The sequence below is a fragment of the Numida meleagris genome, chromosome 13, assembly GCF_002078875.1.
Source record: "Numida meleagris isolate 19003 breed g44 Domestic line chromosome 13, NumMel1.0, whole genome shotgun sequence".
NCBI lineage: Eukaryota > Metazoa > Chordata > Aves > Galliformes > Numididae > Numida > Numida meleagris.
In genome coordinates, this window is record NC_034421.1 from 9,320,585 (window position 1) to 9,608,942 (window position 288,358).

Consider the following 288,358-nt stretch of genomic DNA (forward strand, 5'->3'; position numbering starts at 1 on the left):
CTTTCTGCTTCAGAACTTGAGAAGAGCGAGTTATATTTAAACCAGTGCCCCACCGTTCCCTGCAGCAGGGAAATGCAGCGAGTCCAAGAACCTGAAAGTGAAACTCATGGTCCCATTGTAAGTGAACTGCGGCTCTCAAGAAGAGAAACAAACATTTACTAGAACAGCAAAATTCTGGTTTTGAACAGCCAAGCATGTACAAAACAGCTGTAAAGAGCTCTCATGTTTTCCTCTCCAAAGCTGCTCAGTGGCAACACAAAACAACACCTTGAATCAATCAGAGAGGAAGAAAGGAGACAGTCGGTGGAAAGATAACTCTGTTTTAGAAAAAGCTTCTGCATGGACATAGCATTGCCTAGCACTGAGGGAGAAGCATGCTGGGATCTGAAAGGACATAACTCCAGTGCTGAGATCAATTCAGCTGCACAGAAGCAGAATCCTGCTTGCATGCAGCAGCGTGGCTAGCAGCAGGCTGCACGGGGGGGGTTACTGTTAGCTGTTCTGCATCCCCCCCCCCCCCCCCCCCGACGAGGCTGCTGATTACATCAGTTACAGCAGTGTAACTAGGAGCTTGGCAAGAGACATGAATGCAGCTGGTTTTCTGCTGGCTTAATCAGATGCAGGCTACAGCAGTGAATCCACATTGCTGAAACCTTCCCTTTCCCACATGTCAGGCATTTAGAAGAAATGCTTTGTGTGAGCTGAGCCTTTGTTTTGAACAGGAAGGATACTGTTATCACGCTAGCAAGGAATGCCTGCGAGTGTGGTTGTGATTCCCTCCCCAGTGCAAATCCCCCAGATCTGCTCAGCCCCTTGCACAGGATTTCAAACTGAGAACAGAAGCCAAAGGAGCCTACAGCCCACAGTGGTGTTGCACATACCAAATGGTGATGAGGACACAGGAGCAATATTACTGATGCAAAGGCGAGGAAGGGCAGGGCTGGGCAGAAAGGGCTTCCAGGACCCACAGCAGACGAGCTGCAGCTGGCATGGCATGGTGCTGCTGGCACTTGGTACTGCTTTGTTCACAGAACAGAGCTGTTAAATCCTTTTGTCAATAAGAAAGTTCACAAAGTCCTTCCCCCAATTCTTTGCTCTCTTCTGGAGAAAAATAATAATTAATAAAAAAGTAAATCAAGGATGTTACCAATCCCACACAGCTCAAGGGGGGTGGCACTGCCCTTATGAACTACTCTGTCTTCAGACCTACCAGGCTGAGGGCAGAAAAGCCTTTCTGTTGTGTTGTCGTCATGTCCCGCGCAGCTGTACAGGCTCCCCTGGTACCAAACAGACTGTGATGTGAGGGGAGAAGAATTTCTTCTATGGGAAGATGACATCTAGCCAGAGAATGTCAAAAGCCTAGAAGCCAGTTCATAGGAAAAGGGCAGTGAGATGTGAAAGGTGCCAAAGCAAGCTTGTCAAATGCATGCCAAGAAAGCAAAAAATAAAACATGGTTAAAAGAAAGTGGCTGTCTTTATCTCTCAAGCCTGAGAGCAGAAAGTGTCTGCTGGCTGCTCAGCCACATCCTAGATCACCAGCCAAAACAAATGAAAGAAAGCTGATGCCAGGTGGAAGTTTGCACCACCACACCTGGAGGAAGCAAGCTTCAGCCCTCTGTTTGCATGTGCTGCCAACTGGGTCCTCCATAACAACATATATCAAGATTATGACGATGTGTTCCCTGCTAAGCACATCTCCTATCAAACGAACAAACCAACCGTCTGAAGAAGAACAAATGGCACAGGTAAGATAGCACAGTGATGCCTATAATAGAGGTAAAGTAGGAGGAGAAAGCATCCTTCTCTACAAAGTCTTCAGGCACTGAGCATCAGACTCTGGCAAGAGCCAGGGCTGCTGTAAGATACTCTGCAGTAAATCCAAACCCCTCATGCTGCCTCCTTCAATTTGGTATTCCTTGTTTTCCATTTCATTGTCTCCATGGCATTATCAGCTGAAAACGGACACGCTCAATGGTTTCAGAGACCTCAGATTCCATTATTCTGCACTTACTAATTATAAACGCTTTGCCAAATATCTGATGTTTTCACTGGCTGAAAGCCCATGCTTAATGGGCTGATAAAGAACAACACTGTCAGAGAATGCCATGCAATTGGTTACATGGGGCAACTGAATCCATGCCCTCAGTAGGTGCCTGTGCCTGCCTGACTGAATGCATAAATGAACATTCCTGGCTGAGAAGCTGAATGAGTGCTTCTCTCAGAAGAGAATTTCACGTTTAACTATTCCAAGTGGTACTCAGCCTTCTCCTCCATGCTGAAAGCTGAACATCAATGCACATTACTGCTCTGACCTGCTGTCACTGACTGGAAGACAAGATATCCAGCAGCCCGATCAAGTCGGCCTCCAAGACAAGCCAGTGTTTGGCACAAGTACTTTTTTCTTCCTTTAAAAAAAAAAAAAAAAAAGGAAGAAAGACAAACAGATCTATCCCAATGTGATGGTGTCCATGTGCTTGAAGTACTTTTTGGTTTTAGAATTAAATCCTTTCTGGGAAACCACATCAAAGTACATTAACTAAACAAAGGGTTGGAGTGAGAGCGCAGAAGACCAAACATCTCAGATAAGATGGTGATCAGCAAGACAGCCTCAGAAAGCAGCTCAAGGATGTCAGCACAGAGAGGTTCTTCTCTGGAATGTTTCAGCAGCTGCTCTGGCTTCAGATGTTTGTTGGCTTCCTTCACTTCGCTGTTTCATTTTTCAGAACGCCTTATCCTGGTGGAAAGGGGAAAATACTGAATGAGTGTTAGTACTCCTGGCTCCTGGATGGCCGAGGCCTTTCTCCTCTGAACTCTCTCAACTGCTACAAATGCCTTTTTCTCAGCCTCTGGAGGTTGCACTGACGTAATGGTTTTAATTTGACCTACAAGCTGAGCGGATGCTCCTTCTGATGACAGTCATGTGTAGTAACATTTCCAGAAGAACTAAGTAACCCTTTTCCTTAAAATCAAACACACAGTCTAGTGCCGAACAAAAAAATCACTTATTTCTCAGATGTTCTTCCATAAAGTCTTCAAGATGTTAATGCTGCAGAGATGGGGTGAGGGAAGAACAGAGGCAAAAAAACCTACACCTCCAGACTGTCACTTAAGCATACCAGAGGCTTCTGGGAACCACGTGATAGAGCAGAGAACTGCAGCAGAAGCAGTGGGTGTGCAGAAAGCTCTGGAAATGAATAAACCCCAGAGCTGGCTTTCTAGCCACAGTCAGATCCTGACCTTTCCTGTTGCTGATTGTGTTCCTCACACCTTCCCAGTCATTCATCATTCATCTTTCTTGCCATCTCACTCATCTGCTTTACATAGTGCTGTCTTCTCAGAAATAAGTGGTTGATTTCATTCTGTCAGGGGCAAGAAAGGGAACAGAAGCTACCACCTCCCAGAGGCTTGTGACTAATCTCTCTAATGTCAGGTTATGGATCTGGGGGTTACAGACACCTTTATAGATCTATCTTTGTATTAGATGGAATATTATGAACCCAATTCTGTTCATAATACTCAGGCTCAATCCTTTGTCCTGTGTTGAGTGAACATTTCAGTTGAGGATCATCACATCATACAAAGGTGGAAGTACCATCAGCACAACCTGTTCAGGCTAGCTAACCAAAAACAGGCTTTCATACATTTTGTCTAGAATTCAAACACTGCATTGAAAAGGAACTAACACATGTTTTAATACACATTTTCATGAATGCTTTAACAAAAAGAGCAACTATGGGCTGAAATAACCTTGCCGTGACATACCTATTGCAGTGGTGGGCATGCTAGACCACTGTGCAGAGGAGCTTTTCCCAACCTGTTGCACCTGTGTTTTGAGCCATTTCATCAGCAGAAAGATGAAGGCTGGATGAGCAGAATAATGAGCTGTAGTTGAGTCAGCTCCAGTTTCAAGCTCTGGTAATGCTTCAAAGTGCTCACTGCCAATGATCTCACTCAAATCACTGAAGTGCCGTAGTTTCACTTTTCATTCTCCTGGCTTAGCTGCCATGCTCATCACCTGGGGAGGAGCTCAGTTTCTATTTCCCAGTAGAGCTTCTGCACACTTAGGTTTCTTGTACTCCTACAAGGATTGTTTCCAAACTAAAGGATTCTTAAACATTTCCACAAGCTGTCCCAACAATCTCCAGAAAAGTAAGGACAGGACATAAAACTATTAGAGAACATCCAAATGAGGGCTACAAAGATGGGGAAGGATCGCAGGGTAGGATGTATGAGGAGCAGCCGAGGTCGCTTGGTTGGTTCTGCACAGAGCAGAGGAGGCTGAGGGGAGGCCTCATGGCCCTACAGTGCCAGAATTTGAGTGTTTGGACAGAGGATTTGGATTTTGAGTGGTTCTGTGTGGGGTTCTACCTGGAGCCAGGAGATGGATGCAATGATCTTTATGGGTCCCTTCCAATTTGGGATATCCTGTAATTCATGATCCTCATCTGTTCTTGTTTGCAATGGATCAGTGGCTGCAAGGACACTGCTTCACAGCAGTAGTTCCGATCAGTGAGTCAGGTTTAAACGCCTAGACACACATTCTGCAATTTGCTGGAACAGCTCAAAATGTACATTTTGTGATGGGAAACTGCAGTCTTCCATGACGTAAGCATTGTGTCCAAAGGTCAATGGCAGAGAATGCATAAAACAACTTTATTTTTCCCCATCAACTCCATCCAGACTGCTTTAGATTGTAGAAGTTTCGGTGTTTTAGCTCAATATGGTTCCATCTATTTAAGCTACATTTGCATCTGGTGTTTCATTTTTTCTCAGAGGGACTAAGCATGATGAGAATGTCCTGCCAGCAACCCTTCACAAATGATGTCCACTTTTTTCTTTTCTCCTCTTCTGATCAGTGAGTTTCACTTTTCCACACTTTCAAGTCCATCTCATGTAATCAAAACTGGTTGCAACACATCCCCACAAGGAGTTGCATCAGTAAATAGAAGGATGTGGAAACTTGCAAGGTAAGGGCAGAACCAAATGACTTCTTGAACTCTGTTACAAGGAAAAACACATGAAACTACATACTCCTGAATGTAATTTAAATTTAAGCTTCTGCCTATCCTGCCATTAAAATCCATCTCTGGAGCATGAACAGTGAGAGTCACCCATAGGAGGAACTTGCAGTTTGTTGCACTGATGGACAAATTAAAAAAGGATGATTAGATACTTTTTCTGTTAAAAAAAAAAAGGTTTTGGGTTTTCTTAACTAATTTATCTTGGCAGGACAAGGAGTCTGTAGTGGGCATTACTGTCTTTGCTTTAAACAGTACTCTTTTTCCCCGATTTCCACAGAAGATCATTTGAAAGAAAAAAAACCCTTTTCCTTTTTTATATAACAAATGGATATGGCCTAAACCAATAAGTGAGCTTAAAATGAGTGCTTCTAATGTGACCACTGAGGCATTTCAGACTTAATTACATCTGAAGCAGACTTAACCACCCATTTCTATCTCGTTTCACACAAACAATAATTGCCTCTGTAGCCGCACTGCAACACTATACAATTAACCACATCCTAGAGGAGCTGGAAAGGAAAAAAAGGGAAAGAAAACAGCCTCCAGAGCTATCTGCCCATGCTCCCAGATCGCTCAGCAGCTCTCCCTGCTGCAGGAAGGACCAGGACCATTCCTCTGGGCTCAGCGTTTCCCCAGACCAGATGTCTGAAGCAGGTAGTGCTCTGCTGCCCCAATTCCCTCTTCAGCTCTTCTTGACTTACGCTAACAGAGGTCAGACATGCAATGAGGATGTTCCTCAGGCTGTGTGTACATGCACACACACAGATGATCCTTATTAATCTTCTACTGAAACTGTATTTTTATGTTAAAGCTTCTGTGCAGGTTTTACTGCAAGCACCAAAACCACGCTGCCCCAAGGGACAAAAGGTGTTGTTAAAGTCAGTGCACTACTATAAACACAAACACATGGCACCAATGAATGAAAAGTACAATGTTGAAGTTAACATCTGCACATAAACCTTACCCTGGATCTTCTGTCAGAGACCATCCACCTGTGGTTTTACAGCTCCAAAAGTGCTCCTCTGGGACAAGGAACAAATCTGTTCCAAAACACGATCGGTTTCATCCTTCTTTGACTTCATGGAATGGAAGAGACAGAAAAACACTTTACATGCTTAGGTCCTGTCATTGGCAGGCTCATCCGCAGGCTCACCTGCAGCTGAGGTGAGGTCTGCAGACTTAAAGCTTGGGTGGTAGGAGAAGAGTTCAGGGCTCCCTTAGCATGGTGGGTGGTGCAGGTCGGGATATTGCCTCGCTGCAGTATTACTCAGCACTAAGACGCTCTCACATGTGGACACTATTCCCTCTCTTTTTACAGGCAGTCTCCACTGCATACTGTTCAAAGCACACAACTCCCAGCCACCTTCCCACCAGCACATCTTCCAGACCAACTGTCAGCAGCATGCAAAAAGAAGCCACCCTGTTTGCTCCAGGACTGCAGAAAGTCCAAGGGCCACATGATTATTTTATGCCTTGATTTTTTTTATTATTATTATTATTATTATTTTTAGATCAAGCAGGCTGAATTACGTATTTCCAGTTTGATCTGTTTCTTCACTGTCTGCTTTGATGCAAAGAACAAAATTTCACCCCACATGCTGAGCTGAGGATCCATCCTCTCCACTCTCCTGGCCTGGAAGAGGAAAGCCAGCAAAGCACAGCGCAGCTGTTCCTTCTAGAGGAAAAGAGTTTCTAGGGATCCTCCTGGTTCACTGCACAACTGTGATTATAGGAATTACCACCTAAAAATAACACCCAAACATTCTGCGGGAACCTGTTGCTGCACAGATTGGTAATTGCTCCAAAATGAGTCCTCCGCAGCCCGAACCAAGCACAGGGCATCAAAGGGAATGAGTAGAGGCATACTGATGGCAGAGCTAACACCCAGTGCAAGTCACCTGTACAAAGGCCCAGCTCAGAGCCTGTGGGAGCACGTCCCAGCCTTTCGGTTTCACGCTTTTTTATTTAACACTTACATTAGAAAAAAATTAATAAAATCACGACAGCCAACTAACAGCAGACCCCAACACAAGTGTGAGTTATAGCTCCAGTATGGATGGAGGTATGTTTTCTTGTTTGCACTACAACGTCTGCAAATTGCCCATTTGAGGAACCAACCCTTCTTTAATTCTCAGAGTTGAGAAATACGGTGTTTTTTGTTCCTATTGTTTCCCCAATCTAGGAGTAATTCAGACATGACAGCTCCGTGTATACGACAACAGTGTCAACACTGACGTGCCCTTAGTCAGAAACAATATGTTTTTATGTCTGCTTCTCTTTTTTGAGCCCCTTGCATGGCTCTCTAAAGAGTCATAGCAAATGCCAAGCTGGAAGGACCACACAAAGATCATCACATCCAACTCCTAGCTCCACCCAGGACCACCCAAAACCCAAACCCTATCTCTGAGAGCGGTGTCTCAGTGCTCCGGGAGCACTGGCAGCATGAGGCTATGCCCACTGCCCTGGGCAGCCTGGTCCTTGCCCACCACTCTCTGGTGCAGCACCTTCCCCTGACCCCCACCTGCCCCTCCCCTGACACAGCTCCAGGCCGTTCCCTCAGGCCCTGTCACTGTCACAGAGAACAGAGCAGCAGAACTCAGCACTGCCCTCCGCTCCCTGTGAGGAGCTGCAGCCGCCATGAGGCCTCCCCTCCTCAGCCTCCTCTGCTCTGGGCTGAACAAACCCAGGAGCCTCAGCTGCTCCTCACACCTCTTGCCCTTCCAGACGCTTCACTGTCTTTGTAGCACTCCTTTGGATGCTCTCTAACATCCCTCAGGCGTATGCTCTTCCTTCAGTCAGGATAATGTTACAATAGTTGTTCAAAGAAGTGAAAAACAAGTCATGGTTGGGTCTCACTGCCAGCAGTGCCTTGCAGGATCTGAGCTGCTGGCCGCTTCTGGTTCCTTCATTTTGAAGCATCTGAAAACAACTTCACAATAAATTCTCCTTGCTTCTTGCTGAATCCAGACTCTCCCCATTCCGGTTGTTCCCAGTGGTTTACTGAGAAAGGTTTTTTCTGAAAGACAAAGCTGCACCAGCAAACTGCCCAGCAACCAAACTTTCCACAGGCTTCAACAGATACTCAGTGCAGACTGACCAACGGGGATTGTTCACAGCCATTCCTATGGACACTCAGATACTGCATTTCAGCTGTGTTGTGGGTTCTTACGCTCAAGTTCAGAGGGCGCAGGGCTGCTGTATTTTCAGCACTCCCACTGATCAACCTCTAGCAGTTAAAGATTTCTTCATGTTTTCCTCCTTCATCCCATTAGAGAGGAGTTCCTCACGATCCCACCTCAGAGACAGAAAAATGGACAGAAAATGGGGATAGCTGAGAGCAACTCCCCCACCTCACATCTGCTCCATTACGCAAACATTCTGGGCAGTTTCAGCCCAGACATCTGCTGCCATGGATGCAGAAGAACAAAATTCACACAATCCCTTCTATTGACTCCCTTTCAGTACTGCAGTATCTTAAGTTGTGCCATTTGGAAATTTCTTTGCATAAAGAGACCAATGCCTGTACAACATGCTGCAGCAGCTGAATTTGTTAAGGCACATTTTTCACAGTATCTTGCTGTTAACTAAGAGTTGCTGTTCATTTCTCAAATTTCGTATTACTTTCAGCCTATATAAAAACACTCAAAAACCTTTTCCTGCATTTTAATACTGACCTATGCAGTCAGATAGACTGCTGATTCCCTTACTGTCACTAGTATGAAGCAGGAAGGATGGAAAAGATTCTAGGAATCACAGTTATTGAAAGAGCCAGGCTTCTTTTCAAACTTCAGAATTGTTACCGTGACTGAATCAGACTGGGCAGTGCTGAACCTCTGACAATTATCACCAAAACTCAAGTCAAACACTCCTGGCAGACCTTTTTCCCCAGTGTTTGGAAGTTGTTCTGATGATTCAGAGCTATGGTGCAAATGAAGAGTCAAAAGTTTTACTGCGGTGACTTTTACAGTTAAAGCACTCACCAGGATCTAAATTACCTGCTATGTGCACCAAGTCTAGAATGATAATTTAGTTAATGCTCCTTTGTAGCAAACAGGGTAAAACAATTAACAAAGCACTTTGCAAATGTGAACTGAACTTCACAACCAGACTGTTAACTATTTAAGTTTGCCACCAATATATTCGTAAAAGGTGAGATAAGGATCAGACAGGCCAAGTAACCCACCCAAAGCCCAGTCAAGCTAAAGCAAAGGTGAAGGTTGCTGATGCCAGGGTAACACATGCACTGAGCGTTATGTGAGAGCTCATTTAAATGCAGCTATAGAAGGTTAGCTCTGATTTCCTATAACAGGTCTGATTTTCTTCTCTGATGCAATAAAAAAAACAGAGGAAGCCAAGCTCCTAGCTATGGCTCAAAGACACCTGTGGTTGTCAAGAACGTGCCAAGTTCCCCTCCCCAGCAAAACATCTAATACTTCGTCACAAAATTGCAAAGAAGCTTGAAAGACCTATTTTTACCAAAATTTTGCCAAGCCAGGCAAGACTACTTCCCTCCAAATCAGTTCGGCAACTATGTAAGAATTACAAGTTATCTAGCAGACAGTGGTTGCAAACAACACTTTCGCAGGAAGAGCCTTGAAGCTGATAACTGTGATAAGCAAATTCAAGTGAACTGCACCATGGAGAAGCAGCAAAGCAGAGCTGCTCACATCTTGTTCCCAAGAACTCTGGAACTAAGTCACACCCTCTCACATCAACAAATGAGTTTGCATAGGACAATACACACACCGCATAGTAAGGCTTAGGTGTGGGTAAATCCAGTGTCCTCACAGATGACATTTTATAGTACCAGTGAAATAACTCACATCCTGAATAGAGGAAAAGTATAAAGTATATTGAAGTATATCCAAATCATAACACATACCATATTGTGTTCCTATACATTAGCAGACACAAATGGATAATAAGTTCTGCCCCATGATTACTGGCCAGCTGGACCTTTTTTTTTTTTTTAAACAATGCTTTGCTTTCAGTTACTTTCATTTGTTCAGTCTGTATGAAGATATCAATAATAAAAATAAATGTAAATTAAAACCTAATAACTGTACTTACAAACCCTCCCCGAGCAGGGCATTCAGTTCATTTAAAACTCTGAATGATTGCTGGGATGCTTTGCACGCTGTGACAAGGAGCAGCGAGCTCCGGCTGCAGAGCTTCAGCAGTGGCTCACAGCAGCCCCGAGCCCTGAGCTGCAGCTCTGCTCCTCCCCACGTCAGCAGAGGGCTGCTGACACAAACGTCAACTTTGTTTCAGAACAACTCCACCGGTTTGCTGACCTGATTGGTATCTCCAGGTACTTTGAGGCTCTCCACCACTGTTCTCTGTGAACACCAGGGCAGCTGCTGCTGTATCTGATCCTAAATGCCCCTCAGGGTGAGAGAAACAGCTGTCTCACCAGATCAGAAACATTCTGCTGGTGGATCAGCACAATTCAGAACCTATTTTGTAGTTTTTTTTCATTGATGTTTTCATTCTTACTCACTCCCAACATCCCCTCACCACAAGTGTGGTAACAACCATTTGTCCATCATCTCCTGTTCCACAATGGCTGCAGACAGACGAAGTTCACCCGCACCCACCAAGGTGCACCTGAAGAAGAGTTGCCTACATTTATGTTGCTGCTTCTGCAGTGCCCAGAAAAAGAGGAGAAAGACCCTAAATAGCAGACAATATCAAAAGAAAAAAAAAAAAAAGCAAACCATTTATTCCTCTCAATCAACAGCCAGTCACTACTCTGAGGAACAGACTGGAGTCTGAAGCAACACTGCAAACAAAAAGTCCTCCCTTCAGTCCACCTGATAAAAGACACACTAAGAAATAACCACGGGCAGCAGCGGCTTTTCTGCCCAAAGATCAACTGCATTGGTAATTTATTTTTTTTTGTCATCATTTTTTCACCCTTGAGCAAAAACCACCCACATGCTACATAGAAATAGAGGGTAAACTTACTCTCCATCAGATATTTCCAAAACCTGTTCAAGTCAGAGGACTGGAGCACTTCTCCTACGAAGAAAGGTTGAGGGAACTGGGCTTGTTTAGCTTGGAGAAGAGAAGGCTCCGGGGAGACCTCATTGCGGCCTCCCAGTACTTGAAGGGAGCGTATAAACAGGAGGGGGTACGATTGTATATGAGGGTGGATAGCAATAGGACAAGGGGGAATGGTTTTAAACTAAGACAGGGAGGTTTAGGTTAGATATTAGGAGGAAATTTTTCACACAGAGGGTGGTGACGTGATGGAACAGGTTGCCCAAGGAGGCTGTGGATGCCCCGTCCCTGGAGGCATTCAAGGCCAGGCTGGACATGGCTCTGGGCAGCCTTGTCTAGTGGTTGGTGACCCTGCCCATGACTGGGGGGTGGAACTAGATGATCTTTGAGGTCCTTTTCGACCCAGGCCATTCTATGATTTTATGATTCTATGACTTCTCACCTTGACTGCAATGTCTCAACTAGTATTCATTAGTAAAGGGCATCTACTACTAAGACAGATGCTACCCTCCAAACAAGGATACATCCCTTCCCACCTCCAGCTTGTGGCAGAGCTATCAGGGTATTTATTCACTTTTGGCCACCCAAAATGGCACGTCCACCTTCAGGATATAATCCTAAACAAGGCCAAACCATACAAACCCAGTCTGTTTAGTAGGGCCCTGAAATCAGTGGGAAAATTTACAAGGTCACTTCTAGATATTAAAAACAAGAAAACAAAAAACCCTTCCTCTCACAGAACAAAGTGTGTTGACATAAAGAAAGCAGCTCTTCCTGAACAGGATGATTTAAAACTATGACAGAAAGTCCCTGCTATGGCTTATGTGAGAAATGTTTTAAATATCAGAGAATCAAGATGATTCTCTTCCTTCACGCGCCTATATGAAAGGATTCCCCTCTTCTTCTGAGTTTTCTAAAGCCTTAACCAAAAATTGAGCTTCCTTTCCACATCCTAAAAAAAGCTATGCAAAAGCAAAGAGGACGAAGACAAGAGGAAATATAAGCAAATCCCTCTAAGAAACAGTGTAAGATCTGGTAAAATGCTGATTCAGAATTCTTCATTATTTCCACTTGGACCATTTGTCAGAGAACACCGCCCCTTCTGCCTTGGAGCCACTATGGGAACGCCAGCTGTTGAAGCTGAACTATTGAACACTAGCCACTATGAACACCAACAAATGTACACACCATCATCAAGTCAAAAAGCAAGCCCAGTCTCCACAATACACCATTTCTAGCTTGCTGCTCGGACACCTTGTCCAAGGCATGCTATCTCCCTGCTGCGGAATTCACCTCCAAAGTTGATTGTTTGGTACATGCTACTGAACAGAATTTCCCATGCGGGTTATTACTCACCTCACCCTGACATGTGACAAAACTTGCAAGAGGAACTGAGCTTTACTGACTGTGTAAAATCTGTTGCAGTTAAAGTCATATATGGTTGCATTCTTCCTACACCTAACCTATACCAAGATGCAAAATAGTCAAGAAGCAGGATATGCAGTCTTGTCAGTTCTTGGGACTTCATTACAAGCCTTTTAATTACGGAAAGGCTCTTAAAATCAGGTGGTAATGCATACTCACCTGCAAGTAACTAGTCTCTGAGCTATCAGAATTGGACAGAAGTACCTGTCATCATCCACTGAGATAACTTATGCATCTCTCTTCCCTCCTCAGCAATATGTAATTACAAAGATCTTATCCAGTAGTCTTAATAATGTATTAGCAATATTATAACATTATTTAATTAGTAGTCTAGCAGCCCATGGGATAAGTACAAGGACAGTTATCCAATATGCAAGTGACAGCCATGAGCAAGTCATCCTGTTATTGCCCGGTCTGCTGGCTTCTCTGCTTTGTTTGAGAGGACACAGGCAAACAGCTTCCCTCAGGGCAGGAGGCTGGACAGTTATTTCTTATTCAGGGCAGGACAGTTGCGTGCACGTTATCATTACAGCCAGGATTTCTTAGGAAAAGAGAGCCTACTAGTGTCCTTTGTAGGCCTTACCTCCCTCTGCTGCCCTGAAGTTCTTTTCTCTAAGACACGTTGGTGTTCTGCCTATCTCCTTCACAAACTCCTTCTTCTGTTTCTGAGAGCACTGGCGGTTTGGGGCAGAGCAAGCTCTGCAGCCGTCAGCAGCCTGACTAGCTGCCTCCTTGACTCATTCGTCCTTCACCGTACAATTCCACGCCGCAGCTGGAAACAAAGAGCATGTTAGCTAGAGTGGCTGTGTAATCAACCATTCCATAACCCTCAGTTTGGTGGCTTCCACCAGATCACCATGTCACTACCCAGCCCTTCAGTAATAGGTCAAAGCTGATGTATTTGAAGCATTACTGCAACGATTCCAGCTTTCCGAGAAGAGCCTGGGGAGGCTGATGCTGGTACACACCCTTAGGGAGCTCCGATTTCAGTTAACTTCTTGCTTTTGTGCAGACTGCTGTTCTATTATTCCACCTTCACACAGAGGTCTCCCAAAGGTACTCACGTTGGCAGCCCATGTAAATCACTGACAACAGCAATATTGTTGAAGCAAAGAGCCAAATGCTTCCCGGGAATAAGTGACCCGTTTTGGAAAAGCACATTTCATAGTGGCAGAGATAGGAAGCCTGGGGAAACACTCAGCTATTAACAACTGTATTAAAACAAGCCTCCTCTCTCAATTTTGTAACAATTGTTTTAATAAGTTTTTTGGCAAGAGGCTGGAATAAATGATCAATTCTTGCTCTTGTGCCAATTGCATTAACTCCTACACCCAGCATCGCTCAGACAACTGGGTCACGGCAGCCGTACTCACTTCAAGCACCCAAGTTTTAGCAGTAATTTGAAATTTTAGACATTTTTCTAAGACAGCTTCTCAGCAGCCTGAAGTTGCTTCAAATAAATGATGCAAAAATGAGGACAAATTTACACAGAGATGTCTTCGCCCAATTAACCTAAAGTCAAAATTTATTTCTGTAGTAAAACAGCGGCTTGTTTTCCCATCTTGCATCACAATGTTTATGGCATACTAAAGCTGAGAAGAAATGATGTGTAACTAGGAAACAGAGCCTGAGGATTCATCCGTCCCAATTGGTCATCCAGACAGGGCAAATAAACTGTGGCCCATGTGAAATACAAACCTTTATTTAGGGGCAAGAGAGTGAGGATGGAATGATGAGATCAGTGCTTTCCATCCCACAAGTACAACATTTCCCAGCTTTGTAGAATGAGCCTGAGGACAGGCCAAAGCTTTCAGCATATATGTTTTAAAAATCCTAATCTTAAGGCAGTCTGAAAATTTAACCTCTAAAAATCAGTTTGAGAGAACTGGCAGCCAACAGCACCAATTTCAGCATCTAGAATATTTGCTGATAAGCCTTCGGGAGAACGCTCAAGCTAAACCCAGACACAACTGAACACTGTCCAAGCTGCCTTAGCTACTCCCTTTTAGCTCAGCTGCCTGAACTCCTTGTGAACACTTGCCTGAATAAATTCTTCTCATTTTGCCAGCAGCGAGTGGTGATTTTGCCAGCTAACGCCCACCACTGCAACTTCCACCATCTCTTGTTATTTGAGAAAATAAAACTGCACCAGCTCTTTGAACAGACTTTTCAGGAAACACTCAGATAAACCAGACTGTGTTCCCAGTTTACACTCAAAAAGATCCTCAGGAGCTGCCAGTCCAGCTCCTGCCTACACACCACCCCTACAGCTCTACCACAGCAGCACAAACACACAGATAGGAAAGTGACTCCCTGCAGCCAAAGAGCTAAGTCTACACCTTCCCAGTGACCTCGTTTTGGTATGGAAACATTAACCAGCAGTTTAACTGTCAAAGAATAAAGGCATCAGCCTCCAAACAATGCATTTTTTTACTTGTTACTTGGGTAAAGATGGAGTTACTATGATAAAGGCTTTGATCACGCGTTGACACGCTTTCACTTTCTTATTTATAACTGTGTTAGACTGAATTATAAAGATCTTGTACAGAAACAGAGGAAACGTTGACAAGACAAAATGCTGCAGATGTCCTGAGCTACAAGGAGGTGACAGGAAGTCCTAACCCCTTCCAAATAGAAGGGAGGCCACAAATTAGGAAGCACTATTAGCACAACATCAAAAGTCCAACTGCCAGGAGCAGATTGAAGCTCATTTTCCCTCCCATACACCACATTTTAATATTTGCATCTCACAGTAAATCTCAGTATTGTCTCCTCTCTATGATACCTAGCTTGCTTATTTCATGGTACAATGGGATTTAATTTCTATCCAAGAAAGCTTCTGGAGCAATGCCTAGTTTGTGAAATAACATCTCACAAGGAACATATATTGACTGTAATTAATTCCCATAGATGGAGAGCCTAATTAACAAGAATTCAACTAATAACCCAGTTGGATTTAATCCATGTACTGAACTGGCAACATGTACCAGGGAATGAGGCAGAGGGTGCGAGGATAAATGTGGGGAAGAGATCACACACGGCAGACAAAAGGACACGTTCAAAGTGGTTCCCAGCCACGTTACATGTTGCCCAGCCACTCTCAGCCCTGGATCTTGTCTGCTTTCTACCACTCCAACAGGTTTCTTTTCTGCTCCCTCGTGGCCACCCTGCTGTCTTTCCTGCATACACAATACAAAAATTACCTTGGCTATTTCAGTTTTCAGCTTGAAGATTAATATGCCCAACTCTCATGCACCATTCTTCTTAACAAGAGCACACTTCTGCAAGTTACCCATTTCACTGCCATTGAACGTCCTTGTGCATCTAATCTAGCAACAGAAAATGAAAGGGAAGAAAGTTCTCAGTAACACCATCTTTATTGCCAAGTTCCATTTACAAAGAAAGGTGTATTGTTCACTCTCGTCCAGGTCTCCAATAGCCAGGACATGATCAGTGCCAGCAAATACGGACTCAGCTAGAGAAATTTGGATTTCAGAGATATGCAACAATACTTTCTAATCTCAGTCCCCTCCCACTTATATACATTTTTCTTTAAATTAACATAAGATATCATCACACTTACTCCAAATGTCTAACATAACTTACATTAAATAATTAATACTTATTGCCTGTAGAAAAGACATTTCGGAATTCCATTCACCTTGTGTTTGGACTTTTTTTCATTTAAATGTAGAAGTGCGCATTCAGGACTTTTTTTTTTTAAATGAAGCACATTTCAGACATTTTAGGACTATATTTCATAGGAGAACAGACTTTCATGTTCATTAAATGCTTTATGTAGTATACAAAGCCCAGATACATTCATTCTTCTAGAAAAATACATTTCCCTTTGCACCTGAAACAATCCAACTTGCAAAACAGCTCGAAAGGAAGCAGAAAGTTTGCAACAAAACATCAACACACATTGACAAGTGGAGATGCCTAAAGCCAGCCCCTAAAGCTTAAAATGCTCCCAGCAGGTCCCCTAGAGATGTAACCATCTGTTCTTCAGTGCTACCACGGGTAAAACAAAGCTCCCAGAAATTCTAATGGTCCATAAACGTAGAATCTTGAAGCTGTTCTCAGTCTTTTTCAAAACTATTTTCATATTCACTGTAAGGACTAACTGCGGCAGAAATACGTAAATACATTCCTACACAAAGACTCAGACTCTCATCTCACAGAGACGTAAGTATCAGATGACAGTAACCAAGTCTTAAGCCCATTTTACACCAGTATGAGTGCCCATAGCCAAAAGATGACAAAAAAACTTAATTATTTTAAGATCACAACACTAAAAGAATCCTGAGAACACCATATACTAAGCTGAACTTTATTTAACTCCAACCTTTGTCATCAACAAGTACTCCTTGTCATTACTTAGTTAAGCCCTTTTAAAATAAACACACTCCACACATTCATTTATGCTCAAGAGACGTTCACGACTCAAGTTTCCTTTCTTATTCATTAAGCAATGACTTCAAGTTAGCCAAACAACACACATACTGCCACAGTGCATGTTTATTAGACATGCAAAATTTAGCTTTACATTTGCAATACATTAGCAAACATAACACACATTTTAAAACATCCTGCAAAACAAATCAAGTTTGAGCAATGTGCATATCCTTAAAAATTTGGGGACACCAAAATAGGGAAAATCTGTACAAATGTAATATAAAAATATTTTTCCATATGAAATAGCCTTCTGTTTGAGACTCAGTCCAGAACTTCATCTCCCATATTTCTGTTGCTGCTCAAAAAATCCAGAACAGCAGAAAAAACCTGCAAGTATTTCCCACCTCCTCAGATACCTCCACCCCAGCAAGCTCTGCTTGGATCACCGTCTGCTTTGCTGGAGCAGACAGGAGACAGACAGAGTTGTTACATATGTTTGTCATTCATGCTGCAGACATTGGGAAAGATCATAGCACCAAAGCACACAAACACAGGCAATCACTCTAAAAACTCAAGAGATGAGGGAATAGCAGTGCCCAGGGGAATGATGTCCTGCAGTGGGTCAGTGAAGAGCGACAGCAACAGCTCAGAACTTTCCAAACATATTAGATACCTAAGGTCAGGCTGCCTGGAAAGGGGTAGGAACCTTATCAAGGAGAGTTATCACTTTTGAGGGAAAATGCCCATATCTCCACGATGCCCCAATCTGATCTCTTTCTGAATCTTTCACTCAGCCCTAAGACTAGAACGTGAAGCTTCCTAGATGACACTTGTAAGCACAATGTTCTTGTCAAAGCAGATCTCCATATAGCACTACCTGCCTAGTGAAGACTTGAGCTGGATAGTGAGGATGGTGTCTGAATACTTAGCGTGATTTTTTTTTTCTTTTGCAAGAGTAGGACATACACTTCAGCAAAACTATTCATTAGGCTATTCTGTATTTACCTCTGACACCTGTGCAGCAAAAGAGCGACCGCTTACACTCGAGCACCAGCAGCACCATGCGATTCAAGTCTTGTGTCAACTTCCACGAAGTGGCTTCACACATGAAGAGCTCAACCTGCTTGTCTCATAGTTTCCCTATGGCTTCAAGCAGAGAATTTTATGTTTCATTTACTTCAGGAGAAAAAGAAACCCATTTCCTACTAGCAGAACGACACTCAGCTGCAGGGCAATTACTGAGCTCCTTAATCAGGAAACATCCAAGGTCCCTTGTTGTAAGCATGACAATTACAGCTACACGTCTTACTGCTTAATAAGAAAAAAATCACAGAAGCTTCAAGCCTAACAATTGCTGATGTTGCTATAGACTATTTTAACCATCAATTTTTAAAATTTTGCACAGAAGGATACTTCAAATCCACAGAAGAACATTATTTCCCTCTGTATTCAGTCAGTATGGGACAAAGGGTTTCTATGAATTACTGGACATTGACTAAACTCTGAATGCCAACCAACCCTGAGTCTTAAATTCCAGAGAAGGAAGAAGGGTTTTTAAATGCCATATGTCCATAGTTTAGCAAGAATATTTCAGAAGAGAACTTGAGAATTGAAGAGAACTGAACTTGAGAATTGAAGAGAACTTCAATTCTGGAAGATATTACTGATTTTTTTCTCAACAAATGACTTCACAGAAAATTCCAGCTGTGCTACAAAGTAAAGAACATTAAGGAGTTTGTTTAACAGGTGTAAGTTTATAAGGTTAGCTTAATTTAAGGACCAGAAGTCAGAATTTCAGTTCATCATGAATTCATAGAATCACTTTATGAGTTAGCTATGAAGAACACGAATGAGCACAATCTTTGCAGCACAAATAATGACTTCACATGAAGTACAGCCTCCAGTATTAATACATATGACTGCATTTCTAGTCAATTTGTTTTAGCCCATATAGATTGTGAAAAACAGGGCAGAAAGCAAAATGTTTGGTTTCTTCCTACATCCAAGAATTTCAAAAAGGAAGAAATTACGGTACACAAGTCTTACACTACAAGCATCACCCAGTAGTGAGGCAGACACTGGAACTGACCACGCTCTTCTTTACCAAATGCATGCTGCCACTGTGGCAGAGGAAAAGCCAGAGCCTTGTCCAGTGCTGCCCACTGGGTGACAGAAAAACAAGACCTGCAAGGGGCTCCGAGACTGAGCAGTGACAGCAACAGATAGAGCAACTGGCATCCTGTAAAATTCAGTACAATGCGACACAGACCACGACATAATAAAGCAACATTCAGCATGCCTTGTTGTCTTTGGTGTCTCTTCTCAAAAGGAAAAGAATAATCGAGTTGTTTTATGTTATCAGAATATGGCTCAAGATAGGCACAGCCTCTACAAAACACACTGAGAATTTACCACCTCACAACATATCAGCATTTGTCTCATTTTCTCCCCTTTTGCCTGCAGTACTGCACCAAAAGAGCGAGCCTTTAGAACAGTCAGCAATTTAGCTGCTGCTCTCATTTGCAACTTGCAGTTTGGATTTGGTTGAACTGAGTGATGCTACACTGACTCACATCAACTTGTGTTTTAGAAGAAAATGTATTTGTGGCTGATGTGCTAATGCTTTCTTGGTCGAGTTTCCTTTTTACACTGAAATGAGGATAAGGAAATAGCCTTTGAGTTTTTCTGATAAGATAGAGACAGATACGATACTCTTCGAGGAACTGTAGATTAGTAACAACATACTCATGGAGATAAGATTGCCAGATCACGTATTTCAGCATCTCCAGAGCTTGTACATTATCAAGTCTTGTACTGCAGCGTGAAGCGTACCCTGTACACACATACCCATTAATACTTTCCTAATAACAGTACCTCAGTTGTCTACTGAGAGCTTCACAGGAAACAATTGGTCGTGGGATTGAAAAGCCACTCCAAGGCAATGAAAAGCACAAAGTCACCTTTCTTTCATCATTTCTTGTGCAGTGTGGCTCAAGGCTGAGATTATGCATGTCCGTTAAAAGTCCCCCTGTGCATGGTCCTAATCTTGCTAGAACTGAATTTTAAATTAGATAAATAAAGATCAAGGTTTTCCTGTCTAGAATTAATACTATTTAGGGGAACTCAGCCCGCACAGTGGCATTTTCTGTAATCCAGGTCAAGAGTTAAGGTTAACAGCTAACATAAAATGCTTTCCAATTAAGGCATCATTTTTTATAATGATCTTCAGAATATTACTGGGGCTACAGTGTAATGCTGCAACACAGTGGAGGAAGTCTAGACTGCAGGAAATTTAGCTAATAAAAAATTATTTATGTGGTCCTTCTGCCCAAATTGCTACTTGTTCAGATACACGTACATTAGCCACAACAGTGACTGCAGTATAAACCTACCCTAAGCACGTGGAAAAAAGCTAAACCCAAAATCATGGCCTCTTGCTCCAGCAAGGCCAAATTCCCACCATCATACACCCATAGCAGTGTTAAGAACACCTAATTCTCTGATTTCATTTTAGAGTTCGTGCCACTCTGGAATGGTCAGAATATTTGCTGGTTCAATCTGAGACAAAATAGAAGCCACAGAAAACTAGAAATCAATAAAACTGCATGCAAAAAGCTAACAAGGGAATTAAAAAATGCTGTTTTTCAATAGCAGGCATCTTGTATACATGTTTTACAAAGTTTAAATTATTACTCAAAGGAAAAGATGGAAAAGCGAGTCAAGATACACTCATGGATTATTAAATATCATAAATATAATATATAAATCAATTCAAGTATTCCACCTGACAGCAAGGAAGAGGTACATTAAGATGGGAAAGGAGGCAAGAACTTTTCAGATTCACTCATTTGATAAGAAATCAATGTTAGTAGAGGCAGAACCAGGAAACAGATTGCACTGATGATGGAAATCACACCAGCAAGTTTATAGTAGACTTCAATGTTTGACAGCCAGAGCGCACTCAGTGTAATACGCAGACCAATAATGACACTCTGCTTTTTTCTACCAGCTTAAATTAATACGCATGGAAATTGATCAGAAAGCTTAAATTTACCATTCATGGTAAATCACGTATAAAATCAGCAAAGAGCATTCCAAACTTTAATCCACATTTCTTCATTCCTTACTGTCAAATCAGAATCAGGATCTGTGAGGCAAAACAAGGCAAACAAACTCAGAATCACTTTTACGCTGTAATTTCCTATGGTGATACTCTCTCAGATAGGAAAAAAAAAACCACAAAAGCTTTCCCTTTCATTTTCAGACTTGAAAAGTTAATTACTGGAATTATTCCTACATGAAGATGAAAAGCAAACAAACAGACAAAAAAGAAACCAACAAGAAAAACCTCCAATAACAAAACCCCCCAAACCTCTTGAAGAGTAAAACTGCCTCTGTCTGCCTCTAGCTGTCCTTCAGTAGAAAGGGTATCATCATACCATCATTCCTCAGACGTGTAGCAATCTGACTGTCAGAAGTGAGCAAACAAGCAGTAGATATTAAAATATTTCATATCTTTGTAGCTGGTTAAGCAAAGACTAAAAATGTTTTAAAAATTCCTTGCAATAACGTGACTAAGCATTTGTCATATTAAGTTTCAGAGTTTTACTTTATGAAAAAAATATTTTTTAGATGTATCTTGCTTTGAATTAGACTTTGAAATAAATATTACACATGGAAAAGAAAGCATTGAACTTTGTATTCACAGGACTCCAACACAGAAAGGGACCGAGCCTGCTGGTATTGTAGAGGCCTCCGAAAGCTGAATGAGATCAGAATAAAAAACAACAATGAAACAAATGGAAACGGAATCTTTGCACTATAATTTACACTTTTTCCTGGTGAACAGTATGTCTCCAGTTTGAAAGAAGTAGCAATGCAACATCTTGAAGTCGGGTATCCAAAAATTTCTTCACTTTGCCATAACACTGTAGGTCTTTTACAATTAGGTTACTGCAGCTGGAGCTTTATTTGATAACACGAAGGAAGTAAGTGCTCTTGTACAACAGAAATAGGTAGGGAAATATCCAATCCAGTTTCTTTTTTCCCCCTAGTTTAAATATGCCAAACATCTGATGCTTATTCTAAAAGCTGCCCACATTCTTTCATCACTGGGCCTCTTCTTGCAGACCAGATGTCCCTGATGCTTCAGGAAATATCTTGCGCTCCCAAAGAAAAAAAACAATGAAGAATTTGGTTAATTTGCGTCACTGTTTATCACGGTCTGTGGGAAGAATTAGTCAGAACATTCTTCTTCTCTCTCTTCTACCTTGCAAACTTCAAGCTCAGACTGCAAAGATGGCTGAGGAATGCAGCTGAACGTACGAATACTGTGTGAATCGACCGGTGGGACCAGTGTAAGTGACTCTACACTTAGTGCATCTGTATTGTCATCTGATATTAATGATATTGTGGGCTGCTGTGCAGGAATCAGGCTAGGGGACAGGTTTGCTGTTTCTACGTCGCTGTTTTTTACAGCATTCTTGCTCGATTTTGAGACAGCTGAAAGAGTTTCATCAGTCAACATCATCTGACCAGAAACGGTCGTGCGGGGCTGCTCTGGAGCTGAAGAGTCATCTATTAAAGAGAACATCAAGAAAGAATCAATATTATATTCAACTTAGCATGCACATCATTTATTAAGCCAAACAGTGTACTATACTTCATGAATATTTAAGAATACTTGGGTGGAAAATGTAGTGCTGTGAAGCACTGTGCTTAAAAATTTGCTTTTTAGTAATTAGAAATGACACGTAAAATACGATGGCATGATGTAAAACACCAGCACTAAACTGTTCACATTAGAAATTAGAACATTCACACATCTTACACTACACAGCAATATCATTAATATTCCTAAAGAGTGGAAATAGAGGGGAAGAATAAGAAAGCCTCCCCAGAATTTAGCACGGTCTAAACAAAATAAGTACCCCATACCAGGAAGCTCTTTAGAAATAGAAAAGAACCCCTGTATAACCAATTTTCCCAAGAGGATACCTATTTATTTATTTATTTTTAAACAAAGATTTGGAAGAGGTTCTCTCATTCCATTCTCCAAATTCAGTTTGAAGTGACATCTCAGTCATAGAAACTACAACTACAAAAGAACAAAAAGGAGAATTATGTGCTTATGGTAACAAAGGTGCTGCAAAATAAGCCTGTTTTTATATAGGCTTTTAAATGAAATTTAGTGCTCATAACTGGAGCATGCAGCACGGATAAAACTGGGAACGAGCTACTACATACTACAGAAAACAGATGTGCTGCTGGCACTTCCCTCACAATGAAAAAAACCATTAACATTTATTTGTCTTTTTTTTCCCCCCCTTAAAATCCTGCTCACTGGCAAGTAAACTGCTCGTTTGGCTCAGACAGACAGTGAATGGACCAGATCAGGGGGTAAGCCTTGTATGAGCAAGTACGCCCACGAATTTATTTTCTTTTCAGACTAGAGAAATAGATGCCATTAAAGTAACAGGTATCCAGCTTCAAGACAGACCACTTAGAGCTCGTGTTAAAAAACAGCATGTGTTCAAGTGTACAGGCATCTGCAGAAAAGGCTACAAGGCAATGTAGTGTGAATACAGAGGCTAAGAATTAAATTCTGGTTTTAATACACAGTAACCTTAAAATATTTCACTTTCAATATGATTCCAATTACTTCTGTAAAAATAAAACAGAAAATGTGAACATAAGAGAGAAAAAATACAAACAAAAACCACATCAACAAAGAAAAACAAAGCTTAGAATGGAATGAGTATCAGTAAGGTATCAGTGAGACAGCAGCAGAAGACAGTTTTGTTCATTGTTATTATTATTATTATTTTACCTTTCCCCAAACAAAGGTGTATTCTCACTTCGAAAATCATTCAATTTTACTTTTTCCTGAATCTGTAGCTAAAGCTTCTCGCTTTAAGGAAAACAAAATTTAGATTTAAAAGAACAGTCTTTGAAACAAAAAGGCCATTACTAGTTATCTTTAAAAATAAGGACAGATTCAAAATAACTCTGCAGATTATTCTTCTTAGGAGTCACGAAGCTTTTAGTCAAACCTTGGTGACTGATAACAGAAGTGATACAAGGCTTGCATGGAAAACGAACTGCTAAGAACATTAAAGTAAAGCTTCATTCCTCTGAATTCCAAGATAAATGCTAACACTTAAATATTTTCAAAAATATGGAGTCTCTTTGCAGTGGTTTTAACTTCTGAATTCATAAAATCTTGAAAAAAATTAAACATTTTGCTAAGACTCTTTTTTTTTTTTAGCAGTAAGAATTCACCAAAATTCATGATTCAAGAAGCCTGAGAAATTCTGGTAAATAAAGTATTATCACTCAGTGGTATTCTGCTCAGGAATAGTATAATTTAGCACATCTCTATTGTACTTCTGCTATTTCAATTCTGGTTCTGTAGTTCACTTCTTAAATCTTTTGTCCCGCTCTCCCAGTAAAATAACAGTGTGTTTCCTTATCATTTCCGTTCAGTGAAACCCTGGCATCTCATTACACTACGCTGTCCCTAATCCTTCCACGTTGGATCTAAATGACAGCTAAAGCGACTCCCTTCTTAATACAAGAAGGGAAGAAACATCTGAGATAAGACTCCATCAAAAATTATCTGGAGGCAAAACCCACCACATTTTCCATTTGAAAGTCCAACGATGCATTCAGAAAAAAAAGACAGATGGTATCGGGAAATGTAAAGAACAAACTCAGTGTCTAGTATTTTATAAACAGAAAAGACAAAAGCAGAGCTCTTCTGTGCTTTTTGGGGAGGGTTTTATTTATTATTGATAGCAGTAAGTCTCTCTCCTCTACTTTCAATATTCCATTAGTCGCTCTCAGAATTTCGCTCCTGTCTCTGCACTGAGGGCAGTGGTGAGAGCATCCCTGCCCAAACGACCAGGGAGCAGCCGCCTGCCACTTAGTCCTAGCAGGGGCAAGCGCAAATATCAGCGCAGGACAAGAGGCAAAAAAAGAAGTTTTAACATTCTGGAAAAAGCCAACAGCTCTCAGTACTATTTTGCAACATATTATCTCTTCTAGCCTGATTCTTAACTGAAAAACTGAGCCTGCAGTCACAGCTGTAACAGCTAGAGATTACTGTCTGCCAGGCTGGCGCCTGCACCTTTGGGACTCAGCTCTGAGATCCACTGGGGCTTCAGGTGCACACCGAGCTCATGCTATTTGCGTTCATCATCATTATAATCTCCCAAATGTTTTGGATGCAATGATAGAAAAAAAAAAAAATCAGAGTACTGATGAAGTACCAAATGGAGCAGAGAGATCCACCATCTTGGAATGAAAGTTTGGAATATAGAGAGGTATTGCAATTAAAAAAATAAACAGAGCGCTGTCTTGATGTAGAAAGTTTTCACATGTAACACCTCCCAGCTAACTGAATACATCACTTCAGGTCAATAATTACAAGTAAGAAAATCTTGGAAGCTCAAAATTCCAGAGCTGTTTTGAACACTGATACAATCCAGCAAAGGATCCAGATAAATACCTATGCATTTATGTATGATATGAACTATTTGTCTCTGAAACTGGGATAAACAATTGCAAAAAAAGATGTGCTCTAACTGGAAAAAACATTATGAGCAGATTATTATAAGAACGTCTGCCTTTAAAAACTAGAAAGTTAGTAAGCTATTGATTCAGGAGTTTCAAGGCACCTGCTCTGCTAGAAGTTCCCTACTCAGTATCTGTAACTTATATCTATGCTGTGTATAGTAACACTAAGTAGCTTTCAAAAAAAAAACCTGAACTCCTAATGTTTGGTTCCAGTTCTCATCTGACTTTTGGATGGAAAGAGCAAAAAGATTTGTCATTTCTACCTGAATAAAATCACCGGTGACCAAAACATACTCTTAAGTGTGATAAAGTTATCATCCAGCATGGGAAAAAATGCCAGTTTACCTCTCCCCTGCTCACTTGCATTTAAGCAGGAGTGTTCTGACAAAAAAAGTGTGCCATCTGGAATTTAAGTACCAAACAAGATTAAAAACCACGGTGTAATTTTGCAAGATACTGGGTATCACCAGCTGTCCACGGCTGTGGTTCCTTCAGCAACCTTACATGTTTTTCAGCACTCCTATAATGCTACCAAGGTTATCATTACAGAAACAAAACACTCCACTTCTGTTATATCATCTTCTGTTACAATGGTTGGTGAGGAAAAAAGACAGGAAAGAACAGATAAAGGTAAGAATGAACATAATCTACAGAAAAGCATCTTACGCTGTACAGCAATATACTATAAAGGAAAACAAAAACATAAATAACAGTACATTAAGTAAAAAGACACAAAGTAAATTTAATAAATGAAAAATGGTATTTCTGTAACATTAATAGAGTAAAATATTTTTATGCCGTGGTGGTGAGAAAAGAAATTAGACTCAACACAGGTTACAGAATTGATTACTAGTCCAAAGCCTACTTCCACCCTTTTTGTTTATGCTTCCCCTCCCCAACCCTTCAGGCAGACAAGCAGTACATAAACCCATTTGCCTGAGTTTGATGATAGAAAAAAGCAAGCTTGTACCATCAGTCTGAGGACAATCTTATACTGAATGTGTCTCTGTTTTACCTGAGTTAGAAATAGATTTCTTGTTGCTAGCAAATACCTGCATTGCTGTCCATTCTGGACCCTGTGCTTGCTAAATTCCACTACAGCCATGGCTGCCCCTGTGCAAATGAAGACATGGCTGCTTTGAAGCTGGAAGCTTGATAGATCATTTTGTGGTATGCAGAATTTCAGTCTTTGGCAAGAGAGCCATGAAATATGGGAGAAACAGTAAGTAAGGCTTTCAGAAACAGCTGAAATTCAGAAATTGCTGCGCAATTCTCCCCCAGATCAGTATAGTCAAATATCCATGATGCTTTCTTTAATTTCCTACCTCACTGTTACTACTGTGAGCATGGAAGTATGCTCTATTAACTTTATGGGCTTTTGAAATCTTATGGAGGAACCTGCCTGATTGGATATTGCGTGAGTTTCGGTTGCAGCTGCTGCTTGAAGACCTAAACCCAGTGTCCACCGTGACTGTCAGCCTCCGACAGACTAAACACCCGCCGTCGTCCTTTCCTGCCAGACCTTACTAGAGGAAAACACAGCGATATATCATACCAAGGCTGTAACAATGAAACAAGGGAGGGAAACTGGAACGAAGACAAAGGATAAATGTTAGAGTAGTAACAAGAATAAAAGTGACAAGGACACATCCGTAACTGCTGGTATCTCCAACACAATTTGAGACCTCAATGAGTCTTTTTAAGTTTGGGAAATACTTCTGCAACTGGAAGTATTCATTCTTTAGAAACAAAAGAGTTAAGTTATTGTTTGCTTACCTATCTGGAAACGTACATAATATGGTTTGGACTACCTGTGGTCTGACAGCATTACACGGAGGCAGGACTGGTAGGCTTTTGTATCACAGACTGCTAACATGCTACAAAAACCTTGAGAAAAGCTATCTATTACAAATTGTAGTGATATAGCATTATTCGGATTCCCACTGGCAATAAATTATACGAGGCGCTCTACTGAGCAGATGACAATACTTCAGACCACTCAGTGCTTCTGTTCTAAGATGTGAAACTGATTATACTCGGATTAAAATAAAGGCAAATGCAGCACTTTAAAAGATAGCAGCAGTTAAGATGATGACGCTTGGTGCAGAGAAAGTTTCTGAGTAAGAAACTTTCCAGAAACAAAAGTATTTCCTTGCCTAATTAGAAAATTACTAGCATTGGAGAACAGATCATACCACGTTTATATTACTGATCACAGAGGAAACTAGACAGGGATGGTTTCAGCAAGATGGCAGGCACTGCTCTCACAGGCTCTCCATCCTTGATCAAGCATCCTCTACTTGGAATATATAAGTTTAATTTTACAGTCTGCTATCCAACTTATTCTCTGCAACAAGGGATAGATTTTCATACTTATTTTAGACCATTTACCATTAAGATCTGCCAGAAGTATGAAATAAGACTTAAGTGGCATAGAAGATCAATGCCTTCTGAAGTCCTCAATGACCACTGCTCCAATGTAAACATTTTCTTAAGTATTGAAGCCAACTGAATTTTAAAGCTTTAAGCAACTTAAAAAGTGATAAAATACGACATTGATGACATTACATATCTATAACTCTAGAAGACTGCTAGCTTACAGTAAGAGCTTCTTTATCTTAATCCTTGGCTTATATAAAAATAAGCACTTTACAGAAGTTCACGGTTCCAGCAAACGCAGCCAAGAAGAGACTGTATTCTAAGCTCAGAAACTTAATGATAAAAATCTGCCTAGCAAGAGAACATTTTTACCGTAGGCACAGCAGCACTTCAAATGGACATGCTCATTTAAAAAAGACTAAATATTACAAAAAACACCTAACCTGACAGAGCATTTGCAGAATCCAGTTGTACCTTTTCTGTCTTGCCATGGGCTCTCCTTTCTTTAAGGGATGGACTCTGCTTTTTCAGTTTTAAGGTACAGAGAACTTGCAAAGGGCTAAGCTTAATTCCCAGAGATTGTAAGTACAGGAGCTGCTAAACTTCAAAAAAATAAAACCTATGCCATGGAGTACTGTGACAATAGTTGGTAAGCTCAGGAACTATAAAAGCTTCTTTTACATGTGACAAAGAGTTAATGCAACTATCACACTCTCATAGTAACTGAAATGTACTCAATTGAATTATTCTGTGTAAGTTCATTTAACCTTCCCTCTTACATTAAGGCAGTATGATACTGTTTGATGCAGGATGGAGCAAGGGAAATATTTTTACAAAACAAAAAACATGATTTTCTGTGATGCATTTTCAAGAGCTTTTTAAATTTTTTTTAACTGCTTACCTGTTAATATTATACTCGATCTTGTAACATTTGTTTTTCTCAACTAGCAAATGTGCAACTTGTCTTTATTTTGTTCTCACCTGTCACTGTTTTATGTAAAAGTCAGCATATTATGCTCTAAATCTTAATCCCTGTGTAGATTACAAGTACCAAACCTTGAACAGCTTAAATCTGTCAATAAACAATCTTGGGACAGCACGATCTCAAATTTACAGCAGGAACAGCTGTTGTGGTTTAAAACATTATTCTTAAGGAAGATAGTTGAGGTGGTTTCCTTGAAATCCAAATATTCATATCCCTTTTTTTGGTTAGCTGGCCTTCTTGACTGAAGCTCCTGAGCAACTGAAGCTCCTCAGCAACCCGATTAGCTGCTAGAAGAAACTTGGGAGCAGAGAAAGATCACATGCTCACATGCATTTTGAATGGAATGGGTAAGGAGAAGGAACTCTGACATGGCAGACTGAGGCAGCATCCAAGTGCTACCTTGGAGCATAAAGCAGACCCTGGTAACTGCTTGCTGTTGATTAGCTACTTGTTACTTCCTCCTTGAAGGCCTGAAGCAAAAACCCTAAGTCCCATACAGAATTGATATGTGGGCCTAAGCACCAACTGTTCATTGGCCCATTGCTCTGAATTAACTACTTGTGTACATTCAGTCACTACCTTCTTTGTTACTGCTCTCTGAGTTAGCAGAACAAAATCCATGAGTTTTGCTCAGAATTCCTCCCTGCAGCACATCGTTGCAAGCTGATGACCTGGCACTGAAGCAGCTGAAGCAAATCTCACATTAATTTCCACTGACCTTGCTGAGGGTTACAACCCCCATAGCAATATGGCACAGAACAGTACCATTATAACTAGGTTTCCTAAAGCATCTATCAGTGCCCCTAGATCCTATGCAAAAAAGCAAACAAAAAAAAAAAACAACACAACACAAAACGCCCCTCACCAAAACCAACAAAAAAACCCACCATCCAACACTCAAACACTGTTTTCCTCCAGGACATGGCATTTCAAACATGCCACGATGAAGCCCCAATGCTGAGGTCATACTAAATGTTGGCAGCTGAACTGGTGAAGTGCAGATGGAAATAAGGCATCTCCAAACTTTGACTACTATTTAGTTTAGAACAGCGTCCTGTTATCACACTTCCCAAAAGGCGGCAAAAATAAACAATTTTGATATACAAATGACAACATATTAATTAAGCAGATTTTACTTTTGTAACTATAATGTATTCTGTTCTCCAATGAGGTACTCTCTTCCTAGATGAGGAATTCTGTCCTCCAGATCTACTCAGCTTTTCATAGAAGTCTTGAAAGGACTTGAAAGACCTCTGCCTGAATTACATAGCGTAGTCTTACTTGATACTTCTCTGAACTTATGTGTTGCTTACTGCAACAGCAAGAATTTAGATTTTTAAATTTTCATTTCCTTTACCAGTTATCTGCTAGTCACTAAAAATCATAGATGCCTTTTCAATTCTGGATCACAAAGGATTCAAATACAATGAAGAAAATAATAGCTGAGACTTTTCACACAGCTAGGGAGAATCGTGTAGTGAAACACGATTGTCTTTAATGCCAATCTATATTGAGACTTCTGCCAAATCACAATGCTGCTCTGTGTGATCTCTACATAGTTATCCAGGCCCTCCAAAGACCACATAACAGCAATCACTGGCTAGCAGAGAAAATAAAATAAGATCCTTGAATGTTTTGAATACATTGCATATAGAAAAACTACTCCAATTTTATTCTGGCGTTGCACATATTGTAGGAATATTGTAATTGTTTGTTAGTTTATCACAGTAATAAATGTTTTTTTAATATAGTGTCTGGATGCTAGAATGCTTTATAACTATTCATAAACTTGATAAGCAGTTTTTGCTCACCCTTCTCCAGTGGTACTTCTTGCAAGGACAGTCACTTTGGACATACAATGTACACACATCTCCTGACAGTGTTCAGTGAAACTAAGTTATTTCCTAACGTATAAAGCAATAAATGCCTAACACAGATTGTATCATTTCCTGTAAAACTGCAAGAAAAGTTTACTTTTATCTTTATTAGACTTTTAAATGAAGGCAAAAGGGTGCATCTCAATCGAGGGAACCAGAACAACCATTTCAGAGTGATCAATGTTGAAAGTGACCGTCAAGAAGAAGGGGCTGTTTGAAAAGGTCTTGAGAATCAAGTCACTTTTATATTTTATATCCAAAAAGAGTTAGAGTAGGGTCAGTTCTAAACTAAAAGCATTTCAGTATGCACCCTTCAGAATTTACTTCTTGCTTAGCCTTCATCTGGAGGCTCTCTACCTCACATACCATACGCTTTCAAAGCAAACACCATTACAGGATTCTTCATAAACACTCCACACACAAAAAAGAGAGGAATGAAGGCATTCTAAAGCAACAAGAGGTCCCAGTATAAACAATCTCACTGAACGTACTGACCAGCACAAACATGTGCTAGCTACATTTGTGCAAGTTATATTATCAGTCAATTTATATAGCTTCTTCAGCACCAATGAAATAGCCTCCTCAGAGGTGGTGTTCAATCAAGAGTGTCATTTAGTATCCTAAATAACTACAACTATTCCAAAGTGTTTCATATTTGGCCTCTTGTTAAAAATTAACAGAAGAATCATATAAACGTACAAAAGCCCAGTTAAAAAAAAATGCTTCATGCGGAGATAGACTTACCCACTAGGGCAAACAAATGTCACTCTGAATTTATGCAGAACAAAAGTTCTATTTAAACAGTGACAAAAAACCAAAACATTTCCAATTGTACATGCTAGGAGACAAATCAGACAAGCAGATATCATTTAACCAATATTTAAGATCACTGCTGAAAGATGCCAAGTATGTAACTCCTTATCCAATACAAAAATCTGCATACATCATTAAAATTTGCACCACAACCTACTTTAACTAGTTTAGGTAAATGATCAAGTGACCTGAATATCATAAGCCCTACCCTGTGTTTAACTCAGTAACATCGGAAGTCAACTTTACAGAAACATCTACAATTCCCCACATCCCTAGTTGCCTAGGCTGAAAATAGTGATTTAATACCTGATGGGCTCTGTGCAACAGAAGGAGTGGAAGTTGAGCTTGCAGCCACTGAATCACAGCGCCCTGTACTCCCACTGCCACTGGACGGCGACGGTGATGAGAGCGGTGATGGATGGTGCTGATTTATACACTGGGCTACAGCAAAGCCTGCAAGATAGGACAATGAAGTTTACCCATATGTAATTAGCTCATAAAAGTTCATCTACATGAACGAATCGAGAAACAGTAAGACAGAATACTGCATCAAAGTGATGTTGATTCCATCTGGTGACTCAGAGGATGTACCCTCTTCTCATCCTCACCTCAGACGCCTGAAAATCCGAACACATTTTACTCAGAACATAGATGCTACATACAAATGCAGATCAATGAACAAAGATATAGAGGTTAGATGATGCAAACAGTCTAAATGCGTCAGTTTTGGGTATATACAATACATTCAAGGGTCATGCTCCTTAACATAATGAAAACGGTTCGTTTAAAGCGAACAAAAACTCTCAGCCTACACAACCTTTCTTATCGCGAAAAGAAATTCACAAAATTTTTATCAATCAAATCCAATGCTGGCATTGGATTTCATCCACCTTCTCACAAGTCAAACTTTCTCCAATCTGAATACAGCTTAAACAGTGTCTGAAAGCACTTCCAAAGTGTTCCCTTAGCTTTCAGTCTAATATTTTCTCGATTTTTTACATTGTAGCATCCTCTTCTTTCCTATCAACCCCGCATTCATTCCTTTATCCTTCCTCCACAGCTCCCTCTCTTCCACTGTTTCAGTCTGACATCCTTCTACATCTAATTTTCTACATTCCCTGCTTACACGTCTTGTGCACTTTCTCCTTTAAGATGCAATTTCAGAAATTACTGAGGATGTGAAGCATACTGAAAACAACTGGGAAAGGAGTGCAAGGAAGTAATACAAATCCCCGGTTTCTCAAACCCAGCACCTCAGCACTGAACAATCTGACGAGGTACTTCGCAATATTTGATTTTGCTGATTTAGGTCAAGATCTCATAGCAATCCAACACAAGGGCCAAGATGAGAAGCAAGAGTACACGGAACCTACACTGTGCATTCATCGCATAATGCTATACTGAACCAAAAGTAAACAAGTTATTTGATGTATTCTGGGCAAGAGAATTAGCATAGAACTATGCAATGAACTAAAAGATAACTGAAATTTACATTTTTGTTTACTACAGAACATACTATGTCAGACATATTCTACCAGAAAACGCCCCCAAAGGTGTCTCAGGTTAAGTCCAATAGCACTGCAAACACCTGCTGAACACTTTGTCACAGTAAGCAACTAGAACATCTTTCTTTTAAGAGTGAGAAGGATTATATCATAACTTTGCACTAAACATACTATATTAAAAACCGTTGACGTTATCAAATTATAATCCTTATTTTAAATAGCTGTGACTTCAGATGTATCAATACTGTTTATTGGACTTTGGCACTCACAGTTAAGAAAGATCTAAAGACAATTGTTTCTTGCATAAAAATTCAATTTGATCCCTTGCAAAAAACCAGCTCTCAGCATTCCACCCAGTTACAGCCCTCCGTGGAAGGCATTGCATCATCTCCCTCCATAAATGAACACTCATGCTATCTTGAAATCAACTGATCAGGGATAATCAGAGGGCAAAGAAAACAGCAGTTTTCCCTGATTCTTAGCTTCTAAACACTTCCTTCTTTCTCTTATAGTGAAAATCCATAGAAAATTCTATTTTATAGGTTCCTAATGCAAAAAGGTCTACCTTGCATGCCGACACTAACTCATTATATTATGTAGCCCATTATAATTTTGCCACCAAGTAGCAGCAAAAGCTAGCAGATATAGCAGAACAAAATAGAATGATCTTCTTAGGCTCTCATACTATTTTATTAAAAAAAAAAAAATCTAAATGTCTTCTCAAAACTGTAACTCAGATTCCCATCAAGTCATGTGTGGTGCTTTCCAACATTCATGCTGCATAATCTAGCAATTCCTCTCCTGCTCTGCTAAGTAGGCAACAGCCAGTTTTCAGGAACGTTTGTAATTCTAAAAACAACAGCTAAAGAAATCCCCAGAACACAGCTAGTTTCTGAGAAATCTGGAGCAGGAAGCTGTCTGCATAGTACAGGCTACAGTGTTCAACTGTGAAGAAAGCAGAAAAACTATGCAAGAAGTCTTTGTACCAAAGCTACGAAGCAGAACATGAAATTTAACTTATATCATCACCTAATCTAGCTTCCCTACAGAATATGATACATCAGATCATTATAAATAACACACTGCAGTTAACAAGTTGTTGAGAGCCTGCAACTCTTTCGCAGGAGGTTACAGGAATTTGTCCTTCAAGGCACGTTACAATTCCGGTTATTCAATAATGCCATTTTCCAATTTTCCAATTTTTTTTCCTAAAAGAAACCCATCTAGTTTTCAACATTCCTTCTGAAGCACTTAGTATTTGTGAAAACAAATGAACTAAAATACATTTTAAATCATTATCAGTAGTCACTATAGTTTCATAAATCATGAGAACCCAAGAACTGGTATGTGCCACCAGACCTGCATAGTCTAATGATCATATTTTACTTTAAGTTTTTACTGCTATAGTTGGAATACTAGACAGTAACAGGCCAAAAATGCACTCTAATTTATTCCAAACTCTTCTCCCCCTTGCCCCCGACTTACTAAAAATTGTTTACAGCACTCACATAGAGATTATTAGTCAAGGATCAGTAATTTATCAAAACTGAGAAGGGCCAGTTTGGGGGTAGGAATTGCAGAATATAATTTTAATGTTCTTCACTATTTTTAGTGTCCCTTCCAAAATTAACGTCCCAAACCTCTGCTCCATAGCGAAACCTGCTTCCATTGGGAGAACCTAAAAGATAACCAGAAGCAATGAACAGTTACGGACAGTAACACAGGAACAGCACTGACTGGAATCCACCACTGTTTGAACTGTGCTTTGGCTATTCCACAGAGAAATAAAATGTCAGCCTTACGGACAAGGCAGTTCATATTTTTAGGCAAGTTTTATACAGACACTGATCAAGATTTTCCACTTTGAGTACAAGAGGTTCTTTAGGAATGATTGGTCATCTGTCACCAACTGCTTCACTTTTCCAACAGAAACAGTCCAGGAAACAACAGTTCCTCCACCACTGTAACAGTGTTAACTATTTCCTTCCCTATGCAAAAGCCAAATTGCTCCTCAGGCACAGCTAACAACACAAATTGGTCGGAGGCCCCACAACTTTAGCGAGCAGTTTTCTTTGCTTGCCTACCACGTACAACAAGAGGTCAATCAGGAGATGGGCTCCCAGATGGCTCACAGGACTTCAGGCATCCATGTCCCACCAGACAGGCACGAGGAACGACACAGAGCTCAGCCTCCTGGCACCCTCCTATTGGTAGTAAAGCACAACTTGCCACAAATGTCTGCAAAAAGCTTTCTTTCCCATTCTGTTTTTTGCAGGATTACAGTTTTTAACTTGTATGGAAAAACTGTAGCGCACTGGCAACGTGACTGGCTGATTTGTGACAATTTCAAGTTCAATTTAACACTACATTTTAGATACTCAAAGTTTATACATGCTGAAGGCTTTGTCAGACTTCAGCTCAACATAAACAAAGACAAGAGTGTCTTTGGAAGAGCTGGAACACTCTACAATACAGTCTTTTACGAACACGCTCTGTATTTGAGGAGAGAAGCTGAAAGATGGGGACTGCAAGCAAAGAAAAACACACAAAAAACCAAACCCCACTTGTTTCCAAAGCATGGGTCTTTAACAAAGTTGGTTTTTATTTCCTGAAGACATGATGTTCAGTTACATATGACAAATGTTTCTGTTTGCCATGTCAAGCTATTGCATTTTCCAGTGCTTGTTAAGACCACCTTGAAGTTCATGTTCTTATTTACAACAAAATGAGCTTGTTTCTGCTGGGACAGAATTAAGTAAGCGTGGTCTGGCTTATAGCAGACTTTGAAGAAAGACAGAGCACTCGGTTCTTGTATCAACCCTCTTGCAATGATTTATCAGAAAAAGGCTGCTCTGTGCAACAACAGAAGGTCCAGGCTTGACAACAAGATTTGCTTTCACAGTGAAAACTCTCCAGTTCTGACAAACTTCAAGAAGTACTTCATACGCTTTGCTGATCTCTATATGTTAAAGACCCCTGGTTTGAGACAGCCTCCAAACTTGCTTGTGATCAGACTATTTGAACAAGTCTGGATACCTATCACAGGAGTAAAAGCAGTGACTTGCCCTTACTGTATCTTTCAATTAGCACTTTTTCCCCCTTTAATCTGATTTTTCAGCTGAATTGTTAACTTAAAGAGTTTTCATGGTTTTGCTATTACAGAAGTAAATGATTTTACCTCAAATGGCATCGATATTATAAAAATCTAGATGAAGCAAAATATTAATTAACTGCTTAGAATACCAAAAAATTACCTACTAGAATTTTAACATGCTCTTAGAGCAGAGTTCATGAATTGCCTGTCCTGCACAATTCCAGTGAGGACAAATACCACTGTACTGTTCATACTTTCCTCATTTCACACTTTCCTTAGAAGATTACGCTCTTACTGTGGTTTGTTAACCAACCGTCTGCAATAACAACAACATGCCTATGGGGATCCCTCGATTTTCAAGGTGAGGCTTTCCTTAGGCTGACTCCTCCTAGCAGACAGAAGCTTTTACTCATCCCTTCAGACTTTGATAACAGCTCTTCAGAAGCACTTTTTGTGTTCAGTATGAGTTGAGGATGAGGTGGCATCCACAACTCTTAGCTGCTTCCAATGCTCTCCTCATTCTCCCATGGAAAGCAGGAATGGCAAAATTTCCCTTTTATTGGCAGTTCACTGCATTATTTACTGTAGTCATGAATTACCTAACAATGTACTACTTGTTGTCTTTGCTGTGTAGCAAGCACTGAAAATGCAAATGCACCAAGCAATACTTCATCCTTCTTTTAAATGGGCAGTCTGCCAGGACACTGGATGGACGATTCACCCTTTATAGAGAATCTCCTGTACGGAGAATTTGCCGACACCTTGCTGTAGGCAAACAGGCACAACCCCATTTAAATACCTTTTAAAAGAAAAAAGAAAAAGATTACAAGAAGCATATGAAAGCTTTAAAATACAGACATGAGAAGTCAGGAAAATGCTTTTAACAGTAACACATACCATCAGGCTGCAGTATAAGGAAAAAAGCCACAATAGATGAAGGAAGGCACACAGACAAAAGCTGATAAACACTAGTTGTGCTAATAACTGCACTTCACATGTGGTCCTACTTCTTACCCTGTACCACCCATGCTTATATTCAAGATCTAGACTCAGAATCACTTGCAGAATCACAGTGCTATCTGAACTGCTGTAGTACTTGCATCATAATTTTAGATGGGTGAATGACACTTCAGCAAGCTTTTGTCCTACTTTAACCTACTATTCATCATGTCCAAGATAAACACCACTTGAAAGAATTACATAACCATTGTGCCAGGAGGCACCTACTTCAGTTAAAATATTTTGGTAAGAACCTCATTATTCCATAAATGTAAATAATTCTATTTTATTTCAGAAACCAAATTGATGGATGCTCTACAACCTTTTGGCTAAGTTAAACTGAGGCTACACACAATAACATTAGATGGTCTGCAAAAAGTTAACCAAAACTGAAGTACTCAAGTAGAGTTTCACTGAGACAATCCTCTACAGCAGAAAGCAGTCAAACACTGAGGAGAATTTTGTTCTCTTCTTTCCTATGAAGACTGAGCTGCTCTAAATATTTAAAAACAACCTTTTCCCTCCTTGGATTATTCCCTCTAATCCAAAGCAAGATACTTCACTTCCAGCACTACCATGCCTAAGACAACTTTTCCAGCAACTGCCCTAGCATGTTTGCATGAGAATGTTTCCTGAATGGAAATATTTAAGCACTACTTCTGACCCTGTCTGAAAATTTAACATTTTCTAAACCTACAGCTAATGTGGGAAGAACAGTAAATCTGTACTTTGGACAGCCCTTCAGAAAACAGCATCCAGATGGGACTTTTTGCAGTTCCATTAAAAACAAACAACTTCTAAAGTTGTGGGTCAAGATGCAATGGAAGACAGTTCTTCTGGGAAGCTAAAAAACAAGCTCATGAAGACTCCATGTGTTCCTCCGACGCTAAACACAAACAGTTATTCATTTCAAATTGCAGTAAATGCATTTGGCAAAACAGCACACAACATTCTATCCTACAGCGCTAGACCCAGAACTTCCCTGAACTCTATTCAGACAACAGCTTCCATAACCTTCCACAGATGCCTCTGTTTGAGTATTTGACTATCTGAAAAAAATGGTTGTCTTTTTCCAGAGACATTGTCCTCATACACTACCATAGGCTGACCAGAACTCAGAATGGATTAACAACCAAAAGAATCTCAGCTGCCTCAATGCATGGCCCATACCACTGTCTCTTTTGCTTGCCACAAGATTATCAAGCTTCTTTCTGAAAGACCATGCTGAAACTCAGTGGTTTTTCAAAGTGCCTTTTATGGGAAACAACTGAACAACCTAGCAGACACAGGTATAGCTGAATAGCATGCTTTCTTTGGCAGTCTATCCATCTTTGGAATTTCCCATCCCTTTTCTCTCCTATCCTCATATAACACTCTTGGTTTAATTTGCTGAACCACCTATGGTTCAGTTATTTTGGTAAGTGGATCACCATGAAGACTACAGCAAGAAATCACCTTTCTTTGAAGACAGCACTGAAATTCAACCCACAACCACTTGAACTAAAGTAACCGGTGGGTCGGTGGACAACAGTTGAATGAGTGGCTGTTGTGGAAGGCAGTTAGGCAGAAAATTGAAATTTAAATCTTCTCTCCTGCTGAAGATGGGGAATCCCAAAACAACAGATTCAGCATGCCCTTGAGCATGCATTGCATGAACATTCATTTTTCATTATTGCAAGCACAAATAAGTTTATTTTAATCCTACTCTTACATCAACACAAAATAGCAGGTCAGCATATTTTATCACTTTGAAACTGAGAGAAAGATGCTAAGCCCAAAATTGGGCTGTTTTGGGCATCAGTTTAAGACAAGTATGGCAAATTTTTTTTTCTGCATTTTCAGAAAAAGTTTTCCCTGATTTCACTTGCAGATGACTGAACTTGGTCATTGCAAAGACCGTGCTCAAGCTCCACATGACTACCTTCAAGCTTGCAGGATTTTCTTATTGCCATACAACTGCTTAGAGTTGCTTGTTAAGAGCCTAAAAACCTAGTGAACTTTTAACACTAATCAAACGATATGTCCATGAGAGGTTGCAAAGAGATCTTTGTTTGTTGCGATTGTTCTTAATAATGTAGAAAACTATTACTTCAAGTGAGTATACCAATCTCCACATTGGTGATTTTTGAAGGAAAAAATACACCCCTATGCTTGTGAAGGCAGCTTCCTAATCCTGCTCAGTTTAAAAAAAAAAAATTTCTTCTTGCCAAGGTTTTGTGACTGTCAAATGCACGTTTAACTCTCTATTTTCTGTGTTACATAATTCACTTCCTAAAAGCTGTAACTGGAAGGCAGACCAGAAACAAAGTAATAGTTTCTGGAAGGTACAATGTTATAGCTCCCTGCATAAAGTTGAAAGGAACAAGCAAGACAATGCTTTACCAAGTGCCGCAGAACAAAATTAACAATCTGAGAAGCATTTACCAGTTTCACAAACAGAAATCACTAATGTATGTAAATGCATCAATCCCAAGGCATTCGTCATGGCTTTAGATACGGAGTTTGCACTAGCAGAAATGTTGCATAATGCTAGGGAACAGAACGGAAGAAAAGCAACAAAGCAACAACTGCCTGCACTTGTTTCTGAAAATCTGTTCAGATTGGATAGATTTTCCAACAATATCATTATCCTTGTCTTCCTGTGCCTATTCAATCATTTCCCATAAAAAGCACTTTGAAAAACGATTGAGTTTCATTGCGCTCTTTCAGGAAGAAGCTTGATAATAAACTTGTGGCAGCTAAAATGAGAACCAAAACAAGATAGTTCAAAAAATCTTTGTATTTTAGTATTATTTTGGGAACATTGCTTTTTTTCTACAAATCATTTTGGAGGAGTTTTGTTGATAATTTCCACATAACCACCAGATTTATAGCACCTCTTACTCAGAATTCTTCCCTTCCTATAACATCATGCACAATGGGAAAATGAAAAATAAACCATAACTTCATGTTTTACAATAATTTTTGTGACTTCTTTAACCCTCAAGGTAGAATGGAAATCGCCATTTCAGACAACATGCGCAGAAGTTATAATAGACTTTTAAGCACAAAAATATACATATCTATGCCACATAGAAGGACATACCTTGTCTTTATTTGTATGCACATTAAAATAACAAAAAAATCACTAATAAAAGTGCGAATGTATAAGTATATATAAAATCTATTCCTAAAGCTATCAATAAGTGTAGTCTCTTATCAGAAAAACAGAGTAGTTTTCTACCTTGCATTCTTCATCATCCTTCTAAAAACCAGCTTCCCTCATATGAAATACCCAACAGGCTCTCGTGTTAGACTTCCCTATAAATCAGCATTCTGAACTCTCTGCACTGAACTGCAAGGAACTTCCAGGCTTCAGTTTGCTTTATGTGAATAAAAGCAGGAGAGTAGTTCTATCTCAGCTGGCATACACCAACATGACGAGGCTTCCTAAAAATTCCATAGTGGGAGGCCACATATTTACCCATGTGAATATTTTATACAGTTTAAACATGAAAAGCCCATACAATTGTGTGCCAGTCAGTGAGCAAGGTGTGAGGGGTGAATAAGCGAAGGGTGAAGCATGTGCTCAAATAGTTCTGCCAATACCTTGCGAAGGCATTTAGGACACTTTGCCCAAAGCTGTCAAAATTTGTCACTTTTTTGTGCTTTTTTTATGTTACATTCTTTTCTTGCAACTCCTAGCACTGAAGTATGAAGTTCCACAAAGATCATTTTGTGAGAGTGGCAAAAAAACTCCTTCCTTTGTTTGTTATATGGAAGCAAAGCACTAGTGTCTAATCTGAGTACCTCAGCACAGGATGACAGAAAGAAGATACAGCAAGAACAAACACTCAAAAAAATAAGATGAAATATGTCAAGTCACAACAAAACATTGAGTGTGGTAACGGGAAAACACGTCATGCAATACAGCTGCAGATAAAGGATTTTACGTGTGCTAGAGTAAGATAAGTTAGTTGGCAGGGGAAGGTAAGTCTTAATCGTTCAAAATACTGTAAATGAGCACTACTGAACGAGAACAAATATTCTAACCAGGAAAGTCCTCCAGGAAAAACTTGCAGAGAAAAAGCAAGCAGAATTAATCATAACTCCAGGAAGCAAAATGATGCTCAAAAGCTTCTGGAGGTGCCTTTGTTGCTCCTTCATGGCTCTCAAGTTATGACAAAGATAAGTTACAAATACAATTGTTTCCTTTCTGATAGTCATGTTTTTGCTTCAGCAGAACACGCTGTTTATGACTCAGGTATTACTGAGAAGAGGCCCCTTCCCATTTCAGAGCCAGTTCTCTTAAGTATTTTTATAAAAGAACTAGATGCAGGACTTGAATGCACATCAAACAAGCTTGTGGACGCCACTAATTTGGGAGGGGCTGTTGACTCCCTAAAGGGCAGAGAGGCCTGCTTGCAGGGAGATCCTGACAAATTGGACAGCTAGGCAATCACCGATGCCACGAAGCTTAACAAGACCAAGGGTCAGATTCTACACCTGGTATGGAAAAATCCTGGCTACGTGTATAGACTGGGGGAGGAGAGGCTGGAGGAGCAGCCCCACAGAAAGTGATCTGGGGGTTGTGGTAAGTTGGATCTGAGTCAGCAGTGCGCCCTGGCAGCCAGAAGGTGCAGCCATACCCTGGAGTGCCGCAGGCCCAGCACTGCCAGCCAGGCAAGGGAAGGGATTGTCCTCCTCTGCTCTGTGCTGGTACGGCCTCACCTTGAGCACTGGGTGCAGGTTTGGCTGCCGTAACATACAGAGGGCGCTCATCACAGCGACAGGTACACTGCTCTTAGAGAAGGCTGATTCTGAAACAGTAATGCTGGCACCTTTCCCACCACACCTTTTCCATGGAATCCTTATGTCAAATAAGGAAATACGTTCCTCTCATACAACATACATATGTCTTGAAAAATCTGAACAGCAACTGGAAAACTGTCATGATTTCCCTCCTCTGTGCCCAGGACACAGGTAAGCTGAGCTCTGAGTTAGTCATAAGGCAGTAGAACATCTGCTTTTTCAGTAGAGCATTTTCATATATATATATATATATAATTTTTTAATCTGTGAATCACGTTTCACAAAACGCTATTTTGTGAAATGACTGGTAGCTAGTTTAGACTTTTTTTTTTTTTTTTTTTTTTTTTAGCTCTGGGGCATATGGAGCAGTGCACAGTATGCCAGCTCTTTTCACAAACCGGCAGGAAAATGTTAATACCTTAAAGATGGCCTTATGCACCACTGAGAGATGTGCTGCGTAAGTACGGAGTATGTACAACATGATGATTTAAACTAACTCTCTTTGCAAAGGATGACAACACATTAAGATGCTTCCAGTGTATTAGGAGAAACTGCCATGGACATACTGCTCACAACATACCTGGAATACACGCCCAGATATTACTTGTTTTTCTAGGGGTAATTTTTTCCATCAGCCTCACCCTAGAGTTGTATGTTCAGAAACACAACACAGTAAACTTTTCACTGTTTATACAAATTACAGTTTAGCCTCTGCAGATATAGATCACAATTCACTGTTAGGGCAGTTTCCATAAAAAGTAGTTTTAGTGTCTTCCTGAATTCTCAGTATCTGAATGAAATTAAATTCCTTGGAAACACGTCGGTTATCTGCCTTATTTACATTCACTAAATGCTCTATCAGCTATCATTAATGGTCTGACCCAATTCATGCACTTTAAAACCTCAAAGCTTGAGGTCTCAGGCAGCTGAATGAAACAGGAAGAACCGCTGAATTTATATCCAATAGATTTGTATTTATTAATTACTTGTATTCAAGTCATAATTTGGATACTTACCTGGAACTAAAAGTTGATTACAAGTGTTACAGCCAATCTTCCTCTGTCTACAAACACCCTGTAACACCTAAACACATCTCTACACATCTCAACATTTACATGCCTTTGGATATGAAGCTTTGTGAAAGGAAGTGCCTTCTACAGACCTGTGGAATTATTTCTTTTTTCTTTCAAAATACAGATAGCACCTCTATATTTTTGGTAAATATCTAATATCACAGCTGCAAATATTGTATTTATCAACAATTATTACAGAATCTTGCTTTAAGCACTCAGGAAGCTTTCTTCTAAGGGAAATCTCTGTCAGGGAATTCAAAGGTTGGATCATGCTTAACATTTCAACAGTAAAACAGATCCATCCTTGCACTCTGAACATAAATATTCAACCATAGCTAAATTGCTACTTCAGAAGTAAAACAGTCAAGATGAAAACCATGTTTTTTAATACTGGACTTTGAATAATTACATGAATTCTATGAGAAAATTGAAAGCATGTGATAAGGTTATATCACATGACCATGAGTTACGAACTCACATTTGCATCTATAAGGCAGCACACCAATCACAGATAATCACTATTCAATGGGTAGCTGTCAGAGCATTTCTAAACGTTCGCATTGCTAACACTAAGAATTTTTTTAAAAATAAGTACTGATACTGTAAAACAGTCTCATTTAAAAATCTCTTGTCAAGCTTCTATGAAACACGAAAACAAGCTGGTTTCATTCTTTGATACATAGTTTTCAGCAAGTATGAGACTTCACAAGAAATCTAGTTAGAATTTTCGAAGTATGTTCCTTGTTTTACCTATTTGCAACACAGCAAAAATTGCTTAAGAATTAATGCTAATGTTACCTGGAACTTTGTCAACAGATGCAAAAACAGAACGTTGCACTGTAGGATCACTGCTACCACGTCGTGCATGATCATAAAATCTAAATGGAAGGTGCTGGGATGCAGCTGCAGAGCTGTGTCCAAAACCCATAACTTCATTTGAAGGCTGAACAGGAAGATCCAGGAGAGCTATGATTAATCACAATTGATAATTGTTGTTATTTATAAATACAGAAAGGGATGCGTAGATGAAAATAAAATGATAGAGCTTGCTCAGAATCTTAAGACTACATCAGACTCATTAATATAGCTTGCTTGCATTTACCTCTTAATTGCAGTTGCAAACGCACTAGAAAAGGAGAAAAGATTTCTGAGCCTTTTTTTTTTTCATTGCTGTCACACCACAGTCACATTAAGGAAGCCTCACAATACAACAGAGGAAAAACATGGATTACAGTAAACTCCAGTATGACATCTGTAATGCAAGGAGTTATTAAATAATAACTTAAGATTTTTCCTGTATGGATAAAGTCATCCATAGTTACACAAATGAGCACTGCAGAAAGTCATTTAAAGAGTTAATCTGCTTTAAACTGGCAAAAAATGCCTTTGTGTGGCCCTTCAACCTAGAATTTTAGATATCAAAATAGATTTGTATTAACTTCAAACTTACATGATGTTAAAGATTTTAACACAAGACGTAAGTTTTTGACATACCAGTTTTGTAAAATCAGAGCATAAAACTCTTTTTAGTTAGCTTGCTAACTAGATCATAAAACACCAAAATAATATTAAGCCATCTATAATCAGAATAATTATCTGGTCAACTCATTATTCTTAACAGCAGCTGTGATTTTGTTTTCTCAACTCTGATTCACTATAGCTCTTGGGAGATCCAAGTAACTCGGGTAGCTGGTATCCTTCTTCATTTGCCCACCTATTTCCCATTCTGTATTTTGGAGTTTCTGTTTCCATACCATTTCGTTCAGCTGATTTAAGCTTCAGTTTATGTTTCACTCATTTAATACTCAAGTCATACTTTAATCACTCTTCGCTGTTTATTCAAAATTAACTCTTTATCTCTTCTCAAGCATTTCCTCCAAATACAGACATCTAAATGCTGATGTTCTATTTAACATTTTGGAACACTCATCATCACCACATCCAAGCAATTAGCTTATCATTAACACCATCATATGCAGTCTTTCTTTTTCATCTTTTCTTTCATTAAATATCAAAACACATTTTACTCCAATAAAATCTATTGCTTGGAAGCTAGATACTGGTTTACAGTTTTCCGTGCCCTCTTTAGAGTTTTCTATCCTTACATCACAGAGTCATTTGCTATGACATGTAAGCCTTGCTTCTCACAGTCATTTCAAAATAACTACTTACCTGCTATTCTCTGCATTTTCATACGCCGAGCTTGGATACGGCCTTTTGCAAGACGCTGCTTTGCAATAATGCAGCGAATGTGATCAGAAAAAACAAATGTAGCTTGAAGGATAGGGAAGGGCTTAGAATGAGGACTTGAGGCAGGCTTATGAATTATAATGTTCAGAGCTCTACTATCATCTTCTACTCCTGTCACCTGCATATCCTAAAAAGAAGAACAGGGCAAATAGCTAATGAAAAAAAGTTAGCATTTCGTAACAGTTTCTGGGTTAAAAAGAAGGACTATGCAAGTTGGTAGTCCTGGATTCAGTCCTAAAGAAGTTTGTACTCCTAGAGATTAAGTCAGTTTAAAATGCAATTATGTTACCTGGACATAAGGGAATTTGCAGGAAATACAATCATTAATATTGGCTAAAGTAAGAGACATAAATCAACATTTAAAGCTTTTGAAATCAATTAGATAAGCACAATTGATTCTGAAGTTGCAACCTGTTACCTTCTCTACTCTTGTATAAGGGTCAGAACTCCGGGAAAGTTCATTACTGCGTCATTTTAGGAAAACACCTGGAACTCAATCTAGTGCTGTATGATCTCAGTGTTCAAACCAACATACCCCAAAATATATTGGAGAAGTTATCCTACTTTTAAGTGTGTCTCTAGTTATCTAGAGAAACAACTTCAGAAAAACAGTTTAAAGGCAGGAACTAGAAAAGACTATTAACAGAAGGAACAGATGAGCAGGACACACCACTTAAATATACAAGTTAATACTGGTATTGCTATTTAGCTGTGGAAATTGCGATTTTCAGCTGAGAAAATGTAGAACACCCAGATTAAAACCTCTTACCTGTAAAAGGCCTGCAAACTTAACTACTCCCCAACCAAGTCTGGCAACATCTGGCTCAACCAGACTCATCTGGTAAATATCCACAGCCAGGAACCTTTGAACTTGACCTCCATCCTTTGTCATGACCGTACAAGCAATTAGATCGCTGTTATCTGAAAGAAGGAAAAAAAGTTATACAGCTACTGAACTTCAGGATTCTTGGTTTTGGTTGTCTTATGTAACACAACGCTACCACAAAATCACAGAATGGTTGAGGTTGGAAGGATCTCTGGAGGTCACCTGGACTAACCCTGCTGCTCAAGCAGAGCCACCTAGCGCAGGCTGTACGGGACAATGTCCAGGTGGTTCTGAGTCTTGACCTTATCATACACATTAGTGTTCAGAACTGCTTGTAAGTTATATATTATAAAGCACTTTTTTTTTTTTTTTCCAAATCGTCTCCATCTTCTTTTCATATAAAAGGTCATTTTATTTCAGGGGTGAATTGCACCACTGCTGATTTCATTCACTAAATGGAAGTTGCAAGTCTTGCTGAAAAACCACAGAGTCCAGCACTGCTGCATGCAGCTACACCTACTTCCTTCTCAATTTAGGCTCCAGTCGGATGCAATTTACACCTCTAGAAGCCTGAAACGTGGCTCTTCTGACTGCTGGAAGACTTCCAACTTCAGGATTATATGGACTCTCACTGTAAATTGTACCTTTTTGCTGTTATTTATTGAATTAGGTTACATCTTTTCCTTTTCCCACCCACACTACACATTTACTTTGAATAATCAAAACCTCTTTCAGCCATCACACTAAAATCCCCTTAAAACTACAGATCTCAAAAACAAAGAAAGAACTTCCCTTCCCCGATCCCTTCCAAACCTCACGGTATGTATTCCAGTTCCAACCTATCATTCATCAGTGACCAAATCACATTCTTTACACCAGATGAAGTCTTCTGAGAGCCCTACAAACTGCCACTGATACTTCCTAGCAGACCTTTGCTAATCTAGATAAGGTTTTTCTTTATTTCAAATTTATACTTTCATTCCCATTATTCATTACATTTAGGATTGGACTTGGTCACTCAGCCTTTCCTTTAATGAGGGCTTAATGCCATGGGCATCAATTTACTGTTCAGATGTCCAAGACTACTTTTCTTCTATTCCACATACACATACTGTTATTAAGGATGGTGTATTTTAGTGTCATATATACTGAAGTCATTTTGATAAATTGCATTATTTACATTAAGGTAAATATCTTTCAGAAAGGTTGTCCTCTTTTTCAGATTATTTATACCTAGCGAGGTTCCTGACACATAGTATTCAGCACTTCTTACAGCAGTATCTCCACACTTGCTCTTGCATTTGAAGGCTAGTTATTGCACCAACCATCTGAATAAAATATATATTAAATGGATGAAAAGTGGTCATATTTTTTGATCCAAAGATGTATTTGTACGTCGATCCATTTTATACATACACATCAAGGAAGCAGTAGAAGTACAGCTCTCATATGCTCCTTCAGAAATTACCTTATAACACCATTGTTATTTCACTCTTTCATTTATGACTAGAAAGCCTGAAGTTACCATCAGCGTTTCTAAATTACGGAAAAATGGGATAATGGAAACATCATTTACACTGACCCAGTCTATGAATTTAAACAAAAGCAAAAAACACATTTTGTATCTTTCAAAACAGTGAAATATCAGAGAATGAAAAAGAAAAGTGTCAGTAGAATGCAATACAGCCAGTACTTAAGTTCTCTGAAACAGACTTGGAGTCATCACTGCTACCACAGTTAATGTATTTCTACAACAAACTGACAAACATGACCTCAGAGCGTACACAACCAGGTAGGAACCCTGCTTTCTGCTCACTGATTACTGTGAAGCTGTTAGTTTGAGTACACACAATTTTAAAGCAGGCTGAAAGAAACTTGAAAGACAACCACAGCAATCCATTAAAATTGAATACTTTTTTCCTAGCTAAAAGCTTAACAATTCAATGTAATTTGAAGAGTACTTGGGGGAAATTTTAATTCATGCACAAACAGCACAAAGGGAATAAAAATTAAATCTGAGGCTAAGTGTAACAGGTCGGAGCTACAAACAGCAGCAGTTCCATAGGAGAAATAATTGATGGAACTACACAATCCATAGTCTGCTCCTTCATAGGACAAAGTTTCTAATCAAGAACGGATGTTTTTCTAGGAATTGCACTCACTCTGGTTCAAAGGGAACTAGCTTCAGAGAAGTCGTATATAATGCACAGGATACATGCCATGTTCCTTCAAAGCCACAGAAACAGAATGAATGCTGTAACAGACACATAGTATGTTTACTCTTCAAAGCCAAGTAAATGAAGGGAGCGAGGTTGATAACATGCAAAACTAAGGAAACCTGGTGACCTAGAACCCTCCAGCATTCTCTCACTAACCAGAAATGGGGACAGCTTTCAGAGGAACATTAAATACCTTTATTTAGAAAATGTAAGTTCACATCAAAAATGGATTGGGGGTGGGGAACTGCTTCAGCTGGGCTGCAGATGACAGACATCACCTTTAAAAAGCCAACTGCATTTGCTGTAAATGCTATGGACGCACCTTATTCTTTGGAATAGCTTGGAGTTAGCATGATAAAACCAAAACTGGTGTCAGATTATGTAAGTTTTAACGAGCAAGGAATTTAACATGTATGGTTTTGCTTTGAAACTAAAGCCAGTTCCAGAGAAGAGCTTAGAGGATTCCATACTTCTATTCTCTGTCAAACTACAATACTAATGACACAAAACAAGCTCCTCTAAAAGTTATTTGTTTTATTTCAGCAAAGAAAGTCTAATGAATTTGTGAAACACAGAATGCATTGAGCTTTTAAGAGCACCCTGGTAACATTAAAGTTATCGTACTATCGTACCGAATACCCAACTCTCATGGGTTAACTCAGCTGATGGCTGCATTTTCATCTGGCTACAGTTTTCCCAGAATAGGAATTTCACTTACATGGTAACTAACAGGAAATACATTAGCTTTAATTCTGGAACAGTTTGCACTACTAAGCAAAGATGTGTTTACTATACAGCTTATCTTATGTATTGTTTAAGTTCTTATAGCTGGTACCTTTTCTGAAACTGTTTTATTAACAAGCACAAAGGGTTATCAGTGTTAGGAAGCCCTTAAGCCCATTAAGGCTTTCAGCATTTACAGATGTTTCAAAACAGGATTATGGAATACTCTGAATCCAAGCCTTCTTAGTTTGAGACCTTTTACTGCCTCTTTCATTCTTTAATCCAATAAGCCTATCAACTTGTTTATTTCAGTTGACAGCAATTCCAGCCACAGTAACTTAAAATGGAATTTAGGGTTGCTGAATGTTTTGGCAGAAATGAGCTTATCAACACACGAGCCATAACACCGCATAGAACAGTAAAGTTATCAAATATTTGGTTTTGTCCAGTATTAATACTGTTTTAGTGCAAAAGTAAAGAGACTAAAGACCACAGGCGAAAAGACACAGAACAGGTGAAAAGGCAGGCGGCCCAAGCTGCCTGACTACAGAAATGCAATAGCTACTAAGATAAAGAAATCAAACAAAAAATTGATTTTTCAGAGCAACTTCCCATTTCAGATCTGAAAAGAAACTAAAGGCAAAGCATTACTGTCAAAGCTTATCAAGTATCAGAAAAGAACATTCATAATTTATTAGGCAACAGTTATGGGAACCTTTTGGCTTTACACTAGTCAAAATACACCTCATTTACACTACTGTTTCCAGTTTAAGGCTGCTGAAGGACCATATGCTACAGTTACCATAAATGACTAAAAAAAAAAGTGCGATTAAATACATTTCCAGTGATCTGATCTGAGAATGTAGTATCATATCTGAGATTATTAACAGAAATGCTGCAAAATGAGGCTTCCAACCAGTCTGGATGCTATACACCTCCAAGATTCTGGATCCTAGACGCAACTCTCTTGGTTCCCTCCAAGGAAAATACAAGTTTTTAGGAAATACTGCCTAGGAAGGAGAGTTCAAAGACTTCAACTGCAGCAAAATAAATTTAAACTATGTGAAAATACTGCATGAACACAACCATTTCCAGGAAAGATGTTACCTGAAGCCTTCAGGAGCATGACAGCTACTTTTAAGAGATGGTCTAAGCAAATCTGGCTTCCCTCACAGCCTAAAGTGATTTCATGATTTATAGTCAGCACAACTCTACAAATCCTCTGCAGAGACTGGGAAAGTCCTACAGAAAATATTTAGCACACTGTATGCATATAGCTGGCAGCCCAAGATGAGCTTGAGCTCCAGCTGGCAGGTTGGAGACAGTTAACGCATAGCCTCCCTGCTAGACAAAAAAAACAACAAAAAAAACCATTTTTAAAAGGCACGTAGCCTTTTTGGTAAGATATGCTGCTTCCCTAATTACTGTGCCAGACTAACTGCAGTGAACTGCAGTGAAAAGCTCTGCAATTTGACCAAATGGTTTTATGGAGTACATCGTCCTTGAATGAGCTACAGCACACTTCCAGGGAATTTAAGAAGCAATTACAAACTTTACCTTAGTCCTTTGACTGATCTGCACCATACTCTCTCGCTAAATGTTTTTTGACAATCTGTTTTGACTCAAAATTATCTCTAAATCAGCAGAATGCATGTCTCACAGGTAGGGCAACAGAATCAATTTTTCTTCTTTATTTCAAATGCACAGGTATGCATATACAAGTGAGTGTATATACATATATACATATATACATATGTACATATATACTCAAATAGCTTGTATTCTGCAAAAACTGCTTCCAGTTAATTTAAGAACACAATTTTTTCAGTAGAAGCTGATTCATTATTTCACTTCATCCTCTGGAAGAGAGTCAACATTACAACAAATGTCTAACTCATCAGAAACAGGAAACTGAGTTAATCTCATACTACTAATCCTTTAGCAATTCAACACTGATGCATGTTCAGACAACTTTTTTTTTTTTTAACTTAACAACTAATAACTGAAAAACGTTATGAACACTATAATGTACTGTTCCTTTTTTATTTTCAGGAAAGTTTTTTTGGGAATTTGTAATGGAAGTTTCAGAACTAGAACTAAAACCTTCAGATAGGAAAAAGATTTCAAGGTTTGTGTAAGCGTAAAGTCTGAGTCAAAAGCTGACATTTAAGAAGCAAAAATTCATACCCTTTAGACTTTTTTTTTCTTAAAGGACAGATTAAAAAAACCTGCTTCTGACAACATTGTTTGCTGTAATGGTAGCAAATTATATGAGCACTCTACACATTGCTCAACCATTTTGTTATTAAGTATGTAAGCAAATTCCCATCTGTAATGAAAAAGCTGGGTGTATTATAAAAAGAAGGACCAAAAGGGATCAATTTGGGAAGCTGAAGGACTACTTACTCAAGTCGAGAACATCATCTGTTTTTATCAGATCTTCCTCCCTTGTCAGTGGTAACTGAGTTTCTGGCTCGCCTCGCAAGTGCAATGATAACGAACGAAGCATAAAGAAAACTCTGATCGCCTTGAGAAATTAAAAAGACAATTAAAATATTGCTGCACTCAGTACTATATATTTTAGCAGAATCTTACAAACATACCCACTGATACAACCCTTGAGTTTGTTGCCATGCAGTATGTCTACTTTTTAAATGAATAAAAAACAATGCAATTTAAAAGACAATTAAAAACGTACATAGAAGAAGTCAAGGCATGTTACTTATTTTTAGAAGCAACAAAGCTTTTACTCACTGCCACACTTACGTACAGTGACAGGCAAATCGTCACATGTGCGGCTTAAGCAAAGACTAAAGTTTTGCCTTTTAAAAAAAATCATTTCAAAACTGGTTTTATTTACAAGATCTGCTCTAGACAAGCAATCCGTCTTCACAGACACTGACATTTTGAATTTAAAACAGCAAAGTAATTAGACTCAGTCAAGTTACAACGCCCAACAAGTTTGAAAGAAAACAGTGGGGATTCCCAAGTTTTAATTTGCAGTGCTCATACACACCAACCACTTGTAAGAGAGCATTCTCAGAAAACTTCTATGTTCCCAGAAGGTCTACATCAGGGCAAAGCATTCTGAAAGCCACACTAGCCCCAAGGAGCTTTCAACAACTACTCTGTGAAATGGATATTCTTGTTTTGATTTATAAATTAATGACATACGGTATGCAAAAACTAGATAAAGCAGCAAAGAACGATCGTGATTCTATTAAGACAGTTTCCGAAAGGCACCTCTTCTACTACAAGAACTGTTTTTTCAGTATAACAAAATAATTGTTTAATGCTACAGTTGTTAGGTGCTGTTTTTCTCTTCTTTTTAAAAAAAGAACTTCCTACATAGGAATCCCGTGGCACACAGTAAAGTGGCTGCTGCCTTACAGTAAGAGCACTGAATTCATGAATGGCTGCAGTGCCTGAGAACTTGCATCTTGCAGCAAGCATTACAAAAACCTGCCTAAACTGCTTCGAGGCAAAACTCTTCACCCCCTTGTATTTTTAAAAGCAACACAGCTGTGGATCCTGTGAGCCAGAAGCAAGTTTGGCCAGCTGTCATACTGGCAGTGCTTTCAGAAACTTCTGGCAGAACAGAAGATGAGAGAGGGAAGTCATGTATCTGACTTATGACATGACAACAGATGAATGTGATATGCTGTTGAAATCTAGTAGGGGAACATGATTGTTTTGGAGCAAAGACTATATCTAGTAAAAAATAAATGAACGCTATCTGATGACTAAGGGCAGTCACTTTATAATAGGAAATAATCTCTCCCATTTGGGGAGGCTGCATTCAGTGGTACTGTGAATTTACTGAAATTAAACAGGATTAATATAACATAGTTTTACTACCAGATGCTTCAAGAACAATTAATGGTACTGAGATTACAAGTTTCCATATTCCATCAAAAACAGCATCATCCTTACATTTTTGTTAACCCTAAAGTCATAGCCACCACAGCTTTTTATCTTTTAAAACAACTTAATTCAGAGGGCAGCCCTCACTCAGCCTTTCACTCACTTTCCCCACAACTCTTACCCTCCTACACAGTGTTAATTATCCTCACACGCATTCCCATAGAGCTACAGTCACTCATCTCAAACATATAATTGTATTTACTATAGAACAATCCACTGGAGAAGAAAATTAGGAGTTAGCCTTAGCGAGAATGAAAGAATACAAGAACGCCAGATGAAAAAGCAACTACAATGTGATTCTTAAAACAGTTATGGCCCTGAATCTGCTAGCACTATCAATATAAACCAGAAAGCATGAGATCTGACTTCGTAACTAACTTTATTAGATCTCAGTGTGGCAGCAGAACAGTTCAGAGGCCTATAATTTTTTTTTCCAACTGAACTCTGTTTTCAGTCAGGCAGAAACAAATATGAAGAGCTATCTACGATAAACTATAATGCACAGTAAGGTAAATGTTGTGCTGATTCTTTCATTTAAATATGCATACCATATGCAAAAGAGTACCAATGCACGGGGAGACATATCAATACCTCATTATATTCCCATAACATAACATCCACAGAGGTAGTTCAAAAACCTTCTCTCAAAAGTCTCTGCTTGCTGTGTACTCCAAGATGCAGAGTTCAGCACACACACTGTTCACTATTTCCCAAGCAGGCATATAAATGTGTTTGCATTAGTGTAGGTAAGCAGTACTGTCTGAAGGACTATAGAAGTCAGAAGCAAGAAATGCAGCTCTCCTCCTAAAGAGCTGTTAAAAGGAAAATAGTTGCCACTTACAGGGACTTTCTACAGAAAAAAAAAAAAAAAAGAAGTGAAAATATAATAAGATCTGATTTCCACGCTGAGAGCTCACGATATGATCAAAGTGTGGGACTTTTCACTCGCTAACAATACAAGGCTTGACAAATTTTTTGGAATCATGCCACAGGATGCTCAGAATTGAATCACTATCCATTTGAAACTGTCAGCAAAAAAGCATTCTAGTAGGTTAAGCACCAGCAGCTTGTCACAAGATGCTCCAGAAATTCAGCTTACTGGCATTGCAATTCAGCAGCGGTAGGAGAGATAAAGCAAAAGCTTAACAAGAAGTAGCTGGAATAGGAATTCTGAGAAATTCTGGGAAGGAGTACCAACAAGAAAGAACAATTCTGGGAAATTCTGCTGACAAAAAGAAAGGCTCTTCCACTGCAAATAATTTACAGGAATATTTATTTTTTGAATTTCCACTAATTAAAATTTATTCTTATTTATTACATTAAAAATATGCAGTAGTTTCCATCAGAAAGCATTTCTAGGTACCATTCTATTTAATACCTCACAGAAAGTATTCTAAGAAAACATCCCCGCTTTCTAAGAATACTTTTCAATATAATTTACTGTACTTTATCAAAATAGTTGCTGTGGTAACAACAGTTACATAGCTTATAAATAGTATTGAAAGAAAAATTGTTTAGAATATTACTGGAAATCTGTTTTTTTCTGCAACAGTACTTGAATATTCTTCTGCATACATTTACAGAAATGCAAAACTCCTCATAGAACAGCACTTTCCAAACAGCACTGTTGTGCAGCAATGCGCTGTTAAGAAAGATCAGCACTATGGAAGGCTTACAGGACACTGCCAGATGCAGGCCAAAACTGATTACTGCAAGAAAATAGATAGTGATGTGGTTATTTGTGTCAGTATCACCTCTGACACCACAAATGGTGTCAGTCAAAATATGAAGTATTTCGCTATCTTTCTCCTCATTCTCAAGACCTCTATACTGAATGACTCTGGGCAAGATGAACGTTCCCAAATAGAATTGTATGTTTTGCTATGTCAAGAAACACAACCACTGGAAGTCTGGATTGCTTCACACTAAAAGAATATAATCAAAGACTGAGATATCAGATCATGAAGGATTGAATAATATATTAATGAATGCCATCAAATGTCTCATTATGTAAATTTCTTTACTAGCATCTAAAAATGAAACTCCCAACACTAGAATGTCTTGAAGAGATTAGGTACAAGAAACGAGAGAAAAGGCTTTTCCACTGGGACAGGTAAATACTATATGTTCTACGCAGGTCTGTCGTTAAGTTTTTATGATTTTATGGATGAAGCTTCCAATCAAGGAATGTTCAAGGTAAAACACCTGTACTTCTAAAATTTTTCAAAGCCTTTGGCATGAATATGTCATGAATGAAAGAAAAAAGGCTTTCCTTACTCTTCGTGTTCTTTCCACATCTCCACAAGGCAATCTTTTCACAAAATCAATGCCAGTCAGTGGTGTTCCTGTTGGAGGCAACAGAATTGAGGCATCCATCATCAAGTACTCCACATTCATGGGCTTAATCTGTAAAAATATTTTAACACTGATTATTATACAGAAAGTCAAAGTTTGCATTTTTACTTCCAAATACAATTCATGATCACACAGAGTGAGAGGAAGGGGTTGTTACAGAGTTCTGAGAATTTTTGATGCCATCCATGTTATTTTAAGCTCCTTACTTGCAATCTCCATTTCAAATTTTAAATCTGTTCTTTGTTCCCTAATACACTGTTGAAGTTTCCACATTGAAAAACCACAGCAAAAATCCCCTGAGAGATTAGAGTAGAAAAGCCATTTCAAGAGTACTAAAAAGCAAGGTCTGACATGTTTGATTGCAAGTTTTGGCTCAAATCTGTAACTATTTCAATAGCAAAAAGAAAAAAAGTTTCTCATAGCTCCTTCTCCCCTGAAAAAAAAAATACTCTCTAGTGTCTAACAGTGCAATAGCTTGGAGACTCCACATTTCCTTCCATCTTGCCACTAACAATCTCTGCCTTACACAATTGCATGCTTTCATGGTTAAATGTTTGAAACATCTATACTTCTGTAATTTTGGGCAATTTCACCTGATGTCTGTTATACACATACAGGAGACGTAAGCTTCTTTTTGCTAGAAAAACAGACGGAATCACTAGAAATCTGCTTCCCAGAGCTTCTATGATATCCAGTGCAGAAGAAAAGTGCTTTTATGTTGGCGTTCTAAAGCAGTCAGTAGGATCTGGAAGCATTTCTGCTCACTTTGCTATGATCAAGTACCGTAACAGCAGCAGACTAAAACAAGATCCAGAATTTTCACAGCACAGACTTGAACTGCTGCCTTCCACACACGCAAACTCAAAAATAGTCTCTATCCAATCATTCTCATCTCAGAAGATTCATCTTCAGTGTTTAAAGCACTGGATTAACAAATCAATGTGTAGAAAAACACAGAAATCCAAATATATGAGACAAATGAGAACACAGAACTAAAATTTCTAACAAGTAAATGAGTATAACTATTTGTGATGCAATTCACATGACTGTATAGTCATTTAAACAATGTTTTACTTCATAAAGGTGAAGAACATGAAAAATCTCCCCGCTGAAAACAAAAATGCAACTTTTTCCTTTGTCATTCGGGCAAGGTAATTATGCTTCTGTTTCATAGAGGCTCCACACCATGTTATTTGCATACTTAACCAGTAAGACTACAACAGCAACACTCAACACTTCAATTTGCTCTGCATACCATTTTCTAACTGGGCAAATAAATACGCTTTAAGGAAAACTAAGTAAAACTTCCAAGGTGTAGCTCTGTCTTTTAAGGTAAATGATAAAAAAAAAAATCTGCAGTTTCAGAAACTGAGGTACTTGCACAACAGAAAAACCTACATGCAGACTAACTTGTAACATGACAATAGTGCTAACTTTCGTGCCAGTTTTCAAACTAGAAGCACATCAACACTGAACTACTAAAAAAAAAGATACTGATTAAATACTTCTATTCTTTAAGCTAGTAAGGTACTGCAGGATGCTTCTCATATTAAAAGAGCTGTTGCAATCCACCAACCATAGATTGTGCGTTTACAAAAAGACAAAATGACTGCTAATGAAATCCCTATAGCAATGTTGCTAGGAAAAAAAGATCACTTTATGTGACAACTCAGTTCTTATCCAAACACTTACCTAAGAATTTAAACTTATTTTTTAAAAACATTAACAGCTTAAATATTAACTGAGATTCAAGTTAGTAGTTTACTAAAAAGTCCACAGCAGTACTCCACAATTGGTGCTGTGGTGCCAGCAGTGCTTCTCCTTGACAGGACAAAGTCCCCTGTCCTCAGCTGGTAAGTAAAGTGGCTCCACTTAGACTTGAAACCTTGCAGGGCTTCAAAGAGACACAGGAAGATTATGACTTTGTTTATTAACTGAGGAAAAAAATTTAAAAAAAAATAAAAAATCAATCTAATGTCTCATTCCCTAGGATGAAGAAATTTTTGTATACCTGCTTTCAGAAACTGATGGTGTTTTTTATTTAATAAAGAGCTGTGAAGTTTCACACAAATGGTTTATGAAAGTGTAAACAATTCCTGAGAGAAACAAAACCATTTTGCTAGATGTAATAGATACATTCAACTTTTTTCAATAAATACTTGTTCCTGTCTTGCATCTGGTATGGAAGATTCTGGGGGGGACTTAGACAGGTGTCACTTACTGTCATACTCCGATATTCATCTTCAAACATATCCAGAAAAATTTCTTCTCCCTTTTAAAAAGAAAAAGAATATGAACATATCAAACATGAACACATCATGAATCCACAAACATGGCTAAGGAGACGTGTTTGTTTTTAATTGTGTAGAGGGTGTAGGTGGCAAGGGGTGACTTCTGCAAGGAGGAACTGGGGATGACCACAGCCAGTGCTCTGACAGCCCCACAGCAAAAGAGATTTAAGGAAGAGCAAAATGCTGTCCAGGAGCAAGGGAGAGGAAAAAAGGTAGGGGTGGGAAAAGGGAGAGAAACAGCCCTGCAACATCAAGGTCAGAGGAGGAAAGGAGATGCTTCTGACACAGGAGCAGATTCCCATCCATAGCCCATGGAGAACAAACTGGAGCAGCCGGCCATGCTGCAGCACAGCAGGTAGCTATGCCCTGAAGAAACCATTTTGTGGGAAGTCTGTGCTGTGGCAGATGCTTTTTTCCCCCCCTCTAAGGACTGTAGCCCACAGAGAGAACCCACATTAGAGCAGAGGAATAGTGTGTGGAGGAAGCAGAAGCAGCAGGGCAGAACTACTACAGATCAACAGCCTCCATGTCCCATTCCTTCTGTGCCATTCAGTGGAGGGCAAGAGTTAGAGGATTTAATTAGCAAGAAGTTCAGTTTTCCCCAAGTTGAATTTGCTTTGCCGATGATGGTAATTATTAAACAATCTCTCTATCTTTGTATCAACCCATGTGTTTTTTTTTCATCTCGTTTTCTCCCTGGTCTGCTGTGAAGGGGCAGTGCAAGAGCAGGTGGGTGGGTGTCTGGCAGCTGGCCGAGGTCAATGCACCACAAATTACTTTTATACTTTTAAACTCTTTTTTTTTTTTACTTGCTGGAAATTAAAAATAAACCTGCACCTTCTTCCTCAGGAGAATTCAAACACAAATTGGAAGAGAATTTAGACACTTCTTAGTTAGAAGATGTACTGGCCCATATATAGAAGTTCATGCCTAGGGCTCATTGTTTACAACAAAAAAAAAAAGCAAAAAGCTGTAGAGGTCTCAAAACAAGATTAAATAAAATTTCAGATCATCATTTCAGATGAGATGCAAACAAAAAGTAATGCCAAAAAGAGCCATCTTCCATATTAGTGCTGTTAGTAAAATCCAAGAAACTTTCTAATGGCATGGCTCTGCTCCAGGACACACACAGCAGCTGCAACAAAAGCATGACTACTCATTTGACTTCCAATGCAGAACCCATGAGACTTCTTGGATCCCTCTTGTGAAGTACATCAATGGGCTATGGGAAATGTAGGAAAGGAAAGAAACCATCTAATGAAACACTTCCTTCTCTATAACAAATATGCAGTGCTTTCTTGGGGAATGAGACTGGCCTCCAGAATTTATTTTAAATCCACATGTAAGGATAGTTTTCTTACAGCCCTCTGCACATATACCTTATAGAAACGGCGAAGGAGATGAACGCTTTCTTCTCTGGCACCCTGTAAGAGAGAAAAACAACTGTTTCAGGGAGTAAAAACATCATTTAATCAAAAGTCACATCAAAAAAATGCACCCAGAACCTCTTACAGAGAAAACTACTAATGTCCCCACACACACAGCCTGCAGCTCAGAATCTGACATAGCACAGTTCCAGCACTTACAAAAATACAGCTCAGCTGAGCTTGTTTGTTTCAAAAGTACTTCTCTTGGCATTGCTGAGATGGTTAACATACAATCTTCAGAGAGAAAAATGAAACTACCTTTTCAGAGTTAACTAGCAAGGTAACAGCAGACCCGAGAATTGAATACAGAGTATTGCTTCTTTCACTGCATGGAATCACCAATAGAAGATGCTCTAGAGGCTCTAATTTTACATTAAGCTTCTTACAATCAAAAATGAAACATCTGTGCAACTATACAACAAGATGCAAACACGAGTAATGCTGGAACTGGTAATCTGAAAGAAAAATACTAACCTCAAGGCATGCAAGGTGAACATCTTTTATTATGCTGCCATTTTTAGAAAACACAAGCTGCTTCAGCAACAGACAGCCAAGTTCTAGAGTTGCCAAACGGATTTTTCCATCTATGAAAAGAGAATTTCAATATAAAAAACAGTAGCATCTGTCATACGCACCCTGCCTGGCAAGAGTGGATGCTGACATGTAGTGCAGATGTCTGTGAGAACTGTAAGAGTTACTGAGAAGAAACAGAATCATGCAACAAGAAGGCAATAAAGATGTACTTCATTACAAAAGCCATTGAAACCAAACATCTTGGTTAACTGGAAGCACAGGTTGAATTACACTGACATCAGAGGAGAATCACAGATGGCTGGCATGGATAAAGTTACAAGATGAAGTGATGTTTTGTATGCAGCATACTAATAAAACACAGGTCTTCCTCACATCCAAAGGATTTAGGCAAAGCCTGGATGCAAAAATCCAGAGAGGTCAAAAGGAAAGAATATATTGAGAGTCTAGGCTTATAGTTTCAGTAGAATTACTAAAAAATTAGAAACACAAAATTTGAAAAAATATGACAAAAAAATGTGCAGACACAAAGGCCACCGAAGGACAGGGACAAGGTGCTCCGGGCACTGCAGCCCACGACAAAGACATTTAATGAAGCACCTTGTCCCACTGCAGCCCATGGAGAACCACGTCAGAGCAGATATCTATACTACAGACCATGAACTACCCCATACCACAGCAGGAGGATATGGACTGAAGAAAGCTGCAGCCATTGTGAGCCCACACAGAAGACTTGTGTGCTAAACAAGCACTAGATTTCATTCTGCAGGCAATCAGAAACTTGATGGTGCACCAGTTGCAGGGGAAACTGGTTCCACTCATTTACAGTTTTAACACAGGAAGTATAGGCAAGAGGAGCTGTGGCTTAAACAAAAATTGTGTTTCCATGGAAACACATCCTATCCCCTGTTTTACAGAAAAGTTGAAGTTAAGAAAAAAATGTTTTCTGCAAAAAAGTTCAGAACGGAAAAAAATCTGTAATTAAAAAAAAAAAACATGGGAAAGTTTGCTATTCACCTCCAGAAACAAAGGACAGCTATAAACAAATGGAGCCAGTTATTTCTTGTGTATGTTTTTGAAGATTACTTCTCCACTGGAACTACTGCTACAAGCAAAGGTGCCACAGACCATATTTTCAGGATGAAATTGTACATTAAGCTGAAATCACTACACATCTCATCATTCCTTGCTTGATGTTTTGTTTATTCAAAAAAGTGGAAAGAAGGAAGGTTAGGAAAACAGATCCCTCTATAGTCCTGAGCACAGGAACAACTATTCAGCAGAAATGCAGAGTTCCTGGTTACTCAACAACTGAGAAAAAACAGTACTTGGCTTTCACAGCCCATATTTACTTACTGCTCAACAGAGAGCATGTTAAACAGACACTTTCATCTCATACACAAGAGGCTAAGTAGCTTTCCAGCTTGTGAAGAAAACAAATATTACAAATGTGATACCTGGCTGTGCAGCATAATTCATTATTCTGATGAGCCCTTCTGCAAGTACATGATTATATGAATTTCTCTCTTCAGCTTGTTGAGCAGGAAGTTGAATTCTCTCCAGCTTGACTGGGTCAATGCCTTTGCAGGGAAGAAAATGAAGTAAATTAGAAAACAGAACTATGCCTCATGGTAAGTATTTAATAGACTGCAGTAGTTCTCTTGAAAGAGTGTAATTAGCAATACAAAGAAATTCAAAATCAACTTGCAAAGTTATCACAAGGAAAAGGAAGAACAACGAAAAGATTAAACACATTTGTGGATCTCTGAAAAAAACAACAACAAGACTTAATGGGTGAAAGCACTCAAATCTCTAAGTAGTTGGTGACATCCAAACTACTTTTGGGGCATCTGAAATGCCTCAGAGAATTGCAATTTACAGTTTCTTCCAACCCTACACTTTTAGTTAACTCTAGATTTCTGTCATACTGAGAAAAGAGGGAAAGAGGAAGCACTTAAGGAATGAGGGCAATTAACAGGATATCAGCATTCACAAAAAATCTAACAGTTCATTAAAGAACTACAGTTTTACCTTTGGAAAAGAAGGGTGCTTTTAAATAATATTTCATAAAGAATACCAATTTTTTTTTTTTAAACACATCCTGTTACGGTCTTAGTCTTCTTTACAGGGCACTGAAATAGAGTATCTGCAACTCATTTTCCTGTAGTGTGTAGATACGACAATCTCAAGTTGCATTCAATCACAAGAAATCGTGAGCATGACCATTCTTTGGAAAAGACTACATATTCTTAACCAATGTGAATTATAACAAACCACACTTGTAACATAGTTCAGCTAGTTTATAAAACAGTCCAGGCTCCTTAGGAGACTTGCAGGACGTCAGTGCTCTATGACCTCATACAACTTAGCGAGCCTTCAATCAATTATGCCTTGTTAAGACACTGCACAGCGGGTGAGGAGCTTGTTGAAAAATTGCACAGCATAAAAAGAATCACTGAAAAAGCTGAAAAGAAACAGGAAATAGCTGACTATCACAGTCAGATCTGACTGTCAGACCTTTTGCACTATGTAGATGTTTAAAATACATAAGGATTTATTATTTGCACATGGGGACACGTTTACATTTCATACTTGAAGCAGATGTAGACATGCAAAGCAGGGAAGAATCAAATCCCACATCTACTCAGACTGAGCATAATGGGCTTCAACTGAAATTAAGATTGAGAATTAAACACAATAGTCTTACTGCAATTCCAAGAAACTAATAGAAAAAGTTACCTGATGATCACAGATTTTTCTACCAAAACATACCTAGAAAGGAGAATCCTAACAACATTTTTTTCCTTACAGCATATTTTAATTTCTCACCGCTGAAGACTTGCATAAACAAACCACAAGCAGGCTGCTCCTGTGTAAAACCACATCTCATTTAGTTTCCCTAGAAAAATGGCTTACCTTTATTGTGCGACATCGCATACAGAAGACAGAGCACAAAGAGGGCGTAGTAATCATCTTCAGCACAGTCCAGCGCATTATAGACCATATCAAGAAAAGGCCTGTGGAAAGGAAAAACTTTGAAATGGTCAAGAAAAAGACAACATTTACAGAAAAATCAATAACTATCCTGCTCTACACGTAGCTAATGAAAGAAGTCTACAGTAATGCACATTTTTGGGCATTAAAAGAAAAGATAACTTGCTTGAAAGTACTCAGATTACGGTATTGTCTCATACTACATTCTGACATGAATTCAAACACTTTAACGGGAATTGTTTCATAATACTTTTCCAAGAACTACCTGTTCATACATTTACGGGGTTTATTGGCAGCACATTTAATAAGCTGTACAATGCTTCTGCATACATAAGTGCGTGTATACATAATTAAGTTCACAAAGCTGCAATCACTGTTGCATTAAAAAAGAAAAACACGTTTATCTTAAAATTCAGGTACTAAGCAGAGTTGAAAAGCATTTACTATTACTACAGCAAGAAGCAAATTTTCACGAATTTTCACTAACAGTTTGCAGGAAGGTAGTTTATCCTAAAACAACTTGTCAAAAACTGCACAATCAACTGACCAAAGGAAAGAAAAATGAAAAAGAAAGAAACGTTTGAACGGAAAAATTAGTGCTTTGGATTGCAGATGAGTTTTGCTCTCCTACGTTTAAGCATTAGTGATCTATGGTTATGTATATAGGAACCTACAAACAGTAGCAAATTCGTTGTTCACCTCTACCCTTAACAGATCAGAAAAGTCAGTTTTACTCTAGAAGCTGGGCAGATCAGATATGGTTAAGATACAGGTGTTACTAATCCAAGCCTGAAAGCAAGGCAGCCTGGCTTCTTGTCTTGAATCAGCTCAGAGCATAAGCAGGAACTGAATCCTCTGATCCATCTTCAAAGGGTAAATGGCCAGGATAGACAAAAATTGTAAAGTCCCAGAGTCACCAAAAGAGACAAGCTTAGAACCTGGATTAAAAGGGAGAATTCCTACCTGACAATTAAAGTAATAAAATCCTTATGCTACCTAACACAACAACAACATTCAAAGCCATAGAACAAATACATTTTCCTTATCTCCAGACCTAGTAGACAAGAAGTGCTCATTCCAAGCTCATCACTGAGGTTAGCTAAAAGTCAGAAGAGTTATCACACTTCAGAATACAACGTGTTTCTAGACCTATTTCAGATCTGTAATACTTTCATGGTCACATCTGACATCTCCTAGCCACTCAACTGAAGTCATAAAAGATTTATTTCAACACCTCCTTTCAGCTCCATACACATTTCAACATGCTCTTACTAAAACAAGGCCATCACATGACTAACAGAACACAGATCCTCTGCTCAGTTCATGTTGCTCCAGCCACATGTTTGTGCATTTTTGAAGCTGAATTAAAAGCAACCTCTATGACATGCTCAAATGCCTCTCCGTTGCTGTTGTTCTTTGCCTGAGTTCCACTTTGCGGTATGTATCTAAGGCAAATTTCCCATATGAAGACTGTAATGAAAGACTGCAAAAGCAGCCTAAATGAATAGCAATGTTGAAAATAAACATTCTGAATGACAACTAAGAGAGCCTATAAGTCTCAAAAATATTTCCTGAGTATTCAACAACCTAATGACATCCTGAAACAGTGTTTTACACAGTTAAAAGAATTCAAACTAAAAGTTGAAAGGTCAAAAAAAAAAAAAAAAAAAAAAGGCCAAGATATCCAGGTTCAAGATCACTAAAATACTTAAGTACTACATAACTCTGGATCTTCTGTCCAGTCAACAGATGGTAGTACCCTAAAAACTGACCTATGATGTTCCACTAACATTGTCTTAATTCTAGGGAAATCAGTGCTTCAGGAGGTAAAAACTGCAGAGCTATCAGTAGCTGATCCCTTAAAAACAATAGCATTTATGTGATACTCAACTACTGTAATTTCTATTGCATTTTCCCCTATGGATTACTAGCACACTATTTCATACTACTGGTACACTACTTCATACTTACATCTTCGGATATTTATTCTTGTGGGGTACGTCCACGACTGAAGACAACCCTAAGGTGCACTAACTCACTAATTTTACATAAATTGGCAGGGTTTACTCATAACTAGTACTTAAATTTTGCAAAATTTTCCCTTGCTTTTTTCCTTACAGGAGTATACAAAATTGGCAGACATGACAGCAAATATCACTAAGAAAAGTTCTTTGGTTTTAGAAAGTTCTGGAATTAAAACTTTTAAGATTCTGTTTTTATTGCATTAATATTTTGTAATTCAAATTTACCAACTTTAGGCATCACAACTGCCATAAAAGAAAGCACCACCTTAACAAAGAAATGGGATCATATCCCAAACTGATCAGTAGAGAAGCAATATTCCATCTTCCTATTGCCTCCCATCTTATTGCTCTACAAGAACTCTTGCAAATTTAATTGGAGGCAGATTTGAGACATCCCTTAAGAGATGAGAAACTTTATAGGAAGGCAAGTAGGGAAGCAATCCAGCAAGATGTTACAGTTTTTATACCTGTTCCAGTTTGTTATCTCACTTCCAGAGGCAGCAGCACTCTTTTCTTCATCTGTTGTATTCTGCTCTGTCACAGCAGAGATGGACAATTCTGAGAGTTTGCATCTCTCCATGATTACCATCTCTATTTCTATAAAACAAAAATTGGTATTTTTAACAAACAGTTTTTGCAAGCTTTTAAATTTTCCGCTTTACATTAGAAACCATTGATGCAACTACAAGAAGTACAACCACAACTTCAAGAAGTTTAATGAATAACTGAATGAAGACAATTTTTCTTCACGATAGAAAAAAATGCTTACATTCCTGTATGAAATTTAATGCTGTAAGAAATTTATTTATACAAATATGAAAGAAAATATGCAAATTATTTTGTTCAATAAATAAATAGCAGTAATCCCCTTCTCCTCTAAACCACAGGAATAAAACACACAGAACACCTTTTGGGGAAAAAAATAATATTCATAAAAACACTGATGAGTGCTATTGCAGGGGGAAATGAAGTTTCCCAGAGGATGTAAATGGGTTTCTACTGTTAGAGCAAATAAAGCACCTAGTCCCAAATGCTTCAGACTTTTTGGTAGTACTAGCTTTGGCTTATGAACTTGGACAGAGATGACTAATAAATGCACTGGTTTACCCAGCAGATCATGTCATGCTTAAAATTACGGTAGACAATATATCATCAGCTATTTGATGTGATTTAAGGAAAATAAACACCCTGGAAAGTCTTATCAAAACGGTAACCACGTTGGGACAGGATTGCCAAAGAACAAAGGTCTTGTTTTTAACTCCTTGTATGCCATTCTCCAAGTTTGCTCAGTATATGTCTAAAGTCTATTAGTAACTAACTACTAAATAAACAGTTATGATGTGCTATAAAACCACTCATCTTATAGAGGCAGTTCTTGTTAAGGCTAGTATTAGATCAAAAATCCTGAAAACGAGCAATAAAATAATCTAAGCTTAAGATGTTTTCTTCAATTCTGAGGAATTACATATTTTCTAAAAAGTATTATCAACTTCAGGATTTTGGCATACTTGAATCACTGAAACATGCACAGAATACTCCTGTGTAAAAAGAGTTGCAAAGTTGAGAGGTCTACTTATTAAGCGCTCCATAGTCAAAGGAGCAAAGACAGCAGGAAGATGCAAAAGCATTTTCATGGTTTTCAATCAGACTAGAAGCACATCTCCTGATAGAACGATTTAACATGAGAAAAAAACATAGCCAAAGAGATTGAAACAAATTAATATTTCCATGTTAACCTAGTGCAACTAGAGAACAAGCCACGTAATCTATTAAAATTAGACATATACAGTAAATAAAAGTAACCAAATTGTAAGCATCGTTTTTATCTGCTAAAGCACACACCTTCATTTTCACTGCTTGTTCTGATGCCCTTTGAACTTGCTTCTGTACTTTTAGTTTTATCTAGGTCATCTTGGGTATCTTCAGATTGTCTTTCCTCTTCATCTTCTTCACCAACGTTTTTATAGTTGGGTCTTTTCTGCACTCTCTTCTTCCCCTTCTGTTTATTAATTTCAAGAGACCTCTCAAGTGTTTCTGTTGGTTTTATGAAACATCTGATACTTGACTTCGCCTACAAATATTAAGATTTCACAGTGAGCTACAAGCAAGGCATTTTTAACTCTATAAAAGAAACTTCAGTTCACATAAAACAAAGTTTTGGAATTAAAAACTTTAAAGTTTCAGATGAGTTTCAAGATACAAGAAAGCAGACCTCAGACAAACTGTACCAAACCAGGGAAAGTTGTACCCAAAGTAACATAACCTAAAGACTTGGCATTAAGAAGGATGGCATTTTGAAAAAAGAATACACAAGATCATCAGTTTAACAACGCAGGGTTCTTAAAACTGTATTTCCCTTCTTTGAATTTTGCTTAACAGGTGAGGCAGTTAGCACAAATAAAATTAAAAGACCATATGCAAATAGGATAACGGCAGCAAAATCAGCAGTGTCTATCAATAGCAATGTATTAATATGAAATACATGGACAAGAAAGCAAGCAGTATTCAATCAAGACCTAATATTCCTGATAATCAATTTATATATCAAGAAAATAAATGAAGATGACACGTCTCTGAGAGCAAATTATTGTTTCAAAAGAGTCTGTGTCATCCTAACAAAAGCAAGCAATGCACTCTTACAGAGAGACAAAATGTTACAAGAAGTTCTATGACCGGCAAGATTAAAAGTTTGGTTTCCTATCCTTTTGCAGACTGTTTCTAAGCTGCAATAGTTTGAGAGTTCCCTTCACATTTGCTTGGCCTGCTACCTGGATTATGGGCACACATGCTGCCACTCACCCAAGGCTACGCAAGCACCCGTCAGCCAAACTTCTCTGCTACTGGGAAATGAAACACAGACTGGGGGCTTCCCTAGTACAGGCTGAAGCTGAAAAAAACTCTTACAGAAACTTCACTACTTTTTAGATCTTGACACTTCAATCACATTTAGCTGACACTGGCTAAACGGTTCAAAACTTAAGAGCAAGCAATACAAAAGAAATAAGACTAAAGATAAAACTGGGGTTCCATTCCTTGTCCCACTTGACTCAAGCACCGAAGATGAAGAATTCAAAGATACCTCAGAAAAAAGGTTGGAAAAAAACCCTCACTCCAGTCAGTAACACTGATACATTGGGGGGAAAAAAAAAAAAGAAAAAAAGAGAGATTAGGAAACGATCCAGGACAAAGCCTAGCACAAGTCAAAAGGCCAAAGTGTTTATCTGAAGCCTCTGACTGATGAGGTTTTACAGAAATCCTGCATAAATCTCCTTACACTTGTCACTGAAATAAGCTACATAGTAGGAGGAATCTTTCACAACACTAAAACAAACAACTCAATCCACAGTGTGAAACTTACTGACCTCTCCCCCTGTAATTTCTGATATATTTTTAGATATATCAAACTACAACTTGGGCAGATTATATAACTGGAATTGCAATCAAATTACTTTTTATTGATGGCTTCCAGTCAGAGAAATACTAAAAAAAAGGAAGGACATGCTAAGTCCTATTCTTCATGAAAAAAAAATTACATATGCAAATTGCAAGAAGCCTTTAGACTTCCCCCTCCCTGCATTTACTTCTTACAGTTGTTTCCTAGAATCCTTTAACTACGCCATGAAGAATGCAGGTACTTAATATCCTTGTATTATAGGCTGCTGCTTGTCATATGTCAAAATAACTGAAGAGACCATTTGACAGTGATACTCTGATAAGCAATGAACCACAGTCTGGCCCACTGCAAGAAAGAACGCTGAGAAAAAAATATATTCTATATATATCCTGTGCTTCCAGACATTACAAGGCCATATAATTAAAACAATCTAAAAAAAATAATAGTTTACATTGTATACAGTTTGCTTATACATTTAGATATACTGTTTTTTCATATTTTTAAGTGTCTTTCTATCATATTTTCAATTATTGTTTATCTTGTGCAATGTGTGCTAGTAAAATAATTAGTAACAACTTCTCATGGGAAGGAGGAAGTAGGTTAAACAAGAAATTGAGAAACATGAATTAGGTAGAACTGGCCACATTTGAATTACGTAGGAAAATAGACCTCACAGGAAATAATATACAGCCGAGTGTATTTCTTCTGATACCCCTTAATGGCAGAAATAAAAGTGAAAAATAAGCAAAGGAAAAAGCATCTTAATTTGGAATACTTCTCAAACTCCGTGGAGTAGGTTCACATTCCCCCTTTCAGGGCTCACTGAACAATATTTTACTAAAAAATACAGTTTCTCCCACAGAACCACTCTGCTTGGCAACAAAGCTCCACCTGCAGCACAATTTTGCTTGATGTCTATTCTAGAAAGCCAGTCGCCTCCTATTTGGTAGCTGTTCATGTGTGACAGCTCCCAGTGTGTGTACCATGAGGTGACAGGACCAGTAAGAAGCAGCAACCTAGAACAGCATTATGAATGAGAGCAGATGAAGAGGCATTTAAAGGAAACCCCTAATATTCCTCACATTAACGTAAGCACACAAACACATACTACAGATATTTTGCAACTCTGCATAGTAAAGGCAACCGGAAAAAACCTCACTTCTACAACATACGCTATCTCAGCCTTTTGCCACAAAATTTCCTAGTAACAAAGCTGCTTCTGCACAAGTAACACACAACTAGCAGAAGGTCAGACATTGCCTAATGCAAACAAGAGATTTCTTTATCACGAAACATTCAGTCAGCTCTGCTGGCAAAATGTCAGTAAGCAGAACCGAACATCAGCTGGATTGTAAGAGTACCGAAAGACTTTGCAGTGTCTGGCCACCACAGAAGAAAAAGTCACATGAGCAAGTAAGAACGTAATGCTGCGAGTCACACAGAGCATTTTTCTGCTGTCATATTTAACAATTTTTCTGCTCTCATCTTCTAAACACAACCACCCTAACTTACCAGTTGGTACATATTGGTGCTTCTAGATACTTTCTAGATACTACTGGTATTTTAAATCAAATATTTGCCTCTAGAAAGAAGGAAAATATTCAAAAATTATTTGACCACTTACTGAGTTTTTCTGAATATCTTGCTCAACTTTAGAAGAAAACACCGACAGGTCACCATTAAGTATAACCTCAGCCAGTGAATTCACCAAGGGGGCATAATGTATAATAAGAAAAACCTATTAAAACAAAGGTGGAAAGAAACATTAGACATGCATTACATGACACAGTTTCTCTGTTTCAGTCACTAAACATACTTTTATTTAGGACCTTGTTGAGCACTGGTATCATAGTTAACATAGTTTACGTATACAGTAACATTAAATTGCTAACACTAATAGTTCACAAAATCTGTTTCAAAACACAGTAGATCATAACTCTCCCTACAGACATCCGTTCTTTCCCTACATATTAAACTACCTAGTTTTAATAATTCTTCATGCTCTTCACCATCTGAGGTACAGAAATAGTCCGTCATCAGCTTTGAGATGAAAGTTGTGTGATACTCCAGCAAAGAACCCAAACTAAATTCAAAGCAGTTACGTATGAGAGGAATAAAGGCCGCAGTGGCTTTAACAGCTAAACACCCAGAAAAGCTTAGCTGCCCTGCCAGAGTTCTCTGTCTACACGGAACACCCCATTTTGAGGCAGAGCTTACAAAGTTGGGCCTAAGGCAAACAGTGGGCTTCTGGACAGAACCAGCACAGGTCCAACCACAATAGCCTTAAGGGGTCCTTAAACAACAGTACTAGCTGAAAAATCTCCACATACTTTCCAAATCAGTAAACCTAATGTTGTTTTGACCACATTTAGGTAAACGTGGTCTCCACAGGTTTTCTGATTAAAGTCAGAACTATCCCAGACCTTCAAAAGTGAGATGTTGATTAGTGTACAGTAGTGATTTATGTAAGATTTTGTGAGGTTGTTCAAGGTATTTTTGAAGTGTGTTAAAACTCCCTAAACTCAAGCTTCTTCCAATTCAGAAATTATACCTTGACTACACACGGAATCACAGAATCACAGAATCATAGAATTAGCTAGGTTGGACAAGACCTACAAAATCACCCAGTCCAACCATCCACCTACCACCAATAACCCCACTAGACCATGTCTCTCAACACAACATCTAAGCGTTTCTTGAACACACAGCACAGGAATGTTTTGGCACAAGTACTTTACAGCTCCTTTTGAAACAGCAGTGGGATTTCATCAGCTAGCACAAACCTCTCAAGCACTTGACTGTAACACATGAGTAATCCCTGTAAAAAAAAGTCTGGCACCAGTAACAGAAACAGTTAAGCAGCTATTTCAGATACCCAATATATGCTTTTTCAGTTCCCACTCCAAAGAAGCAAAGAGATGGATTTCTGCCAGTTACAGAGAATAGCTTGATTTTCTACATCCCAACCTATTCTGATACAAAAACGCTGTTCCCAATTCCTTATGATTAGGAAAAAAAAGGTTTTTTTTTCTTTATGAAAGAGTACAGATGTAAATCTTTAAGCGATACTTAGTCAATATTTCCCCTGATATCAGTAAGTTTAAAAGAGTTTGAAGTAGACAACACTATGATATAGATCTCTTTAGTTACCAGAAGTCGTTGCTCACAAGGCTTTACCTGTGGTTAACAGCATTGTATTTTTTAGGTTCCAATTTTGAAGCATTAAGTTGTATTTACCTGACAAATCACATTTTTCAGAAAAAAAGAAGAAATTTTGGATCAGACTATAACGAAATGAATAAGGTAAAATTGTAAGTTCGAAGGAAAAGCTATGAAATTTATGAAACACAAATCAAAACTGTTTTCTGAGAACATAATTAAAGAAAAAACAGTCTCACAGCAATGCACAGAAAACAGGGAGACAAGATGATTTGCCATTTTCTACAATCAAAAAAATGAACAACTGTAAAACTCCTAATTTGGAAAAAAAAAGTTCCAGATATAAAATGAAGTGGTGAAAACAATAGATAACAGGTACTTTTATACTACAGGTACAACAAAATTTAACTTGTGAGAAAGTATGGATGTAGCCAAATTTTTTTTGTTTCTTTCTTTTCAAAACAAAAAGCACGAGATAAGAAAAACACAAGGCATAAGACAGATCACTGCCCCCTGTTTTCCCAAGAGAATTTTCCAGATTTAGGTAGATTCAAACTGCAATACAACGTCTAGGAGAATCTCATCTGTAATTTTAGAAATTCTGTCCTGAAATGTTGCATGGCTCTATTGCACACTGCTTATCAAGAGTTGTACATAAACTGTAATGGATGCTCCAAAAGCTATCATGAGCTACAAGATCCTCAGAGTGAAGAAGCTACTTACCCTGCCTTAAGGAAAAACGACCTTTAATATTTTTTTAACAGGAAAACTGGAATACTTTCAACAGTGTCTGTCAATTTTTTCTTTAATGGTTTTGTCATAATAGATCAAAATATGTTAATTAATATTACAAATTATAACCCTAGTGCAAAGCACATTCTGAAATAGGACAAAATAATTCAAATACGTACTTGAGAAAGAAGATAGAGAGAAACTTGGAGACTTATTTTTGGACGTTCTCCACCCTATGGAAAAGAAATCAAGGAAAATGATGATTTATTTCCATAAAGTTAAAGCATTTACACAGATCAGAATTTTATTTAAAACAGAACTTTTAATATTGTACTGTTTCATATTCTATGACAAAATATTCACTAGAGATGGTGCTCTTTAAAATTTACTTTTTGGTAAACAATTTCAAATGAAGACTCTCCAATTAAGAATATGAGTCTATTAATAATAGACTCATAGTCTACAAGCTTAAAAACAGCTTCTGATTGCTGTCAGTCACAGCCCCTTTAATAACATTGCGACAGATAAGAACCCCAGAAGCAAGGTGGTATCCCCTACTCAACCATTCCTCCACAAGGAGTTTTTTCTGATAACATTCATTATGAATTAGTTATTTGGAAGCAATGAAGTATTACCTATAAATAAAATAATAATATTGGCAGACATTTTAATAAACCAACTAAGCAAGGATGAACAAAAATATTTGAAATATAACCTACCTCCTCCCCCTCCAGTCACCCTATTTGGTTCAACATACAAACATAGGCATCAACAATATTAACCCTACCACCGAATACATCTGTTTAACAAATCACTATGCATACTGAAAGCAAATAATTCCTTTACAACTTATACATTTGCATGTATTCACTTACCTCATCCTGATTTACTAATGAATACACATAAAGGGGAAGAAAGAGCCTATTAAGTAGGTGGTCTGTCAGCACATCATTTAAAAATTCACAATTAATGATAAGTATATCATTAAGGTAATGCAAATGATCGAGATGTTCTGCCACCAGGTCACTCAGCTTGCCCCTATTCCTGTGCCTGAAAAACAGATCAGATAAAGCCTCAGATAAGTAAAAATTTTAAAAACTTAATGACATCAATAATTCATGTGCATCCCTTCTATCAATTGCCTTGCAGACTGACTGCCTAAAGCATATGTTTTCATGTCTAAAGCACTAATGCAGCTACCAAAGAGTATTCAGGCATATATTTTCTTTAGGAAGCAGATTTAAAGTTTTTTCCTGAGTTTTCAGAAGAGGTACTTTAAAAAAAAAAAAAACAAAAAAAAAAACCAAACACAACCACCTTTGCTTCCTACTGCCATCATCTTCTCAGAAACCAATCATTAAAAAATTTCTTTCCAAAAAACAATAGACATCTGTTTTATTGAACTTCTACCTTTTCACTTTAAGAACTATGAAACAGTCCCTCACTGTGAGTGGGGAGTAAACCAAGCAACCTTGGTATGCCTCAGGTTATTTAACCCTGAGCAACAAAGTATTTCCACAGTTGATAGCGGTGCATGACATGGGCATTTCAGTGCTGACATTTCACATATTAATTAAAGTTCATCTTTCCAGCTTTTTTCTTTTTTCCCCAGAGTATCCTTTTCTGAGAGCAGTTGTGCTAGGTCAGGACACAGAAGAGAAGCACAAAAAAATGTTACTAAAACTAAGAAGCACAAAATACCTTCTGTGTCTTCTGAATTCCTGCTAAATTCAGCAAAATTAAAACAAAGATGAAGAAAAGGCACGTTGACAAACAATGATTTGCTTGTATGGATATTAGCACAGATAAGAGGACATCACTAACCACTTAATCCAGAGTACTGATAGAATAACTCTGTGAAAAGAAAAAGCTCGAACTGTCTGCAAAGGAACATACTCAGGAGCTGAGGTGGACAACTACAGGCAAAGTGAGGTGAGCATCAATGCCTGGGAAAAGCATTTCCATTCAATAAATGACATTTTAAAAAGCTTACTCTTCATCAGTCTGCACACAGTTATCCAGTTCAATCACATGGCTCCCAATAAACCAGACAAGGTTGGAGAAATAAGGGACCGCAGTTTTATCTCTAATGTAATGCAGCATAGGTTGGTTGTCCACTGCAGAGAAATTGTATAAGAGAAAAATCAGTTTCCACCCTTTTTATTTTTAAGAATTTTTTTTAATAAATGAAACAAAGAATCTTTTGAATTTTGATTACATGCCAGCTTTTCACATACGTATATACCTGAGATGATCTTATGCATGAAATGGACATCTACAAAAGCATCATATCAATTCTTAATTGGCTTGAAAGAGCCTAATATTGATATATTTACATGTCTGAAAACAAATCTAGTGGAATTCAGAAAGGAGTTTTAAGCACATTCCTTATGAAAAAGAAGAGAAAAAATGCGGAAGAATAAAGCAGTAATGCTGAAAGTCAAGCTAGTCAGACTTACATGACACTGCATTAAGGAACACAGGAATCATCAGTGAAGGAAGGGCAAAAGAAACAGACAACAGTTAACAGGATTAGGAACTGGGATAGTGACATCCTCCAAAAGAGTTTAAGAAGCTAAAGCACAAAGCATCTAAACTAAAAGATACAGGGTAGGTGTTAGATCAGAACATACGCAAATGGATAGTCAGAAAATTAGGAACCCTGAATATCTGAGCTGTCCTTCTACTCTAACCTTCATATTGCTACAACATTCAACCAACATTCTAGAGAAGTATATTTTTTATGGTAAAAGTATTTAGTCATGTAAACACACACTAATAGGATACAAAACCTGCACTTTGCTCTGAGAACACACATTTGGTTTTACAGCTGATTTAAGCAGGAAACAAGTATCCAGTACCTCTTTCTCATTGTACAAAAGAAAAATTGTCCCTAGCAGTCAGCACTACAAAGAACCAGCCTGCTATAGATGCTATTTGCAAAGCTAATTGTTCCTAATTTTTAAAAAGATCTTATACTCTTTGATGAAAACCATCATCAAATCATCAGTTGATGGCAAGTTGTTTAAATTCAAAATGCAGTTTAATTAAAAACATATTAAAAAGTAATAAACACTGCACAAACATATTTCATAATTCATACCACAACATATAAATCATGTTGCTTCCAGAAGCGGAGAGTTTGAATATGCACCAGTTTTTCCACAGAAACTGCTGATATTTTCCCACAGAAATCATTGTTATTTTTGGTCTCTCAAAGAGTTTATGGATTCAGAGAAGAATTCAGTGAGAAGTGACTTCTGGAGGTCGGGTAGTGCAAACCCATTCTCAAAGCAGGGCTAACTTCTCATTTGAACCAGACTGCTAAGGGCCTTGTTGAGTTTTTAGGATCTCAAGCAATATGGATTCATCATCTTCTCAGGAAAACTTGTTGCAGTGCTTAACTATTCTCAGAACACAATTAGTTTTCTTATGCCCTACTGGAATGCCCAGTACAGTAATTTACTACTATAGCATCCTGGCTTTCGCTAAGCATCTCTAAAAATGGTCTAGGTCTGTTTCTTCACACTGGAGTGGCCACAGTACCTAGGAATTCCACAGTCATATTCTAATGTACTTCAAAAGGAAGTGGTACTGTTAGTAAGGTCACTGCTTCATATAGTATAAAACTCAAGTTCATAAGTAAATAATAAAAAAACATACTTTATATTCTCAATTTTCTTTTATTTGTTTTTAAATTCAGCCTTATCATGATCTCTGCTGGAAGGTGAACTAAAGTTCCTTGTGTAAGCTTGATAGTCCTTCACTATGTTTTTTAAATCAGTTGCACACGTGAGGAGATAGTACTATTTACAAGTACACACCACAGGTTTAGGGTTCTGTTTCATAAAAATCAGAATGTGTACCTGAAGTACATCAACATGCTAAAGTTTCCAATCTCAAAAAATAAACAAAACCCCCTTAGACAACTTAAATTACAGTGAAAGAAGTTTTTTTTTTTTTTTTTGCACACATGCCTTTACTTTAACTATAGAAAGCATACCTTTATAGACGTTTAAAGTTATAGTCCTAACTGCAATCCTGACCATGCTTTCTGGGTGGTTAAAAAATTTAATGGCTTCTGTGTACAAAGCGAAGTCATTCGTGTGCTGCAGCAAGAGGAAAGAAAGCATCATGAATTAACCAAAACATGTACAATATATTTGTTGGAATTCTGTACAAAGAACATTTCCCATGCATTACTCAAATGCTCCTACTCTCTACTTAAGTAATGGAAATTATTTTGCAATGCACGGTCAATAGGACCTGTAGCTCTGAATTAAAATAAACAGCTTTGAGCATCAAGAGGTTTCCACGTTAGCTCTGCACTTTCAGAGCTTTACTGCCCTCTTCTGGCAAAAAGTGGCATGGAGCAAGGATAAGCTTATTTCATCTTCAGCCTTTGATTAATCAGCTTTGTTCAGACTTCAACTAAGCCTCTTAAAATCGAGTGGAGGAACAGAAAACAAGGCGTAAACAAGATGAATTCTCAATGAAGCAGACTTCTCAAGCAGTCCAGCTTAACACTGTCTTACAGATCTCAGGAACCTTCTTTGCAATGCTTCAGCAGTGTCTCACAACTTAATTTTCAATCATTGATACTAAAATAAATTTAGGACAAACAATTCATTAGACAAGCCTAGACTTCTGACACAAGATGTTCAAGAAGAAAATAAGCATATTCTTCTCCAAGAAAAAGCTTAAATATAGAGGTGTCATAAAGTCACTCGCCGTATTTAACAAGAACATGATTTTACTATGACCAGAGATGATTCTAAGCAAGTTGGACAAGCTTAGACAAGAGACTAAACAGAATATGTGCCAAATTGCAATCAGTTTTTTTTTTTATTTATTAAAGTCCTCTCATCCTTATATTGCAACTCCTTTTCTTACTTACCTCGTTGTAAAAGAAATGCACAGTGTGATTGTTGAGTTTCAGGGAAAGAGTTTTCAAAAATGATATGTAATACGCCATAATCTCCTCATCAGAAAAGTCAAATTTGTGGACAATAATAGAATTCACATAGTTATTAGACAGCAAGTAGTCTGAAAAATAAGATACATTACAGAAATTAATTAAAAGAAATCACTATGTAGCCAGGTTAAATAAACCTACCAGCTAGCAACAAGCTACACAATGCTTCAAGATAACAACTTAACTCATCAACTCAAGTGATGGCTGCACGCAGTAACAGTGATTTACTGCTCACCTACAGATGTCTTCACTCCCATGAACACCAGTTAATTGAGGAAGGACTATCCCTCCCCAGTTTAGTACTAAGTAACACTTGTAACAACATACAGAATTCTTTCCACTTGAAGTCATATACTTTCAAAGGCCTTCATATGACTTTCTATTCTGCTAGTCATCAATTACTTTTAATCGATAATTAATTCTCTCTCGTCTTTACATGTTTCTGAAAACACTGAGGTAAACATGGTGGGCTGAATGCCAGACCCAGTGATGTGAGAACAGTTCCAGCACAAATTAGATGACAGTTTCACTGCGTCATCTGCTGCATCAAGGCAAACATTTCCGACCATGACTAATTTGCTGACTTAAAGAACACCTTGAAATATATAAAATGTTTCAGTAGTACCAAACAACAACCACTGTATTAATGAAAAATTACATTAAAAGGCAAATTAGAGTCAAGTGACAACATTTCCAGTAGTGCTTAACTAAAAAGACTAATAGGAATACATAGAGACCGTTCTGAAGGGGCATTAGGACTAAACTGTATTAAATTAAAGCGTATTAGATCATATTTCCATCATTTAATCCTTAACAGTTCCAAGATGTGCCCTTACACAGCGATGTTTCATGACTGATGTTCTCAAAAAGGATGTTCAGAGTCTGCAGCAGCTGCACGCACACGTAACGGCCGGACTTCTGACGCAGGATGTTCAAGAAGAAAACAAACATATTCTTCTCCAAGAAGAAGCTGAAATAAAGAGGTGTCATAAAGTCACTTGCTGTATGTAACAAGAACGTGACTTTACTAACATCAGAGATAATTCTAAGCAAGTTGGACAAACAGCATGTTCTACATTTATGCAGAAATATGGTACGAAACTTCATCTTCAAAAATCTTAAAATAGGACACTTAAACAGTCAAATTATGCAGTAAAATGATGTCAAAAACATAAGGGTTATTTCATTTTATTTTACGCATAACCAACTTATCAGATAGCTTCCCTAACCTGCAACCACAATTTTGAAGGGGAAAGCTTCTAAACAAAGGCTGTTTTGTTTAATACTCACTTACCTCAATATTAAGCTAATCCACTTCATCTTCAGCATTGTGGATTCCATTTCTGATTACAAGTTTTTTAGTGTTTTATTTTTCGTTTTCCTGCCCTTGGTCTTCTACCCTACATTCATTAAGCCACAGTTTCTGGTATCACCAGAAACCACCTCAAACCACCATTTCCATCTGCCTATCTGTAATACCATATCAAATGTGCAACCAAACAGGAAGCAAGAAGTGCAAGCTATAAGCAAATATCTAGCAGACAAGGAGCAAAAAGATAATTTAACAGGAAAATTATGGACTCTTTCCTAGTAGGACATCACAGATGTGTACTTAGGGTTTTTATTTTTTTATTTGGTTAGTTTGTTGTTAGGCTTTTATTTGCATTAAAAGCAGGAGAAACATGCTTATCTTTAAAACTCCCTCTGGTAAAGAATGCAGGGAGAAATTTGATGAAGCTACAATACAGGTAGGAAGAATCAGTACAATTTTCTTTGTTCACATTGTAACCTAACCACGTTAAAGTCACCTTGTAGAAATAAAACTAATTACTCCCAAAGCTTTACTTAATCACAAATTGCCTTGATACACGGGTCTTGAAGCAAAGAGCCAAGCAGCAGGCATTCAGTCAGTCTAGAATTATCAACATCCCTTTTCAAGTTATTTTTTCTACCACACTATTTTACAAGGATTAAAATAATATCTAAACAAAAGTGTTATAGATCATGGCTAGAAGATATCCATCAGGAGTATCATAGAAACTAGGATGAAGAAATGAACATCATTGCATTTTAACAGAGGTAGTGAATACACCCGAGCCCTAAGAGGGTTGGTACCTATGTCAAAAGATGCGAGTCAAACAAACACAGCATGTAAAAGGAGCTCTGAAGATGAAACTCTTATTAACAGAAGCAAATTGTGTTTCATAACACAGGAACGTGATCCCGCTTAGCTCTCTACTATAGAATGGGGTATTTTCATGAATGTCAGTAGGATGCTGCCTTAGAAAAGTTCATTCTTGAAAACCAGGAATCTGTGATACTTATCATTCTCCACAGCCAGAGCTAAATATGCCTTCAAGTACTTACTCAAACACCGAGCTGTCATTCTGGTCCCCCCATATAAGGATCTCTGTTATAGAACGAATGGTCTCCACCAGGAGATTGCGGTTGTGGTCTGTCACCGTTGTGTTCTTAGTCAAGACGTGATACATGTACCTAAAAGAAGAGATAAGTACAATTAGCACACTACCCTGCCACTACTGCATGCACCAAGGCTGTCTTTGGCCACTAACTTAACGTAGATACACAGGTACAAGCAATATTTCTAATCACTGTACAATTTTAAAACACCCAAATGTCCTTTTAATCCCAAAGCAGAGTGAAAATAGCTATTAAACAGAATGAGACGACCAGAACTAACGGCTCACTGGCAAGTGAGTTAGGAATGCTCATGCATGTGCTAACACAGAAGGAAAACTATGCAGCATTTATCCCTCAGTGCTCCTCATAGCAACTTAAGGAATTTCCTAGGAAGCACCTTAAAGTCAAGGGCGCGAGAAGCAAAAGCCAGCAAACAGAAGCAGCAGGTAAGCAGGTGTTGGGAAGTAATTCTGGAAAGTGGCTCAGTAGAAAGCAGCTCTTCTATTGGCTGCAGTGACACTTCACAGATGCAGCGAGTCTGCTCGTTAACCATCAGGACCAGCAAACACTATTCATTCACCTGAGCTGTGTTCAAGTCTCTGCCCACTCAAGCACAGAAACACTGGTCAGAAAGGTGGCAAATGCCAGCTGTATTATCTTACGGGGCAAGGTTTTAAGGCTGTCTAATGAAGCCTAAAAATAAGAGTACAGATTACAACAGGTGACAGAAAACTACATGAAACTGGAAAAGCTCGTGTTATGTCTCTGAATTTTACTTAGTCAAGGAATTTTATTTTTCTTCTTCAAAATAACATACACCAAAGATCATTTCCCTTTATCATGCAAAGGAGGGGTAAACAAAAGCACAAGGAATACTTCCTTCCTCCTTTTTTTTTTTTTTTTTTTGCTTTTATACAATAATAAGAAAGAAAAAGGATGGATAAAAGAGAGTTTGACAGTTATCAAAGTAATGAAATAAAAATGTAAGTTACTATACATATACTCACATTTTATATTAAAAATGGAAACTAATTAGAGAAATTTCACATCACTTTAAAACTGCAAGAGTTTAGATTACTAAATGTAGATCACAGGCACATTTTTCCTCTCATAACTCAATATTTGTTTTCTGAATGCAGGAGTGAAAACTGCCCGGGTTGAAACCATTCAAGGCCGAGCTGACTCATAAACACCTCCTGCAGCGATAACGCCGGGTCACGCGCTGCACCAAAACAGAAGCCACAGAACAGAACATCAGAGAGTGCCTGCAAATCCTCTGCAGGTAACGGGAGGATCGCAGTGTAAGGTTCCTTCTGTGAAGACTGACAGTGGGATGGGAGAGTTTAAGCCTGACAGTGTAATTTTAAAAGTAATATGACACTACCGCTACTCCAGCCTCTTATTTGAAGTCAAATGCTCATAACTGATGATATATTTCTCACCAGTAAGTCACATCATTGCAAATTTGGGAATAAAGTTCCACCCAGCTGCAGAACTGCTATCGGCATAAGCAATGGGAAGATCTGTGTGCCATTATCCAACCCCAAGTGTCCGTGGAATGCAGAGCATTACAGACCCTTCTGAAAAAGCCAGACTGGTTTGGTAGCCAGGAATGCACTACACCAAATTAATTTACTTGCTATCGATGTCACCGCAGCTCCCTTGGTTTGCTAACACACCGGCGCACCGAGACACAGCACAGCCCTCACTTCCAAACTACTCTGTTATCCAGTCCGCTCTGCTGAGGACTTGGAGATGAAGCAAAAACCCACCAGGAATTGCCACAGGGATCACTGCGATCAGAGGGATGGAGGGTTTTGCCAGCAGCTTAGCAGAACAGGTAAAATTCTGAATGTTCTGTTTAGAAGCCACGCTCAGGGCAATAGCACAGTAGAGTAACTCACACATACAGAAAGTTTTAATGGCTTTTCTATTTATTACTTAAAAAATACATTAACACATAAGAGTTTAAGAAGTCAAGCACTCAGAAATTGAAAAAAAAAAAACACCAACGCATATAACCATATTTGCTTCTTCATGCTGCCTGTAACTATGTAATTATTTATTGTTCACATAGAGGAAACAACGTACAGCATGGACAATGCTTCAGGAAATGAATCAGCTGTGAAGGAAGTCTCCAGGCACAGGGCTATGGGCAGTGCAGGTGACCAAGCCAGGAGAAATGTTCAGCACGCCGCTCTAATGGTGAAAAATTCTTTGTGCAATCAGGGAACAATTAAAATACCAAGCATAGCAGCAACAATAGGAAACACACTGGAGGTAACAACAGGCAGGAGGTAGGAAACTATCTGCATTTAGAAACAAAGACATCAAGCTTAAGTTCTGAAGTCCTCCACGGAAGCTGGAAAGCACAGGGTATGTTCAGTCAACTCTTCAGGAACACCGCCCTAAGGAGCAGATTCCGGCCCAGTTCCAGAGCTCAGGACGAGGTGAGCAATGGCCTTTTCAGAGCACTCCCACAGGCAGCCACTACCAGCGCTCCTGCCTGCAGCAAACTAAGGCTTCCCCCTCTTACACCCTGACACCCAGCTACTGCTAACCAAAGGGTAGGAAAATGCCAAGCGCTCCAAAAAAATCCGCCAGGAGCACTGACAGCACAGAGCACAATCCCACGGCTTCTCTCAATCTCGTTTCATCATTACAAAACCGGATTAAACTACAACTGCTGCTACTTCTCAAAGAAACAGACATGCAAACAACCTCAATTCGCTTTTAGTCAACCTGTTCAAGCAAGTCTCAAATAAATTGTATTCAAACCAATAGAAATGGAAGTTCCAGATCCAACACCTGCTGATCAAAAGCAGTAACTCTCTCACCAAACAGGTGTCCTGCTTACAACTAAGATTGGACTCTAACTTTATGAACATTAAAAAAAGAAGTATTCCCTAAGGGACAGCCCTGGTTAATTCTGCTCTCGTAACTTACCATAATATACTTTCTATACACTAAGCTAATTTTTATCAGCAAGGTCAGCGAGTTCTGCACAGCTGACTGAAAGGAATACAAGGTGGGATTCTGTTGGAGTTGAGAAGACAAGAACACAGACAGCTCAGGGGAAGGCGAGCCCATCAGGGCTGGCTGCCATGCCCCTCACACACACAGCAAACCCAACCCAAACTAGTGCTTTAGCAGAGAAATATGTACTTCAGCTCCCAGGTGAGAAGTCAAACGTAAGCCATAACAAGCACAGCCCAACTCCCCTTGGCTGCAAATCCAGCAGGATATCACTTGCTCTACCCTCTGTGGCTACAAGGGAACATGAAATCACATTTTTCTTGCCTCAGAGATGAACATCCCTCTCACGAGCCTTTTCCTTCTAATCTTGAACTCAATTCCTTCAAATTTTGACATGTATCAGCATCCTTGCTCTGTCTGGAAGCGTAATACCAAAACCAGGCAGATCTAAAGCTCCACAAGCACTGAGTAGCACAGAAGGACTACCCCGTGTAATTAGAACACTGCTGTGTTTGTATCTGAGCGCGGCTCTTCCCTGCAATGCCGCACACTACGGGCTCAGCCTGGCCCTCCGGGATCACTTCCTGCAGCACTGCTGCCTCACTCGCTGCGCTCCGGTTTGTTTTCATGGACTTGATTTCCCTGTCACACACTGCAGTTTGGTCTTTCTGGTTTTAAACATTTCTCTAGTTTAGGTAAGGGCCAGAAGCCACAAATCACTGTGATACAGCAACTGTGAGACCCAAATCTTGTGCGAGTGCATCCTGATCAATGCTGTCAGACCCCATTCAAGTTCTCTGACGATGTGACCAACCACTGAAAACCACCAGCTTCGTGTTTCTCAGCGAGCTGCGTATTCGCAGCACCTTCATTTAGAAAACGCTTCTCTCCACACTCATCTTTTCCTGCTCCGCAGAAAGAGAAGCCGTATCAGGGGATCTCGTTTGTCCATCTCCCGGCAGCGGAGCACTGAGAAGAGGTCAGGCGACGCGGAGCCGCGTTACCCAGCTCTGCATCGCAGTGCCAGGAGAAGCCCTTCCAGCTCCGCCGCCCGCAGCAGTACAGGGGGAAGCCTGGAAGGCGCAGCGCTGGGTTCCCCCCGCATCCCCGGCCCGAAGCGCGCTCAGCCTCCGCGGGAAGGAATGCGATATTTCTTGTTTTTATCGCCTCTCACGCTCTACTTCACAGGACGAGCCCGTGACGCTGTCACAAATTAAAAGCCACGGCCACGAGCGCGGCACCACCTCACGGAAGCGCGTCTGCCCCGGGGGTGTTTCGAGGCGAGCAGACACGGGCCGAGCTCCGGGGCAAAAACACCGCGGCGCCGCACGGAACCCCGGCCGAGTGGAGCCGCAACGAAGGGCACGGGCGGGAGAGCGCCGGAGAGCAGAGCCTCACGGCACGGCACGGCACGGCACGGCACGGCACGGCACGGCACGGCACGGCCCCGCTGCTCCGCCCCGCGCCGCCCCCACAGCCGCAGCGCCACTCCCGCCCGCCGCCCCCGGCCCGGTTTCCCCCACGGCCGCCCCGAGCTCCGGCGGCCCCCGCTCACTTGAGGTGGTCCAAGGAGTGAATGCTGCGGGCGGCCTTCCCGTGCCCGCCGCCCACCCAGCTCCGGGAGCGGCCGAACATGCTGGCGGCGAACGGCGGGCTCTATCGCCTCATGGCCCCGCGGGGACGGGCGGCGGAGGCCGCGTACCGAGCAGCCCGGCGCTGACGGCCACCGGCGCGCGACAACGCCCGTGCGCACGCGCGGCCGGAGCACGCCGGGAAGCGCTCCTCGGAGCGGACTGCAGCTCCCAGCGGGCAGCGCGCCGCTCCGCCCGGCGGGGCCGTGCCGGCAGCGCCCTCCTTCCTGCCGGCGTGCCGAGGCGCGGGGCCGCTGCGCGGCGCGGCGGGGGATTTTTTCCGGGCACAACGAAGGGGCGCTGCGGGCTGCAGCCAGCCCTCGGGGGTCCGTAGGCGGGAAAAATGTAAACGAGCAAAGTCAGCCTCAGCCCGCACAGCACTCAGCGCGTGCCGCAACGGGGCAGCGCGTGAGCTCTGGCCCCGCTCATCGCCTCGGGCGGGCGGCTCCGGCGCGGGCGGCGGGCAGCGGGCCGACCCTGAGCGGATCGCGGAGCTGCGGCTGTGCGCTTCGGGCGGATAAAGGGACGGGGTCGAGATCAAATCTGTGTCAAAAAAAAAAAAAAAAAGAAAAAGAAAAAAAAGTTTGCAGTCGCGCCTTGGCTTCTACGCGCGGTGAGGAAATGCCGCAGAGGGCCCCGCAGTGCCTCGAGACAGCCCCACGGGACAGCTCCCCCACCCCCCCGCAGGACCGAGCCCCGCGCACCGCTGCGGAGGCGCTGACGGACGCACGGGGCGGCCGCGCCCCCCCGCCCCGATCCGAATCGCCTTGACCGCCCCCAGGCGCGGCCGCCAGCAGCAGCGCGGGGCCGGGCGGTGCGGGGGGAACGCGGAGGTAAACAGTGCGGCGTGCGGCGGGGCGGAGCGCGCCGGGCTCGGTGGCGGCGGGCAGGTGCTCGGCCCCGATGCGGGAGCGCGCCCGCGGGGTCGTTCCGCCGAGTTTGCGGGCGGGAGGAGGCCGGGAGGCGGCGGGGCTGCGGCAGCCGGAGCCGCGCGGTCCGCCCGCAGCTCGGCGGTGCCGCCTCTCCCCGCAGGTCCGCTCCGGCTCCGGCTCTGTCCCCTCTCTGCGCCCCGGGGGCCGGAGCTCGCCGTCCCGGCTGCATGCCCGCCGCGGTGTCGGCACGGCTGGATTCGCTGGAGTCCTGGGCCTTCCATGCGCTGCTGGTGCTGCCCTATATGTTCTACGTGGGCTTGTTCTTCGTCAACGTGCTGATCCTGTACTACGCCTTCCTGATGGAGTACATCGTCCTCAACGTGGGCATCGTCTTCCTGCCCGAGGACATGGACCAGGCGCTGGTGGACCTGGGGGTGCTCTCCGACCCCGGCTCCACTCTCTACGAGACCGACAGCGAGCTGGACGTCTTTGACGCCTACTTGGAGTGACGCCGTCCCGGCGCGGCCCCGGGATGCCCGCGCCGCCTCTCCCCTCGGGGCGCCCCCGGAACGCGCTGCCGCCGGGCCGGGCCGGGCCGTGCCGCGGACGGGCCGCAGAAGTAAGTCAGCCCCGCCGGCTCCCGGGGGCCCGCAGCCTTCGGAACGGCGGGGAGGGACCGGCGGCGCGCGGGCAGCGCGAGGGAGGGAACAGCGGGGAGGGCCGAGCCCCGCTCCGGGCGGCTGCGGCCGTCAGGGCTGCGGGCGGTCGGCGGCTGCGCTCGCCGGGGCTCCACGGTGCTGTGAGCCGTAGCCCGGGGCAGCCGTAGCCGACGTCTCCCGCTGTTGTCACATCGACCGGAGCACGAGTCCGATCAAACGTTTCGTTACCGCTGTAGCTGTCAGTGACGCTACCACGCTGGAAATGTCAGGATTCAGCATTTTGTAACGCTGAACTGCAGTGGGGAAGAGAACCACTATTTCCAGCGAGGATGCTCTGTGCCAAATGTATGTTAACGAAAATGTTCACAGTTTAAATTGTGTTCCCAGATCTGCCAGCAGAATGTTTTAGCAAAATATCGCCTGTGAGTTTGAAAATCAGGTTAGGATACCTTTCAAGTTCTATTTGAAAATGTGCACGTAGGGGTTTCTGTTGTAAGGTCGCAGACATGACCTTGGTGAACACATTGTACAAACGCTGCCTGACATCGTGCTATTTTAGTACCTTCCACCTGAAAAAAAACCCATGAAAACAAAACCACATCTCTACAATGCGGTCCTTGATTTAGGTTGAAACTCTCTCCCTAAATATTTCCATTAAGGTTCCATATAAAGCAATAGTGACAGGTTTTGGTCAGTAGTCTAGAAAGTATGAAATGGAAATTGGTGGTGTTGGATGAATGTGGATGGCACCATCACAGCTGTGCAAGGCTTGGACAAAGGCACGTGGGAGCACAGAAGTGTGTGGCATTGGAGACAATGGAGCCAAATCTCTATTGCTACTGGAGAAATCCCGCTGCAGTTACAACAGATAAAAGCATACATACATCTGGTGTACGTTCACATGCCTGTTTGGTGCATCCCAAGCGACTGGGTTGGAATCCCTTCCACCGGCACAGATCTGTAGCACAGCTGAGCTGCCCACACCGCGCTGCTGGCTGCTTCCTGTGGCTGTCCTCGGCCCTTATCATTTGGGCAAACAACACACGGGGTTAGAATACGGGGAGCATGAATCAAAAGCCTTTGTAAGTATCATTCAGACGATACCTCCTGTCCTCCAGGAAAGAAATTCATAATAATTAACGGAAATTTAAGCAAAGTCTTTGGTGCAGAAAGTCCTAACCCTTTGCTCCTCAGAAACACCTTTCCCTAAACTCCAGATCTTATTACTCCAACATCACCTAGTACAAGGATTAAGAACATAAATGTGTATATTTTTTAATCCTTGTGCTAGGTGATGGTGGAGGACTTTTCTGCTGACTAGGATTTGTTACGATGAGTTCATCTGGTTTTCAGGGAGAGCCAAGGAGAACAACAGCTTACACGGGGGATTCTTCCTACTGCACGAGCACATCATTTAATAGAGCATAGGACATGAGCACAGTTCTGTTCAATGCCAGTAACTGGGCTTCTTAACATTTTCCTTTATATTAGTAGGTTAAGAAGCTCTGCAAAGTACTTGGTACTCTCACTGTAAGACAACGCCACCTCCATATGTAGAAATGGCACTGGTGGCACCGTGCTCACAGGTAAGCGTTGGCCTGCTCAGCACACGCTCGGCTGCGGCCTTCCCTGTCGTTTGGCAGCTGTCTTACATTGTTGTTTCCACTGAGAACCAAATCACAAATCTTCAATTGCTAGAGAGCAAAGCATCCAGCATTGCTGTGCTTCGTCTATTTCTATATTTAATTATACGTCCAGTAACCGGGCTCCAAATTGCCTGGTTATTCAGCTACCAGGCCAAGGCTCAGCACGTCACCGTGAGAAGGGATTTGTGCTCAGATCCTGCTTACAGGCTTCTTGACAGTGCTGCGGCATTTGCCGACACCGGCTCCCTGCGTGAAGCCATGGGCACAGGCTTGCTCACTTGGAGCCGGCAAGCTGAGGATTCAGCTGACAATACAGGAAGAGCAGTCTCAGCTTCAGCAGCAGAGATGAAATGATAGGAGCATCGCTCTTCACATAGAGGATAAGAGCAGTGCTCTTCATGTGACTCACCAGCGATTACTGAGAACAACTGAAAAGCAGTGATTAGCCTCAGCTAAAGCCTTGCAGGTGTGCTCCTTGCATTTAAAAAGTGGTGCCTGCCGCGCAGGAGGTGAGTGGCATGTGTGAACGGGGATACAAAGGGAGGAAATCCCAAGAGGCTGTTCTGCACAATGTGGAAGGGCTTATTTCAGTGTTAAAGAGCACGTGGATCAGAAGAGCTATGTTCTCTCTTGCACTGAAAACCTCAGCTGAATAAACTCAATAGGAGCAGAATTATGTTCAGGTTTCTAACCATAATTGCTGGCAGAGGTTGAAGATAGACAACTAAGAGCTCGAAGAAGCCTCCTGTCCTATTCAAATGGAGAAATCCATCTGTGTGAGCTGAGCAGGACTGAGCTGACTCATGGCACCTACCGTTTCCCTTGGGTGTGCCAGATTCTTCATTATATTTGAAGTCCCCTGGAATAAGGTGATGTGATTGTTGTCTTTGTGCTGCCTTAAAATCAGATGTGACTCATCACAAAGTACTCTAATAGCGGGGATAATGAGCAATTGATAATGAAAACCAAATTGGAAATATTGGATTTATGTAATCTTACTGGACAAGTGTTACCTATGTTATTTTTTCCAAAATGAATTATGGTGTATATCTTCGGTGAGCAGAATCCAGCACCCAAGAGCTTGTGACTCAGCACTTCTGCTCTTTGCTAGCATGTAAATCCTGAATCAGTCAAAGAAATAGCTGTACTCATCAGCTTATCAAAGTAGTGCCAATTAGAGCTGAGGGCTCGGCGTCTGCAGGAGGCAATGTGGTCCAGTGGGGAGGGAAATAAGCGTGCTGGGCTCCTGCCTGGGTCTGGACTGCCGGCTTCTGTGAGCTTAACTCAGCTGTGCCTCTCTTCTATCTCAGAAACTGAGATGCCACATAAAGGAGCGGATCAGAAGAACGTTACCACCAGCCATGCCAAGATGCACATAAATGCATTAGAACTCTCCCTGACTTGGAATCGTACGAATAATGAGCAGAGTGATATGTTACTTTTTTCCTGCCTTCTCATTTTTCACTATGCTCTTCCCTTACTTTTAGAAATCTCCATGCCAAGGAAAAAGAAAGGTGAATCACTGACTCCATGATATGCATAATTTGTCTATTTTGTTATCGGTTATAGTAATGACAGCATTAAGAGCAACAGCTGGAATTTTTAGAGCTGTGAACTCTTAGGTGTAACTAAAATTATTGAAGTTGAGTGCTCGAACTCACCTGGCAGCTCTGCTGTAAGGAGGCTGTCATACTCCAGCGGTTCTTCGCAGGAGTTCTGTCCTAGATGGAAAGAAGAAAAAATCATAGCTGAATAATGAACTGTCCATTCAATGCCACTAACCACAGCCTGCCACAGTTCTAAGGGATTTTCTTTTCTGCCAAATGCTTTCATTTCTATGATGCAAGAGAGCAGGTAGATTGTCTTATTTTTAGAATTTTCCAAGAGCTGCTGTTAAAAACATGGATTAAATTAAGAGACACTTAATTTAGGGTAGAAATACTAAAGGTCAGAGTACTTTATTTGTGAAATGCCCCACTCATGGGCAATTTTAAAGATTTTTTTTTTTTTTTAAATCCCATTTCTGTGGTTCTTCCCTCCAAAATGAGGTTGACTCTAATCAACCTGCTCTAATAGCAGGCAACAATATCCACACACCAGTTTCAAGCTGTCAGAGGAGTTAAGGAATGAATTCAGTTTGATTCTTCGTGTTTGTTTTCTCTTGAGAATGGGTAGAATGACACTTTATTTCAGATGACAACTAGCAATCCTAAAATAGAAGAATAATTTGTTTAGAGAAATTTAGGATGTAGATTTGACTTGTCCAATACTTTGTCTTTCTTCCCTTGTAATGATGCTAATTTATACAGCATACGAGCGTCCCAAGGAATTGAATAGTGTGCAGAAATGGTGAAGGCTTTCCATTTCTGCGGGGAAATTTTCAAATGGTCTTTCTCTTCCCAGTTATACAAGCCTGAGTGTTTTGTCTAGCCACAAAGTTGGGAAAAAAACAGGTGAAAAGTTTGAGGGATGCTCTCTGAGTACAAAAAGTGTTACTAATATATATCACGTCTAGTTTTCAAGCCAGGAAGGAGATCAGAGTTCATCCTTCATAAAGAGCTAGCAACTGCATTGAACTCAATCACAGAATCAAACTGGAAACTTTTGGAAAAGTTGTGGAGCTGAGACCTGAATGCAGGAAGATCATTATCTCTTTCAGGCATCTGAAACTATTGAGGAAAATCTGATACACATTTAGTCATTTAATTTACAAACCACATTCTCTTTGTGTAGAGTAGTACACATTTCCTCTAGGAGTTTTTTTTGTTTGTTTTTTTGTTTTGTTTTTAAGAGGTTGAACATTCTGTCAGGAATTCCATAAATATCTGTAGAAATTCCACCACCTGCTGGGTATTAAGGGCTTTAAAAATCGTCCCTTTCAAGGCCTGGTGGGAGGGTTTGGGGGTGGAATGGGATCAGTGGGAATGGGAGGGAGCAGTTCAGCCATAGCAGAGGTGCCATGGCTCAGGGTTTTCTTGCCATGAATAACCAACTCCTTCTTGCTGTGGAGATGGGTGCCGAGAAGCATCAGTTTTGTGAACTGCTATGGGGATGCACTGCTGAACTTCCCTTCAGCCTCCAAAGGGTGCTATTTCCCCACTGCTAAACAGCAATTTTCCCCTTTGTCACAGCACACAGAGGAGGGGTTGTGGTTCCTCATGCTCTGTTCAGCAGGGGGAGAGCCTCATTCTTCTGTGAGAATTGTATGGTCCATCCAAACATAACAAAAAAGGTTAGCAAAGGCTAATGGGACCCATATATGACAAATAAGGGTATAATGGACAATAATGGCACGCACCAAATGATGCATTGCGGTGTAAAGCTCTAGCTATGTGACTGACCTAAGGCTTCTCTTTGAAGGGCCAGGAACAGGGAGCTGAGGCTCTCTCAGATAACATGGCCCAAATAGGCCACAATACCTGAAACACTTTTGGAAAGCCGGGAAACAGAAAGCAGACAATGCCAGGAGGCAGAGCAGAGTCACTGCGTTTCCTTTGGTCCAGCCCCACTCAGGAGCAATGACTTCACTAATGGAATTAACAAAAATACCATGACTGCGTTTCTTCTAATGCTGAAGCTGCGCTCTACCAGCTGTGCTATTAAATGCTGGCAGGTATTTTCAGGCTGTTGGATGACTGGTTCTGAGATCTGAAAAACATTTTTATCTTTGGATTTTCCAGGTTTTTTTTTTTTGTTTTGTTTTTTTTTAGTTAAGGAGTAGGTTCACGTAAAATTTGAAGGACAGAATTAATTGGCTGAATAGAAACACAAGATTGAATATCCTGGTCAATTGTCTCATTCACACAGCATTTAATATCTGCCGCCACAGCTTACTGTCCTGGTCTGGCAGCCCTGCAGCTGTGTTTGAAACATTAGCTGGACAGCTTTATGCTTTGCTTTGGAAGCCTGGTGCATTTTGCTGTGCTTTTTTTAAGTCAGCTGAGGAGTGGATCCCCAACGCAGAACAGCCAGCTCTCAGAACTACCACTGTGTGCAGAAAACCGCCACATTAGTAACCTGGTAGAACTGCCCCCTCTTCCCCTTAGTTTAAGAGTCAGGATACTGAGCATATGACTGCTGTTAGCAGGGTACTGCACTGTTAAGCATTTGAGAAAAAGACCTCACTGACCACAGAAGTGCTTCTCGCTCCTGGCTTAGCATCTACTGAGTGGCGCAGAGGAGCATGGGGAATACTGTGACGAGTCATACCAGGACCACCCTGCGCGCATTCTGGCTCCAGCAGTGGCAGGCGATGCCATTTGGGAGCGCACATAAGCTTGGCCAAAATCTGCAGTCTGCTCCCTTTGTGCTTCCCAGCATCCCCAGTGGAAGAACTGGGGACGTTAGAGGGTGCGTCGCTGCCCAGCCCTCTAGCAACTGCTTTCCAATTCCTTCTCCCAGCCTCTCAAACCTGAAATGAGCTGCTCCTTCCCCCGGATCTTTACAATTCAGTCATTCTTCTCCACATTTTTTGTTGCGCTATGGTCTTGAAATGCGAAAACCAGAAGTGCACATAGTGCTCATGATGTAGGCACACAGCAGCTTTTATGGTACTCACCATCTTCTTCTCAGTGCCCTTTGTGATGATGTCCAAAGTTTTCTTGGCTTTTTTGGGTGCCACGGCTGAGATACTGAGCTCAGGGAGTTGGTGGTGGGGCTGCCTCGTTGTAGTTGTCAGCTCCAACCTCAGTGCCACATAGGCAGGTGTAGACTATTTATCTGTAATTGCATTGTACTACATCATCTAAGGTCACCTGCCCTTTTTTGCCCACTCAATGTTATGAGGTCTTTCTGGAGTTCTTTGCTGTCAGTGCGGCATCTGAATTCCTCAAAGCATTGAATGATTGATTTATTCTAAAATAAATGGATGGCATGGTGCTGTATCTAACATACACAGTGACTTCTCTGTTCAGCGTGGGTCTGGAGGGTTACCCTGTATTTGTTATGTGTTCTTTTTTAAACAGATTCATTAAACACCTGAAATGGATTATGACCAGGTTAATGGATCAAGTTACGGAAAGAAACTATACTCTGAAATGTAGAGGTGAAAAGAAGGACAAGGGGACAGCGAGAAGAGTTGTTATCAGACCTTGTCAGCTGTGACTTTTTCCCCATGATCATTGCCTCTCAAGTGTGCACTACCTGCTGTGATTTGTGTACAGTACTGGGCTTCCATAGGTAATTTGGGGATGGACTGCGTGAATAAATAATATAAGCTATGTTCTCTTATAACAGAAAATCAAGATATTACTCAGATTTGATAAACTTTTCAATAAATACCATTTCACCTGAATGGACACACTGTACATGCTGCTTAAGCAAGTTTTGCATTCTCACACTGAAAACTCTACCAGCCAGTAGTTCCACATCTGTGCTCTCTCAGGGGAACATATCCAGGAGTGCCACAAGGTTCTGTTCAGGGCAGTATGATGACAAGAACTGCACTAGTAAGAGACTTGATTTAAATTGTCAGCTTTGAAACAGATCAGAGACTGAATTTTGTTAAGTGGATTCATTATCTCACGCAAGATAATTTGCAGATTAAGTTCATGTTCCTATGTACAGATCTGAAAGCAATACAATAAAGACTGTCCTTTTCCATGAAAGAGTAAGCAGTCATTTGTTGGAGTGGTTCTTTTTCCATTTGAACAGAAAATAATGTGAATATGCTTTTCATGCTGAAAGTAGTCCCTGATTGTTGAGATGGCCAGCATGAAGAAAGTCCTTCTACATGGAAAACTTCTTGAGAAATTAGACCAGGACTGAAATTCAGGAACCACAAAATATATAGGGGAGAAAAAAAAAAAGGTATTGTGCTGGTTTTGTCTTACTACTTATCTTTCAAAGTCTAGTTTTCATTACAGTGCGGTTGCCAAGCCAAGTTGATGCATCAAGAACATTTCTGAATTTTCATGTGGACACCTGTGTAAAGAACAGACAAGCTTAAAGGCTTGTTAAGTTTGTGTGCCCATTTGGGACTAACACAAGAAATACTGGATTTTGCTACTGAAGGCAGCATGCCTGCTGGCTGTATAGTTAGAACTCTTATACTGTTCAGAAATAGCTTACACCAAGTATTCAGGGTCACACATACGCCATTTTAAGGACATGGTTTAGTTCGTCATTATAGGCACTTAATACAGCATCTGCTGCTTGGTAATCATTCTCGGCAGTAGGTTTATGCCACATGATGCACAGATTAAGGAATACAATTTCTACCAAGTAATTCACTTTGGAGATTCTGAATTGAAGATCAAATTTTCCGATTTCTCAGAACACCTCAACTTAGGTATTTTAACAATAGGGAAAGTGCTGGGATTAAAAGATCTGACTGCCATCATAAAACAAGCCTTGGCATTTAGCAAGGTTTTGGAACTAACAAAAAGGATTTGGGCTTAAAGAGACAAGATAAGCATTCTTCTCATCCTAAAAGGATATTTTAGAAGATGGATTTGATCAGAGTAGCTTTTTGAGGGTAGCCAGTGAATTCAGTCCTCTGCACACAAGGTGCTCAACTGATGAAAGCCTTTTCCATGAGCTTTGTTACACAAGAGCGTCCAGACTTTGAACCTTGATTAATTTAAAAACTTGTAACTGCAGAAAGCCCAAAATGGCTTGGAACTTGATGATCCTTGGGGTCCCTTCCAACCCAAGCCATTCTATGATTCTAAGATTTTTTTTCTGTTATTAGCAGGCAGTTCAGTCAGCACTTCACACCTTCTACCTCTGGGTGCACAGTCTACCAGTTGGCGTCGCATGATCCCATGGCCTGTTCAGAAAGCATCATTTCTCCATTTCCAGACCACTGAACTGGTAAGTGCTAGCAGGACCATGCTGTCTCCCTTGCACGCTGCTTGCCCTTACCATGGAATAAGGGAGCCCTCAGTCATGTTCAGAAACCAGCAGTGGTTTCCCAGTGTTCCAGAGAGAAAAATGGAAATGATTTTCAATGACTGCTACAAGCTACTGTAAAAAGGAATATTCACTTTTATTAATACTTTCAAAAAGATGTATAAAAATAACCAAAACACTGCATCACAATTTACAATCTACATTATAAGCATACATCTCCCACTAAGAGAACAGTAGAATACCCAACACTGTTTTAGCAGTGCAAAGTGCTGCAATGTTCAGCTGCCTCCATAATAGTTAGCATATTCTTAGATTCAGTCACAGTGAAGCTTGGCTGCAGAATAGATCCCTAAAGGGGCATTTGTCATCCAAAGCAAAGTTCAAGGAAGCCGAGAGGAGGGCTCACCATAGCTCTGCGTGGCTGGAATGTTGTAGGCTGATGGGAATGTCACACTGAATTTAGCTCAAGCTACTTCCCATTCAAGCAGCTTAAAGAGAGGAACATAAATGAGATTTTTCACATCTCTAGTTAGAATTTGAAGACTGAAGCAGATAATAAAGGAAAAGACAATTTTATAGTTAGAATTGCATTCTCCATAGTGTTTTTTGCCTTGCTCTCCTGTACTATTACCTTCACGTGAGGTACGAATCCTGACTTTTTTTTAAACAGAAATAACAAATTAGAAGACCCTCCTTCCTTCTTTCAATTGTCAAGATTCTGCAGGTGCAGAAATGTTAGTGGAAACACAGCATTTGCCGCAAAGAACAACGAGTGAGGTTTTGAGCTGTTTAAATTGGGGATGTTTTTAAACCAAATAACAGAATATTTGGAAGGTAAGTTGAGAGATGCTCATTTGCAGAGATCCTTGGTTGGTATTGTCAGTGCTTCCTAGCAAAAGAGACTTAAAGGAGGTTGTTGAGCTAACCCCAAGCTAGCAAAATGAGGTACACAGCCCTCCCTTTCCAATCTGTAGCACACTGAATGCTAGCTTCTACCATCCAACATTGTTTTCTTGTCTCCAGTTTGCAAGGACATGCAACCAGAGTGCTAGTCTTGACAATTGCCTCTGTAGAATTATAATTTTTTTTTCCTGTGTTCAGAGGGCTGAAGTGCAAGAAAAGAAAAAGGAGACTACTGTTTTGCTATTGCTTTCAGCAGGACCGGGATTTGGCTCAAATAACAATGAGGCCAGCAGAACAGATCCATGTTATTTCTTCGAAATAAGTGATTTTCTATCATTGTCTAATTCTTCATAACTCTTTAGAAGCAGACCACATCAAGAACACAAAGTAGTGATTTCATTTTCATGTATAAAATAGATGCTTGTGCATTTAGTTGTCACCTGCAAGTGTGAGACTAAATCTCAATTCAGGTAGATGAATGAGAAAAAAAAATTGTTTCGGAAGTCCAACTTTTGTTTTCAGTTCCTGAGAATTTCACACACAAATACTTTAGCTGACACTTTACAACCCAGAATCTCTTTTTGCAATAGGTCACACCAAGTGAAATTCGTTCATTCAAAAATAGAAAAAACCTCACACTTGTAAGGTTTCCATTTGTGACAGAGTAAAAACCTTTAAGCAATGTCACTCGGAGGATTTTTGTGCACTGGGCTGGAGCTATTTGTATATAATTGGATTTCTGTCGCATCATCAGAAAAATCCCTGATAATTTTTCAGTTTTAATTCATCTCTTTTCTCCCTCCAATCTTTTTGAAGGAATCTGTAACAAGACAATGTTTGATAAAAAAAATACCTTTCTTAAGACAGCATTGGTAATGAGCATGAAGAAGAGAGCCACTTCTAGATTCCCACAGATAGCGTTACAATTTCAGACTGTTTTCCAGACTGGTCATTCTTATGCTTCTGACCTGAACACTTCCATTTAATCCAGATTTACAGGTGAAATCTTCAACTTCGGTAGTCCAAAATGAATACAAACTTAATTGCATTTATCAATGGCACCATGAAACAATTCGTTTTCATCTCTCACTACTTCAGATGTTGCAGATGCAGCAGCTTGCAGCGCATACTTGATGAATCGATGATAGAATTTTAGACTGCCAGTAAGCTGGTGACTCCTGTTCACTTTTAATGGTGAAAATTGTCCAGATGTTCTTCTGTGAAATGTGTTACTTGACTGTTCATCAATTCAGTGGAAACACAACTGAGTTTTTAAAAAGCATTTTAAATGACCTCTTAAAAATTTGAACTCCATCGTTCACCTACTTCAAGCATCACCCAGAAGGTTCATTGTGACTTTTTTCATGTTGCCACTATCATAAAAATTGGCATTTAATTCCTGCTTCATAAAGCGGTAAGACAGGAAAACACAGAAGAGACCTTCCCCTCTTCTTTATGTTACCTGTGAAACAATGGAAACAGGATATTAGATGCAAGCACATCAGCTTGATCACCATTAACATCACCAAGACTACAGATACGTGCTCTGAAGAAACATGACAGTGGTCAGTAGGTGCTGGATGTTTCCACCTGGGAGACAGGATCCAGACTTCCTGCTGCTACCAATCCTCAGTGCTAATGAAGATGCTTAGAAACTACACTGACCTGGTAACCTGTGCCACGGAAATGCACTGCAGACACGAGAGAATGGTTGTGGAGGAAGATGCAAGCAGTTAGAGAAAACTTTGCCTTTATGAGGCTTCCCAGCAGCGCTGCGATCCTTAATGTCTTCTCTCCCAAGTAGGTATGATTTTTCAACATGACGAGGAGTTGGTATTTTGTTGTGCTGTCAGCTATTAATTGTCACTACAGCTTTTCTGTTCTGCTGTATAAAGCTAGTCTGTGAAGCTGGCATGACACCTGAGTCTTCCAAAACCTGTAGCCTGATGAAAGCTTAGAAGTAGCTAAATCTGCATGTGGTGATTAGTGCACTGAGAGCACAAGTCATACAAAACTTTGGTGCTCCTGCATGGCTTTGGGAGCCAAAGGCAACTGCAGGACTATTCAGAACAAGAGCTCAAGCAGCCTGGCAATCTCTGCAATGCGATGTTGGCCATTTGAAAGAAAGCTGGAGAGTCTCCGCTGTCTGACTTGACTCTGACTTCTTGGTCCTCACAGAAATCATTTCACTGATTCATCATGCATTATTATTTTTTTTTTTTTCCTCACGAGCAACAAGAAGTACGTAGCAGAAAACTAGGAGTAGAAATCCTAAATGAAATCATAACTTCTCATAACTGCCTGCTGCAGCTCCATCAGAACAGTGGTGTCAAGGCAGTCAAATCCTGGTGATCATCAGCAAGCTGTTCTTTGCTAAGGATGTAATTATTTCAAGGATCCTTGAGGCTGTGCAGGCAGAATCAATGAAGTGAAAGTGGCAGCCAGTGGAGTGGGCAAACTGCACAAAACATACTGACAAAGAGGAATATAGGAACTAATGGTTTGCTCTGAGTACAGTATAGGCACGGGTTCATAGGGAGAAAAAACAGCTGTGGTGGATCTGTATTAAACAAAGGAGAAGTGAAGTGACTTCACTAAAAAAAACAGCACAAAACACTCTCTAAAGAGTACAAACTCCTGAGAAGAACTCAGAACTATTTAGTTTTGTGCAACAGAAGATAGCAGGTTAGCAGGCCTGCTGCTAGGCACTGAACTGGGCTGGGAGCCCTCGATGAAGTTCAGCTCTTGCAGTCTGCTAGTACTAGTCCATTACGGAAATGGGGGATCAAGATGAATGGGGAAAGGGGATCTGTTGTGATACTGATCTGTGCCAGCATCTCTTTATGTAGCCATGCACACATAGATGCTGCTACTTTGCCTGCTGCCAGTGAGACCTACAAGAATCTGCCAAAAAACCTAATCTGGCTGTCTCAAGAAGCCAGGATTTACATTACCTTTACAGGGTCATCTGAACCTACACACTGATCCTAGAGTCCAGCTGCTGAAGGTGTTCAAGAACTCCATACGGAATTGTAGGATTCCACATCCTGTAAGAACAAGTTCAGAAAAAAAAGATTTTAAAATGTAATTAATTTCACAGTTTTTTGGGTTTTGTTTCTGTCTTTTTAGATATATTTGTTGTTGTTAGAAGTAATAGAGTTTTGCTTTGGCTTCTTTTTTTCCCTCTCAATCATTCTATAACATTATTTAAGCTATGGAACAAAGGAAAATGCATTTTCATTCTTAAGTAAGCAGTCCGTTCCCCCATAAAATGGCTGACTCTGATTGTAGGACCCACTACAGTCCCGTCTCCCTAATTCTTGTTTAGCTTCCTGTCAAACTCCCTTCCTCTGAACCTGCACTGGCAGCTTCAGTCTATTTAACCTCTAATGATGGCTGTTCACTGTTTATCCTTCAAATACAAGTCTTTCAGCACAGATATCAGGTAAACTGGGAGGGTAGAAGATAAACTGGAGTCCAAACTGTGCTTAAAGAAGAACAAGCTTGCTTGCCTGCAGCAATGGGGAATTAAAGCTGTTGAAACAAGCAATACATTTTTAACATTTGTGTGACTGCTTTTGTATTTTGACAGTTTCTTTTAGTGCCTCTTATAAATCTGACAAACACTGAAGATAGCACGAGCATGAGTTCTCACCCAATTTACAGACTTAAGATACAGCAAGCAATATAGCGGGAGACTTACACCAAATTTTTTATATGGGGACATTTTCTTAGGCTGTCAGTCAGCTGTTGGGCTCCAACACCGGTTATTTTGTTATACTGAACACTGAGGGGAAAGAAAACCAAACACCTTATTAATCCAGATCAGATCATGTAGCAGTGCCATCAAATAGTTCATTCAAAAGCAAAAATACTATAGGAGTGTGTCTGTGGATGAGGGGAAAAAAAGAAGAAAATAGATCCATGATTCGAAAAACAAACCAAAATCATTTATTACCAAGTATCTAAAAAACTAGAAAGTTATTTCTCTTGTGGTGGCCTCAAGTGGTTCCACAGCATCTGTGGTGAACTGTTCATTAAGCCTTGACTATCTGTACTCCAAATAAGTGCTTTTCCCCTCCACGTGAGGCTGGGAGTGAAGCACAGCTGTTCTGTAAGGACAGGTGGCAACAAGACAATTCTTCAGCACTTCCTAGAATCACATCAGCCCTCTCAAGAATTTTCTGCTGCACTTCAGATTTTCATGCAAATGCAGTTCAGGGATCACCTCTTAATCTTCCCACAATTTTCTGTCTCAACAAATCTCAGCCTCTAAGCATAGCATAACCACACTAAAAAAGTTTTTTCTCCCCTCAAATTCTGTCTCCTTTGCCTGTAGCTTGAAGATCTGAATTTTCAGTGGCCACACAAACCAGCTCTCCTGGGCTGTTTCAATAGATTCCATACTCACTCTAGCACTCTTAAAGATGCCATTGCAGGAAGAACTTTTGCAAGGTTTTCTGCTCCAAAATCACAAATGCTATTATTGTACAAGCTGCAGACAACAAAACCAACAGTTACAATTGAATAATGGACAACATAAACAGACTCTGTATTAGATCAAATTGTTCCAGATGTGATTGGTACATCCAAGTTATCCTTATCTAATTGCAGTTAATCTTTAAAACAGTTTCATGTTTTCTATATATCAAGGCACATGGCCATAAATATCTCCAGCTTACATAGCTACAGCAAAAACAGATCTAGGATTTTTAATCAATAATGAGAAATTCATGACTACATCAGAGCAAATTAAAAATCTGCAAGAAAACGAGGATCAAAGCTTTGGTGCACCACATTCAAAAGATTTCCACATGAGCAAACTATTCCAGAATAGCAGACCAGCTTCCTGCATTCCCCTGTGACACTTCATTCAGGCCTATGCCAGATATTCTAATGAAGTGAGATGGCCCATTAGTACCCTGTCTGCAAACGTGCACTACCTCATTGCTGTCTTAGCAAGCTCTGCATAAGCTTGCAATAGACCATGATCCTGGGTGTATATTTGTATAAGGCATTATTGATCACCAGGTATTATGAATTGGCTTTAAAAACCAGCCTAGTCCTTGTTATATTCCTGAGATACACTTCTGTATATTTACACTGGGTCAAACATTTCCCTTCTCCCTACAGACTTTGTGCAAGAATGAAATCAAAGCCTGTCTATTACAAATTTATTCTCTTTACAGTAATCTCTGACAGATACAGTGAGGAATGTTGTATAAAACAACCCAACAGGACACAACCACTTACCTTAGTGTCGTTAATGAAGACAAGGAGGGAAGAGCTGTAGCTAGTTTCTCTGCACCCACATCTGTTATCTTATTCTGTGACAAGCTACAGTAAATGGGATGGCTTTGTTAGCTGAGCACATTTCTTCTAATTGATTACAATATGTAACAAATTGATTTTAGATGTCCTGAACAACAAATATGATGCTACAATGCAAAATGATAAAGCTTCAAGTTACCATTAACCTGAGAGCTTTGCTTCTTACAAAGAAAATTATCCTCTTGGTTAAATTTAGCACGTTTCTGAAAAAATGGAGAGCAGTAACTTGTATTTTAAATCAAAAAAAGAAAAAAAAAGAAAACCCACACATTTGCACTGGGAAGCCTATAATGGCTGTGAAACTGGATGCTTTCTAGAGCAGAGAGAGAAAAGGAGGGAAAGACAACAGCAAACTGCATTTTCCCACTGAAAAATTCAGTCCTCTGTAACATCAGCAGAGGGGAGTCTTGACTGTGTGGGGTAGTAATTGGGGCTGGCAACTTGTTTCTCTCCCACTCCCTCATTAAAGTCACAAGCAGCAAGGTGAACTCCCCTTGAATCTCAACTTCTCTTCACTCCACTTCCTTTATTTTGTCCTGCCCTTTGATATTTGCTGCCCTAAGCATATATATGCCTTGGCTTGGCCCTCGTTGTTGTTTCCTGCATTGCTTTAATTTTTGAGGCAACTCTGTCAGAAACATTTCAATAATTCATGTGCACACTATCTTTTATTTTTTAATGCAATTTACGCATTCTGTTTGGACCAAATGCAGGGAAAAAGACCAATTTAAACCTTGGAAGAAAATAAGGAATTGCCACAGGATTAAACAATTTCTTTAATGAATATACAGATTAAATGTGTCCGTAGATTAATTGCTCTATTGTGCCCATGGGTTAGTCTTGCCCATAATTGTTAACACACAGTCTCTTAGGCCCTTGGTTTAATCTACTTCTTTTTAAAAAATTCCAAATTGTTAACCTTGAAACTTACTTTAATGTTTCCAGTGATGTCAGTGTTGGAAAGACTTCAGACAGACTCTTTGCTCCTTCATCTCCTATGCCATTTTCACTCAGCGCATCAAGGCTGGATGATGACAAAAAGAGAGAATTAGCTTTCCTCTTAATATAAATTTTTATGGTTTATTCACCTTAGAGACCATTCTGTAGAACCTGCTTCTCAGCAGTGGCCTCAATCAGCAAGAACCATCACACAGCTTCTCTAATAAGCTGCTTTCTGCTTTTCAAATTTACAGCCTAGTTGAATGGCTTGACCCATTTCCTTTGATATGCAAATGGTAGCACTTAATGCCTTACTTCCACCATATGCTGAGGATTATTAAAATGGTTATGAAATAGCTGTGTTCCAGCTATGTTGAAATGAGATTTCCTGTGCACATAGAAACACAAAACTGATAAAATGCAGCAGAAGCCACAAATCCCTACCTAAACAGCAACTCTGCCAGGTAGGGAGCATTAGAAGTTTTTCCTCATTCAGGTATCCAGGTGGAAAGAGTTTTAGGTAATCACAATTTCAGGTATTGGATCCCCTTCCAATCTGACAGACAACACTAGGATACACTGGGCTTGTTTCAATTTCAGAGCCCTGTTGTTTTCCTAAAATATCATAAAAAGATACAATACAGAGAAATGGCTTATGGGCTGAACCATTGACTAAAGGCACTCTCAAAACCCAGTAATCTTCCCACAGACAGGATGCCAGATATTGGCTACTGTTGCTACCATTGTTTCTAGAGTAATGCATCTTAAAATTCAGAGATAACTTGTTTGTCATTAAAGAGAATTAGTAGTAACTGGAATTTGTAAAATTCTGTTTCTGAAGTTGCCCCTCGTAACAAAAACGACGAAGACAGCATGAAGATGCACGGGCAGAATGAAACCAGACACTAGCTGAGTATGTCTTCTAATGTCTTTTACAGAACTTGTGAGGAGAAATAAGAAACACATGGGCAAGCAGCTGGGCACTGCAAGTTACCTCACAAGCTTTCAATCACTGGGTAATACACAGGGAGGTGACATTAGGGCTATCAAATGAGCCACTACCAAGTGCCCTAACAGAGCTGAAGGGCCCTGGTTCACGTTTTGCAGTTATGTTTAATGGATGTTTTTGTTGTTCAGTTTGTTCGTCAAAATAAGTAGTCCTGTTGCAAATAAAGTGTTTCTTGGGTAAAAGAGCTCCGTCCTCATCATGGGCTGCTGAGGAGTAGCATTAGCAAGGTTAATCTTTAGCTTTACTTACTCCAAATGCTGAAGTGATGGAAATGCTGCAAGAATTTCCACGAGTTTTTGGAATCCCTGAAGGCCACATGCTGGACCCAGACTGGAGGAAAATAAACAGATATAGACATGCAGCAGTTGTTTCATGGTCAGAAAAGAAACAGCAGAAGTTATGAATTTGCAAAGTTCTTCCTCTACATCCCCAGATGCCAGATAGTTCACCTCCTCAGAAACAACCATTCCCTACAGTGTGCAGGGAGTACTTCTGCTCCAAAGCCTCTGGATGAGGACCAACAAAGTCAAAGTCAGGCAGAGCAGAGCTGTTTGCATAGAGGTGGTTTGCTAGAAGTGGTACCTGCATTTGCCATTTTTGGTACTCTGCAAGACTACTCTCATTTGGTTAGATTCATATATTTCTGTTCTTTTTCTATTTTTGCAAAATTATCATTTTAAGTATTGTAATCTTGATAACAGAGATGAAAAAACATTCTCATTTTTTTTCCAATTATTGGCAATTCAAAGTAATTTGAGATCAACATTCTACTGCAGCTTAAAGCATAAATGGAACTAGAATGTTCCAGCTCTAGGCATTTGCTCATCATATTTGTCCCTCAGATGCTAATCTCATTTGGAATTCCTTTTGTATCAGAACAAGATCAGCCTAATTAAAAGGCATGGAACTTTAACCAGAATTTTAAAATAAAATGAAAGTAGGAGAGGAACAGAGTAGAGAAGGAAGCAAAAAATCAGAAGTGAGGCCAAATGTTATAGTTCTCAACTAGGTCAGATGTGAAGAGCAAGAAAGAGATGAAGACCCGGTGAGAGTTCTCCACTGCACTGGTGTAAGTTCTTCCCAAATTCCCTAACACTCTAAGGCAGGATACTTTTAAGCAGTAGAAGGGAGAAACATCGACATTTGGAAGCTGCTTCACAGTCTGAAAAAAGTAAGGGTTAATAAACCTCATTTTTCAAGACAATGTTTCCAAGCCAATCATCCTCATTCCAGGAAAAGTGTACTACATATTTAATTTGCAAGATATTCTCTGACCTTTTCCTCTCACAGCTTAAGCTCAGATGGGGCAGAAGATTAATGTCAGAAGATTCAGACAGAACAGTTGAGCATTTATGGCAAAAAATTATTTCATGGGTATTTAGATCACAATCAAGACATTTTGCATACTGACATGAGATCTGCATCTGATTATACGGAGCTAAATTTCAGTAAAATAAAAAAAAAAATTCATAGAACTACGTTGATCTGTATCACTGCAGGATCCAGAAATTGTACTTTTTTTAAATTGGACGTAAATTACTAAATGTAGTTAAGATGTAAATAAATGGGTTTTACTTAACGCTTTACTGTAAACTAAATACACACAGTAGACAATCCCCACGACTCAGTCTTGAAAGTCATCAGACATCAGTCAACAGAGAAGCATTTCACTTACGCAAATTCTAGTTTTCTCAGGTTCTTTATGGCAGGAATTTCATAGCTGCTGCAACCAGAGGCATCTTGCACACTACATAAATCACAGTAGAATAAGAGCACGAGAAACATTTTAGTAACCAAAACAGTGCTTTAAAGAGAATTCAAGAGGGATCTTGATCATAAACAAGCTTACCAATTGATTATCATCTTCTGCATTTCTATAAGGTCAGAAAGGTCGCTGATGTCTTTCATTGTCTTTGCCTTAAACGGATCAAGAACAAATTTTTCTGTTGACACTCTCAGCAGCTCATAGTCTTTTGTCTGTTCTAAGTATTTCCATAGCCTGATTGTATCACTGAGGGAGGCCCTATGAAGTGATAAAACATGTGAAATCAGCAGATATGACTACTGTTTCATGAAAGGGTCATCTACACGCAGCTTTATGAATGACACTCGCTGTCTACAAAGAATGACCAACCTGAATGATGTCACATTCCTCAGGCCGACCAAGTCTTTCAGCCCATGCGTATCAATACTGCTGTTTTGCAAATCCAAGGAAAATTCTTTTCTTGACCTTTTTAAAGTAGAGGACAGTACATGGACATCAGGTGGTGTAAGAACGATGCCCAGAAAGGACAGGTCTGACTTGAGTCTTAAGGCCACATGCTGCAAGAGATAATTGTTTTGTGTTTCATAAATACAGTGCAAAAGCTCAAGTAACCTCTCTGGACAAAGGTTGTTTATTTGCAACCTTTTAACATATTTCAGGAGCATTTTCTGCTTCTTGGTGGATTTTTTCACGCTCTTATTTGAAAGGGAGCAGAAGCAGGTGTCATCCTGGAGGAACAACAATCCAGCCAAAAATCGAGGCACTAAATGTAACCAGTTGTAAGGTTTTTTCTTCTTGGATGGAAAAGACAGGTACTTTATTAGACTTTTGTCCTTGATGCCTTCTGCTAATATAAGGTGAAGAGCACCCAAGAAATTCTGAATGACAAAATCGGAGAACATGGTCCCAAATTCCTCTTCTCCTGTACCTGAATATTTGGGGAATGCAAATGGCAGGAAAAATCCATATTTCAGAGCAAACTCTTTAATTTTCTTAGAAGGAAGAAGATCACTTTTCATGGCACTTTGGTGCTTTTCTCCAAGATACCAGGCTATACAGGCTAGCGTAGCAAGATTTTCTTGATTTTGCACAAGTGTAACATCTGTAACATCTGTTTGCGTAGGCATTATTTTTTGCTGAACAAATTTCAGGAAGAGTGTAGTAAGAGTTGAAGGAAGGCCTTTGTCTCCCATTTCAAGTATTGTCTCACAGAGAAAACAGACAAATCTACACATAACAGGGCTGTAACAATGACTGAAGAGGTACTCATGCTCTTTGATTAAATTCAGTGCATTATCGCATGAGGGTAATCCTTCAAAGTATTTGGTTATGTACAGTTCTCTCTGCCGAGGGGAGAATCCTACTATTTCAATAGTCTTATCCACTTTGGACACATACTGGCACACCTTATCTTTTGTTCTTGCTGTAAGTAATAAAGTACAGCCATTGAGTATCTTTTTTTGGATGAGTCCTGAAAGCAGCTCCTTTACTCGGCACAAGTCTTTGCTAGGCTGGCTGGCTGAACAAGGAGGAAAATTCTCGTGGCCATGCAACCCTTCCAAACCATCAAAAACCAGAAGGACTTTAGTAGAATTCTGAAGTATGTATTCAAAGATCTCTTTGCTTCCCTCCTGAGGTTTTACAAAAAAATCAAGAAGTAGATCCTTCAAGCTGTACCACTTCCCAGGCAAGCTTATTTGTTTGCAGTCAAACCAAAAGACAAATTCAAACTGAGGAAACTCTCCATTGGACCAGTCCTGGCAGATCTTCTGAACAAGAATGCTTTTGCCCATTCCTGCTTTTCCCAACACCACAATCACTTTAGTCTCTAACTCTTTACCTCCTGAGATTTGAAATATTTGGCTTCTTTCAAGGACTGCCTTTTCCTTCCCTTGCTGACTATGAGTTACCAAATCCTTTTCCACTGATTTTACACTGTTCTTCCCAGGCTTGGTTTCAATTTGGCTTTGGATAAGTGTGCCATCAATATACATGTGATCAAGAGACATTTCACGCTCCACAGACACAGATTTGCATACGTCTCGGAAGTAATCCATAAGTGATGTAGAGAAAGCTTCCACTGACCCTAGAGAAAAAACACACACATGCAAACTGAATAAACCAGTCCAAAAATGACAACATTGCTTCAGGGTGCTTTAAGCACGTGATTGTAATATGGTCAAAATACATCAGTTCCCTTAAAGCACGTAGGCCTAGATTAAGCCAGCTCCAGTTACTTCAGTTAAGACTGCAGTAACGACAGACACCCTTACACCTAAGAATTGAATCACTCTGGAGATATCTATGCACATGATAAAACAGCTAAGGACACTAATCTCCTAGGTAGGAAACGTAGCTAGATGTCCAAAGGTGTACAAATCTAAGATCTTAAAAGCAGGAATTGAGCTCAAGGCAATTGGAACAACTTAACAAACTGTTGAGAATGGCAGTTCCTAAAACAAGGTTCTATTCTGTGAAGAAGGAAAAACAGCGAATTGTGGAGGTTTCAAGTCCAAAGGATATAAACTCACTTGGTCTCCTTGAAGTTTCTTCAGAAAGAATTATAGGCACTTGCACTTCTTCAAACATTTCTAAGCCTGGAGAAACACAACAATATAATTGAGAAACATACCCAAATGATTGCTGATTCAGCTTCACTAATTTTAAGAAAACTAATTCAAATGTTCAAGTTCATTGCAACATAAACCATGTACTGCCAGGAAAATATTATCATTTATTTTACATGAGAAAGGGGAAAGAAAAGCTCACAGTAGTATGCTTGAACTGATGTGAACCAAGGCAGCATGACACTCAACAAGATGACAGCTGTTCCAACAGTGTACAGCAGAACATATAGCATGACAAGGTGACATCCACTGTTTTTTTTTCAAATGTCAGTGTGAAAAAATTCACATTCACATAGGACTGGTTTATGTCATCAAAAGTAAAAGCAGTGTACAACATTTACAAGTATTTTCCCCAAACCTTGAAGTATTTCCCTATTAATCCTCACCTCAAAATTGTGCTTTTATGGGCTGGGTTAGCCACCAGAGGGCAACAAAACACTTGTACTAAACTGCGAGCCGCTGTAATCGCCAGATTACACGGAGATCGGAAAGAGAGGAACTACTGAAAAAAATCTCCCTGCCCTCTGAGAGTTGGAAGAAATGTGCAGAGGAAAGTCTGCTACCCCAGGTGGGACTGTTACAGCCTGAAAAAGACTCTGATCTATTTATTTATCTTTTTAATAAGCCCTTCCGTATACTAGGATTCTGAATTGTTCAGTTAAGCAAGACTTTGGTTTTATGGCTCCTATAAAAGCTGGCTACAGCATGGCTTCCAGCACAGAGCACTTGCGATGCTCAGGTGAAGACAGTAATGGCACAGCTTCCTGTTCTCATAGTGCTCAAACACATGGGGCTTTTGTAAGAGTTTTAACTAGGTCAGATTTTCCTTTGTAGCAAACTGAATTTTTTAAGATTGACCCTGTAGCTCTACAAGCCCTTACCTGCCTCATGCTTTGGACTAGACTAAGCAGCCAGTGATCAGTGTAAAGGAGGAAATGCCACTATTTTTTCTTTTCTTGAAGGAGGTTAACTTTAGTAAAGCCAGCAGGAGTTAACTAGATTTGAATACAAGCAGTGTGTTCCCTCCCCCAATCCAAAGTACTGTACATATGCAAATTGATGTTATACTTACCACTTAAATTAACTTGAAAACTTGGGGATACCATTAATTCAGTGGAGGAAGTCAGTGCTGGCAAGAAACAAATGACAGTTTTCAGTGTATCACAGCTATTAGTGACTGAAATGAGGGAGTTTAGTACTTTGTTAACAACATTGATTTTCCAGTACTTTCTGCCTATTCATGTAGATAAAAGATTATAGCGCTTACCTGGATATTTTATAGCATTAGATGGGCCATTTCCAAGAAAATAACTAATTTTCTGCTGAGCAGGATCCACAAAGTCTACGTTCTCTATGTTGTCTTTCATGCCAAGTGGCACACACTCTGGAATCACAGGTACTGAAGACCCTGAAACTAACAGCAGAATCATTACTCCCCTGTTTTTAGAGTCTTCTTGTTTCAAAAAGTTTCTAAAAAAAAAAAAATAAATAGCTTTCTCAGAGATAATTATCTTTTCTTGTACTTTCTGGGCAAATATTCCCAGCAGAAACTTTATGAAAGAAAACTTTATGACTTTATATTTTTTATAGTTCATGTGATCTCATGAGGGACGCAGAACCCATCAGAATAAACTCTTAAAAGGTACGATAAATGGGAAATACAGGGGTTTACCCAGTGTTTAGTGACCATTGTGTTTTGACAGTCAGAAGAGAAATTCTATTAACATTAAGGCAAAGTCTGTAAATGCACGGACCACAGATCAAGAAGAGAGAGAATGTATTAATACTACATATCTGAATGAATGTTTACCCTCCTTTGGACAGAACTGCGTAACACAGCTATACAAGCAGCTAGTGAGTATTGTCCCTCTGAACTTAAACTAGCAAATTTTTTGTTGATGGAGTGTTTGTAACTCAATCATCCACAGCTCTGCGTTTCTGTGGGTATGACAGAATTTCTTCCACTACTTTCTGCTGTGTCAACTAGCTTCTCATAGATACTCCCAGACTTCCAAATTACACAAAGCTTTTGGGTTCACTGCCAGCACAAACTTAACAGCAAGAGGTATTAGATTAGGAGTCTTTGTCATTAGCACTTGCCAGGGCAGCCTGCACACCTTCTGTTATCTACGACATGGTCAAACCAACGTGATTACTTAGCCCATCCCTTGGATAAGCATTCACTTTTTGTGAAAAAAATTCCACACTAGATTTTGGTCTGCTATTGCAAATACACTAATAGTATGAATCACTTCAAATATAATTATCTAGCAGCCCTTTACAAACACGTGGATGAGAAAGAAATTGGAACTAAACAAAAATTTATTTTTGAAAATTGTATTATTTCCCATTCTTTTCAGACCAGTAATTAATAGTTTATATTAAATAACTCTGATCTCTTCTTTATTAACCTGCACTTCACCAATTAAACAAAAGATTCATTCTATTCAATTAGAGGCAAAGTACTTTCAATTTATCTTGAATATTTTCATTCTATTAGTGAGTGTCTCAGCTTTAAGTCTTGGACTGAAATGTCTGTCATATTGTTTTCCCCACTATTGTTCACGGTCAATGACCAAATGTACAAGATGTAATAAAACAACCAATGTAAGAGTACACAGCTACAGCTGTACTGTACTTACCAGGAATTACAAAACTTCCCAATGCATTGACAGTGGGAACAGAAAAGGACATGTGCTGGTGTGTTAGTGAGGTGGAGTTAGATGAATGGCTGTTGAGAGACATTGCTAGGAAACATCCATTCCCTGTTGATACTGCAGGGGCATCCACTTGTAAAAGAAGAATGAGACATAAACAAAAGGAGAAAGTTACTTCATTGCTAGGAGCTAAGGGGGCCATAGAAGAGGTATCAATAGATACCATAAAGACCTGATTTTTATCAGTTGCAATGTGAAAAAAAAATTATAACTTTCTAAAATTTACTCATCAAATTCTAAAGAGTAAATAAAATTGTGCAATAGCTCACTTTTGGGTTTTTTTTTGTTTTTTTTTTCTCAGTAGTTTTTTCACGCTTTTCATTTTCTTTATCTTTCCTGGCCTGCCTTCTTCCTAGAAACCTTCAGATGTGTTTAGACGTAAACATTCCTACAAACCGATGACTGACAGATAAGCCACCAAAAGGTCTTAAATTGGCTTCAAGGACACAGTCTGTCCCTTAATACTGCATGAGATGAGAGAGGTCTAGGTACACTAAACTGAGGATCTTGATTCTGTGCTTAGACACTACAGCTTGTAAGGATGTGTTAAGAGGGTTTTTCAATGAATAGTCAAACACCCAAGAAACTTCTAATTTGCTTAAATTATAAGAGTTGCAACTTGCCCACAGCACTTGGTTTTTTCAAGAAGAGGACAAATAGGGAGGGAGGCTTGTGTGCATTCCATGTTTTCATCTGCTTATAAAAAGTTTCTTATATATCAAATGAGATATTCTCATTTCTTTTGAAGTGGCCTGCGAGTTTCCTTTGTTTCTGCCACACCCTATTCTAAGAGCTGATTGTGGCCACTGATACTACTGTGTAGATAGTCTGACAACCTAGAAATGCTGCTTTCTTGAGTATTTACTTTGGTGTAAAGGACTGTAGAACACGGGGTGGGCCAAGAAGCAGTCTCTTCACTGTTACTTTTACTTGGATGTTTCACTGGATTTTTGAACAGTGTCACTCTTAGCCATAGTTTATCATTTCCTGGTATTGATCCTCTTTTGTTCAGTCACATAACCCATCCTAAATAAAAGGTGTACATGAAAAAAGTCACAAAGTTTGTCACCGTTCCAGTTCTCTGGTGGTCTGCTTTCTGCCCTCAAGTGGGTTTAGAAAAGTTCAGCTGCGCCTCCCTGGACACAAAGTCATTTTTCTATCATGAATTGGACTGATGCATAGTAAGAAGCATGTGATTCTACAGCAGTTTCTACTCTACTGGAAGCACGGAAGCATGAAAATGCACCACTGTGTTAATCATCAAATCTATGACAGCAGATCTTCTCTACAAGGCAGAGCTACAACACCTAACTCAGGAAGGCACTATGGAACATGAGGCATTGTATGGTCAATAATCTTTTCCTATTCAGTCAGTATCTTACCAATTTTCTTGTATTTGGGTTCCGAAGCATCAGAGCAATTCTCTGCAGACCCTAAAAAAGCTGAAGGAAAAAGTGACAGTAAATGACAGAAAGAGAATTCAGTTTGTTGATTTTAAGTTTCCACTATAGAAACTTATTTTAACTCTTTAAAGTAAAAGAGGATGCTAATAGTTTCAATTCAGCTACTTCAGAACTGCATGAGTCCAATATATTAAACATGAATGGGAATAGTTTCATATTAGTTTACTGTAGGCTATAGATTTTTTTTTGCCAGAAATAAAGTTAACGAAGTTAACACTCTCACATGGATAACAACAACAACAAAAAAAGTTGGGGGGAAGAAATATAATGTGCTTAATGTCATGTTACAGGAAAACAAATTCTGCAAATTGTCAAGAATGTGCTGGGGGGATTTTTCACTTAATGTCCATACAGGATAGGAAAAGTCAGAGGAAGCACATGTGCTTGTGTCAGTGAAGAACTACATGAGAAATGCACAGAGGCTGCATCTAAAACCAAAGTACTCTAATGCAAATTGAGAATCCAAACTCTAGAGCCTTTCAGGCTCTCACTGTTTTTACTTACCTCTTTTATGACATTTCTGCACCTTTACATCAGTGAATTTCTCAGTGTTTTCAAGAGCCACATCATCCAAAATAAGGTTCACTGCTAAAAAGATGAAATATTGCAAATCTCAACCTTTGTTCTCCTAGAAGTGTTACAGGAGGAGATAAAAGCAAGAGAATGACACGAGAAGACAGCAATGATGAAACATGCTCCAAATAAAAGATGAACAACAAAAATCATTCTGCAAAACATACCCAAATCTATAGGATTTAGAAAGCCCACAGAACTCTGACCACAGATTCCATTACCCTGTGTTAGTTTCCAGAGTGAAGACATTAATGTACTGTGACAAATTCAGTCGCTACTAAAACACTGCTAATGATGAGCAAAGAAACATCACAGCTGGATCACAGCTATATTAGAGAGTTCGTGTGATCTCTGTACCAGTAAAGTTATTTGCTCATTATATATATATGAAAAAAGATTAATTTTTTTAGAGGAAGAGTGAAGGGTTCTAAACCATTTATCTATTTTGCATGTTATAAAACTGTGAAGTTATCAGTACCATTCTTCTACAGGAAAATACATAAATATTAATATTGTATCTCTTTTCCGCTAAGATCAGTACCAATTTTGCCATTAGGTTCAACCTCTTCACTCTAAATTCTAAATACACCGGGGAGCAGTAAAAAAAACATTTTAAAAGTCACATGGTATTCTTGTGGCTAGAATTAATTGCCCTGGACTTGGTATGACCTTTAGCAAGTGATTCCAAATTACTTTCCCCAAGCATAAAAGAGGATGTGCAGATATTCTGTGAATCTTTCCGAATCTACATATTTCTCAGCAGCCACACATTAATATAGATTCTCTAAAACAGTAAACAGCTGCATTTGTGTCACAATCAAAACACTGATTTTGTTCAAGATGTCAATCTCTGATCAAGTACTGATATGAAGAAATAATTCACTACATATATTTTATACCATTGCTGTGTTGATCTGGGAGAAGTAAAATCTGACATGGTTTCTCAGGCAACTTTGTGCATCCTAGACAGAACTAAGGGTGCATGAACTGAATTTATACACGTAAGTCCTCTTGGTGTGTCAGGCTTAATGAATACATGCACATCATCTGTGTCAAATGCTGATAAGTCTGATGCTTCTTGTAGGCTTATACTGCACTAGGCAGTCAAGCAGTGCCTACACGATTGCTGTGGTGAGGTGATCAGCAGTTTGGCCGCAGATATAACTGCTATCTCAGAGAAAATCCTGCGAAAAACAAAATGTCCTCAGAATTCATCAGGACAGTTTCTGGGTGGAAGAAAGCTGAAGGTGGAAGAGAATACCTGATAACATAAACCCTACTAGTGTTCTAATTGTGGGCATGAAGCACAGTGCAAGATGTTATCCACAACACTGTTGTGAAGAAAATTAAACTTTACACATAAATCTTACCAAAAGCATCTTCCACCTGCTTCTCATGCTGATCCTTGAGCACATATTCTGCTAATTCAGCTACCAAGAAGAAAAGAGACAGAAAAACAGTAATGCCACAGTAATTTTCACAGTAAAACCTGTTAACTACTATTCACAAAATTCTGCAATTTAACTGAAATAAAAGAGTTAAACTAAGATTTTCTTGTAAATTGTTGCTCAGGAAACAAAGAACACGAGAAAGGAGAAGTGGAGACAGGAAGTGAAGGAGCCATTAATAGAGAGATTTTCCCCCGACAACCACAGACTGCTGTTCATCTGTTTCTTCACAACACACGGTTTTAGGTACCATGGTTAGACTTATAGTGCATGAGGACCCTTGAACATATGCCACTGCTTTAGAGTGAAAATAGAATTTCTAAGAAATAGCTATATCAAATGGGTAGAAAAGAACAATCATGTTAAGGCACCAAGAGTTTAAAAAAAAAAAAAAAAGCTTTCATACCTATTCTAGAATAGGCATCTCTGCCATTGGAAGAAGGATACAATTCATCCCCATTTTCATCATTTTCCACTGTACACAGGAAATCCATATTACTGAATTGTTCATAGTTGCAGGTATCAACTTCAGGATCTAGAATGAAAAAGGAGTTAGCACTGGTTTAACAAATACCAAAAAATACTATAGCCAAGGAAAAATAACAGAAAGCAGGACGTGAAGAAAAAGGAGATGTATTATTTCAGCGTAAGGCTTTTGCTTTTTGGTGTATGTTGGCTAACCAGAAACAGAACTGAGCTCAGTAACTTACAGTTAACCCAGAAATCCATACTCTTTTGTTGAAACTCTCAGAATTCACCTCTCCTAGTATATAAAACAGTTCCAGAACCCATTTCATGTCACTACAGCCTAGAGACCTGGCCTGGAATCATCCATATTATTAAACCTTTTTACTCTTCAGGATGTGGTAACACCATCCAAATTCCCTCTTGGGAATGTTGCAGAGTCCATGCTAACCCCTGATCTGCAGCAATAAATTTCCTAGGAAAATGCCAGTCAGCCAAGGCCAAAAGCATGTTAGGAACTATGTCAACAGCTTAACAGTGGAGATGTCCTACTTCCAATAAATAGGGCCATATCTTGACACTGTTTAACTTATCCGTGTCTTCTCAGACACTGGAAAGGCTGAGAAGAATTCAAATCAGGAAAACATCTCTGATGTTATAAAAGTCAAGTCCTTTATCCCTAATTCATCCTACATTCAGTCCTATGCCATGGCAGTGCAGAAAAACTCCTGCAACAAGATACAGAAAGCAACAAGGATTTGAAATGGTATCACTCCAATATGGTAACTTCTTATGTCTGTCTGGCACAGAGCTCTAACTTCTAAATTCATATCTGCTACACATTAAATTATGATGTTCTCCTTTCACTGGAGAAACATAGAATGGTTTGAGTTGGAAGAGACCTTTAAAGATCGTGACTTAATTTCTAGGCAGTCCTGTGTAGAGCTGTGTTGGACGTGATCCATGTGGGTCCTTTTCTGTTCTATGATTCAATGATCATCCAGTTCCAGCATTCCTGCCATGGGCAGGGATACCTCCCACCAGATCAGGTTGTCCAAAGCCCCATCCAACCTGGCCTTGAACACCTCCTTGAATTGTCAAGCCTTGTCCCTGGTAAAGAGTCTCTCCCCATCTTTCTTATAAGCCTTCTTTAAGTACTTCAAGGCTCCAGTGAGATCGCCCCAGAGCCTTCTCTTCTCCAGACAGAACAACCCCAGCTCTCCCAGCCTGCCTCCATAGGAGAGGTGCTTTAGCCCTGTGAGCATCTTTGTACCTTCCTCTGGACCCGCTCCAATGGCTCCATGTCTTTCTTGTGCCGGGGGCCCCAGAGCTGAAGCACCACTGCCACTGGGGTCTCACAGGGGTGGTGCAGAGGGGAAGAATCACCTCCCTCACCCTTCTGGCCACACTTCTTTTAATGTAGCCTGGGATAGGATTGATTTTCTGGGCTGCAAGAGCACATTGCCAGCTCATGTTGAGTTTTTAATCTGCCAATACCTCCAAGTCCTTCAGCTCAGAGAGTCTCTCCATCCATTCACTCTCCAGTTGGTACTGACGTTTGGGATTGCTCTGGACCAGGTTCAGCACCTTGTACTTGGCTTTAAATACGTGGTACTTTCTGGAAGTAGTCACTGTTTCATATACTTATACAGACAGAATTATCATATTGCAAAAAAAAGCACCTGGTGAATTTAGTCCAACCACCACAATAAACTACCAGTGGGTGGCCACTTAATCTTGAAGAGATGGCAATGACTTATATCTAAATTATTCAAGTGCTTTTTAGTGTATTACTAACCTGAAAAGAATTCACCTTCATTTCCAGATGACTTAGGATCTGAGAACGTAAATAGATGCAGTGGATCACTATCACAAAGCAGCAAATCAAGATAGCTATTTTCAGACACAGATGCCGAATCCATGATTTGTCTCTTGTTGTCTGAAATCAGATCACAAAACAGTTACCTATGACAAAGACAACTTCTGTCAACCAAAAGTAAAAGTCTAGCGCTATGGCTTTCTGTTGACAAGGCACTGAAGTCTGAAGGCACTGGAACTGGTACTGCTTGATAAGTCTCAAGTGAAGTTATAGCACTGACTTACTTAAAATTATAGACCTTGATGCAGATTGTAATGACGCTCACCCATTTTTCACTCTAATCAAGAGAGTAGGATACCGCAGTCTGACCATATGGGCCAAAACGACCTGGTAAGTACTAAATAAATTGCAACTTGTGTAACTTCATCAGAATATAAGTGGTGCAAGCTCAGATTCAGCAGTTATTAAGGGAAAGAGGAGACTGCAGTGAAGAGGATGGAAGAACCCCATTCTGTACTGCTATGACAATGTCTTTTCAGGGTCAGGAGCTTCTGGTTGGGATGCGACATGCTAGTTCCTGAGACCTGCAGACAGCACTAGGAGACATCCCCTCCGAACAGGAAAGAACAGTGAAAGATTGCACAGCTATTTTATATAACTCTTCCCCAAACGTTATGGTTTACTGTGTATGATTACATTGGGAATTCATTTCTGGTAACAAAGCACTTGCTGGCACTGTGAAATTTATCACAGTAATTTTTAAATCCATTTTCTTCCCAGACTTAGCAATATCTGCCTGCATCAGACAAAAAAGCATTTATACTATACATATATTAAGAACTCGTGTAAGTACCTGCTCATGAGCTAAGAACTGCTAAGCATTTTAGAGTGCCATACAAACTCCAGACAACTCTCTGTGCACTAATGTGCTCCCTGCTGCACTCCCACATTTCTATATGGACTGAGAACTGCTTTGTTTCTACATTTATTTAGATAAAGTTTATCTGTTCTCCACCTCATTTTAAATCCCTTCTGTATGCTTCCAGTTAGTGCAGCAAGCACCAGCATAAGCTCAAACATTCCACAGATAGTGGAATAACTGTACATGTTGGTTATCCATCATCTTTATCAAACTGTTTCCAAAACAAATATTGGCTTCTCAGTGCTTACAGATCTCTGATATGAATGCTACCCGGGTTGATGATCCAAGTCATTTAATCCCCCATAATACTCAGATACCAACATGAAATGGACAACCAGCAAATTTTCCAGTCCATGTCCTGTTAAAATAGCTGGTCACACACTGCAACCATGTTTTGAGGTGAAGGAAGCAAGCAGAACCAGTCACACTACCGCAAGATACTTTGTTATGAACTAATCCTCGTTCCCCTCCCAGCCCTGGGTGGAGTTGTTCCTTTGTGCAGCTTGGAAATGGACCTCTCTGGATTCTTCTGCAGAAGACAACAGAACCTAGAGCCAAGTCTTAGGAGAGCAGGTGGACGTGGCAAGGCCCCACATGTAGGACTGACCTACACTCAGGTACTTCTCCTTTTTTGTACTGCGTGGCCTCATTACATTACCAACGTTACGAAAAGTTGAGATTATTGCCTGCCCTACTATAAATGGAAAGCAGAAGTTGAGAACCATGAGAACCAAGAATGAGATTATAAACGTATCACATTAATTTCTCAAATTGTTGCTGCATTTTACATTGCCACGCTCTTTGTTGAATTAATGTAAAATCTAAATATAGTCGGGCCTTGCAGAATATTGGTTTTCCACATTGTGAATAATGCTCTTGAAACACGAACCCCAAAATTATATTGGATCAGAGGTAGAGACAGAGAAGTAATCAGCACTCAGACAGAGAAGCACTGCTGTTCCAGGGCCCTGGGCAGCGGGCTCTGGCTGGCCCTGCCTGAGCAGCAGCGTTGGAGCAGCTGAGCTCTGAGTTATTTTAAAGATCTCTTCCAATTGCATTTCCATGTGGTTAAATATAGATGCAGTGCAAAATATTTTGTATTACTAGGTCAAGGTGTCAGGAAGCAGCCGAGAAGAAACCTTGCCAGTGCCAAGTCCAGCTAGAGAGCTGAAAATTAAGAAGTAAGAGGAGCTACAACCCAGGAGTACAGGAGTAAGAGAAACGTAGCCTTCTACCGTGGGAAGAGCGAAGACTTTCAAAAATGAAAAACTTACACGCTCCTTTGCTTCAGTTTACCCTCTTTTTTCTTCATTGCATTGGGCTGACATAAATCTACCTTTTTAAATCTGCCTTTCTATTATCTACACTGGATTTCAGATGCTGTAGTTTCTTTCTTTTGCTGAACCAAAAAAAAATCTTAATAGCAGCTGTGCTGCTCCGTTAAAGTGATGGTGGGACCATGGAAAGTACTCTGTCCAAAGCTTCAGGGAAAAAGAAGTGAGTTTTGGAAAGAGGAAGGGTGTGCCAGAACATGAAGGGTGTGCCAGAGGGGAGCGGGATTATGCCTCTGGATACTGAGTGCTTGGCTGGGTGTTTTAACTGAAGCACAGAAAATGAAACCCAACATTACTAAGCGTGTTTACAATGGCAACTGCTTTCCCAGGACTTCCTCTTTTTTTTTGACACAGCATCCCACTGAATCCAGCAGCCCTCTGTCTGAGACCGTAGGTGAATGCGTTTTATACTGCTCAGTCACTTTCTTAGTTGTTTCATACATGACTTTAACTTGGTTTACTGATAATAGTCCCCTGGTGTCCTGCACAGTGCTGCCAAAATGGGCATCTGGCATAATTTCACATCAGAGGACTAAAAAGTTTCACCAAAGTCTGTATGTTAGGGCTATGAATGCTGGAGCCAGATCTCTGGGGAAGATGACAGTGGACCAAAGTCCCATGGGACATCAGCACTGTCATTTGCTTTTGGCCTCTGTACAAAGCAAAAGTTCTAGGTGAGGAAGACAAGGATGTGCTTGCCACTGTATTTCCAAGCCTTTCAGAAAGTGCTATCCTTTGCTGTTTGGGTACTCATTAAGACCGATTTCTTTTTTTGAATATTGAAATAACACCTCCTTTCCCTAGCAGCCTGTTAATTCCAGCTCCATCCTTATATTCCCTGTGCTCCCTTTGCATTAGCTCTACAATGACTCAGTGCATACCTCTGCTGCAGCAAGGTTTCTACTCAGAATGCATCCATATTAGTGCTGTTTTCTGCAAATACAGGACAGCAATTTGATTCACTTGTAAGACTCTCGGTGGGTTTTGTTCAACACTCTTTTACAGTGCAAGCAAAACAATAAGAATTACAAATGCTGGTAAAGCAGTAAAAGAAATAGTGAGCATCACTATACCAGGACAAAGAATCCAGTTAATGAAGCAGTAGGAGTTCCCTTAAATCACATACAAGTCTGAAGAGTCAGATGGTGCATTTTAGATTTCTACAGGTAAAGGGGATAGTTGTGATTTATCATTTGACACCAGGTAATGAAGTCTGCTACCAGCTAAAACCAAGTGGTAGTTCAGAGGAAGGAGAAGATTTACACAAAGGCAATGATGTGAAGTTTTCTTCAAAAGTGAGAAAGATGCTTCTGAGGAGATCTGTCAGGGACTTTTCTCTCCCATACTCTTTTGACTGACAGGTAATAAAGCGATCTTCCCACAAGTACAGAGGATAAGGAAACTTAAAAAGCAAAAAAATAATTTCAGGAACAGAGGACCCCTGCCCTGCAATTTAATTTTCGTATCAGTTTAGGAAGGCGAGGATAATAGTGCCCAGCTTATACTTAGCATTGGAAGTTTGGGGTTCTGTTTCAAGTGTACGAGAAACTTATGTCTGAAAGCCCATTTATCTTTTCCTGCTGTATTATGTGATTTAACAAAAGATATTACTTCTACCTACAGAAGGTATCTTTCCCATGCAGTAGTCTAAAATGAAAGAACTGAGATGATGCTGGAAAAAAAATCTGCTCTACGTCCTACCTTACTCTCCGTTGTCTCCTTCAGATGAGTTTAAAGAAGTTGAAAAAGTATAGATGTCAGCCAGAAGGATTTTCTGCCTTTTGGTGAACTTCACTGGGTAGTGATGAACAGATTAGAAGAACAAACCCCAAACCATCACCAGCCTTGCCTGGTAGATAGCTAAGTGCGGGCAGGCTGCTGATGTGCTGTCCTGTGGGTGTCAGAGTTGAGAAAATCTTTGAGGGCACAACTTGCCTTCTGAACCCAGCAGTGCCTCTGCTGTCACAGCTGTGCTCATCCCGCCCATCTCAGCAGGGAGGTGATACAAAGTGGCACAGCAGACACCTTGCCTATTTTTTAGCAGACAAACGACCTTTATATTCAGAGACCTTCTCCAGCACAGAACCTGTGCCTTCCTAAACCAGAACATTTTCTTGCCAGAAGTGTCAGAAGAACAGAAACAAGCTAGTATATTCTAATACTCCACTTTCACTTTCCATATAAACAATATCTGTACAAAGAACAAGCATGTTCTCCTCAAAACGCGAAACTACACATTTTCAAGCAATTAACATGACTAAAGATTCTCCAAAATTTCACCCCCTCGAATTCAGACTTCATCCTAAGAAGACTTCAAGCAATACAAGTCCAGATACTGACGCACAAGTCAGTTACAGATATTCACAGCAGGTAAGGTAAGATGAATTTACCATGACAAAATCATAGCAGTTGAGAATTGAGGAAAAACTGACCTTAGGAAAGCAGGTAGTTCCTGTTCCTTCAATCTGCATTCAGCACCAGAACAGCAGAAGGGCTGCTCCTACTGCTCAGGGCTTATAGAAATAAGGAGGAAATGAGCCAGGCGAGTCACAGCTGAAATGTTAGAGGCTTAGGGGAATTCCAAAGAGGAAAACTAAGAGGAAGCTTCCCTCCAGCAGCCCACAATAAGCACTGGTACCTGTTGCTCACCGCAGCTAAGAGCCTGCATTTGCCGCTTGGTAGGAATGGAATGATTTATCCACTTGGAAACAGAAACTGGTTGAGATTCAGCGTAACAACGTTTGGTGTTCCCCTGTATTCTCAATTTTTTTTTTCCGGTTCAAATCTGTCCCAAAGTCACACTGTTAAACAGTGCCTTGGAAAGAATAAATAAAGCAAGCAGCGTGCAAGCGCTCTTACCTTGCAGCTCCATTTGGTGAAACAGAAGTGAAAGTATCCTTCACGTGGTTACAAACTGCCAAAACAGAGCTGATTTGGTACCTTCTGCCAGTGTTTTTTGCCCTTGGTTCAAACTGACAAGTATGGTGCTCTGTGCAACATAAAGCTTGTCTGGCTTACACGTGATATTCAGCGTTTGCGGGTACCAACATTTGGCAGACAGTGTTTATTCATCTAATGAATCTCAGACTGAGTCACACCTTGTGGTGCCTATCTGGCATAAGACAAAGATGGAAACTAATTTCACTAATGAGTGTTCCTACCACAATGCTTATAGTTGCTTCTCTGTGACGATGCAACCCTGTTTACCTATTTTTTTATTTTTTTTATTATGTAAAGACCTACACAAGTTAGAAATTGTTCAAAAAAAAAAGAGAATTTATCCTCAAATGAGCAAATGCTTGTTGTAAGTGATAGCTTGTAACAAAGTTCCAGAGGTTGAAGGGGAAGGAAAGCAGTGAGATTCGATCAGGTCAGCAGTATCCAGGACTTGTCAGTTTTTGGTCAGCGGCTTGGTAACACTTGGCTTCCTCACAAGGCAGCAGGTCCTATAAGCAAAGCAGCTGCTGACCTGCGTAAGCCTTTTTGCTTTAGCTCCACTTCCACCAGGTTCCGTGGGAACATGTTCACTGAGAAGATATCACGCTGTTTCCTTCCTGGGAGCAGCTGGTTGTGATACAGTCATCGCAGGGAAAACCCCTACAAACAGTTAAGAGGTTTATTGTTAATCTTGTCCTAATCTGCAGCACAACCCCCCAAGTCACAAGCTCCTTTATCAGTCCTGTAGGCAGACTTCATCAGCTTCTGAGGCTATAATCCCCTGATGTGATCAATGTACTTCAAGAATGAAAGTCTGGAGAACAAAAAAGTTCACCTGTTTAATTCCAATTCATATAACTACAGTTAGAAGTTTGCCCACTTTGTGCACAACAACCATAGCTGCTTAGAAACAGCAGCAAAGAATTGCTGGAGCAAATCAGAGTACTGGTTCATCTAATGGACTAATCTCTAATGATGGTCTTTGATACAGAGTGTAAAAAAGACAGGAGGCTGTGAGACAGCTGAGGACTGCCTAAACTCCTTAGGTGAGCACCTGCTTCTGTGCTTCAGTTTTTGCGGATTCAAAATGAAGATAAGCTGCCCTACAGCAAAAAGAACAAGCAGAATGCACCAATGGGTAATGGAAGCACTGCAAAACTGATGTAAATGATGCACTTTGCAAGTGGAGGAAACCTGAAGCTTTCTCACCAGAAATTTTAAAGATCTTTATTCAGGACCTGCTGATATCAGTCTGTTCCTGACTTGTGCTGTCTCTGCGAAGTGAAAGTCATTGAACATATATCTGAAAATGAACAGACTGGAAAAAAACTTCTTAGAAAAAATTGCTTCAAAGGAAGTTAAGTCTAATAGTTTGAGTCATTTTCTGATAAACATGTATCTTTGAAGCTACTTCTTTAAGCTCTGCTCCTAATTACAAAATCTAGAGAATAGTGACAATGGTTGAACATGTGATGGATGAAGACTAATGCTTATTCTGATATACTTTGGTTTCCCTCTGTCATGTCGCAGTTCAAGTTTTGTGACAGAGATACAGAGCCAGGCATGACAGGATCATGATTTTTGAATGGAGATTTTAGGTATGACCATTACAAAAATCAGAAGCAGTGGATGTGTACAAGCACTTCAGAGATTTAATTAAAAACAGACTATATACTGTCCCATCTTATGTAACCCTAGGCTACTTGCTGTGATATTCTACATTTAAATATGACTTCTTGCTATTAATTTGAATGCAAGAGCAGCACTAAGATCTTCTAGTTCAGTATTTTCCCTTCTAGTTCAGTATTTATGAACTATCTTATTTCTTTTCATTAGCATTTCTTCTTGTATTTTCAGCAGTGCTCTGAAAAGTGAGGCCCAATACTGTATTACAGGAGAGGAAAACCTTCACACACAGCCCTGCGCTGCAGCCCAAGATTCTCCCATCAGTTTTACAAGACTGTCTGTATATTCTATTAATTATTCTTTCATTATCCTTTTAGAATTGTTTTGTAAAAGTCATTCTGAATAATATAATTAAGCTGAGGTTCTGTTTCACGTAGGATGGACCATGTTAGGATTGTCCCAGCACTGCTCCTGTTCTCCATTATATACAACGTCAATCTTCGGATGGGTAAGACTTAAAAGTGAGTTTATTACCTCACAATTATAAGGACTCCACATTTTTATATCTCCTTCTGCCCACTAAGAACCTCACAATTCTTGAATCCAGCTTCTTAAGTCATTAAGTACTTCCTCTCCTTCAATATGCAGCAGTCTGTTATAGCTGTTGTAATTTCTGTGCTTATAGGCAGCTGGAATTTGCTATGGAGAATGTTCTTCCCATACATGCTTGAATAAGATGAGTGATATCCTCATGAGTTGTCAGAATGGGTCACAAATAAATACTGCTCAGACTCTCAATGGTTGAGACGTCAGTAAAGAAAAACTGACCTTACTGTGGTCTTCTTAATCTACTTTGCATTTTTTGTTCTGCACAGATGTCAAAGATTAAGTTTTATTATGGACTGACTATGTAAATGACTACTGGAGAGCTGCCTTGAATGGGTGGCTCTGTTTTCAGCTGCTGTTGGGTTACATTCCACTCTCTTCTCTTCCTCACCTGCTCTCCACTGATGCACTTTGCACTATGTCACAATGCAATAAAGAAAAGTAAATCTTTAACAATGCAAAAAGAAAAAGCTGATTTACCAGACATGTACTTGGTTCCTGTTGGCTCATTATCTGTGATGTTTTGAGGTTTATTGCCACAGAGATTTAAACAATAGTGGGGAACCAAAGTGTTCAATTACAGATCCCATTTTTCCACAAATGCCAGTGATATCTTCCTAGCAAGGTCCTCTCTGTCTTTTTCATGGAGAAAGGACTGGAGATACTCCTCGGACATCACATCTTCCTTCAGCATGAGGTTAAGCAATGCTTGGTCATCAGAAGCCATGGCACCCAAAAGAATCTTCCTTACTCTAGGCAGAATCTCCTTAAAAAGATTCATACCTGCATCTGAAGATGCTTGAAGGATTTTTGAGCAAAACATGAACTTCAACTAAAATGAAAATTCACTCAGTCAGCATCAAAAAGATGAAGTGAAAAAAAAAGTTGAGAGACTTTGGCCTGCAATAGCAGAGGTGTTTCCTCATTTGAGTTAGCCTTTAAATAACACTTCCAAGAACAAATAACTTCTTCATGAAATGACAAAACAGCACAATTATTCCGAGCATTAATAAAAGACAATTTTCCAAATCAGCAACATGGTCACTTGAAGAAAAATATATATCAAAAATGTTTGTCTCGTTAATGAGGACTACTATAGCAGTATCTTTGGCTCCCAGTAGAGGTGAAGTGTGGACACACTAGTGGGCCCACCAAGGTCACTGCTAAATCAGAGCAGTACCAAAAGCTTCAGTGCAAAGCACATCCTTGCATGAGGGATAGATTTCAAACCTGGAGATTCCAATGCAGAATTAGAGGTTAGGTTATGAATAAATTCTTCTTTCAGGAAAGCCAAACAAGTTGGAACCAGGGTAGAAAGTCTAGGCTTCTTTCAGTGGTGCTCAGTGCCAGGACAAGAGGCACTGGGCAAAACCCAGAGCACCCTCTCCATTCAAGTATTTATGGACATTGACAAGACCCCCTGAGCCTTCTCCAGGCTGAATAGCCCCGGTTCTCTCAGCTCCAATCCCTTCATCGTTTTATGGCCCTATGTTGGGATTCTTTCCAGTATGTCCAGGTCTCTCCTGTACTGGGAGGTCCAGCACTGGACACAGCACTCCAGGTGCTGGCTCAGCAATGCCAAGCAGAGGGGAAGGCTCACCTCCCTCCACCTGCTGGCAATACTTCACCTAATACAGCCCAGAATACCAGAATAAGTGCTTCTTAAAGCTGATTCATTTTCCTTAACTTTATTTAAAAGTTTTTATTTACTGATCTATATGACCTGTTGCAGCAGCTGATGTTTAGGTGTTGTTTGTATTTTAGAATACAAGTAAAAGGAGTTATAGAGATGGCAGTGGGTGAATAAACAATTACCTATTACTGACAATTTTGTTTATGCTATAGTTTTTTTCTACTTTGTTTTTAAGTATCTGATTGTTATAGCAAAATGTACAGCTTTAAAATAAATACTGGAGCAAAATTTCTAGGGCTGTTTGAAGGCTTCTAGATAGAATCTTTAAAATCCAGTCTACTGCGTGACTGCTAAACAAGTGTGTAGGCCAAGTATGGGATAAGGATTCAAATACCAAATATTTTTCTCTTTATTTGCTCCTCAGCTTCACTTCCTTGAATATAGCCATCATTTCTTTTCATCAGACACATATGAAATTGGAGCAATAATTCCTCCTAGCTAGAAACAATGCACTGAGAGGAACTTGCTATATCATTATAAAAGTTTTAAGTACATAACTGCCAATTCTGGTTAAGATGTAAAATATCTTTGTAGAAGAAAATGATTTGATGCATTTTCTGGATGTTAATGTTTATGTTCAGTAACATGAAATAGATGGAAAACATAGGAAAAATAAGCAAAGATTATATAGCAGTACAATTTTGTCTTGTAGTGCAAGTAGGTAACAAGCTCAAACTGTAACTATATAATCTGCAATTTATTTTCCTCATGGGAAAGTAAACCCCTTAGATTTTTCAGGCACGTTCATGTTTCACTCATCCCAAAGAATGTCTTTTAAATGTATTGTCCATTAAAGCTGCTGCCTACATTGACTCAAAACAGAAGAGAGAATATTTGTTGAAGTATGAGTAGGAATACGGTCCTACTCACTCAGAATAGCACTGAAAACAATCTTCTATCAACACAAAACTGTACTGAATCAGATGTCTACACTTATACATTACCATCTTGTGGAGCAGATCATATGCTGAAGGACTGCTCTCCAGACAGCTGGGAACTGCTTACTCTCACAGCAAATGTCAATGAGCGTCCTGCAGTGTGGGGAAGAGAGGCAGTCCCAGGCTTCTCCTGCCATCTGTGCTCTTGAATGGGTGTGATTGATTAAAAACACAAGAAAAGGAAAAGGAAAAGGTATTGGCTCCATTATGTGGATATGGAGGTTTACAGAAAGTTTTTTTGGCATAATCAGTTATATTCAAGGCCTCTTTAGACAGCACTTCTGACTAAGTAAGCAAATTGCTTGTGATACATCATTGGGATTGCCACTTAAGCACGAGGAAAGCAGATATTTTATGTTTCACACCTGACGCAGTTTCTCCCTGCAAATGTACCCAGGGAAAGCCCAGCAAAAGAGGTGATTATAGGCTTTTCAACCCAAATACGATATATATTTCTTTTCTTTTATGCTGGATTGGAGACAGACCAAAAGTGGGATTGCCTTTGCACAGGTATTAGAGTATAGGGATTATAACTGATCCCTGTTTTACTCTTCCCACTCATTGTCAGGATTCCTGATTACCAAAAATGTCTGCAAGATCATCACCTGGGGGAAAGCATGCCTTCTTTACAGCTGTCCCCAGCTTTTGGTAGGCTGTAGGGAAAGATATCAAGCAAATAATATGCTAGAAGTATTCTCTGCCTTTGACTTCAAAACTGATTATCTTGTAGCTATGAGCAGAATGAGGGGAAGGGGGCCACAGTGGCATTAAGCTTTGAAAACTTGACTCAACTTCTAGCATTGCTTATTTGCTATTTTAACAAAATCTATGATTTCTATTTCTGCTTTTGCTTTTTGCATTTGTAAAATCAAAACATTCTCTTACCATCTTGCTGTAAGTAAAATCTGCTGAGGCTCATGACACATCGCAGTGCCAGGTACCGAAGGCCATAAGCTGGCCTCCATTGATACATTCCAGCTGCTTCACTGTCCCTAGGAAAAATAGTGAAATTAATTGCCAAGATTTTACTATGGCTATTTAGATTTCAAAATTAGCTGTAGATTAATATTTACTTAGAAGTGATACTTCCTCTCAGCACAGAAATCAAAAGCGCGAGTTCTCCTTTTTAACTAACTTTCCTCTTCAAAATGTACCATAACACAAACAATGCATATGAAAAAGGAGAACTAAGCCAGACTGTACATTTTTGCTATTCGTTGCTTCTCATGTTGCCACTGTTTAGAACTCTCTAGATTTCTTTTTCCTTGGACTTTCAGAGAAGACCACCATTGCAATCCTTAAAAAGAGACACCCCAACTATGTCACATTAATTACTTATCTACTTCAGTGTACGTGTCAGCTAAAGAGAATCCTTAGGCATGGAAGCTGTGTTGATGCATCTGTGATGCAAAGTACTGACATGTTGATGCCACTGTACTATACAGCTTGAATCGCTACAGTCAGAAAGGAAGGAAAATTGCTAAGAGGACTTTTCAGGCTATGAAAAATTGCACAACCAGCAGTCTGTCAGTGCTATTCAGCCTGGATAAAAGGAATCCCAAACAAAAATTCTGGTATCGAATCCAATTTACGGCCAGAGAGGCCAGAGTCACTAGCTGTCTGGAAAAGCAGAGACAAAGCTCAGACTACATTAAAGGAATTTTTGAGCATCCACTGAAATCAACCAGGACATTGCAGCAACATCCGTGAGCATTCGAGAATGCTCCCTCAATGAATATCTAGTTGCTGGCATCTCCCCTAACTTTGCTGCATTTTGCAATGCTGGACTGTGGAAACTTACTTTGAGCAAGTATTAGAATGGAGACTTTGGTCACCAATGTATTTTTTATCATGCATATACACACAGAATTTCCTAAGTAATTCTTCCAAGGTTTACAGCTTTTAATTTAAAATCTTTTATGTCTATTAAGAAAAGTACTTCTAGTAGGGAAGTACAGATGTGATACCATGGGAGATGTTTTAAACATGATGTTATTTTTCTCCAGAGGTTATTTATAAAAAATATCTTATCAAATCTTTTCCCTACATCCCTGCTTTCACCTCTGAAACCACCCGAGCTTCTGCTGACACGCAGAAGTCCTTCAGCATCCTTCCATACTGACGGCTCTAGCATCACCTACCATATTGCTTCCCAGACACTATGATGGGCCGCAGTGCCATACTGGGTGCACTGCAGGTGAGGTACTGTATGGAGCCCAGTACAACTCTGCATGCTGATTGCTTCCCCAGAATATAACTATCTAAACTGAGGTTGGAACTCAGAAGATGGGAAACTTCCAGTCCAGCAAGTGCAAAGATTAGACTGTCAATATCTCTGACATGACAACTGAGAACTAAATTAACAAAAATTTGCTGGTGTTCAAAACAAGCGCTAATCATTTATAAGCGTGCTGTTATCCTACCACACAATTCTTACTGGTAATTTTTAGTGGTGCTGGGCCTCTGTGATCTAAATGTTAACAGATTCCGTGCCTGTTCCAAGTCATCTGTTCTGCCTGAGAGGAGCTCCAGAGCTGATTGCAGAGCAGCCCTATCATTTGTCATGGACTTCTCCATGTCCTTAGACAAGTGACTGGGAAAGTGAAATATAAGGATGTCCTGAAGGGGTTGGTCCTTTGGTCCTTGATAGCCTGCTCACTTGTAGAGCCCCAGTAAATTGAATTGGAAGGGAGTACAATGCCAGGGAATAGAGAAAATTCTTCCTAGAGAAAATTATTTTAGCTACATTACATGACTTACTCTAGTTCACAAAAAACTGTCCACCTACTCCTTGATTTGTGGTTCACTCAAGAAAAGCCTTTCTTCCTTTGGTATTCTCTTTCAGCCATGCTTTGTTTTAAAGGCTACCTGATGCTTCTTCACAGCCCTATGACCTCACCTCTTGGAGAACCAGTCCTGCCCACGTACGGCTGCTCCAGAAGGGTAAGGGTAAAGGTATTTCACACTTGCATTGTAGGAACAGTTACATGTGGGGAACATCCCTGAAATGACTTGTACTCATTCTTTGAAAGACGTTACAGATCTGTCTTGTTTTTTCATCATTGTAGGTTTTATCACAATTAAGAATAGCTGTGCAAGTCCCATTGATGTTCTTACCTGGAAGAGAAGAGGTAGAGAGAAGGTAAGAAATTTCAGCAGACTTTCAAGAAAAATTTCCACAGGAACATCATAGTCATGATGGCTAACAAGGAAGAAATTGTGACACTTCTGAGGGTAGGGACGCCATCACTGTAAATGCAGAGGTACCTTTCCTACTTGTCTTAGGAATAGAAGATGACATCTCTCACATGCAGGAAAAGTAATAGTTTAAGGATAAGGTATTTGTCAGCACACCATGGAGTGCAAAGCATTTTCAGTAGCAGCTGGCTGCAGCTGCATGCTCTGCACGGACCAGGTGAGCACCAGGACCTGTGGCAGCATCCAGTTGCCTCCTGGCCTACAGACTGAGGAAGAGACAGGAAGGAGCTGTTATTCCTCCTCTCGGTTTTCAAGAAGTCTGCAAGGGTCATGTAACTGTGCAAACCTTTTGCTGATAGTTTTGGGACAAGTGGCGCACAACAGTATTAATCTTGTTAAAGAAATGTTATTTAAATTATTATCTTGTTATAAAATGTCTTTTGTAGCTGAGAGCAATTACAAAAATTGAAGAAACAGAAGAAAAAAGGAATTAATACTCTTTTTGTCACCATCACTTGGACTTCACTTAATTAGTCCAGTACACTGGAGCATTGAGCATGTGATAAAAACTGTAATTCCTCTTTACATTGAAATAAAATAGAGCAAGAATGGGAAACAGAATACAAATGCAAACCCACACCAATAAGGAAAAGCACATGTTCAAAACCACATCTCTGCGTCAAGTTTCACAATGATGGAGATGAGAAAACTGGGCAAAACCACTCCACTGACAGTTGGTAAAATCATATATTTTAGGGGCTTCCCTGCAGCATTTCTGATTTTTGTCAGCTTGCACATTTTAGACACAAAAGATACTAAAATACACATCAGTCACGGTCGCTCTATCTTTAGTTACATGTAAAAACAAGCCCTTACCCCTACTTTCATTCCAGTAGCTGTGTTCATTTTCTTGTAACTGCAGCCCGTGAATCTGATGATCACAGAGTCACCCAACTTTCTTCTTCAGGAGCTTCAGATTCATGTTTCTACAGCTCTGCAGTGTGATCTCAGGGCTGCTTGGCTGAGAGGGACATGGAGCTCTCAAACCCTTCTTTTGAAGCTGTTCTATCCTGCCCAAAGGATGAAACTAGAAGTTAATGCCTTCTGAGAAACAAGCAGGGTTGGGTTCTTGCCCTTCTTGCAAGATGTATTTCAATACCTTTATTTGGTGATAATTTACAGATTTTGGTTTAAAAAATAAATAAACCTGTGGATCATGAATTCAGGCCCATCCACAGGAGAAACAGATGCTTCAGCCTCCAGTTTGGGAGTCAGGCAGAAGAGCTTTCATAGGAAGAGCTGAGGGAGCCTCAGCCTTCCTTCTCTCCTAGGCCAGGAGGCTGAACTTTGGCATCTTTGGGGCAGCAGAGGAAACTGTGGTCTCTTCCTGAGCACAGATTCAATTGAAAAGGGGCTCATAGGCCACTGTTAAAAGACAGAGATGTATCATGCTTTTGTTTTTGCTGTTTTGGTTGGGCCCCTACCCCCAGGAGAGGCTCAGAGCTGTGTACTGCATGTTGAGCACGTCATCTTCAGTAGCATCTGATGTATCTTGAAAAGAATGTGCAAGTCAGTGTGCTGGACCCTGCTCCAAAACAGTATTTCTGGGTCTTATATGAGGGATTGAACAAGCCTGAGAGCCTCCACCTCTGGATGTGACACAGGCTTATAGAAACAGCACGGATTCCTCAGACACCTTGTCAAGTTCTCTGTGATTGAGTACAAGGAATTTTAGGGAGCTGAAGCTATCCAATGAACCAGAAAAAGATTAACAAATTAAGAAAAGATACTATTGAACAGAAACACTACAGAAGTAGGTACTTGTCTGCTTCACAGAAATCCACATGTCAAAAGAATTAAGAATTGTAAATAGGTTTCTCCCTTCACTGCATCACCAGATGAGGAACTCTTTTTCACTTCTCTTTTTTAATGTTTTTTTGTACATTCTACTTTTTCCTGAGAAAGATTATTTCTCCCTTTCAAAGCTACAAATTTGGGATAAATGAGAACAAACAAGCAAACACAGCAAAAGCCACTTAACCACAGCGTCTACAACAAAAGATGAAGTAGACTTTGCCATTGAAAGCTGCCATTGAAGAACTGTCCAGCAAGCATGTCAGCATCTAGACAGAACTATGCACTAATAGAAATTTATCTATTCAATACTTTCTGTAATTTGGCCCATCTCCTCAAAATTTAAGCATTTTACTGATCCCCTGTCAAACTGCATCTAACACAAGTGAGGTTAAGAGTCATTCTTAAATAAACAGTATCTCCAAGCATTTGGTTCCTCTGAATATTAAGCTGTAAATGAGATACTTAAGCCACAGTTACTACTACAGTTACTCAAACTATGGTTATGCACTTAAAAGGGCAGGTCTCTGAATCTATGCCAGCGTAGATTCCAGGCAATACTCCAAACCATTACAAGAAACCAGCTGACTTCCGCCAACCAAGTCAACAAAACACCAGCTTATCCTTGGAGCAGGTCCTATTTACTGTACATGAAAGGACTTAAAAGAACAAAAGAGATTCGTACCAGGTCTGTGTCGCACACTGTGGTCAGCGGTGCCGTGCAGATTTTCTGTTGAGCACCGTTCCCTTCCTTATGGGCAGCGGTGCCACAGAGTTCAGTTAACACACTTCACTGACACAAGTCAGCTGGGTAACTGTACATTTCTTTAATACCATGTCCTTAGCAATTACAATCTCAGTCGGCAAATACTCAACAGATAACAATTACAAACATATACTCACAAACAAGTGGTCTTAGCAAAGCATACAGCAAATAACATGCTAAAGGAGAAGGGATTGTTAGGGAGGGTAATACAGTCTGATGTTCGATGGTCAGTCCAGATGTCGGTGCGCACAGTGTGAGGGTCTCAGTCCAGCTGAGAGGGATCCCACTCAATAACGGGCCCTGCACTACTTTGATATTCTGCTAGCATCTAGTCTCTGCTGATATTGTTACTTAATTGCTACAGTGCACGCTGCTCCTGCTGTATGGGGTTAGTGTGATAAGCTATGCACGGCCTGCTTCATGAAAAAGCAAGGAAGGCCTCCCCTGGGTCCTACACGAGCTGGTTATACTTCTTTTACTTAAGCCTAGAGCCACGGAACCACATCTGTGAGTGCTGTCCCATGTTTTTGTCTTGGTGCAGCACCACCTTGACATGAAACAACACGACAACAAAGTGGCACTACATTTGGGCAGAAATTTCTGGGTCAGGCTCTTGCTATTAGTTTAGGCCGTGATCGGGAGCGGCGGAGTCAGGTTTATTGGTTCTCCCAGCGACGCAGGTGCCACAGGCCATGCACCAAGATAAACAAGATGACTAGGCAGAAAACTGCTACCAGACCTTCGCCTGGTCCTGTTTTCCACCCCACACCCAATTATGCCTTTCCCTTTCTCCAGCGTGCCTTTTCAGGAGAATCCCACAGTCTGTAACATTGATAGTGCTCTACAATAGGAAGGCCATTATTTGGTCTAGGTGAGAACTGCCCAATGATTAATGGCAAATTCACAGCACCAAGTGATACAGTTGTGAACCATTTTATGCTATACATCTCAGCAATTAGATGAAATCTTAACATATTTCGTAAGTGGCCAAAGTTGTACAATTCACAAACCTGTCTCCCCTCAAAACCAAACCACAATTCTTAATTTAGTATAACCACATCTTCAACTTGCCATTGAAGCAGCATTTGAGGATTTATCTTTACTGTATTGCTGATCTTTCCATGGTTGAAATCATTTGTACTTAAAATCACTGCCAAATCTGAGAGTAGGATTAGTAGTCCTGTGAAATCCTAGAGAACACAGGAAAACTCTAATGAACAATGTTTTTCTAAAAATCCCCAAATGAATTTCTTTACAACAGTAAACTGCAGACCACTTCTAAATCTGAAGAAGTCATTTGTCCAACGATTCCTCTTGTGACCAAGGATTCTTTCTAGCTTCTAACTTAGTTTAAGATGATAATCCATACAATACCTTCAATAATCACAAAACATACTTTGACATACCTTTAAGGAGAATATCAATAAAATAACTTGCACAGTATAATGACAGTTATCTGTGGGATTATCTAACGGAGTTTGTCAGGAAAACAGATGATCCCTGCAGTGAATTGCCGGGACGAAAACTGGAGGGAGGGAAAAGAACCATTTATCTGTTTTACAATTAAAAGAACAAACCAAACCATGGGTTCTGTTTCTTGTTTTCAGTTTATCATTCCATTGCTACCTCAGAAATCAAATAGCAGTAACAGAGTAGTAAATCTGACACCTAATGCAACTGGCTAATCCTCACCTCTTCCACAGTAGTATTGTCTTTCCTGAAAGGGAATGTAGCACATAGAATTTTCTTTGGCCTTAGAATAAAAACTCAGTGACTCAGACAATATAGAAACATTACTGAGTCACTAAATTCAAACAATCCAGTGTGCTGGCAGAACTGTGCACAGGGGTTGGACTCGATCTCTAAAAATCCCTTCCAACCCCAGTAATTCCATGATTCTGTGTGACACAAGAAAGAAGAGCTGATACAGTAGCTTAGATAACCAAGCTGGCAGTCAGAGAGAGGCGAGACCTCCACTGCTTAATGCCTCTGCTACCGCAGTTCTGGAGCTACTTCAGAGTTAGAAGCCAGCTCTATTTAAGTAGTTTGCAATACATTTCTTGTAAGCCATAGTGCCTGTTGGTACAGTAATTTTGTATACGTCAACTTCAGACTCACAGAAAATTATTTAATAATTGCACCTGATGATAGGTCACAGAGATTCCCTCTCTCTTTCTAGGGAGTGGAATCGTTCCCAGTTATTCCCATGTTGTAGGCTATCCATCCCATTACACTCTCTGTTCAAATTTTTAATACAGTTCTGGCGTACTTATTGACACCTTAGGAAGTGTCGATTTAACCCTGCCAAGGTCAAAATATAACAACCACCACATTAATGGTGTCACTTGTAAAATACACCTATGCCCCTGTAACCTGTATTAATTGAGAATCCTACTGAGAATAGCTCTACCAGATCTTCCAATACATTAGAGTATCAGAACTGTACTAGTACTGGTGCTTGCACAGAACTACTTTCCAATTAATGCTATTTAAACGTTCACCTTGGCAGCTTCAGGACTTACACTGTTTCATTTGGATATTAGCCTGGTGAAGCAGGGGCTCCGGGCAGACCTTACGGCTCTCTACAACTCCTGCAGGGAGGCTGTGGTGAGGTGGCGGTTGGCCTCTGCTCCCACATAAGGATGAGAGGTGATGGCCTTACATTGCACCAGGGGAGGTTCCAGCTGGGTATTAGGAAAAAATTATTCTCAGAAAGAGCGGTCAGACACTGCCACAGGCTGCACCGGGAGCAGTGGAGCTCTTGTCCCTGGAGCTGTTCAACAACCGTGGAGATGTGGCACTGAGGACACAGTCAGTGGGCAAGATGGGTGGCAGGTGGACAGTTGGATTTAGAGATCTTTTCCAACCTTGGTGATTCTACGATTCAGTTTTAGAGAAGACAAGTACAATGTTATGTGCAGGCTTATGTAGTGTCAGTGAAGCTGTCCCTCGATCCTTCACTTCGTACCTACCTGACTGATCCACTTCTCAGCCATTCTGAGCGCACCCTGTTTCCCCTATCCATATTCGGAAGCTGTCTCCTTTCGCTGTGCTGCTGCCTTACAGCTGAACAGTCTGCAGCTTTAACAAACGCAGGAAAACCTTAAATCCCTTTAACTGCAGGACGGAAATCCCTGCACTAGGCCCGCAGTGCCTCCGCAGCGCTGCAGCCGCTCGGCCGGGCTGCGGGGCGGCCGCGGTCCCCTCAGGGGAAGCTGTGGGAGCGGAGGAGCCCCCCCGGCCCCGCGCCACCGCAGCTGGAGCCGCCCGCCCGCCCGCCCGCCGCCAGGCGCCGCCGCGCACCTCAGCGCGGGCAGCGAGGCTCCGCCGCGCCTCAGCCCTGAGCGGGCCGCGCTCGGCGCCGCCAGGATCCTTTTCCTTCTAACATCTCCGGGCGCCGGCAACCGCCACGCCCGGCAACCGTGCGGCCGCGGCATGAAGCAGGTAGAGGCGCGGGCGGGCTGTGCGGGGCGGCGGGCGGTGGCGGCGGCGCGGCCTCCCCGCCCCTCGGCGCTGACGGGAGCGCTGTGGGGGTCCCCGCCGCAGGCGCTGGTGGACGACACCGAGGATGTGTCTCTGGACTTCGGCACCGAGGAGGAGCTGGCGCTGCGGAAAGCCAAAATCAGGTAACGGAGAGCGCGGCGGAGCGGGCCCCGCCCCACCGCAGGCTCTGCTCCCGCCGGCCCCTGGCGCCGCGTGACGCTCGGGCCCCGTTCGCGGGGATGGCAGCGGGAAGGGCCGCGGGTGGCACAGGCCCCGACCCGCACCGCCCTGCGTGCCCGCAGCCGGCCTGCCGCCAGCAACACAGAAACACAGCCGCCACAGCGGCAACGTTCCGCTTGGAGCTGAAGGGTCCGCAGCCCAAGGCTGCCACAAGATAAGGTTTATCATAGCGTCATGGAACGGCTTGTGTTGGAGCGGACCTTAAGAACCATCAAGCTCCATCGTCCTGCCATGGGCGGGTTGCCACCCACCAGACCATGCTGCCAGGGCCCCATGCAGCCAGGCCTTGGGCACCTCCAGAACTTCTCTGGGCAACCTGTGCCAGCCCCTTGCCACCCTCTGAATAAAGATTTTTTTTCCTAACATCTGACTTAATTTTCCCCTCTTTTAATTTAAAGCCATTCCCTCTTGTCCTATTACTATTAGACTGTGTGAAAAGTCATTCCCCCTCCTGTTTATAAGATCTCCTCAAGTACTGGAAGGCTGCAGTGAGGCCTCCCCAGAACCTTCTATTTTCCAAACCAAACAGGCCAGCTCCTTCAGCCTGTCTTCACAGGAGAGGTGCTCCAGCCCTCCGATCATCTTCGTGGCCCTCCTCTCGACCTGCTCCAACAGCTGTCAAAGGGAATTGCACATACACATGCGCTCATCAGTACCGCATGTAATCAGCTTCAGTTGATACTGCTCTCCTCCGTCGCACCATGCCCCAGATGACTGCGGTACACTGCAACATTAGCATGTCTTGTAGCCATAAAGAAAGTAAAATGTGACACTAAGCCTGCACAGCTTATCTGAGGCACACAAATAGTCATGCAGCTTTACAGTACAATTGTTCAGCTTTACTAGCATGTGGTGAGGTTCTTCAGCCCTTCCACTGCTATATACTTGCAGCAGTCCAGCTCCATGCTGAACAGCCATGACACAGCATTAACATCCCCGGAACTGTTTTGCGTTCTCTACCTTAGCAGCAGGTTTGAGGAAGGTTTGTATTCTGTTTTGTATTGTGGTGCGGTCCTGGAGCATGTGGCTTGAATGGTGGTGACTAAACTGGGAACTAAAACTTCCAAGTCTTGTATGTGCCAGGCACAGCTTCACTGTAGAAGCAGACTGGAGTCAGTGGGAAGTGGAACTGTGCTGAAACACTTATTTCAGGCCTACAGCACCAGCACCGTGCTGCAGAGATCTGTTCTGCAGGTTCATGCTCCCCAGTAACCACATCACAGTGGGCTCACTTTGTTTAGATGCTTATTTCACTAGAGACTGCTCTTCTTTCTTACCCTCATTGGGACAGTGCTAAAGGATAACCTCTTACTGAAATATTTCATGCTGTAGAATGCAGAAATGAAACTGCTCAGATTCTTCAGAAATACAAAAACAGACTTCTCTGTGAGCAGTCATTTGCAAACAAGCCTGGTACGCACCCATGTCCTGCAGAACTTCATTACCTATAAGAGGGCATAATGACATGTTCCAGTCATTTGCTTTTATTCCATTTTATCTCAATTTCATACGTCTTGAACTGGGGGTGGGGGGTTAGATTTTGCAAAAGCCATGACGAGTTCTGCATTCGTGATTCTCCACCATGCGTGCAAGTGCTCTTTAGAACCAAAAGATGCACAGGTAACGGTGCAGTGGTAGCTGCTTCTGTTAGGAGGAGATGGATCACCTGCACAACCTTTGCAGCTCTGTGCAGTATCAAAACATTAGATCAGGATCAAGTAGGAGCACATGCTCACTTCTGTTTCAAGTTGGCCAAGATGATCGAGTCAGAGGGCCTGGTTGCTCAAAATTCGCCCAAAGACATCTGAAGTTCTGGGCAGGAGGTGCAGAGAGCGGCATGCAGAGCTGCTGTGGCACTTGGAGCAGGTGCCTGGACAATGCTGGTTCAGTGGTACGTTGTAGGGCTGACCCAGTTTGATCCCTTAATACAGGATCCAACTAAATTCGTAGGAGTTCATTCCTATCTTAATAGGCATCATCCTTGCAAATGGAACAAAGTTATTAATGATATAATTGGTAATAATTTAGTCTTATGAGAAGTTAGTGTGCTTTTAAAGCCTACACTGTCCTCCATTAGTACAAGAAATCATGTTAGTTCATACAATTTCTTAGATGCTATTGCATTTCTGGAAACTGTATTTTAAGAAATGTATAAAGTAAATTTGAAAATGTATTCACTTAGAGCTGTATAGTTTATGTCAAAAAGCATGCAGAGGCTTTGCCTTCACGCTTGAACAGTTTTCTTTATCTCGGATTATTCGTTAAAACTGCTGTTCCTATATGGCAGAAGGGAAATGCACATTTGTTCAGCTAGATGAGGAAGCGAACAGTATGAACTGGATTTGTTTAGCTTCAGAATTTTATTTATTGATTAGCATAAAGATGGGGACATTTTCTGCGATGGAGGGAGCCATGCAGAGAACAACATGCCAGTGCTCAGAGGTCTACCTCTTCCTCCACTGGGACCTGCAGATCTGTGGCTTTGGCCTGAGCAGCCGTATTTTTGTGAGGGGCTTGACTCTGTAGTCCCCATAAAAAGCATTCAGGGCTGTAACAAATGTGGGCCTCTTGCTCCAGTACTGGTTGTCAGAAAACATCCTACCAAGTCTGTCATCAGAACAGTGCCAGTAATTCCTCATCACACTTCCAAAATAAAGCACTAACTTCTCCAGAGTTCACCAGCATAACTATAAAAGCTGTCTGCCCTGCCTTCTGCAGGGTTGCAGTCTACAAATAGCCTTCATTACTACAACACACTGTTTGTGCAGCTGAACTCTTACATCACGTCAAACAAGAAATACCAAGGCAGGATCTGCTTGTGGCAGCTCGCAGTACTCCTTCCGCTTGTGTAAGAAAAAACCCCTTTCATTTCACATGTCACATGTTTATCTGTAAGTCAGAAGATTTTTGGAAAGTTTGTGGTTAGTGTGGGCATAGGAGTAAATGCAGGCTTCAGCTGTGTGTCATTCTTGCTTCTCCAGTCAAGCACGCTTACTACAAGCACAATATTTCCATTATATAATAGTTGATTTCTAGAATAAATAGGCACAGAGTAATAATATTACAATAAGGAAATACATATAACTCTTATAATTTAAACTCCATTTAAATGTATGAAGATTTATAGTTACGTATATAACTTTTCATTATACATAATAGAATAAGAAATAAAATAGTTAACAAAGGTTTGGGCCATACTACTGTTAATTGCTTAAAGAGGTACAGGGGCTTAATGAAACAATCACAGATGGAAATAAACCATCTTATTTGGAAAACAGATTTTATTCCTTGTAGTTTCAAGGGAAGAAGTTACTCAAGTGGAATGGCTTTTAATTAACTGTCATTTTAAACTCACAGAAACAACTGCACAGAACAAGTTTATGCACTTGGCATATTACCCTGAAAATTGCACTGTGCGTATTGCAGCATTCCCCCAAACCCATGCCTTACTGTACAGGCCAATATTCAACTCTGTACGGGCAGTCCTTGTACTGAAATTACCCTTAATTTTGTTGTAGGTCAAATTTCCTTTGCTAAGCAAAGCACAGATATGCAGTGAAATTAATGATCGTTCATTCAGAAGAATTGTAAACTTCCTGAATTGTACTCCCCCTGTAAAAGGAAGTGTTCAGTTTCAGTTATTCCATATGAAGGTTCATTTTGTCTTATTCTGTATGAATTTAATTCCAGAGAGTTCCTGGTCTTGTTTTCAAAGCACTTTTGAAAGATGCAGGGTCTGTCTCAATTAATTCCTTTATGCTCAGTGGTACAGATGGAGGAGTTGGGAGTGCAGTGCTGAGTGCAACCACAGATTGCTAAATACAGCAGCACGAAGCTCATGGAAGTGCAGGTTTTGTTCCATCTTTGAGGAAGCATTAATAACACACAGCACCTGCCATCTTTTAGCTGTGGATTGGAGGTTGGTTATTGGAAATATCATCACTTTGATAATTCATCAACATCTGAGATAACAGCTACAAACTGAGATGCCACTGTAGACCAGAAATAATTGTACTACACTGTTAGCATATACACTATATATACACTTTCCTTCTTGTCCCCTAACTTCCTAAGTGCTCTGTGTTGTTTTTCCAGGCACCCACTGGCCACCTTTTTCCACCTGTTTTTCCGAGTGAGTGCTATTATTACCTACTTGTTCTGTGACTGGTTCAGCAACAGCTTTGTTGCCTGTTTTGTCACTATTCTCCTTCTTCTATCCTTTGACTTTTGGTCAGTTAAGGTAAGATGACCCTGAACAGTAATTAACTTTGAAAGTATTGTTGTGCCATTAAAAAAATAATAATAATAAAAAGGGAAGATATATACTGAAAGGGAGACATACTTTGTGATCAGTTGATTTATTAAATGGGTCTAGCCCATTTTATACGAGATTTTACGTATCTTAGTCACTAGTGTAAGTTACTAACACGGTAAGAAAGTTGCCTTGCTACAGGCAGATTTGTTTGTATACTTTGTATATCCCTAGGAAAAAATAAAGAGCAGTTTTCAGTGAGGATGCAAAGGACCCCAGGGATGGCTGTAGCTGCAGTGCTGAGCAAACAGCCCCCAGGGAGCCCCGCTGAGGCCGCAGCGCCCAGTGATGGGCCAGGAGGTTGGTGGGGCCAGCCCAGAGTCCCCAGGGGTACAAAGAAGAACAAGGTTCTAGTCCTAAGTGAAACACGGCTGTGTCTCCAGCATACTGAAAAAATACAGTATTGATCCGGGTTCAAAAATACTTCCTTAATTTGTTTGCTTGATTCCAAGCAGCTCACTTGCTTGTAATTAATCTTCCATTTTTTTTTCCAGTGTGTTTTTGGTTGGGGTTCTCTCAATAAGAATTTCTCAGTCTTCTCCAAGTAACTGACTTAGGAAAGGTGCACCCTATCGTTTCTTATCTAAGTTAATGTCATTGTGCTAATGATCAGATTAGGAGAATGGGTCTCTCCATTTCTATTAACTCAGCTGTCCTTAGTGACTGTTGTGCACAAAGTGACGTAGCCTTTAGAAATAAGTTTAGTATTTGATAAGAAACACCATTTTCAGACATGCTTGTCTTAATTTTAAATGTTTTCTGACAAATGACGCAGCTGGTTAATGCAAATAATTGTTTCTGTCACTAGAATGTGACAGGAAGACTCTTGGTTGGTTTACGCTGGTGGAACCAGATTGATGAAGATGGAAAAAGTCACTGGGTATTTGAAGCAAAAAGGGTAAGGATGATAATAAAAGGCACATGACAAACAGTGCATGTGAAAGCTTGTAATAGCCATACTAATTAAAAAAAAAAAAAAAGGAACAAATAGAGCTTCTTTGTAACAGTTACTTTTTATCCAGGTGCTTTATAAGACAATGTAAGTATCACAGCAGATTGTCAGATCCTGGCATTCAGCAGAAAATGGGTCCTGCAAACATTTTCATCATATGCATCAGCAGAATAAATATTCACACCATAGTTCTCTACATATGACACATTTCTGTTAGTACTGCTATTTTATTTTCTAATGAGAACAACTTATAATGAATCCATCTTCCTGTGGTTATTTACAAAACAGAATTATGTTCAGGAAAGAACTATGCTGAAAGCAAGGCTGAATAGTTCAAATTCACTTCTTAGAAGTTAGTGTCTTTTATTCATGCTCATGGAGTGTGCTGGGCAGTAGCACCCAGATTCTGGAGCGTTCTAACACTGCTAGTGCTGAGCAAAGAAACCCCATCAAACAGCACTTGGCATTGCTGCTAAGAGTCAGGACTGCCAGTTCCACAGTTGTTTGCTAACACAGCGTCCAACCCCCCAGCCAGAGAAGAGCTTGATGGCACAGCACGGAAGTGCTGCACAGCAGGGCATCCCTTTCACGCAAACCCAGCGGCGCGCACAACCTGGGAGCTGAGCCCAGCGTGAGCTGCCCCAGAGATGCAGGACAGGAGTGCCCCGTGGCAACCCGACGTGCAGCTGGGGTGGGGGCTGGCAGGGACGCAGCAGGCAGCGTGGCTGCACACCAGCATGAGGATAACAGATGTCAGCCTTCTGCCTGTAATTTAAGTGAAATCTACAACACAAGCAAGTCTGCAGGAAAGCAGAGAAGCTGGAAGACCTCCAGCGCGTCATGGTTTTGTCGAGTTGAGAGAGACAGCAAGAGCTTTCTTGGCACTTAATGTTACTGTAAAATGAGTAAGTGCGTTGCCTACTTCACTTACTGCAGTTTGTCAGTCAGCCTACAAGTATGAAGTCAGCTCACCTCTGTGGGCTCAAGCCTTCAAAGACTTCTGGCAAATAGTCTGATTAACACGATTATCACAGTAGCAGAGGAAAGAAGATATAATTAGAGTGGATTGTATTTTTCTTGTGGTTTACTGATGAGAACTCCTTTATCAATGCGCAGTCCTGGAGTAAGCGCTGTTCTCGTACTTTCCCGAGTCACGAGCTCCCCTCCTCCCTTGCCAGTCCTCTGGCAGCTTTTCAAAATCTCTGTGGTGTGGGTTTGCTTAGAAATATTACAAGTCACTCGGCACCAACCAGCAACCAATTCCTGGTGCACTGCTGCTGCTGGGACAGAAGTTCAGCCTAGAAATGCTACCAGCAGCTGGGGTGTGCTGGAACACAGTAACACGCTCCAAACATCACAGCTGCCTGCCCTTTTCTTTGGGAGGGCTGCAGCCTTTTAGGTCTTTCAGATGTGGAATTCTCAACTGTATTGACTTGTTTCTCCCCTGAGCAGTAAGTGCTAGTGCAGCATCACTGCCTTGTAATGTGTCAGTAATTCTGGTTATACGGAATGAAAGTTCTGTTTGTAACACTGTCTTCTGTTTCACGCTTCTCTCAGGTCTTAGTAAAGTTGGAATCTGATGTCAAATTGAACTTAACTGTAATAAATTAAATTTATGTAAAGAAGAAACTTATCAGTTCCTCCTCCCTTGCTGATTTGTTACTTGTTGTGGGTTTTGTTTTTGTGACTAAAGGTTTCAATAATTTTCTCTGTAGGTGCCTACAATAGCTGCCTCAACTGAAGCTGAAGCTCGAATCTTTTGGCTCGGCCTCATTATCTGCCCAGTAATTTGGACAGTGTTTTTCTTCAGCACCTTGTTTTCCCTGAAGCTGAAATGGCTGGTAAGTCTGGGGCTACTGAATGAACGACAGCTGACAAGCAGTGTTAGCTGAGGGAAAACCCAGATCTGTAGCTTTGCAAAAATCTGTGGATCAAGATCTCCAACATTACAAAAATCCCATTAAAAACTAGAAATCAGAAGAATTTTCTGCAGTCAGGCCCTGAACTTAGGAATAGAATTTTGAGCCCGGCTCTTACTATGTTATCAGCTGTCAACAATTTCATCTATCTCAAGCAGACCACCTTAAAAGGCTGGCAAAATTGCAGCCTCGTTTTTAACTATAGCAGCTTACTTTTCCCCAGTATATGTACCCCATATATTGCATTATGCTAAGAGACTTTATCTATGAAATCTTCATGTACACTTTTCTATTAAGTGTTTGCATAATCACCATAGAATACATTTTGTAAAGTTCCTCTCCTAAGTATGATTTCATTATTGATTTTTAAAAGAGATAAAGAGCCTTGCATACATACTGCTCCATAACGAATAACACCTGAGATTACATTTTATTACTTAATGGAACAGGAAATTGATCTATGGGTATGAGTTGATTGCAAATAATTAACTGCTTTATAGTGACTCAAATGGTATCACTAAAGAAATAGTTCAAATTAAACCAGCAGTCTTTCTCCACCCTTAGTTTTCAAAACCAGAGGTGATTTGCTGACCAAAGAGCTAATTGGAGAAGGGACCCAAGCTAGCAATGAAGATGCACGTTGCTCATATATTCAGCAGCCAAGTTCCACAAATGAAAATGCAGTGGCTTCCAGGAAACTAAGTTTTGCTGAGCCTATAGCACCACCAACAGTTCTGCTTATTTCTGCTGCCTGCTGCTGATGGATATTGATTCATATCCATTGAGGCTCTTTGTAAACCTGCAAGTTACAAGATCTTACTTGTCTATAGTGAGGCATTTGTCAGCTAAATATGTCTGCAGGGCTGCTGTGTATCTGCTTATGAAGCTTCTAGATACAAATCAGGCTTAAAGAAGTGAAATGATCATAGAATCAGTTGGATAGGTGCTTTTTTTTTTGAATAGGAGCTTAAATATTTCAAGATACAGAATGACCTGAGCCAGAAAAAAATAATTATAACACTTTTCATAAAAGGGATGACTGTTTAATATGAATGTATTTCTTTTAAAGTCATTAATTATTTGAAGGGATATTCCTTTTTCTTTTTTAAATGCGTATGCATCTATTTCCCATGCCTACAGTCTACACATACAGCAGTGCATTCATCCCTGCTAAACTTCTGTTTGTCCACAGGCTCTTGTCATAGCTGGTATCTCCCTTCAGACCGCTAATTTATACGGATACATCCACTGCAAATTAGGGGGACAAAAAAGCCTCAGCAGAATAACTTCAAGGTTTTTTCTCACAGCAGATGTTCCTGAGGGTAAGTATTAAGCTGGTCTGTCAGCTGCAGCCCACGAAGTACCAAATGCTGACCTGCCTCATACTGGTGGTTTTGGCTGTTTCCAGACACTGGCTCCTAACGTATCTTCTGGCAGGGCTCTCATGATTCTCCAGCATGTCTGTCTTGCTAACTCCCACCACGGGCTCGTACCCAAAGTCAGTTTGCTCTGTATTCAGGAGCCAGCTGAAGCTTCGTGGCTGAGCAGCTTCTAAACCCTATGAAAAATTTCCTCGAAGTTAAATCCTCAGTACGATGCTTTCTGAGGTAGCATAATGCCTAGGCTGCTCAAAGAGCTATCTTAAACCCTCAGGTTTCCAGCAGCCTCTTCCCTGTGTACACCAGGCCACGCTAACAACTGCCTTTCATGTTTTCATTCTCCAGGACAGACCAGGAGAATTTCAGAAGACCGCACTGAAGAACATGGAAAGACACGCACCAGATAATCATTTAAGTTAAGGAAAAGTAAAAGGATGAGCAGTAGAAATACTCATTTGTTAAAGCTGTTTTTCATATGGAATTATTGAAGTAAAGCTCTTCTAGAATTGCCTGTGTGAAATAATGATTTCCTGTCATTTGTGTTTAAGAGTCTCTTAAACCTTTCAATCTACTTCAGAATAAAACTTTCCCCTAAAGGCAGTTTGCTCAGGCAGGAAAAAGCACTTATGGTCTATGCAGAACTTCAGAAAGTAGATGCTGTCTTGAGAAGAACCTGTAAACTAACCTGAAACTCTTGGATTGCCCTGAGAATTAGAATGCAGTCAAAAGATGATCATTTTAGTCATTTTAGTTTGAAAATTAAACAAGAGCCTTTTCCTCTTGTACACAACACGGATTTCCCAAGTCTGCGATTCCTCGGTAAAAAGAAGAGCAATTACAATTGTAAAAGGGCAGCTTGGTTAGGGATTATTATTATTTTAAATGTTCAGGCTTAAGATCTAGTACAAAGAAAAAAACAGCATCATGCAGTCACAGTTATGTTGAGGTAATCAAAATCCAATAATCTTATTCTGATGTGTACAGTAAATAAAATACTGTACTATTAACTGGAGCCTGCCTAACCTCTAGTTGTTTTAAAACTGAGGCCAATTGTAAGGAAAGAGGACATCAGAGAGAATTCCACTCTGAAGATAGATCTTTCCCACTGAAAAGAAGAAGATACTTATGTGATGTTTTTCAGTAAGAGAGAGAAACGTGGCACTGCAATTCATCCTACTGCAGAAGGCAGGACAAAGTGTACTGCACATGCATATGAGACTCTTCAGACAGAATGTCCCAGTGTCAGCAAAGCCTATTCTATGCTCAGCTTTGTGAATCAGATTTTGCCTATGCATGTCTTCAAAAGCCAACTTCATATTCAGGTTATCAGTATGACAACAACGGATGCAAACTGCAGCTTTGTAACACAGATGAAGGGTCATTTATTTTATTTCATTAGCGTCGTAGCAAGCTTTGAGACCAGCTGTGAACTTGAGTAACCTTGAATTATGGAAAAAAACCCTAAGACAATAGCATTAATACTAAGAATTTATTTGCAATGTACAAAAAGAATACATTCCTTATATTAAGGCAAAGCATAAGTTACTTCTCTGTAATTACATATGAAGCATATTTTTTATTCTACTCAGATAATCTTTTCTTCTTGAAAATGGCGTTGATCGCAGTACTCCTGAATCCCTGGGGAGAGGGAAGAAGTGATCTATAAACAGCAGTCCCACTGCCTACCAGGCATCAGTCTGTGTCCTGCTGCTGACACAGGTTAGGCTTTCATCACAGCCAAGCTGTGTTAGGAATTTTGTTGGTATTCTGAAACTGGCTTGGGAGGTAGTTCTGATGTAGTTTTTGTGTAATTGCAATCAGGAGGAGGAATGTTACTCAGCTGTATCATACTTAGGAGGCTCCCCTCAGTGGCCTCCTGACGAATTGCTTGAGAGCAAGCAAACACATCTTTTCTGAGAATTCATGATTTAAGCAAAAAAATGAAAGCAGTTATTATATACAACTTGGTCACCACTTTGTGAGTCTGTCATAACTAATGACCAAAGAAGTACACGTTTACTTGCACATGACATTCTTAATTGCTATGCACATGTACCCTTGTTTTTTGATGACGTGTGGCAGAAAAAACAATCTCTAGCGCCTTTAATGCATTGCAGAAGGGATTCACCTTCACGGTGATTTTAAGACTTACTTTGAATTATGTTCCTGTAAGATGATGTAGCTGGAGACTCAGGCGCTTCAGACAAGAAAGATTGGCCTTTGTCACAGCTTTTTCCTGGAAGGACAGGGAAAAGCATGAACACAATGCAACAGGAAAAAGGGAACTTCTCTTTACTTGCTGCTCATCCCACTATCAGTTATACTCCTCCAATGAACCCCTGCTATCTACTCCTTTTAAGGATAATTCTGTCAGTGACGGAGCTACAGCTGGCAGTTGTACAGAGGACCCCTACCAGCAGGAAGTTTCAGTCATTACTTTCCAATACTTGGAAGTATTGACCTGTTCCTCAAGTCATTAAATCACGTGTTCATTTCTATTTGCTAGCGGGTGATGAACCAAGCTGTCTCACAGTCCACAGTGGAATCTGAGTCGTGCAACTGACAGTGAAGACAGAGCCCTAATTTTAATATTTACTGTTGCCAAGTTGCTGTTCTTCGCAGTGGTTATGAATTTACTAATTCTGTGTTTTCAGGTGATTACACCAAAAAGACACCACGTATTTAGAATATGGATTATACAGCTGAGAAGATGTGTAATATAATCCTGACCAAGATGAAGCATCAGGTTAAGTAAGTTACCCCAGTATTTTTCACAGCATGGTATGCTGTACTTCCAGTAACTTTTGATTCAAACAGATGTTCTATCTGACAGAGAATATTTACCTGAGACACAAGATGTTTAATGTTCTGTAAGCCAGGCTTCCCAGTAATAACACCAGCACAGTTTTGAAGTTGTTGCAGTACAACACAGTAACTTTACCTATTTGAGGATCGAGGGGCACTTGACCCAGGAGGGAAACATTCAAGTTCTGGCACATCTTCTCCGCGCCTCCAGTAGTTGGGGGGAAGATCTGAGATTCTTTCTGGGACAAGATGAAAATAAGAGTTACAGTACTCTAATTCTGAGAACAAGGGATTTTTCCATAGCAGACAACATCGAGATAAAGAAATGCTCTAAGACACAGCCCTACCTTACATTTTGGACAGATAAAGCCACTCATGTTCTCCACAACACCTATGATTGGCAGCTTCACTTTATGACAGAAGTTGATTTCTTTCCGTACATCCTGAAGTGATACTTCCTGAAAATATTAGGAAACAATTCTACTTTATAATGAACTGTTTATAACGAATTGTTACTATTCCCTTTGTATTGTGATGAACAGAAACCTGTGAATTTGATGTAATTTGAATTTCAGCTCCCTAGGGACAGATTTTTCTTTAAAAAATGTGCACCACAGAAATATGCCATTTTCTATTTGCAAGCCAAACTTTCCCCCAATTTTAAGTCCTTGTGCGACTTTGCTCTGCTCTGACTGATTTATGGAAAGCATCCTGCAGCTGGGAGGCAGCACTTCATTAGCTGTCAAACAGTGCACATCTTATCATTCAAATACTAAACTTACTGACTTCTGAGCTTTAAGCCACTGGTGACCAAATTACAAATGCAGAGTGATGCCAGCTCTAATCCTGAAGAAGGAAGTGAACTAATGAATTTCACTTCACAATACAGATCACAACAGCTTTTGATTGTGAACCACTCGGCGGTGCAGTAGCTCACTTAGGTCCCTTACTCCATCGAGGCATCCACCTGGCTCATAGAACAGCCAGCTGCACGCACTAAGCAAGTCAGTCAGCTCCCTTCTCTCAAACACAGATTCTAAACCAAGGACTTGCCATGATGCTTCTGTCCATGGAAATTAAGATCTCTTACCTGAGGGGTAGTAATTATGACAGCGCCATCGATGCGCGATGCACTGAGGTACTGTACAATTGATAAGTGTTCATCTGATGTGCCTGGAGGGGTGTCTACAATCAGGTAGTCAATTTCACCCCAGTCCACATCGCGAAGAAATTGTTTGATCAACCCTAGAAGAGAGGACAAGAATGTGGCATTAAAAAAATTAAAATCCTTGTCTATTTTGGTCTACTTCAAATTTTACAGTCCAAGTATGCAGATTCTTCCAACTATAGTCAATGTAGGTACAGAAATACTTATTTTTCAAAGAATTAAAACAAACAAAAGACAGAAACCAAAACCCAATACTGCATTTGACCCACTGTATTTATCATTCAAAGAAGCTAGAGAGAATATTGAGAAAATGTTCTCTGATGAAGGTGGAAGCTGTAACGTAACTGTACTCCACAGCTCTGGCTCTACTCTGCAAGAAAAATGATGAAGGTACGGTAACCAGTTACTGAGCAGTCTGGAGTATTCACTGGTTTTTTTTTTGCCATAGCTTACTATATCAGGTTTGCGTTATTACCCAAGTAAGCTCACCACCAGATGTTCATTCTTTCAACTGTGTAAGTTGTTGCTGAAAACCTTGGACACGTACCGTTCTTTTTTGGTCCTCTCCAGATGACAGCATCATCAGGACTACTGAGCAAGAACCCCACTGACATGACACCTAAGTTTTCTTCAACATACTAAAAGAGAAGAGAAACTCCGTACAGAACAGCAGAGAAAGGGCAGAGTGACTAACTCTGAAAACAGGCTTGATAGAAAAAGCAGTTTGAAGGGGGAAGAGACATTCAGAAAACAAAGGCAGAGAAGCTCATTTTGACTTTTAAACAAAGGACTGCACAGGCTTTTCTGCAGCACTGACCAACTACATTCACAGACTGACAAAAAATGAGTTGTATTAAGTTATGCAGTGTTTGATGGAATCACTGGAGGTGGTGTAAGGATAAAAGCAGGGATATACTAAAGGTGACCTTAAACCAAGAATACCTGTCATTATCCCTGCATATTTTTTAAAAATAATTATTGCAATGAACAAAGGAAACCGAATACAGCTGAATGATACAGCCTATTGCTGGACTGCATAGAACCTGGGTATTTATGTCACTGGAATTAATAGAAAAAGCACGCTGTGCTTCTCCCCCCGTCCTTCCGCTCCCTAGAACGGTGTCAAACCCAGCCAGCCACCTTCAGGAACAGCTGCACCAGCTTACCACTGGAGACCATCCAGATCCACTCTGATGAACCTGAAAATTGAAGAGACACACACAAAGTTACACTAGAAATTAACGCAGAAGTTATGTAAAAGATGCACAGGAGACAGAACGGGATAAGAAGACCTCTGGCCTACGGATGCAGCACTTTTTTATTGGAACAGTTCAATTAAAAATTGCAGAAGAGCCAGATCTCCATAATAAGTGAACTGCCGAACCCTCTTGCTGGAAACCTACCCATGATTTTATATAAACACGTGAAATATTTCAGAGCTGATAACGGGCATCACGCTGACAAGACTCAGGTTTAGTACTCACTGATAAGCAGCAGATACAGAACAAAACCTGCCTGGCAGAACTGGTCACCTGCCTGCCCACGATTCTTGAACAAATGAAACCACACTGCTCATCGGCCATCTCACCTTCTTTAGTCCCTTGCCCACCAGTAGGTTTCCCAATAAATGACCTTACCGATGCCTTAACTCTACGTGAAGCTGAAGTCTTAATGAAACATTAGGAATGTTTTTAAATAACACATTTGATCTCTCGCTACAGAAGCGGTCAGAGCGCACCTGTTCTCCTTCCAGACCCATCATCTTAGGGATGGACGGCCCACAGATGTCTATGTCCAGCAGGGCAACCTGGAACACAAAGCAACAAAGACTCGTGGGAACGTGCCTGCACAGCATCGCTGCCAAAGCCAAAGCCACGCAGCAGACACACTCCAGCGAAATAAGCTGAAAGCGTCGGTGGAAAGACGATAGGGCCCAGCGTACCGCAGCCCCGCAGCGCAGCCCCACGGGACGCGGGCTCCGTTCAGCCCCGCACGCCCCCCCGGCTCCGAGCCGCCGCCGCCCACCTGCTTGCTCTCGTCGGCCGCCAGCCCGTGAGCCAGGAGCGCGCTGAACGTGCTCTTCCCCACGCCGCCCTTCCCGGAGAGCACCACGACGGTGTGCTTCACGCCGCGCAGCCTCTCCCGCAGCTCCGCCGCCTCGGCTGCGGGCGGCACGGCCGCGTCAGCCCCGGCCCCAGCGCGGATCCCCCTCCCCGCAACCCCCGCCCCTCTCAGGGCCTGTCTCACCCGGGTCCGTTACGGCGGCGCCGGCGGCGCAGAGCTTCTGGTTGGGGCATCCCTGGCAGGCGGCGGCCCGACCCGCCTGGGCGCTGCCGGTTCCCGGGCAGTCTGCGAGGGAATGCGAGAGATGAAGCGCAAAGTACCGCAGCGGACAGGACCCGCTTCGCGCCGCATCCCTCACCCTCCGGCTGCGGCGCGCCCGTCGCCTCGGCCATGGCGCCCGCAACACGTCACTTCCGCCGGTCTCATGGCGCCCTGCGCGCATGCGCCTAGTGCCGGGGGTGGCGGTACCCGTCGTCGCCGCTGGGGGGCGCTGCAGGGCGGGCGGGGATAGCGGCGGCGCTGGGTTGAGGCACGCGGCTGGGCGTGCTCTTGCGAGGAGTTTATATCTACGGGGTTATCTATCATTTCAATAAAATAATGCCACTGCTACATTTCTCAGCAATTTTGAGTATCTGTGGAAACCGCAGCTGTAAAACTGAGACCCCGAAGGACCCCATCTGGGCATCCTCTGTGTTCAGCAAAGGACAGCCGCTGCCCCTGAAGGCGATCTGAGCAGAGACGAGCACTGAGCCGTGGCACCGCTCTTCCTCTTTTCTGGGGAAAAATAAAACACCGCTCTAAGTAACTGTCCACCTACCAAAAAAGCCGAAGTAGGAAAAGAAGTCCTGAAGCGCAGTTAGGGGATGTGGGGAGCTGGCCTCTGCTTTCAGTTGTTATAGTCTGTTACGCAGTTTCCATTTCAAGGACATTTACCTCAGGTGCATGTCCGCATGGTACATGCAGAATTCCCAACGAAAGAGCAGCCCTGCTTCAGGCCTCGGCTCGGTACAGCGCTTCAGGTCTGTGCTTCCTTTCAAACACATGGATTAGATTTGCTGATGTCAGCAGCCCTTTCCGCATCTTAAAATGAGGTACGTGGTCAAATGTTTCTTTTCTGTGGCCAACAGATCATTTCCCAAGATGATACAGAAAATTCCCCACAAAGAGCACCAAAAAGGGAAAATAAACCTCTTCCTCGGATCCCCCTTCCTCCTGAGACAGCAAGGCCGCATACATTTGTACATAGTTCTCACCCCACAAGAAGATAAATGTAACTTAACAGTAACCATTGGATGGAAATTACCTCTCCTTTTTTTCAGCTGGGCTGTAATGTCATGCTAGCTGGCTGCAATGTAATGCATATAAATATGTATCTTTTTATTTTCCCAAATTAAAAACAAACAAACAAAAAAAACAACCATGAACAAGCTGATTCATAGGTGTGTCTGGAGAAGAAGCGATGATAGCAATTGTCTTGCATTCAACCTAGAAGAAATCTGCACTGATTGAAGGACACTTAGGATAATGAAATACAGTGCCTAATTACAAATAGTTATTTATATTCAAAACTCCTGGCACAGAAGATCAGTTATGATGAGATCTTAGAGCACCGGATTTCAGGAGCTTTTTGCCAGACAGGGCAGAAGCCTGAAAGGAAAAACTACAAAAGTAAGTTCTCTGAGAGGTTACCTAATGTTTAAAACATGAGAAAAATCATCAGGAGAGGAAGGTATTTTATTTGCATGTGTGCTCTTGGAGCAAACTGTCTGCAAACATCACGAGGAGAGCCTGAGACAACACCTAGAGCCTGTGCTTCGGTTCTGCAGCAGCTGACTGATAGGCTCACACCACTCAGATGCAAATTTCCTTTCACTCAGGGCAGGCTCAGTGAAGGCAAGCCCATAGACCCATCTGGAGGGAGCCTCCAGCAAACATTCTGAAGGGTGGTGGAGGGGCCGTGGAATGCATGGTGGCCTCAGAACCCTATGACACCACCTCATGTCACAGGGTGCTGGTAGCCCGAGGACAGTCTGCAGTGGGGCTGCCTGAAGGCAGTTGCCCAAGCCCTGGGCACGATGGAGTTTCTGGGGACCACGCAGGTTGCTAGCTACTGTGGCACACGGAAGAGCTGCCTGTTCCCAGACCCAGCCCCCACCAGCACCACCAAGGACACCTACCAGTCCTACTACCTACCTGGATACCGCAACCTCAGTTCCTGGAGGCCCAGTCTGCTTCACAGAGTGGTTGCAGTCCCTCCCAGCTCTGCTGAGCAGTTCAGTCCCACTGGGCGGCCGCCCACTGTTCTGCCCACGTTGCGCTCTGCCCTGCATGCCCGCTACAGCACTCGCGACTGGCACCACGCAAACATGGTTCAATTAAAAGGCTCTGAAGCCTCCAGGTACTGGGCTGGAAGGCTGAACACTGATTCTTTGCGAATGATGCAAGATAAGGACCAACTGACTCATCAAATGCAAGAAGACAGTAGCAGAAACTTGGGAGAGAGGATCTCTAATATTGATTTCTGGAGATCTGAGCTCGCCTATGAGCTGGAGTGTCTGCTCAAAGAAACCCATGCCTTGGAAACAGCCAAGAGGCGTCTTGAGTGTGCTATAGCTGAAATGCAGGGGCCGCTGAAGGTAGGTTTGACACAGCTACTTACTTCAACACTGTATGGCTGAATGGGTAAAGAGAATAGTTTTCTCTCTGTTGAATACTATTATAACTTCCACGGTTGTCACCAAGACAGACCTTGGTCAAACATTACCCTCGGTAGGAAGGAAACCTGGCCACCACAGGCTTTACGTACTCAGGTCAATACAGGAACCTACCAGCATACTTCTATGCCTTCTTTCCCTGTCTCGCTGCTCCAGGAGGCTCAGTCTCCGGCAGGCGCAGGCGGTCAGCTCTGTGCCTACCAGGAGAGCAGGTGGTGGTCCAGTGAGCTGCAGTACCCCTGGGCTCCGTGTTCAGTAACAGTAGTTATGCAGTCATTCTCTAGAATATAGATACAAAAATTCCAAACTTCGACATTGAGTAAGGGTCAATTAGGAGAGATGAGAGTCTGGGGTTTCGCTATGGATAAGTGTAGAATATAGGTGTTTTAAACAACAATTTCAAACAAAACTGGCACAAGTTGTGATGTAGGCCTTGCTGCACATTACTATGCAGCTAATCAAATGAAAGCTTTGGTGGCAGCTAATCCCTAAAAGTATGTATTAACAGGTAAGGTAATGAACCACAAAGACCCATCAGTTTTGTGCAGTGAAGCCATCTCCTATTCTGTTCCACCCTCAATGGATATCAGTATTTGAAATGTCAGCAAAGTCTTTTGCTCTACAGTGCAGTACTGTGCCTATTATAAATGTTCCTTGGTTTGCTTGCAGACAGCCCTGGAATGCTTGTACTACCGTGAGAAGCGGAAGGAAATAGACTTGGTTCATGATGATGTGGAAAAGAACCTCATAAAGGTAAGATTGGACTTACTAGTTTATTTTTCAAACTGTGAGAATAACCAAAATCCAACTAAATGTTCATCAGGACAAAAGCATTAGTTTGTAGTTCATTTGGAAGACTGAATGTGAGAAAGTTGAAAAAATGGGTTAAACTACACATAGTGGGATGGTTAATATTCTGTTCATCCTCCCTGTAACAGGAGGAAAAGCCTGGCATCTATGTGAGGTCCTGTCCAGCTCTGTCTTCTCCTATGAAATGATGTAGAAACAATCTCAATATCATTTTCTAGGCCATGGTCTGTAAAATCTCTGAAGTCCTTCCGGCTTACAGTATAGAAGAATTGTTTACTGCCTTGCTGTTTATATAGTCTTACTGAACAAGGAAAATGAGGATTGTAGTGATTGCTAAGTCTTTCAAATATTAAAAAAAACAACGTACCATTTGACTAAGATTTGAAAGAAGCTATATTGGAAGCATAAGAAAACTGATACTAGGAAAGAAAATGGTGGGACAATGCCGCTTCTTCAAGTACTTTTCTGGATTAGAAGATTACAGAAGGATGTGCAGACCATCTGAATAACCAGAATGCTTGTTCAGAGCCTACAGCATGCAACTGTACTAACAATCAAGAACTTAATTCAGCAAGAGAATTAACAGCAGGATGAAATACCACTTACTCTTCCAACATGACCAGATTAAAAAAATATTCTTAAAATGAAAAATAAAGACCATTTGTCTGATCTCCCTCAGCGCTGCCCTGACTATGCAACAAGCTAGATAGTGACAACAAAGGCCAACAAAGGCCTATTTTGTAGTAATAGCAAAACCACTTGTGAAGTTTGTCATTTGTATATGGTACAGGCACAGAGACAGAACTTGTAATATTAAATTCGGGGTGTCTTAATGACTTCCAAATAATTTGAAGCTCTTTATTTGCTGTTTCAAAACTTAATCGTATGAGAAAGCTGTACACACTGGTAAGAGGGTCTCATGCTAAAAAAGGGTTTCTAAAAAGGAAAGAGAATGGATGGAGTACCATAAGGTTGTTTGAAGGACTGTAAGTATCACTTTTGCATAGTTTCCAGTGTGGTTTGTTTCAGTATTTTTTATTTATTTTAACCTGAGTGGAAACTTGGCTTTGAATTTCTTTGACTAATATTTATACTTATGAAGAATATTGTATTATTTATATCAAGGAGCCTACTTCTGAAATGAGAAATATTTTCAAACTCTCCTGCTATTAACAAAGTGTTTGTATTATTGTAGAAGAATGTAAGAGTAGTTAGAGAGCAGTTTAATGGATTGAAGCTCGTGTTTGAAGTACATTCGTCATACCTAACCCAAGAAAAATTTGACCGTACGTTTATCAGAAAGACTCTATCCATTAAAATCTACTAGAATGTTTGACATAGTATCAAAGGCCATACAGAACCAACTCCAAAGATACAACTCTGTAGCACTGAGGAAGAGAAGGACAAAAACACATCCTTTCCTGATCCACATAGTTGAGATATGTGATATGATTTCAACATCTAGAATTCAGAATAAAAAAGGTATATTCACTAAAACAAATAGAGTTTGATGAGAGCACTGACATCTGGATGCTTCCCATTCTAGGAGGTTGATATATACAAAGATTGTCAAGAAATACTGGCAAAACTTGCACAAAGAATCAATCATCAGTTGGGGTAAGTATTTACATTTAATTCCTATTTTAAAGACAAGAAGCTAAATTCAGTGTTGGCTGGGATCTAATGACAGACTGAAAATAGCAATTGCAAAATCAGAGGCTTAGCCTGTTAGATGCTCCCTGCCCTCCACTTCTAATTCTTACTAAGAATAGAATTTGTTAAGCTGCAGAAGAGCAATACCTAGCATTTAAAGCACCAAGTGAACCAAGACAATTTGCCATCTTCAAAGATTTCTCCCATCTTACAGCTTTGCTAGCATGAAAGCTGTTACTGACTGCCCACTCTTTTGCTCTGGGGCTTTCCTGCATGCCACACAACAACTGTCTGTTGTTTTTCATCTGTGTGGTCATTTGTCATCAAAATGACAAACATCATTCAATGCAGTTCTTTGGGGAATGCTCGGAGGCTAAAAGGTGAGCAGGGTGAAATGGTAGAGCAGCTCCCTCTAGTTAAATACAGTGCAAAGCATTTTCATGCCACTGTAAATGCCAGCAAATGATATACTGAAGCATTGGAGGGTGTTAATGAAGGCAATTAGCTACCTAGTACAAAAGCTTTAAAGATAGTTCAGATTAAAGTAAGACTTTCCCCTTCACAGTATCAACAGGGATGCGCAGCATGCCCTGGAGCAGGATCTTTCTGACAAAAACTCAGCCCATTTTATTGATGTGAAGTGCTTTAACCTGAGGAACACATCAGACAGCATCAACTTCTACCATGGAGTGGAGAAAGCAGATGGGACGTGAGTATGAGTGGTCGTTGTTGTCTTTTCTTTCCATGCTGCCTGCTGTAAGCAGGAGCCTGATTACAGCAAAACAAGTTCTAGCTGTATATTTGGAAAGTGTCAGAAAAACAAGTGGCTCTCAGTATGGCCCTCTGTCTTTCCTTGGTGTGAACCCTCCATCATCCTCAGTCAGGGCCAGCTTTCTAGCAGCTGCCATGGTTGGAGGCCAGACAGAAGCTGACAGTGTGCAGCACCCAAAGTATTGTGCACGGAGCTCTTTCAGAGAGAACAATCATTTACAAACATGTTGCAGCTGACTCGTTGCCTTCAAACTGCTTCATGCAGATATCTCCTTTTAATTTATAATCTTCTGTGGTCTTCAGGTTTCAAAACACGTGATATCAAAGCAAAATATAGCTAAGGTGTGCAGGTAAGTGCAGTGGGGTGGGCAGCATGCAGGTGAACACCAAGGACTATATTTTTTTCATAAAAATAGCTTGGATTATTTGGAAATTAGCCCATCAAGACGTACAGGATATGTATTAAATAGTAAAACTGAAAGGATTTATTATATTTTAGCATAACTGATTGAAATTTCCCAATTATATACAGTTTTAAAACTATATCATAGTTTACTTATGAACACCTGCATCCAATCCTAAAGTAACAGCAGAAGAAAACCAACTTGCAATAGAGGGCAGTGTTTTTGTGCTAATGACTTGTTAATTTGCTTCTCACTTTAAAAGAGCAGTATCTAAATGGTGAATATACTCCACAATCTCAGATGATGGCGACTCTGTCTTGTTGAACAGTGGAGGGAAAAAATGTGTATTATTTGTTTACTAACAGAACATAAGATCACCTCATTCACTACTGATAAAAGGGAGTAAATGAGAGAAACTTGGCAGGAATTCTGCTGACTCCAGTAATGCTATCTACCTTTAGGATTAGCAATGAATAAAAAATATTCTTGTCAACTCTGGTAAAAAAAAAGTAGATTAATGTGGATAAGTTTTGCAGCCCTTTTCCTTTTTCACCAACCATAATCCAAAGCAATGCCATTTTTCATTAACATCTTACTGAAATCATTTGGCAAACTGAGACATACATGCAGCACTTGGGAGCAGAGCAGGTGTTTTCTGCCTGAATCATTCACCAGAGCCAGCCAGATAAATTACAGTCTGGAAAAAACAATGTTTAAAAAGCAGATTAGATATTAAGTATTTCAAACCATCAAGATGGGAACGTTCTTGGGAACTCAATTTTCTGATCAAAAAATGAATATAATTCATCAGACCAAAAAAAAAAAAAGCCAAAAACCCAATAACCAAAACCACAGACACCCTGCAGAAAGTACACTGAGGTTGTTTGGATAAGGAGTTGTAAGCACTGTCAGCTCAGCCTTAATACACTGATTTATGCAGTCTGCTATGAAATCATGTTGGGTGCCTGAAACTTTTCAGGGCAACTACTGAAAGAAATGTGTAGTACTAAAGATTTCCAAATACTTTAGGAAGATCAGTGCTTCAGTTTGGAGAGAGAGGAAAGGGCCGCAGAGAAAACAAGCCATGGCAAAATTAAATTATTTCATTCCTTAATATTAAATCTCAGTGTTCAGTTAAAATCTAAATAAATTTAAGACTCAAAAAATGGCAAAACTTTGCCTGCAGATTTTAACATAGTCCTTAGGCATAGTTCCTAGAGGGAAGTTTTGCATAAAGCAGGATGTCTAAATGCAGGCAGAAGTTTTTCTCAACCTTTCCTTTTGGCAACATACATACCTTTTAATAAAATACACTTTTTCTGGTTGAAGGGCAGAGTTACCTGGTAGGTTAAGCAATGCAATAAAGAGGGTGGTGAGTTCAGTTACAAAGAGGGTAGCTTATGCAGCACCACTTTTCCAGCTGGGCAGTCAGGCAGCAAGCTTGGGGCCCTACAGACTCCCACTTTGGAAAACTCTGAGTCTGGGATTTATGATTAAGGTATTTATAATTAAGGTAATTAAGGCCATCTTTGAAGGCTTGACATAAAACCAAGAATCCCAGAGTGAACATTCTTGGGAGCATTTTTCAGTGCATGAGACCTTTATTCAGTTTTTCTCTGTCTATTCACAGACTTTTCCATAGCCATGTCATTTCTATATGTCTCATATGTATGAATAAGTTTAACAATAATAGCCTGATAAATTAAAGCAGAGGTGTTCACTTTAATACATGGAAAAGAAAGAGGATGGAGATCCTCCAAATAATAGAGAAGGACAGTGATGGGGCAGGAAGAAAATTCCAGTTCTCCTTACTCCTATCCTAGGTCAGTCAGTGAGTTATCCATTTTCTTGCTACCATGCTTTCTGATGATAAAGGCTGCTAGGAGAATCAAAGCCACTTGCTTTACTACACGGCTACTACACATTTGCCATCAACTAAGTTGGGTTCTCATGTTTTCTGGTAGTTGGTGACGCACAGCTCAGTTTCTCCGGGGAAAAGGCTTTGGGTTCACTCAGTGAGGCAGTATTTGATTCTAATTTGATGACGTGCAATGTTCTTTTATTTTCCTTACTAGTGTTTCAGTTCCTACAACATGGGCTAAATTCAGTGAAGACAATGTCAGGTGCTCTCAACATGCAAGGGCCAACTCTGTCAAGCTCCGGGAGGATACAGAGGTTGCACTGGAGAGCACATCTGAGGAGCTGTGGAATCAATTTGTCAGCACCAATTTGGCCTTTAACAGTCGCATTGCTGAAGTAGCTGATGCAAAGAACAAACTCCAAGCACAACTGGCTAAGGTAAGACTCGCTAAGCATTGGCAGCTGCATGAAAGGCACAGAAATCTCTAGAGTTCAGATCCTTCCTAAATAAGCACCTCATGAAAAGGCATAGCTATATTACCTTTCCGCAGACAATGCATTTGCATCACTCGCAGCCTGAGAGGAGCTCACTCAAAGATAAGCAGGCTGACAAGATGACAAAATTTAACAAGAAACCATACAACATCTGTCCTATACGAAGAATCAGTGTGCTTATGTTCGTTTGCAACTTACATGTCTAAAGTGGGGAAAGATGTTTTGGATGGCATTTTTTTTCTGTTTTTCATTTATTGAGGTTATTCCATAGTGATTTCCCAAGCAAAGAAAAGTTTTTGTTTTTTTTTTTTGGTAAACAGTGACATGACTTTGGAAAGTGCGCAAATAAAAAGGCCCACAAACACTGTAACATTTTTCCCTTATATTTTCTCTTATACAAGAGAATATTTTTAAGTTTTTGCACTTTCATTTTGCAGCAGTAAGAGAAAAGTCCAGAATTTAAAAATCCTTACATTCAAAATGTTATTAGTCTGTCTTTGAAACCTAAGTTCCAAGTTGTCCTTCTCCTTTTAATACAATATCCTTTCACATCTTTAACCTGAATTTTAGCTGGTTGTGCTTTGAAATAGTCTCATATTTTGGAGTGGTTCAGACAGTCAACTTCTCGAACACTTGTTCTTTCTTTTCATGTGATAAAAAGAAGAAATAGCACCGAAGGTGACAGACCTGTATTAAATTCTATCTGTATTACCTTTTCAGTCAGTTTCATGGAAAAATGAGACATGTTGGAAATGTATTAGTGGAATTTTGAAACATACTCTCAAGTTAACAAGAGGTGCTGCCTTACTGACAGATAAAATCTTGTTAAACTATCAAGACTTACTGTGTTACTTTCATGTGACTTCAGTCAGAGTTCACTGAGTTCTTCTATTAAGACTCCTTCTCTTATGAGGAGTTCACTCATTTGTTTCAATGCACATTTGGAAACAATAGAGTTTTCCTGCCATTCTATTTGTCATAAGTACTTTAAGATGTTTTCAGTTTATTTTTAGGGACTCTAAGGAAAGTGCAAACCAACCAGCTAAATATGTGTGAAGTCACAGCACATAGTGTTTTCTTCTATTTTTTCCTGCTTATAGAGCACAAAAGATGTTGAATGTAGTTTTTGTGCGGTTTGGATCTTACATAAATGAAGCCAGCTATAGCACTTTATCCCTGAATTGGCTATCCAAGTTTCTCATGGACTTAATCTGTGAACACTTGCTTCACATTTTCCAGTGACTTTTTATAAAAGGTAGAATATAAATACAAAAGGTAGAATAGGGCTTACATGTGGAATCACAAATTGCAGTGTGAGATACCAACATACCATCAAAGATTTGGTCACCGAGTCCAGCTGACTCAGTGCTGACAACCTGCACATAATAGAAGAAAAACTGACTTATGTCCCTATGCTGTCACACTACTAGATTGCAATAACAAGTAACTTGGAGAAACGTAAGTAATCACGTTTGTATGAAGAATAATTAGGTTCTGTGGTATGCATAGATCAAAAATGTGTCATTCAAGATGGCATTCCATGAACTACTACTGCTGCTGTTACTGGTGAGTTAGAAAGTGATAGCACATACGCAGCAGAGACTTTCTTCATCTCAAACTCCATAGTAATGTAAAAGCAAAATGCTGTAAGTTTACAGAGCAGAAGCACTTCTGGTTAAGGAGTGGATGAGGCTGTATGATAGAAAGCCTGTTAATTCCTTTTGCTCATGATACCTCAAAAGGAAGAGAGGAAAGAGAGTGATGGCAAAAGTGAGTAAGGAATGAATGCTCATTTATCAGTCATCTATAGCTAAGCAGAACAGATTACCTTTTATTCTTTCTCCAGGCTTGCAGTATAGTGTGTAGCACTTACAGAAAAAAAAAAGAAGTACTGCTAGGATATGCTTTAATAAGACAGCCAAGGGAGCAGCTAGGACACAAGGCTTTCCCCTAAACTCTACTGCGCTTCTGTTTTTTCTTTGGGATGTGATTATAGTCAACTGCAGCTACTACAGTTCCCTTTCCTTTCACATGGAATAGTAACCTGTTAACCACGATGGGTGCCATAATTTCATGTTTTTGTGTTGAGAAAATGGATCACTCTTTCAAAGGCTGTTTTTGCACTGGCTTCTTAGTCAATGAATGCCAATATTAGAGACATCCTTCCTTCTGCCAAATTATTTTCCTAGTTAAGCAGACTACCTCCATGAACTGAGAGGAGAATGAGCATAGAGAAAGTTTGCTTGGAACCAGGAACCAGGAAAAGTTATATATTTAAGAGATCTGAAGCTCATTTCTGAATGAAAAGATACTTTTCTGCTTTGTGAAACAGCCAGATCTCTTCCAGACAGAAAGCTATACAGGGAACTTCCTGCAATCATTTGTTTCTAAAATCAGAAAGGAAAGAATAAAAAAAAAAAACATACAAGAGTAAATAGTGTGAATATGGGGATGATAAAAAATAACCACATGTTGAAATAGCACATTTTCTTCTGTCTATATCACTTGCAAGTAAAAGATCAGCTGGTTAAGATTATGAACCAAATGCCTAATGCCTCAGCTTGTGGTCTCAGCATGCTCTTCTTCCTCCTCCTAAAAAAGTACCAAATTTGTACATATATTAAAAAAACCCAAAATATAAAGAAAAACAGTGATTCGTTATTACTCTGTTTAGTTTTATTGTAGGATATTGTCTTCCTTTATGCTTAGATAAGTGTGTCCTATTTACTAGAAGACACAGACCGTCTCCATGTAATAAAGGCATCCTGTTGTTTTCACTTCTATCAAGAGTTAGGCCAGGAGTTTTGCCAGGACCTTCTCCATCAATGACATAATGTCTCCATTTCAGGTTACAAACTGTACAAGTCTCAGAGTAATAACTACACAGCAGTACATCTGCTTTTTTAAGCATTTTTTCTGCTACTAGTATGGTGGGTGGACTTGAACCTCAGTTTCTACGTTCCTGCACCATTTACCTTGAGTTGCTGATATACAACTGAACAGCAGATCCCGAGAACTTTCCTGTTGCAACAGACTGAGGTTCCTGAGGTCACAGCTTTTAACCTAGGTTCCCACTATAAAGTGTCCACACATCGTGTTTTAAAGTGCATGAACAAAACACACACTTCAGAAAAATACTTCTTACAGTTTGCCTTCACTATATACAATTCCCAATCCAATTAAGACCAAGGGATGCAGCAAAGAACTCTTCCTGGAAGGCATTTGATAAACAGACATGAGAAAATTATTTCAAGAGGAATGGAGCAAAACCCTCAACAATGAAAGTGCTTGGCACTCTGCTTCTTCTTCGTATCTAAGTTAGTCCAAACAAGATCACCTTATAATGTATATCACCTGCTCCACTACATTTTTTACTGTGAACCTCCACTAATCTGCGTTTATTTAGAGGAATGATCTAGGGGATCTTGGGTTAGATCAGCTATGACTTTATCTTTTATTCTACTTGGAGTTCAGTCTGAAGGTCAGTGCTGAAAGGGCTCCAAGTTCAGATCAAGTTTCCAAGTCAGTGTAAGAGAGGTCTCCAAAGAGCACTGTTTGCCAATGATTCCAGCTTGCCTCTCTGCACTTGCAGTCCAGCTGCTGTCTGCTCTCACTGCTACTCCACTGATGTATTCAGGAAATTGAGTCCTCTTTACTTTGAATTTTCATTGTCTGCTTTTCCTTCCTGCCACTTCTTTTGGGGAAGCTGGCTGGTGAGGCTCACAGCCCCAAACTCTATCAGAAACCTGGGAAGTGATTTGCACAGGGAAACTGCAAAAAAATGATTGAAGTGCTTCTGTATGACTCTGAACAGGAATCTATTGAATGCAGAAAGGAAATGCTTTTCTTAAAAACTTGCTTTATATGTCTCCCTTTCTAGTTTGTGGTAGGGCTTCCATGATGAATTATTCTCTGCCCACTTTTGCTTGATTTTTCTCTAGTGGGCTAAGACAACTTGCCATCTTTTAAGTGGCAATCAAACTTAGTAGAGGAAGCATGGGTGTGGTATTAAACATTTCCTACTTCAACTCTGAAGCCTGGAAGTCATCACAACTGCAAGAATGATTAAAAGAGTGGAAAGCAGGCAATTGCTTGAATAAGTTCCTCAGCTTCCTCCTTAGTAGGATGAAAAGGATGATGTTAGTAGCACTAGATGACACCACTTTATTTAGCTTACTCAAGTAGCTGTTGGGGAAGGAGCAGAAAACTTGCTAAATCTACAAATGTCAATATAGAAGACTTTTTGCTTGAGCAGACAAAAACAAAAGAAGAATCAGTGGCTAGACAAAAGCCAGACAAATCCAGATGGAAAACATACACGCTTCTTTTTCAAAGCAAAGGAATTCATCACTGCAACAGTTTACCACAGATAGGTGACTTCGTTAGCATGAGGAACTCAAAATCGAGATCCCTGTACTCCCTGAAACCCCTGCTTTTCCTACAGGTGCCGGCTTATGAAGAGGAATTGCTACAGGGTAGAGTAGTGTCCTGCAGGCAATGTAGGCAGCTAAATAGCTCAGACTTTCTTCTCACCCTGAGATTGAAAATGTCCTATTTCCATTTCTATCCCAACGGCATAAGTCTGTCATTAGTTTGTCTTACTTGATTCTGGGATTAATCTTGTCTTGTGAGGAGTTCTGATGAGAATCTGGACGGCAGAACCCTAGATATATGAGGTTCTGTTGGGTGGAGACAAGGAGCCCTTGCTGGCCAGAGTTAGATCCTAAATCAGAGAGGGTACCACAGCTCCGCTGTGTTTCACTGTCACTGGGCACACAGAGAATGGGGCTGTTTGGTGATGGAAATATTTTCCAGGGTTCTGATCACAATGTGTGACTCTGGTCAGTCTCAGAGCTGTTCTGAGACCAGTATTTTAGGGTAGTGAACAGCAAATGTAGCCTACACAATTCAGTGTAGGAGATGGTGGTATGGTAACTACAGCATGCCCCACTACAAGAAACATTCAGTTTATGATGAGAGAAATTATGATAAATATATTTTACATCTGATATAAAATCTACACAAATCTTTAGGAAAAGAAGGAAAACCTTTAATCATGGTGTCAGCCCCTCATTAATATGTTTGCATCTATTTTCCATAAAGTTAATATTAACGTAAATAGTTACCTTGGCTTCCCTCTCCTGGAAATAACCAATAGAACAGGATGTTTACATGCAGTAGGTCTGAAAATCAGTCAGACCAGACAGCAAGTGACATGTTTACACAGCCCAGTATTTATCCCATGCCTAAACACCAGATTATCTCAGCTAGCACTGTACAAGATAGAACACCTGCACTGCACTCAGAGCACTTGTACGCTCAGAGGCAGAGCTGCCCAGCTCCGCCCTTCCTGCAAGGTTTGCTATTCCTCTACCCGGGAGCACAGGGATCAGAAACATGCTAGAAAAACATACATATTCAGTAGAACCATGAAAAAATAACCACTCATTCCAGTAAACGAGAAGCCCCAATTCTAAGTATTTTCATCCAGTTCACTGAGAATGAGTGCTTTTAGCAGTGGTTACGCCTTACTTCTTATTTTTTTTTTAACACCTGGGCTGTGAAAAGGCAGTATACTACATCAATTTCTGATGGAAATTAATACTTGTTTGCCTTTTTGCTTGATATGTTTTTACTCTATACCTGAAGAACCTATAGAATTTTGTTTTAGTAAGCTGTTCCACCTCTTAAATAGATTATCCTCTCAGTTTCCATCTCTCACACATTTTTTTATTAAATTCAAATGTATTTATAAATTAAAAAACAAGCAACTTGTTGTCTTAGCACCTACTGACTATATTTATATGATGGCTAGAAGGAAATACTGACTATTGAATACATTGTATAATTACACAATCTACTTCTAATTCAAGACATAATCCTGCTTGGGTTTGTAAGTAGTGTAAAACATAGAGTGAAAGCCAAGAGAACCTCAGTGGCAATAAAACAAGGAACTGTCTTCCAGCCTCTGAAATAATTTTCAATCTCCTCGACTGTGCAATTCAGAGAGGAGCCCTCCTGCAGCTGTTGGAAAGGACACAGCTCAGCCTTCCTCTGAGCAGGGGTGTTTGGAAATACTGGTATATGATGGGAGGTGCCCACGCAAGAAGCACGAAGCAGAGGTGCAGCAGGGCTGTGAGCTGGGGGATGGAGCATGTGTATAGGAGAGGGAGCACTTTCCCTGTGGTGTTTTTTCCACATAGGCTTTCGCCTTGGACCCCAGTGTATCCTCATATAAGTATTTATACACGTCTTTCTTTGTTACTTTTTCTCTTCCTCATTTTACGCCTTAAAAACTCAGTGATTTGTGGTTTCTGATGCCTTTTCCTGGTGGCTGAGTACACACTTCATTCACTTAATCTTAACATTTAATATGGGAACCTGTTTGAGAGTAAAGTTTTCAGATGATTAATGAAGAGTGACTCAGAAGTGGTTGGGAAGGTGTGTGCTGGTTGGTGCAAGCAGCTCAAACATGCCTGGAAAAACCTGTTTGAAGGAGGAAATAGATATGCATATATGTTAGACTTCTACTTACAAACCAAGAGAAATTACAAATGAAAAGTAAGGCAATAACTGGAAGACAAAACTAGATTTATGTCTCCTGAAATGGTTGCTTGGTCTCATGAAATCATAAAGGCTTGCACAGATTGGATCAGTGTATTAACTGTGGGCAAGGGGAGAAACCATGTAGCAGAAGCCTGGCTTAGTCTGCGACACGGCAGTGCTCCACTTCATGGGCTAGGCTAAGTGGCACACAAAATGGGGGTAGGGTAGAATCAGTGTAATGGTGTGACAGCCATTGCACATCAGAATGCATTTTAGCTGCACAGTGTCTTCTCACACTGAAGGACAGCTTTTTAGCTCCCAGCTGTTAAGTAAAGGCAGCCTGTACTGAATGAAAGCAAGCCTTTGCTGACATTGCTATAGTAGGCAACTTCTTTCTGCAATGAGGTTAAATATGAGAAGTGGAGGTGGTTGTTACCACTGTTCCCGCTCCTGCTGCCTGTCTGCACTCAGGATTTAGTTTGAGACAAGAGTGCTCGTGTATGTTTGTAAGACTGCTCCTTATTCTCAGGAAGGGTTGTCTTGTAGGAAAGGAAGAGATGGGTGCATGTAAGAGCTTTTCTAGAAAACAAGCATTTTCAGGCTTCATAGGTCATGAGATAAATAAATTGACTGTAAAGTAAGGGCAAATCTAGCTTAGTGTGTCTGGGTTTAAATTTCATTGATGACTAGAAAGAATCTCGTTTCTATCAAGAATTAATGGTAATTGTCAAACTGTAGCACTGCTTGTGTTGTTTGTAAGACTGCCCTGATCACATGTGTGACCTTGCAGCTCTTTTTCCGAGTTGTACTGTATCCAGACTATAAAAATCATGGCCTTGGTGAGGCGAGAGAGCAGCAGGAGAGCAGTTTTTTAGAAGCTCTCAAGTATTCTGCAGCACAAAACTTTCCTCATGTCCTGGAAGGGAAAGTTTCCGGGTGGGCAGCTGCCCGAGCCAATCCCTCAGCACGGTCTCTTAGGAACATGCTGCTCAGCATTTGTTGTTTTTGCTTCCTGCCTTTGGAGGCCATCCAGAAATGACGTATACTAGTGCAACACTATCTGGTGATCATCCCCACCAATCAGTTTATGCATTGTAGATTATCTAAATCATTTTATCCAATGTGTGTCCTGAATGAGTAACTGAAAATTGTTTGAGCAAAGCTTCTGTGATGCTTTGGAGGTGGTTCCCCTGAGGCCATTTTACTTTGTATGTCTGAAATGACAGCACTTAAAAAAAAAGTAAGGAAAAAAATGACAACATACAAGGAACCTAAACCACATCCACTTACATGCAGCCAAGCTGGTCTGGAAGATAGCTGCATGATTTTACATTTGAATTTTGATTTTGGAAGCAGATTTTTGTTGTTGTTGTGAATGGCTAGGGAGGGATTTGCTCAGTAGCCTTGGTTGTGTATAATGCCCTTGCACACTACTGGCACCGTTATGAACGGGACTTGTGAAGCTGTGCGGCATGAGGGTGCTTTGTAGTGACTGTGCATTATGCAGACATGGTGTTATAAGGGCTGTACATACAACTGTGAATTTTAGATAAAAGCACTGCTTGAGACTAACAAACAACTGGATTCTCAGTAAAGAGAATCAGAAATCAGAGCCTGCCCTTTTTGAGCATTATCATTGTGTGAATTTGTATACTGTGCAAGCTCTTATAAACTTTGTCACTTCTAGATACAAGACTAGTGCCCTCTGTCAGGTATATTTATGGGTAAAGTGCATATATGACTAAGTATTGAAAAAAGAGAGGACAGTAGAGTCTCCTGCATCTGTGTCACTAAGGTAACATCCACGTGTGTTCTGCATGTGCTGTGGGCAGTGAGATCCAGTTGGACACAAACTCACAGCGCAGCACAATCAGTGCCGTGGAGGAACAGAAATGAACCTCAGGTTTGATAAATTCCAGCATTCATGCACTTGAAATATTACTACTGAAACTGAAATACATGGGTTTGTGGTCTAGTGGTTGTCACCAATAAAGCTCAAATTCTGAAACACAGGGCTTACTCAGAAACAGGACTGAGAATGCATGTCCTCTGTTTCATCGTAAGTAGAAAACAAATAACCCTCCCAAATCCTTTCTGAAATTGAAACGTAACTTCGTCCAGTTCTTCAGCATCACTGAGCTGAGGTGATGTGTTCTACTATGTTTCATTGGTTTTTCTTTGATTTACACTTTATTATTTAAAAAAAAAAATCGACTTCCAATTTGCTATAGACGGTAAGTAGAATTAATGTAAGAGGCCCAAACCCTCATAAAAGCCCACTGCAGGTAACATAACCACACCCCAGTGAACTTGGCTCACTTGCACACAGCAAGGCGTAGCATGGGAAGCACTCCTGCAGCGACAGAAGCTGTAACATAAACACAGGAAAGGAGGACCCTGCTAAGCAGTGGGTGACCTCCAGAAGCACTGTGTACTCTTCCCTCGCAGCCTTGGCACATCCCCACAGGTTGATATTTTGGTTGGCAACGAAGATGAAAGGTGTGGACAAAGGGTAGGACTGACGGGCTTGTAGAATCCCCCTGACATCCCTTTAATCCCCAGCAGCCAACCTGGGAGCTGCATCTCACCTCCTCCACCTGCACGTGAGCGCACACTGGATTCTCTTAGAAAATTTCTAAATGGTGACATTCTGGCAACAGCACAAGCTGCTCCAGTTCTGCTTCTCCTTCTAAGTGGGCAGCAGAAGACCCAAATCCTGTGTGGTATCGAACTTCCTTGTCTCCTTCCCTTGTTTTTTTTTTTTAATCTACAGAAGTAAGTATGTAACTGGTAAAATTGAAGACAATACAGAAAACAGTGGATCTAACAATGTACTTTTACTGTAAGTAGTTCATGTGCAAAATAAATAGCTACCAAAACACACTGATCTATCTGCATAAATATTTCCTGTAAAACACAGTTTGCTTACAGTGATTATTTAATTAAGACAGAACTAGTGCAAAATGAAATAATACTGAGAGATTTACTATCCTTAGCTTCACTTTCTTCTGTATTGTGTTCTTTTCACAGTAAACCAGACTTTTTGCCAGTAATGTGTTGTCAACGGTTTACGGGCGTTCGGCCCGGTTCCGTGACGAAGGGGACGGGGGATCCACGGGTCCATGCCCCGGGAAAAGGGAAAAGGGAAAAAGGGTAAGGAGATGGCCCTGAGAGCAAAGAACAGCGGCAACAATCTGAGGAGAAACAAACTAATTTACTAAATAAGATATCGGAATGCAAAACAACACACTATAATACAATATAATTACAATTTAAGCTGATAAATCCAATACAGAGAGAGAGAATGTCCCAAAATCAAGGTAGGCCTTACTCTACTACCGACGATAAGACGGCTGGAGAGCGAGGTGCTGCCAAGACGAGAGACGGCGGAAAAAGGGACGAGGTCTCGTGATCTGCAAGTTCTTATGTGAGAACTGTGAGCTTTTATCTTTTCCCTCCGGCTGGAAAATGGTAACAGAGGAGAAAAGTACTGTGGGGACTGTAGTAGTCCTTCTCTTCTGAGAACCAGGTATATCCACTACATGATGTTATGATGTGGAATACCAATAACCGAAAATCACAAAACCATGACATGTGTACTCATTAAAGGCTTATTTTAGGTGAAGGTCCTCTAAAGGCAGCTCTGTGAAAACCAGACTTGGACCCAAAGGGCTCAGGACATTGTGGAGACAGACACTTGGCTTTAAATCAGAACAGCCATGTTCATATGCTGCTACTTCAGGGTCTGAGATGATTGTTAATTGGAAATTGGCGTTGCTGTAAGGTTGGACTGGTTTGGACAGTGCTGGCCAAGAGATCTCTCACATTGCTCTGCTACACAACATCAACAAGATCTTAAAGATTTGGGCTGGTGTGCAGGTTCCTGGTATCCTTAGCCCTCTGGGCTTTGCCTATAAATAACCTTTAAGAAACAAGAACTAATTCAATTTTCAAACCACATGCATCATTAGCTTAACATGATACAGCTTTGTATGTAGGCCAGCATTACTTTAAGCACATTACTCCATTTTTAATGGTTATTGAAATTCAAGTTGCATCGATTTTAGTAAACTGGCTGAGAAATGATGTCAGTTCAGTTTGTTCTCTTCCATTTTAAACCTGTCTATAGGAAAAGCTTGAATTTGTTCCCTGTGTTGGCTGTAATTAACTGTGATAAGTGAAAGTAATGTAATTGGCTAGGGAATGTTATCTGAATACAAACATTTCTTTCCTGCTCTCTGTTTTATGGCTGAGGAAAACTTCTCCCTTGTAGTTCCTTCCACTTTTTACTACTGATGAAAACAAATAAAAAGCTCTTGCCGTATGCTGGGGAACTACCATTATATGATACTATGCTCTGCAAGTAAGAGCTATGCTATTCTAATTCTGTGGGACTCCTCTTTTTATGTTGTTTCACTCCATACTGTCTCCAGTTAGAGAAAAAAAAACAAGTTATTCCCTCTAGAGCTCTCAGAGGGTTTTCAAAACTTCCAGAAGTTAGTTTCAGTACTTAAAAATGACTTAAGCTTTACATTCTCGCAGCAAATGTCCCCAAAAGGTTTGTAATGTGCAACTATTTCAGAGGGGTCGTATTTCATGGCTTTTGAATTTTTATGGGGGAAAAAGAACTAAGTATTGAATGAAAGTTTGAATGAAAATGACAGCTTGTTGAAATTTGATCTTCACCAAAATGGTCCCTGATCAAGCAGCAGTTATTTTATTTAGGAGAAAAAGTAAATAATGAAGCAAATTGGAAGTGAGCCTCTAAATCTATAACACTGCCTCTACAAAAATGGCATTACACAAAAAACAACAGTTGGGATTTTCCCATCACAATAATCAGTGCTTCTCTTCTGCTTGTTATAAATTTATATTCCAATTTGCCTAAAAATTACTTCATGTTACAATAACAAAAAAATGGTGTATTTCTTAGTGGAAGTTGTTCTCCAGTGTTGATACCCAGTTTGCAGGAACAACTTAATTACATGTTTTAATAGCATATAATGGCCTCTGGCTCTCCCATGAACTGTGATTGCTGTACATCCTTTGAAAGAAATGGCAAGATCAAGCCAGCAAATTATACAAATACATTTGATTGCTGTGAGGTTGTAGAAATCTCCTCCCCTAAACCTAAGCAAAATGACATGCCGGAATGCAAGCAGTTCCAATAGGCGTGTTTAAAGCAGGGCTAAGTTCTGATTTTGGATGCATGTGAGGCTTACAAAAATGTTCTGCTTTGCTCAGGTACTTCAAGAAATCTTCCAGACAGAAGATACAATCATGCTACTGGAGAGATCCATAATGGCAAAGGAGTACCCACTGAAAGTGGCTCAGACACGCCTGGAGGGAAGAACTAGGAGACCCAATATAGAACTATGCCGTGATGCACCTCAGTTTCAGTAAGTAGAGGCCAGACTACCCCATCCCTTCCTCAGTCAGCTACTCAAGAAATTTAACAACAGTGTGAATCAATTCAGCGGGATTAGAATTGTAGTCATTATGTAACTATAAATTCTGGAAGAAAGAACTAAAATCCAAGCAGCTATGTTGAAGTAGTGGGCCAGACCATCTAATGTGGAGTGCGTGGAGTTGCCTTTAGAGACCCTTTCCCAGGACAGTTTGGTGTTCAATTGCTTGGTGGTGGCTGATATATTTTGGAATCTGGTCTGATGTTGAGTGGGACTTAGGAATTGCGTTTAATTCCATTCAGGGTGAAACAACAAGATTTACTTCAGGAAATACCTTATTTTAGAAATGTTTTCCCAGGAAAAATTCTATCTTGATGCAAAAATTTTGTAATGGTCAAAGTCCTTTAGAAGTTATTTGCTAATTAGAATGAGGCAGTATCTCTTACTTCCTGAACTTGTTTTCAATGCTTTTATCCAATATAGGGATCCAGTATCATGTTTGTACAGATTAGCTCATTTGCTATGCATTTTGGTTGTGGGACATTTCCAGCACGCTGGCATCAGCCTAGTGATCCTGTGCTGTGGTTCATTGTACAGCACGTCTTATGTCCTTCTGGATATACAAGATGGCATCTGAGACATTAGTCTTCCTTCCCTAATGAAGGAAGGGTCTTCTGAATTTTAATCCCATTTTTCTCCCTGCCTCCCAGTCTTCAAAGTATACTGTGGGGATTTTCTCAAGGAAGACTGTAGAAAGGCTCCTCCCGTAGCTGGAGTGAATGTCACAGTCTGGTGGGAGAATTTTTGCATATTTTGTTGAAAGCAGGAAGCTATTCCTTGTTGACATTTGTCTGTATCAAAATCCTACCACATGCAACACAATGAGATTACTGATGTACATTGCACTTAGTCTGAGGATTTGTATTATTTTTCCTGTACTGTTTTGTCAGCTCAAAAATCTTCTATTCAAACCATTTGGATAGTTTTATTTGTCTTTTTATATCACACAAATCATACCTGTTCCAGATGCAGTTCAGCTGTTAATGTATAAAAGCTTATGATCTAGGCACTGTAGCATTCACTTAACACTTACCTTTACTCTGGAAGCAGATCAATCAACACTTCTGTTACCTTTGCATCATCAGTTAGGAATACAAATAAGCTAGTGCCTACATTTTATCTAAGAAAAAACAATCACCACCACCAAGATGGCCTTAAATATTACTATACAACTTCATTCATTACTCACTCTGAGTCTGTTCTCTCCTCACTTCCTCCCTGAAGATATCCTCCACAAAAATGTCTGCAGCATCATGACTGATATCATTCTTGTCAGCAGGACTGCCTGTATCCAAAATAAAAAACTTCTTTGAGTTAGGAACAAAAATGTGCTGAAGCAGAGGTTCATATTATTCCTTCTCCTTCCCGTAATTGCCAGTGATGCTGTTGATGTTCCAAAGGGTCGTGTCTGAAAAAGTTTGAAAGCTTCATTTGAAATCATTATAGTGATAAGATATAAATGTGAAATTTGTGAAAAGCAAAATATCTGTAGGGGTTCTGAATCAATCCAACTCTTACCAGCTTACAGGTTATATAAGAACATGCAGTTACATACGTATTCAGAAGTACTTTAGGCTTAATGTACACATAATTTTTCCATGAGTCTGACATGATTTCCAATATTTTAACCTAAATATCTATGCAAGTACACTGTTTGCTAGACAGTTATATTTATAATTTCCATATCTTATTCTCCTTCCTTTGATGAGCATTAATTTTGTTGTGCCACAGCTCCCTAAGCCAGACCAAGTTGTTTTGGATGCTTTAGCTGATCTAAATCTTTGGATGCTATGTTCATCCTAACTGATTAGAGCTTGGAATTCTGACAGAGAAATGTGGGCACTTTTTCTATTACTGTTTTTGGCTGAGCTTGTACCTCAAATGAAATATATTCTCTTTGAGAAACTCCAACCTGAGATTGCTAAACCATTTACTGATTCATTTTTAAGGATTTTTTACTTTGAAATAATTTGTTCCGCGTATTTATCTCTTGGTTTAAAGCACAAAGATATTCAGCTCAATAGGGAAAGAAAATATCAAATGAACCACTTCTTTGTAACATGTAAATGTTATCTGAGTTTGCTGTTTATTTAAAAGGAAGTGCTGATGTTGGCATTTGTTCTCTGTATGTGCTGCCAACTTTGTAGTTGAAGGGATTAGACAGAAAACAAATTAATAAAGTCTAGTTTTTCTGTGCTGTTCCATGCTGAAAAAGCTGGGACTATCCCAAAACAAGTTGAAGTGGATTCTGGAAAAAATCAATGTTTCTTATAGGCTACGGTGCTTGGCTTATTTAATAGAACATTAGATAACACACCAGATTGACAGTATTAAAGAGTTTACCCACTCAGTGACTATGCAAGGAACTTTACCACATCTGCACTGGTAGGCCACGGAACTACACCAACAGTCTCCAGTAACACATACTACAGGACTCATCCTGGCCATACTAGCCCTAGAGATGCTACACAAATAGGAGACTGCAGGTGATGAAGAGAGCATTCAGGATGCCGAGTGGCTTAATCTGCTGTTGAATGTCAGTGTAAGCAGAAATCGACGCTTGTTACAGGTGCTATGGAAGCTGGTTTGGCAAAGAATAGGTTCCGTATTCATTCAGTCCAAGAGGGTCTGTTCGAGTTCTGTCTGAAAATCTGACCTGTCCTCTGTGGAATAAAAGGCATGTGGTGGGAGAGTGCTGAAGTTATTTGAGCAACCTGTCCCCTTCTCTTTTTTTCAGGCTTGTCACTGAAGTTTACACTATAGATGACACCTTACAGACCTTAAAGAAACTTTTGCAAGAAGCCCGTGATACTCTGCAAATGCTACTTCACAACAAATCAAAGCTGGAACACGACATTTCTGTGAAGGCAAACTCCTTCTTCATTGACAACAAGTGTATGGAAATGCGCAAAACCTTCCCCTGCACCCCACGGCTCATTGGCTACACTTGAGTAGTAACCTTTGATAGCTCTCATGCATGATATAAAAGTTGCAAAGGTTGCAAATATTTCCTGAAGGAAATCATTATTTTGTTGGGGTTTTGTTTCTTTCTTTGAAATCCAATAGAAATAAAACAACCAAAATCAATACTGTGCTTCTTTCCTTTGAACAACTGCGTAGTCTCAGCCGTAGCCGCTCCATGGAATAGAATTAGTAGACCTATTCTAACAGAATCAGACCACACTGAAATGACTAGGGAAATATTACATGCATTGTGAGTTACTAGCTAGAGAAAATTATAAACTGACATCCTGCACTTCTCAACAGAATAAGTACAATACAGGATTTAACTGTCTGGGATATTGTGATGTCTGTGTTTCAGTCCTTGTCTGGAAGAGTCACATTTAAATGCTTACCCCATCCTTCAACTCTCTTTCTGTCTAGCAGAGATAAATTTGGTGTTTGCTTGAAATTAGAGGAGGTTGAACAAACTTGATTCTTAGAAGAAAATCTTGTATATTTATATGAACTATTCATGACCAGTGTTTGCCTAAGACTAAAAGGTCTTAATTACACAGAAATGTGTACTATCAGTAGATGTCAAAGGACTTCATGAGCACAGACAGTACCACTGTTCTTCATCACCAAAGAGAAAGTGAAGACAATGAAGGCTGAAACATCGATAGTGCAGTAATCTCAGTGAAGGATTTGAGGAAGAACTGGTTTTAACTGATGTTAAAGCAGTCTGAGTTTTGAACAAATTGAATAAAAATGTTTTTCTGTTATTTGTGTTTCTGTGCTGGGTTTACGTGCACTCATGTACAGTATAATCAGCAACGCACGATTCTAGCAACTGAGCTGCTTCCTGCTACCTTGGGTCCCCTTCACAGAGCAGCTCGAGGAACACATAAAACACATTTTAACTGAACCGAAGCCAAATCTGAAACAATGCTTGATTTGAAATTTGCCTGAACAAACTGGCTCTGTTCCTCCCCTTTTGTTTTGTGGGGGTGATGGCTTTACTCAGCTCCCAACGAAAGTCACATTGCTGGGGGACACCGAGCCGTGCAGTGCTGTACTTCCTGCCCACTTAACTGCGACTCTCACTCAGTGTGGTTGTGGCTGAGCCATTTCGCACTCGATTTCACTCCTTCAGTAAAAAAAAAAAAAAAAGCATTTCCTGTTTAGAGCGTCAAACCGTTTACACAGTGGTATGATTCTATAGATTCAAAATCAGAGGAAAACATTTTGGAAGACTTGACTGGGGAGTAACATCTAGGTGCGCTTCTGGTACTCGTTAAACTCATTGCACCTTGACTCCTCGGCATCTTCACTTTCTAATTAGGATATTTCCTGCAACATGGCTACGAACAGTGCAGACTTCTCCACCCAGCATTATGTCTCCAGCTCTTCGGGAGGAATTCCCCAGATGCGGAGAAAGTTCCAGAAGCACAGTTTGTGTTTATAGTCTATGTTTATAGTTTGTGTTAGTGAGACCAGTGCAGAGCACCTCCTGGGCCACTGGAGGTAGGGGGGTTCTCACTGAAGGCTTTGCTGGCAATCTGGTTGGAATCAATGGTCGTATCTTACCACTCCTAACTCACGAACACTTCACAACAACCTCCTAGCGCAGAGTGAGGAATCTCACTATGTTTTGTCTCTCAGCAGGGAAAACTGTTACCACTGGTAATGTTTTCCTTCTCCCTCTGTATGCTCTGGTGTGGAGGCAAGGGAATTTCTGTCACTTGCTTCTGTTACCACCAAACTGTAAAGCCCTTGATTTGCATTCCGTATGTTATTTTTACAGCGTATGAAGAATAATATTAGTGTTGAGTTGTTAAATATTGACAGTGGTTCCACCCTATTTATCAAATACTGACAGCTGACCATGCAGAGGACTAAAAATTATTTGGAAATTTGAACATTTTTGAAGGCATCAAATACATTTCCAGAAGTTGGAGTCTTTCCCAGTTCACACAACTACTCTAATAGCTAGAAATAGTTTCTCCCCTCCTTATGCCAAGAACTCATTTAAGAAATACATAGTAGAAGGAAAGCACTTTTAAGAGAGTCAAATTATTTTAACAGTTTTAGACAGAAAAAGAAAAAAAGGAAAATCTTTTCCTGAAAGCAGACAGCATCACTGAGAAGTCAGCCTGAATCAAAGTCCTGAATTCTTAAATTTTGGGTTTTATGGATAGAGATGCTGGGGTTGAACAATCGCTCTGAACATCCCAGATTCCAGCTCCTCCCTCTGCCTTTCTTCAGCCACATTCTCTGCAAGGTCTCAGCTCTGCTTTTTGGGTGGAGTGTCCACTTTATTGTCAGCGCAAGCAACACTGAACTTGTCTGAACACAGTGTGAACTCCTACTAGGAACAACTGCCTAGAACCAGGGATCTATGGCAGATAGTTCCGTTCTCTGAGAGCAGCTTTCTGCATGGAAACACTAACTCGCTGAGATTCAGCCACCATCAGCAAGAATAAACTCTTAGTGGGTACTGCAAAATAAGAACAGAATAGAAAATAATTTTCTTCCCTAACTACAACTACCAGAAGACATGAAGTATATTAACCTAGTGGAAAAACTTTAGTGAAGAAAATGCTCCAGTCTTTCATTAGGAGCATCTGTACATGCAGCACACTTATGTTTGCTGATAATGTACAGCCTCTTTGTAAAAGTAAAGAGTTTTCGTTAGGCTATCTAAGAAAAGGGGGAAAGTTGCTTAGGCTATAAACGTATGTTAATTGAAAAAGGCTGGAATTTGTTTACTAAATTTTAGAGGATGGAGATAAGTCAGTATTTGGTTCTTGGAAGGCTGAGTTGATAGATAAGGCAGAAAAGCTAGATTATAGTCTTGTTTTGCCACTGATTTACTGTGTAAATGAATTTACACAGCCTTGAAAATGCAGTTAAGACCATTTGTGATGAGAATACATCAAAGGAAACACATTTCTAACAAGCATAAAGATACCTAGATAAATCTGAGAATCTCTTCAGAAAACCCTAAAAAAACAGAACATAAACATCCTTTCAGGCTTTTTTCTCCCTTTTCTTTCATGGATCTCTTCTTACGAACCAGATCCTTACTTAATGTTCTCACATGCAACCACAGACATCAGGAAGTCAGATCTACTGTATTTCCATGTATAAAGCCACAAATCTAATAAGCAGATCCATAGAACTTGAAAGATAAGATCTGTTTTATAGCAAATAGGCTAACGCAGAGAAGACCAAAACCTGTCCCTGCCTGCTTCAGACAATGAGATAATTTTAGTTTCAGACAAGCTATTTCCTAACATTATCTAAACTGCAGCTCATAAAAGTTTATGGACTCAGCCTCCAAACAGAGCAAGAAAACAATGGATCTAAGTATCTTCAGTAATGATAATGCAATTTTAGTCCCACGTAGTTACTGATTGCAGTGAAGATAGCTCATTGTACCCTGATCTATCAGTAGTTTACTCCTCCTATTTTATTTTATTTTATTAAATCATAGCAAGGAAGTAAAATGTGCCCCATAGAATTTACAGGTGGTGTCCGTTCCCAGTTGATATCTGTGATGACAAGTTATCCCAGCAGAGCTACCGAGCTGGGTAAGATCTGGCATGCGTTTTCAGCACAGGATGTTAAGGTATATTAAGGAGACAATGAAGGAATATTAACGATGGAGATTCAAAAAGTGCCGATTTTGGAAGTTACATAGAATTTCACTTTTTCATAATATGATTGTACTTTCATTTTATTAAGGAGGACAGAGTGGGAGGCCCCTCGCAACACTTGATTTTTTTTCCACTTCCTGACAGTGCATTTGGTATTTCCAAATTTTACCAAAAGACAAGGAACATCCGATTCCATGTTTACTAACAGCACATGCTGGCCCACTGATGTAATGAGAATATCCAAATCAAATGAAGAATACATGCTAATAGTTTGGTAAGTAAGTACTGTCTCAGGTAGGGTTCTGCTCCTCTGTATACACCTCTGTAATGCTGAATCTCAAGATGCAAAGCTGGAGTCGAACCTTCAGTCTTTGAATGTTTGGACCACCCTGCAGCCGGTCCAGCAAACACTGACTTCACAGAATGTCATGGTTTTGTGATTTTCGGTTATTGGTACTCCACATCATAACATCATGTAGTGGATATACCTGGTTCTCAGAAGAGAAGGACTACTACAGTCCCCACGGCACTTTGCTCCTCTGTTACCATTTTCCCGCCGGAGGGAAAAGATAGAAGCTCGCAGTATAAAAACTTGCAGATCACGAGACCTCGTCCCTTTTTCCGCCGTCTCTCGTCTTGGCAGCACCTCGCTCTCCAGCCGTCTTATCATCGGTAGTAGAGTAAGGCCTACCTTGATTTTGGGACATTCTCTCTCTCTGTATTGGATTTATCAGCTTAAATTGTAATTATATTGTATTATAGTGTGTTGTTTTGCATTCCGATATCTTATTTAGTAAATTAGTTTGTTTCTCCTCAGATTGTTGCCGCTGTTCTTTGCTCTCAGGGCCATCTCCTTACCCTTTTTCCCTTTTCCCTTTTCCCGGGGCGTGGGCCCGTGGATCCCCCATCCCCTTCGTCAAGGAACCAGGCCGAACACCCGTAAACCGTTGACACAGAACCACAGAACAGTTGATGTTGGAAGGAACATCTGGAGATCTTCTAATCCAGTCATCCCTGCTCAGAGCAGTCAGCAGGGCTGTGTCCAATCAGCTTCTGAATATTCCTAAGGATGGAGACTCTACAACCCCCCCGGGCAGCCTGTTCTAGGGTTGATAACCTCCATGCACAATTAAGAAGTTTTTTTTCCGCACATTTTCTCAGATTTCCTGTAATTCCTGTATTTTCACCTGATCCTACTCTACCAAATACGGCCATGTGGCACATACCTAAATTATGTTCAGGAGAGATGAGGTTTGACATTTCTGTCACCTTCAATCCTGATTAAAAATAATCTGTTAGATGATTGAGATTTAAATCCACAAACAGCTATCATACACGACTGTCACTACACCCTATGGTTTTGGATCATTTATCTCCATCATTGTGAGAGAAAGCACAAAAGTCAACACCTTCTATAAAAGAGGTTAATCAGAACATGAGGGTAGTAATATAGTGAAAGCAGATACACCACTGGCAAACGTAACAAAAACAGATGGCTCTGGATCTGGATTTCTACAACAAAGCAGTAGTCAAAGTAGTGATGTACAAACTACCATGAAATTTTCAGTTTATTTCTGCATTACTTGGCTCAAATTCCTTTCTTTTTTTTCTTTCTTTCTTTTTTTTTTTTTTTTTTAACAGAAGGAAATACATGCCAAGGAGATTAGGGGCTTCTTTTATAAACTAAGCAATTCAATTCTTACAGTGAACACACAACCAATTCCAACAACGAGAGATACATAACCAAATGACAAATAAATAATGCTTTACTGTGCAATAAAGAATTTAAATTTACAGACAATGCAAAACAGCAAATCTTTCTTCTATTGTGCATTGCTTTCAAGTGTTAAGGATTGGTAGAAATTTCTTGTCACTGAGTTATGATCCTACAGCATGTAAGAACACGCTTGCTGTTCTTCCTTAAGTCATAAAGTAACCGCTGCCTCCTAATTATGTGTGTTACCAGTTCAGATCTGTTCTCTGGCCTCAGGCCTGCTGAAATCCATGCTGTGAAACAAGCCTTCTATTAAAACTTGCTCAGGAGAATAAGACAGAGGTCAGACTCGTCTGAATACTATTTGTCATAGGAAAGACCCTCCTAACTACTTGGATGTTATAGCTCTTGTTATTTTTCAACTGAAATTCATAAATGTTTACCCACTCTTCCTATGATGTCCTTTGATCTCTTCCATTTTTTTATTTTTAAAAACAGAGATAACATTCCTGTATCTCTATTAGACAAATAAGAGGAGACAACACAGTAGCTTGAACTTTTGTTTGGATTTTCTCTGATGATTTATAAACAGAAAGGCAGTCCTTCATTGGTTGCCAATGCAAAGAAATTCAGGTTTATATAAAATACCCCAGAGTATTTTATCTAAAGCCAACCTACGCTATACAAATGAGAGCCCTGACCAGTGTTGGTTGGTTGTTTATTTGTTTGTTTGAAGGCAGTTACTACTTTATTACTATCACTGAACCAACCAATATTCAATGGAATTTTTAAAGTGAAAAAAAAAAAGGAAGTATGCCTAAATAAACAAGGCAGAGGTTGTCTTCTGGTGGGAAATTTCTTAATGTTGTGAAACAAAGATTCATAAGAAAATACAGCTCAAGAATATGAGGCTATGTACAAACAAAGAAAGTGATGAAAATATTCTGTAGGTCAGAGGGCACGGAGCAAAGCACGGTCAGGAAGGTGCTGGCACAGTGAGTGGCAGCAGGTCCCCAGGCCTGCAGGCCTTTCTGAGCTGCGGATTTCCCAGCCAGGAGGGCTGGCACAGCAGGCAGGGAGCTCCAGGGGCACAGATGGACACGCTGAACAGCCCCACAGCCACAGGAGCCATCCTGCACGCTGCCCACTGAATACATGACAGCCACCGTCCTGCACCAGCTCCTGCAAAATGCTGCTTGTGGCTTGGGAGGAAGAAGCATCAGAAAATATCTGGGTTTAAACAAACCCAGATATTTTGTTACAAACATGCAACAGAGAGAGGAGTGGATTCATCCCCTGGTATCGCATCTGTGCCCTGCAGGCAATGTTCCGAGAGAAGTCTGTGAAACTCGCACTTGCAGCTATCTCAGAGAGCTCCACCTGTAACCGCCTCAGCCTCGGCTCTCCCAGGGCCAGACTGTGCCAGAAGTGTGTACGTGACCCTGATGTTCCTGCCTGTGTTTAACTATCAGCATTTACAAACACGCCGTACAGGAAAACGAGGTGAGCATGAAAATGAGTTCAGGAGTTTCATTTGCATCAGCCGCGTTTGTTTGCTCTCCCTGCAGAGAGGCGCTGGGATCCGAGCACGCTGCACTCCTGCGCTACTCGGTGCAGCCCTGTGCAGGCAGCCCATGGCATTGCTGCACTGCAAGGGCTGCTGTGCCTTCAGCCTGTGCAATGAGCTCATTAAATGTTAAACCAGGGATTTTACACATGTTTTACAGCCAAAACTGAGCTCTGTGCTACCATAGTCGCTGCATTCTCTCCATTAGCTGCCGTTTTGTTAGATGCTTTTGCTGCGATCTAAGCCCTCTTGGGCATTCCAGCATCAGTCTTCCCTAGCCCCTGGTAGTCCTAACCCAAAAGTGGCATTAGCATTACTGCTGTTCCCCCACTGGCCCCAGGGTCTATTCCCAAGCCCACCTCATAGACAAACAGAGGCCAATGGGAGGGCTCTGCAGCCATCCCGCACTGTAGAGCACAGAGGCAGCAGCCCCAGGGCAGGTCAGTGGATGGTAGTGCAGCAGATGGCTGGCCAACCTCAGGAGGTGGAATTCAGAGCCAACTGCCCACAGACATGTGACACATATTTTACTAGATTGCAAGCATGCTGGCCAACAGGCTGAAAGCATTTACATACACGAATCAAATCATCATCTTGGTTTGTGCTGCTGTTGGTTGCTTGTAAAAGCTATCTATCCATATGGCTACGCAGAACTGCAGGGCCCTTGCTTTCAGTAGCCTGTCAGCAGTAACACTGCTTAGCATCACAAGCGCTATCCAGTGCACTTCAGGGGTTTGCAGCGGCTGACAGTTTTCCCATTTGTTACCACAGCTTTTACAATCAGCTATGCCAAAGCCCACTGCCACCAACACTGCAGAATTACCTAGAGGCACAAGTGGCTGGTGAAGAGAAACCTGAAAAACCTTACATGGGAGAACACAGCACAGTTTGCTTCAGTACTGCCAGTGGCTCCATGAAGGAGTTCCTGGAGTCTGGAGACACGGGCTCACCAACTCCTGTGTAACACATCCAGTCTGCACCGACTTTAACACAGAGCTTCTCTTCATCCTTCTGCAGCAAGAGTACATGTATGATCGGACCATTCCAGCACAGAACCGTGCCCCAGCAGTGAGGAACCACCAAGAAAAATCAGTTATGCATGTAGCCGTTGCAGAACTGGGCTTGTGCTCTTACTGGCTCGGTTTAGTTTGGTTAAACCGGCTGCTGAAATTGCAGCTGCTTGTTATAACCTGCCTCTAGCAAGCTCCAGTCTGCACCACTGCTGCTCCCTGTCCCACGGCCTGCCTCTCTCCTTGGGAGCTGCAGCACGTGAGCTCTGCTCTTTGCTAATACTCCACTCTGCTTGCTCAGTGTCCTCGCTTCACCTTTCTCATGTAAGAGAAGAGCACAGCCCTTGCCAGGCCCCTCCCTGCAGCCATCTGATACACACAGGACGGGCACTGCCGTGCTTCCATTTTGTGCAGGAAAGCAACTATCCTGTGGGCTCAGGGGATGCCGGGGTCCCAAACACTGTCTGCAGTGCGCAGCCTTCTTGGTGTCTGCACTCCTATGAAGGGGGTGAGCCCCTCAATACAATCAGCTCTCCAGCTGAATTTTGTAACTGGAAATTGTCACCCAAGCTACATGGGCTCAGCAGTGCTATAGCAATTATAACCCACGCTTAAAACAAAGTGAGAGTGTAATGAATAATTGCTAATGTATGTCCCGTATCACGCATCACAAATGTGCTCCCCATTCCAGAACTTCAAAGCTGTGCTTGTTCTTTAAATGTACCAGAGAAGAGGAAAAATTCATCCGTATGAGTTACTTAGTGATGAATTAGTTGTACTGTACTGGGCATTAAGGAATTTGTCCAATAAAATACCAGTTCATATATTTGTGCTCCTGTCTGAGTATAGAGCGCAGTGGTTTACAGCTAGATGGAAGAATGCCTTTTAAAAATGTATTCTGAATATCTCGGCACAGATTTTTGGCATAGCTGAGGTTTCCTGTGTCCTGAACACAGAACAGACAACACGTGCCAGAGCAAACAATACCCTTTTACTGAAGTCACAACTTCATACAAGGAGAAACTTGGAATAATATGGTCTAGCTTGGCTAGTTTGCTAACCTGCAAGTGACGTGCAAGGCTTTGCTGCTAAACAAATCACTAGAGGTGGTGGGAAATGTCTGCAGTTTGTGCAGTAAAGCTGACAGACTTGCCAAGCAGACAGCCCCAAGTGATCCATTATTTACTGTGCCCCAGCTGAAAGCACTTATGTAAAAGAGCTACTACCTGGTTTCCCCAGGGGCAGCTAAATCATAGCCGTGTGCTGGAGAGCTGCAGAATTTCTATACATAAACATTCAAGCACTATGATTTATTACTTGTAGATAGCTCCAGCACGTTAATGTCCATTTACCTTTCATATTCTTAGAACAGAAGAACTATTCCGGGTACGAAAGCACAACGGAGTTTATGCAGCCAGCCAGATTGACCTACTCAAGGCCAACACTCTGTGGTATCTAGGCCTGTCACGGTCTAGCAGTGTGTCCTGGCAATGGCACTGAGCCTGGAGGAAAGGGCGTTGGGTACCTTGAGGAAAGCAGAGGCAGGGCTCTCCCTCTGACTGGAATATTCGAGGCACGGATGAGGGGAAAGGAGAACAACTGATGAGACAACAACAGGCTGATTATTTTGAGCTGAACAATATGCATGGCTTTAGAACAAGCTTCCAGAACAGGAACAGTTACACATATGAATGCAACTGGAAAGATGACTGATGTTATATAGTCCATCAGTAGTCCAAATGGTACTGAAATGTTTGTGACATTTCTTTCTTCAGGGAAATATTTTGGAGTTTATGGGATAATCTAGGTACAATGCCCAACTCTCTGGAGATGTTTATTTGTTCAGACTATTTCTCATATAAGACTACCAAATCAAATTCATCATAATCAAACTTCTCATTTGTTATTCTTGCAAATCTAAGAGAAAACCATCTCTTCCACAAGTGTTCCACATTCTTCTCCTGTTTAGAAATGTCAGGGTGTAAACACAAAACAAAGTAGTAGCTTGTTTCCATTTTTGCTTTGCAGAGCGCACTGAACAAGTGGCCTCTTACATACTAGCCGGGTGAAAAAAAATGTTGCAAGTAATTAAAATGCCAATTTTATTATTTTCAGACTTCTCACATACAGAACATTCCTCAACATTAGCCCATTTATTTTAAAAATGAAATCTTTCTAAGAATCTGGAAAAGCCTTGAGGAATTTTCTCCATCCCTCTAGGACTAAAAATGCCCAATGTTTCTTCAAAATATTACTCAAAACTAATCTTCCCCCAAAAAGCCTTCTACTTGCCAAATTTTTTTCCTGTTCCTCAAAAATCAAAAAGCTTATTTTGAAAGAAGTATGAAAGGAATCAAAGGGATTGCATCGAGCCAAAACTCCTGCTTTGTCTACCCTCACTATATTCATCTGGAAAGCATCTGTTAAACACATCCATTGATAGCTTAGAAAAGCCTTTATCTATTCTCACGGGCTTAAGAAAAGTGGATGGCATACACATTTCATGGATTCACAGTACATCTCCTTTATGTAATTTCAATTTTGAAAACATGCGTACAGCAGAACATCTATCATGCTCCCAGAGAAAGGATGTTCCTGGTAAGTCTGCATCAAGCCCTAGTTAATAAAACAGTCAGCACTTGTTGCTCAGCACCATCCACAAAGGCATACCAACGCATGGAGCTCACCTGAGTCCAGTTGGGTTTATTGCTCATCATTTGGTTATGCTGAATCAGCTACATCCATAACCTCAGCCTCAGTTTGCTGCCTCACACCACACTTCCCTGGTCTTTGAGACACCTAAGTGGCTGGAATGCTGCTGAACACACAGCAAAGGAGCAGAATTAGGTCCAGGCAGGTTCTGTGTGCATTTGCTGGGCTCTCCCTTGATCCACACTCCACAGTTTCCACATACTTGGCGTTGCTAATGCTGCAATTAACAAACAGTGGACTTTGGTTCTCATTAGAGTGCTTCTACATTCAGATGTAGAGGAGGGTTTTGTACTAAACACAGAGGAAAAGTTTTTATACCCCCCCCTTAGATCATGCTGAATGTTCATTGTACAAGGCAGATTGCTTATAGTAATACCATCACTCAAAGTGAATGAGTACAAAATGGGATCATTCTGCAGCCTTCCTAAAGAAAACCAACCTACAGAAAGTAGTCTGCGTACAATTAGCCTCTTTTATCTCCCAGAATTATCAGGAGTAAAGGCAGGTTTAGTAGGAGCCATGTAATTGCTTATTTATTTGTGAAGGTTTTTTTGGGTGGGGAAAAAACAGACAGGAGCCAAATTTGAAAGTCTGACTGATGTCCTTCCCTTCAGCAAGGTCACATGCGTGCACAGTTCTTCAAGGAAGTGGCATAGAAAGGAACAAGCTCACACCCTCTTCTTCACACAGACAAAAGCAGGGAAATCAAAGGCATGAGAGCTCTTCATAAGCATGACAAGTAGCATTTTCTATTAAAACTATACAAATACACACATGCTGTATTTAGACATTAAACTGGCAGATTGGGAATGAGATGCAGATACACGTCAGTGCTCCCAAAAGTGATTCATTCCGGAGGATACTAAACCAGATCCTGTATTCCCACTTCCTCCTAGATTCTGTCAAAAATGAAGTGTATATAGCTGAAAAACTGTATGGCATGTCAGCATTTGGAGCCGCCCCTCAGTCCATTAACCATGGTACAAACCCTCTGTTGCCCCAGAAGGTTAAGTGACAGTTCTTGCATCAGAGATACTATAACTGAGGCAGTTTTTCACCGCTGGTATTGATGGGAAGGAGGTGTACGTTCAGAAGTGGACCCAAGGCTTTGGCTGCTGAGATTCAGTGTTTACATCTGGGCTTTTATTGGAGCACTGGCATAGCTACTAACACAGATTACTGTCTCTGGTTGAATTGATTTCTGGAATACCTTCCAAGCTCCAAACTAGACACTTCAAGTTTTCAATAATGTTTCAATAATGTTTCATTCATTGCCCACAATGGAAACAATTTTCTTCAGGTACCTATGTCAGTTTCTCTCATCCTTTATAACTCAACTGCAGTAGTAATACCAGGAAGTAAGATTCTTCCCTAGCAGAAAACATAACCAGTTAACCAGTTCCATTCTCTCAGATGACCCCTTCCCACTGCAGGTTATTTATTTATTTATTCTTAAAGAGTGTTTTCATGCTATTTCAATTTGCTGAGATTATAACACAGGCACATCAAAATCATACATCAGTACATTGCACTCTACAAAAGTAACCCAGGTTAAATGCAGACAAACAGATCCTGGCCCCATACTGTTAGTCAAACCATACTCTCCCCATTTGGAAGTACAAAGCATACATTTCTCTTCTGGTTCATAAAAATGAAGCACATAAGACAGAGAAGGAAACTGTGAGCTGCACTGCCTTCCCTGTATGTCTGTGTAAAGTCTAGGATTACGTTAACTAACCAAACCAGCACTGTGTAATATTGAACATTCATCACTGTATAAATGCAAATATTTATGTCACAGAGTTTAAGTGGGAAACATTCAGGATGGTTCTCTGCAAGGAAAGATTCGTTTTCGAATAGCTGATCATTGTACACGTCAAGTTGGAAGCTGGCTGTTAGAATTTGAGCATTCAGCAGAACTTGGGATGCCTGATTCTCCTCTGTACTTACAGAAACCTTCCAGAATCAAATTCCCCTCAGAGCGAAAACTTAACTGCAAATGTCTAAGTAGTATCCTGTGTACAATAAGCTCCCAATTTTCTGTTCATAGATTTGTTAGTATTTAGCTTCTTACAGCGATAAATACAAGAACTCTACTGCCGTTTCTCACATAAAACAACCACAATACTGCTTTCTCACTCCTCCTGCAAATATATAGGATGTACAAACAAGACCAAAAAAGATCAACCTGTTTTGTGTGTGTGCTGTGTTCTTCTTAAACACATTGTATGAACCATTGCAATGTATCCTTTGGCACGTGCATAGTCTCAGAAGTTATTTTAAATCTGTGAAAGAAGTTAAAACAAGTTTGCAAATGATTCAGACTCTGTGGGGAGCTCTTGGGAATGCTTTCGTGGCTGTCTTGCAGTTCAGAACTGGGAAGGGAAATGGGAGGAAAGGATAGCATTATTTGCAAGTGGTGTCAAGTTTTTAACAGTATCAAAGTTCATTTTACAGGCCTTTGTGTTTGTCTTCATGACTTGAAATCTTAAGTAGCTCAGCCTTACACCATGCAGCATCAGAAGGAAAGAGTAGCACATTTCCAAATAGTTAGAAATCTCCTGCATGGTATGAGCCACTACGTTTCCAGGATGATACTTTCAGCAGGAAGGCAAAAGAGAAGATTTCATTTGTCCACATTTCTACTTCTCATTTATAATGAGGGCTAAGATTTGTTTTGAAGGGTCTTTTTGGGAATTCAGTGCAGATCTGTGGAAGCTGTCATGCTAATGATATTACCTTGTGTTTGGCAGTCCTCACCGCCTTGCCACATACTCTTCCCAGCTGCAATTCCATTTTAGTCAGTCCACTGAGCTCCCTTTAGAGAACCATCAGACCCTGAGGATGCTGACGTTAACAGCTACCAACAGTTATACAGAAAAACAATTACAGATAAAGTTTCCCTTTCCTGAATGGATGACTCTGCTCTTCCTACAGACAGCTGCTATTTGAGATTGAGCAAGTTACCATTCTAACACCATGCTAATAATAGTGACTTTGTAATAACTGTCACACACCAGGGAGAATACTCATTGCCTCTCCAGTGATCTGGTTTACACACAGAAGAGTGCAGCAGGTTCTCTGCCATGTTCTTTTGCTTACTTTATTGATTTCCTTCTCCTTGATTATCTTCCGATCTTTGCATTCAATTATTCTTTGAGTCTAACTTGAAATGGACAAAACATATACTACCAGACTGCTTTTCCACAGTGAGATTTGGATCCTTTTTCAGGATAAATAAGACAAAAATTTAGTGACAGAGTTTCTGTTGCTGCATGGAGAAATTCCAGGAGCTGCTTGTCATCTGTTGGCTGGGCAAGAAGAAACAGATCCCAGACATTTAAAAAAAAAAACCTCTTTCAGTAGGATAAAAACAAGATTTATAGACTTCGAGCTGAGCTAAGATACAATGGACTATTACATCTGCCTGTTCTCACTCGTTCTTTATTATTATACATCTTTTTTATAAAAAATATTACAGCATTCCACTTCTCTCATGAAGCATTGTTGAATTTCAAAACAATGAACATCACAGCATTGGAAAATGACAGGAAGTGACTCTGTGCTTAAAGCTAGGCAGAAACTTAAACTGGATGTCAGTATTATGGTTAAGTACCAGAAAATTCAGAACTGAGGTTGTTTCACAGCTGCCAGGAGAACATTAGAACACAAACTGCAATCTGCTCAGTTAGTGAGAAGTGTAGCCATAAGGCTAACTCTGCCAACAAAGCAGCAGGTGCATTCAGGTTGATTGTGTCCAAGCTTTAATAACACAAAAGGAGAGCCAAGCTCCATTTTTAAGATACTGAATGTTCCAAAATGACATGCTCAGACTGAATGCTGGCCCATTACATCTGTATGTGATGACACCCCAGAAGGGTTTTCACCAACTTTCCCTTTGCAGCTCACAGTTCACTTGAAGCAAGTTCCAACTATAAAAATGTATTAGAATCTTCCTAGCACAAAGATGGTCATATTGTTAATTCAGAATACAGCAACCAAGTATTAGAAGAATTATACAGTCTACTGTAGAGAGCATGGCTTCATGAGACAAAACTTTACCAGTCTACTGCTAGACTGAGCAAATGGAAAAATTAAACCAGATTTTGCTGTTTAACAGTGGTTACAAACCCGACAGGTCTGAGCAACCAGGTCAAGACAGATAGTCATTGAACAGAGCACAGTCTGCATTTGCTTGTAGCACTGTCCCCTCTCCCAGACGTCACTGTTGCCTCTCCTCCAAAGTGGCAGTGGATATCTGTGCCCCCTGCACGTCATCATCATAGAGAAACAGCAGTGAGACTGGATCTAGATATTTTTTAAGTGGAATTTCTTTTACTAATACATACAGCCCTAAAGTGAGATGTCTGGTTCATCAAAGATGAATAGATGTTTCCTAGATCTTACTGACAAAGAACAACTCTTATGTACCAATCACATGACTAATCCATGCCCTCATATTATTTGGGGTCTTCTTGTGTCTTCTGGATCTCAAACCTTACACATCTTGGCATGCCTGAATTTACCCTTTCTCCAGCAACAGTCTCCTCCTTCTTGTTGTTTAACTACCCTCTGCAAGTAAATCCACTCTCACCATATTCCCATTGACAAAAGCTGCTCATGAGCTGACTGTTACTAGATATGCAATAGTTAGGTGAGAAACATAGCAAACGTGCAGAATTTTAAGGATACGACTCATGATGAAGCTGTGAGTCAGTAAATACCAGTAGAAAGTTTCAGCCAAAAGAATCTCCATCAGCATATTACCACTACGTTTGTATGCAAACCCTAACAGCACACCATTTAACCATAGTCTCAAGAAATCAGCCTCCTAGATCTTTTATTTTTCAACAGGAAGTACCTCAAGTCAAATTTATTATAATAATGCCTATGCATTAGAAGAATAAAGCCTCTCCCACAACCTATACTGACAAGCTATGATGACAAGCTTGCTTCTTTTACTGACAAATCCTATAATCTAATGTTTCTGCAATCTTAACTTCACTCTTTGGATCCCCATGAATGCTACTTTTGTACATCAGGAGTTGTGTTGTTGGCAAAGCAAGGGCAGTGACAACTTACATTAATGGAAATGGACAAACAACATAAGCCTTCAGTCAGGATATTCACAGACATCCAAAGAGGAATCCAGCAAAGAGGGATCAACTCCAAGCTACCTACTGCAGCGTTCTGATCATAAAGAAGCTCTGCCCACAAAACAGTAGCACATAACACAGACCACAGTGCTAAACTTAGAGGAAAAGCTATAAAGTGACAGGTCATCCATGCATCTAGTGATAAAGAGCATTATTAGAATACATTCGGTTTTATTTTCAGAGTGACTCTACTGCCTTTGTAAATTCAAAGGAACCTCACAAGTTAAGATTCAAACCAAACACTACCACCAGCATCCTGCTGCCTGTGCACAACATGCCCAGTGCCACTTACTTCATGCAGTGTCCACTGCACCTCTTCCTACTGTGCTGGAAGGCTGTAGGGCCCCTCTAAGTCCTGCATTACAACCTCTGAGGGTGCTCCCTTTCAATCCAATGGGTTACGTCTCTTAAGAGGAATGCACAGGAAACTTAAATTGCATTATCAGCAGTAATATGCACAAAAAGGTACAGCTAACCTTATTACAACATATCTAGGGAAACTACAGCATACTGTGAGAGTTCTTTTTCTGTTGTAAAAATGAACACAGAAGTACAACATAGAAAAAGAAAATTACTGTTTTTTTTCAAACTGCCATTTTGAGGATTTCAATCTGTAGCCAGTGAGCTTTTCTTTCACACTGGGAGGTTTGTTACACTTAAGACCAAGTTTGCTTGCAGGGAACAATACAAAATCCTATCCAGGACGTTAGGAATAATTTCCTATAAATGTGGATAAATTCTTGTCAATCATCTCTGTTTATAGATGGGTTGGGTCTTGGAAAAAGAAAAAAAAATATTAAGATTAATTGCATCTGGCTATATCTCAGTCAATCATGTGTTTCCTCTCTTCTTTGAAAGTCAGTGCAGTCTTGTCTACATTGGTTCCCTTCACAGAGATATCCCTCCCACAGCCCCAGTGCATAGCAGAGATTTGCATTCCTGCAGACTATCTTTAATTCTGAAAATATATATTCAGTCCACTGAGGAAAAATTGAAACTGGGTGCCTAAACTTATATGAAGAACACCATTGAATGCACAACTGCAGGCAATGAGCAATGTGTTGTTTGCTTCCTACCTACAACAGGTTTTATCCACTTGACATGCATTTAAATTACAGGATAAGCTTGAAATTAGAGGACAAGCAAAAAACCTTAATAATAAGAGATAAGGGAAGAGACGGAAAATGCAAACAACCCTCTCTAACCATCCTCCTTACCACTCACCAGACTACTCCTGTTTAATCTTGCCTTGAGGTGCCATTTTATAGACATTACATGGAGAGATACTGTATGGGGGTATAAGAACTTGTACACGAGTACACACAGTTTGATGAAAGAAGAGGCTTATTTCCTGGGCTAGTTCACTCAATAGATCATCTATTACCACTTAGTCTTTCAGACCTTCCAACAAGCCTCTTCCTACCAATTCTCCTTTATGAAGTCTCAAATGGATGAAACTCACTTGTATACATTGTCTCACAATCAGGAAAAGGTATCACAAATGTTTGGAAATCAAAAATAGAAACAGCTACATCTCTTTTCCCACTCTTTGGGGCTTACACAGTGTAGTGGAATTGGACTGTGTGAAATCTATGAAGTGGTAGTCAGAGGGATTGCGTCCTGGCTGGTCCTTGTCAGAGAACAGGTATTTCTCTCTCCTGTTCAACCCTTGTTTATATTAGCTATCAAATCAACCTCTGCAGGAAGGTCCGAACTCCCCCCAAATTAGTTTCCTGAACTTCTGGATTTAAAATTCTTTCTTACACTATAATGAATACTGCCATTTGGGGAGAAAGACAATCTGCTTGATTTTTAGCACAGTTGCATGAGGTTGTCATTAACGCTAGACAAATTCAAAAAAGCAAACAAGTTTAGTCTAGCAAAACAGAGGGTAACATTCTGGTTACAAAATAGGAAATAAAAAGTTATCAAAACCAAAACAAAAAGTGAGACTCAGAACATAACTTGAAACATCTGTCTGAACCATTTTCTGAGTCATGTCTCAGGAGCAGATAAGGGAGATTTCACTTCGTTGTACTGAATCCTGAGCGTTCAGGAGACATGGAAGACAAACTTTAACAAAGATTTCACAGTGTTTCCATTTGATAATCAACATTTATTTCTACAGATGATGGAAGAACACACCTCTGTTATGTAGTTGTATCTAGTACAATCTAAAGTATTAATTAATCTAGTACATCTAAAGCTATTTACTAGTTTACTAATCAACAATGTCAGTTAGAAGTTTTTCAATATTTATAATTTCCCTACACTTAACTAAGCTTAACTAAACACGAACAGTTTTCAGTACAGTAGTTTTATACAGAATAAACTTGGCAAAAGACAGGAAGGATAAGAAATATTTGGATGTACTGATCTTATAGCCATTAAAAAGTCTTCAGTAAGATACAAAGAAATTCGCTGTGTTCTTGTTGGTATGCCGTAGCCTCTACCTTTGATAGTCCAAAAGCACACGACTGAATAGATTTTAAAAACAGTACTGGGAAAATGAGATCTAGCTGCTGGTTGCAAGATGAGAACTATGTGCTACAACTACATGCTAGAAAAGAGACAGGAGTGAGACATCATTTCCTGAGTGGAGGTGGAACGGGACAGATGGAAGACACTGTCTAAGAGTCCATGGAGAGAGATCATATAAAGAACAAAGCGTCTCACAGTTCTGATAAAGAGAAGAACATTCTTTCTTACCCAGTCAATGAAAATTATTACATTTAATATAGGCCATCAATCTTCCCACATGCCCTAGAGACCTAAGTGAGCCTATGCACACTGTTCTGATGTTTTTGACGGCAACCAATTAATCTTAATGAGAGGGAGTACTGAGTTTAGAGGCTCTATCTCACTGCACTGCAATTTGTTTTCACTGGCAGTTGGTTGAATTTTCCTTTACTACACGGAGGTTATGAACGTTTCATTTATTTTGACAGTGCAGTCACATCACAAAGGGACACTGATTGATACAACTCTGTTTAAAGCGTTATGTTTTTAAAATTGCTGTTCAGAGGCCCATTTAGGTACCAAGCCTTCAGTGATTTATTTAAGGTTTTATTGTGTTCTCACTTCAGTTGCTCTTGGAGGTTTTTCTCTTGCCCTCTGCCCTTGGCTCCTGCTTAGACACTCTTGCGTGTCTTCCATTTGCTGTTCTCTGAAGGCTTCAACATCCAAAACACTGCCTTATTTTTTTTTTCCTGCTAAACAACAGCAACACAGAGCCAGTGGCAAAGAAATCTGATAGATGCACTACAACAGTCATCACTTCAATAAGTTCCTTAAAGAATATCCGTCTGGAAGAAGTCCTTGTATATAAATATGCTGCATTGATTCCATTAATCAAACAATAAAATTCTACTTAAACTACAAAAACTGAAATGTAAGTAAATGAATACAAGAATGAAAAACTAACTTTACCATGCTGACTCATAAAAGAAAAACAACCTATTCCTTTCTGCTCCTGAATTTAAGAGTTGTGTTAAAAATACATATAGAGTGGGGTAGGGAGAGAAAGACTTGATCTTTTTGGTTGACAGCAATAATACATTCTAAGATGTTTCTAGAGACCCTGGACTTTGCACTTACACTGACAAAAAGCTATATGGGTAATTACTGTGAGCAACTCGATTGACTTTAAACTATTAGTTTCATCACAGTTCCTTTGTACGGAAAAACACTGTATTATTTATGTTTCAATTTCTTCTTTAAAATGAGATAAAACATTAAAAAAACTTTGCTAGTAATTGTGGCACTTTGGGTGGTTTTTCTCATGGGTAGTATTACAAGTTTCTGTCTTCCTCCTAATGTAGAAAAAATGGGGGATGTCCAAACATCATAAAGAAGGAGCTATTTATTATAAGGCAAACTTCTTTCATTAGGCTATAAAGCACGCAGGACTTGTCAGAAACCCTCCTGCAGCCTGTAACAGGACTGCTGGATAGGAGCACAAACACAGTAGGCTCCCTGTTTCCATTGCACACAGTCTTCATTTCATTAGCTGGCATGCTTCCAGTTCCGTGTGTCTTTAAGTAAAGACTTCCTGGGGCTTTGCGGGTCAATAGCAATGTTCTCAGCTTCTGATTTTTTTTTCTTCTGAAAGTCCAGCCAAAATCTCATAAGTCAGAAGGCTCAGGCAATGACTTGATTGCAAAACAATCTTGAGAGCATGAACCTAATTGGCACCATCTCTGTTCCACCAGCAATCCCCTGTTAACCACTACTACTAAGTCCTAGATGCTTTCCTTGGCAGCCAAACTCCCTCCACACCCACACAGAAGTGGAATGTAACCTTTTAGCCTGAGGCTTTGGTACTCAGCCCCATCCTACAGCGCTGTAAAGATGCAGAAGTGGACCTAAGACTGCAAAGACATGGCTGTACTGCTACATTTTTTCTTTCCCAGTATACCCAAAGCTCATTTCAAGTATAGCCCTTATTAATAATGAACTGCAAAATTAATTCTGAAACACCAGCCACCTGCTTCCTTTGATCAGCTACAGGTTTACGTTTAATTCTTTTAATATGCAAACAAAGTAAGTTAAGTTCCACTACCTCTTCCCCTCTCCAGCACTGTCCAAAATGAAATCCCTTCAAAATCCAGTCAAAATCTCACTGCGTTTTCAAGGCTGCTGTGCAAGGAAGATTACTTACTGATAATTTATCTTCTATTTCCCTCCATCACCTAGATCGTTTGAACACTAAACATAGGTTTCATGTTAACTTAAGAAAATCTAGTAATGATTTCAGTTGGCCTGAACTGAGCTCTCAAAATAATCAGCACAGGTCACAGCACTGCCATAAAGCAATAGAAACACGGATTAAGAACCAGCAGAATCAGTGCTGTTGGAACTTGAATACATTCAGGTTGAACAATAGACTACCAGTAATTTTCTGTGTAATTCTTTGTACTGATCTCTCCTGGGAAGTGATGATGAAATTTGAGAAGTACTCAGGCCCGTTTCAAAAACAACATCAAGAGTTTCTCAACACAACCCATACATCAGCATAATGAACTTAAACTATTCACTGGCTGGTCAATTTACAACAGTAAGCGGAAACAAAAATCCAAGTTCAAAACCTCAAAGTTAGTTTTACTATTACTTCCTTAAGTATACATGAAGACAGAAACATTTAATTATTGCATTATATTTGTTGTCTTAAAAAACACGAACTGCTTTCATTTTAAATAACTGCAGAGTTTCAAGAGAACCTGTTAGGGAAACCTTAACTAGGAAATTTAGAGCAGAAGAGCTGTAAAAATTCCCAGACTCACATAGTTGCATTGTCCAGAAGTGTTTCAAAGCAGAAAAATAAAAACACTGTAAGTTACTTCTCTGCTCTAATCCATTGTAGATGTATCTAATATTGTGAAGATCTTCCTGATGCTTCTTCACAAGTTACTGGAAAAGGCAAATGAAGGTGTTCACTACCATGGGAAAGCACTCTTCTAGACTAGTCACCTTTCCCGGATTAATTTCATCATTAACAAGTGTGTGTCCTACTTGTGATTTTGATTCCCTGTGGTAGAAGGTTTGAATCCAACTCCTATTATTTTTTCCTGAAAATTGAAATGAAATTCCACAAAAAATGTTCTCTTTCTCCTGTACGTTGAAAGGCAAATAAACCACGCACTAGAAGTATAAGAACTGTTGCAGTGTGGGACTGGTCATGGATGGTCTGTACTTTCATCTACCTCTGTAGCATAAGTGCACAGTCAAGACACATGAAACAAGCCCAATCCTTGTGTGTTACTGTGTGCTTTCCACTAACCTGTAATTCTTTGCTCCTTCCACTCTACATCTTACACACGTTTTGAAGTTGAGCGTAGTCAATAATCTCTAGTGACAAGGGTACATCTTTGTGGTTAAGACATCAGAATGGACCGTGGGAGTTTTTTCACATCCCTTCTCTACTATTCAGTGACTGGGCTGATTCGTGACTGAGTATCATCCGTTTACCAGTATGTAAGCTAACATATCTTTCACAAAGCTTGTGCACTGACATTTCTTAGTGGATAAGACTCTGCAATGAACTCGATGTTTTATTCATTGAAACTTCTCACTGGCATCATGTGACATAATTCTACATGTGCATTTCTGTTCACAGTTTTCAATTCACAGTCCTCTCTCTTTTCCCCTCACAATTATATTGGCTTGGCTTCCATGCTGTGGGCTGTTGGCTTTCCATAGAAAGTGCTGGGACAGGCTGTCTTTAATGAGCAGCAGATTTTATTTTAAACCCTTTTTGCACAGAATGCAAAGCCTTGAATGTTTTCCAGGAGTGTGGATTGTGCTGACTTTAGCGCTCAGAGCAATAAACACAGCTGTGCTTGACTAACAAACGTGGATATGCAGTTCTGCTACACATTCACAACAGAGCAGTCAAAATTCACTGTCTACTCTATCAATAAAAGCAATGACACTGTAACTGCAACCATTATATGTGGCCACCTGTGCTTCAAATGTGAATGAAGATTGATCCTTTCGCTTAAAATATTGTACTTGAGTTTCTTTCTGTGGGGGTGTTTCTTTTATTTTTAAATAGTAGTTTCTTAGACTAGCAGCCAAGATTTCAAATAGTTCCCATTACACAGATGACTAATAATCAAGGTGCTCCTCACTGCCTTGTGCAATTCTCCCAGTAGGACATTCCACTACACTCGAGACACAGAGCGTGCCACTTTGCATCAGCAGCAGACAGCCTGGGAAAATACTGTTTGCCTGGCATCATAGTACTTTAATTAAAAAAAGTCTGCAAACTCTAACGCCTCGAGGGATGCTAAATTTAGCTAAAAATCTAAATGTCAAATTACACCAAATTGGAATGTATAGCAGCATCTCCAAGTAAGATGCTGTGACGAAGGATATGGAAATGGCAAAATAAATAAATAAAGAAATCAGAGTTAAGCTGAACCCAATCTAGGCAGTTTAAATGTGAGCTGGGTATCACAGGTAGCAAGTTATGCCAATCCAGAGGGAGGAATTACCCATTTGCCTCATACTGCTCTCTCACTTTTATGTCTAGGCAATACTAATGCCCAAGAAAATACTCAACTATGGCTGTCCACAGTCCTAGTATCATTGCTCACTTGAAAATGTTAATCAGGATCACAGCTCAACTGGGGCAAAAGGAGATTGGTCAGGGACAAGTAGGGTAGCTCCCTCTGAAGTCAGTTTGAATCTTATTATTTCTTGTCAAACCATCGGCCAGAGGAAAAAGCAAGCTGGCCACGGGAAAGAGGCGCATTCTAGGTACAGGCACTGTCTCCTTTTGTTTATACTCACTTCTGCAGTATATAGTCAGGCAGAGGACATTTATCTTTTGCTGTATACAGCAGTCTACTTTTCCAATTGTATGTGCTTAGCTTACAAGTGTGAGAACAGTATGTGGTCTTCAGGTTCAGATATTTTCCAGCCTTATCTGGTATGAAAACTTGTTGTCTCTCTCCTTTTTATTAATCTAGAGAAGTTTTAAGATTTTATACTATGACAGAATAAAATATGGCATGGACTGAACAACACTAATCATTACCTACTCCATCATCAGTGAAAACCAGCAGAGCTCACAACATCCTCAAGATAAGGAAGGCTGACTATGTTTTGACTGGGAAGCAATTTCCTTCCAGTAAAGCCCCCTATAAAATCAGTAAATGAGTGTTGCCTCAAAAGACTGATCACTTTGCTTCTTGGAAATTAGCAGCTTTGTTTAAATTGATACAGAGGACTGCAAGGAGAAATATCTTACAAGTAATTAAATTTCTGTTCTGCTTGTAAAATACTCAAGTACAGCTGTTAAGCATGCATTACAATTCATTTTCCTACAGTTTTGCTTCAGCTGTACAGGTACAGAATGTACTCCTTTGGCAAGGACGGCCCTGCTTTGAAACACAGCAGCTCACTGCACGTAGCAGGTCTTACAGCTCCAGACAGGTTTCTTATTCAAAGCCCAACACTGCCATTAAGATTGGGCACTGCCACAGCCACTCTTCACCTTCATGCCTACATATCTGAACTTTCCCTTTAAAATCCTCAGGAAGAATAAAATTCAACAACTGGTGGTAAGATTACATCAGTATGTTGTCCTTACTTAAAAAGCAGAAGAAAATGGGGGGAAAAACCACCAGCAGAATTTAAATGGACAGAGCAGAACACTCATTTGGAAGGAGAAGATAAAAAAATTTTTGAGCTTTCAGAAATACCCAGAAAGCTGGTAAATTCCCACTAGGTTTCCATGGGAGATTTTTATTATTACAAAACATAAAAATAAACAATTTAGTTACATTCCACCAAGGCTTCACTTCAGCCCTCTGTGTTGGGTCACCTTATGGCTGTTACAGAGTCCTGCTATGGGTGATGCAAGGCCACTGCGAAATCCAGAAGAGTCCAAAATCATGACCTGGTGATTACTGTGAGGCTGCACTTGCACCTACTGTTTATTTTGCTTCTCCTTGGGCCAAAATACATAATCCTTGTTTACTGTATATGTCAATCTGGCATCCACAAATCAACTCTGGATCTGGAAAACCCACCTCAGTAAATTTTCCATTTGATGTGGTTGCCTCTTGGGAATAAAAGTGAAGCCAGGCAATTGGGTTTCAAGAAGTTCCCTTCCAAAGCTAACTGGCTTTGCTGACTGTGGCAGAAGACTGCCCTGGAGGGGTCTGCAGCAGGACCTAATTGAGACTGTGGCACCGAAACAAACCAGGTTGTCTGCAACAGTGGTGGGAAGACATTGCCATTAGGATCTCCACCTCTGGTGTACTTTCAAAACTTTTTATTGCATAACCCGGGAAAAAAATAGGCTTGTGATGCAACACCAACATTTTAATAATGACTCCCCTCAAATGTTCTGTATTAGTGATTAAACTCAGCTCTCACCAAAGCATTCTATCACTTTCCACTGAATCGGTGATCAAGATCACAGAATAAGATCAAACGTATTCACATTTATCAGCAGCACAGGTCTCCTTTCCCTCTACATGCTCTCAGTGTACTTTGGAACCCACCTGAAGACCTGGCCATTACTTAGCCATCCGTACCAGCACACTCTCAAATATTCCTGCTGTTGCTAGTACTTGCCTAGAATCAGCAGCTACAGGACCACTGATATCTTTGTATGTCATGTGCTTCTAATAAACAAATAAATTAGGCTCACAAACTTGAAGCTAGCTGGATGTCTTCCCACTCCAAGGCTTCCAAAACTGCCTATGTTAATGGACTGCATTAGAATTACTAATTTAAAAATTCCTTTCATACACGCATGTTGAAATACTGACTTTGGCACAGTAAGAAACACTGTCCATTTTCTCCATTGATAACATCCCTCTGGGGGAATATTCTCGAGCTACTATTGCCTTGATCAAAGTGGTGCAGAAGCAAGCTCCAAATGAGGTGAAACAAACAAAAATCATATTTATGCACATACAAGGCTGAACACGAATCTCATCACTTATGAAGAAACATAAACCTATGAAGCATGAAGCAATCAGTCTCATTTTGCCTTCAAAGGAAGAACTCAAGTGCATTAGCATCTGGAGTTATCTTTGAGCAGTTTGTAATTTGCACTGTGTAACATTCCAATATTCTGAGGATCAATATGCCATGAATTATCTACTCAGGAGATGCTGAGTAATGAAAGATCTACAACCTTTATAGCCTTTCATGCAAATGTTTCAATCAAATATCCTGTTGGCACAGCTCTCCCCCAGTGGTGGCTGGAATCAGCGGATGGAAGGAGGGTGTATCTGCAACCTGATCTCAAGACAGGGCCTTTCATGTTCCCTGGGTGGGCCTCAGCAGTGTCTGTCTCTAACAAACTAGACAGAACTAGATAAACAGTTCTAAACTGGAAAAGTTGAGGCAGCTAAGTCAGAATGCCGAACAGTGCAAACCCTATGTAAGTCTAAATCCAGCAGTTGTGCCTTTTGCTTTCTGTCCTCCAGCCATTTCTAACTTTGGCTGACAGTGTTTCCTTTGGGAATCTAGAAAAAACACACAAATCCCAGTTGCAGTGTTGCACTTCCTCTTGGTTAAACAGGCAAAGAGAAGTAGATCCGTTTCCTTAAAACTGGTGAAAATCCAGATTAACTTCTCTAGATTTCATTAGTTAATAGGTAGAGGCATTATAGTGGAAATAAAAATCCACTCCATAGCTTTATTTATCGTAACAACAAGGCTCAGACTTGTAGGAGATATTCTTAGACGTCAGGGAGACAAAATTTAATGGCAATAACAGCTCTTAGGCTGAGAGTTGTAACTTACAACAGTTTGCTAAGAGCCACAGCATGTTTAAACTCATTTCTTTTGGAATTCTCACAGAGGAAAAACGATTTACTCTTTGTTTGAAGTCTGTAATTTAATTCTTGCCTTTCCCCCATCCCAAGTTGAGTTTTCTGTAGAATGGTATGTAAAATTCTACCTGCTTGGGTCATATTAACTGCTGCTTTATTCAGTGACTAATCTTATAAAATATTTGGGATACTCAATAGATATCAGCAATACCAAGGTGATTATTTGATCATGGCTCCACCCTACCTACCTGCTTCATTTTAAAAGCTAAACATGACCTGAAGAAAATAACCTGTTGTACATGGATTAATTCAAAGTATTTTGTCATTAGTTCTCCAAAGAAGAGTGAAACAAAAATGAAAGACATCATAAGAGCCAGATTCATGTAAAATGATATTCTGGCCCACATTTGAAGAGAAACAAATTTAAAAAGCCTTTCTACAACAAAGAGGTAATGCTTGTTTTCTGAACCATTATAGATTCAAGACACAAGAGGAGTAAAAATTTTTTAGTCCTGAAAACCAGGGATTGACAGACTACACTAGGTGGCACTGCTACACATAGCTTAAGTTTCTTTACTGTGGGTTCAAATTAAGCTTTGTTTTTGAACAAATTTGTATTAAGTTTATAAGGGAAGTGTTCTAAGGGAGCTTTGGCAAGTAGCAAGGAAGATCTCTTTGCTCTCCTATAATTACAGGCAATTTCTGCCATGAAATGATTACCCAGAAACTAGCCAGGAGGAGTCTTGATAATGATGCTGTTCCCTCCTTCAGGAATAGCCTAAGTGCTGCTTAAGTCAGTCCTTCAAAAGGTACACACAAAGCCTCATAAGCAAACATCACCTCTATGGTGCACATGGGAGGCCACTTATTGGCTTTGACACGGGAAAACTTGACCTGAAAGACCTGAGCACTGCCAAAAATACAGATGGCAGAAGGCTGACAGTACTTCAGAAGCTGTCTGGGTTAAGGAGATTGACAATAAAATAAGGCATCTTTATCACACAGTCTAAATGATGAGTTAATTTAGATGTCTCCTTTTAACATTATTCAAAAGTTATTACTGCATTATTTGTTTTCTGCAGTTTATGACTAAACAGCCATTACTCATTTCAGTTTTTTGCCTACTGCTACCACCTAGTAGGATGCTGAACAGTTACCAAAAAACTGGACAAAATAGCTGGCTGGCAAAGTGGATAGTTGCAGGCACAGGAGTGTTTATATTCATTCACAGCTCTGTGCGGCACACAGCAACACACAAGGCTAAATGTCTGCAATTTCACTCATCTATTCAATCTAATTCATTGATAACATTAGCTGAAATCGGCTGAAAACTTCTTGGCATCACAGTCTCATGATAGGGTGTGGGTGGCATAGCCACTCAAAAACAGGATGCTCACCTTTCTTCTTATAACACTTAGTAACAGGAATTCCAACCACCTTTTATTCTTAGAAAATCAGAAAGAGAGGTGAAGTCTGCTAGAACTAGCTGCAGCCGTCTGCCCAGCAGAGTAATGTGCAGATCCAGAACTCTGACACTGACCTTTATTACTTCATCTTTTCCAGTTCTTCCTGAGTGAAAAGACAGCGATACTAAAATGATCACATCTTAAACTGGTGAGGCTTTATTAACAAACGCAAGTCCTGACACTAGAGGCTGTTTAAATTTGTCATGATTTTCCACCAGAGTAAGCTTTCAGTGCTGAAAATCAGTTTCAGCCAAAGATAAAATATGTGAAGCAGTTTCATGACGAGAAATAAGAAAGTTGTGTTGTCATCATGCCTTTTAGTCAGCAGCTTGCTGTCCACGTACTGACTGGACTGAAGAAACCATGTTCAAATTCTCTCCAGCTTTACAATATCAGAAAGGATCAGTGACAAATCTTCTCCTTCGTTTTTAAGTAAATGCTGAGGTTCTAGAGATTATGAAGCCTCTAATTGTTACTGCAAACTAAATACCAAGACATGTATGCCATTATAGAAAATTCAAACAAATGGCTAGAACCATACATGTAAAAAGGAGAAGCAAGAGTAATAGCTCTATGTAATTTAATTTTTATGCCACATCCAGCAACACTACTGCTTATTCCTATGCCTCCATACTAGAATGGAGGAGGATGCACACTTCTCAAACTTATTAAATCTCACAGAGACCTTGCTGCTCACAACACATCCTGTAATACTATATTCTGTATTAAGTGGGATTGTACCTTGAGCTATGCTCGCATCTTGTTAATTTGTCCACTTGGAGCTCACTGCATGTAAAGTTAAGGCATCACCACTTTGGCACATCCCTTCTCGTTTCAGCCTAAATATGAGGTTTTACCCATCTAAAAATGCCTAGAGTTTAAGATGACAGGATTTTTTGGCAATCCTGCAACCCAGCACCTAACAGACTGTCTTTCACGGGTGTGCTGAAAATCAGTAGGCTTTGGCCTGAACAATTTTTAATACTAAACCTTCTTAGGAAGACTTAGTATTGCCATACAATGAAAAAGATTTGAATTCTTTCCTCCTCTTCACTGTATGCACAAACACTTGATAAAGTTGGTTGTGGTTATCATTACACAACTTTTGATTGCCAGTCAATAGCTGTTCAGATGAAACAATTTAAGAGCGCAATAAACTCCTATTCCTGGTGACTGGAGAGGAGCAGAGCTGCAAGGAGTTGTCCAAAAGCAAGCAGGGCACGCTGATTTTTGGGGAGAAGAGTGAGTCTATCCTGCAAAAGAACAGAGTTTCTGAATTTGGAATGGCTAATGGCCAAACTCATTTTTCATTCCAAACTTCAGGATTTTTAAATTATCATAGAAAGCACAGAAACAGAAGAACTAGTAAGTCAAGTATCTTCTCATAAACCTAAGAAAGACTGCATGGCTGGGATTAATTCTGTTTATGTGCTTATAGAAAGTTACATTTTTATCTTGCTGAGCCCTTCAGAACAGTCACAAATTAAGAAACAAGAAAGATTTCTATGACTTAGAGAAAAAGTGTAACATTTTGTAGGGTTCTCATTCATCTGTGATAAATATCAGCATTTCTTTAGAATCTCCTCTGAAATCATTTCCAAATATAAACATTTGACAGTGCAATAGAAGAATCTTGCTACCCAAAGAATTTAGTGTCAAATAAACATAAAATAGTTTTTTTCTTTTACTTAAAGCTATTTTTTCTCAGTATAATCAAAATGTCAGTGTCAGTATATGAGGATACCTTTTTTCATCCACACTAATATATTCACCATCTTTTCCCAGAAAAAAAAAAGAAAATAAACCACAAAACCAAAACCTTAATTTGTGAATTTTAGTGAGAAAACATAAAAATTTTCCTTCCTGTTTTGAATACAGTAGAACAAGAACTAACATCTTGGCAACAAAGCATCTTCACTGAAGTAAACTAAAGCCCTAAAAGACAGAGTTTATAGTTGTTCCTTCCTCAAAGAGGGGCTAGCAGACATTGCTACCCAAAACACTAATTAGCGAGACTGCTGAAATTTAATTCAAATTTCATGATCAGAACAGGAAGCAACAAACTGAAAGCAGGCATTCCCGCTCAAGTCAACTTTTCATAGTCTTTTGCTTTGATTTTATTTCAAGTGTGTGACTTGTATTTATCCAGGGAAGGGGAAAAAATTCAGTGTCTTACGGAAAACTGCAAAATGGAAATGTTGAAATCTATAAAACAGCTCATTGGCAGCTCCTCCTGACAGTGAGTCTAAAACTATTCCAACCGATTTCATCTTTCTTGGAAGGCAGAAAGCATCAAGCAGTCCTAAATTATTGAGCATATTCTACCACATGACTTCAATTAAGAGGAAAAACTGCAATAGCTGTTACCTTTATGAACTTGAAAACTAGCACTGTAAGAAAATGTTGGCATGTTCAGGGTCTGATCATGTGATGGAGTCCAGAAGTACAGAATTAAACTCTGATGGCATCGTATTTCATTCCCTAAGATGATGCCAGGTGACTGCATACCAACCTGTTCTCTATGTATCTATGCAGATACAACAGAGGTGTTGCAAAGCCTTTTTTTTTTTTAATGGATGACAGGAGAGGAAACATGTATATGATGGACCACTCTAGAATGCCAAACGGTCTCAGAGGCTGGCTGCTGAGAGGTAAGGGTAGAACATGAATTAGGCTGATCTGTTCAGGTCAGGAACTCTGTACTCATTCCATCCCTATTTGACAACCAAACGATTGGCAAACACCAGGCATATGCTAGGGGTGGCATTGCAGGAATTTGAACCAGGGGAGTTGCCTATGAAGCACGCAGTCTCACTTGTGTCCTGGAGGATGTTTAATAGATAAGAAATGAAACAAATTCAGTAGAACAGAGGAAGATCTGTAAGTCAGGGGACAACACTGCCAGCAGAACTGCAAACCAAGACCCGAGGGTAGCCTCATTCACTGGTCAGAGGTACACGTAATGACAGCTCTCTCATTCAACCACTAAGAATTTTTCCTTGTTAAAAAATGCCAAGTATATGTTTTGTTCCCACAAAATTATTTGAATTTTCACAAGTCAGTGTTTTCCCTCCTGTACTTTATGTAAAGCAGTCATTTTAGGTAAAGCCATTAGCAAAATTCCCCAGAAGAGCTCATATTAATATACCACCACAGGTTCAAGGACTGAAAGGCAATAATACATTCGTCAGGATATCAAAGCAACAAACTTCTGTAGTTCTTTCTATTACATATAAAATTACATATTACTTACAAACATGTTTTATGTATTTTCACCTAATGGATGAACCCACATGGATGGCTTCCTCACATTCATGAAAAGCAAGACTAAATAGCACTACATGAGTAAGTTTTCACTTGAGAGAAAGAAAAGCTATCTTTCCATGACAGAAGAAAGGAGAGATTGAAGGGAGACAGGACACAAATAACCCAGAGATCACAAAAAAGACAAATTAAAATGTTTGCTGTCCTTAACCCCCTTACCACAACACAACATTTTCTAAAACTGGGAACCTGTTTGCACCAAAACTGCATTTGTTTATGAAACAGGAGTTTGTATTCCAATATCTATTGGCACATGCAAAAATCCCATTCAACAGTAAAACTATGGTAGCATTTTAGTGCAAGGCTCAATACTGAGAGACTGCTTTTCAGCTGGCTGTACTCCTGGTCATGGGTGTGAAGTAAGGTCCTCAAGGCAGAATGTCTGTGCGAGATTGTTTTTGTCACAAGCAAACACTAAAACATCACCACTACCATTCTGTATATGTAGAAAACAGTAATACAGTAAGTTTGCAATGCAGCAACTCTGTTTTTGGAAGAGTGGAGAGTGTTTCAGATTCTAAAGGAGTCTATGATCTTTACAGTTAGCCATTAGGAGAAAATAAAAACACAGTATTCCAATGGCACAAACCCTTCTCTCTTCATTATGGATTTAATTATTCACTATAGACTGATACAGGGGCAGATGGGGCTTCTTTCACCATAGGTGGTCTTCTTTGAGAACAGTTTTTAAGCACAGAGTTCCCTACCACCAGTTGGTAAAGGCAGGTTTCCCAGCAAAGACAAACAACTCAGCACAAGGCAGCTCAGCTCCCATGCAGCCACACCTTGCACCTGGCAGGGCTGCAGGCACTATCAAAGCAGGCATAAAATAACCCACACCAGAAAGCCTGTTTCTCACCTGTCAGGCTGGTTTTAGGTGCACATGAAGGAGGAGGGTGAGGGAACGGCTCTCCAGCACCAGCTCTTCAATGAGTTCACTCAGTCCCCACGTTCAGAATCTATGTTTTCACAACACAAGTGATTCAACATTTTGAGATTTAGTTTATTATTCTGTGCCTTGACTTACAGTGCATACTTGCGATAACCTTCTTTGAACATTACTACAAGAAGTTCAGAGTGCTTAACCTGTGCCAGACGAAAGGAAAGAGGAGGAGACTGCAACAGACAGTCACAGAAAAACTGGAAAATAAACTCCACCTGGAAGTGGATGCTTCTATTGCTTACAGCATAGAAAAAAGACATAGTCCAAAGAGTAACAGCCAGCATTTTGAATAAAAATGAGAGCTTGCTGTAGTCCTGGGTTAGATGTCAGATCAAATGAAAAGACACACATCTCCAAGGCCCCTGATCCTTCCTTGTGACATGCCCACGAGTGCTGGTTCCAGTTCCACCCTCTTGAAGCAGTCACTGAGTGCTGCCAATCAGCCATAGCAATCTATAAGCGATTGTGAATATTCTGGAACAACAGACAACATGTTTATTGACAGTTGCTTACTTTAGAACTTTTGTGTTGCTGCAAGCGAAAGCTTTAATCTCAGTTGCCAAACACTGAAAGGGTAAGGCAGATGAGAAGGCCTTGCATCACAGGAAGAAGCTTTCATCTTCCACAAATGTGACAGTCAAAAGTTTCAGGGGATAAAAAGCACCAACATAATCTTTCTAAGACTAAAAATACCCCAAAACTTAAAATCTCAGAAATGAAAAAAATTGTAGGATCACAAGCTAAGCACTCTAAAGTTAAACTATGCAAGTTAACATAGCATCAGGTAATGTCTGTGTTCTTGCAGTGGCTACTATAATAAATTTTAATATATTCTTAGATTACATTTTGGGATTACAAAATAAAATATCCAAATCCTACAGCTTTGCCTTTTGTCTCCCGTGAAGAACACTGCAGAAATAAGCATATTATAGGAGTGGCTGAAAGTCTCAGCATGGCTTATATACACAAGGGGATGAAACACTGTACAGTACTGGCTGACAATATACAACAGATTCCATATGTGCAACATTGAAGTGGTTGGAAAAAGTGAATCATCTTGTACAGAATGTGATGAACAACTGAGGGCATTTAAAACACACACAAACATGGACTCAAAACTCCACAACAGCCCTCACTCATAGATGGACTCTTATTTGTGGAAAGAAAATGCTTTCTTTAAAGCACATTTTTGTCAGTATTGTACTTTTTGTCTTACTGGGGTGTCTGAAGTCGTTGTTACCAGGTGTAAGTAATAATTTGCAAATGCACATTGCTACCATACACCAGCGTGCTTTGGGCTGGTGAAGCTAAACTGACACTGTACAGTATTTTGTGGTTTGCAAAAAGAGAGATAGGAGCTCTTGCTGCGTATGTTTTGATTAAGCAAGAGCCTGAAGCAAGCAGTAAGGGCAGCTAACTCCAAAGATTAAGCTGATTTTTAAAGTGCTGATAGCAGTCTGAGCAAATCTTCTTGTTTATAGTAGAGCCTCACTGGAGAAAATGAGTAGTGTTGTACACCTCAGAGGACTCACTGTCTCCTTTCATTCCTACCTCAGGGCTGCAGGTTCCTTTTCACCCCTTGTTTACCCTGAGGAAGCTGGCAGAGCCAGCTCAGCGCCTGGTCCTGCAGGCAAGGTGGGGAGGCGCTTGAGTTGTCCACTGAGCCAGTTTAAGGGCATTCATCTGGGCTGAATTTCAGCAGCTGTTATCAGCACTTTGCTCTTGGGCTGTAACTAGTGGGACAAGAAGTGAGCAACTAACCTATGCAAACTTGAGAGGAAGGGGAGTCAGACAAATGCTATAGGTTAAACACAAAGGGAACTGAACATATATCCGTGCAATTAAATGAGGATGCTGTATGTTATTGAACATATATAGACAAACTGAGGAAAGAATTCACCATGGCGGCAGCAAGATTGCACATAATTAAAACAGGAATAGTGAGAAGAAAATATGGGAATATTTTCTATGATATAATTTAAGAGACTATGAAATAGGCTCACAATGAAAGGAGAATAAGGTGCTTGTTATGGTTTACTCAGACTCAAAGCACTCAAGGACTCACAAATCTTCTTGAACTCTAGTACAGTCTTCTGTACTTCCCTTCATTGGGAAGAGCAGAATTAGTTTTTGTCACGTATGAGAAACAAGCTAGTTTGAAGATGGCTAGTTCATGTAAGTAAAGATAATATATGAAGAAGAAACTTAATGCAGCGGTAGGATAATTCATATTCATGCCCTTCTGAGGCATAAGTAGAAAGCTGCTCTTACTGGGTTGAGTAGAACCTGTTCACAGTAAAGGCAGAATACCAGGTACATTTAATCCGAAATAAATTATTTAAAAAATAAAAAATCATATCTTCTTTACTGAAAGGGCAGCATTAGCTTTGTCCTAAGCCACATTCACAGAGCTTGACTAAAAGGTAGTCCTGTGACTAACAAAATGGGACATGAGTAAAGAGGAAGAGAAAAACCTTTTGGGATGATGATTGGAGGTACCTCTATGCAACAGCAGCCTCTCAGGCAGGACAAGTAGTCCAACATTAGACAGATGTTCACCCACTCTGATGCAGGGCCCAATGGGAGGAACTAATACATAAAAAGTCTTCGATTCATACTGTGTTCAAAGCAGACAAAGCTTGTTACAACAGAGAAATGCACCTAGATACGGAAGTTTGTACACTGGGAGCCAATGCAATATTTTCTTAAGATGTGGTAAAGAGTTCCCCAAGGGCTTCTGCAGTGACATCCTGAACTGAAGGAAGAATCCTAAGACAAAGAACATCAGTGGATGAGAGTAATGGGAAAACTGAGATGAGAACACAGTGGATGAATGACTCAAACCAAGAGACTCCACATATTCTTTCAGGAGCAATTTAGAAATCCCATACAGCTTTTGAACTGCTTTAGCAATTTAAAAGCTAATAATAGAATCTTGCTACATCCCACCAAACCCACAACCATTTGCACCTACAAAGCGTTGGTAGGTCCATATTTTCACAACAACTAAGGCTGTTTTGATCTGCAAACTACAATGGCTTCCACATACAAAAAAGGCCCATAAGGACAAGACCTTTACCTTCCAGCACCTTCTGCAGAGCGGCACTCCAACTGAAACTAGAGCAGTACTGCAAGGTTGTAGGAGAGTAGAGAAACAGGCTAAATTGTCCTGCTTGTGCAGAGGAAATAAAACAGAATGACAGAAAATACAGAAAGAGCTTCTACCTTTTGACCAAACAGAAGGGTAAGAAGGCAAAGAATATTACCTCCCTTCCTTCCTTCTTTCCAGCTAGAGAATCAACCAAATAACAACAGTGGATTTTTTGGTTAACCAGTTTATGTGAGTTTGAATAGTTCTAAAATAAGTATTACAAAATAGGCAGAACTTTGAAAATGATAAAACCACTTTGGTTTTGGAATGGGAAGAAGTTTGGCCTTTCAGAGGTTAAGTAAATTGTAGTACTAACCGTAATATAACTGACTGCATGTTAACAGCATTGCTAAAATCAGGTATTTTACTCTGATATTTAAATATTTTAAATTTTGATATTTATTGGACTATTAATGGCCAGACTGAATGCCATTACAGTCTGATTTTCTAGCAGTACTCTTCCCTTCAGTCTGTGTATGCAGTCTGGCCTTATGTCCTTGAAAGAAATGGATAATGTGAGATGTCTCAAACATTCTGTAGTCAACATCTTCACTACAAGGGCAGAAAGTGGAAATTACTAAAAAAAAGCCACAAACCAAACAGCTACTTCATGCCTCACTTTATTATTTATTCCCTGTATTGTCTAATCTCTGCCAACATCTGCTCAACAATGCAGTCTGTCTGACAGCAGCTGGCAGACACAAAAGCAGACTGGGCATTACGTAGCCTTGCTATCTAGGGAGAAATTCTGCTCTGTGATCTGATCTTGGGGCACTTCTTTCCCTGCATCCCTCCAGCATTAAATATGATATGGTGCTCCTGGGATTTTGTTTTTATGATAAATATCTTCTGACTGAATTATGGAAGACTGGTAGTGCTCACAGTGTAGATCTACATTATCTATATCTTCAGTGTATACACACTGTAAACATGTGTATGTAGTGCTTATATGTGTCTGTATTGTTCAGGGATTGTGGTTTATCATTGATGAGTTCACGATTCTTTGCAAACCATCACACTGGAAAAAAGATAGAATGTGATAGGAAGAGGAGATGAAAATCTATGAGTATAGTAGATGCACCAGCTAAATAATTCGAAAGATTCTGGAACAGACCTGTCAGTGTACAAGGGTTACTGTGGAAGTGCACTGCAAGCAATTTAAACTTACTTAACAAAGATTTGTACATGTTTCTTTAGAAGAGGCATTCTTACTTTTACACTGAGATGATGTCCAGTTCTCCACTATGAGTGACTAGAGATCTTGTGTATTCAGTGACTTCATAAATCATTAATGTACTGAAAAATGTTTGCTAAGCAGTAAATCTCTTCAAAGAGAGATTACTGTTATCAACCAAAGGTTGAACATGACAGTCCCTAAAGAATTTTAAAACCCTTCCTGTGAATTTAAACTGCAGATTGCAGACTGCTTCGCTGTTTGCTCTTCAAGCAAAATAGCAGCAGGATAGTTAGCAGTCACGAACAATTGAGGTATATGAAATAAAATTACTGAATGATATTTAGGACCATACTCTTGGTTAATGTAAGTTTATTAAAGCATAGAAGAAAAGATTTTTCAATGTTTTTCAACAAAAACATCTGATCCTTATGAGCTCTGCTTAACTCATTGCACTTATTCACATTGAACTTTGTGAGATACAAGGAGTAAAGACAGTTCCATGCCAGATCATCAACAAAGGTTCTTTCTTTCTCTGTAAATTTATCAATAGAACATACTGGAAAAATAACATACAATAAAATGTAAGTTCTTTCATGGTAATTACTAATAAATGGTATCACTGGTCTAGGAAAATTTCATTCAACTTGAACCCCTTAGAATGGCCAATAGTGAGAAAGTAGCAATCAAAGGCACACACAGAGTTTTAACACAGCCACAGCTGCAACAAAACACAGGGAGAAATATCTTGCATGTAGACTTTTCATACATGTTCTTTTCTCCCAAAAATTTGAAATCAGAAAAATAGTAGTAAAATCCATTCCTTTACTCAACTTCCTGCATATGAACAGTTCTGATCTGATATTCTCTGTTCATTCACCTGATAGTTCAGGTAAGCCCAAATTACTTTGCTGTTTTCATGCTGGAAATATTGTAAATATTGGAAGACGTGTTCATTTCTGAATGTCTTGTGTTGGTTTATAACTATATTACTTTGAATTAAAACATCCAAAGCTAATTCTGTAAAATGATTAGCGCATCAATTCACTATAAGCATCACTATGCTTGCCAAAAAACACCCAAAAATTGTTTTGTGACTTTCATGTTCATCAGCTTTCCACAGGCTTGCATGCAAAAGTGTGAAGACTGTGTTGTTTTACATCTACTTTACCTAGTGTATGAGGAGAAAACACAGTGCTGCTACTAGCTGAAATAACCACATGCACTACATAAACTATGAATATGAAGTCACAGAGGAAAATGAGAAGGCAGTTTTATAGATAAAGTTACCAAGCACTGTAGGAGATAATTTGCTGTGTCTGTAATGACTTTCTATCTTAGCACATCCACATTCACTTGCTTATAAAAAACTACAGTGCATCAGTGTTTCCTGCCATACAGCTAAGCACGTGAGCACTACTAATCTCTTTCCCTTTCTTTGAAAGAGTGCCGAGACTGTATACAGAGGATGAAACCTTTTTTTTTTCCTAGCTTATATTATTTATATATCCCTTGACAGTAGGTCAATGCCAGTATACCAAGTTACCTTCTTATGTCTATTCTTAGTTGAGACTATTCTTATGTCTTAACTTCCCCTTTGCTTTGTGCTGTTGAAACAAATCATCTCGATCTACTCTCAAAATCCTCTTCAGATGATACACTTGCATTTCCTGAATTTTTACTTTTTACTCAGCAAACTTGTATATGGACAAAATAGGTGCAATCAAAACATGTAAACTTTAATAAAACAGAAATATTATCTCACCATGATAAATTGACAGATTCAACTAAAAAAAGACTGGGCCAAACAGGTCTTAGGTAACATTCTTCTAGCACTCTCTTGATAACATATGACCCCGTGCCGCAGGGAACAATTTTCAAGTGTATGCTATGACATACATAAAGAAACACAGAGCTTTAAATTATGAATTTATACATAACTGGAAGCAAGATAATCTTAACTGCTGTTGTGCAACTGAGGGCTGTAATTTCTTCATGCCTAAGACGTATTGTAGTTATACAAAAATATAAACTATCATATATCCTGAATATTTTATATTAGTTATTATTCTCTTCACATCTGTGTTTCCATAACATGGGTCCTTCAGCTTCACAGATCTAAATTCCTAGAGTAACCTTTGCACAGATGAGCATACTGAAGTAGAAATAGCAGGAAATGGTTGACACATACTATTCACATTCTATGAATGGCTGTCATTTTTAGCATTTTCAGCTTCCTGATATCTATAATGAGTCTCTTGTCTGCATCTAAAACCTGTCTAAATAGAGAACTAATGAAATAGATATGTCCTTTGATCCTGAAAAGGAGCCATTTCTAGGAAGCTTTGTGGCAGCCTCACTACTAGATACCCTCTGGTAAATTGCACAGCAGTGTCATGCAGCTCACCCTTGCTGGTGCTGCAGTGCTACTCACCTGACACAGCTGTTGTGGCACCACGCTCTCATCTGGGTTCCCTGCTTCTCCCTCCTTTTTTCATACTGCATTGTGCAGGACATTTGCATACATCCTACAAAAAAGCATTTGTTTAAGCAGGTGAAAAATAGGCTAACAGGAATTCTAGTAACTGCCTATGACTCTTTAAAATAGATTTACAAAGACATTGGAGCCAAACTCTCTTACACAGTGCTAAACAGCACTTACTATAGTAAAGGCAATGACAATGACAACAAATGGCAGCTCTGAAGATTCACACTAGACATTAGGAAAACCTGCTTTACTATAAGGGTAATACAGCACTGTCTTGGCCCAACAGAGAGGCGGTGGGATTTCCATCCTTTGAGGATTTAAATAGCTATCTTACCTCTGCCTCCCAACCAACATTTTTCTGACTCTATCATTCTTCAGATGCAAGTAAATCTCAAATCACCATGAAAATTAAATGTGTTACAGTAAGAACCGTATCAGTTCAATGGAAATAATCATAACCACTGTCTTCAAAGGTTCAGAGAATTCATCACAGACAGGCTGATAAAGCTTCATAAGAAAACTGGATGGCAAGTAAGTGTGAAGTCCAGTTCATAGGTAAGAAGTGATATGACCTACAAAGCTATATTATAAGAAGAGTAAATCTACACAGTAAAGAAAGAAAGGAGAAGCAATCTCCAACGCATTCTGCATTTTTCAATGAGCCCCTCAAGAGAGGGTTTTAATTACTTGCTCAATCTCAGAAATAAAAGATTTTGAAGCTTCAGTTTGTTTCTGCATGTGCCCTTTTACCAAGCTTTTAACTTTCAGAACAGGTTCAAGAAATGACCTTGACCCAGTTGGTAACTGTACAGGCTAAGTACATCGAGTTACAAAATCCACGTGGAAATGTGAATTCCTGTTATTCCTTTCCTTAAGAAATAATTAGGATTTTATCTGCTATTAAATCTTTATGAATATGCACCCACAAAATAGCTTTGTGCAGGAACAACATTGAGATACAGAGTCCTTCCATATCTGAAAGAGGAAGAACTGCAAGGCTAGATGTTATTAAGAATACACTTTTCCACACATAGGATTGTAAACACTGCCCTACGTGATGTTTTAACCACAGAGAAAAGAAAACAACACAGTTTAGATATAATTCTTAAAAGGAAGAGAGCTGAAGCTGTTGTGGTTTTCAAAAAGCAGCCCAGCCTGGGCACTCTGGCCACATCTCGCTCAATCTGAGCAGCCCACATGCAGCCAGCAAGACATATGTTCCCTTACAATTGCCAGGAATGCAAGGCAATGCTAGACAAGTCTAGACTGATCTTGGGATAAATGCAAGAAGCAAAGCAGTGGATCCAACTGTGTGGTGGATGACATTTGCCTGGCAAGGGAACAGTTGCAAGTGTTCAAGTCCTGGAATGGGGTGGATGGGAAGGAGGGAGGGAGAAAGAATCAGCTTTCCCAGAATTGAACTTGGTTCCAGAGAAGAATTCACTTCCCATTAGGGAGAAATTCAGCTTAGCTAAATTTGCTCTTGTCTCTGTTAGACAAATACTCCCCCTTTCTCAACACAAGTATATGCAGATCAAACTGAAAAGCCAGGTCCTGAACAAGTTGTGCAGATTAATCTCACTCAACATTTTCTGTTTCTGCTAAATACACCAGATTATGCCCCGAACTGTCACTCTCTACTTCTTTTGCAGGCAACTCCCTGATGCCCCTTCGGTTATGAAACACTTATGTGCACAAATCCCACGCTTCATCTCATCTCACTTACTGATCATCATAATGATACTACCTCTTATAAATTAAAGTTTTAATGGCTTTAAAAATTTACAGTGCTACTCCTACCTTCAACAAAGTCATGCTCCTTGATCTAAATCCTACCACTGTCCCATTCACTCCCATCGATGGCTGTTCAGATTGCCCAGCTAACTGAACACCCATCACGAAGGGCAGATGGCAGCTGCAGGCCAATGGCCAGTCTGGTGGAGCACAATCAGATTTCCTTTTGAATTACATGTATGCGTTTCCTTTTGGTGGAAATGGAGTGGGTCAAAAAGAAAGAGGAGGAGGGCTATGGACAGCCAGTTCCGCAAGCAATGCAGGCAGACCTCTCCAATTAGTACTTTCCTCCTCAGCTTCAAATCTTCTTCCACTACTCTGTGTTTAAACTAATCAGTATCTCTTGCCCATACCTTTTATGTGAAAATGATTTTTACAGCTTGTTGCTGCACTGTAACATTTCTTACTTTCCCAAAGTTTATTCAAAATTAGAATACATATATAGGTCCCAGTTATTACAATACAGCTTTGCCTGCTGTATTGGAGAATTATTACTTTTTTTGGTATTTGGACCAGTATGATAGCATCTTAGCATTGGCAAGTACCTACTTTTAAAACACAGGAGTCAAATCACAATCCATTTTAAAATTGGCTTAAAAATGACAGCGTTCAAAAGTGAATTTTGGCTTTCTTTTAGATGACAAAAATATTTTCTTCTTTTTTTATTGGATATGAGGGTAAAAGGCTTTCTCATATTCCTATGACTGTGTTTGAGAAAACACTGAATGCCTCAAGACTCCTAATAATGTTGCAAGAGTTACAACACACTGCCATTTCCTGATACCCTTATGCACTGTCTATGTAGTAGAAGTCAAAATGTGAAATCTGCAAGATTTGTTAATACCTTTAATTTATGCTTTTTATTAGAATTTCCTGTAACTCACTAAAAGCTATAGTTCTTATTAATGGCAGGGCTCATGCTGTGTCCATTTAGTATTAATTCTTGCAACCACTATGAAAATAAATTCCACTCTGTGAAATGTTTTAAAAGTACTCAGGTCCAAATCCTGCCTGTGGCAATGTCCAATTAAGACAACGAGATTTAGAAATGTGTATCTGAGGTCAGAATCTGGTTCACTGCTGAACGCTCACACGAGGAGCTAAGGGCTTATCGCACTGACTTCAGTGAGTTAAAACCTGTAGAGGCTGTTTTCTCCCTTTTCTGTAATACCTTTCCCTTGAGATTTAACAAAATGATCATTAAAATACTGAAACTTACGTAAGACTTAAGTAGGGACAATATTCTGATGGAGACATACTGTAATAAATAAAGATCATGAATTTCGGCATAGACTCTGTAGTGTGTGTTAGTCCTCAGACAATATATTAATCCAAAAATTCTTTTCAGGTGACTCGATTCCTGGACTGGAATTTTTATGTGCACATATTTAGAAATGTGCATATGTACGCATGCACCAGTTTATATGGGGAGCGGTATTTCTGCATAGCAGACTTGCCATTTAAGTGAGAAAGCTGCAGGAATGCTGTAGTTTGCTGCATGGGCCTGTAAGCAGATCCATCCTGTAGACGAGGCAGAGTCTAAAGCTGTATATTTACAGGTATGTTTTACAGAGCAGATTCATACAGGAGGATAGCATTGTCCTGAGTGGAGCTGTTTGTCACATCTTTTGCTGTGAATGTGTAAGTCTCCTCACATGTCTGGCCATTACTAAGAAACAAGAATGCTAAGTAGCTTATTTTACTTTGCAGTTCAGATGAAGAAATGATTTATTCATTTCTTACATTCTAAACATTTGACATTACTTGAAATGTGCTGAGAGTAATCAGTTCTCTTGAGGAGCAAACAGGTTCTAATTTGCTCTTAATGACTTCTGAGTGGTTCATGACTTGTGCTTTTTTGGGTGACAAGGTCAGTAACCAACTGATGAAACATATCCTTTATCTAAGCAGTACAAGTGGCTACTTTTCAAAACAGTTTTTTATTGTGGGCACTTTGACCTTGTTTTGAATTTTGTTTGCCCAATCATATCCTAGTCTTGCCATTAACCACACACTTCTACAGATTTCAAACAATGGCAAGTTTTCTGCGGCCAAGTCCTTATTACCTCTCTTTTTAATAACAAGATCTAGACTACAGTTTTCATCTCTTCAGCATAGTGACTGGTTAGAAGTTGTTTTCTTCTGCATTTGATTTGTAAAGCTAATATGTTTAGACGGTTGGGTTGCTATTGTGATTGTTTTGGCAAGATGGAAAGCAACGTACAGATTTATTTGTAATGTATGAAGTCCTTGACGTACTGTACTGTACTTCAGAGACTCCACAATTTATTTTTTGTTGCGGCTTGTCTTTAGTCCTTGCCAATTTCTTTCCTTTCCTTTTCCAAACAACGCTAGGGCTGACAAATCCTAATGTTACAGAATTTTAATAGCTAGATCCAATTACTGAGCTCATTTTTTAATTTACCATTGTCCTTACAACTTTGGACTCAGAAAAGCTCTGCGAATGGGCCAGAGAAAGGTGACCCTCTATCCAGCAGCTATACAAACCAAAATGTTAAAGGCTCCTTTTGCCGCCATTATCCATAACCATTTTCTGAAATACTGCTTTCAAAACGTTCTTTTAATGAAATCACATAGCTTTGTCTGATCCAGTAATAACATTTCCAGGGGCCGCAACAGTTTGCTTTGGCTAGTTTTTGTCAGAATTTTTATTGGTTTCCTTAAAGTAATTACAACGTTAATACAAAAGGAGCATTTTTCAAGAGAACACACAAGAGTGGGGATGAAAAGGAAGGGTGAGCTCTTTCTTTTCATTTAAATCCTCTTGACTGATTTGCAGGTTGTGCAGATCAGCTCGGGAAACAAAAGGAAACTTGGAATTAATATATACTATTTATGTTTGCTGCATTAACAATGGAACAGAGCTCTGTAACACGCTATGCTGTTTATGGCCAAGCCTTTCACTCTTTTCACTGAAGCCTAATTGTAGATACCTAAAGGCTTTCTTTCATTTTATGGCATTTTTTGGTGATGGAGGGTCTCACACATCATTTGGTCCAGAGGGTGACAGCAGCATAAGTGGTAGTTGGAGAAGTGCATTAATTGATATGAAGGTGGGGAATAAGAAAAAGAAATTTTCTTCACAGTTCTCAAGATTTCATGAGTATTTCAGAACTTCTTCCAGCAGCCCTGTTCTAAACTCAGCAAGCCTAAACACGGACTTCAGCTCTCAAGAAGTCAAAGATTGCTGGGAAGCTGCAGCTCTTACTTAATCTCATTATGATCCTTTGAGAGGGTGGTGGAAACATTCCCAAGGCTGGAGTAGGAAGGAGTATGTAAGGTGTTTACCATGGACACACCAAGGCTTGTAAAGGTGTAAGACCCTTTTTACAAGTATACCAGGGCTCTAAGGGACAAAAGTGAAAAACCTCCTCACTCTTGCAGTGTTGAAGAAGGGGCGAGGGAAAAGCTAAGAGAACCTTGGTGTGCATCAGTGGTTAGTAAAGTGACTAATGAAATCAGTAAGGTGATGGTCTGTGTCTGGCAGCTCACTCTCTATGGCCTTTTAAAGAACCATGAGAGAGGAGAAGTCCATTTTACTTTCTTATTTTCTTATTGTTTTGTCCATTCCTTCCTTCACAGAGCTGTCCAATGATGGAACCATTCTACAGCATATTTCCCAAGGAGGAAGAAATCATTATTCTGGATTTTGAGCATTAGAAGAATGTGATTTTGCTCCAAAAAAAACAAAATAGAAGTTTACAGTAAATCAGCTGGTATTTCTCTCTCTATTCCTAACACTGTGTGCATCACATCATAAAGTGTGGATGCTTCCCAAGCAAGCAGTTTAGGTATCTCAGCTCCAGATTACCAAACTTTCCAATGCTGAGCATTTATGTCTATGATTTGCATTACATTTGAACTCTCCAGACTCTGTTTTACAAAATTTCCTGTAAGGATGTTTAACTCAAAATAAAGAAAAACAGCAGAGGTGTCTCAGTATTTCTGTAAAGCTTTCATGCTTGTCAGAACTTATGTTACGAAAAGGTGACCAGCAATGGAAAGATTGAAGATGCACCATAGGAAGCTCAGCAGCGCTGTGAAGTGCAGGCAACATTTACTGTTCACAGAAGTGCTAGACAAAGAATTACAGAAGATTGGTTTTTTTTCAGCAGACGCATCTGTAAGTCAATCTTTCAGATACTTAAAGCTGTATGGTACTTTTTCCCATGTTACTGTACCTGAAGTACACGTGAGACTTCTTCTATCAGTGCTCTCTTAAGAATGTTTTTGAGTTAATTCTATACCTCCTCAAGTAATTGGCAACTATGGCCTCTTCATGTGAAAAACAGGAGTACATTCATTCTCAAACACTTTTTTTCCCAGCAAGGAATCAATGACTCGGAGGTAATTCATCATCCACCCTGGTGGGAAACAGAAACAAAGAGAAAACTAGCAACCTACAAGCTAATTTTTGGATAATTACTTTAAAAAAATTAAAAAAAGGAAAAATTGCAACTAAATGCTTATTCTCTCCTTGGTACACAACAATCACCATAAAAATAATCCAAAGAAATTGGATGTAGCTACGTATGCAAATAAATACATAAAAATTATTACTATTCCATTTCATTATCTTAGAAATTAATGAAAGCAATACTTATGTCACTGTCCCATTTTACCTATCTGCAATCATCTGCTAGCTTTTTTAAATCAAAATTCCAACATTCAGTGTATAAACATTTACCAGTAATGTCAATGTTTTAGCATGAATTTATGTTATATAGATTCTCTTGGTCATGACGGCCTGCACTTTAAGACCCTGTTCCAAAAGCTTCTCAATTACAGAAGTGAATTATATGCACTGGGAAAAAGGCTTATCTCAAATTACGGTCAAATTGTGTCCACTGATGATGGTACAGCAGCTGGTAGTGGGAAGTGGGAGAGATACACCTGCTCATTTACAAATCCCATCTGGTTTTAAAGATGGAGTCTAGGATATGACAAGACAAGCAGGAAGAACAGACATGGAATGATTGTCTTGTGCCTTCTCAGCATGAATTCTATTGCCAGTAACATTTTTTTTCAGAAGAGTATCTTTCCATGTAAGCTTGCCAAGGGAGAAGGAAGCTTTCCACCTTTTCCTCCACAGTGCTATCCTTCATGCAAATAAGCCAAGAGGAGTCAGAAAAAAGGTCAACAGGACTTTGGAGACACTTGGCACTACCTTAAAAAGAACTCAAAGCTCGTCAGTCCAACATTAAGTCTGAAGAGTAAAACCTGGGTAATTTGTTTCCAGTTAAAGCCTGAAGTGATCTGGCACCGTGTTGATATTGCTTTAAAAATATTTATTCTTAGCTTCTAGCTAAGAATGAAATATGGATGACAACTATACAACAATTAAAAACACAAGTAAGAGAAATTAAGGAGGAAGAACGGAGACTATTTTTACCACTAAATGTTACTGTGTTTTCTTATAGGAACAATATTACACACTTACTAGCAGGCAATGCTTTTAATGCAGTACATGATGAAGTAGAACAGTCAGTTTTTCTAGTCACTTAAATTGTAAGAAACAACATCTTTTGTTTAAAAATCAAGTGTTCTGTTTAATACCACAATTCCACTGGCAAACCTGAAGGGAATATTTGGAATGATTTCAGCTCTAATGCTTTGCTCAGGTGCTTGTGCTCCTAGTGCTCACCCTGAGGTATTTCCTTCCCCAAATCCCTGGGCATCTGCAAGCAGGGCCACCTCTTCCATTGACATTCCCAAGTTTCTCCCTTTTGCTCCTTCAGAGCTATGAGCATCCCCCTTAGAACCACTTGGTGTTCCAATTCCTGCCTTAACTACAAGGCACGTTGGAAGGACAAAAGGAAGCAGACACTAGAGGACTTTGCCAGTCTCTCCTATCCATAACCTGGGATGTATGAGCAAGTAGAAATCTAAAGTTGTACAGCTGGGACTGTTAATGGCACTGAATGGTCATATGCATGATTCTGAAGTGATTTACGACCACTTTTTTTTTTTTTTTTTTTTTTTTTTTTTTTTGAGGTTTGGTAGTTATAACCGAGTTAAAGCTAATTTCAAACTGACTGGAAATAACACACCAGGAGGGATTTCTATGTCACAGAACATCATCTTCTCAGTTGAATTGCTTGTAGTGTTTGGAGGACCTGGTGGAACTTAGACTACTGAAGCAATGTTTTCACCATGTCGCTGTAATTTTGCTCTCTAGCAGGACATGAGCTTGCTGCGCACGGCCTCTAGTGCTCCCCTTCAGAGAAGCTTTTGGGTAGTCACTAAGTGGGCTTTGCTCAGCAGAACAGTAGCTATTTATGCAAGGACTTTAAGAGCCAACTTTAAGCAGTGGTAAGAATTGATTCTGAACAGCAAGTGGGACCTCTTAGCCCTCTAAGCCCGCAGAGGGGCTCTACCAACATTAAAAAATCTTCAAGGCAACCCGAAGTTGTCTTCTTCGTGAGTGAAAGTAGCATCACCTAGCTGTGAGTAGTTATTATTTTGCCTATTCTATCATGTAATTTGTGAAATAGAGGCTGCGAACGGACACGGGTCAGGACTGACCCATTAGCGGTGATGGCGTTAACCAAATCTCCTCAGGAGAACTCGTGAGGTGTGCGGTCACCAACGGGACCACCTGAAACGCCCGGAGATAGCTTCCTAAACCCCGTCTCAACTCGCCTTATTCAAGTTTTTCTCGTGAAAGAAAAAAGACAAGATTTCTGCGAGCTCCGCTTTAGCAGAGCTATGGTCTCCACGAAGGAGGCTCTCCCTCAACATGGCTCTCGCTCCAGCACCGCTGCCGGGACCCGGAGCTTCTCGTACCGTGCCCGCCCTGGAGGGAGAACAGGCAGCTCCTCACAGAGCTGCTCACTACAGAGCAGCCGCTCCACTGTGGTGCCTCGACCGCCTCACCGCCCCCGGGCTCCATTCCCCGCCGGGCCGGGGCGGTGGGGCCGCGCTCACGGGACTGCGGCGGCCGCGGGGCGGAGTGGAAGCGGGCGGGGAAAAGTTTATCCCATGCTCGCCCCGTCCCTCCCTCTACACACACACACACACACGCACCTCTCCCTTTGCAGGCGGATGAGGGGCACTTTTGAAAATAATTTTCTTTCCACACCCAGCCCGCGTCTGACATCACTTCTGCAGGAGGGAGGGCGGGAGCAGCCCCGCCGCCAGACGGTCGCGGAGAGCTCCGCCGGCCCCCGCGCCCCGTGAGTACAGCGGCCGGTGGGGGGGGCGCGGGGCTGTGCCAGCGAGGGGACGGAGAAACGGAAAAAAACAAAAAAAGAAAATATTACATGTATATCAAAAGGGGAGGGGGGGGGACTTTGTTTACTGCTATCCGGGTCCGGCCGCCGTCGCTTGCAGTGCCGGCTGTGGCTCTGAGCAGCCGCCGCCCCGCTCCGCTCCTCGCTCCGGCCGCTCCCGGGCGCGTGGCCCCGGCGGCAGCGGCACTGAGCCGGGCTGGGGGAATGGGCGGCCGCGATGCCTCGAGCTGCCCCGAGCCCGCGCAGAGTTCGCACTCTCCTCAGGGTCCTTTTTTTTTTTTTTTTTTTTCCCCTCCCTCTCTCCTTTTCTTCTTTTTTTTTGTTGATGTGATTTGAGCGGAGTTTGCGTGTACTACAATAACACTTGATTGTTTTTGGCAGCCGAACCCCCCCTAGTGGAAGAACTTTTCTATATAATGCAGCCCAGTCTTCGGTTGGTGAAGTTTTTTTTTTGCCAGTGTTAAGCGTTTTTCATTTTGAGTCAAACCACGGTCTCAGAAACTCACTCCGACGTTCTCAGTGGGGCCGTTTGTGGCTGCAGAGCCCCGCAGCACCGGGAGGGCGGTGTTGGCAGGCAGGAGGTCGGTGCCCGCCCCGGGCAGGCGGCTTTCGACAAGGCGGGTTGCGCTCAGTACGCAGTTGTGGAGGTCAGCTCCTTGTTTGGACATCTCCAGGAAGAGCTTCCACTGCCTCCTTGCCTCAGCTCGCTTCCCCGGGGCTGGTCACAGCCTCCTGCCACAGAGAAACCCACAGCTCGGCCTCTTCCTTAAGTTCTTGGCAGAAAGGCTTGTTCACATGGTGCTGTTTTTTGTTTTTTTGTTTTTTTTTTTCCCAGCACCTGAGAATACTCTGTAAATGATGAGTAATTGTTGCAGTTGAGCGTCTTAGAGGTATCTGACTTCATTATTGGTGTGTGAAGAAACTCTGAGAATAGCTGTTCACTTTTAGGTACATTTTCTTAGAGTTCTGTAGGAGCTTTGAAAATAAACAGCTAGGGTTGGCTGATCTCCATCAAAAAAAAAAAAAAAAAGGAGCACTTTCTTTCCCTTTACTTTCAGACTCCGTGTGTACAGGGCTGCTATGTTAGCTATGTAAAATAAGCCTTCTTGCCTGCCAAGCAGGTATTTTTTCTGTCAAATGAAATGCTCTGTGATGATTCTTCAATCCGCTCTCTTGCTTTGATTTTGAAGGCTTTGCTCCCCAGAAGAGCCCTGCTGGCAGTGGGATGGCAGGTGGCTGCAGGTGGGCAGGCAGCAGCAGCCCATGGGTGTGATGGGCGTGTGGGGGTCTGCTTTCATGAGGGCAGTAAGCTGAGGTGCTGTCCTCTGTGCTCATTTATGAACTTGTGAAATTGACCTGTAGAGTGGGTACCTGGAGGAAGATTGATCCTTCATGCTGAATACAGTTGTGCACAGATTGTGTCATGTCAGCCATACAGCTGACATGACACAAAGTCAGCTGTATACTCAGCCAGATTTTTTTTATTTTTTTGATGAAACTAGGAATAATTCTGCTAGCCGGGGAGTCATCAACATTAACTCAGAGCAAAATACAGTTATATCATGAAATCTTTTGCAAGATGACCAGTTTCTTGTTAGCATACTTGTTTGGGAAGGAAAACAGTCTGTTGGTATAATTTAAAATAAAAACAACATAATACCAGTAGACAAGACACTACTGGTGGTGTATTCTTTATTTGTGGTCTCTGGAAGGACTTCTGTCATAAGCACCCAAACAGTGTTGATTATGCTGTGGATCTGCCACAGAGGAAAGACACTGTATTCTATTTGCTTACACAGATTTAAAGCTCTTGCTAATAATGGAAGTTGTTCAACAGACAAAGACTGTAGGCTGCTGAAATGTCCTGCTCTCAGATGAGTTCTGTTGCAATTCTCAGATGCTGTAGTTACTCTTTCTGGCCATCATGGCTTAAATAAAATCAACATCTCCACTGCTGGTTAATGTATTTGTTGCCTCATGACTTCCTAGCATCTCTTGGTTCACAGTTGCTTTGTGTCTTCCATTTTCATGACTTTTCTTTTATGGTCTTGTTCATCTCAGGGTTGTTTCCCATCTTGGGCTTGAAGTTCTTAGAATGATCAGAAGAATGTTGTACTGACGAGTCCCATATGGATATTTAGAAGAGTAAGGCCTTCCTCTGTTTTTGCTAACTATATCAGTTGTAGTTTGTCTCTTTTCTTAATGCTGTTTGCCAGCACGTTTAAAAATGAGGTGTTTGGCAGCACACGGAGACTTCCTGTTTCACCTCAGTGGTTTGTATGTATTCTGATTTTCCAATTAGACTTCATGTTCTATTTCTGTCTTGAATGTCCTGTAAGTCATGACACCACCACATAAATCACTACAAGAATGCTTTTAGTTAAAGAGATAAGTGGGTCTCTGGGGACAAGATCAATTGAGTTGCTAGCCAGCAGAAGATGCACTTTTTGGATCCTGCTGCCATGTTCCTGTTGCAAGAAGACCCAGCAGAATAAGGCACTGTGTCATTCAAGAACTGATAAGAAAGGGATTTACCCTGAAGTGTACCAAACACTTTGTATATAAAATTATACTATACTTGAATGCAGACAGATTTGAAAGGATAAATCTCATTGATCATAGAAGGAATACAGGGGAAGCATAAGCCACAGCACTACGGAATTCCATTCATGGAGCTGTTCAGCATTTGTTAGGTTTTATTTGTTTGTTTGGATGCTCAAAGCAAACCAATGGTTGTTGTGGTGTGGTTTCTGTATTTGCTATCTTTGTTGAAAGCATTACTATTTTAGAGAGGAGATAATTTTGTAGAATATATCTCAGTACATCAGGTAGTGCTCATGACTTCATCGGGAAGATAAGCATCTTAATTTTCAGAAAATAGATCTTGCTGGGTGGGATTCAAGAGAAAGCCTGATGGCCTGAATTCATCCATCAAAGGAATTCTTGTTTCTTCACCAAATGGGAGAAATGTAATTACACCTTTTTATTTTGTCTATGAAGTTTCATGGGCAGGTTTAATGATGGTATGTGCGTGCCAAGTGAAGCCTCATAATTTGGGTGTGACCTTAAAATACAACCCTCTGGCTGTGGAGAGAGATTCAAAGGAGGCTGTAGGTTGGGCAGAAAGTGGACTGACTCAGGCACCCCTTAGATATGGCTATGGGACATACATTTATGGGTGACTTCGGATACCATGCTGTGTTTAAGAATTGGTGGAATTGCACAGACAGAAAGGGTGGGTGTCTAATGCAGGTGCTAAGTGGCACATGAAATTTACACCCTTCTTTCAGGCAGAAAGGGACCTTCCAAAGTATCTAAATATACCTGTTGAGATGTGTGTGTGGCTGCTGATCTCTGCAGTCAGTTTACAGACTCACTTGGTCTCTAGGGCTGGCAGTTCTCAATGCATGGGAACAACAAATCAGCAATGTAATTCAAACATAAAAACAAACCGTCTGGAGACTGCAGGAAGAGCCTAATGTAGGCCTAAAGAGAGTGAGCCTGCCCATTTTATCATGTGCCAGCATGCTTGGAGGGGCCTTTACCTGGGAGGTCAGCTTGTGGTGAAGCAGGCCCTGTGCAGGCAGCCAGTTTGGCCAAGGAGAGGCTGTGGGGCAGAACAAGGCTGACGCAGGCAGTGGCAGGAGCTGGCTGGGATCAGTTGCCAGGGAGCAGCCAGAGAGCAGAAAAGCAGCCAACTGGTGTGTGCAACTCTGCAGTGAAGAGGTGCTGGAAATCCTCCTACCTGAGCTGGTTCATGTGGCAATCCTTAAGCATTACTTTCAGTTGCACTGGTTGTGAATTAGAATATAAAAATAACCTTTTGAAGATTGATTACTTGGTTAAGTATTAAGACCAGTTATATGCTTCCATGTTGCTCTGAAACAAAATGGTAGTAATAGGGGAAGAGTTTGCTCTTTCCATTTTATAGTCAACTGCTCTACAGTCAATAGGGATGTATTTTCACACTCTTGATAGATGATGTGTAAACTCTGAATTAACTAAAACTAAAATTTCTCAATACAGAGCAAGTCATAGCCAAATCAAAACAAGCAGTTTGAAAATTTTACAACAGTGAATGCAACAGATCTAATTGCTAGCAATTTCCATAGAGCACCTGCCAAAGTTAAAACAATATCAGCTTTCGTTTCTAATGAATTAAATGCATTGCTTTCAATCTGGAAAGACAGACTTTTTCTGCCTTTGTTTGTTGGTTAATTAGGTGGAACAACGTAAATCACTCAAGCTGTTCTGTTGTATCTGGATTAATCTTTGGATAAGCAGGAGCCTGTAGTCGGTCGAACCCGGGTTCTGAGATTTGCTCGCAGAACTCTTTTATTGTCTAGAATTAATGCTGCAGGTGCGTTTTGTTTTTTGTTCTTTTTTGCTTTTTATTGGATCAGACCGATGGCACATTTAAACTGTCAACCTGATGAAAAGGTCTCATGTTACACTTGGTCTATGCTTCCTTGCCCCGACAGGTACTGAGTGGGGACAGCCTGGGTGCCAAAACATGGCCACGTGGTGACAGAGTGCGGGTGAGGCCAGGCCACACCTTGGCTCAGTTATTTGCTGCAGGAGTGGGTTCCCAGGCATGTCTTACAGCTGGCAAAGCCTTACTGGTTGTTGCCCAGCTCCACGAGGTCACCCACTCACTGGGGCTGGAGGCAGGGCTGTGCTGGTAGCCTGCTCTGAGCTCAGCTGCTCCAGATGGGTGCTGCTGAATCTGAGAGGGAGCGGGGCCCTGAGGGCACCCTCAGGAGACCAGAGCTCACTGCTCTTTGGAGCTTGCTGCCCACCCGAGGAGTAAGTCCTGCCTTCAAGTGGACTGCGTGCCTCTGATCCCACGATCGCTCCTTATTACTCCGCTGTACAGTCCAACAGTCAGCTTTGTTCCCAGCAGTATGTGAAGTTCTTGAAAGCTGTGAGATAATTCTGCAGAGTGCGAAGGCCGTGTGGATCCTTCAAAAGTTGCAGAAAATATGGAGGCCCAAACCAGACTGCTGGGGTAACCTTTTGCAGAATAGAACTGGAGGGCTCTTTTGGGCCACCAGGCCTGCTCCTTGGTTAACATTCTATCACATAGAGTATTAAAAAAAAAAAAAAAGGCAGGACTTTTTTTTTTCCTTGCTGTGGTGATTGTGAGGTTGCTCCATGAACCTGAGAACTCTGAGAGTTAAGTCCATCCTGAATGTGCTCAGCCTGATCTATAGCTATTTATTCTCATCTTTAGGTTGCATAATTCTTTTCCCTTCTGTGTCCTAATGTGTAAGAAACTGTGTGGGTTTTTTTTTTCCAATTTGTAAGCATATTATGAAGCTTTACTTATATTTTGTAATTCAGGGTATTTTGTAGTACTTTTTAGATGCCTCTGTGAAAGTTAAGAGAAGATATGTGTGTTTTGTAAGAAACCAAAACCTACAAGCAGTTCCTTCTTTCACATTACTGCTGGATTTTCCCAAACAATGTGTACTTCTTGAGGTACAACAAATCTCTTGAACAGATTGCTGCCATAGGGCATCTTTCATTAAAGACAAGATTTTGTTAGCATTTCTCCAGAGGCATGTGTCTATTTCAGCATAAACTGAAGGTGGATGAGCAGATGGTGGAAGACACAAGCAGCAGCCTTGATGGGAATTAAGAGATGGTGTTACAGCCACCTACCTTACACCAGTGTGGATTGTGCTGAGCAGGCTAAACCTTGGATTGTGATTACCTAGTGGGAAAAGTGCAGTTACATCATGGTGATCTTAGGGAAAATGAAGAATGCATAAAAGATTTTCTTGTGAAGAAAGTGCTGCCTTGTGTTGCTTGAGGAGGACAAATGTCTTTCTGCTGAACACACAAAAGCATCTAAAAAGCAATTTTAAAAGGATGAATGCTTAAGGAGTGCTGTTGAAATGTGCCTGTAGTCAGGGGTTTGTCCACCTGGCATAGGGAGCAGGCTTCTGTGACTGTGGCTTTTTACCTGCTAAATGATCTCTTCTCAGCGCAGGGTGGCTGTTGGGCTTCTCATTCCTTTTTTTAATTTTTTTTTTTTATTTTTTGCTGGTGTATTTGAATATCTCAATCTTGAATCTTTTGAGCTCAAGACTTTTTTAGGATTTTCAGGTATGATGTCAGAAGGCTCATTTTCCCTGTGAGTGCCACTTCCCCACCCTGTGGCAAGGCATTGTGCTTGTGTTTTCCCATAGGTTTGCTTTGCTGTCTGCCCACAAAGGCTTTCATGGCACAGTGACTTTGCTCTGTAGTTCATGCAGCTATAGTTAAGGTCATGGTGAAAGGAATCGTAGGGCAAGTCTAAGCCCAGTCTGAACTTGTTTGCAAATAAATAACTGACATGGTTACAGAAGTGGCGGCAATGCTGCCATCCCTAGGTCAAAACTTTATTAAAAACATTCCTAAGAAATTAGAAGCATCAATTTCTTTGTTTCTTGGTACTCAAAGCTAGCGGTTAGAGAGCCTATTTTGCTGCAGTTTTTTTTTTTTCTTGGTTTTGATTAGAAATGTATGGGATAGAAGGGTTATAATTCCCCAGACTTTGAAGTTCAGGCTTAATAGCACAGATCTAATGAGGAGGGATGACCTAACTGGTAAGCACTGTTTGTTCTACCTTTGGTAGCCAAGTAGGGTTTCTGAGGAGGAGTTAAGGTTTAACATGAAATAGTCTCTATATAGAGCTGAAATGGTGCTTCGGGATCCCCTCACATGCAGGTGAGTGATAGGCAAAGGATGTGGAGTTTCATTCTAAGCTTACTATTCTTCAGGCAGTCCCATGCAACACTCAACTGCCATAATAAGAAAAGGCTTTATTAAGCCACAGGTGCTCATAAAAAGCAGACCTTGGGGCTTTGGTTTCAAGGAAAGATCTCCCAAAAGAAGGTGGATAAAAACTGAGTCAGTTCCATGTCTTGCCAGTTGGCCTCCAAGCCTCTGTGTTTCACTGTCAGAATACAGCAAATGGACTGGTTTAGTTGAGCTGAAGTTGATGGGTTTTAAGACAGCGTGCTGCAAGTACACCACAAAATCTAGGTCTGGAGAGTGATTCTATTTTCATTTTCTGCCACTGAATTTAAAAGACATAAGTAGTGTACCCCAAATAAACTTTAGACTTTTGTTTTTGCTGTATTGTTTTTATTATTAATATTTTTGCATGCATTCAGTAATTGTATGTGGGGAACATTGTTTCATTTCCTTCTGATTTCCTTGCTTTGTGATGAAGGACTGAAAAGTAGCTGCAAGCATAAGTGAGAAGCTTCTACATAAAACTGATAGCACAAGGAGCTGCAAGCTTGAGTAACTTCTCAATTTATGGGTTGCTGAGGGCTCACCACTCACTGCTCATAAGCAGAGAGCTTATGGTATCTGTACCATCTAAGGGCTGGCAGTACACTTAGCCTACTCGATTCCAAGTCCAAAATCAAGCAAGCACCTGAAATGTAATTTCACAAAGGGCATACCTACCTTCATACTAGGAAAAGTTTTATGAGAGCCTATCTGCAGTGCAGATTGTTACTCTTACTTTGCACTTCCTTCTCATGATTAGAGTAGATTCATCTTAGATTAGAGATCATCAGTCTCATGGAGGTCTGATCAGAGCCAGTCAGCAATTAGAGGTTTGTTACCTGGCTAAAGTGATTTCTGGTTCAAAAAGTGTGTGCTGTTTCTGTATTGATGGTTAGCTGTGTAATACCTGAGCATTAAAACAAGTCTGAATTTAAATCTACCCCTGAGCATGAAGAATACGTCATGTAGGGTCCTTGGACATCCTTCACGCACTTAAAGACCGAAAAGTCCTTCAAGTCAAGTTACCCATTTTACCACCTACAGCTGGAAAAAAGTTTGTATTCCTGTTGTAGTACAGGGTACTATCCACAGAAGCAGAGTTCAGACCTGTCTGAGACCAAGTCTACATGGACATTACATACAAATCTTCAGTGCATGGACCTAATGGGCTTTATATAAAAATAAACATTTAGAATCTTGTTAGATTTACTAAATTTGCATTTGTTCAGTTCTAGAATATATTCAATTCCCAGAGAATGGAGAGTATGTGAGCATAAATGCAGAGACTGCAAATGTTGGTAAATGTGTATTTTTAACTTCTGAATTACTCTTACAAATAAGATTTTAATGAGAAATTTTTCTTTGCAGTTTGTACACCTGTAAGCTCTAACAGTACACCATACACCGGAGAGCTATCAATATGTTTTTCAGGGTTTACTAGCAGCAAAGTCTTTACATGCGGTTTATAAATCTACATGGCAGTGTTAACTTCAAGACTAGCACTCCTGTCCAGTGAGATGTTTAAAGGTTGGTTCTTTAAAGTAAGGCTCCCAAGTCATTATCTAAAGTAGAACTAGGTGGTCTGAGTTGTATTTTTTTTTCCAATTTGCATTGATAATAGAGGAAAAAGAAGACAGATGCAAAGATGTGCTTCTCCATTTCAAACTTCTTGCGCAGAGATATGGCAGCCAGGCAAGAGGGCAGCTCCAGCACATGGCAGCTGCCCTGCTTAATTTCTTGGCAACAAAACCAACAGGGAAACGATCCAAAGGGAATTACTCAAATGGTGGAGCAATGTACGGATACCGCAGACCATGAGTAGGGTCAGAGTAATATAAATACAGTCATGGGCACCAGTATTTCATAAGACACTAAAGGTTGAAAATAGAAGTGTAACTGGTATTAGAAGAATTAGCCTAAAGCAAATGATATTCTAGGCATCTTGAGGTTTTAATCCAGAATCACTAAAATGAAAGAGCAGCTGGTGAGAACAAGCAGTAGGCGCCACTAAAATTTATGTAACTGGTTCACCAACAGGTAAGTGAGTGGTGGCAAGGGAAGAAAAGTGACTGCAGCAGTCTGGTGGAGCCTCCTGCATAACAAATAACTGGAAAAAATGCAAGTTAGCAGAGAGTCAAGCTTAAAAACAGTGCTGCGGTGCCCAGTCTTATGTGCTAGTCAGCCTGGAGAATCTGAAGGGGCAAAGTATGAATTTGAATATTATTTGCCTTGTTTTAAGGAATATCACTCACTAAATTGTATCTTGTAATGTTGGTGTTCCTGATTAGCTCAGGCAGAAGTAATAATGAAACTAGAGTGGGTTGGTTCAACTGGTATAATTATTCTCTTTGTGTTTGATATTTAGGCACTGTTGAAACCCTCAAAGCTTTTGCTACTTTTGCTGTCTAAACTTAGTTCCCTTCTGGTTCCAGTTCTGAGAATCACAAAAGAAAAACAGAAAAAATTGTATTTGGTAAAAGAAAAAGAAAGAAAAAAGTGTACAGTAGCACTCTCCTCCATATAAACCAGGGAATATTGGGCAGGGTTAGAGGTAATGTACTGACTCCTGGGTTCTCTGTCTCTGTCATGAGACGTGGCACAAGAACTCTGAGCAGAATGAAGCACTTATCATGTAAATGCAAACATCTTATGATGCATCACAAGATGACAGACTTTTCATGTGACCAGTAGACAAGATTTTTCTTCTAACTTCACATATATAGTCTTAATTATAGCACCAAGGGACAGAAGAATTGGCAGTTCATGCTTGCCTTGATTCAGTTTTACAGTGGTGACCTTAAGAAAAGTTCAGCTGAATTAAATCCTTACTAATGGTCCCAACACCTGCTGTTCTAGTTGCAGTGAAAGATCTCAGGGCAGAAGGCTGCAGGTATGCTGACTTGTTTGGCTGGATTCTCTGCCCCTGCTTTGGGTGTGCCCTTCCAGCCATGGGTGACTGGCAACCTGCACACCTCAGCCTGCTCTGTGCAGAGCTGGAGCTGTTCTGTGCTGTTCTCACCCTGCTTCTGGGAGCATGCACCAGCACTGCCTGGGCTGAGATTTTCTACGCATGTGGACTCAAGTGAACGTGATAGAAAGAAATGATATGAGGAAATGAGAGCTAGGGACCATCTTAAGGGATAAGCTCTGGTCTTCTCAATGCAGACGAGTGTAGGATGAACAGATTGTGTTATGTACGTGCTGCTCTGGTTGCAAAAGTTAAGTATGCACAAACACGAGCCATAGCTTGGCAGCAGAGTGTAACCACATGGGAAGAAAGAAAATCATGGGTTGCAGAGATCACATCTGGGCTGGAAGGTAGTGATAAAACCTTCTGTTGAGAACTGTCAAGGCAGAGTTTTTGTTCTTGCTTTCTATACTAAACAGAAGAAATTCATGTAGGCATGTCTCTGTACTGCTGGACAATAAAGATAAACTTTATCTTGAAGTTAGGGTGGTTGGGGGGAGTTAGACAATGAGAAGTGAGTCAGTTTTGTAATGTGTTTGCTTATTACGATACAGAAATGTTGGGAAACGTGGATTAAATGCTTCTCCCCCCTTTGTGTTGTTCTGAGTATTACATCGTTTTACCATGTTTAAAAAAAAACAACTTGTCTGTGCATGTCTTGAAGAGAACAGCAGAAGCCCTTCTTAGCCACCTCTTGGAAAGAACGTCAGGCCCTAATATGAACGTGCAAATTACTGTTTCCAACATGCTGTATTACTGAAAACATTAGAGATGAGCGTGACTGGTGCATTTATCCTCCCTCTCTTTGCAAAATAAGGCAGCATTAGATTTTTACCCAGGGATAGTTCTTTTGTAGTAACTTTTATCTACATTTATGTATAGATCTATATGTGTATGTAAAACTGGTGTCCTGCAATTTAACAGCATTTATGGGAAACCTTATCACTACAGCAAGTGTGGATGTGTTCAGTATGTTTCTAATAACTTACCTGTTCTGGATTCAGTGGTAGGATGCACTTTTAACTCAGCTGTACCTGTACATTTCTGCCTTGCTACGTACTCTGTGATGTGGTATTAAACGCTGCGTTTTGCAGTTGAGGAATTGATGTTGACTTCCAACGCCATTTTTACTGCAACCCCAACATCTCTTTTTTCATGTCACGTGTGATGAAGTCAGTCAGATCTTCAGCTCTTTGTTCTCAGGGCTTGTTGGAGATTAGTGTGGGGGTTTCCTGCGATAGCTGCAGCACCACTGCAGAGCAAAGCTGGAGGGGCCTCAGACACTCCATCCACTGTGGTCCTGCTCTGAGCAGGGAGCTGGCTCAGGATGCACTGGCCTTGCTTCAGTTAAGTTACAGAGATGTCCAAGAATGGAGATTCCACAGCTTCTGGGACCTGTTCCTGCACTTAATCATGCTTATTGAATATATCAAAAACATTTGCACAGTTGGAGCATTCCTTGTTGAATCTTGCATCTGTGGCCCCTAGTCTTTTTGACACGTATGTCTGTGAAGAGTGGCTCCATCTTTTCTATAAAGGGATCTGTAATGGGTCCAGAACACTTCTGTGTGTGTGTGTGTGTGTGTGTGTGTGTGTAAAAACTGCTAGAAGAATTCAGGCCAATTTGGGGAAGGATAAACAATATCTCTTGCGCTGTCCTAGTCTCCATCCGTGCCTAAAGGCAGTGGACCTAATTATAAACACCTCAAGTGGAGAGCATAGTGCACATTGCTTCAGATGATAGAAATTAAAAGTGATTCTACCCAGAAACAGTTTGATCAATGCAAGTATTCTTACCTAGAATCAAGTGACAAAAACAAAAAAGTTGAGCAGTTTAAGAGTAAGAATCCTGGAAGAGGAAGAAAACTTTCCATGGCAGCATGTACTAGCACTGGTAAGTAGGGCAGTGCTTCCAAATCTGCAAAAAAGGAAATTAAAAAAAACCAAACTACAGAATCCTCCATTACATCACACATTGATACTAAAGTTTTATTTGAGGTATCTGATCATTTCTGTGCGTCTTCTTAATGTAGTTGTTCGTAGATTCTTGTTCATGTACAACACTACCAAGGGTTAGAGCACCAAATATTTGATTAAAAAAGTATTTTCTGTTGTTAGTAATAACTACTTTTAAGAAACTATCTTCTTGGCCACATAAATTAAATGCGAAGGATAGGGTTTTAATCTAACCTGAATTGCTGGAGCTTCTGCCGAGCAGAATTAGTTCAGGCAGGTTAAGCAGTGGTGCAGGCTCATCTGTTCTGCAGGTGCCCTCCATTTTGCAGACGAGGCTGAAGGCAGATGCTGATCACGCTGCCAGGTGGCACGCTGCTGGCTTGGCAAGCTTCGCCTGCTGGAACAACTGGAACCAATTGGAGCCTGAAGAGAATGAACCCTTGAGGAATAGTGAATAAGAATCAGGGAGAACTACAGCTAGCGTGCAGAAATAGGATGCTACTAAGGCATTTGGTTAGTAATAAATAGTTAAAATAGTAAGAATTCTGAATGCTAATGCAAACAGCGTTCTCAGAAATTCTCCATGCAAAAAACATTAACTGTGTCATTTGCCAGCTCATGAAAGAGGATAGTTGCTGCCTGCTTCTGGGAGAGGTATGCAGATGGGCCTCAGAGAGCCAGTGAAGGAAAAACCTCTCATTTAGGGAGTAGAAGAATCTTGAGTAATCAAAATAAACTTTTAAATCCCAGATTTGTCAGGATTGAATGAGGAGTGGTTGCTTATAGGTCTGCTGAGAGATGAAGTCTTTTCTGCCCTGAGAGGGATGCGGATACTGGAGGAGCTGCTTCATCATTGCTGGCTGCACCTTAGGGGGAAGGAGCTGCTGTGTGCTTCCTGTGCCAAGATGTGTGGGGTTCAGCTGGAAGACCCTTCCCTTGTTACTCCTTATGCAGGCTGGGATGAACCTTATGCTCCTCCCTGCTGTCCTGCCCATAGGAAGAGGTTGCCAGGAGTGACTGAAGCCTGCAGGTCTGTCTGCTCTTCTGGGAGTGGAGAGCAAGTTGTTATCTTCCCTGGTATGAATTACTTGGAATTGGCCTAGCTCGCCCAGAGTGTGTAATGCCCCTATCTGTTTATAGTGGCTGTAGCCCTGTCTGCTGAGAAGTTGTAGCAGTGCAGGAAAGGAGCCGTTGCCAGCAAGTTAGTAGGAATTATCTAAACGTGGCTTTTAGGAAGGTTCTTAGGAAGCATCAAGGTATTCCTACTGCCTTTTTTGTGTGTGTGTGAAATCAAAACAAAATGCTCTTTCATTTAATCTTGACTTTATTTGGGAGAAACGTACGTCTTCTCGTCTACTGCGTGTGTTTATTCATCGTCTTTGAAACTCTGCTGTTTATGTCTGAAAGCAGTAAAACAAAACCATTCAGTTGATTAAAACTGGCAAGTTCTGGGCTGGCAATTCTTGATTTTGCAAGGTTGGTTTTAATTAGTTACATTTTTCTCTCTCTTATTTTATGACGCATCATGTAATAAGATGCATTGTTAGCCTTAAAATAATAGAGTGCAGTTTGATTCTCTTTCCTTATATGGCAGATGACTATTGTCTGCTTAGATACCATCTGTGAACAAATGAAACTGAAAAAAACGTGACCACAAGACAAGAGAGTGCTGTGTGAAGACTGGTACATTTTACAGTGAAGATATTTTGATGTGGCATTATACAAGCCCACAAAATAGCTTGTTTTCCTTCTTCCTTCCTTTCATTCAAGAAAGTCTCAGTGGGCAGCCATGAATGACATTTCTAGAAGCAGAACATGGCTGCTAGATTCAGAAGATCCTGACTCATATGGCAGAGTTGGCTCTTTGGAGGAAGTTACCACTTCTGTTATTTGTTGTGACTGAAAAGGCAAGTTTAACAGAGAAAATAGGAATAAAAATTCGACTAGCTGCTTTCCTTGTTCTAGGATTTGACTTAGTTTTCCAGTACTAACTGGAGGGAGTGTCTGAGGTCCCTCCAGCTCTGCTCTGCTGTGGTTCTGCAGCTATCACAGGAAACTATTCAAGTTTGATTCAAAAATAAGCATATCAGATCAGTTCCCTTTTTTCGAAAGTACTTGAATGTTTTTTGGCTTTTTGCTCACTATAATGCGGTACTGCAGTGAAATGTGCTGCAGTGTGGAAAGTAAAGGATTAGTCTGGAACTTCTAGTCCGTATTCAGTGTGTTTACATGTTGCCTGTTGCCTTTTTGTTCAAGTTTTGCAGAGTATAGTTTTATTTTGGATTGATGAGAGTGCCAGTGGAGCTGCTATTCTCTTTGAAAATGCTGTCAAAGTAGTCCTTCTGTTTGATTACACACTCCTATCTGCATTGCTTGTCGTACGTGTAGCTTGTGAATCTAGAAACAGCAGTAAGGGAGAGAGGGTTAGACATGAAAAAATGAAGTCTTCAGATAATTGCCTTTTCTTCCATGTATTTGCTGTGTTACAAGTATGTGATCATCTGACATAAGAGAAAGTTTCCAAAGCTAAGGAAGTGGAGAAAGATACATAAGGTACTTATGAGTGATAGTGCTCCTGAATGGTACACTTCAAATGCAGTGAAAGTAACTGCAGGACTGGGGTTTCCTTATAGCACCTGTTAGTTGGAAAGCATGTGTGGACAATAAAGAAAAGATAATGGCTATGCCAAGCAATTGCACAGTCCTATTTATCAGTAACAATAGTTTTCCATTACCTGCCCATAGATTCCCTTGGGATTGCAGTTCAAAAAATGTTTGTGGTTCCACTATGCTTAATTTTTTTTTTTTTTTTTCATTTGAGAAGTGAAATGGTATTAAATGGGCTATATAAAATAGGGGTAGTAGAGAGTGTATTAAGTTAGTAACCAGAAAATAACTGAATTGTTACACTGCTAACTGGGTTATTTAACTCCGTATTGGAGAAAATGGTTGCCGTAAGTCATTCACCAATGGATAAATCTTGTGATTATATAAACAAAGGACAACCTATGCAAAACCTAAGGTACAACACAACTGTTCCTAAATCTAGGTGATAGTTCAAGGTAGTCTTAATTTTGTTCTACCAACATCTTACTGAAATCTGCAGTTCTTCCTACTTCAAAAGCATGGTTGAAACAAGATCTTAGCAAAAAGCCAGTGGAAGTTCTGGCATAGCATCCAAATGAAGCTGTCATTTGGAAAGTAATTCTCTAAAAGTCAACATGAAAGAGTGCTTTATACCTTTGCTGGAGAAACTTGCAGAAATTTTGTGTTTACTCATTGCAGCCATCCCACTTGCATATTACAAAAACTCACTTCTTGGCTTTGCTTCAAGTTGAGATTCATTTAAACACTAGTGGTGCTAGCTACGTATTACATGTAACAAGCAGAAAGCTGTCCTACTGGTATAAAGCCTGATTAGTGAAGTCTTTCACCTCAGGAGAAAGAATACATGCCTTGCAGCCAAACTACATACAACCTTTCAAACTCTTTAATGGTACTGTGCCCTGAAATACACTTGCAATGACTGTGACCATTTGCAGCCACAGTGGTGTAATGACAGGTTGATCAATTAACAGCTTTTAAAGAATGACCATCTACACTCTTCTTTTTTTCTAACAGATTTATCTCAGACTAAAGACTCCTCAGATCAAGGATGTTGATTCTTCTGGCTTTCATTATTATATTTCACATAACTTCAGCAGCGCTGTTGTTCATCTCAACTATTGACAATGTAAGTGTCATTTCTTCTTTTTGTCACTCATGCACCCAGATTTTTCTTTGCTTTATACAGTCTTTTATTACTGTGTTTCAGATTATTTTCTAGATATGTTTTGAGCCTTAGAAGTCTTCCACCAATTTATTATCAGAACAAATGTTTGTATAAGAAAAAAAATCATATTATCCTGAAGTTAGTTGCTGTGTAACACTTCAAATTATGCAACTGAAAATAGATTTGGCCTCTTTTCTTCAAACCAGCCTGAGGAGGATAATTTCTGCTATGAATTAGTTTCCATTCACTTGAAGCAATTTCAGCACAAAGTTTTAGAATCGTGTGGCTTTCTTTTCAATTTTTTTTATTACTTTTGTGACCAGAAATAATTTATTTTCCAGTATTTACTTCTAGCTCTTAATATGAATGACTTTATTTCCAAAACTGCCGGCACAATGATTGGTACTCGTATCTGCATTGGATTCTTTCTCTGAGAGGTTCAGTGAGTGCACAGGCTTTTAGGATTAAAAGAAATAGTCTGCTGGAAATACTTTACCTTACTCAGTGAAGCTGGTTTGAATCCCATGGTCTTTCCAAAGATTATACTCTAAGTGAAATGATGTGATATCCACAACTTTTTATTGCAAAATTCTATGAACTAATGTGTTATTTTTCAGCCAACTAGTTGATACACTGGGGTAGGTCATTAATTAAAAGCAGCAAAACCAGGTTTCCTTACCCTGCTCCTTCGAATATTTAGAAAGCTAGGATGGTGGACAGGCAAATTATTCTTAGCTCAGGTCAGTTATGTATAAAGTATTACAAAATTACAAAACCATGCACTCTGCTTTGTGTCATTTACTACTTCTAAGCAGTAGCAAACTATGCAACCACCTTCTGCTTGGTTTTAGCACTTTCATGGGTTTTATGTTGTCGAGAAAATTGCTCTGAAAAGATTAAAAAGCATTTGAAGCTGAAAAATAATTTATTCCACTTGCAGCAAAAAAAAAAAAAATGAATGGCTTAGTGCATATTGAGAAAGTAATGCTTTCTCAGTAATCCAGTGTTACTATGACAGATACAGCTACCGTCATAATACACTAATGTCCTTATTGCTGTATTGTTGCAAAGCTGCCTAGCATTCTGTGAGGTTTCTGGAATGTCTCTTTAAGCAGCAGATGATTCCAGGAGTCACATTTAAAAGTCATAGTTTTCCATGAACTAGTCAAAGCAAAGGCCTGGATAGCTATCAGAACTGGAGTGGATTTCCTGAGGAAATGCCACTTGTGTGGAGTGGTTGCAGCATTTCCCAGGCTACCGTAAAAATCTGTTCAGCCACTGCAGTACTATTTTGCATTAAATGTTAAAACATCAAAATAGAAATAGCACAGTGAGATCTTAATTTATTGCTCTTACTTCCAGTCAAATGCCACAGTGCGCGAACTGCATTTGCACATTGACAGCACAGCTACGTTAGTTGAGATTAATTCATTCGGTGTTGGGAACTAGGAAATTTGTAAACAGGGTTTCTGTTTCTTGCGTTTACTATCCTGCTGTTTCCCATGAGTTAAAAAATGCTGTGCCTTAAGGGAATTTACATTCCAAACAAGGCCTGGATGAACAAATCGTGGCTTGTCTGGGTATCTTATGGAGTGAGCAATCATTGAATACCAAAGACTTCTGTCTGAACAGCAGAAAATGCCTTGTGCGTCAGGATTGCCATCTAGTCCCTTTCTTACTTCACACGGGTATAAGATGAAAATGATACATGAATAAGGAAATACCCTTTATTCCAAAATTGAACAGGTAACATGCAGCCTTCAGTTTCTTGGTCTGTAGATGACTCAGTGCAAATTTATCAGAAAAAATGTAGAAAGGTCTCTGGTCCCTGCGTAGATCTCAAGCAGGAGCAGCGAAGCTTTCGGTTCTTTACTGGGAACATGGAAGTATTTTCCAGTTCCTAATGCTGTTGGCTTCCCATCCCATCTCCACATACAGAAGAGTAACACTTCTTTCCCTCTCTTTCTTGAGACCTAGCCTGTGCAAATGCTTTGAAGTCCGTTACACCTGAAATTTAGTTTGAAAGGTTAAGCAGTAAAATGAACAGATGTTTGTTCCAGTGGATGTACCTTTACTTTTATTTTGCAGGCCTGGTGGGTAGGAGATAATTTTTCTACAGATGTCTGGAGAACATGTATCACAAATAATAGCACCTGCAGAGCTATTACTGATCAATTCAGAGGTGAGTATCTCTGCATGCATATGTCTCAGTTCCTTTAGCAGGAGATGGGGGAAACCAACATAAAACTTGCAGGGACGATAATACTCTTGTTCAAAAACCTGTATGTTCTAACTACTCATGTCTTCTAAAATCTTCAATCTTCTCCTTGTTGTACAGGCAGGGGGATAAAAGGGAAAGAAAATGAGAACACACTCTGAAGTTTTAACATAGATAAATTAATATACAGTACAGCCTAACTTACCCTGCTTTACCAAAAAATACATGTTTTTTTATTCTCAAGTGTTACTTCAACTGTATTCCCACACTTTCAGTTAGTATGTATCTTAAATAGGTAAATGAAGAGCCATGTAGCCCTGTAGTAACTTTGCTGTCCGAGTATCAGGTCATATATATATTGCAGTGAGATGATCCCATTATGCACAGGCACATCCAATCTAACATGAATTTAGCCTACACTTGAGTTTCACCCTGTTTTAATTACACAGAGGGTAGTGAAGGATGTGGTATGTGAGAAATGGTCCCATCAGTGTTTTATTCACTTTTATGAGAAGCTTTTAAAAGTCTGTAAGTCACTGGCTGTGTTAATAGCAAGAAAGCAGAGAAGAACCCTTCTAGGCTTGCACAGTTGGTTTGCTATGTCTGCTGAACTGCTTAGAGAATGTAGCTCTGCCCTTCTGCTCATTGCAGGAATAAGCAATGGAGGAAAACTGTTTTTAATCAAAGCTGCTTTTTTGTTTTTGCAGAATATCAATCAATTCAGGCTGTTCAGGCCTCCATGATCCTATCTACTATTTTCTGCTGTGTGGCATTTCTGGTTTTCATTCTTCAACTTTTCCGTCTAAAGCAAGGAGAAAGATTTGTGTTAACCTCTATTATCCAGCTCCTGTCATGTGAGTGATTTTTCAACACTTGTGACTTTAATGATGTTTACATGAAAGTAGGAAAGGGAAGGGGAAAAAGGTTTCAAAAAGAATGAGCTGCATGAGAAATTTGTAGGGCTCTGGAGGTCATAGCTTGTTCTGCATGCATGTTTAAACATGCAGCTGCTATTTAGGCAGTGAAAATGTGGGTAACGTCATAGCTGAGAAGTAAAAATTTGGTAGGGAAAGAATCTAAGATTCTGAACATCTTGATCAAATTAAGTGATTGTGCAAATGTTGCAGGCAGGTACTTCCTTAATTTTTGTTAGTCTTTAAAACTATCCAGATGTTAAGAATCATTTTGTGCTCATTGCAAATTACATGAATACGCAACAGCACTTAAAATTCAGTCCCTGCCAAAAAAACTGAGAGTGTGTCCTGAAATGCCCCCAGTTTAGTTTGTGGATGGAAAGTAAGTGTTTGCAAAAAGACACTGCTGGAAGCGGCTGTCAGATGAGAGTCAGTGAGCAGTTGTTGTACACATTGATACTAAATAAAATTACTAACCTCTGCTGTTTTTTCTCCTCCAGGTCTGTGCGTTATGATTGCAGCTTCCATTTATACAGATAGGCATGAAGAACTGCACAAGAGCAATGCATATACCATTGCAGTTTCTGAAGGCCAATATGGCTATTCCTTTGTCTTAGCCTGGATTGCATTTGCCTTTACTCTGATCAGTGGCGTTATGTACCTAGTATTAAGGAAACGTAAATAAATGTCAGCAGCTAGTTATTACTGTCACTACAGTACAAAACCAAATTCCAGTAACTATTTTGTATATAATCATTTACATGGTTTTGTAGTAAAGGTATTGTTTCTCTAAAAATGTACTGTGTTCTTGATATGAAACAGAATACAAAAAAAAAAAAACAAAAAACAACAAAAAAAAAACAAAACCAAAAAAACCACAGCAGGTTTAATGGAATGCCTGGCATTCAGTCTGAGCAAGACTGACCCAAGTTTTCTTTTATGTATTTCACCATCATCAGTGGTGAAATGGTGAATTCCCTTTTCTAGGCATTAACAGTTCCTGGCCTCTGTCAGATTACTAATAAAGGCTTTGCAAATTAACTTGGAAGCAGTATGCTAAGCATATTCCTGGCCTGGATCTAGCCCTTTGGGATGGGATAAATACAGGGAAAGTGAAAAATGAGGCCAGGATCATGGTGCAAAAGCAAACAAGTATAAAAGCCCAAAGCTGCACTCAATGTGGCTGTTCTAGCAGAGGACAAATGTTCTGCTATTTATAATGTGCAGTAAGTGTCATCAAGCTTTTATTAAAACCACTTGCTTTGCAAAAGTAAACAACTCCTTTTTGTACTCCAGCAAATGATTCTCTTGATCCTCCTTCACGTTTAATTTAAGCATACAGAGCCTTTGGCAGGAAAAGTTACCAGCAAATTCAAAATTCAGTGCACAGCTTGGGACTGGAGGAGTCTGAGCAGAAAGAGATACTCCACGCAAGTCCTGCAGCCCTTTATTTTTGCATTGTGCAGTGCCAAATCTAACTTTTTTTTTTACAACCAAACTCAATACGTTTATTACATTGGGCTCTGGCTAGTTATATCATGTTGGCTAATATGTAATTTAGAAGAGCTTTCTTTTTTTTTTTTTTTCCTGAGTCTGCTCATTAAGAAATTGGCCTTTACAAAATTCATTCTAAGTTCCTATGTGGATTTTACTTGAATAAACGCTCCTGCTAAAGAAATCAGAGTTTAATTATAATGCATATGAGTTCCAGGATAGTTTTTCAAAATTTTTGGTGATTTTTGCTTTTCAATAATTTTGTGAGAGAAATCTCTACTGTAATACCAGATTTAACTGCTCAGCAATGTAATACTGGCTTTGGCTGGTGGTGATTTCAGGGTCTGGAGACCAGTGTGGGGAATGAATGAAGTGGCTTTTTCTGGTTAGTCACACCTTTGATGTTCAAATGTAGATTTGACTTTGTAAAAGCACTAACCATGTATTTATTTCATTATATTCACTACAGCTGACCCAATATATAGGCAATAAAAATAAATCTTAAATGAGATTTTACACTTAATGTAGAACAAAATTATTACTACAAAATAATGTAGCTCTACTAATGTTGATAACTTACCCTATTACACAGCAGCTGATAGTCTGACCCATTCCTGCAGGTAATTCATCCTTGAGTTCTCATGCAGCTGTATAGGAGCTGTCTCTGACATGAGTAATGGGTCATGCTGTTCCATCTCCATTCCCTGAACATCGTAAAATGTTTTAACAAGTAGTACTTTTATTAGGGAGCAAAGAAGGCACAACAAGACTGGCAAGAAATTAATTAGACAAGCAGAACAGCAAATGAAAACTAAAAATAACAGCAGTTTAAAAAAAACCCACAATGAATCAGTCTGAGCAAAATTAATTCTCACCTTCTCAGTCTTGCACCATGCTAGTGTTCTGTTAGTCTTTTTTCTCTTAGTGGGAACACTCTGAATTTCAGGCATTACTACCCTACTTTTTAAAAAAGTGTTTCTGCTGTTTGCTGAATTCATTTCAGATTCAAAACCTGAATTTTGCTAGCAAGCAGGATTTGTTTTAAATGAACAGATGTAGGTTTAAGGCTGAAAGGTGTTTGGCTAGTCTTATTCAAACGTGAAATATTAAGAGTGAAATTCTAAAACAAATGTGCATTAAAACTATTTTATATCTAGAAGATAATCCTGTAACAATGTAAATTAAGCTGATATGCCACTGACTTGAAGAGATGCTTCTTCAGTTTCTTGCCTTAATATTGCTTAGGTCATTTATAGAGCAAATATTTAAGATAAAGATGTATATATACATGAACTCAGCTTCTGTCACTGTAGTTAGAAGTGAAAAGCACACACACTTCAGTGTACAAACAGCAGCATGCACGTGGTGCCACACAGAGAACATAGGTCAGTGTTCTAAGTACCAAGAAAATGCCAAAAAGTTTGAACAAGAGTTTTAACAGATCAAACATATTTTAGAATATTCTTTTTACTTGATATGCCTTTAAAATATACCATTTTCTATGCTCTATATATTCTGAAACTGTACATGAAAATAAAGTTAAAACACATTCTTGTATTGTATTAGCAAGCTCAATGTATGCAGCAGTCTGACCTTGTCTTTAAGCTTGGGGTATATTTATACAATGTGGGATGAGAAATAGTTGAGTATTGGTGTGAACAGGTAAAATTGAGTTCTGCCTGCCTGTACTAGAACCCCATGCTGGTTATTTTTGTCCTTTATTGAACACCTTGCAGGGTAAGTAGAGAAAACATTAGTGTACTAACCCATAAGTGCATGGTCCTTCAAGAATAGCTACTGTGTACTGCAAGATCCACATGTGCTGTGATGAGACAGTTATAGTAAGGTCTCTTTTCCTCATTGGCAGAAACAGCTGTGTGTTTAAGATTATTTTGAATGCCTTGACCATATGAGAAATGTTAGAAGCCAGCAACTTCTGTATCTGCTCCAGCCCAAGCTTCACGTGTGCTCTGGGATGACAGAAGTACAGGTGGCTTTGTACAGATCGCTCTAAAACAAGAAGTACTTTGGGATAATAATCTGTGATAGACAGCAAGTCAAGCCCTTGTTGTGCCTGTTCTCCTCCAGCGTTGTGCACACCTGTTCCTGAGGTTTCCATGGAGCAGACACAAATATTAACTGTGGAGGGGAGCACACTTTGGATCAGTTTGTGTAAGGGTCTGTAGCAGCGCAGCTCCCCTTGGATTCTGCGCACAGACCTCTTTCAGTGTCAGGCTTCTGAGGAGGAGCAGTGTTGAATTTTTCAGCAAGTTCTGCAGAAAGAGGGATCCTTGCCAGTGCAGGAGGATGCGGTTAATGCTTGAAAGTGTAGGCACCGAGACAAAAGCAGTTACTTAAACAGGGGTAGCAAACCAAATGCACAACTTTTAATTCATACAAACTTTCCTTCATATAAATATATAAACTTCTGAATTGTTACTGTCTGCCTGGTTTGCAAGCTAACAGAATTGTCACAGATTATCTCATGTATTAATGTTCAGCATTTTGCTGATACTTGTTTTCTGTCTTTCCTTTAGCTTTTTGCCTAGACTAGAAAATACTCCTCGCACACTCGTATTAACGTACTAGAAGATGATGTGTGCTATTGAAGGGAATGCACTGCGTTAGAGGGATATTTATTTACTCTGGATCAATACCGAGCTAACTGAATTTGTAGACTTCTTTTTTGGTGTTCTTTTTCCTTAATGAGGTCAGCCACAAAGCTCACCAACCTGTGCGTGTACTTGGTCACTTAGTTTTAAAACAGGTATCCACTGTGCAGCTGCAGGTGCTGTCACAAAATCTGATGACTGTTATCACTTTCAACAGTTAAAAAAATCCACGTGGGGCAGAATTTGGTCTATTTTACTGCTACTTCTTGGGGAAGAAAGCTTGCATCTTATTTCTCTTCCAAAAAATCTCCAAAAAAAGCAAAACACCCTAAAACCAGAAAAAAACAACCCCGAAGTGAAGCTGTACTTTTAGGATCCAGCTCAGCAAATTTAAATCAAAATCACCAGGAAAAAAAAAAAAAAAGGCAGTTATATTGCTGTCATAAATGCTAAGGGTCAGAAAACCTCATTCAAACCAGGTGTGCACACAAATACAAGGGAAAGCCAGGGATGCAGTGCATGGGTGTGCTGCGTCGGAGATTCCACCCTTGATGTTTTTGTATTATTGCTTTAGATAGTTTTGTTTACTTTTTAGTAAAATATTTTCAGCAGAGAAGTTCTTTAAGTATCCGTGTTGAGGAAGTAAACTGTTTTGGCACCTAAAAGTTGGTAGGATTTGAAAATTGCAATCCTTTTAAGGACCAGTGTCCTAAAACATTTTTTAGACGTGAAAGATGTGGAGGAGGAGGAAGGCAGCAGGCTGAGTAAGGAAGAGGAAGAAGGGGGAAAGCTGACTGGCACAGTTTCGTGCCTGCCTGGCCGTGGGACCTGCCGGCATCATTCCCTCGCCTGCTGGCCGTGGTATTTCCCAGCCTCACTCCGTTGCCTGCCGGCCGTGCCGCGCTATTCGCGTTCCGACAGAGCCTCCTCGTGGCGAAACAGCGCTGTGTTCCTATTTTAAAACCCCTCTGAAAAGTCCGACGTTCCCTAAGTTCCGAAGCATTCTGCGATGTGCAAATCCCCAGGGACTGGGGATCCTCCTCCCTCTTTTCAAGCTCTCTTTATTCAGGGTTTTTTTTTGTTTTTTGTTTTTTGTTTGTTTTTTTTTTTTTTGTTTTGTTTTTTGCTTGCTTTGGAGAGCTGTGGATGTGTCTGCTCTCAAACATTTAGGTGAAAATTTCACCTTTCATGCACTACAGGAAAGAACGGGATTTTAAAACCGAATACATTAAATAACTCTTGTCTAAGGTCGTTTTTTTTTTTTTTCAGATGTACAATACTTTGTAAAACCTTAGTATAGAGCAGCTTATTAAACGTATGTGAAATACTGTATTTTGTTTCAAAGCAGGAAAACTGCCTTCCCGATGTCACTGGAAGCTCACCAGTGTGAGCTGTTCCCCACACTGCACTTAGAAATAGCAGTGGACAAACCACCGAGGAGCAGCTAACAAATGCAAAGAGCTAGCACTAACAGTGCCAACGTTGCTTTTTCAAACTTCTCAATCACGTTCAGCTCAGCATAAAACAGTCGCTAGTGGTGCTGGCCAACCTTTGTTCATAGTAAAGATAAATACAGGATTGATGGAAAGTTTGGGCTGTATTGGCGCTTAATGAAAAGCACCATGGTTTCCATTAAACTTCAGCTAGTTGAAAATAACAAGGTTTATCCATCATCTTCCTTTCAAAGCTAAACTCATCTTCTGAAGCTCCTCTGTGGTCCAATTATACAGAGTTCTGTTTTCCCTGTGATTCAACGCACAATGACTGAGAGGTTGGGACAATGACAAGCACTGTTCCTGAGGCCACTTGCTCCTTTGGCAGCCCACAGCGTGATAAATCACACCTGTACCAAACCCAGCACGCATTTGCTGACATGCTTCACACCAGCTGAAATACCACAACTGCCCCAATACATATTTCAGCCTTAACATGTTTACCCTTGACTAATAACAGGTGATGTAAAGCCTGTTACTTCTCATCCTTGCCCTCCAGGACCATTACATTGTTTCCTTCCTTTGCACCAAGGCCTCCTGTGTATCTGAAGATTAATGTTTTATTCAGTCTTTTCTACCATCTTTGGTAGATCTTGAAGATGGCGTTTTCTGGGCAGTCCTCTACATTCCCATTGCTCCCTTCTGATGTGTGCCACTTGCAGCGCATCCCCTTGACGTGCAGTGAGCAGTGTGTGAGATAATATCTTAGCAATAATGAAAAAGAATTGAAAGACATTCTCCTTCTAGTTTTCAGATTTTCCATCACATGCTATACATACATCGTTTTTTGCAAGAAGCACAAGAGGCAGACAACATGGGCTGGTTTCTGCCCTCCCAGATAGCACTGAGTTCTGCCCAGTGTCACGATCTCCACTCCCATCATGTCCTTTGGGAGAAGGGAGCCTGCACTTGGAATGATTTCCTTCTTCACTAATTGTCCTACTAGAAATGAGAGTTACTGAAATGCTGAAATGGATACCAAAGGTGATATTTTTCTCACTGTGTGTGACAAGTCAGAATACATTTTTTTGCCTATAATTCCTCTGTTTTCTTTCTAATATAATGTGTTTTTCTTCTCCAGGGACATAAATATGTGGAATTGTTGCATGCTTGTTTTCAGTTCAGGTTGGGCATCTCTATACTAAAGCAGCAAACTGGCAAATTCTACCCCATAAGCAAGCCCCTATAGCGAATGCAGGCCTAGTGCTTGCGCTGTGCAGCTCATTGCATTCTGTGAGCAGAGGTTTGTACGTGGGCACTCCCCTCCCCTCCACTTACCTGAAAAATTAAGGTTGCCCAGTCTTCTCATTGCTTCAGCCTCACTCTTGGATTCAGTCATTTCATGTCAGTTTTGATTTATCTTCTGTTCTTTTACATGGCAGTAGTGTTAGCTTTCAAGGTTTGGCTTTCAAGTAATGTTTTGTATGTTTATCACCGTGAGGAAAAGTCCAAAGTCATAAGAAGATGGGATGGCTTCCAAGGCACAGAGATTCATCTTTCTACAGCGAAGTGTAGAAGCCTCATTACAAACTATACATGCATTCAGAAGTGAAACTTCTGTGGAAAGAGCTGGTTCAGAACATTGCAGTTCCCTGCATTCAGATGAAACCGTACATTAAAACAGAAATCTGAATGACTTGGTCTCACTCTTTGTGAACAGGAATCTGCTGCAGTGAGAAAGCATTACCACACTTAATATTTTAATTTACATTTTCAAATATGTGTAGCATAAGGGAAAGACAATGCCCTTCAGGCAGTTATTTTTAATTGGCACATACTGCACATGGACAAGAACAAAGGGCAGTTGTGCAAAGGAAAACTGCTCACCTTCTCTGCTTCAAATCACACCAGGGCTGAGGCCATGCGTTAAACTGCCAACCAGCAGTGAGCTCCGTGTGCAAGGTCAATATCAGCCATTTAGCACAGAGACCTAAATTCTATGCACTTCTAAATTATTAATAATCACAAATTGCTCAGCCCCTAGTCGTGGCTGGGGGGCTGCAAGCACTGCTCTCTCCTGTGAGCACAGGGTCCCCTTGTTTGCACAGCTGCCCAAAGGTGTGAGGGGCTCTGCTGTTACAGGTGCCCACAGCTTGCTGAAAGCCCCCGGCAGTTTGCAGACACGCTGAGGTGACCTGTTGGGCCTGTGAGGCCTAGGCACAGGTTTCCATCCCAGCAGGGGTATTCAGCTCACATATGCTTTCTGCGCTCACAGCCCGTGTGCAGCACACACCGAGGGCGGCCGTGCAGGCCGCTGTCAGCCACTCGCCTCCTGCTCTCGCTTTGCACCACGTCAGTCATGAAGATCTCTTCCACGATTCATTGCAGCAAGGCTGCCTCGAGGCTTCTCACTGTGGTCGCCAAGCTTTGTGTGGTAAAATTCAAAGCAAACAGCGGGCAGAGGAGCTGCAGGGGATGAAGGGTGATTTATCAGCGGGGTCTGGCAGATTTAGGGTTCTGGCAGAGGGAGGAAGAGAGAGGCATGCTGCTTTGTTCCCTCAACACATCCAGCCTCCCGTGGGCACAAAGCAATGCAGCAAGGAGGGATCTGTGCAGGGGGAGTGTGCAGGTTGGAGAAGAGGGCTGACAGGAACCTCAGGAGCTACGAGAAGGGCAGGTTTAAAGCCCTGCAGCGGGGATGCAACAAATAGTGCCCAGGGAGCAGCTGTGCAGTGAAGGGGCTGGGGGTCGTGGTGGGCACCCTGAGTCAGTAGTGCTCCCCTGTGGCAAAGAAGAGTTGGTTACCACATGCTGTGTTAGCAAGAGTGCATCTGGAGGCTTGAGGGAAGAGATTCTTGCATGCCAAGCTTCGATGTCACGTTGTGGGGTTTTTTGTTTGTTTTTGTTCGTTTTTTTTTCTTTTCTTTTTTTTTTCCTTTTCAGGGAGGAGAAGAGATGGGGTTAAGGTGCAGAAGAGTGCACTGTCAGTTGCTTCTGCCTTTTGAAGGCCAAGATTTAAGAGTTGCTGTTTGGAAACATATGTTTCACTTCCTAAAATGATGCCATTCATTTTTAATAGCAACAGTAATACAACAAACCTTTCTGTACACATACATACATACCTATTAATTAACATTAGAATCGCAATGCAGAGCCTATGTAAGTCTGAGGACCTATTTTTCCTCTGCTGTAACTGCACAGCAATTTGTTAGCTCTCAAGCAGCTTGTGAGGCTTTATTGAAATGACGATGATAGGAGATTCTCAACTGCAGTCTGCTCCCAGTAGTATCAATGAATACAGCTTGGGGTAAAGGCTGTTTAGACACTGGAAAATGTATCATTTTGCATTTGGAGTTTTTTCATTGCTTTATCCTTTGGTGAAAGCTACAAGGACAAAGGAATCATGGAAGACATTTTCGAAGTTGCAGTCTTCTGTCTCACTGGGTTTAGTGACAAACTCACAGTTAGAAATACAGAGGAGCTTGGGGTTTATTTTAATTTTTCTCTGAAAGGAAAATCCTCATAAAGGATTTTCATGAATCAAAATGATTTATTAGGTTTCTAGTTTCTCTAGTTGCTACATCATTGCTCAGACTACAGACTTAAATTGCAATTCTCATTTCCCAGAGAATGTCTTCAGAGCATAAAATGTCAAGTGTTTTTTCTTAGTGACTGTTAAGCAAAACTTTTACATACTGAGAAACCTATGTGATTTCATCTTGGCTATTCCTCTGTGAGAAATAACCACAAAATAAAAATAACAGCACAGAAAGACATTGCTTCTGCTCTATTAGATATAATTGAGGCCTAGAAATTCTTAGACAAATTTGGACAAACGTGTTATTGGTGGGATGGATGAGCAAATGAGTAGAGAACTGCATATATTTGGGATGGCCTGACATCTCTCAGATAATATAAGAAAAAATTATCAGGCCGTCTGGATTTTAGATTAAAATATATCCAGTTTCTATCCCACATTTCCTTTCTATTCCTGTAATCCCTTTCTTCATCTTCAAGTGTTCAAATTTAGACACTGTAAAATAAATCAGCCACTTAAATGGGCTTGTTTTTTTTCTTTCAGTGGCTGCAATTTACTAGATTCTATAGCAAACCGTTAACATCAGCAGAGTTCCACATGGTCTTCAGCCTTGTCTGGCTCACGTGCAAAAATGTTTCTATGCATCAGTGTAATCCAGGTCTGCTTGATTTTTTCTCAGTGTATGACTCTTGTTAGAAGCAAATCTGTTTATGAAAACTTGCTCAGATGCTATATTGCTACGTGGCTAACATTGCTGGAAATAAAGAGCAAAAAAATCCTCTCAGTGAAACTTAAACCAATTCAATATCATAATTCCTAATGTGATTTACAGCTTTTCTCTAAGGGAAGCAGGGAGGCTGGCTTTCTTAGTAAACAGAATGATCACTGCAAGAGACCAGACAGGTGTTTTAAGTCTACCTAAGAAGAAGATGACTTTAAAAAGCATTTATAAGCAGCAGAAGAGTAACAGCTTGTTAAGCAGAAGCGAACGTGTCTGGCTCTGGTCAAGTCTGATATACGATAGACTGACAAGGGAATTAAAGTCTTGAAGAAACAGGCTATTCTTTGAACACCTGCCAGTTCTCTGTATTATTACTAACCTTGCAAAATAAAGTTTGTCTTGCAAAAATTTGTTTTGCAATGCATAGGTTGTTTTTTTTTCCTGCTGGACTGAACAACTGCCTTTTAGTTACTGATTTGATTTACAAACTGAAATAGTACAGGGAGAAATATTCAAGTTGCTTCTTTCAGAACCTGTTTGTTTTTAAATATACAGGTGTGCGTACTAGGAATGGTATATACTGGATTGCATTTGTGTTTGACCTAATGCATGATAAGCTTGTGTAATCACTGATTACAGGGAATACATTATTTGAGTGGTTGCTTTAAATATTTTAAATAATGAAACAGAAGCTTTATAAGGACAAGTTAGTAACAATTGAGTGAGCTCCTCACCTTACTCTGCTGTATGGTCATTTCCCATGCTCCATCCTATGGAGGGAGGTGTAAGCACTCGTGTCTCCTCAGTGTACCAACTTCTTTATTCAGGCTTTGGCTCCTGTCTGCATTGGCAATTAAGGTCAGAGCAGCAGTGCAGTTTGGAAGGGAGTCCCCTGATTACTTCCATTTAGTTTCTGTTGGTTCAGTTCTTAATACAGTTCCTGCATGCATAAATTAGATTCCTCTCAAAGGACGGGAAACCAGAAGCTCTGCTCCATATGATTTTTAGAGCCTAGTAAGACCATTAGGTTCTGAATTTGCCCAGAGAAGCTCTGAAGAAGAGATAGGAGTAGTTGGAGCTCTTGTCCTCTGGAGCTACCGTAGCCCTATTTACTTTGTGTTTCTGTGGTTTGTAATATTTTAGCATGATGCCCCATATTCTGGAGGAGAGATGGAAGAAGTGGCATTAAACAGTCTTGGAATGTCTCATTGTCTTCTCCTCTCACTTACAGATTCCATACTGTACCTTTTCATGTGGCAGAATATGAGCTGAGTTTCAAAATCATGTTAACTGCTTACCAACTCTAATGACAAGCAGGGCATCAACAATATAAGCCAAATCCACTACATTCTATTTTGTACATTTGATTTTATTTTTAAACTGAGTTCAGCATAAAATTTTTCTGAAGCCATGGTTAGGCTAATTACTGGAGGTAAATTTTGATGTGTTTCTGAGAAAAATTGGGATTCCACACCTGGCTCCATCAGATGGTGCAATTGCTGCATGGGCTGGATACAAGATCTATCTCCAAGGGCTGGGAGCAGGGAGTAACTGGAGTCTTCCTCTAAATATACCAAGAAACAGCTTGAAAGCAGAGCCACTCTGCAGCAAGTAAACGAAATGTAATCTCTCGTAGAGGGATTGCTAGTTCTGAAACAATATTTTGGGCAGGAAATAACAGTCAAGAACGAACAAGCAGAATTGCTCAGCAATTGAAGGTATCACTAAGTACTCTGTCTTAGTACTGAAGACAGCATTCAGCATCCTGAAAGAAACAGAATAGCTCAAATGAACCTTTACATGTAGTGCCTGTAGGAAGAATCTATATGGCTGCCAGAATCTGTATGGCAGTGAAATGATGATCCTTACAGATTGTGAATCTACCCAAACTGTAAAAATCTATTCTGTAGATAAAAAGCTGGCAGAAAAATATGAAGACTTAGTAATGTAATCTTGTTCTAAAATTAGGAGGCATTTGACGTATTAGTAGAAAGAAAATATCCAGCTGTTTTCCTTAACTGTAACAAATTGCACTAACAGCCAAGTCCATTTCAGTGCAGTGTGAATCTTTGATAAGACGATGCCTTTAATTTTCTTTCCTTACTTCTTGGGGAGAGGAGGAGGAAGAAAAACATAAACTTTAAATGGTAAGTAGGAAAGTGGAGATGGGTTCAGACAGAAGCCCAATACAGATCTTTACATAACGCTTTTGCCTATCAAGCATCCTACTTTGAATCAGTGCTGTTAGGTTCTATCAAGCAGCGAGTGTCATAGTAAGCTCAGAGAAAAGAAATGAAAGGAAATAAGATGAGGTGGTGGCAAGACAGTAAGTACCAACCCAAATTTTTTGTTTAAATCTTAACATGAATCTGGAATGGCAATAATAGATCTAGAATAGATCTAAGGGAGATCTAGGTTGAAAAAAACCTATATTGATTAGCCAGACAGTAAATTTCTTATTTATTTATTTAGAAATTAAATGCCATACGTAAATTTGTAGGCTGCAGATGCTTATGTCAAAACTTTGGGAAACTTGCTGCCTGAGAAAGTTAGTGATTATGTGAAGTAACTTTCCTTGAAATTGTGCTGGGTAGCATTAATTATGCCTTTTTAGTTTTGTTTTTTCTTTGTTTATTAATTGCTTTCCATAATTTAATTGCTTTCAACATCATTTCCAGTCAAAAACTAGCTCACTGATTAAGCATGATACAAGGTATTTGTCAATCACTTTTATCTGCAGGGAAAATACTCCCCAAAATTCCTTCATACTGGAACTCCCAGATTTGAAAAGTCACAGCTCAAGTACATACAAAGAAGGAAACAAATTCAGCAAAATTTAATACAACTTGTAACTATTCTTCCTAGTTTACATCTAAATGTAAGTGTAAGCTTATCTAATGTCACACAAAATTTATGTGGTCCCTAAAGGCTAGCATGTTCTTATGAAGACAGTAACATCACTGTGACATCTAAAATCAAATTAATTGGCCACATTCTCCTGAACAAGCCTTTCTACTGGGTTCCTGCATTAAAACATGCTGCTGTCAGACTTTCATTCATTTGTACTTATTAGAGACAAACAAAAATATCTTTTCTGATCTACCCCAGTAAAAACCCGTGTTTGTTTTGAATGCCAGGAGTGAAAACATATGAGTGCCTCATAATGCTATTACATCAACTTAAAAAAAAAAAGTTATATTAGTTATATTATCTCTCTATAAGTCTGATTCCTTTGAGTTCTGTTCGGGCATTCCAGGTATATAAAATGGAAAGTTGTTTCAGTCATCTATATAAATACACAAAGAATATATCACTTTGTTTATGTCTTCACAAATGGAAGAAATGACCTGAGAGCTGTTACACCAGCAGTGGATGTTGGCATGCTCCAAAGTGTACTTGTCTCTACAGATTTGTCATTCTTCTAGGGACCTTCTTCCAAGCCTTTCCATATACGTCTTGTTCATTTGTTTTGTCTTCCCCAACATCTGTTAGTGTTGTGATAGAAGCAAATGGGGGCCTGTTTGCCTTCATTTTCCAAGTACCAGTAAGCTGTGATAAAGACATACGCTTTTCAAGTGCTTACATGCAAAAGAATGATAACTCTTTCATTTGTATCAGTGTATAATTGGTAAAAATCTTTTAAATTCTGAAGATTGCCATTTTTTGCCACCTTCAATTGGAGGATAGGTGTACTATGCTTACGGAGTAAATGTGAGAAATAATCACTGGATGTGGCAGTTTTGTAATGGAGAGGGCTTGGCAATATTCCTCAAAATCCAGTGGTCACCATGAGAAATTGAAAATTATGGTGTCTTTCTGTCTTGGGTTTTTATGGCTGCCTTCCTTGGGGAAACCCGCTCTAATCTGTGTGCTTGATGCTGAAGAACTTGTTCTCCTGTTCCTCTCCTTGCTTTCTCAGGTTTTCATATCTTTGATGTATTGCTGTAGCTGTTTCCTTTGGGTCATCAAATCTTTCCACTGTTAACTTACTTCCTCTGTCAATAATATCTAATAGCCATTTAAAACTTGGGAGTTTTGGCTGGGAAAATAGAACTGGATGACACACTTTTCTTTAAAAGGTCTGAACTGAAAGATTTGTGTATCATGTAGAAAGCACAGCGTAACTTGCCCTTAATGCTGTAAGTTAGGTAACATGAAACATCAAGCCTAAGCATAGTGTAAGAGCGTACTGAGATCGTCTGTGCAATTTTTGCATATGCATGTAGTCTGACAGAATCTGACTCATTCAAGTCTTTATTTTCTAATCACTTTAAGCTATTAAATAAGTAGCTGTACATGTCATTACACAACAGCTTAAACTAATTCAAATCAGCACTCTTGCAGTCCTACCTTTCCCCTTCTTTCCATATGAGGCAGTCTCACATTCTCTTTGTGGGACACCTGTATAATCCATGTAGAGCTAGGTCGGAGAGCTGACTAACAGGATGTAGATTGTACTTTTTTTCTCCAAAAAGTACATTGTTGGGTCAGTGTGGTGCCAGCACCCATGTGATGGCAGACTGATAGTATGGGCTGTGTAATGCTGGCTTATGTTATTACAGCTGTTCGGAAATGCATGAATAGCTGAGCTGATCTAATAACTTGCTGTCACTGGAGGGGAGGAAGGAGTTGGAATAGTTCTCCTGATCCTCAGCCAGACAAAATCTGCCCCTACTTTTCCCTGTTTGCCTTATTTACTTTTAACTTGTGCAATTTAGTAGCTAATAAATTTCTGGCATCTGAAGACTGGGCCTTGCCTGATGGAGAAAAGTCTATGTATCATTCTAGAATAATTAATTAAGCACCTTATACTGTGAACCCAAATGGATCCAGAAGTGTTTTCTTCCTGGCTATCCCACATTGGTGTCCCATTGTTCAAATATTGTACTCTGCATGCTTTCCATTTGCTGAACCATTCATCTTAGAATTTGAAGGGTATGGAGATGCCAGTCTATCTTGGCTTGTGTAGACTTCATTAGCAAAGTGGAATCATGTCTTGTAGAGTATGTTATGCTTAGTAACTCCTGTGTACTTTCTATGTTTCTGTTAGTAGTAACGAGAAAGTTTTCTCAATGTAGATTGTAAGTGTAAAACTTCTGGGGATATGTCAAGTAAGGAGGCAGGAAACTTTGAATGCAACATTCAGTAATGATCCAGGTCCTTTAAGTGACCATTTTTGTCCCTGTGATTAGTATAGTGTTATGCAGTGTGATAAGTGTAGACAAAAATGTTATATTTTAACTTAAAACTGCACTGCCTAGCTACATGAGTTCTGGTAGGAAACTGAAGGAAATACTGTTCATTGATCAGAATTTATGTTCTTCATTACTGAGCATAGTGAGATACTGCGGTATGGTAAGGGTGTCACTTAAAGCTGTGAAACTGATAATTACCACTGAGCAGTACAATTCAGTTCAATGTTAGTGCTTTCTGCATCCAGTATTTAGAATTTGATCACTTAGAAGAGAAAGAAAATGCAAGGGCTAGTATGTATACATTTATAAAGAAGATGTTAGGAATGTTAGGAAAATGCTGTTCTTAGGAGAGCTCTGGAGTCGGCTTCAGGTATTCATTTCAACTCATTCAAATTAGGATGCTATTATATGGGGTAGTTGCCAAATTATGTCTGTTGAATTATATAGACTGAAATAGCATTAGGGCTTTCAAAACTGCTTGAGCAGTAAGTTTAAGAAAAGAGAAAATGTGAAGTCACTGAGTTACTATTTAGCAATGTCTTTAATTTCTTGAAATATGGTATAATGTATCTCAGACTTTTAAGTGGGAGAAACTAACTTGTGTTAACAATTGGTTATTTTAAATAGTGTGAAAAAAAAATCCACCTACTGCATGAGTTAGCATCTGAATTGGTATTCAGAACGAAGAAATGGTGGTGCAGGTTCCTTTTAAGGGTATTATTAGGGGTGTCCCTGGAAAATGCTGGTTTTAAGAAGTATATTTCACCTGTGTATTAAGAGATAATCTTCCTATTCATTGGGTATAGTATTAGAGATTATGGGGTGAAAAGAGAAAGACAGATCATGGTAGTCAGTATGTAGGGCAGAAAGTAGTTGAGTACAACTGTAAGCAACAACAGCAGTGAAAAAATCATGTATCAGAAACTGGAAGTGGAGGATCACAAAAGGTTAACAGATTTTGATAGATGAAGATGAGTAGATTATAGACAAATAAAGTGCAAAATGGAGCAAGCAAACCGTATCCAGGACAAACTTCAATGCAGATGAGTCAGAACAAGCTGACACACCATAGTATGCCATAGCTACAATATCAAAGGCAAGATGAAATTCCTGTCTTTGCCTTATTTTAGGCAGTCAGGCGGTCTTTAAAGAGAAACAAGTAAACCAGTAAAGAGGAAAGTGCAGGTCTTAGAACAACTGGTCTGATTCAGTTGCTGTCAAGGCCCTGAGGACACTGATAAGTCTTAATTGCCTTGATCAACCTTTGCTGGAGCCTCCAACCACACCGTGGGGTTGAGCCCCATTTAAGCTCAGCCTTTAGCCCCTGCTCTGTCAGTGCTGTTGGCTGGGCTGGCCTCTGGTGTGGCAATGGCTAGGCCTTGATGTGCTGCGGATCTCACTGAGTCTGGGCCCCGACCTGCGGGCTGATTTGCTGCCCTTCTGCTGCCTCTGTCATGGTGGGCCTGTATGGCTGTCACTGGGCTGTTCCTGAACCTGAGTGTTGTCACCAGGCTTGATCCTGATGTGCGGACTGATTTGTTGGCTTGGCCTATGTTGTCACAGTGGATTTGCTTGATGATCTGGGCTCTTGGCTGATCCTAGCTGCTGTATCTGGCCTGCCCTACTCCTTTGCTTGGGTAGTATTGGCCTGGGCTGTGGTTGGCACAGCCCTTGTCCTGCTGGCCATGTCACACTGCTTGGCTCCCTGTCCTGCAGGGAGTAACCTGCCTCTGCTGTGCCTTAATGTCTGCTTTATTGGCTGCAGTATGGTAGACTCAAGGAAAACTGCTGATTACAATTTTATTTATTCTTCCAATGTATTAGATTGGCAGAGGGGAGTCTACACACTTCTACCTGTGAAGTGCTTTAACAGACTCTTAACTCTCCAAGAATTACTTGAATAATAAGAAAAAATATTAGTATATGGTGATTTTCTCAAATACTGTCATTCATTTAAAATAATGATCTCTTCTAGGTTTATAGTTCTGCTAAGATGAGATGATTCTAACAGTAGTGTGCATGCCTCTGTATGCCATTTTAATGGCTGTAGGACCACAACAGTAGATGTTTGCAGTAGGTGGTAATGTTTCTTGAATCCATGTCCTCAGATCAAAGTAAAGTACTGAGCTTTAGGACAGCTTGCCTGGTGTGTGAAACCAGTTGCTTAATACCTTTTCAGATTTCAGCTGAGACTGAATAGCAGATATTATGCAATGATTCACTTCTATAGCCTTTTAGGAACGTGATTTTGCAGCAAGGAAGACTTCAGGCTTTGCTAAATACTGTCATTTTGCAAAAGGCTAATTGTATTCACTTCTTCTTTATTTCGTTAAAAGAGAGATCCTTGATGTTAAATCCAGTTTCCTTCCTTATAGAGTATCTACTTTCTAAAGGAAGGATGCCTGATTTTAAGTTAAATGCCTAATAAAATGCTTCTTCATTTGGATAAGATAGGTTCAATGTCTCTTCTATTGCTTCTAATATACACAGCACAACAAACCTTTTTATTCCCAGAAAAGCTTTTTCTTCTCAGATTTTTCTATCCAAATGATACATTACATAAACTGTCTTTTTAACTAGGCTGTATTAAGGTGAAGATAGAGCAATAATAAAAACATCATGCATGACCATAGTCTTTTGCTGGGTATGAAAGCACTGCGTTGCAAGTCCTCTGTTTTTTAGGAAGCTAAGCTAAGGCATGTGATTGCAAATATAATAGCTAAAAATATGCTCTTAGTTGTTCATTTCTGTGCAAGTATTGGTTAAATTGCTTTCGTTAATTGGTGCTCTTTCTGACATTGCAAGTTCTGGTACTGTACTTGAGAATATTGCTTCTAGATTTGTTTGCTCTCTAGCTCAGAAGCTATTCTTTAAGTCCTATGCATGGGAAATGCTAGGTCATGACTTGAGCCAGTGATTGAGCAGCTGGTGGGAAGGCAAGGCCAACCCAGGGGTGCTTGGATGCATACAATGCACCTGAGGGACCAGAAGGGGATCCACCCCATTCCAGACCTCATTTAAGGATTGGCTGTGGAAGCAAGAATGTCTTGCCTGGAGATCTTTGCCTACCCAAGGATTGTGTGGGCCTTCCTAAGGTAAGCAGATTCTTTCCTATTTTTGCAGCTACTGCTATTACATCCAAGCAGACTATCCCTCGCCTTGCTGCTCTTCCATCTTGTAACATCCTTATGTAGGTTTTATCTTTAATCTGAGTTTGGCAGTTGATTCTGCCCATCCTCTGTTTGGAGAGGAGCAATGTCTGCTTCAGCTATGTTATCAACATGTTTTGGAGATACCCAATTATACTATTTATTGGGTTTAGCTACGTGCTTACTCATAAAAACAGTTACTTTACTAATCTCTCTGTGAGGTATGGGAGGGTGGTTGTACAGCACTTCAGGTCTCTGACAGAATGTCAGAAAGTGAGCTGACTCAATAAAGGACTTAGTTTTGTGCTGATTTGATAGGGCCCTTAAAAAGACAAACCTGTACAAGTGTTCATTTTCTTTTAGTTGCACAAATGCAACAGGCATTGCTACTTTCCAAACTTTTTTGCTTAGGTTGTCTCCACACTCGTAATTACCAAGGACTATTACAGTGGAGAGGGAGAATAGAACAGCAATAATGAAGGTATAAGCTGTAGTAGAAGAAAGAAAATGACTTAAAGTTAGTATTAGCTGAAAATAAGCACTTAATCAAAACCACAGCTCAAAAAGTGAAACTGGAAGCATTTGTGCTACTGGTGGGGAACTTCAGCCTCGTGTCTTGGGGTTTCTACAGGAAGCAATACAAAGAGAATCTTATTGATTTGATTTTTTGGGGGGGAGGCTGCTAACCTAAAAGAAAAAGCTAGAGCTAGGCAAATAAATGGTATTTCATTGCCAGCTGATCTTGTTAGCATTCTTCTGGGATTGATGTCCCAGGGCAGGGCCTTGAGCTCAGGTTGGCTTTCCTTATAGATAAGGGAATGAAGTAACTTGCAGATTTGTAGAAGCAGGGGAGCTGGGAGCTTTTGGCTGTGATGAAGTTAGCTGCGTCCTCAATCATCAGTGTCCCCATGTGATTTGCTGTTGCAAAGAATATCTGGCTAGCTTGCTTTTGTTGACTGTTAGTTTTCCTAATTAAAAAAATAAGAATCGTGTGGTGTTGCTTTGAATGAGAATTCAAAACTGTGGAGTCTGAAGGCTTCAAAGACAAGGAGTTAAACTGTATTTTTATCTTCAAAGTACAGATTTTATTGTTTCTGCTTATTCTTGAAATGCATACAAGCAGAGAGCTCCTGCATTGCACAGTGGTGAGATACTGTGTTGCTGATCAGGAGATAGGCAGCACCATGCCTGGGCGCTGTCCTCAAACTCCGTTCTTTTCCCCAAGTTCTAGCAGCCAGACTTTCTTCTTTGAGTCTGCCTCTTCCTGTGCTTATTAACCATTCTTCAGTACTGCCCTTCCTGATGTCTCTTCCTATTAGCACTTGTTTTTCTTTTATTGTTCTCCCTTTTTGCTTATTTCTACTCCCAGAGCTTTGGCTTTGGTTGCCGAAGAGCATAGTGTAGAAGCTTTCATGTACTAAGAATACATTTTGCCTCTCCTGCTTAATGACTTCAGCTTCTGGAGAATGTGCACTGGTTTCCAGAGAGTCAAGTGACACTGAGCAATTATTCTATTAACTGTTAATTACAATGAAGCTTAACAGATGTTTAACAAATCTATCGTACGTAGTTTAGTAAATGAAATGTACATTTGAAGTCAGTGAAGATGGTTTTGGTTCTGAGTCAGGTGGACTTCCTTTATGATGGCAGTTTAAATAAAAGGGGTTAATACAATTCAATTAGCATGGATATGTTACAGCCCTCCTTTCCCTGAGTATGAGGCAGCATAGAGTATTCTGGTGCTTTACATAAATAATGCAGTTGTCTGGAGCAAAAGTTTGTGTGCTTCTGTAATATACAGCATATAACATTGTTATGGCACTTTCTCAGTCAAAATAATTCAACCTGTCCTAAATATGGTTTTAATGACTGTGGGGGAGGAGGGAAGAATCCTCCTTCCACAGTTCCTCGGCCTGTGTGGCAGTTCCTGCGTTGTGAGACAGCACTGCACGGTCTGTCCTTTGTGTTGGGGCTGCGTTTGCCTCTGTTTGCTGTGTTTTTTCAGAAGGGTGAACTTCACTGTTAATCTGTGTCTGGAGAAATTAAAGCTAATTACCTTCTCATCTTCGTTTTGGATCCTTTGTTGCATAGGCTTATTGTTCTAGGCTCAAAAAATTGGCTGTAAGGAACACTTACAAAGTTATTGGATGTACCATAATGTTCTTAAATGGAGTTATTTCTTCAGTTTCTAGTCAAATTAGCTCATAGCATCATAATAAAGTGAACACTTTAAGTGTTCATTCAAACACATTTAATGGTCCTACTTTACCTATGGTCACCATACCTCAAGTGTTTGTGATTTATGCAGCTGTAGCACCAATACAAAAACATCCTTCAGTACACGTAAGATTTTCTCTTATTTCAGAATATCTTTCTGGAATTAGAAGTATAAGGAATAAGATTCCCTGAACGTTATTTGGACTCAGTAGCTTGCTTGGACAGTGTCTTATCTACAAATGAAAAATGTATTTTAAAACACCTGAATTTCAAAGAACTTCTTCAATACAACTGAATACTTTATGCTTTTAATTAAGTGGGTTCCAACTTTTTGGTAGCCAGAACCTAAAGCCTGGTGCAAGATTCTGCTCTGTATGGGGAATGCTATTCTCAGGGAGAGAGCACAGGAGTCTACCACAGGTGTGCATACATGTAAAAAGGCATTTACTAGCAAATACAGTTCCTAGCATTACAGTTTTAAGTTTTCCAAATGTTTTCTTAAGCTGGTCTCCATAAATCCATGACTACTTTGACTTGTAGTTTCTTTATTGCAGTACATACACACGGAACTCTGCAGTGATTGTGCTGCTTTCGAGTCATGTCTGTATGGCTGTGGAGCTGCTGAAAGCCATGCTATTCTTGTGTCTGTGCTGGCCTACTGCACGTGCTCTCTTAAAGGAGGTGTGCCCAACCCACGGCCTGCAGGCCTCAGAGAATCTCTGAGGTTCTTGAACAAAGCTTATGTGTAGAAAAATGCAGTGCATGTGAAAGGGGAACCTTATTATCTCTACCAGTGTACAAAAAAATAAATCCAAGCTGAAAACTGTTGAGCGATATGTTATGCAGCTGGTGGCTGTTGGTGATATTTGTATAGCCTAAAGTAAATATTAAAATGTTGCTTATCATTCTTGTATTTCATTTTTGTACTTGGTAGTATAAATGTTCATGTCAGCACAAACTCATATGTATGCTAATCACCTAACTATTACATCTCAAACAGTAGGAACACCTACTCAGAGGCAGAAGACAGAACAATTTGCTAGGCATTTATGCAAAAGCCCTGTCTAATAGTTTAAGGATGATGTTTCTAGTCATCCAGTTTTCAGGTGTTAGCAAATAACTGGTTCTCTGAGAACTTGTTAGGAGGGTAAGAAAATCAAGAGATACTTGAGTCTCCAAAGTCAGTACTTCAAAGAGAAATGGTTAGGTAAGTAAAGGAGCTTTCATTTTTTTTTTTAGCTGGTGTCTTCACTGCACAGTTGGTATCAGATTTTCTATCATTTTGAGATAAATAAGTGCTAAAAGCCAGTTTAATTTTGGTGATTACAAGTTTGTGCTCTTATTCTTAAGTAATAAAAATATAGCTGCTTATACTTGATTTCAACCAATTTTAGATACCTAATTCAAATGAAGCCTCGAAATGAAAGCATTTATTTTCCACAATATGATGTTTTCCAAGTTGTCTGGTTTTATTTGATTGCATAACTTGAAATCTAAGCAGTCTTTAAGCTGGTACTTGTAATTTCCCCATCTGAAACTGTTCTTTAGATGCATTCTCCTTCTGGCCTCATGAATTGTTGCAGTGTACCTCATGCAGTTTGTGGGCTAAAGAAACACTTATCTGCAAAGGCAAAGCCAGGAGTTTGTTACCTTAATTAAAGTCTTAACAATCTAGTCAAATAGTTATTAGTCCAGGAATAATTATTGCAGATAAAGAGTAGTGTTGTAGGAAAGATCTTAGTCCATAACACAGTTAAAATTGTTGTTCAAATGCATCTTAGTGCCTACTCCTTTTGTTCTTGCTGTTATGTTCACCCATTTGTTTCTCTTCTGAGTCTGAAGGTCTGCAGTGGCAGCCTTCCTCCCAAGGAATGGGGAGGAGTCACAGCCAGTCAGCTTCTTGCATAGAGGACACTGAGGTTGATGGTGGTGTTTTCTCGTTTGGAGTCCACCTGAGGCTGTTTTTGTTTTCTAAGGTGTGCTTGCATCTTATTTTCTTTGTACCTCTGGAATGCCACATTATAGCTAAATTTCCTATATATAAGATATACCATGTATATACATTTATATTGGATGCTTATTCTTTGTTCTCTTTGACTAACGGTCTTTAAGTGCATGCAAATTTGGAAGCTGGGTAAAACTAGGGGCAACAATCAACTATATTCATGAGTTGAATGTAGCTAGGACTTCTCCTACCCTCCTGTTCAAGACCTTTGCTGTCATCCTGTGCTTGAACTACTCTGTGTGATATTGTTAGTTGAGGATCATAAAGATTTTATTTTATACAGAATAACCACTATTACTCTATATTAATCACAGAAGTATCTCATAGTTACTGCAACAATAGGCCTCACACAACACAGTTTCACAAAGCTAAGCTAAAACTGAAACAAGATGAATAGCTGCATCCCGTTTATTATGCAAATAGACCAAGGCAAGTCCAGACAAAGATGTGCAATTCCCAAGGTTTGCAAGGGTGAGTTAATACAGAACCTGTGACCCATGACTGGAAATAGGGTGCTGCTTTTGCTACAGGCTTACTGAGTATCATTTTGAGGTCAGACCAGCCTGCATCCTAGTAGAGGGGTGTTCCTTCAGGAGGTAGGAGATGTGGGCTGCATCCTCACTGATCCTGCCTGCTGGCTGAGCGCTCTGCTGGATTGATTTTTCATCGTGTGTCTGAATGTGGTTGAAAAGCAAGCACGCAGAAATAGAGAGGTTGGTAATACGTATGTCCATAACAGGAAAATAAAAAACTCAGTATTGATCCTGCCAAGATAGTTACATTCTCTAATGTGAGATACAGCAGACAGTAAAAGTACCTTCTCCCTCTAATTCTGCTGGGAAGCAACAGTTCACAAAGGATTTCTGCAACCTCTTGTTTATCCTTTGATTTACTTGACCTCTCTGTTCTGATTTCTTCTTACTGTTCATTGACTTTGGACATACTTGGAGCTTTCTGGAAAGCAATTTGTGATTCTTCAGTGTTTTCATTCTTCAGGAGCCTGCTTGGAGATGCACTAGGAGTCTCTATTTTACAAAAAAAAAATCCTGAGTATTTTATTTTTCTTATCTCATTACAAATGGTAATCAGTTCTGAAGGTCTTGGCTGACCTTCTGATACAAAGTTAATTATGCCTTGTTAATACACTGTGAGAGGCAAACAATGCTTTAATGTTTATGGAAGAAATGCAGATACTTTCTGAAAAAACTAGTAGTGAGGCATTTTTCCAAAGCTGTTCAATACTACAGCTTGGTGTTGGTAACAGGCTATTATCATACAAGATAAACTCCTTTATAGGATTTAAAGCTGTAATTAGTAAATGTGCTGTTGAGGATTGGGTCAGCTAAATTAGTAAAGTGGGTATTAAAATTCCTGTTGTTCTTATGGGTCAGTGAGAAACTGACTGACTGCCAATCTCCTTGACTCATCTTAATGCCTCAATTAGCATAAAGCAGTTCATTTATAGATTAACTTGCTGTTCAAAGATTTGAGGCTAAGGATGAGATGACTGGGGAGAGATTAGAGTGTGGTTTTGTGGTGTAAATGGGACGTTGCCATTTATCAGGAATAACAAGTTCATCCTTCCGTAGTTCTAGAAGGAAACAGTGGTATGAAGTCAATCTCTATCTCATTTATAAGCCCCCTTTAAGTACCGGAATTGTGCAGTGAGGTCTCCCCAGATCCTTCTCTTTGGGCCGAGCAGCCCTGCCTTTCTTTGTAGGGGAGGTGCTCCAGCCCTCTGATCATCTTTGCAGCCTCCTGTGGACCCACTCTTGAGCTGAGGGCCCCAGGCCTGGCTGAAGTACTCCAGGTGGGGCCTCATGAGAGCAGAGCAGAGAGGGACAATCACCTCCCTCACTCTGCTGGCCACTCTTCTGATGCAGCCTGAGATACAGTTGGCTCTCCAGGCTGCAAGGATTTGAGTGTATGTCAGATGGGATGGGTTGCTGTAATGTACTTTAGAGTACAGAAGTGGTGGAGGTGCTTTGGTTTATCAGTGAAGTTTCCTCAGCAGTTTTCTCTCATCCACTTTATTTTCTGGGCAGAGGAGTTCAAAGCATGCAGACATATTCCGTAGGAATTGCTAAAAGCATTGAGGGTTCAACTTCTGGCCATTTTTTTCTATTGCTATGTCCTATGCCTGAGATCTGATTTTGCTCTGAAGGTGTAAATGCCACTGACAGTGGTTGTGGAGTTAGACATCTTGGTTGGAGTGCTTTTGAGCTGAAGTAAGCATTAAGACTTTAATGTTGCATAGCTTGTGATGGCTTTTTAAGGATTCTGTACACTGGGCTCCTGAACTTGCTGTAGTGTCATGTGGATGCCACTGGGGCTTTCCAACTCCGGTTACACTCTGCAGCATTAGCTGTTGGAAACTCACTATAAGCATCTGGTTTTTTTTAGGCATTTATCCACTTCTTTTTAAACTGCAGAGTGCCAGGGAAATTTAACCTACCCAAGCAAGGGAAATCTAATCCCCAAGATCTGTGCAGTGCACCTTTTTACCCAGGTAAGACAGTGTTTATGGTATTTGAGACTCCAAGGGGTTCCTTGAAATTCTGGTTTAGTGGGTGCATGAACAAGAGGAAGAGGTTTTCAGGGGGATGTTAATTTCTGCCCTGTAGTAGAGACAACTGAGTTCTGGAACAATTAGGATATGTTAAAAGATAAGTGATGTCTTCTTCCTTACTAAGGTAAAGCATCTTAATTAACTGATATACAGAAATCCTTTGCGTTTATATCTTGTTTAAATCTCCTCTCATGAATGCTTTAGATGAGGCACTCTTTTTTTTTTTTTACATGCTTCTTAAAGGTCTCTGGGTACAGACTTTGGAATAATGTCGATTTATAATTAATACTTAAATGTTGAATGTTTCTAAGCTGTAACCTGAAGTAGAGTGACGCACATGAAGTAAAAGTAATACATATTAGGATGAGGCAAATTACTAAATTTAGCTTTGCTTTCTAATTCAAAAGCTTAGCCATAAATATGAATTATTACCTATTTTATTTAATTGCGTGGGCATATAATCAGGACCTCTTGCATGTCAAAAGTTCTTAACCAGCTATAAGTCCAATTTTTGTTAATGCAGTAGTGAAAATCTTCACTCTTCCCTTTATTGGAATAGATGAAGGTCAAAAGAACAAACCAAAACATGGCCAAACCTCACCCTTGGCAAAAAAAAAAAAAAACCTAAAAAAATCATGAGTTGGGTGAGCTACGAGTTGAAGAATGCATGCAACCCTACCTAGAATACACAAGCTTTTTCCTTAAAGGGCTTTATAGAAATATCAGTGTCACATTTCAGTTGTTACCTCTTCAGGTAAAATGGATACTGGGAAGATGCTTTGACTTGAAATATTGAGTTCTTGTACCTTGAACAGTTTGCAGTGAAAATATATTAGGGACTGTACTTAGAGTGTTTATATTTTTGTCTGGATAGATGTGGGGCTGAGATGCATGCTCAGGTGGCTCTTGCTTTATCAGTTACAACAGGCCAGCTTGACGGTGGAAGCTCTAAATTCATTACTCTTTTTAAGTGATTTTCTTTCTATTTTGGTACCTCTCCATACAGGTAGCTGTATCCAAGTGAGGGGGGAGTGTTGGCAAGGGAGCAAAATCCTTCTGCAGTGCAAATTCATTTGCTTTGCTTTATTACCTGTGCTGCCAATAAAATAGAGAAACTGCCCATTAGGAGCAGTTTACTTCATGGGTCCCTAGCATCTCAAGGAAATAACATAAATTCAACCGGAGCATAGTTTGTGATGTGAATCATGCACAACTGCAGAGCTCAGCACCATCACTCATTAAAGGCCATTATCAATCTTTCATTTGAAAATATTATTTCAGTTATTACTGGGAGGACAGGTTGTTGAACACAGATTGGAAATTATCTTCTGAATGAAAACAGAAAAGCTAAAGAAACCATTTAAAATTACCTCATACATAGCTGGGAAATAAATATTTAGTAGCAATGAGTAATTGTTAATTAAAATGTTTCACTGTGTATGTGTTTCACAACTACTTTAGTCATAAATAAACATCTAGTGCTGTTGAGTCTGTACTTGAGAGGGAACATATAAAACAATCGTGGTTATCTAAACTGGCTTTAACAGTGACCTCTGCTCTGCAGATCTGAAGATTTAAATTCTCAATATGTGCAGGGATAAGATCAAGGGTTTTTTTGTAATAGAGCAGTTTATTTTTGCATATCTTCTAGGAAACTGTTGAAGGTAAAATCCTTCTATTCCTTGCTCAAATAATTAAGAAGAAAATCAAACTCATGTTTCTGCAATGAGCATTACTATTGATCTCGAATCAAGATTAAGCCAGAATTCCTTGCTTGTTGAAGGACATTAGGATGTGCCTGAGTTTATTGGTCTAACACCATTTTTGGTTGTGTGAATGAATGTGTACTGGCTATTTTTAAACCTAGTATTAAGGGGTTTAGTTGTATGTTATTTAATTTTGCATAAGGTTGAGCTGACAGCTGTGATCACAGTAATGACTTTGGTTCTAGGTGCGCAACAGATTTGTTCAAAATCCGCTTCTGATGGGAAATGCAGGAGTTGGGAAGACAGCATAGGAATTGTGGCTTTCAGTTTGTTTTATATAAATGTATGTTTATATTTATTTCTATATTATCTGTACAGACATGTTAGAAAATAACATTTTGCTCAGGAAACAACGTACAACAAATAGAGTATACAGAGCAAAGAGAACTAAGCAGGTAAGACTGGAATTACAGGGAATCTCACATGACTCATCAGTGAGAATGAAATTCTTCCTGGCCATACTGGTTATGAGGAATATGAATTCTGATATATTTCTTGTTTTGTTGGCCTTCTTTTTATTCTCTCTTTGAATGGTAGTTAAGTGTTGGTATGGTGAGACAGAGCTTTGCTCACTTTGCAGAATTTGATTTCAGACTTCGATATGTTTTCCTGTTCTGTGTTGAGATAAGCCAACTTCTTCCAAAGCTTTTGAACTGGGAACTGATCTATTCAGCACTACATAAACTGAGACCTTGAGGGTTTTTCATATTCCAGATTAGTGTCAATAAATGTTTTCTCTTTTTGATTCTGACTAGAAATTAAGGAGTGTGTTGGTTTTTTGAGTTGGTGCTCCTTATGAAAACACTCATCTCCTAGGAAAGAGTCATGTTGAGAAATTTCTGATAAATTTTTCTGTTATGAAGTGAGAGGGATAGGTGTGGAACAACTGGGAGAGGAAAAGTGGGAAAAGAAATGTAATTATCAACTAATAATGAAAATAAATAGAAAAGAGATGTTAGGAAGTCTGAAAGAAATGCATCAGAAGAGAACAGTACAAAAATAACATTCAAGAGGCAGAAGAAGTATTTATGAAAGTTAGACTGATAGATTGATGTTGCAAAAATTGAGAGGGAGGAGTTGTATCATTCAGATCTGCTACAAAGAAGATGGAGGTAGTTGGAGTAAAAGAAACACAAAACCAAAGGAAGGGTTCTTGGCAGACAGTGCTGGCTGCTTTTCTGCATTGCAAAAAAAAATATTGCCTCTTGGCTTTTGTTTTTGGACAACAGAGCTGTGGAAACTGTGTAGCTGAAGCAATCTCTTGTTTAATTGTCTGTGTTCAGTGGCAGGAATCTCTTCCTTTACCCTCATTGCTCAGGGATTTTAGGTGCTCTTTTATTTAATGTTCATAAATTTCATAAAGGCATGAGTGAGTTGGAACTGAATGAATGATGCAGTCTTGATGACTCCTGAAAGCAGGTTGCATTACCAGCTTGCTTGTGTCCACAGCAGAAGGCCACAGTTGGCTTTGGCAGGTCCACCTGAAATTATTTATCTTCTACCCAGAGGAAGATTCCTGTGGGGTTTTATAGAGAAGGAGTGAATGAATTGTCCAAAGTCGCTCTCCAATAGTTTGCGGTATGAATTTTCTTAGATGTTTTTTGAAAACAAACCAATTACATTCTAGCTGAAGAAACTTGTGCATACTTGAAATGTAGGTAGCAGCTTAGTAGTGACTGTAGCGCAAATCTCAGAGTGAGAGTCTGCAAAAGGAAAACCATGAATTTTGGTGTATGTTTCATGTGGGAGATGCTGAGTAGTTTTCAGTGAAGTGAATAGATGGGACCTGCTGTTTACCTGTTATGCTGAGGCTTCAGTGGCACACTGTACATTGTCTTGGCAAGGAAAAACTTTTGTACTTTTCCACATTTTATTTCAATTTATTCTTATCCTAATTAAGAGGTTAAAAAGTAAAAGTGAATTGGTGCTTCTCTACTGCATCACCAAGAAGGTGTTCCTAACTAGTTCTTTTTAGAACAGGAGAAATATGATGGAAATGTGCTGTTAGTGGCCAGCCATGAGTCTTTTTTTTTTTTTAATGTGTTGGGTATTGGAATTGATTGTGTGGAAATGAACTTTTTTCAGCACTTGAAAACAGTAGTTCTGGACAAATTGTTACGTGGCTTCTTGTTTCTGCAATTTTGTTAACCCCGCAAATGAGTCACATAGTTTTGAAAACAAAACAGGCTCCTGTTGTAGACATCATTCTCTCTGAGTGAAGAGGCTTCTTCTATCTGGCTATTGGGGGATCTTTGTACTGCTTGAGGTGAGTTATGTGCATACTTGTATAAAAAAAATCCAACAAGCAATGCATTAGACAGTCCTATGGCACAAGTGGATCTATGAGGGGACTTCAGAGGTGTAGGGAACCAACTTGCCCTGTATAAACTGGCACCAGCAATCATTCTGTGGGCGTGGTATTTGGGGGCCAGGCTGGATGGGACCCTGAGAAACCTGGGCTATCATGGGTAGCACCAATGCCCATGGCAGAGAGGCTGGAACTGGCTGATCTTCAAGGTTCCTTCCAACCTAGGCTATTCTATGAACTCTGATCACTAGAGATGTCCTCTGAGCAGTGGCATTCCACCATTGCTGTGGCACTTACCAGAAAGGGAAGCTTTGCTCCCTGACATGGAATTATGTTTCTGGCATTCCTGCTTCCTGCCCGTTTAACCTGCTTTGCAGTCAGGCCTTCTTTGCCCTCCATACCAGGTTGTTCCTTGGTCCCCTTCCTGGCCTCAAATGCAAGATTGTAGTATTTGGTACAATTTGTTATTAGGTAATTTATCTCATTTTTTCAATATGAAATGGCTTCTGTGTTTGCTTGTTGTCCCTTTTTTGGTTTCAGACACCTAGCTGAATTGCCAAGACCCACTTTCCAGTACTTCTCAACACACTTCATTAATCTGAGCTTGCGTCCTGGAATTGTGGCTGTCACTGAGAATATGTAAGCTCTGAATTCTAGCTTGGAAATATCCAGTTTTTTAAGATTTAGGTCAGAAGCTGATGCAAGCATAATAATTTATAATAATGAAACTAGGGCAAAACAAAAAAACAACAATAAATGCAGCTTTTCAAGTATGGAGAGAGGAATAATCCACTACACACAAATAGCAAGCATATCATGAGTTGAGAGAACAAATTACTGCCCTTTACCAAATTAAGCTGTTTTGTTTAACCATTATTCAGTTTCTTCTTGCTTAGTCTTTCCTGTTCTGCTTGTGTAGAATGGTGGCATCTATGAATGTTACTGTAGCTTGCAAAGAGCAGAAATGGACTTAGTGAAGAGAAAGCTATTTGTCTTAATGCACACTGATCAACAGTATAAACTGAAAATCTGCTCATCAAGAGATTAATTTCCTGTGATCGTGCATTAAGTAGTTAAATATTTTAAATGAAACATCCTGTTCTTCCCCTGCTGAAAAGGGATCCATTGTGTTAACTGGAGCTAAATTTATTGGGGAATATCTTCATTATGTTAGTGTTAATTCTTTCTACAAATGTGTGCATTTTGTTTGTCTTCTGAGTGATACTGGAGGCAGTGCTCATAGAATGTGTTATGGGTTAACCTTACCAAAAATGACCTGGTGGGGAAAGACTTATTGCATAGTCAGTGCATAACACAGTAGTCATCCCACGTATTAAGGCTGTGTAAGGTAGATACTGATGTATTTGTGGGGCTTGGCAACAATTAATCCTCTCTGATCTTCTCAAAAGACTTCATGAGGAAGACAGAGCAGTGCATAAACTTCACTGGATGTGCTGGGCTCCTGCCGGACAAACAGCAGTTGTTTTGAGGAGTGAAGACAGGTGATAAGGGGCACACAAGGTGAAAAGTTGCTAATGTGTTCTACTTCTGAACGGAACTGGGCTGTATTTTTTCTGTTCACTTATTCAGTAGAAAATATGGATTTGGGTCAGCTGAAAGTATGATTACCACTATCTAATCCTATTGAGTTTGTCCAGTTGGTAAAGTAGTAATTTTAGCTAAATACTCTTGAAACAATGTTGCCTTGCTCAGATATCCAGTAAAAAGAAAAGTTAATGTGCCACACTTCCTTCAAAATAAACTTTTGATTTAAAGAGAGCAATATTGTTTTCCTATTTTGGATTAACCAGTGAACTGAAAATATCCTTCATCCGGGTGGCAGCATTTGTGATGCTTCTACTGGGGGAAGCTACAGACAATTCAAAGCTTCAAAGTAAATCTTCTTTAATGTGTTTAAAAAACATGCAAGACACTTGATGGGAAACAGAACATTTCTGTAATATTACGTAAAAGTAAAGAAGCTGAGGGGGGAAAAAAAGAGGCTAGGTGAGTCATCACTGAGAAAGCTACTGGCAAAGCATTTGCCCATATTCTCTGAAATGCTGGGATACAAGTGGGGAACGTTTCTCTAATTAGAGCAAATCCTACCCTCTGTTTTCTCTTCCATCCCGACCTGTAGAGATCACTTAGCTTTTCAGCCATGATTTCTTCAAGTTTTTGCAAAAGCAATGCAGATCTCGTTCACAGTGACTTCATATACAGGAATGCTAGTATGCTGGGAAAAGGATGTGATGTGGAAGAGTTAGAATCTACAGGCAGGCAAGGTTCCTAGCTGTGCTGCACCATTTCTCCCTTCTGTGTCATGCCTTTACTGCAAGTGATGGTGGTAGCTCTCATCACAGCATTGCTGAAGTGAATCTGTTGTTTGGGTGCTGGAGCAGCAGGAGGGAGGCTGGAGTAAAATCTGACCGGTCTGGCATACAAACAGCAGAGTTGGCAGTTTACTAGTGATAACGGTAACCTTCACAAAGAACTGAGAAATAGTTGAAGTCTGGGCTTCAATGAGATGGTGCTTGCTTTGACTGTACCCTAGGCTTCCTGACAAATCTGTCTTCAAAATCTTGTAAGGAAGCAAAAAATACCTGAATAGAAAACTGTGGGATGAAAGCACAAACTCAGAGATGACCTGGGAGTGGCAGCCAAGATGTGAATAATTTGATCTCAGCTCTGTCTCTTTGTAGAGAAGGAGGGGGAAGGTATACAGGAAGCAATGTCTGCTTTGTGTCCTTTAGTTTTCTCCTGCAGGCAGGGTATGGCAGTGTATAACTGCAAACTACTAAGGGAAAAGAAACTGCAGTTCCACCTAGGAACTTGGCATGTTCTTAAATAGATGAGCAGGGTTGGAATATATGCCCACACCCTTCACAGGGTGATTGGAAGAGCATCACAAGAAATGAAGAAAAATCCTAGTGCTACACTCAACAAAACAAAGAACCTCAACTCTCCAGGCAGTGATCTGAAAGGATGATCTGAATTCAGAAATGCTTCATCTGTCGGTTTTTACCAGGTCAGAGAAGAAGGCAAGCATCATCTGTAATTTGTTTTGCTTGTGTGTGTTCTCCAGAGTTCTTGAAGGCACTTCATGTGCACACAAGCTGCGTCTGTATGCTTGTTATGTTTGGTAAATGTTCCCATGCCCCAAGCAGCTGAGCCTTGTGAAGACCTGAATAATGGGATTTCTTCAATGCTAGCTGTGCTCCGACTGATTTGTTTTTGCTGTTTGTTCTGGTAGTCTCTGAAGAGTTAAATGCACTCCTCTCAGCTCTGGTTCTTTGCTTGTTTGGCTCACCTCTGATGCAATGCAGTGCTGCAACTACACTGCACTGTCAGTTTACATCAGATTACACCATAACAATTTTTGAATCAATGAGGTTACGTTATTTTCCTTTCCTCTTGTTAGATGCCTACTGAGCAATCAGAGCTGCATGCTAATGTCTCCAAGAGTAGTTACAGATCATATCTTGACAAATAACTTGATGTGGACAGTATGCGGATAGCTTCTGAAACAGCTTCAGTGTAAACAATATAAATATAGCTGTGTACTGGAAATCTTCAACCTAGTTTTGAATGTAGTTTCCATGTGGAAACAAACTAAAATAACTTGCTTATGCTGAACACTAACTTTAGGCTGTTTCATGTGGAATAGATATTGTTTTGCAGAATAATGCAGGTGACTCAAGTCCAACTTTATCACATGCTGCCTGTCCAGCTGATTTCTGCAAAGGTTAGTGCAATCCAGGGGAGTAGTTCTGCACAGGGGCTTGATTTTTGCACAGTGAGCAAATATACTTCAATGGTATGTTTGATATCATTCTGGACTTTCTGGACAGTTGGACACTTTCCTGGAGCTCATGCACCAGGTGCTATAAAGAAATGTCCACACAGGAAGCTCTCTTGGCTAGAGCCTTCCAGATCCAAGTGCAGTACAAGTGGAGACCTGGACTTTAAGCCTTGTCTGAAATGACTTTAAGCTCTTGGTATTAGCACAAGTAAGCTTTCAACACATTTTGCTTCTGCCTGTAAAAGTGTCAGAGGCTTGCATACCAGTGTTCACGCCGCTTGGGAAGAGAGGAGTTCTCACTGGGTGGGATTGGTACCGGTGACTCGAAGCAGCTTGTATAGTGCACAGCTTTAGCAAGCTTAGTCATTCTTCTGCTGCAGTTGGAAGGCATGGTAACTGCTGAAATAGCTGTTTTCATGTTCTAAGTTTACCTTTCCTATAGAAGAATGTACAGCATGCGGTTGCTTTGTGCTTATACAAGACTGCTGTACTCTAGTGACATGCAGCATTTATTAGGTAATTGCCATTGAAGGCAGTGCATGAAATTGCTTTTTGTCCCCTTGACTAATTCTAATGTCCTTTGACTTCTAGACCAGCTTTCCATTCATGCTGTTCCCCCTTCATTTCTTGGAGGGAGATCAAACACTGGGATGCTGTTCTACTTGACAAGAGCAGTCATAGTGGAATTTGGGAATTTAGCCAGAGCTTTAACTATTCAGAAGCCTTGTGAATGAAGCCAATTATTATGAGCATATGACACTTAAAAAGGAGTATTTCATACAGTAATGTACTTAATATAAAAAATAAATGTTTTCATGTGCTTCTATTAACAATCTCATGCTCCAAAGGTGATACATACACAATCTGTTTCAGTCTACATGTGCTTCTTTAAAATAAGGTGTGGTGGTAGGCTCTCATTATTCTGTGTAGTTGCTAAAAATGCATCTTTGTGTATGACACTAATTAGTGTGTTCAGCTACAACAGGGCACATTTTTTGAGACATGGCTGTATTGGTTGAGTCTGCATCTTGAAATAAGTGAATAACTGTCAGATCTGATCTTATTTTAAATGGTTATTAGGGTTAAGTCCCAATGCCCTCTTTTACAGGAAGACAAAAAAAAAGGAAACAACTATAACTATATTTACCTTTAGTTCCTTTTTTTTTTTGGAAACACAGTGCTTCATAAGTTTATAAGTTCAGTTAAAATTTTGACTTAATATTCCCTCCTATCACATGCTGGTGTCTTTTATAATCCATATATAACATCAAAGCTTCTGGATCTGTGCTGTTTCTTGTTTATATTTTTCATGCTTATAAAATTAACTTAGCAAAAACAACTTGAATGGAAAAAATACTATTCACTCATTCTTAGAAACGGAGGTTTGTTCCTGCCCATGCTCTCCTTCCTCTGTGATCTGAGTGCCTTAATTGATGATCCTGAGATGAGGTTTAGCTCAACAGTTAATGGAACTTCAAGAAGCAAAATACTTTTGTTTAGAAAAGTGAAGTTTTTCTTGTGAAAACAACAGATGTGTCACTGCTCCACTGTATTAGCAATTCACAGATGGAATGTGATCAAATCAATGTAAGAAGCAGATAATCTTAAGGCTTATAAGAAAAGAATATTCTAAAATCTTAGAGTACACTAAAAGTACCAAACCTTCAAGGATCTGTTAGGATCAGTTGCCATTAGCAATCTTGCCTGATGAGGAATTTGAGTAATTTTTCTGCCCCACCAATTTTCAAATTTGATCCCAGTGTAAACAGCCAGCCTAGGAATTAGTTCTTTAAAAGTTATTATTTAAAGTTATTACTTAAAAGTTTATTTTGGTCAACTAGGATAAAAAATGAAGGCTGGATAATCTGCAGGTTAAATACAGAGCTTATTTTTCATTTTGTTTTTGAACTTTCAAATGGTTGTCTGGGATAAGTCTTCCACCTGCATTTGAGGATGAAAGTTGTTAACCAGGGAAGATGAAAAGTCAATTGGTAAAGGGAAAAAAAAACCTGTGGGATTTAAATTTCTTCAAACTTGTGTCAAGGACAACTTGGGCCCATGAAATAAATCTCTTACAGAGATAAGGACTACAGTGAGGTCAATGAGATCAAGCAGCTAATGCTCTAATACTTGCGTAGGAGACTGTAAATGAAATCTGTCTTAAAATTTCTTAAAGAATATAATGGCCTTACAGTAAATAACTACTTGGGATAGTGTGTAACCACGTGCTATTTTTTCCTGCAAATACTCTCACTTCTGTGAGTCTTGATCTGAGAGCATAGTCAAGTATGTAAGGCTGGAAGCTGTAAACACTGTGCAAGGTAAGTGCAGGTGGACTACCTCCTGAGCCCCTTGTCCTGTGTTCTGCACCTTGGAGAGATGCATGGCTCCCCACCAGCAAGAAGGCCTAAATATAAAGCCTTACCTTCTTGCTTGTCATGTTGCAGCGTTTTAGCTTTCTGGCTAACACCAAGACAGCAAGAGATCTGTCAGATTTTTCTTTTTTACAGGTGAAAGATAAGATCTGGCAGGCTTAACAAAAAATATTCTTGTTCCTACATATATCACAGTTATTTTGGAATCTGTTGTAGAAAGAACTGGTAGGAACATAAATAGTTGTGTGAAAGTTGTTCACGTAGAACTGTCTGTCAAGAGAGATTCCAGTTAATTGACTTATAAAAATTAACAATTACATATTCTAGAAATTGGGTCTGGGGCTGTTTTTTTCAATAGGTTGGTGGAAAAACTTTCAGGAGTTTATATTTATCTAATGACTTTGCATGTATGATTGTCACTCAAACAAATCAGTAACCCTACATTTGTTTGTGTTATTGAATGTATGCACAGTATGTAGATGAGCAGATAAAACAAATCTGAGGATATTTGCAGTTTAAAGTATTTGCCTGAACATATACATGAGTATATCTTGTGAATGGTGAAGGTTTAAGAGAGATATCGGTGCTGTTATTTAGCAGGTGCTGCTTCAAAGAATAGCTCAGTTCAATTTAAAGAATGTCAGCAGTTAACAAGGATTTCATTGGTATCTATTTAGTTGCTATAATGAGGTCATGATCATGTCATTCCAGGAAATCACAGAAGGCTCTTTATTTGAAAAGTTGCTTGGGTTTTGCATTCAGTTTCTGAATTTCTGAACAGCTATCATAATACATTTCATTAGAGAATATTCACCTATGTGTATTTAAATACAAAATACATCTAGGTGTCTGTGTTCTGATACAAAAGCAACAAGATGAAAATCTTAGTGCAAGTGATTTACATCACTGAATGTGAACAGAATTGTATATTGAACGCTGAACCAGCTTGGGAAGATTGCTTGCAGTACCACTACAACCCAAAGTCAGCAGTATCCTCCCAAGCACAGGATTCACAGAAATCTCAGCCTCTGAACTCAACTTTGTTTTTCAAGCAGCATAGAACTGTACTCTGTGATACCGGCAGAACCAGAAGTTTCTCATCTCCAGTCAAGTGTTTATAGCGGTGGTGTGACCTGTGAAGTTTAGAAATAACAGTGCGTAAAAGCTAGAAATGAGCCTGTGCACTTCTTGTCTTCTTTGTGAAGTCCATACAGAAATATTTTCTTTTTTCTGCTTAGAGTGAGAAAGGAGGAAATAACATGACTCTCAACAGTAACTTATTCTGGGAAAAGGCCTTTTAAAACCAATAACTCTTGACAGTAATACAAATGACTCAGAAACCACTACAGACAAAAGCAAAAGCCATGCCTAGTAAGGGTTAGTTCCATAAGAGTTATCTTGAAGTAGGAGAGCACAGTTCCTTCGTGCCCAGCAACCTGAGAGATTTCTTGAATCCTCCCTCCAACCTGACTTCCCCTGCCTGGGAGGCAGAAGCCAGTTCTTTCAGGCTTAGGAGCTGTTGTCAGGCAGCCAGCAGTTCAGAGGAAGGGGAAACAGCCTTTCCTTTTCTGAGCTGGAGCCTCCAGAGCTATAGCAATGATGGATTTTGGGTATCAGTTTCTAGAAATGGGGTCATCCTTGTAAGCTAGCCTGTAGTGTTTTAGGCAGATGAATGTGTTTTAATATGTTATTTTATTTTAAACCCTTTTGTCTCATTCTTTGTTTCCACCAGTGAGATTAAGCCATGCAAGGTTTGAAAATGCAGTAGAATGAAACTAATTAGATCTAATAATTGCAGTTGATGTAAAGAGCACTGCAGCCTCAATCCTCCTCAAACAGGGAAAAGCAAGAGGCTTCCTCTCTGAAGGGAGGGAGGAATGGGTGGACTTGGGCAGGAGCGAGAGCCAAGTCAATGCAGCACCCAAGAGAACCATGACCACTGCACTTTGAAGGAAACCAATAGTCAAGTGGCTCAAGAGCATTCTGGTATGTGAACAAAAGCCATGGAACGTGTTGCAGAAATGGGTAACAGAAGGCTCTGACTCATCATGTGGAACTGTAATTTAAGACCAAGAGGGATTTTTCTATCTTGGCTCTATTCCTACTGGCTCAGATGTCTCATAAGCCTTTAGCACCTAGTTTTAATAGAGCCAGTGCCTACAATTGAGAAATGAGTTGGATGCAAGGAACAAAATACTACATGTCTTAAAAATATCTTCCAGCTAGAGCTGAGGTAACTGTGTGTTGAGGAGCTATCATCGACCTTTACTAAATTTGATTTTCTGCATTTAGCAAAGTCTCAGCTCCCTAAGCAGAAATGTGCTTAGTGAAGCCCTGGGGAGCAGCTGCAGTGTAGGCACCACAGTGCTTCCCCCTCAGTGCAGCTCTAGCAGCAGGAGCTGCCGAGGAATGGAGTGCGAGAGGTCACTGCTGTCCGGTGTCAGGCTGAAGCAGTGTTTCCTTTATGTCAAATCAAATTTGGAGTAAAAATAATGTCAGACTATTCCACCAAAGCTTGTTTTGCAGGCAATACTAACATTGGTAAGACTGTAGGAGTTTACCTGTCTTCAAGATTCATACAGTATTCTTCTGATAAATATTTTCAAACCTCATCAGTTTGTCCAGCCCTATGAATGCATAATGCATGTGTATTTATCCGAGGGGCTGGGATCTGGAACTATGTGATTGCCTCTTAGAAAGATTAGCATGACAATAATCTTTGACTTTTTTCAAGTTTTGAGTAGAAGTTCTAAAAATATGCATCAGCTACATATAGGAGCTTTTTTTTGGGTAAGCAATCTGTCTGTATAAATGTAGACTGTCTCAAACATGGAGACACAGAATGCTCCACGTGAGGCAAAAGCAGAACTGCTTCTTCATACACTTGTGGTATCTAAGCATCCCGTAGGCAGACTGATACAAGCTGTGAACTCTGTGGTAGGAGGCCCACCATGCTGTCCAGAAATAGATGGGCAAGGGACTGGTTTGTGTGGTTCAGAGCATGAGGGAAAAGAAGACTTTAAAATGGTATTTAAAAACAAATCTGATTCACAAAGGCTTGTCACTTCTACTGTACTCAGGGAAGATGTGGAGATCATATTTTGGCCCTAAACAGCCAATGACAACTTTCTCCTTGCTCCTCTGCTGCCCTGGACATGAAAGAACAAGCTGTGCTGGACATACAAGGGTGAGGGGCTTTCCTGGGTGCTTCCTAGAAGGTTTTATTAGAAATATATGGGTATTTCATAACTTCTGCTGGGGGAAAAAGAGAAGGAGCCTTAAGCTAGGCACTTAGTTGGCAGATCTGCAAAGTCCAGTCCTCGTGCAAGCAGCTGGATGTACAATGGGATTGCTTCTGACAGCCTTCCTGGGACAGCATTGCTGTGACACAGATCTGTTAACAGCACAGCTTTAATTAAAAAGCATGGAGCTCACAATGGAATACTGATTTGACCCTCGGAGTGAGATCTGACTTAGTGATTTCCCAGAGAAACAGTATTCCTCTTGAGATTAGCGTAGCAGAGTTTGGAAATAAAGCTGAAGAGTGATTCTGATAGGGGAAAAATAATGCCAGAAGAGGCAAAGATGCAACCCTGGTGAGCATGGAGCAACTCCTAGCCACTGTCCTGGGGAAAGTCGGATAACTAACAATAGGAGGTGGGGCGGGGGGGAGGGCCATAACCACTGCCCTGTCCTGGGCTGTTCTTACTGGGGCTGTTTGCAGGAGATGGATGCTGTACCCCCAGCTCCTCTCAGTGAGGCTGCCACTGTTTTTCCGTGGCAGCCAGCTCATGTCCTTTGCAGAACTGAGAGTAGCTCAAGGCCATCATTTCATGCATGACTTGGTAAATTGTACAAGAAAGGACACTGCCAAATGAGGAGCTAAGCCAGTTTTCAATAAAAGGGCCATCTGTAACCAAATGTTTTAGTAAATTTGAAAGCAATCGAATTTTTTTCCCATTTTTACTTGTACAGTTCATTTAGTATGTTTGTAACTTTGCAGCCCACCCAAAAGTAAGTTTGCTGTTGCTTATTTGCTATATGTTAAGGTTTTGCTGAGTCAAATGATTTCATTTCAGACTTGATGCTGTGTGTACTGAGAAATGACCTCGCATCCATATCTCTTCAGTGCTTGCTGAGGAAGCTTTCTCAAGATGGAGGGACTTGAGATTTGTGGTAGGTAAGACACAGATAAATATACTCTTATTAGTTACAGAGATCTTTTCAAAATGCAAAAAGAGTTGTTGATGGAAATAGAGATGGTTTTTAAAGTTGGAATAAATTCAAAGGGAGTCTCTCCCTTTAACCAGTTCCAGCAGCCTCTCCTTACTGTCTTGTTTCACAAGACAGAGACTGATGCAGCGGTGCTACCCAGCAGCGAGAATGACTGAAAGGGCCTGCAGTTTGCTTTAGAGAGATCTTGAATAATGGTTTAAACTTTTGCAAGTAAATAACTTCTGAGAATAGAATGGCAATAATTCGATATCTAATGTGTTGAAGTATTTTTGTCTGATTTTAGTGCTGTTACGCGAGAACAAATCTCTCATAGAATCATAGAATTGTTTGAGTTGGAAGGGACCCTCAAGATCATCTGGTCAAACTCCCCTGCAACAAACAGGGGCACCCACAGCTCCATCAGATTGCTGGGAGCCCCATCCAGCCTGACCTTGAGTGTCTCCAAGGACAGGGCATTAACTACATTTTTAAAAGGATGACTTTAATTATTTTGTTAAATGCTCCCCTACCAAAAAGAGAGGAGAAGGGGGATTTTCCTGAATCTGGGGCTTAAATTTGGCTTTTAGCTGGTCTCTGAGGTAAGCATTGCAGTTGGCAAGAACAGCAAATGGTGGGAAGGAAAGAAACTCACTGCCATTAATGGGAAAAGCCCCTTGTGCTGGGGGACCCCACCGCCTCTCACCTTCTTTGGAAGTATTTCTTGTACTTGACAACTTAGCTGCTTGTTTCTATGGACAAACGTACTCTGAAACTGGTAACTTTAAGGAAATGGAAAACCTTTTCCTAATGCAATTTTGCTGTGGAGGAAAAAGAGGGACCATTAAATAAGGGATCTATGTAGTGAGTAGGAGGTAGGGGAACCACACCTGGAAAGTGTTCTCAGAAGTGCAGGATCCACAGCTGCAAGAAGTGATGTTGGGGCTGCCCAGCTGCTTAGGCACCAATCCTTCTGCCTCCTCCTCTCCAGGGAAATATTAACTCCGCACCTGTAACCTCCCAAGTGCAGGGATGTCAGTGTTTGTCATGCTGCTTTTAGAGTAGGTGTTCCCTTTTTACACACAGATTACAAGGATAATTTAAGACACTTAATTTGGACTAAGTTTTCACTTGGTACTTCCATTATTGGATCACAGAGGTTTCATAATTGAGGAAATATTTGAGATGATGCTAAAGTATGTCTAAACTTTGTCTCATGAAAGTCACACAGCTTTGGTAAGGTTAGAAATATGGCTATTGCTTTTGTTGTTCTCTGCACCACCAAGTTCAGCCCACCAATTATGCACAATGTGTTATATACTAAGTATTTTCTAAAGACACCACGTCATTTTTAGTATTTCAAATACATTCTGATGTTAGAGCTATGTTTCCTCACTGTGGATTGAACTTGCATTCGAGGATGTTTAATGTCTCGAATCCCTGTTTTGCTACTGCTGTGGCTAATGTGTAGAACGGAGATGTGGAAATGCCCCTCACCCCGTGCTGGAGATGTGGCCTCACCCCCCGGAACTGCAGCGGCACTGCTGGAGTTGCTACAGGAGGAAAGCGTGCATCAGGGGCAGCATGCAAAGATGCACTTAAACATCAAACTTTAAAAACTGGCACAGTTGTAGCTGCTTAATTGCTTTGCTTCGAAAGACTGAAGTGATGTCTGAGGAAGTCATCTCTAAATAAATCAGGAGACAAGGTTTCTCGAAAAAGAAAAGGCATGGATCTGCTGGGGACTCGTACTAACAGACTGTCAGGAACAGTAAAACTGACGTGTGCTTAAGTGTCTTGGGGACCAAGTTCTGTGTTTTGTGTGCCCTCGGGGAGTGGCAGGCTGGCATCAGCCCCTTTGAACCCGAAGTTCTCCTCTGCCGCAGGTCCTGCTGGAGAGGATCTGTCCCAGTGCAGATCGGCCTCACTCCCCGCTTTTTAGCTCAGAAATAAGCGTTATTGTAAGGGAGCGAGTGCAAGGAGACGTCACCTGTGTGGTAGCGGGCTGGTGTACTAGAAGCAAATAAGTTGTGGCAGCTGGAGTAGGGGAAGCAGCAGAGCCGTGGGGTGGGGGCAGCGCTGTGCGGCGCGGGATTGCCCGCGGCGAGCGGGAGCCGTGGGCACAGAGCCCGGGCCGGCGGTGTCGGGCTGCACGGAGCAGCGGGAGTGCCCCGGCGGAGCCGGCTGCTGCACAGCGCTCGTGTGGTACCTGGCTGCGGTCTGGAGCTTTTCGGGCCGCTTTTAGCGCGGAGGCTGCCGCTCCGCGTTCGCTCTCCTGAGCCCACGGCGGGGATTTCACTTCGACGGCTCCCGCATCAAGAGAAAGGAGAACGCTCGGGGGTTTCCCGGGCTACCAGCCTCCCGCTGGGGCTGTTAACGTGGGACGAGCGCTCAAGTTCGCCGCTCTTCTGCCCTAGCCCTGGCGCTACCACCGTTCCCGATGTGACGCCTCCCCCGATTGCCTAGGTCTGACTCATTCGCTGGTGCTCGGAGAGGCAGAACGGGGAGGGGGAGCTTCAAAGTAGCCGCGGTTTGTCTCGCTTTGACGAGGCGCCCGAGAGCTTCGCCCCTGCAAGGGCGGCGGGGCCGGGCGGAGGGGGCCGGCAGCGGCCGCCGGGTGGCTCCCGTCGGTGGCTCGGGCCGCGCCGCTGCCAATCCCACCGGCGGCGGAGGGCCGGGAGCATCGCGCCGGGAGCTGCCGCAGCAGCGTTGCAAGTGCCCTTCGAACGGCCGAAACAAAAAGGAAGGAAAAGAAAAGCCATGAAGACGCTGAAACGCCTTCTGCCAAAAGTAAAGAGCAAATCCCAGTTGTGATGGCTCTGCTAAAACTTGATCCTGCGGGATTTCAGGCGATAAAGAGCCGCCGGGCTTGCACGTACTGCGGTGGGCGCAAGTTGCGGGATGAAATCCCGGCATTAGAGGACCTATTTCCCGCTCCGTTGTTTGCAGAGGAACCCGCTGAGATGAGTCGGAGGAGCGCGAGCCCGGAGCGATGTGGAGAGCGAACGCGGTGAGTGCGGGGGTCGGGGCGCGGCGCTGAGCAGCGGGGGGAGCCTTTGGGTCCGGGGGTCGCTTTAAGAAGTGTCTCCTTACGTATTTACTAGAAATAGTGAACGAAAAATCGAAGCAACCCTAGCTTGCGTGCCTCCCTGGGTTTATTTGTGGTAAATTGGGAACGAATCGGTGCCGTGCAAGATCCGCAGCTTTGCCCCACACGCCGCGCTGCTCCCCGCTCTGTGCGTGCCACGAGCCGCCCCCATCTGTCTCCGCCCGTGCGGATGAGTTGGCCGCTGGCGGAGCCCCCGGGCGGGATGCGCTCGTGCGGGCTCAGCTCGTGCGTTCCTGGAGCGGCGGGAGCTGCCGGCCGGGCTGGGGGACGGCTCCCGGGCGGGCTGCGGGCTCCGGGGCATCTCCGGTAGGGAGAGCTCAGATTCGTTCTCAAACACGGGCGGGTGGGGGGAAACTTTTGAGTCTAGTCACTCGGAATCGCTTCCAGTCGCGCTATTTCGGTTCGCGTGCCACGTGAGATTACATTTGACTTTTTCCCCGTTAAACATCCAGCCCGACTGACGGCTTTTCTCCTCTCCTCTTCCTCCCCCGCGTTCCCTCCCCGTCTGCAGCCCCCCTGCGCCCGTCTCGCTGGCCGCCTAGCTGCCCTCCCGGGATGCGATGGGCCTCGCGCTCTGCGGCGGGGATCACGCTTGCGGCCGGCGGCGCGGAGGCCGCCCGTGAGCCCGGGCACCGAGGGGCGCGACATGCCCGCGGCCGCGGCCCCGCCAGCACCGGCACCACCGGCACCCGCGGCTGCCGCCGCCGCTCCGTCTCCTGAGGCGCTGGGTACGTGGGACGGCGCCGCGCGGCCGCGAGGGGGCGCTATCGTGCCGCCGCGGCCGGGAGCCTTGGGCGCTCGGCGCGGTTCGGCGGGGAGCGGGGCGCTCTCGGCGCTGGGTGCGGGCGGGCGGGGGTCTGGGGAGCGCGGGTTCGAATCCCCCGGTTGTGCAGGGGCGCGAGCGGCCGCGCCGTGTCTGTGCCCACCGCTGGCTGCGCCGTCTTTGGTGCTGCAGCTGTGGGAGCGTGGCCCGCAGCGCTATGACTTAGGAAGCACTTTGGGACTGATTTGCGGTTAAATGGTCTCGCAAGCTCATCTCCTCGTCTGCCCCGACAGGAGGTGATGTTATAGCAAGCCCTCGTCTTGGCGTGCGTTTCAGCAGCGGATGATTCTGATTGATGGTGGAGGTACGGTTGGCACGATGAGAGGGGAGATCTGAAAATTGCCACCCCTGATTGGCCAGCCCTGCTGGTGCTTTCTGCGTGACGCTTTGCAACAAGGTTGGCTCAGTGTGGCACAGGGACTCCCCTCTTGCAGTTAGCAGAGTCAGTCGCGGGGGTGGAAATCCCTCGGGGTGCAGAAACAGAGGGAGATCTTGCGGAGTCAGAGCTCCTCTCCCTCCCTCAGACAGTTTAGATCACTTCTTCGCTGGCTCATCTCTCTCTATATTCAGCCCCGTACAGAGATTCAGCGAAGATCTGAAGTAAACCAATGCAGAGATGCTCATTTCTGGAACACCCTCCCCTTTGACACCAGTGACAACTTTGTGTCTGAGATCAGCAGTTCTGAGATGCTCAAGTGAATGCCGTGTAAGAGGAGGGAGAAGAATTAAGACAGAATATTGTGCTGCTGAATCTGTTCCAGAGATGCGGTAGGCTGTGCATGAGCAGCAGCTGCCGGGGAGAGATCTTCGGAAATGAGCCAGCGTGTTTCTGGGATGCTGCGCCATGTATGGAGTGCGTGGACTGGGGTTTCCAGCAGACCTCTGGCTCGCTCCTCTCATTTTAAGCTAACGCACCTCTTCCTACCAGACTGTGACTGAATCTTAAATAGACGTTCACACCAAAGGAAAATGGGCTTCTGTTCCTCACCTGCTTTAGGAAGGGAAGGTTAAAGAGGAGGATGATGACGCCTTTTTTTAATGGTTTCATTCATTTTAATTTTGTTAGCCACCCAGGAAAAACTTTAATGGCTCTTCCTCCTGAACTTGTGCTTCTCTTTTTTTGTTGTTGTTGTTGCCTTGCTTGCAGGAGACCAGTTGCAGTGCTATCTATTGTTGCCAACTCAAGTTTTTGAGGGGATGTAAGAAACTTGAAATGAAACTAGTTGAAGAATGTGTTATGAAAAGCTGCTAAACTTTGTCTGGTGTCCAGAAGCTTTCTGTTTAGAACCTTCACTGGAGATATACAGTACATATTTTTTTCCTCTCTGCTTTTCTCATACAATGTGATCACTTTTACAGGGGATAAAGCTGGCAAAGATGAGGAAAATTGGCTGTGCTCTCCTGGTACTCCAAGCTCTTCTTGCGCCTTTGGATCTTGTTTGTGGAGCAGAGAAGAATTATCCTGTCCTGAACATTGCAGTCATTCTGGGAAGGACCAAGGATATCACAGAGAGAGATATCAGATCTCTCTGGACCAGGGAGATGTCAGCAGACCTGACTGTTGATGTCAATGTAGTGACCCTTCTGGTGAACCAGACTGACCCTAAAAGCATCATAACACACGTTTGCGACTTGATGTCTGGTACCAAGATCCATGGAGTGGTTTTCGGAGACGACACTGATCAGGAGGCAGTAGCTCAGATTTTGGATTTTATTTCATCTCAGACTTCTATTCCAATTCTTGGAATTCATGGTGGGGCCTCCATGATAATGGCAGATAAGGTAGGAAGATAATTGAAAGCTTTTGCTACTCTAATGCACTTCAGTATGTTAGTTTCTATTGTGAATAATTACTGCAAGCCGTTCAGAAAGGATTCCTCTAATTATCTCTTTTTACTTTAAGGAAGAAAAGAATATACAGAGCAGCGTCCTCACTGACTACTCACCAAATATTCTAAAATATTTTGAGGTTCATACCTGAAACTGAATTTTCTTTCCACTGTAAAAGTGATCCTAATTAAACTTTGCTCTCCACCAAATCTAATGCTGATCACCTTAAGTTTTATTAGCAAATACTATGGCTGTGAAAACAACAAAACAGTTCAATCAAATAATTTTAGGGGTAAAATACAAAATTATAAGCAGAAATTATTTATGAGCATGGCAGAATACCAGCAAGTTATAGGCTTGAATGTATTTAAGGACAGTAGTGGTAACAGGACGTTTATATTATACTGAACTTTTGTGATCCACTGCGGTCTGTCATTTAAATAGGCTTGCAAATTCATGTTCACTGTACTTATTAAATTACACTTTCACTAACCAGATACTTCTAGCTTCCTTCTATAGCTCTTGAAAATCCACAAAGCGTTGTCAGAACCCTGGAGGTAATGACAAATTGCTTTGTTGGAAAACATTTCTTTATGTAATCCATCGTGAGATTGTGGAACGACAAATAGAAGTGACTCACATATGCAGCTCATTTGCTTTAACACTGCAAGTTACAGATAAACCTACCTGCAGTGCCAGTAAATGTGATCTTGTAGAGCGATCAGTGCTGCTTTGGAAGCAGTGGGTGCGTGGCACCTCCCAGGACGAAGCGTTCTGGTGTGGACAGCTGCTTGGCCTGAGGGTCTGTGAGAAGCTCCTGCAGATGCTGAGGAGCACGTGCTGTGTGAAAGGGAGTTTGTGTGGGCAGTCAGTCCCTGGTTTTCCAGCACGCAGCTTGCATTGCACGCATCCCACACCATGTTAATTGCAACTTACTTCCTGTTACTTGTACCCTTCAGGTTCTCTTGTTCTGTAAAGATTGTTCTTCCTTATAGATGGCTTCTGAATAGTCCTTCAGGATCTCTGTATCTGCCTAAATACGAAGTGGCTTCATAACTTGGGGGAAAAGAAGCAGGGAAGATGCAATGATTAGTTACAATTGAGAAATCTGTACTGAACTTTTGAAACATTTTCCCTCTGTGAAAAACGTATTCCACTGCGATTGAAGAGACCCATCGTCTCTCAGTATCATAAATGACCTTTAAAGCTGTTGTAATACAACAGTGAGAACAGTAACTGCTGAATTATAGCAGAGATTCTATAACAATGGGCTGGACATCTTGATTTATATGGAGAGATCATTATTGTCAGTACTACTGTCTTAAAAGTATGTGCAGCCGCTGAGTAATACAGACGGTTATTTCAGGTGCTTTTAAATTACTGTGCTGATTTTCTTATCTTTCTGAAGTTAGCTTCATATCTATCTAGGAATTCTATTTGGTGCGTGTCACTCAACTTTCTATACCAGAATAAAAAAAAATTGAGGCTGAAGAACCCAGTGAGAGCTGAGTGATGAAACTGGCAGCAATGTGTATAGTATCCACGCTCGGTAGCTGGATGCAGGATGTTTCCGATACAGAGAATTATTATTAACTTTTATGTAGGGGCCTCTTAATATTGTGTTCCCATTGTATGCTAATATTGTCACTATTACGTCACCATCTTTGATTTCAGGGGTTATTGCAGTTTGACGATATAACACTGTGCTGAATCTCGGCTTCTAGGATTTCCATTTGGGACATGAAAATCGTTCGCTTGTGTGTTAAGGCAATCTAACAGAGCTGTCTTCAGTAGCTTGAATTGGCTGAAGGAGTTTTATGTTCATGTAACTGAAATTGCCTCCGTTTTTATCTTGGCGGTCCCAGTGCACAGTATATCTTGCAACTGCGTTTGGAACAGCGCAGAAATAAGACTTGTGTGTGTCACTCAATTAACCAGTCATTTGGGAACGAATTCCTGGGAGCTGAATGTGAAATTCACAATGCTGTCAGAAAAGCAGAGGAGAGGAAATCGGAGGGAGAAGAGCTGCAAATGTAAAACCTGTCTACCAAGGCGGTGTCAGGATTTCAGCTGAAACGTGTGGCTGCTGGCTTACACTAGGAAGTTGATCAGTGTTGAGTCTTCAGTTTTGTCTCCCGCGCTGAGATCGCTGGGTGTACGCTAAAGGAGCTCGGTCTCACTCCTGCCTGTGGATGGAGTTCCCACCTCTGGCACTCCGTGGCCATTTCATTTGTCCTTACTGTGTGGCTCTAGTAGTTCTTTTCCTTCTCTGTGGAATCATGCTGGTGTTGTGTTTTAGATGACTTTTACATGGAAACGACCGTGCATGCACTGTACCTGCTCATTTGTAGTCTATGAGCGAGGCTGACACACAGGCAGCACAACTCAGTGAACTCTGTGCCAGTACTTATATGATGCTTAAATGCCCTAAACGTGAGCTGAACTGCGGATGTGAGTGAGAAGCTGTTGTGTCTAATGCTGTGTACACCTAAAAGCTTCCCTGGAATGCCTCTGAGTAGACGAGCTTTCCATTTTCTGCGCTGTTAATAAATACTGCAGCGATGTGAATCTCACAAAGAGCCACCTCTGCTTAAAAACAAAACAAAACAAAAAAACCCACCAAACAAAAACAAAACCCGGGAAGTTGTCAGAGATCTCTTAATCTAAGATATGCATATGTTTGGAGCGCACAGTGATTCCTGCAGGACATACAGCACTGGGGGTACAGCGTCCCAGTGTGAGCACTGGCTGTGCTCCGGGTGCCGCCATGGCCACCAGCAGGACCTCGCTGCAACCTTGTTGAAATTTGGTTGCGCAGCTGAGGGGATGCGTTGCTTCACAGGGATTATGAAAATGATGTCAGGTGTGTAAAGCCAACGGCACCGAAATGGTTTCTGAGCTTTCCCTCACCTGGTGCTTGCTGTTAAAACCCTACCAGTAAAGCACTGGGATGCGTATGGCTGTGCAGCACCCACCTGCCCCAGCTGCACTGTAGAGGTACCCTGGGCAGCAGCGCATGCTTTGCCTGCTGCCAGCACTGTCACCTGCTGCTGGCAGCAATCCTTCTGCCAACGAGCTGCTCCTGGGCTTTGGTCCTCAGTTCTGCTGTGGGCTCGGGAAATGTTCGGATGTGAGGCAGTGCACTGCAACACGATGAGAATTACGTCTGTGGCATGTGTGCCAACCTGCTGTGCGTTGGCAGCCCTGGGAGGGTGCTGCTAACAGGCTGGCTGTTTATTCATCCCGTGCCTGTTCAGATTTGAGATCTCAAACCAAACACTGCTTTGGATCTGTTTCCTGACTTCAGCATTTGATTTCAAACTTAGTTAGGTTTGTTTCATCACATGCTATCGTTATAATGATTGTAATTAAGATTCCTTTCGAAAACAGAACATTATGGTTAGTTCCACTACAGTAACGAAGGATTTGTTTCCTTCAGAAGTGGGAAGAAGCCGCCCATGTTATAAAAGCACCCATGAGCACTGAGCATCTCTGAACCATGCTACTTTTGCGTGTTTCAAAACTGAGTCTAACTTCTTATTAGAAACCTCTCTGAAAGACACAAGAACTGGGAGCATTGTAGTGCGGTGGAAGTGCCTGTGTAGCCGAGCAGCACTAAAGGTGAGGGCAGTTTTCCTTTAGGTCTATTACAAAGTGACACATCTTGAAACAGCCTTAAAATTGTTAAAATAAATCTTCTATATCCCAGAAAATAAATACCACATATGATGAATTTATAATTCGTCATTATTCTTTGCACTGATGAATTAACATTGACAGTTAACACTTTCCTTAATTGCTTAGTATAAAATCCATTCTGCATCTGCCATCATCTTCAGCTTTCCTTTTATCTGCCCTGTCCCCAACAGTGAATACAGAATGGTAGAATAACAGAAGTCAGAGGGATCTCTGGGGGTTGCCCAACCCAAGCCCAGTTTGTCAATGAGCGAGCTACGGTGTTGGGTCAGGTCCTTTGGGGCCTTCTCCAGTCCGGCTCCGAGTATCAACATGGATTTAGATACAACAGTCAATCAGTTCCAGTACTTAAACTCTCACCGTGCAAATATTTTTGTTATATCTCATTAGAATTTCTCTCTGTAATGTGACCGTGGCCTCTTGTTTTGCTGTGAGTCTAAC

The 288,358-nt window shown here is 40.6% G+C and overlaps 8 protein-coding genes and 4 long non-coding RNA genes across 34 annotated transcripts; 7 read left to right on the forward strand and 5 right to left on the reverse strand.

Moving 5' to 3' along the window:
* Positions 15,808-83,933, reverse strand: CLEC16A (C-type lectin domain containing 16A). Of its 7 annotated transcripts, XM_021411173.1 has the most exons (25): positions 83,717-83,933; positions 79,132-79,260; positions 77,601-77,734; positions 76,687-76,835; positions 75,793-75,898; positions 73,783-73,906; positions 72,665-72,839; positions 71,969-72,022; positions 69,523-69,636; positions 66,347-66,575; positions 64,972-65,101; positions 62,403-62,503; positions 60,944-61,066; positions 59,430-59,539; positions 58,908-58,952; positions 57,459-57,509; positions 55,160-55,288; positions 51,365-51,485; positions 45,960-46,111; positions 45,113-45,317; positions 43,739-43,906; positions 31,785-31,931; positions 26,827-26,946; positions 23,677-23,757; positions 22,288-22,424 (listed from the first exon to the last, which is right to left on the reverse strand). In XM_021411173.1, the coding sequence occupies exons 1-24, from the start codon at positions 83,794-83,796 to the stop codon at positions 23,723-23,725; spliced, it is 2,931 nt and encodes a 976-aa protein (XP_021266848.1). In that variant the 5' UTR covers positions 83,797-83,933; the 3' UTR covers positions 22,288-22,424; positions 23,677-23,722. The 7 variants fall into 7 exon arrangements, with proteins under 7 accessions (XP_021266845.1, XP_021266846.1, XP_021266847.1 ...); XM_021411170.1 differs by lacking the exon at positions 23,677-23,757 and having other exon boundaries at positions 15,808-22,424; XM_021411171.1 differs by lacking the exons at positions 23,677-23,757; positions 83,717-83,933 and adding an exon at positions 79,583-79,663 and having other exon boundaries at positions 15,808-22,424.
* DEXI (Dexi homolog) lies at positions 83,998-92,581 on the forward strand. Of its 2 annotated transcripts, XM_021411177.1 has the most exons (3): positions 83,998-84,625; positions 84,825-85,283; positions 91,934-92,581. In XM_021411177.1, the coding sequence occupies exon 2, from the start codon at positions 84,892-84,894 to the stop codon at positions 85,171-85,173; it is 282 nt and encodes a 93-aa protein (XP_021266852.1). In that variant the 5' UTR covers positions 83,998-84,625; positions 84,825-84,891; the 3' UTR covers positions 85,174-85,283; positions 91,934-92,581. The 2 variants fall into 2 exon arrangements, with proteins under 2 accessions (XP_021266852.1, XP_021266853.1); XM_021411178.1 differs by lacking the exon at positions 83,998-84,625 and having other exon boundaries at positions 84,659-85,283.
* Positions 86,216-89,691, reverse strand: LOC110405668. Its single transcript, XR_002443041.1, has 2 exons — positions 88,631-89,691; positions 86,216-86,343 (listed from the first exon to the last, which is right to left on the reverse strand). It is a non-coding gene; the product is annotated as an uncharacterized LOC110405668 (long non-coding RNA).
* On the reverse strand, positions 93,934-134,009 carry CIITA (class II major histocompatibility complex transactivator). Of its 12 annotated transcripts, none has more exons than XM_021412245.1 (25): positions 133,727-134,009; positions 129,011-129,204; positions 127,836-128,053; positions 125,822-125,928; positions 124,943-125,080; positions 120,606-120,733; positions 114,860-115,000; positions 113,003-113,131; positions 112,519-112,578; positions 111,080-111,163; positions 110,495-110,554; positions 109,038-109,184; positions 107,663-107,809; positions 107,468-107,524; positions 106,300-106,365; positions 104,138-105,854; positions 103,853-104,026; positions 103,679-103,750; positions 102,253-102,333; positions 100,987-101,079; positions 99,978-100,061; positions 99,136-99,219; positions 98,428-98,511; positions 97,679-97,771; positions 93,934-96,186 (listed from the first exon to the last, which is right to left on the reverse strand). In XM_021412245.1, the coding sequence occupies exons 7-24, from the start codon at positions 114,981-114,983 to the stop codon at positions 97,699-97,701; spliced, it is 3,336 nt and encodes a 1,111-aa protein (XP_021267920.1). In that variant the 5' UTR covers positions 114,984-115,000; positions 120,606-120,733; positions 124,943-125,080; positions 125,822-125,928; positions 127,836-128,053; positions 129,011-129,204; positions 133,727-134,009; the 3' UTR covers positions 93,934-96,186; positions 97,679-97,698. The 12 variants fall into 12 exon arrangements, 10 of the variants coding, with proteins under 10 accessions (XP_021267920.1, XP_021267921.1, XP_021267918.1 ...); XM_021412246.1 differs by having other exon boundaries at positions 122,786-125,080; XM_021412243.1 differs by having other exon boundaries at positions 120,606-125,080.
* Positions 115,008-117,166, forward strand: LOC110406150. Its single transcript, XR_002443298.1, has 2 exons — positions 115,008-116,419; positions 116,910-117,166. It is a non-coding gene; the product is annotated as an uncharacterized LOC110406150 (long non-coding RNA).
* Positions 134,032-143,562, forward strand: TVP23A (trans-golgi network vesicle protein 23 homolog A). Of its 2 annotated transcripts, XM_021412255.1 has the most exons (7): positions 134,032-134,198; positions 134,301-134,380; positions 138,573-138,717; positions 139,598-139,687; positions 141,457-141,582; positions 142,853-142,982; positions 143,385-143,562. In XM_021412255.1, the coding sequence occupies exons 1-7, from the start codon at positions 134,190-134,192 to the stop codon at positions 143,444-143,446; spliced, it is 642 nt and encodes a 213-aa protein (XP_021267930.1). In that variant the 5' UTR covers positions 134,032-134,189; the 3' UTR covers positions 143,447-143,562. The 2 variants fall into 2 exon arrangements, with proteins under 2 accessions (XP_021267930.1, XP_021267929.1); XM_021412254.1 differs by having other exon boundaries at positions 134,032-134,380.
* Positions 144,514-149,595, reverse strand: NUBP1 (nucleotide binding protein 1). Its single transcript, XM_021412253.1, has 11 exons — positions 149,435-149,595; positions 149,260-149,361; positions 149,038-149,174; positions 148,751-148,819; positions 148,179-148,211; positions 147,560-147,650; positions 146,935-147,089; positions 146,192-146,302; positions 145,981-146,083; positions 145,192-145,275; positions 144,514-144,677 (listed from the first exon to the last, which is right to left on the reverse strand). The coding sequence occupies exons 1-11, from the start codon at positions 149,466-149,468 to the stop codon at positions 144,625-144,627; spliced, it is 972 nt and encodes a 323-aa protein (XP_021267928.1). The 5' UTR covers positions 149,469-149,595; the 3' UTR covers positions 144,514-144,624.
* Positions 150,766-172,884, forward strand: TEKT5 (tektin 5). The gene is made up of 7 exons (XM_021412252.1): positions 150,766-151,712; positions 152,460-152,543; positions 154,147-154,217; positions 154,819-154,962; positions 157,504-157,726; positions 169,574-169,728; positions 172,535-172,884. Exons 1-7 carry the CDS (start codon positions 151,152-151,154, stop codon positions 172,746-172,748), a joined length of 1,452 nt encoding a protein of 483 aa, XP_021267927.1. The 5' UTR covers positions 150,766-151,151; the 3' UTR covers positions 172,749-172,884.
* Positions 151,934-219,166, reverse strand: LOC110406149. 3 transcript variants are annotated; one of them, XR_002443296.1, is made up of 5 exons: positions 217,399-219,166; positions 211,349-211,442; positions 204,506-205,063; positions 170,987-171,082; positions 169,735-170,526 (listed from the first exon to the last, which is right to left on the reverse strand). It is a non-coding gene; the product is annotated as an uncharacterized LOC110406149 (long non-coding RNA). The 3 variants fall into 3 exon arrangements; XR_002443295.1 differs by lacking the exons at positions 169,735-170,526; positions 204,506-205,063 and adding an exon at positions 151,934-152,070; XR_002443297.1 differs by lacking the exon at positions 204,506-205,063.
* On the forward strand, positions 220,179-242,132 carry EMP2 (epithelial membrane protein 2). 2 transcript variants are annotated; one of them, XM_021411582.1, is made up of 6 exons: positions 220,179-220,392; positions 222,511-222,594; positions 235,781-235,892; positions 238,020-238,113; positions 238,857-239,003; positions 239,564-242,132. In XM_021411582.1, the coding sequence occupies exons 3-6, from the start codon at positions 235,815-235,817 to the stop codon at positions 239,746-239,748; spliced, it is 504 nt and encodes a 167-aa protein (XP_021267257.1). In that variant the 5' UTR covers positions 220,179-220,392; positions 222,511-222,594; positions 235,781-235,814; the 3' UTR covers positions 239,749-242,132. The 2 variants fall into 2 exon arrangements, with proteins under 2 accessions (XP_021267257.1, XP_021267256.1); XM_021411581.1 differs by lacking the exon at positions 222,511-222,594 and having other exon boundaries at positions 220,181-220,392.
* Positions 257,065-268,695, forward strand: LOC110405938. The gene is made up of 3 exons (XR_002443181.1): positions 257,065-257,151; positions 263,860-263,936; positions 268,611-268,695. It is a non-coding gene; the product is annotated as an uncharacterized LOC110405938 (long non-coding RNA).
* On the forward strand, positions 282,511-285,581 carry LOC110405937 (glutamate receptor ionotropic, NMDA 2A-like). Its single transcript, XM_021411783.1, has 2 exons — positions 282,511-282,695; positions 283,751-285,581. The coding sequence occupies exons 1-2, from the start codon at positions 282,687-282,689 to the stop codon at positions 284,183-284,185; spliced, it is 444 nt and encodes a 147-aa protein (XP_021267458.1). The 5' UTR covers positions 282,511-282,686; the 3' UTR covers positions 284,186-285,581.

What these genes read in the sequence shown, in the direction of transcription:
- DEXI (XM_021411177.1), top strand. Translation starts at nt 84,892, where the DNA reads ATGCCCGCCGCGGTGTCGGCACGGCTGGATTCGCTGGAGTCCTGGGCC.
- CIITA (XM_021412241.1), bottom strand. An exon ending in AGATGCCTATTCTAGAATAG is followed by an intron (nt 112,579 to 113,002) that starts GTATGAAAGCTT and finishes TCTTCTTGGTAG; the next exon opens with CTGAATTAGCAGAATATGTG. An exon ending in ACATCACTGGAAACATTAAA is followed by an intron (nt 100,062 to 100,986) that starts GTAAGTTTCAAG and finishes CATTTACTGTAG; the next exon opens with CTTGTCACAGAATAAGATAA.
- TEKT5 (XM_021412252.1), top strand. Translation starts at nt 151,152, where the DNA reads ATGGAGTTTCTGGGGACCACGCAGGTTGCTAGCTACTGTGGCACACGG. An exon ending in TGGAAAAGAACCTCATAAAG is followed by an intron (nt 152,544 to 154,146) that starts GTAAGATTGGAC and finishes TTCCCATTCTAG; the next exon opens with GAGGTTGATATATACAAAGA. An exon ending in CGTGATGCACCTCAGTTTCA is followed by an intron (nt 169,729 to 172,534) that starts GTAAGTAGAGGC and finishes TCTTTTTTTCAG; the next exon opens with GCTTGTCACTGAAGTTTACA.
- NUBP1 (XM_021412253.1), bottom strand. Translation starts at nt 149,468, where the DNA reads ATGGCCGAGGCGACGGGCGCGCCGCAGCCGGAGG. An exon ending in CGCCGCCGTAACGGACCCGG is followed by an intron (nt 149,175 to 149,259) that starts GTGAGACAGGCC and finishes TGCCGCCCGCAG; the next exon opens with CCGAGGCGGCGGAGCTGCGG. An exon ending in TCATAATTACTACCCCTCAG is followed by an intron (nt 146,303 to 146,934) that starts GTAAGAGATCTT and finishes TAATATTTTCAG; the next exon opens with GAAGTATCACTTCAGGATGT.
- CLEC16A (XM_021411170.1), bottom strand. Translation starts at nt 83,796, where the DNA reads ATGTTCGGCCGCTCCCGGAGCTGGGTGGGCGGCGGGCACGGGAAGGCC. An exon ending in TGTGTGCAGACTGATGAAGA is followed by an intron (nt 72,840 to 73,782) that starts GTAAGCTTTTTA and finishes TCTGTTTTTCAG; the next exon opens with GCACAGGAATAGGGGCAAGC. An exon ending in AGTTTGCAGGCCTTTTACAG is followed by an intron (nt 45,318 to 45,959) that starts GTAAGAGGTTTT and finishes TCTTCTTTTTAG; the next exon opens with GATATGCAGGTGACAGGAGT.
- TVP23A (XM_021412254.1), top strand. Translation starts at nt 134,190, where the DNA reads ATGAAGCAGGTAGAGGCGCGGGCGGGCTGTGCGGGGCGGCGGGCGGTG. An exon ending in TTGACTTTTGGTCAGTTAAG is followed by an intron (nt 138,718 to 139,597) that starts GTAAGATGACCC and finishes TTCTGTCACTAG; the next exon opens with AATGTGACAGGAAGACTCTT. An exon ending in CCCTGAAGCTGAAATGGCTG is followed by an intron (nt 141,583 to 142,852) that starts GTAAGTCTGGGG and finishes GTTTGTCCACAG; the next exon opens with GCTCTTGTCATAGCTGGTAT.
- EMP2 (XM_021411582.1), top strand. Translation starts at nt 235,815, where the DNA reads ATGTTGATTCTTCTGGCTTTCATTATTATATTTCACATAACTTCAGCA. An exon ending in TATTACTGATCAATTCAGAG is followed by an intron (nt 238,114 to 238,856) that starts GTGAGTATCTCT and finishes TTGTTTTTGCAG; the next exon opens with AATATCAATCAATTCAGGCT. An exon ending in TATTATCCAGCTCCTGTCAT is followed by an intron (nt 239,004 to 239,563) that starts GTGAGTGATTTT and finishes TTTCTCCTCCAG; the next exon opens with GTCTGTGCGTTATGATTGCA.